Source organism: Cynocephalus volans, chromosome 1 (genome assembly GCF_027409185.1).
Source record: "Cynocephalus volans isolate mCynVol1 chromosome 1, mCynVol1.pri, whole genome shotgun sequence".
Classification (NCBI taxonomy): Eukaryota; Metazoa; Chordata; class Mammalia; order Dermoptera; family Cynocephalidae; genus Cynocephalus; species Cynocephalus volans.
The window spans coordinates 163,439,837-163,728,194 of record NC_084460.1 but is presented as its reverse complement, the minus strand read 5'-3'; the positions used below and the strand labels follow the sequence as shown (position 1 = coordinate 163,728,194).

The 288,358-nt window shown below is 34.6% G+C and overlaps 1 protein-coding gene across 3 annotated transcripts; it reads right to left on the bottom strand.

Annotated features, from left to right (window-relative positions):
• Positions 1-110,842: 110,842 nt before the first annotated feature.
• Positions 110,843-261,248, bottom strand: USP25 (ubiquitin specific peptidase 25). 3 transcript variants are annotated; one of them, XM_063088801.1, is made up of 26 exons: positions 260,772-261,248; positions 238,761-238,838; positions 233,722-233,866; positions 215,293-215,416; positions 203,997-204,159; positions 188,968-189,054; positions 181,300-181,437; positions 177,914-177,990; positions 171,322-171,395; positions 167,184-167,332; positions 165,133-165,260; positions 164,640-164,735; positions 163,240-163,401; positions 162,394-162,617; positions 159,501-159,571; positions 158,585-158,813; positions 156,998-157,198; positions 147,839-147,978; positions 143,129-143,242; positions 141,009-141,104; positions 128,483-128,661; positions 127,343-127,421; positions 123,424-123,503; positions 115,415-115,538; positions 111,766-111,961; positions 110,843-111,451 (listed from the first exon to the last, which is right to left on the bottom strand). In XM_063088801.1, exons 1-26 carry the CDS (start codon positions 260,814-260,816, stop codon positions 111,279-111,281), a joined length of 3,372 nt encoding a protein of 1,123 aa, XP_062944871.1. In that variant the 5' UTR covers positions 260,817-261,248; the 3' UTR covers positions 110,843-111,278. The 3 variants fall into 3 exon arrangements, with proteins under 3 accessions (XP_062944871.1, XP_062944881.1, XP_062944886.1); XM_063088811.1 differs by lacking the exon at positions 188,968-189,054; XM_063088816.1 differs by lacking the exons at positions 141,009-141,104; positions 143,129-143,242.
• Between the last annotated feature and the right edge of the window lie 27,110 nt (positions 261,249-288,358).

Here is a 288,358-nt window from a genome sequence, read left to right as displayed (position 1 = left end):
TTATTATGACAATATTAAGTAAAAATGCTCTTATGTGTTGTATTAAAAGTAAGAAATAAATCAACAGAGTTGATAGGTGATTAATACAAAAATTTTAAAGTGGAAACTTTAATTAGCAGTTTTCATCAGAATATTGAAAGATTGTGGGCAACTCTGTTAGTACAAAGAGGCCAGATGTGATAAGGACTAAATAGAATTCATTGGATCTACTTCCCATGTTATATAACATAAAGGCTTCTGGTATATTGAATATCTTGCTAATTATTCAGGCAGAAATACTTTTATTTCTGTTTCAAAGAATAGTAGACGGTATTTTTGCCTCGATGTTAAATTCGTTTTGACTAATCATTATGCTCTTCTCTCCAGCCTCTGGCAATCTTTAGTAGGAACAGAAATAATGAACACTACACTTTTTAGTATGTATTTAAAAAATTCACCTTCCACTTATTTGGCACTCACAGAATAACCCAAAATTCATTATGGTCTTGCTTTTCTAATTAGAGATGCTTACCCAAGTGCCAGCGATGAATCAAAACTACAGGGCAAATGTCATCTAGCGTTCCGTAGCCTTGCCACACCCACTGGAGAAGAACTGACTTGGAAAATAACCAGTATTACACTGGGAATTAGAACCAAGAAATCCAGCAGTGGGGGCAGTAAGAGATGATGTAGAGAAGCTGGGCAACAGGGTCACCAAAGGTCATGCTAGTAAGAGAAAGAGGAACAGAAACGATAAGCAGAGAGACCACTGAGCCCCACAGCAAGTTGCAAAAGGAGCCAGAATGTCTGCTCTATTCCTGAGAAGATTCCATTCCCAGGCTCTGAGGATCTTTTCAAGAATCTCCTTTTTACTTTGAGGTACCTTGAATGAATCTGTTCTTTGCAACCAAACCTTAGAGATAAAAACCCTCCTGAAAGTTGACAGGCAGGGATGATAACTTCCAGCTGAGGAAAGAATCAAAACAAACAAATGAAAAAACAAACTAACACATAGAGGAAAGTTGTTCAGAAAAGGCCATGTTTCAGCTAAGCATTAGATATACTGATCTATCTGACAAGTTGCTTGTGCCAATATGTCTGTCTTTAAGATGGTAGTTTGAGAGCCTTGATATCAGGCCTATGGTGTTAAAAGCTTCTCATATTTGATAAAAAACAAAAGTTTATTGTATTGAGCTTTATACACAGTTCCACATGGAATAATATGAAAGCATGAGAAATTGTCACAAAAAAACTTACTTTAGTACAGTTCAATATGAAATTAAGTGGTTTGGTAATAAAGACAACTTTAGAAACCACTAACAAGGGTATCTCTCCATATTCATTCAGTACTGAAGTTAATAAACCATTTTCACAAAAGAATCCTACAGCATCTATCTGAAAGTTGTCATAACCAATATTTTATTCCCCTGAAGACAAAAAAAATGAAAATGTCCCCCAAATCTTTTAAACATGTATATGACTAATGCCATACCCTCTGTCTTAGATTTTAAAACCAACCAAACAAGAAAAAAGTCTTCAGTATCGCTAAGCTAATTTAATTTTTTTACATGTTACTTGTAAGATCATATGCAACCACTAGAAAGATTTCAAAAGCTAAGCAAAATAACTACATAAACAGGAGGACTTATAATGTAAATACTTAAAAATTTTTGTCTGATAATGGTATTACTAGAGAGGGCAGTAAGCATATTTCACAAAAGATTCTCAACATATTGCATCATATTCAATATGCAAAAGTATTTTACTCTTTCTCATGATTCCTTAGCCAACAGTGTCGTCCCCAAATATCATGGCATAACGGAGAAGTGGTATTGGTTTAATTTAGATTTGATTTACGTGCTGTATCATCAGGAACAGATAAACCTGCATAATAAACAGCATATGTTGGCCTTAACCAAGCATGTGGATTCTGTTATATAAAAAGCAAATGTTCAAGTAACAAAATTAATATTAATGTGTTCTGCAAAATCAAAGTCAGGAGCTACTTTTGCTGGAGCTGAGTTATCGCAGACTGTAGGCTAAATCCTATTTATTTCACATAATGGAAGGGACCTGGTGGTCTCCAGTATTGAATCCCACAGGTCTAATACCCCAAACTAAGTTTGATATTTTTCATACAGAAATTCCCTCCATGAGAAATATGAATTTCAAAAAATCTGCAATCACAGCCTTGGACATAAAAACTGGAATTATGTAGAAGAAAACCACCATTGTTGCACATTCTTCCAAACCATATTCACAGTTACTCTGTGTTCCATTGGCGTCACTTCATTTTGTAATGCTAACCTGTAAAGATCATGGTAGGCAACAATAAGCCAGAAAAGAAATTCCCTTTAAGAACAAGGGGCAGGGCAATCACGTTCAACTTTGCCCTGGCCTTTGCTACTGGAGGCATGTTTATCATTTAAAACCCCTGCAATTAAAAATGAATGCTTAAAAAATATCCTATACCTACTTCAAGAGACTGTTTTGTCTGAAATCCCATATTCTAATCTATGATCTCTAAAATGACATTTGCTCATATAATCATATGTCATATACACATTTTCCATATTTGCTGCCCCTCTTCTTGGGTCTGCTGTTCTGTCTCTCATTCTGTCCACAAAGACAAATAACAGTTGTCAAGACACTGCTCTCCCCCTAGTGAGAACATGGAAGGAGTTTTTTGCTTTTCATAAAACTGCTTTCTAAAATGGGCTTACAGCCAACCTTGCTTAGAACCAAATATTTGGTTCCCTTGTTAATATTTCTCTGAAATAGTCAGAAAGAGATCTGCCTATTTAATATTAATGTGTATTCATAGAATGAATCTCCTTGGGGTTCTCTGTAGTTTTATCTAACAGAGAAATTTCAAACACATTGCTATGGTCTGAACGTTTGTGTCCCCCAAATGTCATTTGTTGAAACCTAATCCCCAATGCGATGGTGTTAGGAGGTGGCGCCTTTGGGGAATGATTTGGCCCTGAGAAAAGCGCTCTCATGAATGAGATTAATGCCCTTTAAAAAGAAGCTCTGGAGAGCTGCCTTGGTCCTTCACCATGTAAAGTTGCAGTGAGAAGGTGTCTTCTATGAACCAGGAAACAGCCTTCATTAGACACCGAATCTGCCCATGACTTGACTTTGACTTCCCAGCCTCCAGCACTGTGAGAAATAAATTTCTGTTGTTTATGAGCTACCCAGTCTATGATGTTTTGTTCTAGGATCCTGAACAGACTAAGATACATATCCTGTGTCTTTCTCCATCATGAAATCACACAAACAAATCCCCTACCTCAAAAATTCAGTTTTGTATCTTTGACCTCATGGAAAAGCACGAAGGGTAGGAAAAAAGTAAACTGAGAAATTATTTAAATACTCCTATGTTTAGTTATTTATAAAGGGGGGGGGGAAAGAGGCCACTAGCCTAAAAGGCATTATTTTAAATTATTTCATAATATCAAATGACCCCTTTAAGGTATGATTTGCTCAAAATTTTAAAAACCTACAATACTGTTCACAGCTGAGGCCCCATGTCAAAAGCCATTGATTATAATGCCATTCATTTCTTTAAAAATTGTTTCTTCAAATATAAAAAATATATCTTTTCTACAAAATATTTTAGAGGAACAAAGAAAAATCTGAGGAAATAAAGATAGCTTGTGATCCTTTACCCAGATAAAACCATTGTTAATTTTTTGACACAAACTTTCATAGTGTACCTGTGTGTGTCAAAAATGTGATCATATATTTGATATATTTGTATCATCATCTCTTTTCATTTATTAACAATATATGATGGGACTCTCTCAACACTAACAAGTGCATTTGTACATTATTTTTAATGATTTCATACTATTGCATTGTTGGCTAGATGCACAAACTTTAAGTTGGCAAATTAAGATGTTTCCAGTTTTTCCCTATTGAGGACAACGTTGTGATGACTATAGTTGAAAACACGTCTTGGTGCACAAGCCCCATCGCCTCCTTAAGACACAATTTCAGAAATGAAATTGCTGAATCATAGAGTTAGCACATTTTAAAATCTGAATTATGTTGTCCAACTGCCTTCCAACCAACAGTAGATGGATATACCCCTTGACCTATCTCCCATTCATTTCTCATAGTCAACAAATGCTGATTGGGTGTTTCCTATGTACTGGGGTGTATGCTAGGGACTAGATAAAGAGATACAGGATGACTAGTCATGGTTCCAGCTAACTCCTCCCAGAACTTATAGATAAGTAACAGGATATACATGTAATGTAAATGCAATGTTATCAGTGATAGAGTTTTAGCAACATGTGCAGAGTTAATTAAGAAGGAAAAATAACATTTATTAAACATGTGTCATGTGCTTTCACATGTGTTACCTCATTTTCTGGTACATTTTCATAAGAGATAGGTCTTACGATCTTTATTCTATATAGAAAAACAAATCTAAGACTCAGAGAATTTAGGTTACTTTTATAGGCTTGGCGGATCTAGTTTCAGTTCAGTCACCCTCTAGCTTTGTGCCCTTGAATGAGTGAACTTCTGAGACAGTTTTCTCATCCATCTAGTGAGGATAAATCAATCTTCAGGACCATGGCAAAGAAGGACTAAATTAAATGAGAGTTCCTTTTTGCTTGTTTGTTTAGAAGAGACTTTTTAAAATTAGTTGTTTTTAATTGACTCGTGATAATTATTTATATGAAGTACAATGTGATATTTGGGTACATTTATACAGTATGCAATGTATCAGAGTAATCAGCATATCTATCACCTCAAACATTTGTCATTTCTTTGTGTTGAGAACATTCAAAATCCTCTCCACTAACTATTTGAAATTATACAATACATTCTTGTTAACTGTAGTCTACCTACAGAATTACTGTAAAGCATTTAGTGCAGTGCTTGGTACGCAGTAAGCATTCAATAGACGTTGTTACCACCAATACCACTGCTGCCTCTACTAATAATCCCCCCCCCCAAATAGAGAAAAAGACCACTGTTTTTTCTTAATCCATTTCATAATCAGAAATATTTTCTTCAGTGTTCAACTTAAATCTCCTCAATGTCCTTTAAGGACATCTGACAATGTAAACGTCTCTTCCTTAAGCAAAGGAATTGAAATGTTTCTAATATTTTCTTGTTTACTGATTATTTAATTATTTTTACCAAAAGTCCACTGTCTCTCCCTATCCTGCACTTGGTTTTGAGTATCTGAATAAGTTACTATAAATTGATTTCTTAAAGTGATCTAAAGTACATTTTTGAAAATGTTCCAGCAAAATGAGCAATTAGTATGTCTAAGGGCAGAAAGAACAGACTGTGCTCAGTGGAGTCATGTTACTCCTATAGAGTTTTGAGGTAAATACACATCACATTACTACTCTAATTTTAGCACTTCACATTTATAAAAATTATATGTCATAAGCGACATATTCTGAGTGTCTCAAGTAATTGATTAAATCAAATCATTTTTTACATTAATTATTCCAGAAATTGCTTATTGTTCATGGCACAGCTGGCATTTGGTACTCTTGTTTTAACTTTGATAGTGTTTCTAAATAAAAAGTGTGCCACTTTTGCTTATTTTTGCTAGTTAAACAGAAAGATTTGGTTGATAGACACAGAGGAAGAGAAGTTTTAATATGTATTTATGCCTTCGATATTCAGATTAATCAGTTAAAAGGCTCTATTTGGGCTTTGAAACACAGATAAAATAGCTCTCAAAGTGAAACTATCCTAATCATTTAAAAAAACGTAAAGATGTTTCCCATTAAACATGTAAAGAGGCGGAGAAATTATCTGCCCCCAAATGCGCAAGTAAGCAGCAGGAAGAATCTAAAAAAGGTGAATACCAGTATCTTGAAAATGTACCGCTCTAGCCATCTGACTTACCTAAATGTAGCTCCCTGACATGTTTCTTTACCAGGCTCACAAATTGTCTTTGTCGGCTGCTTTAATTTCAGGTTGGAGGCTATATTAGTGTTGGTGGAATATTTGTCCCAAATTCCAATGTAAGTTTGCTTTTGTTTTCAATGATTTGAAGACTTTGTGGATCACTCAGCCTTAATTATTACTACAGCAAAGAAATTCATTCATCAACAAAATGTTATCTTCAATGAGAGATTATCACATTGAGAATTTGTGGGATGCCATGAAAAGGAAAAAAAAAATGTTCCACCTCACTAGAAAATACATACAAATGACTTGCAATTAACATAATTTAAATAATAAGAAATAATAAAGGTTTTATGTGTTGCTATAATCATTTTTAGCACAAATGTGGGGTTTTTAAAGCTATTTACAAATTCAGATTGCAATATAGCAATACAAATCCACTCCTAAAAATGAATGATACTCACTTTTCTTTTTTCCACATAAAGTACACTTCAGAAACCCTCTCTGACCAGAAGAGAACCATATTATCCAATTGTAGGAAACATTCTTTTCCTGAAAATGAAACATCAACCTTGGAAATGCAGTATCAGTGAATTCACTATTGCAGGGAGTTCGAAGGCCAAAGAGCTCTAGCTGGTGGGGGGTGTGGAGGATGATTTATTTTCTCTAAGTGTTATATCGTCCTGCAGTGACTTCAAAGTCAGACCCATTTCCAGTCCTGTAAGATATAAAATGTAGTCCTTGTGTCAAGTGGATTTTTGAGTGGGTTATTTATTTCCATCTCTCTTGTATTTATGGACAGGTTGAGTACAAGGTCTGAGCCTGCTTGAGAAAGAGATAAAAAGACTGTACCTAAAGATCTAAGTTTAAACAAGGAAATAAGGCTCAACGTTAGCACATTTAACTGAAAAGCTTGGGAAATGTCTATAGCTCTTCACAATTCAGTTTTATGTGCAAATTTTAATTTGCAAACATGAAAATTGAGAATTTCTACATTGTTACATACAGTGTAGTTATAAATGATAGTTTATAGAAACAAAAATATGTGCTGTGTACATTTCCTAAGAACATTAAAGTTTGGTTTTCTCTATATAATTTGGTTTTCTTTGTTTTTGTAAAACTGTCTCAGATTCCCAAGTTCTCCTTCAGTGAACACTATCCATTTTTAGCACTCTCATTTTCTTTTTCTATAAAACTCCATTTTTTATTAAAGTTCGTACCACAACTAAGCAGAAAAATAAATATTCTGGTATAGTCATATTTTGGATAGAGGCTCTTAACTCATCATCACATGTTAAAACTGTACATAATTTATGTTAACTGAAGATTTATGTCCTTAGAACCTTTTAATAGTGAATGCTTTATTTCCCAAATGTATACACTGTTTGTTCAGAGTCTTATAAAATATTTAACAAGTTACTCTGATGTCCTTAGGTAAAAATAAATTATCTTAGGAAATGAGACCAGTCTAATTAAATCAGGTGCTATGTAGCTTTCTACCTGTCCATAATCACATATAAAAAAATTGCTTTTACTAAAAAGAAAACACATACGGCATTAATTAGCTTTTGGGGATGGTTAATGTTAAAAATGGGATGGCTTTAGAATTAAATAATTTACTTCTCATGATTTAGGAACAATTGTTGAGGGCATGAAATACAGTTTTAGGGGATAAAAATTTGCTGAACAGGAGCTTTCTGCTTTCTCCTAGGTTGAACCTATATGAAACAGCTTTTACTTTCTTATTTAAGTGGTCTGTGCCAGTGTTTACCTGGAACCAATCCTAGGTGAGCTTTTCAAAACAGAAAACTTGTTGTAAATTGATTTAAAAAATTGTTAACTCCAAATCCCAATGGGTTAGTACAAGAAATGATCTCTTCTTGAAAATGATATATGTCTGGCTTAGGTTAACAAAGGTTTTTCCTCTTTATGGTGTTTTTGGGACCTAGACAGAGGGAGACTTTACTATCCTGTGATGTTGTCAACTTACTCATGGCTTCAGCATTTGCTATAGCAAGAGATGAGAGATCTTAGAGAACTCATAGCTGTTCTTAAGAGAAGCACTTCATTTCTGTTCACAGTTCATTAGCAAAGTATGTCCCTGACGTACTTCAAAGGATGTTGGGAAATTTTCAAGCAAAGAGAAAAGAATCAATTATGGTGAAGACTAGTAATCGCTACCACCTCCTATTTACTAAATATTCAGTACACTCTTCTTCCCACACACAACACATATTCAACATCTCCACGTAGAAGACAACCTGAAGCCCAACCAGCCAATGCCTGAATCTCAAAGTCCAGAGTATCTAGTGAAATGCAAGAATCCCTGCCAAGCTCAGATGTGGCTTCTGCAGGTCTGGAGACTTATGAATTTTATGAATGTAAAAGCCAAATAACTTGCCAAATAAAACAAGAACAAATTATGACAAAACAAAGTCAAATTACACACACACACACACACACACACACACACACACACACACACACACACACACACACACACAAACACACACAGAGTCTATAAATGAAGGTGTGACAGGTCCAGGATAATTATAATAATGCCTCAGTTTTACAAAGAAAACTGAGACATACACCTCAGCCCCTTTAAATCCTGAAGTTCTGCTGAGCACTCACAGTGAAGGTTCCCTACCTGTATGTGGCTTCTGTCTCCACCCTACCACAGGTTCTCTTTTTTCCATTGCCTTCTTTGGTCATATCTGAGGATAGGTCTTACAGCTTTCTCAGCCTCCTCCTTCCTCACATAAGCTGGTGCACAAAGACCATTTTCAGCTGCATACAATCCAAGGCCTCTTTAGTCCCGACTTGTGGTTCCTTTGGCAGTACATTTCTCCCAAGTATTTAAGAGGCTTCTCTATTTTTTTTCAGTCAGTTCCATGTGCCAGTAACCACACCCACACTTTTAAACACCTAGTTCCCAAATCTCCTAGATCTCTTCATTTTCTCAACCCCATGACTTTTTCTCTCAATTTGATGGTGGCTAACTTAAGCTTATCTGTAATAATAGGTGGAAAGGACCCACTTTTAAAATTTCTCTGCCTTAAGGACTTTAATAAACTTAAGGTCTTTAATTACCTTTAGTCAACTGAAATGTTTTATTGAATGTTTGTTACTTAAAGCCTGTGTAAAATTCCTTTGCTTACAGTTTGGGGTCTAGAAGCAGTTGTTTTTTCCAGTACTATAAGAATCCACATTTCTAGGTCCTCTTTATTTCTTCCCATTTTTGCTTGTGAATCAGATAATTCTTTCCTGAAGTCATCTTTGATTTTTCCTTGCCAAACATAGCCAATAGCAGTTAACATACAGTACTATGGTATGATTTCCCCCTCTTACTCAGGAGCTAAAAGTTACCTAGGACTACTGTCTACTTTCCAAATGTATTATTACTACATAACATGGATTTTCTTCTTTGTCTACTTCAGAATCAATTTTTTTACTGCCTGTTCACTGCCTCTCAAGTACATATAAAGTATTTTATTATGGTAGAACCCTATTTCTAAAACTAATTTCTGTGTTAGTGAGAATAGATGAGGTTATACTTAGGTAACAAATTAACCACAGAATCTCAGTCACTTGTAATAACACATGTTAACTTCTTGTTCACAGGAAATACATACTTATAAGAAAACTTGCCTCCATATAGTCACTCTGAAAAGGGAACTATTGGTTGTCCCACTGTCTTTTATCCTGCCATCTCAATCTGTGTCTCCTGAGGTGGCCAGATCATGAGGAACTTACAATCATACTTAAATGCTTCAGACTTGAGGTGACATGTGACACTTTCTCTCATAGCCTTAGTCCACTATTAGATGTGTGGTCCTGCCCTAATGGCAAGGGAGACTGGAAAGCCTTTACATGTGTCTTGAAAGGAAAGGAAAACTGGCTATTGTGGGGACTAGTGATTTCTATCTCCCTGTATTTATAATGTTCATAGAAACATAGATAAGCCACAGAAGCATAAGTTGGTCACCACCATGGTGGGAAACACTTGGCAAGTAAAGTATTGAATCACATAATAAGTATGAATGGGAAGAAAAATTTGATTCATTGTTTTAATTATAATAATATTCATACCTAGTGACTAATAATGTATAAAAGAAAGCCATATAACAATCTAATTGGCTTTTAACTTAAGAAAAAAAAAAAAAGAAACTCCCTCAGAACTAATGACACGACATGGAAACCAGATTATTAAACAAAAGTAAAGTCATAAGCAGGAAAATAGTAAGAAGTGGGGCAGGAAAAATGGTGAAAAAGAGATGAGTAATAGAGGAAAAGGAAAGAGTAAAACCATATTCAAACAAATGTTCAGGAAAGATTCAAAATGTTACAAAACATAAAGTAATATTTTTTTATTTTTTATTTTAATGTATCAATATACAATATAGATGATTTTTGTGGCCCTTCACCAACTCCTCCTCTTCCTCCCTCCCTCTGCCCCTTCCCCCATCAACACCACGTCTATCCACTGGTCTTAGCAAGTCCAAGGAATTGTTGGGATTGTTGTGTCTTCTTTTTCCCTCCCCACTCGTTTGTATATTTACTTTAAGTGAAATAAGCCAGGTACAGAAAGAGAAATACCACATGTTCTCACTTATTTGTGGGAGCTAATAAAAAACATAAAGTAATATTTCTGATAAAGATAAGTTGTAAGTCCATGTGAGGCATTATCTTATAACTTCAAAGCTTTATCGCAGCTAGAATATTAAGGTTCAATATAAATAGAAAGGTCCTAAAAGATTCTCAGAAATAGATGTTCCTTAACATCTAGGTTAAGAATGAGGATCACAAGCATTTTGCTGAGAAAGTGATGACCTGGATATTGAACTGGCCCGTCCTCCAACCACAGTAAAAAAAGATGGTGGCAGCCCTGCTAAGTTAATGGACACTATATCCATCATTCTAGTACCCCTGATTCTGGGAGCTCAAGAGGGGACAGAATAGGAATGTCTTAGAGTTGAAAAACCATTACGGCCTGATCACACAAGCAAAACACTTGAAATAAAATATTTTCAAGAAATATTTCAAACAAGGGTCAAAATTCTTACTAAATAAAAAGATAATTCAAAGTGATAAAAACATTTTTTTAAAAAAAAACTAGCCCTTTACTACAGGGGGGGGGTCCCACAAACTTTTCCTGTGAAGAGGCAGAGAGTAAATATTTTAGGCTTTGTGGGTCATACAATCTCTGTCACAACTACTTGATGCCGTCGTTGTAGCAAGAAAAAAACATAGACAACGCCACATATAAATGAGAGGGCATAGTTGTTTCTCACTGAAACATTATTTACAAAGTAGGTGGCAGCCTGAATTTGGCTTATAGCCCATAGTTGCCAATCCCTGTTCTAATAAGTAAAAGGAAAAACAACAATAACAGAATTTTTAAAAAAGAATTAACAAGTCAATAAAATGAGAAAACAAAGTTCAACTGTACTAGTAATAAAAAAAGTAAAGGAAAACAATGAAATTCTATTTTTTCCTTCAATTATGAATTAAATACCATGCTATATGGCTAGTGGGAGGGAGAGCATATTGATATAATCTTCACAAACTTTCTGAAGGTCAAATGCATAGAAATACACACACGCACACATTATTCATAGACTTAGAATTAGGAATTCTTACTAAAGATAAATTAGAAATTTTTACTAATGATTAAAATTCTAATTAGCCCAAAAGCTATTTATAGATGAATCAGGAGCAAGACAATGACTCTGGGTGACCATGATAGTGGTTTATTTAATGATATCTCTGTACTTTCCTAGCCTCATTATTTACATGGAGAACAAAAAGATAAGAGGGAAAAGTCCTACAATCTCTCTATTGGTTCTAGGATTTCTTAACATTAGCAACAAGAGGTCTCTTATTCAGTCTCTTCTGTATCCCCTTCTTTTATCTCATGAATTGTCCAGCTTTCTGGAGAAATCATATTAAGCAGTAGCTAGAAGCAGGTACTTTTAGCCATAGGACTGTCCATATACTGCATGAGGGATCCTAATATCCCTATTTGTTTATGAGTCCAACCATCTTTACATAAAAATATTTCCATAGCACCTTTGGACTATAGAGTCATTGCAAACTTTTGTCAGTAATAAAAAAGTGAAGTTTCTACTAAGTGCAGAATGCTTCCAATATCTTCTCAATTATTATAAATAAATGGAGACACAGTTTTATGAAGAGTCTCATACCTTATTTTTAATAAATCCTTATTTCTCTTTCTGAAGTTATCTTTTTTCTTCCCTGATCACAAAAGTAACACACGGATGACTGACAAAGGTTACAAAAAAAAAATAAAAAATTAAAACGAACAATTGCCATGATGCTAGTACTTAGAAATAACCACAGTTGGTATTATGAAGAATATCATCCAGATTTATATATGTGTTTTGTGTGTGTGTGTGTTTACCAAACTAGGATCTGTTAAACAAACTATTTTTTAATGTGCTCTATTTTACTTAAAAAAATAAACAATTTTAATATATATGAATAAAAAGGAGCTCCTTCACTTTTAACCACATTGCATTCCTTAGAAGCATGCAACCATAAATTATTTATACAATCTTCTACTGATGGACATCGGTGCTGCAAAACTATTTTCACTGTTATATACTCTAACATGGGCTTCTCAATACACACATTTAGATGAATTTGCCCTATTATTTCCCTTAGGACAAATTCCTAGAAATGAAATTTTCCATGGTGAAGTCTCTCAATATTTTGCATTACATTAACAAATTATCCTTTAGAAAAGTTGTAAAAATTTACTCTCAAGTGTCCAATATGAATATGTTTAAATAAACTATGGCACTTGCACAGACTGAAATACTGTTTCAAAAATTATTTAAATGGAAAACTATGCACAGGACTATATAAAGTAAAACAAGATACAAGATATATAGTAAAGCATACCAATGATATGATATATTATTATGCAAATATGATATATATAATATATGTGAAGAAGACCAATGGCAGGAGTGCCATGACTGGAGGAAAGAGAGATTTTAAAAATTTCTTTTATCTTCTCTTATATTTGTTAAAATTTCTAAAATTTGTAGATATTTTACGTGTAATCTGAAAAACAATGTTAAGAAAATATCAGAAATCACTAAGTTAAACAAATGTCTTCACATATTTTGTAGTTCATCTGGTATTAGACATACTATTTATTACAAAACAGAAAGCCTTTAAATTTGTTCCAATCTGGAATGTTTCAACATACTGGACTGAAATACATTTGCCCAACAAAGAACTTGTTTTTAACTCATGAAAACTCTTCATGCCTAACAGCAAGCAGAATAAAATCTTTCTCTTTTTCACTTAGAAAGCAAAAAAAGAGCAAAGCTGTGAGATCCCTGAAAACAGATTGGAAAACCATTCCCTCGCTATAAGTCCCTGGCTGCAGGCATTTTGGAAAGCATTTTGGAGGGGAGTAAACCATTAATAAAGACTCAATACTTACAGTGACCTTTGAGCAATTCCAGATGTAGACATGGAGATTTTTTCCACAAATAATAAGAAAAGGCATGCTATAAGAAGTGACAGTTCAGAACAGGCTTGCATGAGGCTAGAATTACATGGGACACAGCAAAGAGACTCAGCTGAAATGAAACAATGCAAAAAAAAAAAGAAAAAGAAAAAAAGAAAGAAAGAAAGAAAAAGAAATCCAGATCCTTGACCAAAGATTCATTCTCTTACAGGAGTTTTTACCGGTTCCTTGTATCTCCTGCAGTGAGAAGGAAATACATACCATTTTAAATTTCCTGGATATGATTGCAGTTTTATCAGTAGCTAGTCTCCATGATGCATTTATTCCCCATCTATCACTATGCTGATTTCTTATACAGAGTAAATCATTTAATCCTCACAAAAACCCAACTTGCTAGAGACTGTTATTCACATTTTATAATGAGAAAAGTGAGGCAAAAATACTTAGGTAGCTTGGCCAAGATCATCCGTCTAGAACGGGGATCAGCAAACTTTTTCTTAAAGGTCCAAAGAATAAATATTTTGGAGTTGTTGGCCACAAGGTCTCTTGTGTTACCAAAACGGATAATGGGTCCGTGGGCTGTGGTTTGCCAACCCCTGACCTAGAAAGTATTAAAGCAAGATCCAAACCCAAGTCTATGCCTTTAACAATTCGACCTCCATAGATTAAGAGAAAATAAAATAAATGTGGTTCTCTTTCTATAGGGTGGGCTCACTCATTCTCAAATAGTCTTTTGGCTCTCTATACAGTACTGTTCTGAAGAAACTGACCAGTTAATGCAAATTGTCACTTACTGCCATTTGGTGGGCAAAAAGATTTGGACACACAGAGGGCATAAACAAGGTTGGCAGTTCCCCTAAACAGAACGTGAATTTAGCAATGTTATTTCACAATAGATGTGCAGACCTAAAATTTGGGCAGTACTCAACCTTCTAAAATGGAGAGGGAAAGGAGGAAATGAGCTTGCGCTCTTTTGTTTTAACACAGAAATACTCATGCTTTGTTTAAGAAATCTTATGATTTATATTTTTTCTAAATTTCAAAATTATTGTGACTTAGTAAATTTGTCTCATAAATATAATAATATTGGACAATACAGCTGAACCCATTTTAAGATGTTTAAAATTCAATGTAGTAAGGAAAGATATTTTACCCACATTTAGTTTTTCTTGCATTTGTTGAGTTGAGAAATAATCAGTTTATTGGATCAGTTATTTCATTTTTTAATAGTAGTCTTCACAAAAATTTATTTGAGTCACATCCATGAACACAAACTGAATCAAAATTATCTAAGATTCCTAAAATAATTGAGAAGTCACTTTTTCTATGGGCAAAAGAGAGAAGAGTCATAAAATTTAAACTTTCATTTTAAGATTATTATGTACCTTGAGCTAATTCTTTCTAAATATGAAACTTCCGTAGAAAAATGACAGTCATATCACCTGCTATCTTACCAGGGTTTTTGTGAAAGTATCATGAAAAAAATTGTAAATTATGTAGTAAATTTAAAACACTATATTCATTAAAGAAGTCTTCTAAGATCTATAATCCATTCTCACAGAGAAGAATAACTTTTTTTCTGGCTTCTCTCCATCAGAGATCTATAATCTCATTCACTAGAAACAAAGAAGAGACCTGGACTTCCGAACCTGTGCCAACCCATCACTGCAATAGAGTGAAGTAAACCCATAATTTTACTACCATTTTATTTTTCAGATCTTTTAAAATTTTCATTACCATTAGTAATCATCAACATGAGATAAAGTCATTTCTAAATATTCAGTCTACTAGATTCCTAAACCACTTTCTTCAGAATTCTCAGGGACTGAAAATTAAACAATAGTATGTATAGAACACAAGTTACCTATAATAAGTAGTTAATACAAACCAATTGACTAAAATTTTGGCTAGATTTCTAAGAAATATCATAAGGTCACTAACAGATATGGTTACTTTTTGTATGTGTCTGCAGTCCATCTTTCAGTAAGGAGTATACCACCTCACTCACCCCACATCACGTCAGCCTTGGTCATGTGATTGTGAAAAGTGAGCAGAAGTAACACATGTCACAGGCAAGCAGAAATTTTAAGAGCCACTATCTAGTTATCTAGTTAGCCAGGTTCTTTTTTCTCCTATGCTATGAGACCAGAATATGCCAGATAAAGGCTACTCTGTCATCCTGGGGTCCAGAGTAGAGACAGCATGGAACAGCATGAGAGCAACCCAGAGGACCAGGTGGCATGAGCAAGAAATTAAATTTTGAGACTGTTAGTCACTAGTATTTTAGGTCACTTTTTATCACAGGAACACCTAGGCTACCCTAACTGACTAATCAATAAAATGTTAAAGTCCAGTTACACTCTAACTTTGACACTTTAATTAGAGTAATTACATAGGAGAGCAGCAGCATAAAAGATGTCATTTATTCAGGAAGAAACAAACATTTGAATAGTTCTTAAATGTTAACACTGTTACTTACAACAGGATATAAGACCAAGTATTGTCTGAACTAAACCGCAAAGATGTGGTAAGGGATTGAGAAATACAAGAAGAATTTTGAAGTTATTTATAGGATAGGAAAGCATATAGCCAAAGAATCACATCTAGAAACAATGTAGGCCATTATTCAGAGATTATCTACAGACTTAGAAAATGTGGCTCTCACTATACTATTCTATAATCCCCTTTTCTTTTTTTTTTCTTTTTTAACTGAAAGACTGAGAAATAATTTTCAATGTAAAAAGAAATGACTCTCAAAATGTATTAGTGAAACTCATCAGATCTTCTAAATCCGATGACTAATGATAAATGTAACATTTCCTATCTAGAAGCTAGATCTTAATATCACACAGATTATACCAGGACCTCTATTTTTAATAAAAGGCAAATTGTATCATAAGTATTTTTAAAACAAAAGATCTTTAATATCTGGATCGATGCATGAAATATACGATATCAGGGATAACATAAGATACTCTGCAGTTTGAGGAAATTATCAACACGGCATCAGGGATACCCTGCCCTCTACTGTTAGTATTATAAATTTGCATGTTCAACTAAATATAGTTATAAAATAACTTCTTTTAAATTCCAAGTTTTTTCCCTCTATACTTTGGTATTTCCATATTGTTTCTATTCTTTTGGACATTTTCTTAGAAAATGTAACATGATGTTTCACTTACACACTAAAGTTAATCAGTCTCTTTAAACTGCTCCTGAATAATTAAAGAAACTCAGAAGGCTTTCATCTAATCAGTCATTATTTCTCTTGATTTTTATCCCAGTTATCAGAAAATGTTGTAATTTTTTTTATCTGGTAAAAATTTGCTTAGAGTTTACACAGATGTTTTCTATTTTATATGCTCACCATTTCTTTGAAATCAGTTCATCTTTAAGGCAGATCTGCTGGTGAGAAGTGATCTCCACTTTTATTTGTCTGCAAAAATCTTTAGTTTGTCGTTCTCCTTTAAAAGTTTGGTGATACGAAATTCTAGATTGACAATTAATTTTCTTAACTACTTGAAGATAATACTCTCCTGTCCCTAGCTCCTGTCGTCGTTGCTGATACTACCCACCTCTACACTCCAACTGGTCTTTCTGACTGGCCCAACTTAGCAGTTTTTCAATAATTATCCCACTCACAACCCCACAGTCAACTCTAGCTCCTGTTAATGCCATTTGGGGGAGTTTTCCACAGTTTTTCTGGGAAATCTCACCTTTTTATTGGCTTTCTATTTCACTAGTGTTGTTGGTTCCTCAATTCTACCTAGTTTCTCTGTATCTGTCATTGGCTTATAACCTCCAGAACTGTCCTACAATGTGATCTCTAAAAGGTAGTTTAAAATACATGCAGATTTATGGTGTATGGTTTACATCATCTACACTTAATTAAGAGCAAACATATTCATGCACCACCATTCAGCGTTTCATGTCACCACAGTATTTTGGTATTGATGATGATCTTGTACAGTAATATTCAAAACTTTTAAAATCACATACTTGGGGCTGATGGTTAGTTCAGTTGGTTAGAGCACAGTCTTATAACACCCTGGTAAAGGGTTCAGTTTCCCAGACTGGCCAGCCACAACAAAAAATAAATAAAACTTAAAAAATAAAATCACATACTTGTATTTGTCAAAAAGAAAAAGAAAAAAAGAAGCACTCCCCAAACATGTTATACTTATTTACAAATCACATGCATGTTCTACTGTAAATCTTAAAATTAAATAGTAGTTAAATAGTAGTGAAATGCATTTATTTTTTGGCAAATAAATTTGAATAGAATATATGGAATCGATTTTGCACATGTTCTGAAATGCATGTCCCACGAGTATCATAAAGGATCTTAGAAGCTCTCACATATGCAGGACTTCTGTTGAGCAGCAATCCACCTTACAGAACAGCTAGCTCTGTCCTTTGAACAGATAGATATTTTCAGAGCCTTTTAGGTAATTCAAGAAATAAAACTGAAAAAAAAAATGCTCACATGTTGTTTTCAATTACTAAAAACAGTGCTACTCAAATATCATTATGTTTCTACCAATGTACAAATATAGTATCAGGTGAAATCTTACTACTAGTTAAAGCTCCTCTCATTAATTTAACAAAATTTGTTTATACCTGCTATACCTTTGCTTGGTATTATATTAAGTGCAAGTGACAGAGTGGCAAAAAAGGCAGACCTGGTCTAAGGTCAAAAGTTGTAGAATTTCTTATGAGAGACTAACAATTATCAAGCTAGTATAGTAAAGTGGTATGAGTGCTAAGAAAGGAAAAGTACAGCACACTATGTGAGTACTTAATTTCAGAAACATTTTGAAAAGACTCAGGCTTTTATAATTTGGCTTGAGATTACACCTTAAACAGAACCTTAAAAAGCATCTGTTTTATTTTCTTACCCCTGAGAATCACATCGTAACTCATGTGTTCTCCTTACGTTATTTGAAATCCTAGATGGACACTTAAAACAGTTCATAAAAAATTAAAACTTATTAAAAACATTAGTGATAATTCACAAACAAAGCTTTGTACAGATAGTTGCAAGTCAATACAATCTTGAAAGGGCATCTCCTGTGATGGATGGCTTTACTCAAGTACAGATTATTGGACATTCAGTGTGTCATACAAATATATCTGAGTTCCCTGAAATCAAGAATGAGAACACGGCAAGTAAAGATAGGTAGGAGATGATAACGAACCAAACATACTTTAAAAAGTTAAAAACTGTACCAGTTTAAAATTTCATTTGGTATAACATAATCCAGCCCCAATTTAAAGGTTATCATGATTAGAGACTCATTGAAGTGGACGTTCTATTTTAAGTACCACCACCTAATAAGTATCATCTTGCAATGAAGTGAAATAACCCATATTCTTTCCGTTTGTCTTTTCTACCTTGACACAGGGAGATAAAAGTAGCAATGGATGGACATATACTTACCCTTAGAAATATGTGGCGATATGTCAGAGTTCATCAAGTCAGAACAAAAACATAGCTCACCTTCCTGTCACATAAGATTGATTTAATTGTATATAATTGAAAACAATTAGATAGATTATGTAGAATACACACATTTGTATGAACTTTCATGATAGAAAGCCCTCAATTATATTTCTTAAATATAAAATAAGAATTTAAAGAATTCTTCTCATTTTCATTCCCACAGCAATTACTAGAAAAGAAAGGTAAAGAAAAAGAAAGAATGAAAAATTTAATCCCTAAACAAGAGTGAGCAATACTCTTTTTATTAATATAAAACCACATCCATCATTTTTATGTTAAGCATTTATTAAAGTAAGCTGGTGCATGAATTATTGTAAGAAAATTTTTCACAAGGAAAATGGCCTCTAAAATAAATCTTTGTGTAAGAGTACTTGGATAGAAATGCCTTCTACATAGAAGGCAACTCCCATAGGGGAAAGCTGTCTGGGCTCTTAGGTATGAATATAAAAAAACCTCCCCTCATTTCACCTCCTTCCTGAGGGCCAGATTGTTCTGCGAACTGAATCCATTTCAACCTGAATATTCTTAATATGAATGAACATTATAGCAAAAAATGTTAACAGGGCCAAATTCTGCTACCACAAAAATTTTAAAATAAATAATCACCATAAGTAAAATAGTCATAAACTCTGGCTTATGGCCCATACTTGGTTGAGTTTTAAAAATATGTTACTCAAAATAATTATGAATAGTTTTATCAAGTCCTTAACACTCATTACTCCAGTGGCTTTTAATTTTTTACTATGATATATATAATACATAAAATAATCTTTTGTGTCATGACCATATACCTACATATAGACACACATATATGGAAAAAAGTTTTATAAAACAATATGTATACTTACTACATGCTGTACACTTTGGTATTTTATATTCTCTTTCTTCTATTTCCTGTTTAAAAATGCTGTTTGAGTTGCAGTTAATTGATTTTTCAAGTTACTACTATATCATGAACCTCAATGCATAATAGAAAACAAATAGGGATAAAATAGTCTCTCCAAGAAAATACAGAAAGAGAGAGAAGGAAGGAAAAACAGAAAACAGAATAGAGAAAAAGAAAAGGAAAGAATGGCTAAATATTATAGGGAAAAGGAATCAAAACTTTTGAAATGGATATCACCAAAGGGAGGAAAAGATTTTCAACCAGAAAAAGAGGAAAATTTTCAGAAAATTGTCAGTGTTGATCTTTAGAGTTCCAAAAATTCAAGCAACTTTAAATATTTTCCTCCCAGATGTATGAAAACTAACAGTTTCACAGATTAGCCATTGCATTCATTAGATGCATAAACTGTGTCCTACCTACAATCCAGATGAAAGCCAAGGTACCCTTGTGATTTTTTAAATTATGGTATATTAATTTCTATGTAATATGGAGAATTTTTTATTATTCACAAATCTTAAGGAATTAAAAATAACTATCCATTTCATTCAATAATTCTAAGAAGTCAAGGGCTTTTGTTATAATTTATAAATTCTTATGTGCTTGAGTTGCACTTAACTCAGAAGATTAGCCAACAACTGCAAAAAGCAAAGATTTCAGAGTTGAAGAAACATTTTGTGTTTGAGTCTAGGTTTTACCACTTCCGTAAAAACGATAAATGACAAAATATAGTAGAAACACTTTGTAAATCAGAATTCCCCAAAGCAATGTAACTAATCCTCAACCAATTATAGAACCATTATATTTTCATAGTTGTATAGAGTTACAAAAACTTTTCCATAGGAGAGTCCATTTATAACACAGATCTATTTCTCCTTTTTCCAACCATCCTTCCAAATAAAGATCTTTCCACTTAATTTCTCTACTGAAAAACAGCCTGTCTAGAAGATTCGAGTTTTTACTTGCCTGTTAGCTCAGAAATCCTCTCTTCTGAATTGCAAGGACTCAGCAAATATCATCTTGAAATCTATCAATAATGAAAAATATTTGTTATTAAATTATCTTTTGAAATTAAACCAGTCAGGACTTGCTACATTGCAGATAATGCAGTAAAGCAGTGGTTTTGCTTTTTCTTCTGTTATGCTGAGACTTGATAAAAACATCGATGCCTTAGTGCATTTCATTGTCTTCATTATTAATGATTTTCTAGTTACTCTATTTTCGTAGTTCTCAAGGCTAGTTTTAGACTAGTTTTAATTGTGTGACCCTCACTGTCACTAGAATGTAACTTCCATGAGGGCAAGAATTTTTGCTGTTGTTTTTAACAGTATTAGTGTCAGAGCCTAGAACAGTACTGGGCACATAGTTGGTACTCAATAATTATTTGTTGATAAATCAATGAAAAGTTTCACCATTTAGTGCACTGTACCCTTCAATCTTTTTCTTTTAAACTTGGATTAATAATCTCTAAATCCCCTTCCAGTTCTAGAATGCTATGATTCTAGTAGGAACAGATGTATACAGGCTGCTTGATACCCCCTTTCCTGATTCATTCAAGCCAGGTTAGTCCATTGCCCCCACTTTTGCTCCCACAACACTCCATTCTTTTGTTTTAAAGTTTTATTGTCTTTGTAATTTACATTTAATATTTGTACGTGCAAGTATTTATTGGGTACAATGTGGTGTTTCAGTACATGTATACATTGTATAATGATTAAATCAAGCTAATTAGCATATCCAACACCTCAAACATTGCTTATCTCTTCGTGTTGAGAACATTCAAAATCCTCTCTACTGTTACTTTGTACCCACTGACCAACCTCTCCTCATGTCCTCCTCCCTTCCCCCTCCTCAGCCTCTGGTAACAACCATCCTACTCTCCACTCCTATGTGATCAACTTTTTGGGATTCCACATATGAGTGAGATCATGTGGTGCTTGTCCTTCTGTGTCTAGCTTATTTCACTTAACATATCTTCCAGGTTCATTCACGTTATCACAATGGCAGGATTTTATCCTTTCTATGGCTGAATAGTATTCTATTGCATCTGTATACCACATTTTCTTTATTCATCCATCTACCCATGGACACTTAGGTTGATTCCATATCTTGGCTATTGCACAGCACTCCATCCTTGCTTATAGTATCAGTATATTAATTTTTATTATAATATTTTCCACAAAATTAGATGAAACATTCATAAGGACAAGATGTGCTTTTTTCTTTTTCTTCATATCCTTACTATAATACAACTATAATAGTATATATGGTGCGTAGCAGTCATAGTGCTAGTTATTCAATCAACACTTACTGAGTAAGACATATGAAATAAAGCTTTAGGGGCTGGGGGAGAGATAATGTTTATTTTTTTAACACCTAGCTGAAGAGCATAAACCACTGGGGGCTATTTCTATAGTAGGTTATTGAGGAGCGTTTTTAGATTTTCCACGATTCACCAATCTTGAAACCCAACCAACAGATTTTTTCTTCTTCTCTCTAGTGTTTTCTTTTGGGAGAATGCAAAAGTCATCATGACTTCTACAGGACTATTAGAAAATTAGATGTCTCATTTAAAAGGACAGAAGCATATCTAAATCTTCCCAGATAAGTGAGAACCTACCTTAAAGTCTTTTACAAGTAGATATTGCCTGAATTCCTCATTTTAGTATTTTGCTTCAAAACTTTTAAAAAGAGAAAAAAACTAGGAAATGCCTACCACTAAACATCATTTTAACTGCATACTCTAAATCACAGTATTTAAAGAAAATAGAGAAAGTCATACTCTGTATAACAAGACAAATTTTAAAGACTCTGCTTGATTTATATATCTAATCTTAAGGATATGGCAAGAAAACTTATGCATTTAGTTTAAGTGTATACCTACAATATGAATTCATATTTCACTACTCCTTTCAGTACAAATATCATCATTCTGTTAAAAGAATAAAGTTCAAACATATTTAATTTGAGTTTGTCATCATTCCTTTCCTAAAACTTATTTGCTATGCATACGGGAATAGACTATATTTACTCATAGTATATGAATTTTCTCCCCTTTGAAGATTAAAATATCTCACTTTCATTGAAGCAAGAATCAGAATACTCTTTAGTTCATGTTTTGTTCTTTAACTTTGCATAGCTGAAAGTATTGATTCATCCTAATTGTACTCTCCAGATATATTCAAAAGGTAGAAAAATCAATTATAATCCTAGGAATAGCCACAGCTAAACATACTCTTAAGTTAAATGTAAATCTCATTAGAATTTATTTTATTTGTAATGTGCACTCAAAGTCAAAAGAAAATGGAGGTGTAAGGTTTTTTCTGATAAAAATTTATTTCCACAGTCAAAATGGTCACCATTATTTTTGAGATAAAATTTGTGTTTTTTAATCACAACTGGGGAACGGAAATCCGATACCTTTAAAAATGTCTTCTCTAAGCCAAACAATACTGTGCTTTCATTGTAGGATTGATTATCTATACTACTCAAAGCAATATTTTCCAAATTTTCCAAAATTATGAATTACTGTCATATAGTATCTTTCATTTGAATACTTCAATGCATTCTACCAGTGAAAGCAGGGAACTCAGTACCTCCTTGAGAGGGTTTCTCTAGATGTAACCCATGGTCTGTCAGACACTCATGCATCTGACAATCATTTATTAAGCAATTTCTACATCTGTGTATCAGGCAGGGTTCTAGACACAGAGGATTTGAAGATGAAAATTCTGGTTTCCTTCTATAAGAAATTAACAGACAGACGAGTAGAAAGAAAGTGAAACTAATATTTATTAGAGTAGGCAAAGTGTGCTATGCAGGGTGATCCAGGTTTTAGAGGCCCAGGTTTTGAAACTTTCAAATCGAGGGAACTTCTTTAAGAAAGAGAATATAGACTTACAAATATGAACTTAGGCATGCATGTGAATATTTAGAGTCAGAAAATAAATCATGAAAATCACAAAATTTAAAAAGCTGAGAATATTACAAACATCACAAAATCAGCTAATGCAGTCTTTCTCTGACATAATTTGTTGAAATTTTAAAATTATTGATAGTTATGGAAACTCTCATCTTCACAAGTTGTTATTGGTAGTTATGAAAGTGTTTAGGATCGTTATCTAATTTGGGAAAACTTTCATCAAGTTTCTTTCATATAAATAAGATTTCACGTATTTCCAATGTTGCTGTACATTGTCTGACTTACACACTCTGAGCTGACAAGACTTATTAACAGTTTGTCACATACATCTTCATTGTTTTGATGTTATTAAGAGTTTCATGTTATCCTCATCAAAGTCAATAGTCATGTCTAATCAGCAATAAATGTAAGGCTTTTCCCAATGGGTTCACATGCCATTTCTCTCCATTAATGTGATTATCTAACAATTTTGTAGTTATTAATTTCCTTGCCTTAGAAAAATATTCTTCTCTCTTACATGAGTTACTATTTTAGGTAAAATTTTAACATGCTTTTGTTATAATTTGCCTCTCATTTTCAGAAAAAAAAATTAATTTTATTTGTCACCTTTTTTGTTATTATATTAATTTTAATGTAAATTTCCCCCCACTTCTTACGATAAATTTCCCAATTAAGAGTCTATAATTTCTCATTTATTATATCAAAACTTTCCAAACAGTACTTCCATATTGCAACTAAAATGGCTTCCCCTTAGTCTGCACTGAGAATGAGACTCAAATCACAACTAATTGCAGTTGAACTATCTTTTGCTTCACAGTAAATATGCATTTTTTCTATGGAAAAGTGGAAAGGAAAACTAATTGTGCCTGGGTAAGATCAAGGAAGGCATCATAAGATACATGAATATTGGAGCTGACTCTCAGAAAATAAGCCGGTGTTCAAAAGGTAGGGAAGACTGTGGGAAAGAACTTGTGCAAAAGTTTGAAGCTCTATGATAAAAGCCCAAAGTTCTGACCCTGACATCATATTTTTGTCTTCCAATTTGTTATCCAGCATTGCCATTTCCAGATTACCAACTACTTGTGTACAGTGGCAACTGTGGTTATTATAACTCGAGGGCAATTAAAATAATGCATGTGAAATATAATTTCTAGATGAAAATAGTATAAAGGCAATTTAAGATTTTTGATTTGTAAGAGTAAAGTCCATGAGAAGGATATATTGGAAGAACGTATAAACATGAAGGATATATTCATTTTTAAGTCCAGGATGAACCAAATATGTCCCTGAAACCTGAAGGAGGCATTTTTACTCAGTGGGCTTCACCAACCTGAAACCACTGAAAGGTAGTGGAGATTGAAATCAAGAGTCTCAAGAAAGCTTTAGATGACATTATGGATAAACAACCAAAAACAGATATCAGCAGCTAACCTCAAAGCTTAGAGAAAAATACATACTACCTATATTTTTTCCTTTTTGATTAGTATGATGGTTAATTTTATGTACCTACTTGACTAGGCTACAAGATGCACAGATATTTGATTCCACATTATTCTGGGTGTGTCTGTGAGGGTATTTGGGGATGAGATTAAAATTTGAATAAGTAGACTTAGTAAAGCAGATTGCTTTTGGGTGACACTCTTCCAATCACATGAAGACCTGAGTTAAACAAAAAGGCTGACCCTCCCATGAATAAACAGGAACTCATCCTGCCTGACTGCTTGAGCTGGAACATTGGTCTTTACCTGCTTTCAGAATCAAACTGAAACACTGGCTTTTCTTGGCTTGCTGACTTTTGGACTGAAACTACACCATCGGCTCTCCTGGGTCTCCAGCGATTTGGGGACTTCTCAGCCTCCATAATCATGTAAACCAGTTATTTACAATAAATCATATACACCCAAACAGACACACAGTTATCCCTCTGATTCTATGAGGGATTGGTTCAGATACCAAAATCTGCAGATGCTGCAGTCCCTGATATAAAATAGTGTAGTATTTGCACATAACCTATGCACATCCTCCCATAGACTTTAAATCATTTCTAGATTACTAATGCCCATGTAAATAGTTGTTATACTGTATTGTTTAGAGAACAATGACACGAAAAATGTTTGTATATGTTCAATACAGATGCAATATTTTTTTCTTCAAATATTTTTGATACATAGTTAGTTGAATCCACAAATGTTGAACCCATGAACATGGAGGGCCAACTAGTCAGCCCTCTGCATAGGTACATACACACACACACACACACACACACACACACACACACAGAGTCATGTGCCACATAATGCTATTTCAGTCAACAATGGACTATGTATACGATAGTAGTCTCATAAGATTTTAATATCATATTTTTACTGTACCTTTTTATTTAGGTGAGTTTAGATACATAAATACTTACCATTGTGCTATAATTGCCTGCATTTAGTATAGTAACATGCTGCAAAGATTTGTAGCCTAGGAGCAATAGGCTATACCACATAGCCTGGATGTGTGGTAGGCTGCATCATCTAGGTTTGTGTAAGTACACTTTATGATGTTTCCACAACAACAAAATTGCATATCACATTTTTCATATTCAAAAAGTTCATAGAAAGATTCATATTATCTTTTAATTCCATTTTTCACTAACTTTTTGAAGTATTCTTGTATATGTATATATGTGTATATATATATGTGTACATATGTGTACACATATATATATACACACATATATAAAATAGGATATTTGGCATTTGCCAGTTCAGATATGGTAGAAAGGAATAAAAGTAAGTTCTTTCTACGAACATGCAATCATGGATGTTAAAATTGGTCTACTTTACAGATCAGGAAACTACAATGCAGTGAGGTTAAATGCTTTTCCAAATACATTCAGCAAATAAGTGGCAGAGCCGTCAGTAGCACACCTTCCTGAATTCTAGTCCAGCCTTCTATGCTTCACTCCAACTTTTAGTTCACACTTGATTCTTCCCACATTTCAGTGGTTCATCATCTAAAATGATCTCTGAAGCTAACTCATACTCCTAACTTTATTTATTGTACGCCAATCCTTTCTTTAGAATAAGTATGTTTTGCTGAATAAGACAGGTCCTTGGCCTGCACAAGAAATATGTTTCTGCCTTAGAGAAAGGTAAGGCAGTGGAGGGCCAGGAGGAATGAGCAGAATATCTTTGGCTCATAAGGGTCCATCCCAGAGAACCATTTATCCACCCCTATATGGAAAGTGAGTAAATATTGAGGTGGTGCCAAGGTGCTCAACTGCAAGGAGGTGGGGGTGAGGGGAAGAAATGCCAAGGCCTACAGGAAGGCATTCTTCTGGGAGCCTCCTTAAGTCTCCCCATCTCTGCGTATAGCATGTTCGGGTCTCCCGATCTGGTGACTTGAACATGCTGTACTCAGAGCTAACACTGCTGTCACTAAGAAACATAAAAGTTTGCTTCAAGGAACTTTCTCTGAATATTCTGTATGAGGCCCTCACAGTCCATCAACCAGCTGCCTTTGGTAAATTTCACCACTAACCCTATTTAGCTTTGACACCCTTGGAAGTTTCACTTAATATTTAATGATACACTGGCTTGGCAAAAAGAAGAAACTGTAAATTATTTTTGCAAAACACATCTGCTTGCTACAGAAAAAATGTGTGGAAAGAAAAATAAGGCATTGATTCAAATTTCCCTGGATAGTTTTTAAAGCCAGATTTAAAAAAAAGAAAATCATTTGAAAGAATACATTCTAATGTCTAAGAAAACAGATAAAACAGTCATTTAGTAAGTGTTTGTCACAACTAGCTATACTTTTAAAGTCAAGTCTATAATAAAAGTTTTATTTATATAACTGATATGTTTAATATATTTTTCCCTATTCTATGGATTTGTGTAAAATTTTAGTAGTTTAAATTATAGCAGACTGTTACAGTAGTTGTATGTTTAGCCCTGTCCTTAGTCGGAAATACATCATCTATCACCCATTATCATTGTTCCTGTGGGAAAAATCAATCTTTTTGACAATGAAATGAGTCGTGACAATTTTTATAAACATCCTCTAGTGAAAAGCAAAGATAGCCAGTTAAGTGCCCCATCCATTAGAAAGGACCAGAGAAGGCAACATCCTAATGTTTGCCTAGGATAAATCAGTCAGATTTTACAAATCTTGCATAGATCCATTGGCTATGTCAGAACAAGCCACGTGTTTCTAAAGGGACTTCGTAGACTACCAGGTGCTGCTGAATAGCAGTGCTACTGCCATAGACAGAAATAACCAGAATTACCTACATGAAGTGTTAGACATATCCTATGGGTGATAAGCTGTATGCTCTAGGATACATTAGGAGAGCTAGTTAATAGTGACCCTAACTGCAGGCTCATTTCTGATGCCTCTCTCTTTGGGGATAAACAAGAGATAAATGCAAATGGGCTCAGAAATGGAAGCAAATGCTTTGTCTAGATGATGGTGAGAAATTTAAGAAGTGAATCACCTTTATTAGGAATAAAATATTCAGATATAAAGAACAAACTATATTGCATACACTAATATTATTTTTCCAGAAAGCTTCATGGTTTGAAGGGACCTGTGATACCTGGATGTTTATTTTCTGACCCAGCATTGTCATGAAGCACATAACATGAATAAGTTCAACATAAAATTATGGCTTAAAAAATTAGACTTTACTCAAAATTTTCTTCCCACCTGATGCTAACTTTCATTCCTGCCCATCACATTAACCATAAAAATCATAACATCTGACAGTGGAAATTGCTACGTGAAATTACAAATTTTGCAAAAGATGTGAGATTTCATAAAGTTTATGAAAGTGATTTTCAAGGACTGCTTGTATTAATGCACAGATACTGACAATGGAAATTTAGCTGGCTTACTGTAGTTAAAAATTGAAGAAAAGGCAATGACTAAAAAGCAAATAACTAAATATCAAAAGATTAAGAGAAAACTTTGGAAAAAGCTATAAAGCATCCATTTTATTCACAATGACTTTCTTGATAATTACATAAGTCAAATGTGAAGTTAAAGCCTGTTTGCATCTTCTAGAAGTCAGGTCTGTTACTTTTAAGTGGTTGTAAATGTTGAAAGAATTAAGTCTTCCAAGAGTTTATTTCCATTTCTATTGTGATCCAGTTAACCTACAGCAATCTGACTTACCAATTAGTTCTCCCCTATGCAGATTCCCTATTTTCAGTTTCCTCATCCAAAAATGTAAAGAAATCTTTCTCATGAGAATCAACTGAGAACAGAAATTTATTTTGTAGCTTAAGGTGTTCGCTAACAGATGATTTGCAATATAGAACAAGGCTGAGAGAAGATACCAGAATATTGGGGTGAAAGGTGAAAGGAAAAGAGATACATAGTTTGAAAACCATATTTAGTATGATATTTATGTGAATTTTACAAAGCAAACAAAAAGTTTTTTGGAGTACCATAGTAGTAAATAATATCAACCACAGAAAAAAAGCTATGAAATCTTTTTTGTAGGTGGTAATATGCACATAATGCAGTGATTTTAGGAGGGTTTATCATAATCAAAGGGAAATACAATTTGAGAATTTTTTTTAAATGTATGCATTTAGAAAAAAAGAGAAAAACACTAGTTTTCATTTAGGTGAGAAATATTTAAAGGTAGGAGGGAAAAATAATAAAATCCATATGGTCATCTGACTTTGGACCAAATCTATTCACTCTAAGCTTTTCCTCTAATAAAATAACAACTGAGCTGTTTTAAAGGTGGTGGAACCATTCTGACATTCCCTCCTCTCCTACCTGGATACAGGCCTAGGCTCCAGAATTGACTCCTTTATCTGATGAAAAAGGTGAACACACACATACCCTCTTTGCAAGTTCAATCTATGTCTAAGAAACCCTAGTGTTTATGGAAAGTTATGTATTTACATTGGTCCTGACTATATTTATAAAAGCAGAGCAAAGTTCCTCCTTTGATTCTGTAACTCACTCTGAGTTTTGGGAGGTTTTATATAAAGGTTAGCTGTCAAAATGGTTTATTTATTTGTGAATGCAGTTTAACATTTGTATTGAGATTTTGGGATTCTTGATATATAGCTATAACTTTTTTTTTCTAAAGCTTCTAGACAGGCTAGGCAATATTACAAGATTTAAGCAACAGAATTTCAAAGCTGGAAGAGACCTTAGAGATCATCCAGTTTCTTCATTTTTATAAATATGAAAATTAAGACCCAGAAAACTAGAGTCCAAGCTCGTGCTTACACAGCAATGCTGCAGAGTAAACAGAAAGACTTCAGGATTTGGAAGGCCAGGCACCTGAATTCAAATCATTACTCCACCATTTATAACTGAGATACTGGGCAAATCACTTACCCCCCAAGGTATTTTGACACAGCTGAAGGGAACTAATTTATTTGTATACTTCAGTTTATTCATTTATAAAGTTGGGACAATAATACCTAGATTTAATGGTTATTGACAGAAATACAGATAATGTATAAAAATGTTTTTAAAATGTTAGCTGCTATTTTAACCTACTAGAAGAAACTTTAGAAATCTTGACTCTCAGCCCTCTTGCTTTTTCTAATGGAGCATGGTGTCAATATGAGCTTTAAAAGTCTGATTCATATTTTAAATTCTTTTTAGTAAAACTCCACTATTTCGTGATACTATCCTCCAACAATGTCATAATTAGGCCTCGATTATTATTTCACGCACATTAGGTATTAGCAGTAGACTCAGGCAGGATGCTCCAGGAAAAGTGAGGCAAGTAATTCAGGAAATGCTGAATACTATGGCTCTGGATTTAAGAGAAGTGGTGTTTATTAACATATGAAAGTTTCTGAAAAATCCTGCAGAGTTTCTTTGGCACACTCAATAAATAATATCTATTAATACCTCCAAAGACTTTTGTTACCTTCACCCCAAAAATGGCTTATGAAAGTGCTGCTGAAGTCACAAGAATACTGAAATGGTACAGATAATTTAATCACAAAGACTTACTAAAATATCAAGTCAATTAATTTATTTTCACTTTGAAAATTCACACATGGGATGAGGAGGAGAGAGGAATAGGAAGAAACTGCAGAATGGGTACAGGGTTTGAGCTTGGAAAGGTTTTGGAATTAGATAGAGGTGATGATTGTACAACAGTATGAATGTACCAAATGCCATTGAACTGTTACTTTAAAATGATTTGTTTTATTATACAAATTTCACCTCAATAAATTATTTTGTTAACTTCACCCCTGCATGAAAGATTCAGTTTCCAAATATCAAAACCTAGTATTTCAAATGTTGTACGAAAAACCAACAAAAAGTTCCACAGAATTAAAACATATTATCAAATCAAAGAGCAAGTTTTCTTAATGGTCTCCAAAATGTATGTATTTGTAAAAATAAAAATCAATATTTCTTTTAAGCTCCGAAATTGCAGAAGCTATATAATAAAGTTGATACTATAAAAAGAGGTATTTTCTACAGGTAGCTAATATTTTACAGGCAGATTACAAACCATCACAAAATACATTGACAGAGATTGAGTGGCTGCTGTAACTTAATCTCAGCACTCTGGTGATCTCAAATCTCTCGAGTCTCACTTCATGGTTTATGATACAGTTACATCACAATCCCTCAATAAAATTACAACTTTGTCACTAATCTCTCCCTATCAGTTATCCTGTAAGGAAGGAAGCTGCAAGAAACCACTAGAAAGGGGCAATGGTGTGAATGATTGTATTCAGTCCCTTTCCACAACAATATCTGTAAGTCTGGGAATGACAAATGGCACCCAAGTTATAAACGAGCAACAAGGTCAGTAACACCAGGCAGCCAAGAGTTCAAAGAAAAGTCACAATTCTGACGGGTTCAAGAAAAGGCCACATACTGCTGGCGTGTATCACCGTAGATAAATCCTCAGAGATGCCTTACTGCAATTACAAAACAGAATTAGAAAAGCCTGTTATTGAAGAGCTAAGTATTTTGTCCAGGAATAGAACAAAGAACATTGATTAGCATAGATGTCATTTTTTTCCTGGAAAAATGATGGATTTAACAACATTCTCTGGCCAGTGAAGAATCCTGGTGGAAAATATTTCTTCAAAACCTTAAATAATTCTTTGACACTGAAGAATGTGTAACTGAATAACACTGTGTTCTTCTTGGTCATGTCTTTTTAATCTCTTAATCTATAAAGAATTCAGAAGAGACATGGAGAGAAATGACCTCTCGAGAACTGTTTTAGGCTGTGTCTTCATCCTATTATAAATTTCCTTAGGCAAATTGCATAAAATTAAAATGCAGTTTTTGCTTATAAACTAAAATATGAAAATTTTCTAACAATATAATGAATAGAAGACACTCACAGAATGTTATAATGGAACTTCACCCGAGAAATCTCCTTGTTTGCCATTTACGTAATGGAGATCCAGAAATGTCAAGAGTATTTTCCAAGGCCATGTCAATGATAATTGGCAAATTAGAATTAAAATTTCGGGCCCATGAAGGATACTCCTGTACTCTTTCCACTAATGAGATGTCCCCTCAAATAGATAGCTACTGTCAGGCTTGTAGCATCAAGGTCTCTCACTGGATGAGCTATAGTCCTCAAGCTTGAATTTTCTATAGGCTAATAATAGATTTTAATATTCTTTGTTATTCCTCATTGATTTGCTCATAAGAATCAAGACTAATTGTACCATCAGGAAAAATTTGCTAGCCGGTTGTGATCTAAAGCTGGGGGAGAATACATAAAAGGACAGTCATTGCAATTTCCACTACTCTTCAGAGAAGGAAGCCTTATACCAAAGAACTCTTTAAGATATAGAAAGAGCATCTCTCCACTTTCACTCCTCTCCGTCACAAGGAGAGTCACCATCCTCCTGTGACAGTCATGGAGGTTTTCCTCCTTACCTTTGAACAGCCATGTTAGATGATAAAAAAAATATTGCACCATGTCTCTATGAGTGATTAACATTAGGGTAATAATTTTCATGATTTTTTCCCCCTTAAACAACATGGAACATATAATGTTAAAACAAAAACAAAAACTTCTCATAGCACACAGCAGTGGAATTTTAAGGTGCATTTTCTATTCGTCTTACTCTCTCATCAAAGTACAACTTTTCATAATTCTCACGTGTATTTGGATGTATGTGGCTTTCTATTCATCCCCCACGTATTAAATTCTGTATTAAGAAAAATCTCACTTTCATATTCTAGACTTCTTAATTATGTACTTGATTGAAATAGCCATGTTACATATTCAAGGGAGGTGGAAATTCTTTGAGCCTGATTACAATGCTAGTCTGAAAGGTGCTCTCAAGGTGAGTTGGAAAGTGTAGAGGCAGTTATGAGACACAATGAAGAAAGTCAATCTTCAAAGCCTCATGGTAAAATTTCAATATTTAGTTTGATTTTTTTCCCATAATAATAGACATGCTCAAAATAATTACATATAAATACAATCTTTAAAGAAAAGTAATCCATGGATTGTCCACCAATTTGGGTAAGAGCTCCTGTGTCCTTTGATTAGCACTGATTACAGTTTTATATCACTGTTCAATATAGCATATTTTTCTCATTGTTAGTGTCCCATCATTAAAATTTTGTAGCATCACCTTGAATCTTAAAAGCATAAGATGCAAACTGCACCTTAAAATTCCACTGCTGTGGAATCACTGAAGTGTTCTGTGTGTCTTCTGGGTTCTAGAAAAATTGTAATTCAAAGCAAATCCCTCTACAACCACTTCAAAGATATCTAAATTTTTTTCTTGTGCTGGAATGTTCTAATTACTATGGCTAGAAAACCAAGTCACAGGATAATTAATCACCTCCTTGGTTAGAACAGGAATAGAATAAAGCAGACCTCAAATGCCACAGGACTTCTTTTGGAAACTTTTCTTCAATTTGGGCAGGTTCATACCAAATGTAGAATTGACCGTTATTTCTTTATGAAATAAATTGCTCGCTAACGTAGCTCATAAGCTATGCTGTGTGCACTGCTTTGCGTTCCTCTTTTGCTCTGAGCTCCCAGACAGTTGTGTTTACCCAACCTCACTCCAAGCGTCACAGTAAAGTGCTTCCTCTAGTCCCTGCTAAACCAGAAACCCTGGGTTCCGTTGCTGTGGACAGAGATCACTAACAGAGATATAACTTGGACAAAAGCATTTTTTTATTGTAAATTGACAACTTAACAATTGTTTAACTTAATCAAGAGTAATATTATAATGAGAACATCAAAGCTCAAACATTGAGGGCAGTCGGTGAAAGCTGAGGGACTTTTTTTGAAACCTGTGGTAGATTTTACTGTTGTAATGCTTTTTTACCATAATGAAATTTAATACATTACCAGGAAAATGCCATGCCCTGTGGTAGGGTGCTGCTTATATTTCAAAACACGTTAGCGTGAAGCTACAGCCAGATCTAATAATAGAAATGAACTTACCTAAAGATGCATTGATTTTTATATTAGGTCATGTTGAGAATTTACAAAGAACATCTAGTTCATGAAACAAAAATCCTCTTGAGAATAGCATTGATTGCAAGAAAGGTAATATTGGAAAAATGGAAATCCTCTCCTCCTGGAATGTACATTCATATAATGGATTAAGTGCACTACATAGTTTACAGAAGGTCATCTTTCAGATAAATGATAAATTTGATGAATTTCAGTAGATGTAATCATCCGCTGAGATTTGATCAAAATAACAATGGAGTAAGAAATGGACATAAAAAAAATCCATCTCCCCTTTATAATTTGCTTATTAAAAACAGAGTTAGTTTATTCTAACTTCTGAAATTGTAAATATTATTTACACTATAATGCACCTGTTCAATAAAATTTTTCAAAAACTAAATTCCTATCATTTTAGTACATACTCCAGTCATGGGATGGCTTCAAAATCTGGAAATTCTCCCTCAGACAAAATACCTGGTAAGAGAAAGGACAGAGAATTAAGACAGTTAACTGATTGCAACCTTTAAAAAACCCAGAAATCCCTCTTAAGGTATAAGAGAAAAAGGTGGAAGGGTTACTTTCTCATGCTCACATTATTAGACAGTTAAAATCAGCATTAAATTCAACAATTTGTTATTTTACCTGTGTGTGTAGCCAAGTTTTATTATCATAATGTATATTAGTGCATTTCTGTGTTTTTATCATTCTAGTTTATATTGTCCACTCACATTTTCTGTTATGTTCTTAATGTATTTTGTTTTGAAATTTTAGGTTACAGTTTCCATTTCTTTGAGTGCATGTCTCTCTTGAGTATTTCCCTTATCTGTAAATTCTTACAGATAACTAGAACATTTGTTCTAGTGCTTTTTACTCTTTTTTTCCTATATTAAGTTGGTATGAGATTTGACTCAGCTTTTTCTATAGCTCAATTTTAAGTAAAATTTTTATGTCCTTTTAGAAAAAAGATGACATTTTTCCTACTTTGTGGCTCTAGAGCTCCCTCTGACGTTGTTTTCACAAAGTGATTAAGATAACACAAGAGTTCTACTTTCTGAGACCTGCTTCCTCTGCTTCCCTTCCTTATTTTTACCTAGTTCAAGGGAGCAAACTACAGCCTATGGACCAAATCGTGATCAAATACGAATCTTGGGCCTATACTTTTAATGCTCTTAAGCCAAGAATGTTTTTTAAGTTTTTCAAGGGTTAAAAATAGGCGGTTGGAGGGGTGGAATGAAGATGTAAGGAGACTGCATGTGGTCCCCAGTAAAGCTTGCAAACTTTCTTTATGGCTCTTTACAGAAAAAGTTGGCCACCTCCTAAGTCCTGGGCCAACGTTTTCCTTTTAGCTTGCTGTCACTGTCCTGTCCAGTTTGGGTTCTATTCCTAGTTCAACGGTTTGACCTGGAAGAGAGGTTCCCTTTTACAGTATGAGAGTTCTTAAGGTCCAGACCTTACCGCAGTCTCCATAAATCAACCAGCAAATTAGATCTTGAGAAACCCCTTCCAGCTTTAACTGGTGTTCTCAGATTGCCCTACTTTCCAGTGGGTTTCTTTTTCTGTATTTATGTAAACATTGGGACAGAATCAAAATTTAGTTTGCTGCCTCCATCTCCTCAAAATCTTGAGTTGATTTCTTTCTTTTAAACTGAATGATGAAGAAGACCTGGAAAGACAAGGAATACACTTCTGCACTCTCTGTGAACTAGAATGTGATTTTTTTAAAGGACTAAGTATGTGTTCAGTAAATGCTTACTAGACTGATTTATTACTTCTTTTTTTCTTATCTCCAATCAAATATTCAATTATTTTGTAATTGTAGAGCTAGAGCTGGGTCTCTGGAGCTCACAGACCCCTCGAGCCCGTTCACAAACCCTTCACACACAGGTCTGTGAGCTAGGTCACCAGCAAGAAGGTCCTTGGAGCCTTGATTGAAGAAGGAATAGTCTTTATTCAGCATACACAACACTATGAGCCAAGCAGTCCACAGAGAAACTCAGAAAACTCCACTACTATGGGCAAAGTCCAAAGAAAAACTGAAACTGAGCAGCTGCCAGCTGTGTAAACATGTTTTATTTTCAGACTTGAGCTCTGCCTGCCAGCTTCTGCTTCACAAACTGAGGAACCCACAACACCCATTAACTAAAAAGATACGTGGGTGCACATGCGCACTAACTCCACCCACACACAACTTGTTTACAAGAAACGTGGAGGAAGCCTGACTGAATTATCTTATTCTCCCCACAGTACTAAAACGGATCAAATAACTAAATTTAAATTTATATACCAGCGTACACTAACACTAAATTCCCCTTACAGAAAGTAGAGTACTTTTACTGGGTTAATTCTATTTCTCCCTCAATAAGAAAGCCATTCTCAGAGAGTTTAAGCTGTTTTATCCTTTGTTTAAAAAGTATTCTCAGAGATGAAGCATAACATGAATCTTAAAAATTAAATTTATTCTATGAGAATGATGGAGTAGCTTATATTAGACTAATTCATCTGCAAACAAATAACTATTCAAATTTTGGGGCAAATGTAAAAATATAACTATGAGGAGACCTTGGAGAGTGAATAGTATGGACAGGAAAGCATTTAACTCTTTCTTGAAAGAAAGGAGATGCCATAGGTGAATTTTGTGTTTGCATAGCTTTTCACTGAGCACATCCACCAGGCAACACCTGGGGGAGGGATGAAGAGACCTAAAACTCAATCAAAGGCCCAGGGTTGCTGGCTTGAAAAATCAAAGGATAAAGTTCGGGATGCCCAATGGCTGAAAATTGAGAGAGGAAATACTGAAGAAAAGAGAACACAGAAGGAGTCCCCAAGTCTGCATCTAATCTCCACCAAAACTCTTGGCTGATCCTTTGGTATACCTAGGGTGGGAGGTGGAGGGATTTCAAGATTTTGTGTTGCAAAGAATAGCTGGGAAGGCTACAAGAACTGAGCAGTGCCAGTAGCTGCGAAGTAGAAGAACAGAGTTTGGACTCTACATCAAGTCCAGTTAAGTGCCTGCTAGAACAAAAATCAACACTCTTCAGAAGATTCCAGAACCAGAGTCTCTCAGGAGAAAAAGTAGAAAATACCAATAACCCAGATGTTGGAATTAGCAGATTGCACAGTAAGATATTAAGGCAAAGACTGAGCCATTACCACATTTTGCCAATCAGAACTTAAAAAGCACATGAGAATTTCATTATTCAACACATATTTCATTTAAAAAGGAATAAAAAATGAATAGTAAATTTAAAATAAATCATTTTTATTGTAAACCCGTATTTAATGAGTGTCATCATACCCATAGAAATTACAGAGCTATAATGTAGAATGGCACGTAAAAAAGAATAATTATTTTATATTCTCAATCTGACTTCAACAGTCCTCTCCTAAAGCATTTTAAATATCTGAATTATCTTTAAATATATATGCTCTGAAGAGTGGTCTATATAATTTATTTTGGTATCATATGCCGAGGTTTAATTAAATATTTGGATTTTTTTCATATTTAATCTAAATTCCATTCACAAAAAAATACTCACCTTTTCCCCATAATAGAACTGCAAACCTTTTATGTAATGAAAACCTTTTTTTTTTAAAGGTTGCCCATGTCCTCCTTAGAATTTATAATAACAGCAAAGCTTATCAGTTCTTTCCTGGTTTTTCTCTATAATCACTTCTATTATACAAAAATAAGTGGATGTAGAAACAAAAGTCAAAAACCTTCTAATTCTAAATCCCGTGTTCTTTTTTCCACTTTATAGCAAATCCACTTGTCTAAATACAGTCCCAACTGCAGCAGGCTGGGCCTATAGTCCCACTCTGTGCAAAGTTCGTTCAGAGGTGATTATGGCCCTACAATTTTATTAAAAATTCTCATGAGATAATCATAAAATTTACCCTTTCAATGTTGGCCAAATTTCAATGAATAAAACTAATTAGCGTTCAATCACCTGTGAAGGCTCACCTCTTTGAAAGAGTTTTGTGTATTCAGCCAGAACTTTCCTTCAGAATTGCATTTCCTGTTAATAGTTTCATTAATAAATGAGAAGTGAGTCACCTAAGTTCCTTCATTTGTAAGAAAGGAGCTTTTGTACTAAATGATTTATTAGCTTGTTTTCAGCAAATAAATGCACATTATCTTTTCATCATAGAATCAGAATCTCTCAGAAAATGTTTATTAATATTAATAAAATATTACTCTACTCCAGAAATAACATCTTATAAGATTTAACATACGGGATAAAAGTACATGGAAACATTTTAGCAATGTGTTGCATAACACTGAATTATTAAAAATCAAGTTTATCATTGTTCAGATAAGCTTAGTTATATGTAGTTATGATAGTTTTTATAATGCTATTTATTAATGATAATTACATTATTGTTGTTAGAACAAATTAATGCCAATACATTAATTAGGGAATAAATAAAAATGTTTTATCAATGGTTTTATTAATTAGGGAATAAATAAAAATGTTTTATCATTTATATGTTTATAGGAAAGGTAAGCATATGATTGGTATCTGCTAGGAGATGAGATGTCTGAGGAAGACGTTTATCAGTATTTTTTATCAAATAACAGTCCTCGGAAACAGAGTGATCCTTCTCAGATCCCAACCTCTGGAGAATTATGAATCAGGGAAGGGACCGTGAACATACTAGAGAGTAACTTTCCCTCTAGGCTGTTATAAGACAACTAAGTGAACAATGACTCTTCAAAAACAGTACATAAAGTATGTGACAGAAACACAGCATCTCCACATACAAGAGAGACTTGCGAACTCCTCCCTGGATTGTAAAGAGAAGGTGCTTAAAAGTCAAAATGTCTTAGGAGCGTCTATTGTCATAATACGTGAGGTTGACACTCACTTTCATCCAGATGCGGGGAGGGAAGAGGAGTGTCGGGCGTAATCTGGAATTTAGGGATAAATAATTCTCTTTAAGTTGTAATTTTCTATCTTGAGGTGATATTCTTAAACTTTTTCCTCTATTGCACACTGTAAAAAGAAAATAATAATGTGGCTTTTTTTTTTCTTGTAGTTAGACATACTTCATGTGCCATTTAAGATGCTGCCTTTTCATAATGCTTGTATTTGGTAAAATTGGATGCTGTCTGTAGTTGGACTCTGTATCCATCCAAGAAAAGACTAATACTAATAAAGAACTTTATAGGTTAAAATATGCAGTGAAAAATTACATTTAAATCACCATTTCAAATGTGAAAATAAAAATAAAGCCCCTTAAAATATTGATTTTGAAAGTATTATCTAATGAGTCATATGAATTTTCCATTTTTTAATTAGAACTATCAAGTGAGGAAGTTGGTTTTATAGAAACTAACTTTTGGCTTATTAAGAAGTCCCAGCAGTTCACAGTGTTCTGGACAGTAAGACTTAAAATCTGGCACTGTGAAGTACCAGAGTCACAATGATTCCAGGAGACAAGGAAGCGAAAACGCAGGCACCGTCTGTACTTTCAGAAAGAAACCTGACTTCTCACATTCTTTACAAAAGAGATCCTAAAACTTTATAGTAATAATTCATACTTCTTTAATTTGAAGCTAGTGAGGTTGATTAGGTGATTGAAGCAATTACTCCTGCTAAAACTACAATGTTTGGATGCTAATAAAATGTCAAAGGACATTGACTCAAACAGTGAAGATCATAATTTTCTGATTCTAAAAAAGCAGGCTAAGTAATGGTTGTTTCAGCCTTTGCTTCAGTTAACTAACAGATCATGAAGTCAAACATTCTGTCCTTTATTGACGAAAAAGAGGAAATTCAACTAAGTTCAGATGAGAAATTTATTCAAGAAGGAAGTTCAAGGTATGCATATATGACAGAATAGATTCAGCTAAATGCCTCATATTTCTATATCTAATACAAAGTATAATAACTGATTGCAAATATTTGCAAAAAAATAATAAAAAGTTACATTGTTTTCATGAACATATAGAGAGAGATTTAAAACATTTGAGAAATAAAAGATTACACACTAAAAGAAATAAAAATAATGCTAATATTTACAGGGTCAGCTGGGGAATAATAGAACTTTTTAGAGCTGGAATGTGTCTTTCTTAATGAAATTCTCCCTTGAAATTTTCATTATTCATTCATTCCATTTTGTGTGTCCAGTGAATGGCAGAAAGTCATTCTGAATAAATATAAATCTCAAAGTGAATAAAAATATAAATACCAAAGTGAATGAAAAATTCCTATAACACAGTGGCCTAACTTGTAAAAAATTAAGAACTCTCAAAAGCAGGTTTTTAAATGATTTATTCCAAACTTCAAACCTATTAAAATACTATACTAAAAACACCACTTTCCTGCTGTTGAATTATTGTACATACATGTCCTCATTTACTTGACAATGTGAAAGGTGTTGAGCAAAATATTTAACACTAAAATTATTTTGCAGCTTGTTCAGGCCATCCCAAATACAATTCTTATCTCTGAGGCCTACACCATATAATAGAAGACAACCTTCTTCAACCACATCTATATTTTACACTAACCCACTAGCCCACAGCCATCATATCCTATTTCTGCTTACCCAGTGCCCATCATAATAGGTGCATCATCTTACAGTTGTACTTTCTTGCCTTTCACATCTGAAACACCACATGCCCACATGTTTAAAGAGTTTGCATAAACTCTCTTCTTACCTTAATTGAATACTTGCTCTCCCTGAGGACACCACTTTCTCTACAAAAAAATCTACAATTATAAAATCTACTGTCATCCTATACAAGAAGTCTATATAGACTTGGAGAGAAAAAAAAGTAAAAGAAATTGATTTTGTGATTCTTCAAACTGTAGGCACACTCTTCACCACTTGTAATTCACAAAGTGGATGTTTGATAAGAACCATGATGATAGCTGACCAGGAAGGAAAGGAGATACCTCTCCTCTGTATGATCTTTGCATCCCTTCATGTGTCTTTCCTGAAAGAGAATATACAGTAGTTCCAATGACAGATTAAGCTGTTCTTCATCCAAAGATATATAGAGCCCAAGAACGGGAATAAAATTAGCAAAAACAACATGATCCAGATACCTGGCTATCATCAACCACACATTGTTCAAGAATGCCCATCATATCCTGAAATAATGATTAAATCCCAGTTCCTCTAGTGTACTTTATAATTTTTACAGCTTCTGATACCCACCTTCAAAGTCATTTTTCCTTCATCATGTGTCTGCTATTACACTGTGGAGGTGGAGGAGCCTTGATCTCCTTGTCTGTTAGTTGGGGTTGTGAGGTCTTCTACTTCAGGTTGCAGCTGAAATCATCTAAAGTACCTAAAGTAAAGCATCTCTCACAGTGTGAGAATTAATTTCTTTTAAATAATCTACACAAGGTATTAAATTTTCCTACTGAGTTAAGCCAATCTCCAAGAGTGACTCTAGGGGATTCTTCTGCCCTGCACACACATGGTACTTGTACCCTATGCTTGCTGCACCATTGTGTCTTGGAAGTAGATAACTTGTTTTGATGTCACAGATGGGCTTTGGACTTTGGACTTCTGAGTTGAAATAAGTTAAGATTTGGGGGATGAAATGAATGCATTTGCATCTGAAAAGGACATGAGTTTGGGGGACCAAGGGTGGAATGTAGAGGATTGAATTATGTCCCCCCAAAACTCACTGAAGCTTGAATTGTGTCCCTCAAGTTTTATGTGTTAGGAAGTTGGCCCCCACTGTGACTGTTAAGAGGGTGAGAAGTCCTATTATAGTAAGATGGAACCTTGAAGAAGTTATTAGATTGTAGGACCATGTGGTAGTGAACAGATTAAAAATAGTGGTCAGGGGCGTGGTTCTGAGGACTTTAAAAGAAGAGAAGGAGTGTGTTTTGCTCTCTCTGCTCCACCATTTTCCCAATGTGATACTGTGCCATCACTGTCACCACCACTAAAGCTCTCACCAGATGTGCTCCCTGGACTTTGGACTTCCCGGCCTCAGAAACTGTAAGCAATAAATTTTATTTCTTATAAATTACTCAGTTCCATGTATTTTGTTATGAGCAACAGAAATGAACTAACAGTACTCATAACATCAAGAGGTGAAGCTGATTTCCTGTCCCCTTGAATCTAGCTTTGGGACCAGCTTTAACCAATGAATTTAGCTGGCTTTAGGACTAACCCTAACCAATGAAATGCAGCAAAAGTGATATTTTAGGACTTCCAAGCTGAGATCTTAAGAGAAATGGCAGCTTTAATTTCTCACTTGCTGTGAGTAGCTCATACTGTATGGAAAATAGGGACACTCTTGTCAGCAACCCCAATTGAGCTAACAGCCAAGAGCCAACAATTGCCTTCACACAAGGAAACTATTTTGGACATTCCTGCTCATTCAAGTCTCAGAATGTGCAGATTCATCATATGAAGCAGAAGAACAATTCAGTTGAATACAGAATTGTGAGAGCTAATAAAGCAGGTTTCTGTCCTAAGCCACTATGTGTTGGGATGATTTAGTGTAATTTTGACCTTAAACTCAGGAGAATAGTTCATTAAATGCATAAATTAAAAGTTTTGAATTAATTTACTATATTTGTATCTATGTATTTTCATCCCAAAATTATTCGACAGCAAATTTAAATGAGAAAATAGATTATTACATTGAAATACAATTCCATATATATTTAAAATGGTTAATTAGTATATGTTCTCATACTTCACATAGGATCTCTATGTTTAGGTATTGCTAATGAAAAAAATTAATTAGGATATTAGGAAAACCAGTAACTAACATTTCCTTTAGCTGCCCAAGTTCTGAACCCATTGAACAACAAGTAAAAGAGTTAGCCAATAAAGACTAAAATATTATTTTTGTAATTAAGAAAGACAATACTGAGTTAAGTGGCCATTGTATTCAGGAATGCTGATTAAAATCCCAAACCCACAAATTAAATATATTTACTATTTTGCCACAAACATCTCTGGACTTACAAGTTATACAAAATTTTGGAGGAGAATAAGAGTTAATCCTAAAAGGAAAAAAGGAAGAGTCTTGATAATGCACCCCTAGGTCTCCTTTCAAATTCAGCAGAGTACGCCATTCTTCCTCCTCTGTGAGAGAATCAAGAAGAACACAGACAGATACAGGAATGTTATGATAATGGACCTGATTAGATATGAAAGATTACCAGAACTGGGAAAGACAGCATTACATTCCAATGTCTACCTGCCATTGTTCTTTGAGTGATATTAAATGACAACATTAAGATAGACCAATGGTATATCACTTTCAGTGGGAGGTTGAGGAATATAAAAAACCTTTTATCCTATTGTAATAACAAGAAAAACCCCATATAAAATTTAAAACTGTACTTTTTGATGGGGCTAGCAAAGAGCAGTGGATTCAAGACAGCATTGAGGAACTGATTCCAGAGAAAATAAGCCCTTCATAGGTGACCAGAGTTTTCACTAGTATCAAGGAAATGTAGGATAAACTCAAGCACTCTAATATATGAAAGCATATGTAGGGAAGACAGAAAAATATTGAAAGAAATAATGGCCAAAGATTTTCAAAATTTGTTGAGAACTATAAATTTACAGGTCCAATAAGCTCAATACACTCCAAAAACAAAAATCACAAAGAAGTATACCAAATTATATCATAATCAAACTGCTTAAACTTAGTGATTAAGACAGAAGGCTTGAGCCAGCACCACTATGACTAGTAAGGCCCAGGCAGTCAAAAAACCCAGTCAGCTCCCCTGCCCTGCCTGCACAGCAGGTAAGAGCAAATGGGGAGGCCCATGCTGCTTCTGTAGAGGTGGTCCACAACAGCCACCACCACAGCATCTACTGCTGCAAGGATGGCTTGCCACCACAGTAGCAGCCACAACCACCATGCAGGTGGCCTGCTGCATACCCAACTGCATTGATACAAGGAGAGTCACTAGGAGAGTCTGGAAAAATAGGAGGAAGTCTTTCTCCTCAAAGTCCACCACAGAGTAATAAAAGAAGCAACTGATCTACCAGATGACCAGAAATCAAAGTAGAGATATTAGAAATACAGAAAGAAAAAAAGAAAAGAAAAGAAAAAAAAAAAAAGAAAGAAAGAAAACATGATACTGCAAAGGAATATAGTAATTCTCAAGTACCAGACCCTACAGAACAGGAAACCCTTGTAGGACTAAAAAGGAAGTGTGAGTAACTATCTTAAGGAAACTTACAGAGATAAGACTCAGTTAGACAACAAAATGAAACAAGAAAAAAAATCCAGGATATGAAGAAGGAAATATAAAAAGAAATTAATACCTTTAAAAAGAATATAACAGAACTCCTGGAACTGAAAGACATATTCAATGAAATAAAAAACACAACTGAGAGCTTAAGCATCAGATTAGAGGAAGGAGAAGAAAGAATTTCTGATCTTGAAGACGGTCTTAATGAAATAACCCAGGCAGACAAAAAAAAAAAAAAAAAGGAAAAACCATTTTGAAAAAATGAAGAAAGTCTAAGAGAGCTAGCAGAGAACTTTAAGCACACAACATCTAAATCATGGTTGTTTCAAAAGTGGAGGAGAAAGATAAGGCCATTGAAAATCAATTCAATGAAATAATAGCTTACCAGGTACAGGGAGAGATACAGACTTTCAGATACAGGAACTTCACAGATCCCTAAACAGAAAATCCAAAAAGATCCTCCCTGAGATACATTATAGTCACAGGGGCAAAGTCCAAAGACAAAGAGAGAATCCCAAAGCAGCAAGAGAAAAGTGTCATCACTTATAAGGGAGCCCCATCAGATTAACAGCAGACTTCTCAACTGAAACTCTACCGGCAGGAAGAAAATGGGAGGACATATTTAAAGGTCTAAAAGAAAAACCTTTCAGCCAGGAACACTATACAAAGCAAGGCTGCCCTTCAGAAATGAGGGAGAAATAGTGCACTTCTCAGACAAACAAAAACTATGGGAGTTCAACACCACATGACCAGACCTGCAAGGAATTCTCAAGAGAGTCCTGCATCTGGAATCCCCCAAACAATAATCACTACCACGAATACACAAGAAAGAACAAAACACACTGGTAAAACACAAATGCAAATGAGAAAAAAGAAATTAAATCTTACCACCTCAAAAAACCAGCAAACATTGAAGATGAATAACAAAAGAGGAAGAAAGGAACGAAAGATATTTAAATCTTCTAAACAAAAAGCAATAAAATGCCAGGAGTAAGACAATATATCTCAATAACAACCCTAAATGTAAATACATTAAACTTCCCACTTAAAAGACACAGACTAACAAATTGGATTAAAAAGCTAGAACCAACTATATGCTGTTTTCAAGACACTTACCTCACATGTAAAGATGTACACAGACTAGTGAATGGATGGAAAAAGATGTACCATGCACATGGAAGCCAAAAACGAGAAGAAGTAGCTATTCTTATATTGAGTAAAATAGACTTTAAACCAAAAACTATAAAAAGAGACAAAGAAGGCCACTATATAATGATAAAGGGATCTATCTATCAAGAACACATGACAATCATAAATATATATGCACCCAACACCAGAGTACCCACACATATAAAGCAAACAGTACTAGATGTAAAGAAAGAGATAGACCTAAACACAATAATAGTGGGAGACCTGAACACCCCTCTCTTAGTATTGGACAGATCATCCAGGTAACAAATCAACAGAGAAACACAGGATTGAAACTACACTTTAGACCAATTGGACCTGGCAGATGTCTACAGAACATTTTGTTCAACAACCACAGAATATACATTCTTCTCATCAGCATATATACCATTCTTCAGGATAGATCACATGTTAGGTCACAAATCGAGTTTCAGCAAATTTTAAAAAATCAAATTATTCCAAGTATCTTTTCAGACCACCACAGATTAAGATTAGAAATCAATAACAAGTGAAACTCTGGAAACTATACAGATGCATGTAACTTAAACAACCGGCTCATAAATGACTTATGGGTCCAAAAAGAAATTAAACAGAAAATGAAAAAATTTTTGAAACCAGTGAAAATAAAGACACATCACACCAAAACCTATGAAATACTGCAAATGCAGTACTAAGAGGGGGAGTTTATTGCAATAAATGTTTACATCAAAAAATAGAAAGATTTCAAATAAACAACCTAATGCTACACCTCAGAAAACTGGGAAAACAAGAACAATCCAATCCCAAAGTTATTAGATGGAAAAAATAATTAAAATCAGAGCAGAACTAAATGATCTAGAGACCCCCAAAAATGATACAAAAAGTCAATGAAACAAAAAGAGTTTTTTTGAGAAGATAAACAAAATAGACAAATCATTAGGTAGGTTAACAGAAAAAAAAAAAAGAAGAGAGAAGACCCAATGACAAAAATTGGAAATAAAAAAGGAGACACTACAACTGATTCCACAGAAATACAAAGAATCATTAGAGACTATCACAAACAACTCTATGCCAAAAAAAAAAAAAAAATTGAAAACCTGGAGGAAATGAGTACATTTTCTAGACACTTACAAACTACCAAGACTGAACCAAAAGAAATAGAAAGCCTGAACAAGCCAGTAGCAAGCAATGAGATTGAAGCAGTAATCAGCATTCTCCCAACAAAGAAAAGCCCAGGACTAGATGGCTTTACTGCTGAATTCTATCAAACCTTTAAATAGGAATTAATACCAAGTCTCTTCAAACTATTCCAAAAAACTGAAACAGAGACCACTCTCCTAAATTCATTCTATGAGGCCAGCATCACCTTGATATCAAAATCAGGCACAGAAGCAAAAACAACAAAATTACAGGCCAATATCTCTGATAAATATACACGTAAAAATCCTCAACAAAACACTAGCAATCAGAATACAATACATCAAAAAAATTTTACACCATGATCAAGTGGAATTCATCCCAGTGAGTCAAATGGTTCAACATACACAAGTCAATAAATGTGATACACCAAATCAACAAAATCAAGTACAAAAACCATGTCATTATCTCAATAGATGGCATAAAAGCCTTCAACAAAATTCAACATCCTTCATGATAAAAGCTGTCAGCAAATTAGGTACAGAAGGAAAGGTCTCAACACAATAAGAGCCATATACAACAAGCCCACTACCAATATCATCCTGAATGGGGAAAAGCTGAAAGCTTTTTTCTTAAGAAGAGGAACAAGACAAGGATGCCCACTATCACTACTTCTATTTAACATTGCATTGGAAGAACTAGCTAGAGCAATCAGGCAAGAGAAAGAAATAAAGGGCATCCAGATTGGAAAAGATGAAGTCAAACTGTCCCTGTTTGCAGATGACATGATCCTTTATATAGAAAAATCTAAAGACTCTACAAAAAAACTCTTAGAGGTGATAAACAATTTCAGTAATGTTGCAGGATACAAAATCAACACCCCAAAATTGGTAGCATTTTTATTCTCCAATAATGAACTAGCAGAAAAAGAAATTAAGAAAGAAAGCACATTTATAATAGTCACCAAAAAAAGTAAAATACCTAGGAATCAATTTAACCAAGGAGGTAAAAGATCTCTACAATGAGAACAACAAATCACTACTGAAAGAAATTAAAGAAGATGCAAAAAGATGGAAAGAAATGCATGCTCTTGGATTGGAAGCATCAACATTATGAAAATGTCCATACTTCCCAAAGCAATCTACAGATTCAATGCAATCTCCACCAAAATACCAATGGCATTCTTCATAGAAATAGAAAAAACAGTCCTAACATTCATATGGAACAAAAAGACCTTGAATAGCCAAAACAATCCTGAGTATAAATAAATAAATAAAGCCAGAGGTATAACACTACCTGACTTCAAGTTATAGTACAAAGCTATAGTAACCAAAATAGCATGGTACTGGCATAAAAACAGATACACAGACCACTGGAACAGAAGAGAGAACCCAGAAATCAACTCACAGACTTACAGCCAACTGATCTTTGACAAAGGCACAAAGAACATATATTGGGAAAAGACTGCCTCTTCAATAAATGGTGCTGGGAAAATTAGACATCTGTATGCAGAAGAATGAAACTAGACCTGTACTTTTTGCCCTATACCAAAACCAACTCAAGATGGATTAAAGACTTAAGTATAAGGACTGAAAGTATAAAAGTACCAAAGGAAAACATAGAGGAAACACTTCAGGAAGTAGCACTGGGCAAAGACTTTATGAATAAGACCCCAAAAGCATAAGCAACTAAAGAAAAAATAAAGAAATGGGATTATATCAAACTAAAAGTCTTCTGCACAGCAAAGAAAACAATAAACAGAGTAAAAAAATCTACAGAATGGAAGAAAGTATTTGTACACTATACATCTGACAAGGGATAAATATCCAGAATTTACAAGGAACTCAAAAAACTATGCAGTAAAAAAAAAAAAAAAAAAATTAAAAAATGGGCAAAGGAGCTGAACAGATATTTTTTGGAGTATACAAATGGCCAACAGGAACTTGAAAAAAGACTCAACATCACAAGAGAAGGATGCCCACTATCACTACTCCTATATAACACTGCATTGGAAAAACTAGCTACAGCAATCAGGCAAGAGAAAGAAATAAAGGAAATCATCAGGAAATGCAAATTAAAACCACATTGAGATATCATTTCACCCCAGTTAGACCTGCTATAACCAAAAATAATAAATGCTGACAAGGATGCAGACAAAGGAGAACATTCTACACTATTGGTGGGACTGTAAATTAGCACAGCAACTATGGAAAACAATATTGGGGTTTTTCAAACAACTACAGATAGATCTACCATACGATCCAGCAATTCTTCTTCTGAATATATACCCAGAGGAATGGTAATCATCATGTTGAAGCAATACACACATTCCCATGTTTGTCGCAACTCTATTTTCAATAGCCAGATATGGTACCAACCTAAATGTCTATAGACAGATGACTGGATAAGGAAATTATGGTACATATACACAATGGAATACTACTCAGACATAAAAAGGAATGAAATTCTCCCCTTTGCAGCAACACTGATGAGCTTGGAGAAAATTATGTGAAGTGAAATAAGCTTGGCACAGAGGGAAAAACACCACATTATGAGTCCTCACTCATAAGTAAGAGCGAAGGGAGAAAGAAGGAAGGAAAGAAAGATCACAGTGGTGTATTGGACATGCAGAGGGAGAGAACAGAACAAAGATTACTAGGGGGTAGTGGTAATGGGGGTTGGGGAGAGTTTGGGTGGGGAACATGAGAAATAATTGCAATTTGAAGTGTTGTGCATGCTGATAATATTGATCTGCTCATCATATCTTGGGCACAGGTGCTGCCAATCAACTTGATGCCCATGAATACATATAATCAATATAAATTAAAATAATAAAATAATTACTTAAAATTTTAAAATAATATAGTACTTAAAAGCAGCCAGAGCAGGGGAAAAGACTTATTATATACAGAGGACGAAAGTTAAAGATGACAGCAGATTTAAGTCAGAATCAATGTATGTCAGAAGACAGTTAACCAACATCTTTAAAGTACTGAAAGATGAAATGGACAGCTTAGAAAGGTATGCCCAGGGAGATATCTTTCAAGAACAAACGTAAAATAAAGACTTTTTTAGACATAAAAATGCTGAGAGAATTTATCACTAGCAAACATGTACTATAGAAAATGTTAAAGAAGTCCTTCAGAGAGAAGGAAAATAATACCAGATGGTATCAGTCCATTTCCGTTGCTTATAAAAAAAATACCTGAAACCGAGTAATATGTAAGAAAATGAAATTTATTGCTTGCAGTTTCAGAGGCTGGGAAGTCCAAAATCCAGAGAACACATCTGGTGAAGGACTTGGTGGTGACAGTAATGCAGGGGTCTCACATGGCAGCATGGCAGAGGAGAGAGAGAGACTCTTGTGTGCTCTTTTTTTAAAGTCCTCAGAACCACACCCATAACTACCATTATCAATCCATTTACTAGGGCATGATTCTCAAAATCTAATCACTTCTTTAAGGCCCCACCTTTCAATTACCATAATAGGATTTCCCAACTTCTTAACAGTCAGAATGACAATCAAGCTTCTTATACATGAAACTTGGGGACACAATTTAACCCATATCACAGATGAAAATGCATCTACTCAAAATAATAAAGAGCACTACAAATGGTAGCTGTATGTGTAAATATAAAAGTCTTTTTATTTCTTCTCATTATTTAAATTTCCTTACAAAATAATTGACTGTAATAAAAACTCACTCAGTTCCTTGCTAATTTGGTCAACAGCTCTTATCTACATTCTGAGTCAGACTAATGATAATACCCTGTAAGTAATCCACACTGAAGGCTTATACAGCTAGCTTAATTCATCAATTAGGACTACAATGAGCTAGAGGTTAAAAAAAAAAAAAAAAACAGTATCACAACACAGTAGCTTAAATAGAGATTTAGTTATAGCATTTGATAAGAAGTCTGCAGGCAGGTCAATAGCGGAGTTAGGCTGGATACCCTAAGAGAACTTGAAAGTTAGAGTCTCTTTCCATCTTTTTGTTTTCCCATCCTTAGTATAGTAAAATTTTTTTCCTCAAGCATGTAGCCACATACAGCAAAAAAATGGCTTTTGTAGGTACAATAGTTATGCTTATAGTCTAGACAATAAAAGGAGCAAAAAGGGCAGCATTAGATATGAAATTCCATTTCATCAGAATCTTTCCCCAAACTCCCCAGTTAATGTTCTTATCTTCTTTGCTGAAATTTGGTTGCTTGGTCTCTCCTTAATGCATAGAGCCTAAAAATCTACTATATGGCAAAGGGGAAAAGGAATACTCTGAATGGCTTAAATCAAATCATATTTTAACATGTGGGGTTGGCAACATTTCCATCCTCTGCAAAATTGGGGTTATATTAGCAAGGAAAAAAAATATAAATGGATATTGAACAAGCTACTGTGTTTACCTGTCAGTAGCTACAAATTACTCATTATGAAAAACCTTAAAGCTAAAACTTATAGAAGAAAAGAAAATGGAAAGTTATATATCATTCTTTATGTGTGACTGCCAACACTTTTGCATTGCATTTCTTCAGTGCAGTGTGTAACAATTTTATAAAATCTATCAAATGTGACAAAATACTTCTAATAGGATGAAAATGAAGGAAATGAAAAAGTGAAAATAGGATGAAAATGAAAGAAATGAAAAGGTGAAAAGTTCTGATTTTAAAAATTTTCATCAAATCCATCAAAGAAGTTGACTAGTTTGGTTTCTAATGCTTCTAATGACTATCTACCAAGGGAATCTATTTCATATTTGTAATACAGACAGCAGTTATTTCTTATATTTAACCAAGTGAAAATGTGGTACTTGTGTGAGGAGGTGGTTAGAGTACAATGCCCAATGCCCTAAGAACTGAGAAGATACTTGGAGTCCAAAAAAGAATGCAGGTAAGTCCATGCAGGATACAAAGATATCTATTACAGGGGTGACTTACATACAGGAAAGCTTCTCACAGCAAAGAATCAGTCATCTACAGTGGATGAGAGTTCTAGCTCTTTGGATTTATGCAAAGTTTATACAGCAAAATCTCTGTTACTAAAAATAACTTTAAGAAAATTAAATTGATAACATCACTTTCCAGGTGTCCTGTGATCTATGAGAATCTTGTGATGTTAGTGCTCAGACCACTCATGCCACCTGCTGTAAAAAGTCATTCATTCCCTGAAATTTGTGCCCCCTTTACAGTTTGCCTGAGGTTGATGTATAACTGGGTGAGTGAAACAAAGGAATGAGGTTAAGCAGGAGTCACCATGGTGGAGAGAGCACAGTATGGCATTAGTCTTGCTCACCCTCTAACAGTAATTAATTTATGGCTGTACATAAAACAAAGTGTCTATATTTTATGGTAGAAGATATAAACACTGCTTAGTAGGTGTTATGAGATTGGATTAAGAGCACTGTACAGAATAACTCTAATTTTTACTCCTAAAGAGGAGAAAAATGTGCCGTTGCAAGGTTATTATGAGTCTCAGAAATGCCAAAAAGGCATTGGCAATGATTATAAGTGAGGAATCAAGAGACCACACAAGTAACCACCCTCCCAACTTCACTAGGAAATTCCAGCATCAAGACCCACTAGATAAAACAAGTATACTAAGGACTAGGAAATAGGATATCATCCCATGTCTCTACACCACAACATCAAAAAGTCATTATAGGAAGTTACAGGAATAATATGGAAAAAAATTAAGTGAGAAATCTTGTCTCACATCTCATAAATATTTTTATTTAGTTAATGCTCTTTAACTCTCAGCAACTCCATGATTTGATAAATTATATTTCTTCAGGGGCTATTACACCTAATGGAAAAATAATTTTTTAGGTAGCTATATAATAATACTAGAAAACTGAGTGAATAAATAAGTTATGTAATAAATTATTTTGTTGAATATCATTTTATAACTATTTACAGAGTTTTTTTTTTAATATGATAAAACTGTTTGAAAAATTAGAACCTCCTTTGCCTAATGTTATTGTTTCTGGGAGCAATTAGGTAAAACATATGAGATCAGATTCTTTTTCTAGTGTCCATACAGATCTAAAAGTGAAAAGTATAATCACAAAGAAGCTACATGAAGTCTCTTCACTTGGAAAGAGTTTTTGTTTGCTTGCATTCTTAAGCATACAGATGATAATAATGCACCTCACTCCTCAGAACAGTTGAATATATTCAACATTTGAAGTTGGCCACATGTTATCAAACTAAATAACTTTTTATAAATGGATAACTGATGAATTCACCAAAAGTGAGTGCCTAATCAAGAGATGAGTTTTATGAGCATATTTGAGTTTAGAATACACTTTATTAAAATAATTTTTAAATTATCTAAAAATTATCCAAAATCGTATTTTTTTTTTTTTTTCTAAAAGCATGGGATAAGAAATATGGAACCTGACCTGGGCTTATCTCCCACTCTTTAGGAGAGTCTTGTCCTCCAGACACATCATTAGTGCTACATCATCAAGGCTTTTTTTATAGAGGAGGAGAGTGTTTCGAGTTCTCTTGTCAAGAATAAATCCCTTATTCTGACACTACTCACCAAGTAACCCTCTAATTACAATTTGGCTCCAGCTGCCCATAGGTAAGGAAATTTATAGCTTACCACCATCACATCTGATCTGTATGAAAATTACATTTACCATTTTTTTCAATATTTAATTGACAAAGATTGTATATATTTAAAGTGTACAACGTGATGATTTGATATACACTGTGTAATGATTACTACATCCAAATTAATGAATACATCCATCCCCACTCATGCTGTACACATGATCCCCAGAACTTGTTTATCTTATAACTTAAGGTTTGTACTTTTTGACCAACATCTCCCCGTTCTTCCACCCCCACCTCCAGCCCTTGCAACCACTGTCTGCTTCTATGGGTTCAACTTGTTTAGTTTACACATGTAAATGCAGTATTTGTCTTTCTGTGCCTGGCTTGTAGCATAATGTCCTCTATGTTCATCATGTTGTTGAAAATGGCAGGATTGCCTTTTTTATTGCTAAGTAATATTCCATTATGTATACATACAATTACATTTTCTTTATCCATTCATCCATTGATGGACACTTAGGTTTCTTCCTTATCTTACTTATTGTGAATAATACTGCAATGAAAATGGGACTGCAGGTATCTCTTCAATATACTGATTTTATTTTCTTTGGATACATACCCAGAAGTGGGATTGCTGAAACATATGGTAATTCTATTTTTAATTTTTTCAGGAAGTTCCATACTGTTTTCTATAATGGCTGTACCAGTTTAGATTCACACCAACAGTGTACAAGTGTTCACTTTTCTCTACATAGTCTCCAATACTTATCTTTTGTCTTTTTGATAATAGCCATCCTAACAGGTGTAAGATAGCATCTTCTTATAATTTTGATTTGCATTTTTCTGATGATTAGTGATGTTGAACACCATTATATGTACCTGTTGGCCATTTGTGTATCTTCTTTGTAAAAATATCTATTCAGGTCCTGTGCCTATTTTTGATCTATTTTTTTTCCTGCTATTAAGTTGTGTGAGTTTCCTAGGTATTTTGGATATTAACCCTTTAACAGAAAATATTGTTTGCAAATATGTTCACCCATTCTGTGGATTCCCTTTTCATTTTGTTTATTGTTTCTTTTGTGGTGCAGAAGCATTTTAATTTAAAGTAGTACCACTTATTTATTTTTGTTTTTGTTGCCTGCGATTTTGGTGTCATACCCAAAAAATCATTGTCAAGATCATGCAGCTTTTCCCCTGTTTTCTCTTTTAAAAATAAAAAAGTGGCAGTCCAGTCTATGCATCATATTCCTATGAATTCATTTTAGCTTAGAGGACTAACATTCCAGTCCTCCAAATCAGAATACGATGCTATGAGAAAACTTCCAAAGGGCTGGCTGTCATGTGCTGGCTGAACCTCTCTTTCTTAACCTTTCAAGTCCATATCCCACACTGTCCTCAAAATATAAAAATTATGTTACTGGTCCTCTCTTAAGCTGTGTCTAGTAATTTCTGCAGAATGGGGGTAGATCATGCTGAGCCATCAATTTGTAGCCTTTTACAATTTGAATATAATTGAAACGCAATTTTGGGAATAAGGGTATAATTGTTACCGAGTATAGGTCCAGCTGCCTGACCCCTTTCAAAAGCAAACCACTCAAAAATCAAATGGTGGTGAAGATGGAAGGCAGCCTTTATTCAGGAATACCAATACCCGAGGAGAGATATTAGCCTAACCCATCTCTCCGGTAAACTTGAAGGAGCATAGCCAGACTCAAAACATCTCAAAGACTCAGATGTACTCAGGGGGTTTTAAAGAAGGGGCTGAGGGGATGGAATATGGGAAATGAAAAGCAGGAGGGAGGGACATGTGAGCCATGGGGGCACCATTCAAAGAACCAGGTACAAGATCTCACAAAGGCTCCATCTGATTTTCTGCTCCCATCCTTATCTCAGGGTCCTGCTGATAGTAGGTGCCTCACTGGGAGCCTGCAGTGTCAGGCTGGCTGGAAAACAACTTTACATTTAAGTAAATAATGTCATCTTGCCCCCATAACAAAGGTTCAAAATATCAGCTAACCATGAGAAAAGAGGAAACTCAGAAATGCATGCCAAGACAAAAACTGTGTCCTTTTAAAATTTGCCTAAAACTCATGCGGTTGTAGGTCCCAACATGGTTTCAGTCCTGCTCATTCCAACACAATCTATGGTCAATTGTGGGAAAATGAACCTCTAACATTAGCCTGCTTAGTATCTACTGCCAACTCGTTGGGTTAGCAACCCAGAAGCTATTCAATAAGTCAGCCTCATTGACTGCCAGGGAGGACCTGGATCCCTGGTAAATGCTGGAAACATATTAATGAGGAAACAAAAAACAAAAAACAAACAACAACAACAAAAAACAAAACCAAAAAAACCCCTCCTGGTTTCCCATGTATTTTTAAAATTTAATTATTGCCTTTTTCATATTATTTTTGTTCTCCTTTGACTACCTGCTACACTAATTATAATTTCTACGCCAATTTATGTTTTTCTTAGCAAAAACATCAATAATCTGTAGTAAAATGCACAGCATTTTATATTTGCATGATCTAAAAGATCAGTTAACATCAGTTGAGACATTTATTTTCCCTTTGCCTGCTACAAATATATGGATTCAAATAGAGATGTTATGTAACTTGCAGTGACCATCAGTGAGTGGATAAAGGGAAAGATTTCTGATGTTTCTGAAACTTAACTCACATATTACTTGTCCATATCATAATTAAAGCAATCTTCAGGAGAGTGAGCCAGCTGGAGGAGAACAAGGCTTGAAATACAATAAACCAGGAGAGGAGGCCCAGGACAGGAAGCTGGAGGCAGTATGGTGTTGGCTAATGCCACACTCGATCATCTGCCAGATTAAGTTTTGGCCAGGTCAGCTAGCTGGAGGAAAAATGTGTAGCAGAAACTTGCTCATTATAGTGGTGAGAGTTGACTTAAAACAGAGTAATATTACTCAGTAATTACCACCTTTCCCTCAACTTTTCCCCACCCCACCCCCAACATACACATGCACACACACATCTAACGGCAAATGGATACCCGGCATTAAAATTTTTGGCACAAGACAAAGAAGCAAATCCAGGAAATGTACCCAGGAAATAGCTCTAAAAATAGACACTTTGAAAATCTTCACTGTGCTTCCCTAGGTTTATTGATGATGTCTTCCCAAAGGACCAATTATGATTCTCCTAGGTTACCAAGCAATATCTTCCTTTTTTAGACCAAAACCAAATGTTTTAAAGTGTATCCAACCGAAAAGAGAAAAAAGTTATTTTTATCCTATCTCTGTAAAATGTCTGTTTACATTCATATTTTGTCTTGCACCTTTAAAATTCTTTGTAATACATGTTGAAAGTAAACCAACAGGCATAAAATAATGTTTTAAAAGTCAATACAACAAAAGTTCATTGAGGAATGGTGCCCTCTTCCACTTCTGAAACATAGTGGGGTATTAACCTGTGGTATATATTAAATTAACTATGTCACTTGTCAAGCTAAGGCTAGGGCTCACAGACCCTAAAAACCCATTTTACAGACTGGGTCACAAACCCCTCACACGCAGGTCCACAAGCTAGGTAACTAGGAAAGGTCCCAGGAGCCATTGGCAGACAACACAAGCTCAGTCCTCAGCAGTAGCAGCAGCAGCTTACAGCAGCAGTAGCAGCAAAAGCAGAAGCGGTGGTGGCCTCTCAGGGCATCCTGGGGCACTGGCAGTGACAACCTGCAGCAACAGCCTCCAGCAGCAATAGCAACCTCCCTGTGGCCCCCTGGGGGCATCCCAGGGCGGGGGTGGGGGCGTGGATCAGAGCCACTTGTCCTTTATACGTAAGTCATAACCTAGAACACCTGGATGCACATACACAATTACATTAGACAATAACCAAGGAACACCTGGGCACACGTGTATTTACATAAAATGCTCAGCAAGATTCTGAACATTTGAGGGGCTCTGACCATTTTCTTTCACTTTCCCTACATTACTGCATACACAAGAGGAGAAAGGAGACATTTCCTAAAGACAGAGGATTTAGACTAGACATTTGTATGAGAGGTCTTCAAAAAATTCATGGAAATATTTGTACTATCTTTTAATCCCATTATTCCATGAACTTTTAAAAGTACTCTTGTATTCATACAGCACCCATTGACGAACTGTTAGACTAAAAAAAAAAAAAACTTACTTCAAGTAAAAGCCAGAAATTGGTGTCATCAAGGATTGTACACAGCTGGCTCCCTGTTTCTAAAGCACCCTTATTACACTTCTGCTTTTTATATATCCTTATTCTGTAATTAGTCTTATAATTTAGTTTTGACTTTTCCCCTTGTCTAGTATCCAATGCACACTCTTGTAGCTTTCAACCACCTGAAGACTGAGTTCTGTACTGAACCCTACCCAGGGATACCTATGCCTACAGATAGGTCAATTCTACAAATAATGACCACCTATCCACTTGGCTTTCATCACTCTCTGCTTTCTGGTTTAGTCATTACTGACCTGACTAGAAAACTATTTTCTGCCTTTCAAATTAAACTGCCACACTCCTCAAAAATTGAGTGCCCCTGGCACAGTCCATGCCACGGCAGGATCCTAAAGGAATCAGCATGGGCTGCCCTCTCCGAGTTGGCAACGCCGCTGGAGGGAGAGCTGTCGGCAAGGCCACAGCTACAAGCACTTGATGCAACCAGAAGGGCTGCCTGCCTTGGCTTTGTGGTACTGCTTTTACTCTCTCTTTTGATATTTTGGTTAGCGTGGCAGTTCTCTGAATTCCCAAAAGATTATAAAAATAACACAAATAATTATGCAGTCATTGAACTAAACATCCCCACAGAGGATCTGAGTAAATTGGACAATTCAAAATTATCCCCTTATGATAAATTGACCACACCAACATATGTTCCAAAAGCACCTCTCATGACTAAATCTGAGCTGCAGCCTAATGTAAGGTGGCAAACATCATTTACTGGAGATTATATTAATGGCAAGAGAATCGTTGGTATTAATGGGAAATTATATGATTGGGATAAATTAAGTATATGGGAATGAAACCATAGAATTCCCTTTATTTGGTGGTATCCAGTTTTAAATAAATCATTAAGAATTAGATATTGGGATAAAAACATATGCTGTAAAATTATTAAACCTGCAAAATTAGACCTAAGAGGTAAATGTAATTGGTTTTGTGAGGGATGGTGCTGTGCACAATGACACTTTGACATTTAGATCAAGATTACAGGGCCACAGCCAATGCATAACCTTAAAATGTGCATGATAATGCTGCTCAAATATCCACTGTTCTTTTTACATTTGGCTTCCACCCTGTTAACAGGGTGGATATTAACCACAGCTTGCTAACAGAAAAAAGGTCACAAGATAACATCAAGACAATGAAGGGATGGCCAATCTGATAACCTGATTCCAGGAAAAAGAAGCACGAGTTGATCACCTAAGATGTGCTGACCTCTAAAAAAGTTTCCTCCCTGCTTTTTGGACTATTGATTTAAGCTTGCTGACACAATAAAAAATAGTACCCAAAACCCCCCTGCAGAGAAAAATCTAAATAAAAGGCATTGTCTCATGCTCTACTGGGCTCCAGCTGCAACACGCTGACAGCCCGCAGACAGAGAACGTGCATATTGATGCATTGAGGTCTCCGTCTGTGTTTGTTATTTTTGCCAACCCTCTCTCTTCCTTTTTAGGTACCCACCCCTCGCTGAAGCTGGACTTAGGCATCCCCCAATTCACCACCCCTTTATATCACCTATTGTAACTGAGTCACTTCTCCTATGTCAGCTTTTCCCCAGAGAACAGGTATTGTGGTACCACCTCTCTCCTGCTATGTCCTACTCTAGAAAGATCATCAGTATCTGAGCATGAGTCATCCCAAGATATGACATTGTCATAGGCAGAATTCCAAAGATGTCCCCCATAAGATGCTCATCCTCTGGTTATTCAAACACTATTCTAGGCACTGTTATCAGGTATAATTAAAGATATTGTAATGATATAGGAAAAACGAAAGTGTATTTCTTATTCTCAGTCAACACTTCTGACACCAGATGTGTTGGGGGGTTTTCCCACACACATTAAGACATTCTGCAGATCAGTCTCCTGCAGACACTATCTAAATGTCCTCTAACTCATTTCACCTGGAGACAGCATCAGATCCTACAGGTTAGGGCTCAGTCTCACAAGACTTCTCCCATTTCAGATGCCAATTGCAAACATCAGGTTGTTTTACATGTGTTTCTGACTGACCAGCTATAAATTGGGGTTCCCATGACACCTTTCTTGGGTTCGATTAATTTATTAGATCAGCTCACAGAACCTGGGAAAACACTTTACTTACATTTACTCATTTATTATAAAGGATATTACAAAGGATACAAATGAACAGCCGGATGAAAGAGATACATAGGGCGAGGCATGCGGGAAGGGGTGAGGAGCTTCCAAGTCCACTCTAGGCACACTATCTTTTAGGAACCTTCAGATGTTCAGCTATCCAGAAACCGTCAGAACTCAGTCTTTTGGGTGTTTATGCAAGCTTCATTACATAGTCATAATGAATTATATCATTGGCCATTGGTTTATCAACTCAACCAATTTATAGCTACAAGTAACTGGGTTCTGTCAACACCTGAAAGATCTTAGAAAGTGATTCTTCCCCACAGTCTCCAGATAATAGCCCAGGACATTGACAGCTTGATTCCAGCCTTGTGAGACCAAAAGCAAAAACACCAATTAAGCAGTCCTGGAGGTGTGGGCTATAGTGCTGTGTGATCATAAATTTCTGTTCTTTTAAGTCACTAACTGTGGTAATTTTTTATGGTGGTAATAGAAAACTATTAAAAACAAAATTCACTCATATCCCCCTTTTTTTTAAAAGAGAAAATCCTCTCAGGAAAAAGACACCCCTGGCTAACATCAATATTCTTCTTTAGTAGCTCTTTTTGTACACACAGGAGTTTATATTTCTTATAATTCCTCACTGCCTTACTATAAGCAAGTGGAGAATTATAGGCAGAAGCCAGATGATTGCACACTGTGTATGTCCTGTTCAATTGTTCACACTTTATCTTCTAGAGGCCAGTTTATCTTCCACACAAGGATGGGTCCATAGGAGGTATCTTTTGTATCTCCACTTGCCCCCTAAGATCCAATTAGACAAGAAACTAGCTGCTTTTTTAACCCTCGATTTCCTTTCATGCAGTTGAAACTTGGAACTCGCAGTTCTACCCCTCAAGCATGGATTTTCCCACTGTCTGGAACACACGTCTCCCAGAGATCCGGATGGCTCTCTTATTTACATTCTTCTAGGCCTTGCCACATTTGCTCTTTATAAGACCCCTACCCTGCCCACTTTATTGAACATTGCAAACTACCACCATCTTCACTTTCTGAATCTCCCTTATTCCTGCAAAATTTTTATTCCATAATACTTAGCAACTTCTCTTTCATGAGGGCACGTCAAAAAGTTCATGGAAAATAGAATTAAAAAATAATATAAATCTTTCCATGAACTTTTCAAAATGCCTCATAGCATATTACCCATTTGTTAAATTTGTTGAGTGGATTGTATCTGTTGGGTGTTGTCTTTCTATTCCCCTGGTAAAATATAATATCCACAGAAAGTAAGTTTTATCAGTTTTGTTCACTGAGTGATTCCAGCGCCCAGACTCTGCCTGGCTCAGAGTAAATAGACCCTCGATAAATATTAGTAGAGCACTGAATGAATCTTATCAAGACCACATATTTTTAATACTTATTTGTAGGGTGGACTCCAGATGAACCCACTTGGTGTCCATGAAAAGCAGAAGACCAGCAGGTGCACAGGTCACCTTGCTCAGCTCAAGAAGTGGGCCTAGGACTTTCACAGTTGTCAAGTTTCCAGTATGTCCAACCCTTGTCTAGAACTGATCTGAAAATATAAGAAGCATTGTTAGAGAGATATTGGTGAAAAGAGGGTCAACCTTGCACACATAAAATACTACCAAAAATGAACATCTTTTAAATTTCTGAAAGATTCTCATTCAGAAATTCTGTTCCCCAATTCTCCCTTTATGTTTCAAAAAAGACAAAAATAATGCTTAATTGAATGAAATATTTACTAGTGCCATTCCTATTGGCTGCTAGTCTCCTTTCTGATAAACCTTTCAATTTGTGACTGACTTTTTTTCTTGTCTTTTTTTTTTTTTTTTTTTTTTTTTACCTTTTTGACCTTGGTGTTCATATGCCAGACATGCAGGGATGAAAAGTACTAAAAATTAGAGAAAACTTTTTCTTCCCTGTTACAAATACAAATTCTTCACTTTGAGGTTATTCTTTAACACTTTCTAATTACTCATTCATTATTTAAGTTGTGCCTAGAATAAAATAGTTTGCAAGTAGCTATCAAGCACCTTCAAAGCCACACATAGCTCCCCATGCATACACCAAGACCACAAATTGATATTTATGAAACTTCAAAAGCTTAAGGATTTTTTTCTGGAATATGTGGCTGAAAAGTACCAACACTGTCTGTGACAAGGAGTTAGTGTGCTTACTGGTGAAGAAATTCTAGGTCATGTTGGCATTGAACAGCATGCTTGAACTTGCCTACCATTTAGTATGTTACAGTTTGCCAACTTTACAAAGGAAAGGTTTATTAAGGAAAAAATTCAACCTCTCCTTCTTTAGCCTTCTGTATCTTGTCCAAAGCAGTTTTGCCAAAGCCGAAGGTTTAAGGGCTGGGTGCAATTTCTCCATTTTAAATAGGGACCACAAATAAAACTGTCAACCAGCAAGAATAAATATAGTGAGTTTTTTGCCCGAAGTGGTAAATTTAGTTTGGCTAGTAATGCTAGAGCAAATACATCCACTGGGCTCGTTCAATGACTGACAAATTCTGACTTGATCCCAACAACAGCAAGTGGAAGAAATCAGTCCTCAAATCACCTCATTGTGGCTTGTTATATTTTAAGTTTTGCCTTCTGCTTCAACCTAAATAACAACTACTGCAGACATATTTTCATCCCCTAAATCCTAAAAGGAATCTAATCACAGAGTTTCACATTTAAAAACACAGCAAGCAAACATAACCAAATTTCCTTTAAAGCTGGAGATACGGCAGATAAACAAAGATAGTTTAAAATCCAGCATGTTTAGGCATGGGGAATGTGGGAAACAGCAATTTATTTCAAAAATCTATGAAAAACCATTTTTTAAAGGAACTTCAAATTTACACAGAAAATTTCAGTTTTAAAGGGTAATCATGGCAGTCTAAAAAAATCTATGTTAGATACTCTGAAGGCTACTCATAGTAGAACAATTGTTATGGCTACAAAAGCATGTGATTTTGTATCTCCTAAGGTAGTTACTGCCAACTCTGATTGAGCAATAGAATTATCTCAGATACCCAGGCCCCACTCCAAACCAATTAAACTAGAATTTCTAGGAGTGGGGTCCAGGTGATTCTAAAGTCCAGCCAGGGCTGTAAACTGAGGTTTCCCCAACAAAGGGTAGGTAGTAAAAATTGTAGAAAAAAATGTTTTCCAAACCTGACTGATAATGTGTCTCCTAGAATGCTTCTGAACACCACCCCCCGCCAGACCTACTGTGTGCCAATATCCAGGGAAAGCCTGGGAAATGTATTGTTAAACAGCAACTCAATAATCCTTATCATCAGCAACCTAGTCTGGAAGGAGAATGTAGCTACATAAAGGCTTTAGCAGAGATCAGTGGAAAGCACTTGACAACAAAAAGTTATTTAACCTGAACTCCAAATCACAACCTGAGCCCTCAGGTTTAGGTAAGGTTTAAGGTCGACATTAACCAAGGCATACCTGAGGAAGCTCGAGTTTTTCCTTATGTCATTGTATCGCCAAGAAAATTGAAGTCTGAAAAAGGTCAAGAAGACAAGGTAATCCTCAGAGATACCTAGGCCACAGTGCTGGATGCTCGGGCAGAGGTTTTAGTGGGAAGAATTGGATTGGGGAAAATCCTTTGATTTGTCGTCTTGTCGTTTCCTAGAGTGCTCACATCAAACAGTGATTTCTATTCACTGTCTTTTGTCGTGTTGAGCCAGGCCCTAGAGCATCTTCTGAGTAAAAGGGGCCTCCAACTTCACAAGGCCTGATGATACACACGATTTTGTTACTTAATATTATACAAAAACATAGTCCTTATAAGTATCAGTTTAAATGGCTGCTTTTATCCTATGTGTTTACTCTGAACTGTTTTGCTATTTCCCTCTCGCAGCACTGGGTGCAGCAATATTCCTTTAGTATTCCTTAAGCACACCATAACATAAAGAAGGCAAAAGTAGGCTTTTCTACTGTGCCATTAAATTTCCTGCATAAATTGCCCTTCAGGCTCCATAACTCGGTGGCAATGCACAGTGGAACAATGGGGAAATGTATTAGTCCATTTCTGTTGCTTATAACAAAATACCTGGAACTGGGAAATTTATAAGAAAACAAAATTTATTGCTTACAGTTTCAGAGCTTGGGAAGTCCAAAGTCCAGGGAACACATCTGGTGAGGGTCTTCTTTGGTGGTAGCTTTACAGCAATGCAGGGGTCTCACGTGACAGAAAATGTCGGAGCAGAGAGATAAACTCTCTCATGCTCTCCTTTTAAAGCCCTCAGAACTATGCCCTGACCACCATTATTAATCCATTCACTACAGCACGATCCTATAATCTAATCACCTCTTTAAGGCCCCACCTTTCAATTATCATAATAGGATTTCCTACTCTCAACAGTTACAGTGGGAATTAAGCATCTAGTATACGGACTTTGGAGACATAACTCAATCAATCCACAGCAGGAAACCTGGTGAGCACATTAAATGTTTCACAAAAAACTGGTGGGATACAGTAGCACCAATGGGACATGGCGATACCAAGGACTGCCTGGTGAGGAACGTGAAAAGAGCACACTGGGAATAAATGGAATGACTACTAGGATATTCTCAAATGTAACTTTGTTATAATTTGAGCAATATGAAATTCTAAAAAGAAGGTGAAGGCGAAAGCTGAAAAACACTGGAGAGGTTACCATTCCCACATCTGTACTCACAGGCAAAAGAGGTCTGAAGATGCTTGAATTTAATGAAAGCTTATTCTTTTTTTTAAGCAGGATATAACAATACATAAACTACAATTTCAGTTTTGTTAGAGAAATTTGGGTGCATATTTTAAGCTTTAATGATATAGAAGGCATGTTTAATAGTGGTTATCTCTGGGTAGTGGATTATAACTGATTTTAGGAATTTTTTTGTCAAATTTTTTTCCAGATATTCTACAATGAATATTTATTTTCACAATAAGGCAATGTGTTATAAAAATATGATCATTGAGCAATAATCAGCCACAATGTATATCGACAAAATAAAATTTAAAAAAAAAATTAATAAATTAAAAAATAAATAAATAAATAAATAAATAAAAATATGATCATTGAAAATTGATTTATACACCTTGTACTACCAAGGTGAAGGGTTCAGATCCCCATACAGGCTAACTGCAAAAAACCAAAAACACAAACAAAAAAGCCCAAAATTGATTTATATACTAGATATCTATGTATTAATAAAATAGTTTCCAAGGGTCATCATCTGAGATCTTTGTTGGTTTAAGCCATTCTCAATACAGCAGCCTGTTAAAGGAAATAAATATGCATATTACAGGACTCAAGTTATACCTCCATCCAACATGATAAAAAATAATTATTATTGATGATCAAGACACAAGAAAAGATGTACTATTTTTGTTGTTGAATATAAATACTTTTTCTATAATAATTGGTTAATATTAATATAGAAAAATATACATTATATATATATATACATACCCATTGTATTGGTTAACATTTTTTTACTCTAACCTTATTTTGTTAATCTAGTTGTCTCATGAAACATTGTTATTGTCAACATTATTGACTATGAATAAACACAAGACCCAAGCTCTTTAGTTCTGGGACCCAAATCTTAGCCCTATCTCAACAGGCCAGCACATTCACCATCATAGGGGAGGGGATGGATGGGTTAAGAACGATTGCTTTAACTAAACATCATACTTTTCAAAGGCAGATAGAAAATCTATGGCTCTACTCAGTTATTTCTTTTTTAAAAACAAATCAGTGCAGAATTTTATAATATGCTTTATTACATCCATCTCCACATATTAAATTTAATGTATTACTGTTTTGCTCTTGGTTAAAAACAACTAATGCATTTTAATGAGTGATTATTAACAAGGATTCAAACTATTCCACTACTTGTTACATGCAAGAATTACATTTAAGAAATGCCATATCTTGAATATTTTCATTATAATTCATATTGTATCTTTATTGAGCAACCATTAAAGATTTTTGCATTATTCACAACTCAATGAATGTTTTAAGGGAGAAGTAACAAAAAGAAGGTTGGATGACAGTATTACCAACAGAAGCAATCTCTCATGTCCCTCAGACCCTAGATGGGGTATTAGGTGGCAGAATGATGAGGTAGAGTTATAATTTACCTGCATAGCATCCTAAATTGATAACTACTAAATTTGCTTCTCTCCTTTCTTTATGATGGAATACACTCTAAAATGGAGTGCCCTCATACCGGAACCAGTAGGATAGCATTTTCCACTATAAAGAGAAGTATCTGTTGAAAATTTAATTAACCTAATTTTATTATATAGAGAGATATATAAATGCATACCAAAAATGTTGCCACTCAAAGCAATAAATTTATAATATATAGCACACAGTTTGTTATTCTGGTGATTGAGGCCCGTTTTGTATATATTTCCAGAATATTGTTCTGGCTTTTTAAAATTTGAATGGATTATTTAAATCCAAGATGGCATTCAAGAACCACATCCATGTACTCATTCCACAGCAAAAGCCATCATCTCCGTCATTGTTATCATCTTCCTCATCTTCATAATATTCATTATCATGATCAACCTAGTTACGCAAGTAAACTATAACCGGGATCCACCATTTGGAATCTTGCCTTTGGCTTAAGCCATGGCTATGGCACCCTTCTGCCATGTAAGGTTAGCATTTTAAGAAGTAACCTCCAAAATTAAAGACATGAAATGACAGTAAAAATAATCTAATTTTTAAAATTATTTTATACATTTATCTAAATCATAAGAAAACAATGCAATGAAAGACACACATATTACATACCTGTGTACATATATATATATGTATATATATATATAAAGTTTTTAATTGCTTATTGAAAAGGAAAAGGTCATATTGCTGTCGCTTCTTCTGTGACCCTCTTCAGTATCCTTGACTACTATCATTATCAGTCTACTATTACTAAAGAGCTGCTCATCCAAAAGCAACTTAAAACTGTGGAGTTGGACATATAAAAACGTTGACAATAGGGTAAATATTGTACCTAGTATTGAGAATAAAAATTGGTAAGTGTAACTAGAGAGGAAAAAACATGTGTAGAGATTTACTGAAACTCAGTCATAAGCAAGACGTAATGAGGAAAAATAACTGTTGCCAACAGAACTGGATGTTCTGTAGCCATAAGTAATTTTATTGAGTCATATTTTTAAGCAAAGCCTGCAGAAAAATATGTACCCAGGAAGCATGTTCCAATAGTGATGGGCACTCGGGTAGTGTCTATAGTGACAGGTATTTGGAAAAGAACTATAGCTACAATCCAAAACATAACACTCACCTATGATACTTGGCCTTTTAAACCTGTTTTTAACACAGACATCACACTTTTCTTTCAAATCATGCTCATCACTACAAAAATGAAAGATACATAGAGAGAGATATACACATATATATCAGGACACACTTGTTATAAGTAGCTAGACTACAACTGTGTTGAATGTTACATAAAAAATATTAAACTAATCTTTCTTAAGGGAACTGACGGGCAAGAAAAAATCAACCAAGAACACGCAGGTGAAGAATCAATAGAAGTACGGTAAATGACTAAAATACATAATAATGAGATAATTAAACAACAGCCAATACAAAGGAACCAGCCCTCCTTTTGATTCAGGGGTAATAAATGAAAACCCTGCATCCAAAAGAGAAACAAGATGAAGAAGCAGTATGCATAGCAGTATTCCCAGTGTGCTAGCAAAGTCCTGAAGATGAAACAGAAATCCCAAAGGAAGGTCTTACTGGAATTAGAAAATAGTCTACTTGAAATTTCTATAATTGTAAGCTACTGTTCTATAATATTTTCTTCCTTTATCATTTTGAGATTTAAGTTTATTACATTTATACAGATGTGCAACCATCACCACAATCCAGTTTTTAGGACAATTTTACCCTAAATTTTCCTTCATGCCAGTTTACAGTCAATCCATGCTCCGACCCTAACCCCAGAAAATAAAACTGATCTGATTTCTGCCTGTATAGTTTTGCATTTTCTGGAATTTCACGTAAATGTAATCACACAGCTTGTAGTCTTTTGTGCTTGGCTTCTTTCACTTAGCATATTGTACTTGAGGTTTGTGTAGGTTGACGGATGTATCAGCAGTTCATTGCTTTCTATTGTCAAATAAAATACCATTGTATAGATAGATCACATTTTGTTTCCCGATATGATATTTGGACATTTGAATTGTTTCAATTCAAGGGGCAGTATGAATAATGCTGCCATGAAATGGACTAATACAATAGACATTCATGGTTGTAGTTTTAATACCTATTTTTTTAATGAATAATGATGTTTAGCATCAGTTTCTTTCCTTACTTAACATTTTTATATCCTCATTGGGCTCATTTACTCAATTTTACCATGGGTTTTTATTAGGTGTTTTGTTACTATTGTTGAATTGTAAAAGTTCAGATATATTTTCTCCAAAACCATGGCTTGTCTTTTTAATTTCTTAAAGGTGTCGTTTAAAGATCAAAAGTTTTTAATTGTGTTCAAGTCTAAGTTATCGAATTTTCTTTTCTATGAATTATATTTTTAGTGTTTCATCTAGAAAATCTCTGCTTAACTCAAGGTCATGAAGATTCTCCTCCTGTGTGTTTATTCTAGAGGTTGAATAGTTTTAGCTATTGCATTGAGTTCTACGGTCCAGCACCATTTATTGAAAAGACCAGGTTTTCCCAGTTGAATTACCTTGGCACATTTGTCCCAAATCAATCAACACACGTTATTGAGATGTCAATACTTTAAAAACTGATCTACAAATTCAGCTCAATTCCTGTCAACATTCCATCTATTTTTTTTTTTTTTTATAATTTGACAAGCTGATCATAAATTCAGGTGGAACTGCAAAAAATCCAGAATATCTAAAACAATCTCGAAAAACAGCAAAGTTTGAGAAATCACACTACCTAATTTTAACACTTACTACAAAACTACAGTAATCAATAAACTACAGTACTAGCTTCAGTGGAACAGAATTAAGAATTAATTAATTAATAGATCAGGAATAGAATTAAGAGTCCAGAAATAAACCCGTACATTTATAGTCGATTGATTTCAAAAAGAGTGCCAAGACCATTCAATAGAGAAAGAAATGTCTTTTCAACAAATGGTGCTGGGACAACTGAATATCTGCATATAAAAATAATAATAATAATATAATAATAATAAAGTTGGAATTTTTATTTGTATCATACATAAAAATTAATTCAAAGTATGTCACAGACCTAAGTGTAAGAACTAAAACTATAAAACGCTTAGAAGAAAGCATAGTAGAAAATCTTCATGAACTTCAATTAGTCAACACCCAAAACATGAGATAAAAGAAAAATCAGATAAATTGATCTTCATCAAAATTGAAATCTTTTGTGCTGCAAACCAAATTATAAGAAAATAAAAAGACAACTCACAGAATGGGATAAATTATTTTCAAGTCATATATCTGGTAAGGGAATTGATACCAAAATATATAAAGAACTATTATAACACAATAATAAAAAGACAAAAAACCCAAGCAAAAAAAGTGGGCAAAGGATCTGAACAGATATTTCTCTAAAGAGGAGATATAAAGACCAATAAGTATATGAAAAAATGCTCAACATAATAAGCCATTAGGATTATGCAAATCAAAAGCATGATGAGATACCTTTTCTACCCACTAAAACAGCTATAATGAAAGACAAATAATAGGTACCAGAAAAAACGTGGAAAAATTGGAACCCTCATACATTGCTAGGCAAAATGTAAAATTGTGCAGCCATTTTGGAAAACTGGCAGTTCCTCAAAATGTTAAATATAGAGTTCCCATATGACCAAGTAACTCCACTCCTAGGTATATATTCAAGAGAAATGAAAACATATGTTCACACAAATCTTCACAGCTGAATTATTTGTAGAACCCAAAACATGAAAACAATTCAAATGTCCATTAGCTGATGAAAGGATAAATAAAACGTGGTCTATTCATATAGTAGAATATTTTTGTCCATAAAAAGGGATGAACTACGCCGCGCTCTCCGTGGCGCACTCGGGAGAGTGCGACGCTCCCGCCGCGGGTTCGAATCCTATATGGGAATGGCCGGTGCACTCACTGGCTGAGTACCGGTCACAAAAAAGACAAAGAGAAAAAAAAAGGGATGAACTACTAATACATGATACAATTTGGATAAACTTTGAAAACATTATGTTAAATGAAAGAAGCTAATGACAAGAACTACATGTTGTTTGATTCTATTCATATTCTACTCTATTCTATTCTATTCACTGATCTATATGTGTAAACATATGTTTTCATTTCTCTTTGCCAAATTTCCAGAGTAGACAAATCTACAGATAGAAAGTATATTAGTAATTACCAAGGCCTGAGGCAAATAGAGGGTGGGGAATGGGAAATGACTACTACTTGGAACAGGGTTTCTTTTGAGGATGACAAAAATGTTCTAAAACTGATGGTGGAGATGGTTGCACAACTCTATGACTATACTAAAAACTGTTTAATTGTACACTCTAAATGGGTAAATTGTATGTTATGTGAGTTATATCTCATTAAACTATTTTTTTAAAGTAAAGAAAAAAATCAATTGGCTCAAGTCGATTCCTAGGTAAGTGTAATTCCTATCAAAATCTCAGTAATGTCTTTTGTAGAAATAGACAAGTTTATTCTAAAATTTATAAGGAAAGGCACTCCCAGCCTGGAATAGCTAAAAATAATCTTATAAGAAAGGAACAAAGTGAGATGAATCAATTTACCTGATATGAAGGCCTTCTGTATAGCCACAGTAACCAACATAGCATGGTATTAGTAGAGAATAGACACAGAGGAACACAATAGAGAACCCCAAAGACTCACACAAGTATGCCCAGCTGATTTTTTGCAAAGGTACCGAAGCAATTCAATGAAGGAAGGCTCTTCAACAAATGGTGCTAGAACATTAGACATCCATAGGATAAAAATTAAACTTCAACCGAACCTCTCACCTTATACAAAAATTAAGTCAAAATGAATTACAAATTGAAATGTAAAATTATAAAACTTTTAGGGAAAAAAACATAGAAAATCTTTAGGATCTAGGATGATACAAAGAGTTCTTAGACTCAATGACAAAGAAATAATCCATAAATAGAAAAACTGAGAAATTGAACCACACTGAAATTAAGAACTTTTTCTGTGTTAAAAAACCTTGTTAGAAGGATGAGAAGACAAGCTATAGATTGGGTGAAAATATTTGCAAACCACATATCCAACAAAAAATTAATATCTAGAATGAAAAAATGCTCAACATCATTAGTCATCAGGGAAAAGCAAATTAAAACCACATTGAGATACCACCTCACCCCAGTTAGACTGGCTATGATTAAAAAGATGGTGAATAACAAATGCTGGTGAGGGTGTGGAGAGAAGGGAACATTTCTGCACTGTTGGTGGGACTGTAAATTAGTACAACCACTATGGAAAACAATACGGAGGTTTCTCAAACAACTGCAGATAGGTCTTCCATATGATCCAGCAATCCCTCTTCTGGGTATATATCCAGAGGAATGGAAATCATCACGTCAAAGAGATACCTGCACTCCCATGTTCATCTCAACTCTGTTTACAATACCCAAGATATGGAACCAACTTAAATGTCCATCAATGGATGATTGGATAAGGAAACTGTGGTATATATACACCATGGAATACTACTCTGCCATAAAAAAGAATGAAATACTCCCATTTGCAACAACATGGATGAACCTGGAGAAACTTATATTGAGTGAAATTAGCAAAGCACAGAGGGATAAAAACCACATGTGCTCACTCATATGTGGGAGCTAAGAGAGAAAGAAGGAAAGAAAGAAAGACCTCAGTAGTGCTGTGATCCAACAGAGGGAGGGAACATTCCTAGGGATACAAAGTGGAGTGGAGGGGAGAGGGGGAGGGAGGTTGGGGGATAACTGGGGACAAAGGGTACAAAAGTAATTTCTGGTAATGGGTATGCCCGCAGTATGAATCTGGCCCTTACATCATGGTCAGGTGGGGTGACAATTAGCTTTGTATCTCATGAATATTCTTAATAAATAAAAAAATAAAGTAAAAAAAAAAAACTCTCAAACTCAACAGTAATTAAACAAACAATCCAATTAGAAAGTGGATAAAAGATATGAACAGACATTTCACTGAAGAACATATGTAGACAACAAGTAAACACATGAAGAGATGTTCAAATCATTAGCCATTAGGGAAATGTAAATTAAAACCAAAATAAGATATCCGCACACATCTATCAGAATGGCCCAAATAAAATATAGTGACAATCTCAAATGCTGACAAGGATTTGGAGAGACAGGATCACTCATACCGTGGAGTATAAAATGATACAATCACTGTTTAAAACAGTTGGCAGTTTTTTATGAAACTAAGCATGTAACTACCACAGGAACTAGCAATTGTACTTTTAGGTATTGATCTGAACCAAGTGTAGTATAAGAAGCTGAATTAGAGGAATAGTGATGGTACAGAGGCTGCTTTTGTCAGCCATTCTTTTTTATTCTTTAACTTCACTTCAGTCCAAATAGATTTTATTTGAATGATTTAGACAAAAACATGTGGATGGGAGAGTGTGGAAGAAGGTGAATGAGATTAATCTTGGATTGTGAATTTCAGAAAATTTTTGTTTTCCACAGCACTTAAATTCTGATAGTTCTGCAAATAAAATATTACATATGGAAAAAACCTAAATTACAAAGTACTATGAATGTGTAGAAAGATGATACCGTTCTTTGTAAAAGCAATGCTTTTGTGCTAGAATTTTCTTAAATAGGATGCATGAGTTCAAAGTTACAGGAATCCAATTGCATAAGACATTGCACGAGTCTTTACTGAAATTTTCTAGCAGGTATAAAAAACATAATTTCATTAATTGATACAATTACCTGGTATTTTCAGATCTTATCAGGGATTCTATTAGACAAAAATATTTTAATGGTATTTTTCTGGAAAGGAAATTTCTAGGGATACAAGTTCTGCTTTCTAAATTGCTACCCAAACACGAGAGACCCCCAGTTCTAAAATTCAACAGGCAAGGTTATGGAAGTGACTCAGACTTGTCTCAGACAACATTTTTTTACTTTGATGATTCTCAGTTTATACTTTGCCTGACATTTCTTTAGAAATTTTTGTGGAGTTTGTTCTAAATACGTCAACTCTGTCAACAAGTTCTAGTGCCTTTATTAGTTTAAAAAAAACCCATTTTTCTAACTATACAGTTTTGGGGTTGAAAATGTGGAGAAATTTTTATATGCTCTTTCATTGTATTTATGAAGAAACCATTCTTATCAATAATTCAGACAATGGCAAATGGGGTAACCACTAATCATCCACTTACCCATTACTTACTTCCCTCATCTGCATAGATATTTATTAATTACTTGTGATTATTTTCTTTGCCTGTCACCACATCCTGAATACCATAAGAGACATTAACACACACTCTTTTACTCTCCTCTACAAACTGCTCACATGAAGCTGATGATCTTTTATGTTTATTAAACTCCACAAGATTTGTCCACCTTTGAACACTTGGAGTGGAAGGAGTTACTTTCAAGTGTGTTTTCAAAGGCAGGAGGGCTGAAAGGGCTGAGCACTAGCCTGGTGAGGAAAGCACTAAGAGTTTCACTGTCATCTCGACCCTTGTGACCCCTTCACTTCACTTTCCTAAGCTGCAAAAATACAGAGAGCTGCGTTACCCTTGCTTACTCAGGACATGAAAAGGAAATCATGCAACAAGAACAAGTGGAGGTCAGGGACTTGCCAGTGAAGTCTTGTGGAAAGAGGTAAGTTGAGAATCAGAGGACCTGAATATTGTTTTCTACTCACCAGGACTATGTGACCACAAACAAGTCACACTCTCATTTCTTTATCGCAAAGTGGCCATAATGACTATTAAAAAGTGAATGTGCAGATTTTTTTTAAAAAAGGATACCTCCAAAAGTACTTTAGAATGTAAATAAAGGCTGAATTAATTTGAGTGTTATTATAATTACTGAATAAAAGAATAAGAACTGACTTTATAACTTGTTTTTCTAAATTTGAGTATGAATCAAATAATTTTTTAGTCTCAAGTCCAGTTTCCTATAGTCAAAGGAGTTTTAAGATTAAGCTCAAAAGGAAAACAGATTACCAAAAATAAATAAAGGAGCTTCTTAAAGGACATTAGTTCTTAGATATCAAATAACCTTTAAAAACAAGGTTGTGGTAATATATTGAGGTGAATCAGAACCCAGTATACTGAATTCTGTCAAATGGTTCCAGAAAGAGAGAAAATGTTTACCCAAATATGATTGGAACTTTGGGAAAGACAAACATATTTCATGCTGTGTTTCTGGCACAGGTATTTAAAGCTTGTAGTAATGTGTTGAAACGATGTGAAATAAATAAGAGAAGAATTTTTAAAAGATGCCACCAAAGAAAATGCAACAATTACTCTGAACCTTTTAACCCTAAAATATCTATTAGCTAGTATTAGATAATTTTCTTTGTCATTTCCAAGCTCAAGGTTTTTTAATGGCTCTTTAGCAAATTAGAAGTTTAAAACATATATCCTTATATATGCTGGCAATTACACCATATAACACTTAAGGCCAGTAGTAGTTTAGAGCAATATCTGAGGAAGCTTAGAAATACAATATAAACACTTTCCACTTTTCTTAATCAAGGACTACAAAATTCCATATATTTATTGGCCATTCCTCTGTTATTAATAAAAATAAAAATAAAAATAAAAAATAATAATATAATCAGAAACATCATCTTGCTTTATTCTCCTAACTACTTAAGGAAGACATTGAGGCTTTAACATTTCAAATTTGGATAGTGTTCACACCACACAAAAATAAATAATCCAAAATTGTTTTCAGAAAGAGTTCAAGTGACTTAAAGTCAAAGCAGAGCTGAAAGGTAAAGCCCTCTAATTGTACCCACACTATCCAGTCTGATACTTTTCCTAGCTAAGCTGTTTTTTCTTTTGTAGAAAATTAAATTGTGCAGAAATGCACAAAAAGTGTGTATTGCAACTTGAAAAATGGAAGGCAAAAAACAGAAAACCACTTATAGAAAGCAGAAACTATAAAAGAGAATCAGAATATACAAATCCAGGACAAAAAAAAGTCTCAGTATTTAACTCAAACATTATAATACATCTTTAACCACAATATTTAAGTAAACTAAAATCATAACCTAATTTTTGTCTAATTATACCTTATAAGACACAATTATAATTGAATTTATGGCATGGTTAAGGGATTACTATTCTACCTTACACTACATCATCTATACTATGCTGAAGAACTTATTCCCAATCAATATTAACTATATATGAAAGGAATAAAAGTCTTTGGCAGTCCATACAATCTTCCTCAACTGAGTGAGTTAAATGGTGCCTGGGAAAGTATTTGATACGGTATCAAATGTGGGATATCAAAACATGGCTTATATCTGTGAGGATTTTTTTTATTATACCATTGAATTAATAAACACTAAAATAATTTTTTTAAATACACATCAAACTTTAAAATTCACCTATTCATTGATCTATGGAGACAAAGTCATGGTTACTTCCAACCAAAATTAGGTAAAGCATCTTTTCTATTACTTTTCTATTATGCCCTCTGGTGTCAAAGAAGAAAGGAAATTAATATTTCTGGCATCTTCTTTATTACAGGAACTTTTAAATGCTTTCTCGTTTAGTCCTTACAATAATTTTAGTAATCAGATTAAATTTTATTTTACAAATAAAGAAACAGAGACACATGGACAATTTTCCTAAGTAGATGACAGGGGAGTGATTCAAATTCGTTTAGTACAAAGAAATTTTATGGCAATAATGCTGAGAAAGTGCGATGAAACAATTATAAATTTGTATTGTTTTTTATGTATTTTTTACCAAATTTGTGAGTCATTTTCAGAATGACTAAGAATATAAGCCACACCTCCTAAATAAGAGTCAATAGATGATTTACCAAACAATTGATTATACCAAAACCACCACAGCACAAGCAAAGACTGACCCTCACATCACAGTGCAAAGACTGACATCACTACCTTTTGAAATGATGGTCTATGTCATTCTGCTATTGATACTAGTGCAATCTACATCACTTTTTCGACAACAGAGGCTCTGTGAGTTCTCTAGGATATTGTTTTTAAATTGTTTGATTAATTAACTATTTTATTATAATATTGACAATGATCTAAAAATCATTAATTGCACAGACACCAATATTGCCTTCTGGTCTCAGTGTCTGCATTTCTCTATATGTAAGTTCTAAGGATATCACCATAATTGTACAGGCTAATGAGAAGACAAACATCAACATAATAATTGATGTGTTCACACAAAGAAAGAGCCAAATGATATCAAGTTATACTATATGAATGAAATTTACTGAAAAGAGAGAAAGACCCTGAGAGAATTTGCTTATTATAGAAATAAAGATATGCTAAATATTTTTAATGTACTGTAGGAGTCAGGATTATACTCTCATAGAAGTAGCATTTTAGTTTCAGGAAAATATATGTTACTTTTAAATTTATTTAATATAAATATCATTGGCTTTGTCATATCATTTCTATTTAATTTCTAGCTAACCTTTGGATTTATAATCATAGAAAAGCTATAATATGCCTCATTTGATTATTGTACATAAATAGCATCATGAAAAAATATGTATTATAAATTCCCAGAAATTGTGAACATAGTTCTTTTTGAAAAACAGATGTAACTGTTTCTCAAGTTTAGACACATTGATCTAAGTTATATTCCTGCAAGACTATGAACTTTGGAACTGGGCGTGTTTTAGATAAAAGGAACTTCTTTGGTCAATGTTCTTGCTTAGGGATTGCCTGGTATTGTACAGGCTGAAAGCTAAGAATGGTCTTTCCACTAGATGGTTTTACATTAAGACAATTAGCTTTTTGCTAAGAATAACTGCCTAAAGAATTGAGAACACTGAGAGCAATATCAATACTGTATTTAAAAACAAGGCAAATGATTTTGAGTGGGTTTTGCTGGCTCTTGATGAGTGATCAAATATTACCAATACTGTTCAGTTGTCCATTGAATGAGTCCTGCTGATTTTGAAGAGACTAATGAATTAGCCTCTATAAATAGCCTGCTTGGAAAAAATACTGGCAATAATATTTTTAAATAATTTGAAAAAACATTAATTCAGTACAAATGCAGTGAATCTGCTAATTTTCTCAACTGATGTTGGTAAAACTATGTGTAGAGGTAAATAATTTTACCAAGCCTGTGAAAATATACAGTGTTTAAAGATAGGCTATGCATTGCATTATTTAACAGCTAGTAACGTGCAGAAAATATTCAGTCTATTTTATGTTACTGACCAGCAGTTTTAATTGTGAACTTGGTTTGCTCTTATAACCATCATCGGTTCTGTGAATTTTTGTCCTAAACAAATACTGACTGTCTTAATTTCCTTACCACACACTAGTTCAATGATTTCACAGTGGTAAAGTTTTATTGTGAATTTTTGAGGTCGGGACGAAGACTGAAATTTTTCTCAATGAGAACCAACTTCGACTAATATTATCAGACAATTGAATGTTTTGAAAATTAGCTTTTGCTGCAGACTTGATAATGTTGTAATAAATTCAACCTAAAATTACAGTGTTTTTGTGCAACACTTATACTGTGGTAAAATCATTTTAGTGACAACTTTGAATCACAAATAATATCAATCTATTTTATACACTTCTCAGAAGTTAAAACAAGAAGTGAGAGGTACGTGCACACACAAATTTGCAACATGTATATCTTCCAAGTTTACCTATAGTTCTAGGAGTGTTTTTCATACCTTAATCCCAGTGCAAAGAGAGTTTTCATATTTCCAACTCCATTTAGTAGTGCAGTTGAGGAGTTTCTAGATAATCTTCAGTTGGAAGTAATGAACAACATAATGGCATGCTAAAAGGCAAATATCGAGAGAAGAATCTGATAAAATTTTATAAATGCATTCCAAATGATGAATATGCTCAATTAAAATCATATGCTTGTGGACTGACATTCATATTTAGCAGTAACGATCTATGTAAAACTATATTTCCAAAGATGAAATACATAAAATCTCATTACAGATCTGCATTAACAGATGAACATTCACAATCTATTTTCAAGAAAGGAACACTAACTTTGAACCTCAGTTAGGTGAAATGTTAGTCCCCCTGCCAAAAAAAAAATTCAATCTTCTCATCAGTAGACCTACATTACAAAAATGTTTGCTCAATTATTATTATATCTTAAATTTCATCAATAAATAAATTCATGAATTTTTTTTCTATGTAGTTACATAAGTACTTATATAATATCCTGGATTTTTTTTCTCTTGGTTTCCCAAGTCTAAAATACTATGATCCGGCCCTTTACAGAAAAAGTTTGGTGATTCATTCTTGTCTCTTTGTATTGGTTTTCTGGTCTGTATTCTATCCATATTAAACACTTTAATAGTATGTAAGTATCACATTTTTATTCTCAAGCAAAATTCTGTAGCATGATAATTATCTTTTAAAATGGAGTCTGGTGATCCATAGACCTATCTAAACTTATTTCAGACCTGAAGAAGAGGGACCGTGAACTAAGATGAAAGAAACCAAGGAAATAAAGGACCTAATATGGATTTTATTAGGAAGAGAGCAAGTAGAAGAAAAAAAAAAAATGGGAAATATGATCTTAAAAAAAGAGAGAGAGAAAGCTGAAAAGAGTAGATAAACACGGTTTAAAGATGTTATGAATTTAACGAAATTTGCCTGGGCACATGAGGGAAAGGATGAAAGTATAAAAAGAAAAGGTAAATAGAAATGCTAACAATAACAGGGTTAGAATCACTGAAGTTTTGAATTTGTAAATGATTTAGAGTTTACACTGTTTGAAAATAAAATCTATGGTAAAAATATAACTAGAACTTGTTTTAAATCTGTGCAATCGCTGTCTGAAAACTCACTTTAGTAAACAGGTCTTTGTAGCCAGAACAAAACAAGCTTTTAAGGCTAAAGACAACTCATTCTTGACCCTGTAATCTATGTAACCCAAAATAAACCCATCCAAAATCTCTATATCATATCAACAGTTTACTTTGTTCATTGAGACTATTTTTGAGCATTTTGACTCTCTCTTAATTAAGCAATAAATTCAGCAATTTGTTGTGAGGTATTAACTGACAGCTTTATTCTTTGAAAGTCTTGAAGTTCTTACTGGATTCTTTTGAAGTTATTACCTTCTTTGTGCTTGCTGCTCAAATTAAAATGTGAGAGAAGAGAGCTAATCTAAAAAGCAAAAAGACTTAAACAAAAGGATCCAGGAATTGCTGCGTATAAATATCCAGAGGACAAATAATGAACTGACTTTCAGACAAAGATAAAATATAGGACACCCTCAGTAAAATACGGTCAAAATACAAAGCTCAACATGTAACTGTAAAGTTCTTTATTAAGACTTAGGAAGACCCAAGATTGTGACTTGAAGAACAATTCAGACAAAAGGGCATCTAAAAATCTTAAGAGCTTTGTACCAGCAGTCTTAGCAGAAGCCCAAGGCAGAGACTGGCTTACCTCAAAGAGATTTGTGGGTGTGGCCTTATCTAATAAAGTGGAACCCAATAAGTTTCACAGGAGAATCACAAAGTTTTTACCATAAGTTTATTGACAGATACATTGCTTATCTGGACCGAAAGAGACAAAAACAGTACAAAGTAAATAGAGGCCTTTAAACCTTCAGACTTCTGCAACTAGAAAACAGAAAACAGGCAAATACAGACTACTTTTCGTTGAATAGGAAGGATGACTGAGGGCAAAACCAAGAGCCCAAAGGGTGGATTCAAGAGCTATGGCATATTATTCTCAGGCCTTGACTGTTAATCAAATAACAGTCAACTACCATCATGCTGGATTTCAGAACTTCTATGATTAGTGACTTCTACGGACCACTTTTTTGGGGGGCGGGGGGGGGGGACCGGTAAGGGGATCGCAACCCTTGGCTTGGTGTCGCCCGCACCGCGCTCAGCACCGGCCATTCCTATATAGGATCCGAACCAGCGGCGGGAGCGCCGCTGAACTCCCAAGCGCCGCACTCTCCCGAGTGCGCCACCGGCTGGCCCGTACCACTTTTTAAAAGAAGAAGTCTACAGCAATTATTCTATGCCTGTCCTGCTACCATATTTTTAGTGTGTGTGACTCACATAACATGTCTTTAGTTCAGATAAAGAGGAAATGTACTAGAGGAATTGTCCTCAAGGTGTCAGATCGTAAGGGACACATCCACACTCTGCCCTGATTTACATGTTGAGATTCAGGACTTTAAGCTAACGTTGTAATGGATGAGATACATGGGGGCCTTAGCAGGGCATGCCTGTATTCTGCATGCAGAGAGGATGTGGATCTTTGGGAATCAAAAGGTGGATGTTTGTATCTACCCTCCAAGATGCCTCCCAGTGATTCTCATCCACTGGCACTCACATCCTTGTGAGGGACTCTCCCATATTTATAGGGCTGACCATGGAAAAGAAGGTAAGAATAGCCACTGATATCTCATTCTAAGATGAAAAAGTAAAAACCTATAAAACTAGAATTTTATATGCAAAAATACCTTTCAAAAATGAATGCAAAATTAAAACATCCTAGACAAACAAAAGCTTAGGGAATCCATTGCCAGCAGATATACACAATGAGAACTATTAGAGAAATTTATTTAAGCAGAGAGAAAACAATATTGGATGAAAACAAGAACTACACAAAGGTTAAAAAAAAAAGTACCAGAAATGGTAAATACATGAGGAAATATAAAATGCTTTCATTTTTAATTTTTTAAAATTTCTTTAAAAGATAATTAACTGCTATTATCCAACAATCTCACTTCTAGGTATTTATCTGAAAGAACTGAAAGCAGGATCCTGAAGAGATATTTGCAGCATTATTCACAAAGAACAAGAGGTGGAAGCAACCCAGATGTTCATCAACAGATGAATGAATAAACAAAATTTGATACTCACAAACACACACATAATGGAATATTATTCAGTCTTTAAAAGGGAGGAAGTCCTGTCACGTGCTACAACGTGGGTGAACCATATGGAGATTACGCTAAGTGAAATAAGCCAGTCACAAAAAGACAAATACTGTGTAATTCTACTTATAAGGTATCTAAAATAGTCAAATTCATGAATATAGAAAGTAGGATGGTGGATGCCACAGGCTAGAGGAATTGGGAAATGAGAAGCTGTTGTTTAATGGACATAGAGTTTTAGTTTTGCTAGATGAAAAATTTCGGAGATCCATTGCACAACAGTGCGAATACTTAACATTAGTGCGCTGTACAATTAAAAGTTAAGTGTTAAGACAGTAAACTGTATGTTATGTTTATCTTGCCACAATTGAAAATTTTTAAAGATAATTGAGTGACTAAAGCAAAACTAATAATAATGAACAATGAAAAATTCATCACAAAAAACCCTTCAGGAAAAATTTAACAACATATGAGCAAAACTCAAATGTTGACACTATAAAATGCTGATAAAAGAAGTTAAAAATATTTTAAATAATTAAAGAGATACACCATGTTTGTGTGTTAGAAGAACAAATTGTGTTAAATGTCAACTCTCCTCAAGTTGATATATACATCCAACATAATTCCAAATAAATCTAAGAAGATGACTTGGGGAGGGAGGTAGAAATTGAAAAGATTCTAAAATTTGTATTAAAATGCAAAGGGCATAGAATAGCCAAAACAATTTGAAAAAAAAAAAAAATTCAAGACTTATACTACCTAATTTCAGAACTTACTATATGCTTAGAAATTAGACACAGTTGTACTGAGTAAGAATAGGTAAATAGAAAGTCTACACATAGATTCACATACATAATTATCTGATTTTCAAAAATGATACCATGGTAATTCAATAGGAAAAGACATTCTTTACAACAAATATTGCTGAAACAACTAGATATCAGTTTAGGACAAATTATCATCAATGTTCACTTCATGCTGTGCAGAAAAAATGAACCTAGAATGGATCACAAACATAAACATAAAAAGAGTCCATAAAATTTAAAAATATTTGCTCTTAGACACCACTATGAAAATAAAAATGAAAGCCACAGTATAGGGGGAAAAATCCACAATACACATATATGGCAAATCACATGTATATAAAGAACTTCTACAACTCAATAGTAAAATAAAATATTTTAAAAGGCAAGGATTTGAATAAACATTTCATGAATAAAAATATATGAATGGCCAAATAAACACATGAAAAGACACTCAACATGATTAATCATCAAAAATGCAAATTGAAACTACAATGAGATATCACTATACAACCTATAAAATTGGTTAAACTAAAAAGACAAGTGAGCTAATTTTCCTTTTCTTTCTTTCTTTTTTTTTTTTTTTTTGTGGTGGCTGGCTCGAGAAGGGATCTAAACCCTTGATCTTCGTGTTATAACACCATGCTCTAACCAACTGAGCTAACTGGCCAGCTCCCAAAAGACAGACATTATGATCTGAATGTTTGTGTCTTCACAAAATTCATATGTTGAAATCCTAACCCCTAATGTGATGGTGTTAGGAAGTAGGGCATTTGGGAAATGATTAAATCATGAGGGCAGAGCCCAGATGAATGGGATTAGTCCTCTTATAAAAGAAAGCCCAGAAAGCTGTCTGGCTCTTCTACTATGTTAGAACACAGTAAGAAAGTGCCACATATGAACCAGAAAACAGGCTCTCACCAGACCCCAAATCTGCAGGAGCCTTGCTATTGGACTTCCGAGGTACCAGAACTGTGAGAAATAAATTTCTGTTGTTTATAAGCTGCTTAGTTTACGGTATTTTGCTATAGCAGCTCAAACAGACTAAGACAACAGACAATACCAAGTGTTGGCAAGGAGGTAGAACAATGGAAGCCCCAAACATTACTGGTTAAAGTGTAAAATTGTACAACAGTTTTGGAGAACTGTTTGGCAATTTTTTATAAAGGTAAACATATACTTAGTATATTAGCTAAAAATGAATAAAAAACAGATGTCAGAAAAAGTCTTGTAAATAAAAATTTATAACAGTTTTATTCTAAGTAACAGCTTGAAACAATGCAAAGCTCACCAACTATTGAATGGATAAACAAATAATGGAGTACTATTTAGAAATTAAAAGAACCAGATTATCAATACACACAATGTGGATTAATCTCAAAAATATTATGCTCTCAAAAGAATGCAGACACAGACACAAAAGTGTATATACAGTATGATTCCATTCACATGAAATTCTGTAACAGGCAAAAGTAATCTATAGTGGCAGAAAGCAGATCAGTAATTACCTGGGGCTAGGGGTGGATGGAGAGGAATTAACTATAAAGGGACAGAGGAACTTTTTTGGATGATGAAAATGTTCTATATCTTGATATATCTTGCACAGGTATAAATTTTTGTCAAAACTCATGAAACTTGTACACTTAATATAGGTACAATTTATTGTATGTAAATTATTCCTTAATGAAATTTATTAAAAAAAAAACAAAACTGTATCCTCAATAAGGTAGATACAGAAAATCGTTGACACTAGTTTTCTTTGTCAGAGTTGGAAAATCATGACATGAATCCAGAGTGCCTTCTATTTCTTCCTTATAAAACTTTTAGTTTTAATTGTTTGTTTTCTCATCTCTTTTTCAGTCTTACATGTTTTTACGCCTCATCTTCAAGGCAAATCAGCAACAGTACGAAGACCCACTGGCCTCTGTTGGTCTGCAGTGTTTTGTCCTGAAAAACTTAGGGAGGCTTAGAGCAGACAAAAAGAGGGTTTGAGAATAAAAGGCCCTAAACTCCAAAGGAAATAGTGATTATTCTATAGTTCATCAGAACAAATAACCAACAGAACTGGATTTAAACCTGTCTAATTCATTAATGACAGTTACATAGTATAGTAGATTGAATTATGTCCCCCCCCAAACTCCCTGAAACTTGAATTGTGTCCCCCAAGTTTTATGTATTAGAAACTTGGCCCTACTGTGACTGTTAAGAGGATGCGAAATCCTATTATGGTAATTGAAAGGTGGAGCCTTGATGAGGTGATTGGATTGTAGGACTGTGCAATAGTGAATGGATTAAAAATGCTGGTCAGGGGCATGGTTCTGAGGGCTTTGAAAGAAAAGTAGAGTCTTTCTCTCTCTTTTCTCTCTGCTTCCACCAACTTGCAATGTGAGTCCCCTGAGTCACTGTTGCCACCTCCAGATGGACTTTGGACCTCCCAGCCTCAGAAACTGTAAGCAATCAAATTTCATTTTCTTTATACGTTACCCAGTTCCAAGTATTTTGTTATAAGCAATGGAAACAGACTAATACACATAGCAAAGGTAACAAGTCAATGCAGAATTGCTTTTAAATCTGATTGGTAACAATTTACTTCAGCGACCATACCTCTGCAAAGAATAACACTAAATAGGCTCTAGGACTGATGTCACTCTACTTCTGCTTCTATTAGCAACACAAATCATGCTTCCAAGACTGACTTCAACCCACTCTTGCCTCTGTGACTGGCACAATCCCAAAGTCTTTCTAAAGATTGTCAATTTGCTTTGCTCTTCAAGACTATGCCTAATCGACATAGCTCTCCATTACTTAAGCTATAATTTTGACTTTTAAGCTGCAGATATTTAATAGTGGTCTTATCCTTCAGCAATTCCTAGATCTTTTTTTACAGATAGAGAAAATGATGAGGCATAAAAAATGTAAAGGGTTTATTTTTTTCAAATTTATTTTTTTAATTGACACATAAAATTGTATATATTTATTAGTTACAACAGATGTTTTAAAGTATATATACTAAAGGTTTTGTTTTTGATATAATTAAGGATCATATAATTAATATAATCAGTAGGAACTAAATACCAGTCTGGTGTCCTTCCTTTCTCCTCCAGGTTTCAGATATACGCACACACGCATGCGCACACCCACACACACATAATTGGCATGTCTTTAAGATAATAGGTGCTATATAAATTAGCTGCATGGCTACTCAATCTTTTTTGACTTAGGCATTAGGGATTCAAAGGTGAATAATACGCCTCCTAACATGAAGAGTTTCACGATGCGGTGACGGTGACATACGCGTAAGAAATAAAAGCAAAGCAATGTGACAAATACAAGGGTACCTCAAAACATTTGTGGGAAAAAAAAAAAAAACATTTGTGGAAAAACAGAAGTAAAAGATAATACGAATCCATGAACTTTGTGGAGACGCCTTGTAGGAAGCAATGAAGACTAGAGTTGTATAAGTGTACTTCATATAGTTTATGGAAAAATAGTGTGGAAAGATAATATGAACCTAGTACCCTCATATTCTGGATTCATTGCTTATCAGCAGTATAATGCTGCATATGTTACTTATGCTTTCACAGTTTCACTTTACTTATTCATAAAATGCAAACAATAAAACATACTTTGCAAGATCACCAGAGAGCCTGAGGATTCATGATAACATAGTTAAAAAATACAATAAATGAAACAAAAATAGTTGCTATTCTTGTATCAACATCATTATTCCCAATAAAATAGGCCAAAAATGGTTTATCAACAGACATGAGAGAGTGTCTGTACTCATTGCAAAAAGAAGGTGTTATATGACATGTGTGCCGTCTTACAGAGAATGGATGAAGAATAATAACTTCAGTGCAAAGGAAGCCTGAAGTGGGGGTGGGAGATGGTAATGAAGGAATTCTCGGCAGTGGCTAGAGCACACATAAATCTCCTGAAGTACAAATAATTACAAACAGCAATTATAGGATACAGGCTCTCCACTCGGTTCTTTGCTGTCATTAATATATTACTACATTTAATTCTCACTATAATCCTAAAAGTTAGATAGTTCAATATTGCCATTTTACAGTAAAGGAAAGTGGAGTACAGAAAGATATCATAAGTTGTCCCAATTCACAAAGCTGTTACACAGTAGGCCTAGGAGTTGAACCTGAGTAGGACTTGGGAGCCTACACTCTCATTGATTATGCAATAAGAAATGTTTGTATGTCAAGGTATATGACTACTTTATATATGTTTCAAGGCTGTAAAATTTCTTAGAAACCAATGCAGACATTTGGAAAATTAGTGTATTCAAAGGAGTAAGCTTTAAGAGATTCTTAATTGCTTTTGCAATATAATTTAAATAATTAAGCAGATACATGCAGTAGATATAAAACTCTGTATAAAAATTTAGATGTGCACATAATGCAATTTTATTTTTTGTTCACCGAGTTTATTATCTATTACCAGCTTCAAAACAGTCAGATCACAAACATTTTATATCCATTAAATAGCCTCACTGGGTTTCAAATGCTGGGGTGGGTGAGGAACTGGGTATTGGGCCTTTGTGTTATAATCTGTACATGCTGGCATTTCCTGAGATCATCAGAGAAATCCATAATTCATTTCGGTCCACAGACTTCTGTCTGAATAGGTCACTGCTAAGTTGTTCATCCTTTCCATCCAAAAGGCTCCTTCGGGTGTGCTCTCTCTAGGCTAACTCCCATGGGATCATTCTCTTGCTCCTCATCACACAGTCAGAGACTTACATGATGAGAGGTTCTCTATGATCTCTCATTATTTCCTTGCTTATCTTAGTTTCTAGGGATGTTTTCACTTCTCAGGTACCAAACTGGGGTGTGAAAAAAATGTGTGTTATTATAAGTTGAGTACAGATGGTTGCTCGTCTAAATCCATTTTGTCTTTTTCTTGGACCAATGTTCCATTCTCTCTTCTTGCCATGTAATTGAGTCGTAGCCAATGGGATACAAGCAGGAATAATTTGCACCACTCGCAGGCCTAGTCCCTGAACTTCCCACCCTGTGTTATTTCCCTTCTGTTATGATACAGACAAACAAAGCCCTAGAGGTTGCAGAGATACAAGAAGTACAAGCTGGAAAGAATCTTGCTTCCTGAATGACAGAGCAGAAAGCCATTCTCTGGAACATTCACTAGGACTGTTATTAAAAAATAAACTTCTCTTTTTGTCTAGCCTTTACAAGATTGGTCTGTTGTTTACCATGAGCTAGTGCATCCTAACTAATAAACAGTCCCATCTGACTAGTTATATTAAACGATGGTTTCTATTCTGTAAAATTGATGCCTGTATGGCTGGACAAAGTCAAGGAAGTACAGGCATCCCTTGCACTTCAATCCCCCAAACCTAACTGGAGTGTCTGAATGATACCTCTGCTTATCCAGGAGAGGGGCGGTCTCCCTTCTCCAAGGACTTCATTTATTCACTTGTTGCTTCACCATCTTCTCTCCTTTCTCTAGCTCCAGGAATTTGTATTATTTTGGTGGACAGAAAGTTTTGCATTACTCATGAAATAGTCCTTTAAAAAAATATGTTGAAGAGACAAATACCACTAATTAAATATTTTGAATATAAGTAAGGAAACAAGTAAGTAATGTTGTAGCTGATTAATTGGGAGAAGAGCAAAGAGTACAAATAAAAGCAAAGATGGGGAAATCTCTGTTAATATTTTAAAATATTACCCCAAGACATTTGCAGTTCCCTGACAAATGGGCCAAATACCCAAGAATTTCATTATCCTTTAGGGTGTCAGTAATTACAACTCTGGTAGTTGAAAATTACTATTATTTTTTGATAGTGAGGGATTTAGTCAATGCATAAATGTTTACTGAATACCTACTATGTGCCAGTCACTGTTCTGGGTGGTGAAATGTAATGAAAGACCAATAATCTCTTTTTGCTCTCAAAAATGCAAATACTCAGTGAAGTTACCTTCTGTCCTTCAAGCATGGCCCATACTAAGATGGTAGAGCTAGACAGAGACCATTGCAAGGTTCTGTAATTTTCTACAGATGCTCTCATGAAGTTACTGGTATGCCCCTGCTGTTGCTAGTAGAAAGCAATTAGGACCCTGGACCCTTCAAGTCCAGATCTTGACTTAAAACACTTTTTCTTATCCTATCACTCTCTGCAAAGAACGTTCACAAGGCTGTAGGATATAAAACTCATATATCTAAGAAAATTGCCAGCTGCTTTAAATTCTTCCCGGGCCTGCCTTGTTCTTTAAACCAGAGCGCAAGACCACATATTCAAACTGTAGATACGGCATATGCTTGAATAAACTATAGTTTTCTGATTAAATTTGCAGAGTAAATTCCAAGTCTGATCCCAGGTGACATGTTGGGTGTTAATTTCCTAAAATATTTTTTTGCTAGTTTTTGAGTCATGATTCTATCTTGGTTTTAAACATCAATCCATATTGTACAAAGTCCCACTCCAGCTGGCTAAGCTGAGAAAGATAGAAAAGAAGATCAGATATGATTCTCATGTAATAAACATGGAAATTGTGACTTCAATGTTGCAACATTGGAGAATTGAAGGATAGGAGATTTTTAGGTTTCTTGAGAGTTTCCTTCTTCCAAAAACAACTTGATTTGAATGGATTGTGATATTTTGAGGTTACAAATTGTGGGTTAAAATAAAATCTCAGGGCTCACAAGTTGGGTTAAACCACTAAGTTCTGTCTTAAATGTAATTTCTGGTAACATCAAGATTTTCCTTGCTCTTACCTAAAACCATAATGAGAAAAGTCAAGTTTGAACATGAGAAAATAAACAAATGAAACTTGTTTATCACATAACTACGCAAACAGACAGTCACACTATTTGCTGGTTTTGCTCAGCACTTAGGCAAAAATCCTGCACAAAGAAACGGTTCAATGTGCCACTACTGTTGCTTCGGCCAGTTTCTCCCCAAAGATTTGGGCAATCACATCCCATTGTCCTGGGGGAGGGCGTGGGGTACATCTCATATTTGTGGACAGTGTGGCCATGGTTGGGAAATACTGTTGTGGGAACATGCTGGTTACAACTGCCAAAGTGCAGTTTCACCATGTTAAGTTGGATCAATCCCTATATGCCTTCCCCCTAGATTTGCTTTTTTCTGCTTTCTTAGTTCCCTTCCATACCACTCCCATATAGCTCAAACTTTATTTTCCTTTAGTACTTTACTGTTGGTCACCAAAAAATCATTCTCATTTGGAAAAATGGAGGAGAGTCACTTTCCCCTGTAACTCTCGCTAAGTACAGCTAAACATCCTAGACACCATATATAAAACAAAATAAAAAGGCTCTGAAAGATGGAGAGAAGACAACAGACTGGTTAAGGGCTATGGACCCAAAGAATGATGCTATGGTGAGATCCCTGGGTTTTCTTTCTGCCTCATATATCCCAGATCCAGAGCTGAAGAAGCCCACAATGTTAGTAGACATAATCAATAAATCTTCAGAAAAAAACCTGTTTTTCTCTATCCAAAGAACCAGGAGACAGGCAGCCTAAACAATAACAGCTGAACTTTAAACACCACAGAAAAAACTGCAGTCCCACACCCTCCTGGGTCAACAAAGGCCAAACAGGAATTCTAGATTTCCACCCTGGCCCAGATGCAGAGGTACCTTCCATGCCCTGCTCCTGCAGGGGACTTGTCAGAGAAGGCTGAGTGGGGAGTTGGAGACCCTCTTCATCAAGTGTTAATGAATTCCACCCCACTTTGCACTGTTACTGGAGACCACATGGTGGGCCTGGATTTCCACCTCCATGCTGCAATATTAAGCCCCTTGTCCCCTCCACGCTTCAGTGGTGTCAGAGGCCACCTACCTGAGAGCCAAAATTTTCACCACTGCCCACAGAGTTATGAGGCCATCTGCCTGTGGTATTGGTGGAGGCCATAAAGGAGCAATAATAAGGCATGCAGCCAGAAAGGTGTCATCGAAGCTTGACTAGGAAGCCTGAATTCTCAGCGCCACCCAGAAATAATGAGGAACCACCTTTCCCCTTTCCCCCTCTCCTATCACAGTGTCAGCAGAGGTTTAGTGGGGAACCTGGATTTCTACTCTCACCTGGCAGTAGTGAAGTGATCCCACATCCCTCACCAGCATCAGAGGAGGCCTGCTAAGACAGATTTATATAAGATCTAGTCTTATAACATAATACCAAAATGTCCAGGATACAAACTCAAATCAGTCATCATACCAAGAACCAGGAAAATCTTAACTCAAACAGAAAAGACAGTCAGCAGGTGGCAACACCAAAGTGGCACAGATATTGAAATGATCTGACAAGGAATTTAATGATCATTCTCATTTAGCAAATTTACTGTAAATGTTGGTTTCTTGGTGAAGTGGGCAGATCAATACAAATCTAATAAATTATAATTCCCATTTAATGAAGTATATTTATGAAAATGGTCACTCAGTACCAACAACCATAAAGAAGTTAACAACAGTAATTAATGACAGGTTTTTATGAAATGAGGCTGGAATATAGGTTAAAAAATAAAATATCAACGTTACACTTCATCTACAGAAATTATTGTCAACTGTTATGGATTGGGGCTCATTTGTCCACAATCATTTTTTTCCATGTTTTTCTTTACCATTATTCCCAACCCCTGACATACACCCCACAATCATTTTCAAGTGCCGAAATACCTAATTGCTTGAAAATTAGAATTATTCAAATATTGTCAAACATAATTATGAATATTGTTTCTGAGGATGGAACCTAGTGAAGAGAAGTGGCCCATCTAACTTTAAGTTAATTAATTTCCTATTTGCTCTGAACTACTTTCCTTTCTTAAAGAGTTTAGTATCCAGTTACTTGAAAAACAAGCCCAAAATGATTTTATTGAATTTGATAGTTTTAAAGATACCATTTCACTGCAAATACTGTTTCTTCTCTTTTTTTAGTCAATTTTTATTGAGTCTTTATTTATGAGATAATGGCATGATTCAAAAGCAATATAAGTCTTTTTATGGAATTTGTTTCTCTCTGAGATAAGACTATAAAAGTTCTTGTAAACCTCTCTACTCTTAAAAGCAAGAGTTGGCAGACCCCAGAGGGGTTTCAAAACCATTAAATATCTTCAATTGCATGGTCATTGGTCTTAATGTGATATTTTTCACCTGGTTTTTATTTTCAAGAAAAATTTGTGGATGACTAACTTTCCCATTCAAACAAATGTGAAAGGATAATTTATCACTTTGCAATTTTATTTGGTTTTATTTAGAGGTATGTGAATCTCAGGATGGGTCTTGTTAGGAAAAAGGTGTTTTTCGATTTTAATATTCAAATAAAGGAAGGAAGAAAGGGAGCTTTTTTTTTTCTCTCTTACAGGGCAGCTCTAACATGTTACTATATTTGTGAAGAATTGCTACATGTGTTATAAAATAAATAAAACCACCTGACTGTGTTGTGAAAAAGAGTTCTTGAAACTTACCCAAAACAGAGAAAATGGAACTTTTCTACCCTGGAGTCTGCAGTATTGCCAAGTTATCTGAGGTAGAGTACACAGATGATAATTCTTTCCAAATTAGTAAACCACAAAAACATAGGAAGCAGAAAATTACTTGCAAGCAAAATGAAACCAGTATTTATAGTAATTAAGAGATGAAGAGTTTGGAAGGGGACTAATTTTCCTTGGTTGGGGGGGAGGGTGGTGGAAGATCTACATTACTTAATTAGATAACATCTCTATTATAGAAACTTAAAAAAACAGGATGTGCTTAGTGACTAAAGCTCCATGCTGTGGTATCCGAGACATCTACCTTTTCAACTATAGAGTTTAGATAGAAATATTAGGTGCTAACACTTCAGCTTTACTCATGTTACATTTCGCTTTCTGCATTAATTACAAATTGATTGTGCATGATTGGAAAACATGGTAATGATATTTGAAAACTCCTAAACCTTTTAAAATTAAGTTTGAGATATGGTTAAGCCTCATGTTAGGAGACAAACTTTAGAAATCTTAGCACAAAAATAACCTCAATTGTATAAAACATTCTGAATTTTAGGATTTGGTTAATACACTGGGAAATAGCAAGCCATTGCTTCAACGTAATTCTTCTCTGACTGGTTCCGCAGCCACCACAAAACAAACTCTGGACTCATTAGGATTCAGAACATTACAAGGAGTAGTATGAAATGCCTTGATTTCTGCATAAATGCCTAAGGGGTAACAGCTGTATGAAGTTCTAGTAATATTTAGACCCACTTGGGAAGGAGTTAGTTTTCCTCTAGATGACATCTAGAATCTGTTATTTTATAGTAAGTCCCAATAGTCACAGAGAGGTATAAAAAGTATGTCAAATTGGCCTACCCGATGGGCTTCTGTGATGTCACTACTACAGCTTTTAAGGATCATTTTCCCAAAGAGAATTGGAAAAATTTAATGGGAGTTAAGTAATATTTGAAAATGTAGTCAAAAACAGAAATCCTTCTAGAATAGCTCTTACATACTACTTTACAGTTTACAATGTGTTGTATATGCAGCCTCAACCAATGGCCTGTTTATTCCTGTCCAATTAAGTTGGATGAAATACAATTCCATGTCTCAGATGATTCAGCAATACACAAAAATCAGTTTGGCCCTAACCATGCAAATATAATCTGAACTCAATTTTTAAGAAACTACAGATTTTTCCCTTAGGGAATGGACTTTGTGGCCAAGTGGTTTCTTCTTTAAGAAAATTTTTCTCCGGTGAAGCATTTTCACAGGCTAAAACAGAATTCTGACACTTTCACTGCATAAAAGAATCTAAATATTTCAAAGGAATACTTTAAACACTAAACATTACCTATTTTGTTCATGCAATTTAAACTATATGAAGCAATAAGTAAAATTCTATCCATTTCTCTCATTGGGTAAATCAATGGATTCTAAGTCTTGGAAAACCTCTTGCTTTCACTTAGGAAAAAGAAAGCAATCCCACCTATCTTGTGCCAGTTATCAATTTATTGCCTAGAAGCTTCAAATCCACTCTCCATTGTCTGGTTGTGATACTAGAACTGAATCCTTAAATATTTCTCCTTTGTCAGTTGCATAATGTTAAGTGTTGTCAGCAGAAAGTTCTAGATGCACTGCAGGGAAAGGGGGCTTATTTCCAGTGTGTTTTTCTCTGCTTTGCTCCTGTGGTGCACAACATGCACCCAATGCATGGGACACCCAGTGGGATTCCCTTCCAATGAGTTCTGCTGCATGGCACCTTCCCCTGGGCAGCTTACCAGCAAATTCCATGATGCAACACTTCCTTATGAACAACTTCCCAAGCACCCCAGAAGGGAGCTTCCTAGAAATTTCTGCTGGCAATGTACCTCACAGAACTTCTCACAATGGGCCATGGCATGACCACAGCCTCTTGAATACCAGGGAGAGGTCCCTCTTCTAGATTTCTTCCTTCCTTTGATGTTCTGCCTCAAGCTTAGAGGTAATGACTTGTCTATGTGCTATTCCAGTATTACTTAGAGTTCTTTGTTCCTTTGGTAGGTATGTAGGTAGGTTAGAGTTATTAATTCTTCACATTAAATGTTCTCTGTTATAATTATGATGTGGTTCCTGTTTGCTGATTGATCCCTGAATACCTTCAAACAGTTTCGAATTCAGTAATAATTAACAAATACAAATTTGTTTCAAAAAATCATAATATAGTAATGTAGGAAATCTACATTACCATAGCAAAATATGGTCCTATAACTTTTCTTTAAGTAGACATTATTTTTAAAGTATCCACTTACTAGCAATATAAATACAGTCAGCCCTCCATATCTGGGGGATCTGCAACTGTGGACTCAACCGACCACAGATCAAAAATATTTTTAAAAAAATTTGTGTCTGTTCTGAACACACAGAGGCTTTTTTCTTGTCATAATTGCCTAAGCAGTACAGTATAACAATTACTTACATAGCATTTATGTTGTATTTGGTATTATAAGTACTCTAGAGATGATTTAAAGTATACGGGAGGATGTGCATAAGTGACTCCAAAGAAGACTGAAGGGGTAAACCTTTATGTTTTCCAATGCATTTCTCATGGTATACTACTATCAACTATATACCATCACACCAAAAATATCAGAGATGGTATGTGGCATTCCCCGCTAAAAAGTTTTTCTCCCTCTCCAACAAGAAAAAAAGACTGCTAAACATTCTTCACCGTTCTTAGGACACACTCAAAAAAGATGCTCAAGTGCTCATAAAGAGTCTCTATCTGAGTCATTAGTTTCCTATGGCTCCATAACAAATGATCACAAATGTAGTGGCTTCAAACAACAGACATATTTTTTCTTCATGGTTCTAGAGGCCAAAAGTTCAACATAAGTTTCACTGGGCTGAAATCAACGTGTTGGCAAGACTGTGCTCCTTCCAGAGGCTCTAGGGGACAGTCTGTTCCTTGTCTCCTCCAGCTTTTGTTGGTTGCTTGCATTCCTTTGCTGTGCCCACATAACTCTGATCTCTACATCCATCTTCACATGGCCTTCTCCTTTTCTATCTTCTCTTCTTCATCTGCCTCAAATATCCTCCTGTCTCTCTTACAAGGACATAAGTGATTGCCTCTAAAGCCAACCCAGGTAATCCAGAGTAAGGTCCAATGTCAAATCCTAAACTTAATCCTATCTGCAAAGACCATTTTTTTTCTTATAACATAACATTTATAGGTCCCAGGGATTAGGACTGGCTATTTTTGGATGACCATCATTCAGCATACTACACTGAGCATTACTCAGAGAGTTCATACTTTTTTCTGAATATAACAGCTTGTGAGACTTTGTGTTATTTCGCTTGGAGAGAGGGTAAATGTGTTCTATGCTTAAAAATAAAAGGATTGAATCCTCTCTAATTTCTCGCAGCAGTGGTTTGAAGTTCTCATTATAGAGATTTTTCACATGCTTGGTTAACACAATTCCTAAGTATTTTATTTTTTTGGTGGCTATTGTAAATGGGCAAGCTTTCTTGATTTCTCTTTCTGCATGTTCACTATTGGATAATAGAAATGCTACTGATTTTTGTGTGTTGATTTTTTATCCTGCTACTTTGCTGAAATCATTTATCAACTCCAAGAGTTTTTTTGTAGAGGATATAAGAAGATGGAAAGATATCCCATGCTCTTGGATTGGAAGAATCAACATCTTGAAAATGTCAATAATACCCAAAGTGATATACAAATTCAATGCAATCCCTGTCAAAATTCCAATGACATTTTTCTCAGAAATGGAAAAAACTATCCAGACATTTATATGGAATAAAAAAAAAGACCACACATAGCCAAAGCAATACTGAGCAAAAAAAATAAAGCTGGAGGCATAACACTACCTGACTTTAAACTACACTACAAAGCTACAATAACCAAAACAGCATGGTACTGGCATAAAAACAGACACACTGATCAATGGAATAGAATAGAGAATCCAGAAATCAACCCACACACCTACAGCCATCTGATCTTTGACAAAGGCACCAAGCCTATACACTGGGGAAGAAACTGCCTCTTCAGCAAATGGTGCTGGGATAACTGGATATCCATATGAAGGAGAATGAAACTAGACCCATACCTCTCACCATATATTAAAATCAACTCAAAATGGATTAAAGAATTAAACATACACCCTGAAACAATAAAACTTCATAAAGAAAACATAGGAGAAACACTTCAGGAAGTAGGACTGGACAAAGACTTCATGAATACGACCCCCAAATCATGGGCAACCAAAGGAAAAATAAACAAATGGGATTATATCAAACTAAAAAGCTTCTGCACAGCAAAAGAAACAATTAACAGAGTTAAAAGACAACCAACAGAGTGGGAGAAAATATTTGCAAAATATACATATGACAAAGGATTAATATCCAGAATATACAAGGAACTGAAACAACTTTACAAGAAAAAAACAAGCAACCCAATTAAAAAATGGGTAAAAGAGCTAAATAGCCATTTTTCAAAGGAAGATATACAAATGGCCAACAGACACATGAAAAAATCCTCAACATCACTCAGCATCCGGGAAATGCAAATCAAAACCACACTGAGATACCATCTCACCCCAGTTATGATGGCTAATATCCAAAAGACTGTGAATGATAAATGCTGGTGAGGTTGTGGAGAAAAAGGAACTCTCATACATTGTTGGTGGGACTGCAAAATGGTGCAGCCTCTATGGAAAACGGTATGGAGGTTCCTCAAACAATTGCAGATAGATCTACCATACGACCCAGCTGTCCCACTGCTGGGAATATACCCAGAGGAATGGAAATCATCAAGTCGAAGGTATACCTGTTCCCCAATGTTCACTGCAGCACTCTTTACAATAGCTAAGAGTTGGAACCAGCCCAAATGTCCATCATCATATGAGTGGATACGGAAAATGTGGTATATCTACACAATGGAATACTACTCAGCTATTAAAAAGAATGAAATACCGCCATTTGCAATGACATGGATGGACCTTGAGAGAATTAAATTAAGTGAAACAAGTCAGGCACAGAAAGAGAAATACCACATGTTCTCACTTATTGGTGGGAGCTAAAAATAAATAAATAAATACACAAATAAACCGTGGGGGTGGGGAGAAGACACAACAATTACAATTCTCGGAAGTTGATAGGACAAGTGAACAGATATGAGGTTGTTCGGAGGGAGGGGGGAGATGGAGGAGGGAGGGAGGGTCCTGTAATGGGCCACAATAATCAACCACATTGTATATTGACAAAATAAAATAAAATTTGGAAGAAAAATATAATAATAATAAAAGGATTGACTATGAAGCCTCTTCGCAACCAAAGAGTCCATTTCCCTAGCCCCATTAGCATCTAGATGTAGCCATGTGACTAGTACTTGTCCTAAGAAAAGTCAGTCAAAGTGACTGATATATATCACACTGGACCAAAGATTCTAAGAAGCTAGTTTGCCTCCTCAACAGTCTCTTTTCCATCTGCTGGTTGGATTAAGACTATGAAAAAGGAATCACTGGGATAAAAAATGAAAGAAACCAATTCCCTCAACAGTTGTGTGAAAGAGAGGTATCTGCCAACATACAGCAAAGAGGATAAACACAAAGAAACACACACCTATATAAACATTGTAGTGAAAAAGGAATTACCAAAAAAGTTTTAAAAAAAAATCTTAAAATCATTAGAAAAGACAGACCACCTACAAAAGCATAACTGATGGATTGATAGATTACAGAGTGCTAGAATTTCAACAGTAACAAGAAAAGCCAGAAGACAGTGGAAAGATCTTAAAGTGTTGAGAGAAAATACACATCAACCAAGAATTGTGTACCCTGCCAAACTCTATTTCTAGGACAAAGGTAAAGGCATTTTCAGAAAGCAAAGATTTGAAAGTCTATGACCTTAACTATAGGAACTTTAGATGTACATCAATAAGAAGAAAATCGATTACAGGAGGACAACTGGAATATAAGAAATATTGAATATATAAGATGATTAATAAAATTATTAAATAAATATAAAACAACTTCTCTGCATAAGGTAATAATGATAATATCTAATTTTGGATGTTAAAAAAAGAACTAAAATACTGGGCATCTAGAATACATGAGTTGCAAACCTGTTGTATTTGAGCCAACTGCCAATTATTAAATTTGAGCATACACTTTTAATTTAGATTCTACTTTAGATTACAGCAAAGATCTGGTTGAGAATGTCAATTAAAAGTGACAACCAAGATTACATTTTGTAAAGATGAGTATATTAATTATCCTGATTTGATCATCACACACTGTACACAGGTATTGATGTTTGATTCTGTACCCCATAAATATGTATAATCAACTATATTTCAATGATAAATAAATAATGATATGAGAAATCTGGAAAAAAAAAAGAGATAACCAAGAAATCTACTTAAAATTACAAAATACATTTATTTTCATTCAACAAGCAAATTAAGCAATCAATTAAGCAAACAAGATATGACAGCTGATGGACAGGGAAGGGATGAATTACCTAATGCCTATTATTAGACAGTCTACTTCATTTGGCTATTGTCTATTCCCAACTGATCCTTTGTTTACAAGTATTCTCTATCCCAAGCAGTGTTAGGTGGTCACAGTAACCTCAATTAACTGTCTGCAGCAACATCAATTGCCTGGGGGAGGCAGGAAGTACAATTTTGCTCTTGTCTGGTGGGTGGCAGGCTAGGTGTTACATGCTCACTAGGCATCTGGACATATTTGATATATCTTACATTCTATTAGTTCTAAATTAACATCAAACTTATCAATGTCTTTAGACTTGGAATGACTAGGGTGGGTTACAAGAGATGTTACTTCTTTAAAAATAGTCTAACAGATATTTACCAGTATCAATTTTTCAAGAACTCTAAAGATTAACCAATCAGAAAGTTTCCATGAATGATAGAGTAAGAACTTATTAGAGGACTCACCTCTCAGGAAGCAACTGTAAAACTTAGACAAAACACAAAAAGGCACAGTAGAGTGAACAGAAGCAGACAAACATGGATGGAGAGTACATCCTTGAGGGAGGGCAGTGGAGAGGTATGAAACAAGCATTTATTTCCATGACTTTTAGCCTAGTGTTAATTGCAGTCTATAAGGCCACCCAGTAGGGGTGCGGGGCAATTGTGAAAACTCACATTGTGTTTCTGGCTTGAGGAACCAGAAGACTGACGCTAGGAAAATACCACTGAAGTAAGGAAAAACCCCTGCAAGGGAAGGGGCCAGAGAAATAACTCCATATCCCCATCTCTTAGCCCCAAATAGACAAAAAGTAGCTTCTTCCCCTCAGGCATTTTCTGCACAAATTCCAGCCATCTCAGACTCTGTAATATCTGTCTTTTCAACTTAGCAAGACCACTATGCTCTGCCTGTGTTCCTTTCTGCAAGAGTTTAAGGACTTCTTGGGTCTTTCCTGGGCATATCAGAGCCATGCCTGTATATGTGGCCTTCTGGATCCCCAGGAATATGTCACAAAACCACATATGCCTATCTCATCCCCCAATTACTTAGGTAGTTCTCCAAAGCCTTCAAATAGATAGATGTACTTTATTTTGTACACTTGTTTGTTGTTGTTTTTACAGGGAATATTGCTCTGAAGCAATGATTGTACCATTTCCAGAAATAAAAATTTCACTCAAAATTTTATTCTTGACCCTGCGTTTCTGAATCTGATTTCTAGGATATATATATTTTTAAATTTTATTTTCATTTTTACCCCAAGAGTTACTTCCCATCAGAGGACATAATTGAGAATTTTATGGAATTCAAAGAAGAGAAATCCATGTCACAATGTTGGCCTCCTGATGCCACTACAGACCACCTTGCTTAGAATCACCTGGGGTGCTTGCTAAAGATGTAGAATCTCAGGCTCTGCCTCAAACCTGCTGATCGAGTCTCTGTGTGTTGTGCCCCAGAACTGCATTCTACAAATTTCATTTTTAGGTAAAGATTAAGAACATTTGCTCCATGGAAAGGAATCAAAAAGAAGATCCAAGTACTGGCTGGTATTAGTTTGCTAGGGCTGCCATAACAAAGTACCACAAACTGAGTGGCTTTAACAACACACATTTATTTTCTCGCAATTCTGGAGCTAGAAGTCCAAGATTATCATTGCAGCAGGGTTGGTTTCTTCTGTGGCTTCCCTTCTTGGCTTGTAGATGACTATCTTCTCCCTGTGTCTTCACATGGTCTTCCAACTCTATATATGTGTCCAAATATCCTCCTCTTATAATGTCACCAGTCATAGAGCATTAGGACCCACCCTAATGACCTCATTTTAACTTGATTATCTCTTTAAAGACCCTACCTCTAAATACAGTCACATTCTGATTAGGACTTCAAAATACAACTGGGGGAAGAGATAACAACTTAGTCCATAATACCTGAGGTAATGGATATCATTCTTTTCATATATTTTAATGCATTAGAATTTACTGTCAAATCCAGAGAGCTCCCAGAGAGCTTTCAGGAAATGGCTCTTCAAACTACTACACCCAGTGACAGAGACAACTTTCCGAGGGAATATCAATCTTATTGCTAAAATCCCTGAGATTGCCATATTTCCTGCCTTTTCACAGGCCTGAGTGTTCAAAATTTAATGAAATGTCTCATAATTTCTCAAAAACTATCTTTTTTTATAACTTAATGTTCTAAACTTAATTTCTCAATTTTCAGGGAAAAAAAAGTAAAAAATGCTTTAACTTCTCTAGTAGACTTTAAAAAATGAGTGAAATATAACTTTTTCAAAAGAATTTACATTATTCCATTAAAGGTCAAGCCATGGGGAGGATAGGTCTTCAGATTCTTGGCTAGTAAAGTACCGATAGTGCTAAATTACCAAAATAATAGATCTCATACAGCAGACACAATCTCTGGAGTTCAAGGAGAAGTTAATTATTTAAACTTACATAGTATCACATTTATTCAACATGTACTTACCAAACATCTATTATATGCCTAGTTTAAAACAGGCATTTCTGTGGTTACAATACACACACACACACACACACACACACACACACACACACACACACACACACACACAAATTCATGGACCCTACTCTCAAAGGGTTTATAATCCAGCAGGGGAAACACTAAAAACATGAAATGTTTCATGGAATGTTGGAAGTCATCCTTGCACATAGTCCATACTACTTTCTGAGTTATAAATATCTGAGTGCATGTATTGTACTGCCAAAGCAAACATAAGGATTACTGAAATGTAAGGTAGAAAAATTAAGACTACCTTCAACCCAACTAGAAATAGCTGAGTTTCCAGCAAGGTCAATCATCTATAATGTCATAGTTGAGAAAAATAGCCAAAAGTAGAAAATATTTTTTGTGCGAATAAAAGGTTAAATAGTAATAATGACAGCTCCTACATTCCTGTTTGACTTCCTAGACAAGTACAGTTTCTTTTTCAGATGTCTAAGATATCAGAGTAAAAAAAGACCATGGGAAAATTTTTCTGTAAATATTTTGGCTGTCTTGTTCTTTTAACTAATTATGTAGTATTGTATAACTCTAGAGAATAAAAGACTAAAACACTGTCACTTAGTATATACTTTCTAGTAAAAATATGAATTAAAGAAACATATAAAGAATTAAGGTGTTTATAACAGTGTCATCTTAGAATAAAAAGCAAAGCAGCTTTTAAAAGAAAAACACATATATTTGAGCAAGTATATTAGCACTTTCTTCCTTTGCCACTTTATTAAAAAAAAAAGAAAAAGAAACTATTCCTTAAATACAGTATTATGACACCACCTACTGGGAATTTAGAAGACAACAACCAAGTTATCTCAGTATAACTATACTTTCGTTAACTATAAGCATTTTAAAAATTATCCATAAAGGTATCAAAAGAAAGGCCAACATACACACTGATGACAGCACAGAGAAATTGAACAAAATTATTAGTATATTTTCATGTTAGGGAAGCCTTTAACCATTTATCTTTGCTATTTTTGGTACTCACTATAAACCAGGATGATCATACCTAGATGAGATAGTTTAATGAAACTGATAATAGACTTATTAAGCAAAACATTCATTTACTAATCTCTAATGAGAGATAATTGCTTGCAAGATAAATTTCTCTTTTACATCATTAAGAAACCTAATCACAGCAATTATCTGGTAAGAGTGTGGCACAGGTTGGGTTCTCTTGAAGCAGAGATGAGATCAGTCAGCACTTGTGGAAGGAATAGGGAAAGCTAGGATTGGGTACAGAGAGAAGTACAACTGTGATAATCAATGTCATGGCCAACCCAGTGGAGAACAGTGGGGCATATATGTCTGTGCATGGAGCCAAAATGGCCAGACCTTTACTCCATGCATCCATTGGACCCCAGATGTGGGCAACCCCAATAAAGGGAATACCTTCAGTGATCCTCTGTAGCTGAGGCATACCCTGAAGGAGCTGTCAGCAACAACTGCTCCCTTGAAAGGGAATTGGAAAGACTCCTCTCCAAATCCAACTCAACATGGGATTAGAGAGAAGATCTAAAGATAATTTAGGGCCACATATTTTAGAAGATTTACTAATCTGATAAACACAATCGTATCTACTATGCTATTATCAATTTCTTTATCTTCCCCCAATTCTTCCTTCCCTGTACATAACTGCCATCAAAGCTGAGGCAAATTCTTTTACAACATCCACATCTGAAAGGATTCTTTATGTCAATTTCTACAAATGTTTATATTTACCTCTTGGTCACAGGTTATATGAAAATCAATTAAAACATGATGTTCCTCAGGGCCAACACTTCATTTTTTATTCTCAACCTTTCTGGGTGTAAGTTCCTTGACCCACAAAGGACTTGAATTTGCTACTTCTAAGTTTCTGCTATCACTACAAACCTAGAGCCACTTCAAATGAAACAGTTCTTGAGATTTTTCAGACCATGTATGCAATGTCAGTACTAGCCTCAAACACACATACCCAGATTATAAGCTTGTGGTTGTGAACTGATCCCTCTATCCAAAGTAAACCATGAAAAAGCCAAGTTTCTTCACTGTCTTCCTTGGGAAGGTTTCTCCCTTTTTCCTGATGGTTTTGCCTTTTGCATGAGCCGTATTAGGCTTTATATCTTTCCCCCTCCTTACTGGCCTTCATTAAATTTTATGGGCCCAAAGATCCAATTTACAGTGGGAGAAAAAGCTGTTGCTGTTACATGAAAAAAATGTAAAATTATGTAAGAAAGTCAGTATTTACTTAGAATACAAAAATAACAAAATTTACAAAAATATGACAAATACCAAATATCATTAAATCCAGTCATATCTATAATATTTTATCTTACATTTTTGGCCAATTTTGTAGTATTTTCTATGGGGAGACTAGAAAAGGAGTTTTATCTTCCTTTTAGCATAGTTGATTAAAATGTATGCAGGCTTTTTTGATCCTTAGCCATCGAGAGTATTGTTTACTTTTTTCCCAGCCTAAGAGATGCATTAAATTGTTTTAATATTTCATCCAATAGTGTAAGTATCTTGTTAATGGGAGTGTTTTCTAGCTGTATGGTCAGCCATGTTGCTGGAAACAGAAGCCTGCACTGAACACTTGAAGCTGCTCCAACATGCCTTCTTCCCCACCACGCTTCTGTCATTTTATTCAGAAGTGCTCTACATAGGTGACCACTTCCTACTTCTAGAAAAATTCTTCTCTTGGACTAAAAGACAGCAGACTTTCCTATTTCATTTGATAGACTTCTCTATTTCCTTTGCAGTTTTTCCCTCCAACAGATGACCTGGGCCCTCCTCTCTTCTCTCCACGTCTCATCTCATAATATCATGAATTTCCTGGGCTACAAGTGCATATCAGAACTGATGATTCTCAAACTTATATCTCCAGGGGACAATTCTACCTTAAACTGCCAATTTATAACTCCAATTGCAAACTGAACATACCTAAAATTAAAACATAAAATCATATAAAATTAGAAGCAAGTCCAGAGGACTCTTAGATTTTCCTCTAAAATCACACACCTCTCCACCCTCCTAGAAGTAACCACTAGCCTGACTTATAAAGTGATTCTTTACTTGCCTTTTTATTTTTATCTTTTTAATTTAATTTTACCACCCACAAATAACGTTCTTACACATTTTAGTTTTACCTGAGGTTTTTTGGAACATTAAATAAATCAAATTATACTATATATGCTTTTGTCTTGCTTCTTTCACTCAACATTATCGTTATAAGATTCACCCATGTTGATATATGCAGCTGTGGTTTGCTCTTTTTTATTGCTGTATTCTATTATATGAATATATCTATTATATGATAAAAATATACAATTTATCAATTTACTGATGATCAATATGTGGGTTGTTCCCAGTTTTTGCTAATATGACCAATACTTCTAAGAACTTTGTACACATAAACTGATACACGTATACCTAAGTATCTTTAGGAAAAATACTTAGGAATCGTTCAGTAATGTACCTGCAACTTCAGATTTTTAAAAATAATGCCAAACACTTTTCCAAAGTGGGTGCACTAATTTACACACCAAGGAGTATATTTGAGTGTCCCACTGCTACATACACATCCTCACCAACAGCTGGTAGTAACAAAGGTTAAATTTTTTTGGCAATCTTATGTGCATTTGGTGGTACCTTCTTGCTTTAATTTGCATTTTCCTTGTAACCAATAAGATTGGGCGACTTTTCTTATGATTTAAGTACTTTTTTTGTAAAGTGCCTGTTCATGTCTACCCTTTTTTATTTAGCTCTCAGGCATTTTTGTATTGATTTAAATGTGTGTATACATGTGTTTTTTTCGTGCTTTGTGGCTGCTTTTCTTTACCTCTTTCCATCTTCTAAACATGTCTCTCAAAAATATTGTAATTGCTTGTAGTTTGGCTCCATCCATTTGTTTTTCATGGCTTACAAAAACGCCTTTTCACTTAATCTTTCTGAACATGTCTATTGGTTTTTCTCTCGCTAGCCCATTTGCTGTTTTTTAATGAAATGATATGCAGACATTTCAGAAAGTATGCCATTGTAATTATCTCACACAAATCATAGGTCCACTCTTTATACAACTGTGTTATTATTGTGTTACCATCTTGCATGTTACAAATATCTTCTCCCACTAAATTGTCGTCATTTCATCCTCTTTAGGGAATCTTTTGAGGGGCAGAATTCTTAATTTAATGTTAAATTATCAAAAGTTTCCTGCAAGTTTAATGTTTTTTGTGTGTGATGAAATCCATTGTTATTGAAGATCTTGAAGACATTTCCTTATGCTATCTTCTAAAAGATTTATCGATTTCTGTGATTTAATCATCCTGAAACAGCTGTTACAAAGTTTTTCGGATTTTGAATTATCTGCACAATACACACTGGTTGAGCATCCTTAATCTGAAAATCCAAAATCTGAAATGATTCAATAAACAGTTTCTTTGAAATGCTGGCACTCAAAAATTTTTACATTTTGGAACATTTCAGATTTTGGATTAGGGATGCTAAACCTGTACAGTATAGCAGTAAGAGAGGTAACTCTATGCACACTTTCCTTGAAAAGCATCTACATTTATTTCAAAGTTTTTATGACATCATTTAGATACAGTCATGTGTGTGTTATGTACACGTACACAGAAAGATAATCAACACAAAAATGTTAACAGTGTCTAACTCTAGATAGATAGATGGATTTGGGTGGGTTATTACTTTTGTCTCATTATTTTGTTTTATGTACATAACACTTAACAGATCGTGTGGCATGTGGTATACATTCAATATAATGTGTGAATGAATGAATGGGCATGAATTCATGATTATAACACGTATATTCCTCCATTGCCAATTTTAAAAACAAAGCACTAAATAGGACCATTAAAAGATCTCATTTGATAGAAAAGAGCAAGATTTCAATCAGAACTACTACACTTACTCTTGAGGTCCCAGAGACAGTGTCTACAAATTCCTGAATATCTAGTTTGAGGTATAAAATCTTTGGATAAAAAAGGAATCTTTGAAGGAAACTAGTGTGTTGGTTCTTTGCCTATTGTCTCCCAACTCCAATTCCACCCCTCCATCCTCTACTTCGTGATGCTGGGGCTAGGACTCTGCAAACTACATTTCCCTGACCCCTCTGACTGCTGCCTTCCTATTAGGTTCTGCCAAAAGGAAGTACTAGAGGAAAGCTGGAAGGTAGGAACAAGAAAACAAGATCTACTTCTTTGTCTTGGATCTCTAATACTACCAGTGTTGACCTGATAACAGCAGTTGAGTGCAGTCTTCGACTACTTTCAGAACATCTAGAACTATCTTCATTGCATCCTTCAGAATTACCAAGAGCAGTTAAGTGGTGAACCTCCTCAGAGGTCTGAGCACCAACACCATGGGAACCTCTTTCTTTGAGCTCCAAGGTTCTGATAACCCCAGCTTTTCCCCTTTGTTTCCCCACCCCTAGCACTAGAAGCTGCATCCTACAGTTATGATTTCTGGGTTGTCCTCTAATGCCTCTGTACCCACATTTCTGTTGAAATACCTAGTGTGAGCTTTCCTGATTGGACAAAAACATGCTACTAGAGGCACTATCCGAAGAGCAGACATAGTAAAGTGGTTAATGGCAGGATTGAGAGAGAGAGAGAGAGATAGACATATATACTGAATGAAGGCCAATTTGTTCAGCTTAGCAATCTGGAGGATGTTTAAATGTTAAAGGGGTGTCAATACAGAAAGATATCCACATCAGCAAGGGACTGGAACAGCTCTGTCCGATAGAACTTCCTGTGATGATGGAAACATTCTAAAACATGTTGTCCAATACAGTAATGAATATGTGGCTAATGAGCATTTGAGATGTGGTATGACTAATAATTTTAATTGCATTTCATTTAAATTTAAATAGCTAGTGGCTACTGCATTAAACAGTACAGGTCTAGTGTGACTGGAGGGCTGGAGAACCTGCAAGGCCGAACCACCATTAAGTTGCAAGATACTTTAACAGGCACTGGGGGTTACAAAAACAAAAGATACAATCTCTCCTAAAGGAGCTCAGTCCAGCAGTTGAAGACAGACATGTAAAAAAAACCCCACTTATTCTGCCAAGAGTGTGAATGATGGATTATAGGGGCAAGATCAAAGACAGAGAGGTTACTTGAGGATGAATCCAATAGGCCAAATTAAGAGATGACAGACCTTATCAGCTGTAGTAGAGAGGAGAGGTATTACAAAATCTGACCTGTTGACACTTAGTAGTCAATGGGAAATCAAAGCGGAATTGAGAATAATTCCCCATTTCTGGATTATTATGTCATTAATCAAGGGGATATTAGAAAATCAGGTCTGGGAAAAAGTGATGAATTTGGTTTGAATGTGCAAAGTTTAAAGTGCCTGTGAAGCATCCAGGTACACATGTTGAGCTGGAAATACCTATCAGTCCAGAACTCAAAAGAGGTGCTTGGCTAGAAAACTCTGACTTGTCCCATGTGGGCAGGAAGGGAAAACAAACTAGTAGACAGGACCATCCAGGAAAGGTGAAAAGAGTGAGAAAGGGGCCAAGTACCATACCTTGGAGAGATAATAATATTCAAAAAGTAGGAAAAAACAAGGAATACAGGTAGGAATGAAAGTAGCCCAAAGAGGCCTGTCCCAGGAAGCCAAAGATCCTGAAACCCAAGAGAAGGAGTAATCAACAGTGACAAATTGTAAAAAGGACTGACGATTATTGAATACTTACTATGTGGCAGACATTTTCTAAATATTTTATATATAACAACCCATTTAATGTTTAAAAGAATCCTCTAATATAGTTTATATTTTAATACTCATCTTATAGATGAAGGAACTGAGGCACAGTTCCTCAACTGCTCACTCGGAGTCAACACATAAAGAAAGTAGCAGAGCCAGGATCTGAACCCAGGTGGTCTGGTTCCAGAGCCTGCACTCTTAACCATTCAGGAGAGAGAGACAGAGTAACCCAGTAAATTAAGAACTGAAAAATATTTGCTTGCGGTTTTGGCTGGAGTACATGCCAAAACGGGCATGCTTCATGGCTGAGGGGACAATCATAAGCCCCCTACCCTTTCATGCGGATACAGTAATGCAAGAAGCAAACTCTTCCACTCTACTTAAACTAAATTCAATCACAGTTCCTTAGGGTAGGGACACAGCAACTCTCAGACAAATTACAATTGGAGGAGCAACTATCTAAACAAATTATTCTTGAACCAGTTCTCTCTCACTTTAAAAGAATATTCATCTAGCTCTAGATTATTGAAAAAGGGGAAAATGTGCTAAAGGAACTAGCTCTCTCTCACTTTAAGATTACAGATGATAGATAAAACCTAGACACTTTTAAAACAAAACAAAATCATATGTTTTTTATGCACAATCAGGGTTTAGAATACTAGTCTAGCTCTAGGTTATTGAAAAAGCAACAGAACCATTTGCTAAAGCACAAACACGTACAGGCTTTGGGCGTACAGGCTTTAGGGTGGGAAAAGTGATCTTTGTGGATTACTTTTGTAGAAGAGCAAACATGCTGCCAAAATAATGAATGCATTTTTATTTTTTTAAATTTTAACTTAATATACATTGTAGTTTATTTTCTTGTCCCTTTATCCATTCCTATTCTTCCCCCCCCCCCCCCTTTGTAAGTCCATCGTATACTACATTCCAATTTTATAAGGGGAAGAGAGGGAGAAGGGACACTGCAAAACAGATGGTTACTTCAGTTTGGTAAAAACAATGGCCCTCTCTCCTTTAACCCCCACTCTGAAATAACACACCACCATCTAGGTATACATGCTGCATAAGGTTACCCAGACATGGAAAAATACATGGCTACAATAGTTAACAGTGGTACCTCTAGGTTGGGGACGGAGTGGCAGATGGAAAAGGAATGGGGAATAGGTAGGAATAAAAACACTAGCAAAACAGAAACATATCCATGGTATAATTAGATGAAACTGATAAAACAAGCACATGAACAAGGACCGGGAGTCAAGATGGACTATTTTCATTCATTCAACAAGACTTTGTTCAATGAAAACACTGAGCTGACTATATACATGAATTATGAGCAATTTCTAACTTGGATTGCTATAATTTTACTACAGTCTTTAGAATAAAGTGAAAAAGTAAATGAAAATAAAGCAGATGTCTGAGCAGAATTACAGATATTTGCACTATATTTTGAGACTGAAGAGAAGACCCTAATTACACTCTTGTTTCTGGTAAGGAGGTATATAAATTGGGCTGTCACATGCTGTTAAAGACTGAATTGGGTCCCACCCCAAAAATCATATACTGAAGCTCTAACCTCCAATGTGATTGTTTAGGAACAGGGCCTTTAAAGAGGTAATTAAAATTAAATAAAGTCGTAAGGGTGGGGTCCTAATCCAATATGACTGGTATACTTATAAGAAGAGGAAGACACCATAGATGCCTGTGCACAGAGAGAAGGTGGTGGTCTGCAAGCCAAGGAGAGAACCCTCAGAAGAAACCAAACCTGTCAACACCTTGATCTTGGACTTCCAGTTTGTAGAACTGTGAGAAAATAAATTTCTGTTGTTTAAGCTCCCAAGTCTGTGGTATTTTGTGATGGCAGCCCTAGCAGAGTGATATGCATACTGCATATAATGTTACCATGGACATAACAAATGGTATTTAATCACTTTTGTAAAGTGAAATTTTTAAAAAATTACACAAGGATACTCCCATTCACTCTAACCCTCCACCCCCTAAAGCATCCAAGTTATTGTACTGGAGGATGACAGTAGGACCTGGAGACAGAAGTCAAGAATTCTGAATTATAAAACAAAGATATTGAACTTCTGGAGAATCAGATATAGGAGGAGAAAATCCATCTTATTCTTAATTAAATCTAAAACGAAGCAAAACAAGTTTTAGTCACTTCCTTGAAAAAGTGAGGGAAATACAGAAAAGCTTCCAACAAACAAAGGATTGTTAAGTGAATGGAAATTAAACAGCATCAATTTAAGGTGCACGAAGTGCTACCAATAGTTTTATTTAATACAGTGATTCTTGAACTTTAGCAGACATCAAAATCATCTGAAGAACTTCTTAAAACACAGATCACTTAAGAGTTTCCGAATCAGTAGTTCTGAGGTGGGACTCAAGAATTTTCAGTTCTAACATGTTTCCAGATGCTGCTGAAGCAGCTGGTCTGCAAACAACACTTTGAGAACTATTAACTTAAGAGTATGGTTATTATTGTATTTTAATAAATGTGGAAAGTATTAGAGGAGTCCCATATGTTCATTCACAGCTACTTGTCTCTCTAAATCATGTATTCACACATTAAAGAAGGTCCTAAATGTCTAAGTTCCATTTGAATTCTACCCTGAATTATTTCAAAATGTAATTTTTGGAGGTGGGAAGAAAGTACTATAGCAACAAAGATGAGAATCATTTAAATCAAAGTGAAACCTGCCATGGACAACAGTTCTATGAGGTTCCAATTCTTAAATTACTAGCTATAAGTTATATTTAACCTAGTAAATTACATATAAAAAATTTCATTGACCTTAATCATAAGACTAGATTAAAAGCCAATATAAAAACAAATTGTTTCCCTGGGTCTGGAAAAAAGGCCACTTCTTTAGATAAGTTATTTCAGATTCATTACTAGGAATATATAACCTGATTTTTTAGTACAAAATACAATAATAATACTTACCCTTCAGCAAATAGCCACATGATTCCCTGATGTACGTCTTGAAAGAAATAATTTCCCTATGGTGTTTGAGCATTTTGTGTCTCAGCAACAAATTACACATATAAACGCAAACAACTTCACCATTATGGTAGAATATCATAAAATATTGAAGATACTTTGCAAAAGCTATGATAATATATATGAAATTTCTAAACTTTTAACAGGACTTGAAAACCAATGCAGAATTATAATCAGCAGAGAACTTAAAATCTAAACCAAAGCACATTTTGATGGATACAATATATAAAACTGAACTTTACCAATTCCCTGTCGTTAATTCCTTGGCAGTATATCATACCTTTATAAAGAGCATCAGATAATAGCTTAATATGTTTTTCTTCCTCCTCTATTCAGGATCTTTTGTGAGAGGCACTTAAAAAGAGCACTAGTTTTGGCGACGCTATAACAAACATACACATAGTATAATGATATATTTTACTATGCTAACAAAGTATCATTTATAAAGAAAATTTTATAACTTCAAAAATAGATTGTTGGTAACATGATTACCTTTAAAGTATTGATTGTGATTTTCATTCACAATATAACTTCATTAATCTTAAACAGCAGATCCGTCTACAAAATGTTCTATAGTTTTTTCCTTTTTGAAAAGGAGGTAAATAAAAGCAGTTAAGATACTCATAACTTCTAGTTAAACAATATCGACTTCATTTCACAGCATTAATTAGCAGAGAACATTTTCAATTAAAATGGTATACAATTTACAAAAATAGAATGATTATATAATGCAAAACATTGTCCTCCATTATGTAGAATATATGTGTGAGTGTGTGTGTGTGTATGCATGTGTATATTTACATATTTCTTTTGAGTTTCACAATTCAATAGCTCTTATTCAAGTACTTTTTTCAGGTTTCTCTTGGAATAATCACCTTGTTATGTTATTTGTAAACACACACACACAAAAGAAACCAAAAGGGTAATCTAAGAAAAGTTTAAAAGTTTCAGTGTAGTTTGACTTAAAAACCAGCTGCTACTTCAGTGAAAACCCGGTTGAATTCAAAATAGGTTTAGGTGCCATACTAAGTTCAACAACTTAGTAAAAAGTAAAGATATATTTAAGTGTCAATTTACTTAGTAAATTTCCTATGAGCTATTATTAGAGCAAAATTAAAAGACTGTACTAATCTATCCATCACCCAATCTTAATAACCAAAATTCACTTATATATTATAACTAAAATAATACAAGAACATACAATATACCTGCTTACAAACACATAGGTAGCCATAAATAAAACTTTATTCTTTATTTTCATTTACAAGCTACCAAATATTATATATTGTACACAGTGCTGAACACTTAAATGGCTGTAGTCATGGAAGGCTTCAGACTGAATAGAAAGCTGCTGATAAAGAAAAGACAGAAGCAAAGTAATACCGTGAAGAAAGGTGGCAAAAGCATAGTTTTGCCATAATAAAATCAATCAGATTTGTAATTATACATCAGTTCTGGTTAAAACAAAGTCTGAGCGCCATGCTATTCTCAGCTTTATTGTTTGCAGTCTGGCTAAAATCCGTATAGTTATTTTGTCTTTTGCAGTTATTAAAATAAAAAAAGTTAAAAACTATAGCAGCAACAAGCAAACCCAGTGACGGGAAGGAAAGGGTTAAGAACTAAAAAAAGTTTATACAGTGTGTTTAGGGAAAATGTGTGCAGTTTATCTTCCATCAGCAGGAGTCCGACTGAGAGACAACATGATTCGGGCAAATCGCTCACAGAGTTCATGCGTGGAGTATAAAGGTAACTTCGGTGGCTCATGGAAACCTTTAATCTCTGTAGAACAATCAAGCAGTTTTGGCAGAAAATCTGTCAGCTTTTCTTGAAGATTTGCTGAAAATACAAACAATTATATATATCACTAAAGACAGAGAGAAATTATCAGATGATTGCCCTCAACATAATTTATTAACCTACATGGCTCAGTTGATGTTTCATTTCAAAATATGTAAAATAATTGCCATTTAAGCAGAAGAGATATATAAATGGCAAGAGCAATGCGCACAGCTTAGTTTATAAATAAATTTTAAAAAGTGACGATGTGAATCTGAAAATATAACAGAATGTAAAAAATGGCAAGAGTAAATTATCTAACTCCATTTTTAACTCCAACAACTCAGGTGCCCACTAGCACTGTTTAAACTTACATTCCATTTCTTGTCCAAGGTAGGAACACCATCTGTTTCTCATATCTTCCACAGCAAGTATATCTTTCTCTTCCATTTCATCCACCAGTAATAAGGGCAAAAATGGAACAATAAAGTCATTCATGATAATGAGACCATTGTTTACTTCTCGATCTTCTCCAGATTCAAACAGTTCTGCAGCTTGCTCATTTAATTTCTTAATGCAATGAGAAAAAAAAACAATAGGTTTTGCTTCCTTCTTAAAAACACCTAGAAGTGTTAATACTGGAGACAACATGAGTATGTTTACAAACAGTATTAGAACAAGTAGGAGTCATGAAAACAATTTCAATCTATTCTAGCACTAAGGATTTCTTAGGAAAAACTATGTATAGAACAATAGAAACAAAAGCAAAAAGCTGTGAAGATGATTTTGTTGTGTTATAGCTCATGTTCAGTTTATATTACTCTGATCATCACCATATTCTACTTTTTATTCTCCAAAACTTAACTTTCCCCCATTCTAAAATTTTACAAGCACTCAAAGTAATTTTAAAAATAAAGAAATTCAGACTGCATATTAATTTTTAAAAAATCCTTCATCTTCTTCTCCATAAATGTAATCTGAATACATATACATACTACTACATTCCTTGATACAAAAATATAAAGGTAATTGATTCTGTTATGTCTTCAACAAATTCTTACTGAGTACACACCATGTGCCAGAAACTGTTACAGATGCAGGGTTGTAACTGAGAGATTAACAAAGAAAACTCTCATGAAGCTTACAAATAAATACGGGGATTGGCAAACTTTTCCTGTAAAGGGCCAGATGTGAAATATTTAGGCTTTGAGGGCCATATAGTTTCTGTTGCAACTACTCAACTCTCACATTGTAGCACAAAGGCAGCCATATATAATATGTAAATTAATGGGCATGGCTATATTTTAATAAAACTTTATTCATAAAAACAAGTGGTAGGCAAGAGCCCAAAGCACAGTGTGCTGACTACTGACCTAGTAGAACAGAGAAATGTGTGTGATAAGAAATACAGACTTAAGAGATAAAGAATACAGATATAATAAGAGCTATAATGTTCAAAGGTTCATATGTGAAATCCTATAAATGACTTTTAAAGCTAATTTCAAATACAAAATTTATACTTATGTTTATATTATATTATTCTTGTGCAATTTATCTTGACCTTGGAGAGGCTTGTGGTAAAAGTTCAACTCAGCCATTAATCAATTATCCAATCTTGAATAAATTAGTTAAATCTCTTAGCTTCAGGTTCTTTATATAAAAAGTGGGATACTACTATCTTCCTTACATAGTGGTTAAGAGAACTGAATGAGATAAGTCTCTAAGTATCTACTATAAATTTTTGGCAATATATATTCAAAGAGATATTAATTATTATTATTATTATTATTATTATTATGAAGGTTAATGTTAAGCTTTAATGTTAAGTTCAGAGAATCAAAGAATGTCCTGTAAACATCTTAAATACAGTATGTTCAAAGTCAGCCTTGCTCATCCTCTTAAGATTCCCCAATGCTAACACAAAACCAGAAAGTCAGGCAGCTTTGACTCTTCCATTTCCTTCTTCCCATTTATCCAATAGTTACCATGTCCCTTGATTTCACTTCTTCACCATCTTCTATACCCTCTTCTTCATTTCCACTATACTTCTGCCTTAGTTGAGGCCTCATCCTCCTTCCCTTGTGTTTCCTCTCTAGAGTTCTGGACTTCAATCTCTATTCCTTTCCAGTCCATCCTCTAGCATGCTACTACCAGAATTATCCTGTGAAAATGAATTTGATCATGCCAAACGTAGTCAAATTTACACTGGTGCAATCTCATTAGAATAGTGCATAAGCTTCTTCATAGTCTGACAACAAGTACTGTCAGCTTCATCACCTCACCTAAGTCCACTCCTCGTTACCTAGCCACAATAAATTTATCTTCATTTTCTATGTATACTTTCCAAGCCTTTTCATATGGTGTCCCTTTGGCTGGAGTATTCTCCCTTCTCTACAATGAATAAAACTCTGGATTTGTCAAGATCCAGATCAGTTTCTATCTCTTCTCTTATGGCCCTTCCCAACAATTCCAGGCATATCATTTTCCATATTTCTCATAATGGCACCTATTCTGGAACATAAAAATGATTTGTGTATGTCTCTTACCAGATTGAGTTCTCTGAGAACAGGAAGTATACCTAACTCATCTTTGTATACCTCAGAAACTGACACTTGGTAAATATACAATATGAAAAAGCCTTGAAGGAAAGCACTAAAATAATCTTATAAGGTTTCATTAAAATCCCTATGCAAAACAAACAACTAGGTGTGTGTGGCCGATTTACTAACAAAAAATGTTAAGAGAAACATTCTACCATTTTGGAATATTTTAGAGTAACTATCAAGTTTTGGTTAAAATAAGCTTTACTGAAACATTTCCATACCCCAAGAATTCAATGTTTTAAGTTAAATAAAAGTTGTCTTAATATAGTCAATACCTATTTCTATAAATTAATAAAAAGCTTTGTATTTTTTTAAGCTGAAATACATATAATTCAGGTGCTCTTTCTTAGGAATGGATTCAAAAACCTTTCAAACTGGTCAAGGTAAGAATGCCATCCTCAACGGATGCAAACCATCAACAATTTTAAGTTTTAAATGCGCTCAAAAGCAGTAAAGTCAATTGAGAGAAAAATAATAAGATCACACCTTCTAATATTCCTATTCAAAAATTTTAAAGACATATCACACACTAAAATTGGCATATACTCTGTAGTTCTACTGAAAGAAAACATTTCACCAGCAGACCCACTTGAAGTTTTTTAAAGTACACTTAAACCATGCAATTAACTTATATGGGTTCAAAAACATATACTCTTTAACCTTTATTTATACATATATTTTAACAGAAAAATAAAAATCACAACCTAGGAATTCACAATATAGAATGGAGTGATGTTAATTAATAAGAGTAAAATCTAATCAGAAAAATATATAAAGATGAAATACATAATTTTGTACATAAAAGCTAGCTGATTCAAAGAATATCAACAAAGTATTCCAGACATCTAAAGTAAACTGGTACAAAAAAATTGTTAAAAATAATTTTTAAAAGTTTATAACAATACTAATATTTCAGAACATAGCTACTAAAAATCTTTAAGGAAAAAAAACCTACCAATCACCAGGTGCAAAAAAAGGACTACAATGAATCCTCAGACATTATGCACACTGAGTATACCACCAGTACACCACTGTTTATAAAATCTCAGAAAAACCTATTATTTGTTTTCTGGAATAATAACAATAATGATAATAACAATAATGATATTTCCTCATGATCTATAAAGCCCTTCCACTTCCAACAAAAAAGGGAGTGGTAGCATGATGAAGAAATCTAAATATAGGAATATAAACAATGTGGTCACATTTTAAAAACATTTCTTCAATACTTCAGATCCATAAAGAAGAAGGGATAAAGAACTGAGTGTACTTCGCCATCTTAAGGAAATAGACGCAATTTATAAACATCACCATGATTCTTACCCCATCAGAGTTTACAGTCAATCACTTACATATGAGTCTGGAAAACTTGCCCAATGTAAGACAAATGATAAACACATACTATGTGCATTCAACTTACTAGTAAACATTCTCTTCTATAATGTGATATTAATTCTTCATCATGTCCTCTGTATGGGCCTTTGGACAAGAGTTCTTTGTTATTCTGATAAGCACAGATAAGGAACAGCAAGGAATCTATATAACTTAAAAATTAGAAACAGAGCATTAATTAGTATTTCATCTTTGTGAAAAAAAGTCAACTACAATTATAAAACATTTTAACTATACACTTAGATTTTAATTATATGAAACAACATTTATGCATTGCATGCCGGAGAGCATCTTTTTAGCAACAGCAACATCTGAAAACAGGAAATAGTTATGTTTTAAAAGGAAAAAAAAAAAAAAAATAGCAGCTAGAAATTAAGATAAAACTGGGAGAAAAGGCCACAACTGATGAATTCAGATAGTTATCTTCTGTCTGAGATGGTATTTATTTTCCTGATGTCTGCCGCTTAGACTCAATATTAGGACCGGTGTGAAAGACAACAATCTACTTGTTTAACAACACATCATTTTTTATGAAGGAAGGATCGGTTTATTTTGTTTTATGATCACAAACATCATTTGATTTGTTCAGTGACTAATTAGTCAGGTTTTCTCTATGTGCAGACATAGTTCTAGTCATTGAGAAAGACGTAAAAGATAAAAAGGAGAGTATCCAAAGGAGATGGAGAAAGTAGAAAGGGGAAAGCATGCTTCTAAATGTGGGAAACCTAATTAGATAAGACAAACAAGCTCAAAAACTAAAGGCTGACAGGTTTAGGCCTATGTGTTATATTAATATAAATGTACATGTAACAAATTTCAAACTAGGTTTTTAAAAAGGAGGGGAAAATGTTTAATAGAGTATTATGTTTATCTCTAAAATAATTATCCTCCTAACATGTTAGAAAATATATAGCCATATACTTTTATAACCGAAATATGATATTTTAAGATATCTGCTGGGTCAGTTCTTTCAGTCATTAACATATCTTCTTACAGATTAATAGAGAAAAATGTAATTTCCTAAAAAGTAAAATATTTCAAATAAACACAATTTTAAACGTCTAGGTTATGCTGCTAATCAATGCTATTGTTTATTATTTAATTCATGGACTCAGATGTAAATTCCATACTCCAAATGTTAAACATACAATTGCTTGGAAATTAATGTACACATCATGACAAATCAAATTACACACTTGAAAGTGTCATAATGAGTTGTTTATTTTAAACATTTTTTGAAAATGACTTCCTTCTAGGAATTTGTTTTTGAAAAAACTTGAGTATAAAATTTAATTTTGAAATTATATGACTGCTAATAAAATCCTTAGCTAAAGATTTTGTTTTATTTATGATAAAAAAGGGAGTGATAATATTAATGTTGTTTTACACCATTAAGTTAAGGTAATTTGTTATTTAATAAATGACTGGGACATCTACCTTTTCTTTTATAGCTATTAAGTTTCCTGTTGAAAAGACTGTTCCTGAATGACAGTTATATCTGAGTCACCTCTCTGAGAATAGCTCTGAAACCATAAGCGTGTTCCAATTTTCTAGTGAAGCGCACGAAATGTTCCCTATTTCATCAACCTTTAAATTGCTTACAAATATATATACTCAAAGATATCCAGAATAAGATTCAGCAGTCCAGTCCACATCTTATTTGCTATAAAATAAGACCTTGTAGCCTGGCAGACTCTATCTTTCACTAATACTACTGTATAATAATTATGGTTCCTAAAAGCATTTCACTTCACTACTCACAGAACTGACAAGGGCCCCTCAACAAATATTCCATTTGATGCTTTCAATTGTTAAGTTTTCATTAGAAACAAGTGCAGCCTCTATGGAAAATGGTATGGAGGTTCTTCAAACAATTGCAGATAGATCTGCCATATGACCCGGCTATCCCACTGCTGGGAATATACCCAGAGGAATGGAAATCATCAAGTCGAAGGTATACCTGTTCCCCAATGTTCACTGCAGCACTCTTTACAATAGCTAAGAGTTGGAACCAGCCCAAATGTCCATCATTGGGTGAGTGGATACGGAAAATGTGGTATATCTACACAATGGAATACTACTCAGGTATAAAAATGAATGAAATACTGCCATTTGCAACAACATGGATGGACCTTGAGAGAATTATATTAAGTGAAACAAGTCAGGCACAAAGAGAAATACCACATGTTCTCACTTATTGGAGGGAGCTAAAAATTAATATATAAATTCACACACACACACACACACACACAAACGGGGGGGGGAAGAAGATATAACAACCACAATTATTTGAAGTTGATACGACAAGCAAACAGAAAGGACATTGTTGGGGGGGAGGGAGAAGGGAGGGAGGTTTTGGTGATGGGGAGCAATAATCAGCTACAATGTATATCGACAAAATAAAATTAAAAAAAAAAAAAAGAAATAATATGACTGCTAATAAAATCCTTAGCTAAAGATTTTGTTTTATTTATGATAAAAAAGGGAGTGATAATATTAAATGTTGTTTTACACCATTAAGTTAAAGTAATTTGTTATTTAATAAATGACTGGGACATCTACCTTTTCTTTTATAGCTATTAAGTTTCCTGTTGAAAAGACTGTTCCTGAATGACAGTTATATCTGAGTCACCTCTCTGAGAATAGCTCTGAAACCATAAGCGTGTTCCAATTTTCTAGTGAAGCGCACGAAATGTTCCCTATTTCATCAACTTTTAAATTGCTTACAAATATATATACTCAAAGATATCCAGAATAAGATTCAGCAGTCCAGTCCACATCTTATTTGCTATAAAATAAGACCTTGTAGCCTGGCAGACTCTATCTTTCACTAATACTACTGTATAATAATTATGGTTCCTAAAAGCATTTCACTTCACTACTCACAGAACTGACAAGGGCCCCTCAACAAATATTCCATTTGATGCTTTCAATTGTTAAGTTTTCATTAGAAACAAGTGCAGCCTCTATGGAAAATGGTATGGAGGTTCTTCAAACAATTGCAGATAGATCTTCCATATGACCCAGCTATCCCACTGCTGGGAATATACCCAGAGGAATGGAAATCATCAAGTCGAAGGTATACCTGTTCCCCAATGTGCACTGCAGCACTCTTTACAATAGCTAAGAGTTGGAACCAGCCCAAATGTCCATCATTGGGTGAGTGGATACGGAAAATGTGGTATATCTACACAATGGAATACTACTCAGGTATAAAAACGAATGAAATACTGCCATTTGCAACAACATGGATGGACCTTGAGAGAATTATATTAAGTGAAACAAGTCAGGCACAGAAAGAGAAATACCACATGTTCTCACTTATTGGTGGGAGCTAAAAATAAATAAATAAACTCAAACACAAGGACCATATGATCATCTCTATAGATGCTGAAAAAGCATTTGATAAAGTTCAGCACTCATTCATGACAAAGACCCTCTATAAGTTAGGTATAGAGGGAAAGTATCTCAACATAATTAAAGCCATATATGACAAACCCACTGCCAATATCATCCTGAATGGGGAAAAGCTGAAAGCTTTTCCTTTAAGAACAGGCACTAGACAAGGATGCCCACTCTCACCACTCCTATTCAACATAGTGTTGGAAGTACTAGCCAGAGCAATCAGAGAAGAGAAGGAAATAAAGGGCATCCAGATTGGAAAAGATGAAGTCAAACTGTCCCTGTTTGCAGATGACATGATCCTATATATCGAACAGCCTAAAACCTCTACAAAAAAACTGTTGGAATTGATAAATGATTTCAGCACAGTAGCAGGATACAAAATCAACACACAAAAATCAGTAGCATTTCTTTTCTCCAATAGTGAACATGCAGAAGGAGAAATCAAGAAAGCTTGCCCATTTACAATAGCCACCAAAAAAATAAAATACTTAGGAATTGAGTTAACCAAGGAGGTGAAAAATCTCTATAATGAGAACTACAAACCACTGCTGAGAGAAATTAGAGAGGATACAAGAAGATGGAAAGATATTCCATGCTCTTGGATTGGAAGAATCAACATAGTGAAAATGTCCATACTACCCAAAGTGATATACAAATTCAATGCAATCCCCATCAAAATTCCAAAGACATTTTTCTCAGAAATGGAAAAAACTATTCAGACATTTATATGGAACAATAAAAGACCACGCATAGCCAAAGCAATGCTCAGCAAAAAAAATAAAGCTGGAGGCATAACACTACCTGACTTTAAGCTATACTACAAAGCTATAATAACCAAAACAGTATGGTACTGGCATAAAAACAGACACACTGACCAATGGAATAGAATAGAGAATCCAGAAATCAACCCACACACTTACTTCCATCTGATCTTTGACAAAGGCACCAAGCCTATTCACTGGGGAAGGGACTGCCTCTTCAGCAAGTGGTGCTGGGATAACTGGATATCCATATGCAGGAGAATGAAACTAGATCCATACCTCTCACCGTATACTAAAATTAACTCAAAATGGATTAAGGATTTAAATATACACCCTGAAACATTAAAACTTCTTAAAGAAAACATAGGAGAAACACTTCAGGAAATAGGACTGGGCACAGACTTCATGAATACGACCCCAAAAGCACGGGCAACCAAAGGAAAAATAAACAAATGGGATTATATCAAACTAAAAAGCTTCTGCACAGCAAAAGAAACAATTAAAAGAGTTAAAAGACAACCAACAGAGTGGGAGAAAATATTTGCAAAATATACATCTGACAAAGGACTAATATCCAGAATATATAAGGAACTCAAACAACTTTACAAGAAGAAAACAAGCAACCCAATTAAAAAATGGGCAAAAGAGCTAAGTAGGCATTTCTCTAAGGAAGATATACAAATGGCCAACAGACATATGAAAAAATGCTCAACATCACTCAGCATCCGGGAAATGCAAATCAAAACCACATTGAGATACCATCTAACCCCAGTTAGGATGGCTAAAATCCAAAAGACTATTAACGATAAATGCTGGCGAGGCTGCGGAGAAAAAGGAACTCTCATACATTGTTGGTGGGACTGCAAAATGGTGCAGCCTCTATGGAAAATGGTATGAAGGTTCCTTAAACAATTGCAAATAGATCTACCATACGACCCAGCCATCCCACTGTTGGGAATATACCCAGAGGAATGGAAATCATCAAGTCGAAGGTATACCTGTTCCCCAATGTTCATCGCAGCACTCTTTACAATAGCCAAGAGTTGGAACCAGCCCAAATGCCCATCATCAGATGAGTGGATACGGAAAATGTGGTACATCTACACAATGGAATACTACTCAGCTATAAAAACGAATGAAATACTGCCATTTGCAACAACATGGATGGACCTTGAGAGAATTATATTAAGTGAAACAAGTCAGGCACAGAAAGAGAAATACCACATGTTCTCACTTATTGGAGGGAGCTAAAAATTAATATATAAATTCACACACACACATACACACACACACACACAAACCGGGGGGGGGGGAAGAAGATATAACAACCACAATTATTTGAAGTTGATACAACAAGCAAACAGAAAGGACATTGTTGGGGGGGAGGGGGGAGGGAGAAGGGAGGGAGGTTTTGGTGATGGGGAGCAATAATCAGCTACAATGTATATCGACAAAATAAAATTTAAAAAAAAAAATTAAAAAAAAAAAAAATTCTAATAACAAGAAAAGGAAACCATTTTCAAAGCATTAGAACAGAAAACTTTAAAAAAAAATAAATAAAAATAAATAAATTCACACACACACACACACACACACACACACACACACACACACAAAATCGGGGGGGTGGTAGAGAAGAAGACATAAAAACTATAATTCCTTGAAGTTGATACGACAAGCAAACAGAAAGGACATTGTTGGGTGGGAGTGGGGAGAGGGAGGAGGGAGGGAGGTTTCAGTAATGGGCCGCAATAATCAACCACATTGTATATCGACAAAATAAAATTAAGAAAAAAAAAAAAAAAAACAAGTTTGACAGAACCTTTTGGCAATATTTTACACATAGCTAGGTATGGTAACTACTATATTTAAAGTGATAAAACTAACATTTCTTTTAAAGATATTCCATAAATATTATTTATTACCATTGCTAGTCTATCCTTCCAATTTAATAAACATTTAATATAGTAGCATACGGACTGAACAAGTATATATTTCAGAACTGATAAGCAAATTATAAAATTTAAACATACTTCCAAGTTATATTCTAAAGTCCATTAACAAATATTAACTAGGAACAACTAGGTAGCTATAAAAGTGACAGTTTCATTTTAAAATTCTTAGTGAGTGAGAGAACTGGATACTTTTGTACTTATCTGATTTCTTTAAATTATAAAATAATACAGAAGTCTCTTTTTAAATTTTTCTCTCCCTAGTTAGTTGTATGATCTTGATATTTACTGCATCTCTGTGGAGCCTAGTTTCTTTACCTGCAAAACTGAAATGCCTTTTTGATAGAAGACGCTCTATTCAACTGTAAGATCATACTAATACTTTTCTCACATCAGCACAAATCTCAAAAATCCTAAAAATGAATTTGAATATTCTTATTTAAAAAAAAAAAACTTGAAAGAAATAATAACTCATAAAATGGAGCTACTGATCAAAATAATTTTCTACTTCAATGATGAAATTGAATTATCTTAATAATAACACAATGACTGGGACTTCAGTAATTTGTATTTAAGCATTTAGATACAATATTAGGTAAAACATTACTTCTTCCCTTTATGTGATAACTTTGGTTGCACTGTGCTCTAGAACTTTCCACAGTGACGGAAATGTTTTATATCTGTGCTGGCCAATAATACAGTGGCCACTATCACATGTGGCGACTGAACATTCAAAATGTGGCTACTGTGACTGAGAAACTAAATTTTTAGCTTTAATAATTTTAGTTAATTTAAATTCAAATTGTCACACATGGTTGGTGGCCACATTGTTGGGCAGTATAGCTCTAGAAGTAAATGACTATTCTGTCATTTAAAAAAAAAAAAAATTACCTCAGCAGGGGCTTTTTACACTTCTTATGAGTATAAAAGAAAAAAAAAAAAAGAAAGAAAAAACTTAAAATCCCTATTACTTGGCTGCAATATGACACTGTATTGAAAATAGAGCATTTTCCTGAAAAAAAAAAATCACTAGTCAAGTAAATTAATGTTAAAGGATATGAATTAAGAAACGTGTGGAGGGCCGACCCCGTGGCGCACTCGGGAGACTGCGGAACTGGGAGTGCAGCCGCGCTCCTGCCGAGGGTTTGGATCCTATATAGGGATGGCCGGTGCGCTCACTGGCTGAGCGCGGTACGGGTGACACCATGCCAAGGGTTGTGATCCCCTTACCGGTCACAAAAAAAAAAAAAAAAAAAAAAGAAATGTGTAGAGAAATAAGTAAATGCAAACTAGTAAATAATCTGAAATGGTAAGTAAATCAAAATTCAACTTCTTAATAATTATAATAATTTCATAGTTAAATAAGTAAAAATTCCTTTAAGAACATCTTTAATTTAAATGAAAATCAATCTATAGCTATACTTTTTATGGTATCTCAACATTCATACAGAGAGACAGATTGAAAACGCCATCTCTGATGTGAAGCCAAGATCAGACTCAGAAAGAATATGAAAAAGGCTGCTGACTGAAGGTTACAGAATAAAGAGTTCCATGTGCTCAGCTACCAGCTTCTTTGGTCCCCAGCAAACCTTCTAGGTTTCAATCCAATCCTATTCCATCCTAAGGTTCAACTGTAGTGTTTGAGAGATAATAAAAACAAAGATACTAAAGCCAACCTTATAAATTTAATTTAATAAAAATAAAATAAAAATGATATAAAATAAAAATAATAAAAATAAAAAATATAGTTCATGTGGGGTATATAAGGATTCTTTGTACTAACTTCACTGCTCTAAAATAAAAAGTTTATTAAAAATGTATATTATGAATAAAATCTTTTCTATAGATGAGGTCATATCTGAATGGAGTTAAGTACAAAAATTAAGTTCTCCTTTTCATATATGTCCACTTTGCCTTACCTTTCTCTTTGGAAATTTTCTAGCCCAATTATGAGATACATAGTTGTTTCCCTGAATTTTTTATAATCCTGATGCCACTCCTGCCATGGAAGAAAATATTAAAATAAGATTTTAAAATTACAATGAAACTGGTCATAAAGTAACACATTGTTCTGATAACTATATAAATAAATAGAAACAATGAGTTTGAAATTAAGATAAACTAGATCTCAATCAAGACTTTACTTTCTAACAAAAAAGACAATTTATTAACATAATAAATATAAAAATTATTAGGCAGAGATGAGGAATTAAACAATAAAGATCTCACCAGAAGATAACAGAAATACTAAGACAGGATAATTAGTAAGGCTCTCTTTCATTCAAAATTTCTTCAGTATAAAATCGTGTTATTAAAATATTATTACAGTATGTACATCACACTGAAGGTAGGAAGTAAAGTTACTACTTTTGTGCGACTCAAAGCTTAAACACTGCTACTTGATAAAGAACTTTAAGAAACTAAAAGAAAGATGTTATATTATAATACATTAATTTAACCTTTTAATTTTGCCAAATTTGTGGTAAATTTGATTTTAAATGTGGTAGCTGAGTAGTCTATTTACCTGAGATATGGTAAAAGGATAGCTGTGGTTCACATTTAACTACCACTCCCTTCCCTTCCCCACCCCCCAAAATTATAGGGCATATCATAGGACTGAATGCTTCTGAGCTGATACCTTATAACTCTCAAAGAAAACAAAATTAGAACTTTGTTAACTTATCTAATAAAAATTGATTCAAGAAAAACAACTAAAATATAACATATAATTAATTTAAAAGAGAATACTGATAATGAAAGTGTTAAAGCTTTTATATGCACAACATTAGGAGCCAATAACAATCAGAAATATGTAGCTAAGTTACTGGCCAACTATATTCTCACTGAATACAAACTTTTAATTTTTATATTTTAATTTTTCAAGGCATAATTTTCAAACTATTAGTAGATATTAATAACAAATAAAGGTAAAATTAGTCCTGCAAGTTTAAAACTGACTTCTGGGGAAGGTATTCAAACTGCAACTCCATGTTGTCATTAGAATTGTTGTAGAAATTGTGAATAGGCAAATTTTTTCTGTAAAGGGCTAGACAGTAAACGTTTTAGGCTTTGCAGGCCATGAAGTCTTTTTTGCAGTTACTGAACTCTGTGACTGCAGTGTGAAGGCAACCACAGACATGTGTGAACAAACAGCTGTGTTCCAAGAAAACTTTATTTACAAAAACAGGTCATGAGCTGGATCTGATCTGTTAGCAAAGGTTTGCTGACCCTTGAACTTAGAGAGCACGAGAAAGATATGAGGGATGTGAAGAATCCAAAAACATGTCATTTAAATACTGTATGATTTAATGGCTCTACACTTAGAAAGAATATGAAAAGGTTTCAGAATAAAAATATGCTGAATCCAATCTGTTGAAGCAACCTGACAGAGGTGCTGCAGAATCAAATCACAATTAAAAATCAAGTCCCATGCACATGAATCTTGGGGACAAGGGTAGAAAGATAATTCAACCTGAAAGGCACAGACTTGAAATCATTATTAGCTAAAAGATGACTCCACTTGCTCCTCATGGTCACGAGGAAATATACTCTGCATATCTACAGCTCCAGATTGCATATCCTGGTCAAAAAGCTCTGGTCAATTGTTTCCTTTATGGGTAAAATAAATGCCTTTGAGCTTCTGCCTATGTTGACTTCTGAACTGTTTTACATAGAAGCCTTTGACAATTGAAATGGATTTTTGAATATGAAGTGAAGAAGGGATCCAATTTCCTTTATTTCTCAGAACCACTTATTGAGAAGTCTTTCCATTGTTCACTGATTTTACCTTATATGGACATATGAGATATGCCAGAGAAGGATGGATACGTTCCTAGATTTTCTCTTCTGTTTTATTGTTCTAATTTACCTATTCTTATGCAAGTATCATTATAAAACTATAATGGTTAAGACAGCATGTCTTGGGCCAGCCCCGTGGCTCACCCGGGTGAGTATGGTGCTGTTAGTGCCGAGGCAGTGGGTTCGGATGCTCTATACAGATGGCCAGTGTGCTCACTGGCTGAGCATGGTGCAGACAACACCAAGCTGAGGGTTGCGGTCTCCTTACCAGCCAAAAAAAAAAAGACAGTATGTCTTGCTTTCTAGTAGTATAAGCTTTCCACCTTCTTATTCAAGAATGTCTCTGGTAGACTGGGATCATTGTATTTACATAAAATTTTTCAATCAGCATATTAAGCTCCATAAAACATCTTGCTAGAATTTTCACAGGAACTGCATTGACTCTAAACAATTTGGGGAAAACTGACATCTTTACAACATGAAGTGTTCCATATATCATATGTATTAACATTTATATGGTCTTCATGAATGTCTCCCAATAAGTTTTATAATTTTCTCAACAGAAGTCATACATATTTTTTGCTAAACTTATTTCTAGGTACTACATGGTTTCAGATGACATGTAAATGGTGTCATTTTTATAAATTTTATTTTCTAATTATTTGTCACTAGTGTAAGGGAATAAAATTGATATTTGACACAGATTTGTATGTTGCAAAGTTCTCTTATTAGTTCTAATAAATTCATCTGTAGATTTTGTTTGAATTACTAAGTAGAAAATCTGCAAATAATGACTTATTTTCTAATCTTTCACTTTTTGCTTATTTTTTTTACCTTACTGTCTTTTTCCTGATCCCAAAAGTAAAGATTTCAATGTTCACAAGTTCATATATTTGCTGTAATTTTGTACTTCTGTTTTTAGAGACACTCTAGTGGATTAAGGGAGTTACCTTATCTTCCAGGATGGACAGGAGTTTTCATCAAAAATTAATGTTTTTCTGTATCTTTCTTCTTCTCTGTTAATGTGGTGAATTACACTAATTGTTTAATGGAATCTAATATAAGTTTGTAAATGAGATCAAACATCAATCAAAGGCATCCAGGAAAGTGATGTAAAATTTACTAGATTTATAAATTTTAAAAAGACAATGCATAAAGCTAAATTTAAAAGGTTGAAACATTCTAGGTACTTGAATTGGTAAAGTAAAATAAAGAATATTAATTTTAAAGCCAAAGATAATGCAGAATTTTGTGTACAAAAAATCCTGCAAGGACACGTATAAGTGTCTGTGTGTATGCTCTCTCACACACAAAAAACTGTCTTATAATGACAAATATATGTAGCATACAATGACTAAAACAAATCTCTCACTTCTCCCAAAAATAACTTCTCCCAAAAATAACTTCTCCCAAAAATATCTGATGAAGCAAACTGAAAGAAAAAATACAGCATACCATCAGTGTAGTATAGAAGTTAAGAATGCAGTTCTGTTAGCCAAGTTGTAAACTTCTACCTGTGAAAACTTCAGGCAGGTTATTTCACCTGTCTATGCCTCATTTTTTTCATGTGTAAAACAGGAATAAGAATACAACCTACTTCATAGTGTTTCTGTCTGGATTAAATCAGTTAATACATGTAAAGTGCTTAGAAGAATGCTTGGCATACAGTAGGCTCTTGATAAATATTAGTTATTATCATGTAAAAGCAGTTTCAAAATTAACAATGTAATGTGTTACACTGTTTTTAAGCTAGAAAAATTCATTAAAAAGAACTGAAAACTAGTATTAGAATATAAAAGAGGACTGTATATACAAATAAAAACCAAAAACTTCCTTTTTTGGTTCTAAGTTTTTTGTTCTACATGTCATTATATCAAATTAATCCTAAAATCATTTACAAAAGTATTAATAAATTGGACACCAACTTAGAAATTTAATTTTTACTTATAACAAATCCAAACTTAGCTATGCTGAAATGAGAGTATCAGTGAACTACAGAATCTCTCAATCTAGAGTTCAACCTCTCTAAAAGCATATTACCTCATATTCTTCCAAGTTTATTTCTTCAGGTTTTATCATTTCCAGTTTGGCTTGAGCGACTTTCATTATGTTGTGGCACCTACAAATAAAAGAAATATATTTCTAAATCAAAAGCAAAATCCACAAAAAATGAAAAATGTGTGTTACACAAAACTAAACTACTAAACACATCCATTGTTACTGAGCAACACCCTTTTGAGGAAACAATTCCCAAATAACCTTAAGCAAAAAATGTGTTTTTTGGACCAAGCTGGATAGTTACAAAGATAATAGCATCAATAATTTAATTCAAATTTACCATGTTATATTTATGTATGACTTTTAAATTATATTCTATTAATATAGCTGGCATAGGGGAAAAAAAAAAAAAGAGTTTTGATAATGTGATCCTATTAATCAAGCCCAAGAAACATTACATCTTCTTTTTCCCCCAAATGGCATTATTATTAAATAGTGAAAAGAAGGAATCCAAAATGTGCCTATCATTTCATTTCAGGTAAAAATGGAAACATTCCAATTTCATGATCAGAATCACTGCTAAAGAAATCACCTCAAAATATATTTAGTCGATTGCATGCACCTAACCCTGTCTTTCAAGCACAACAGAAATCAGGATATCAAAACAGATTGACTACTTGCAGTCCCCAGGACAGATAACTGCAAAGGACTGAAAGTCAATGGGATTTCTCCATTAATATCTCCCCCAAATTCAACAGCATATATTTGCTGGAACATAGTGCATTGACAGCTCAGAAAATGAGAGTCATAATCAGTCATATTTCTGAGATATTTGCAGTCATATGTAATAAAATAATGCTGCTACTAATACAAACAGTAATCGCTGACATTCATTGAGCCCTTAACTAACTACCAGATATTGTTCAAAACCATTTACTTGTTTCATTTTCCTTAATCCTAAATTTCACAACAGACACATGGGGAGGCAGAAATTGATCCTAGATGTGTTTCCCCTCACATTCTCCTCTGCTACACACTTTCTAAACTCAGTATTTTTGAGACATTCATAAAAGGATAATCATTTATTTCAGAATTAAAATGTAAGTACAATTACAACAGGGATCTGCAAAAACCAATGACAATTTCAGCATATGGGTTTGATATTTTACATTTTCAAATTACCTCTCATCGAAACTCAAATTTCTATCTCCAAATTGTTCTAGCAATGTTTTCTCAATGATTTTCTTTGGTGCCTGGTTTTGGATAAAGTAGACTACTACATGATGTAAACGATAATCTGTTTCTGGAGGGGTATCTTCCTGGGCCAACTTAACCAGCCTTGAATACTCCAACTTAATTGCCTAGAAAATGCAATGAAAATGACAATTTTGGTTAACTACAATAATCAAAATCCTTCAATATTACAACTTTAATTCTTGCATTCAAATTTTTTTTTTTTTTACAAAGTATCACAAACAAGGCAGTACATTTAAAAATACTGCTCCACTTTCCATAGTTTCAAAGAATTTTCTGAGTAACTAACCACAAAGGCCCTTCTTTATTACTTCACTATATAAATGTTCTTTTTTGTTTCCAGACACAGAAGTGGTAAAATAATACATCCATGATGTGAGTAATTTTGTAAAATTTATCAACACCTGGTCAAAGTCTATCAGGGGCATCAGAAGACGGTGATGCTAAGTTCTCCTATCACATTTTCCCTTTCTAGCATCAGCTTGAATACCCAAATTTTAGGGTTAATATACTAATACAGCTCCCTAGAATACCTGTATCTGTAAGAAAACATCTGTCTCTTAAATGCATAATAATGTTACTACAATTGACTTTTGGCTGAACAGCCTACAAATAAGGGATGAAACAGCAAGCCCTGAGGTTGTAGATGTCATGGAATGAATTCCTTGTTGCTGCAACAATATTTAAATTTTATTAATTTAATAATGATTATACACTATTATCACTGTTATTAACTTAATGCTTGAGCTTACTTTATACACAGAAACACCTCAGAATTTACATTTAATTATAATGAGACATGATAAATACTAATACATGTGTCCATACATGAGCAAAATCTGGAGAATATCTGACCATACAGAAACATGTGTAGACCTATACACATCACATACTGCTGTATACAAGAAGCCCATATGATTAAAGATAACACTTTAAAAATATTCATTTATATATTAGACTTACATCTAAATTCTACAACTTTTAACTATAAAATATTTTGGGCTATATATAAGATATGTTACAAAAAAAAAATCCATCTTATTAAAAAGGATTTTTGAAAGCAGTGCATATCTTTCTGACATAATTCTTGCCCATCCAGATACTACCATTTCTGTGGTTGTGCGAGGGTACTTCAAAAAGTTCCTGGAAAGATTTGCATTAATTTTTAATTCTATTTTTCCACAAACTTTTTGAAGTAACCTCATATTTTATAGAAGAAAGAAAAAGTAATAAATAGTAAATAAAATATAGTAGCTACGTATCATCATACTTAATTAAAGGGAAGGTTAGTAAGTCCTTTCTATATAAGCACAACATTATAAATAAGAGAATCATTTTTATAGCAAATACAAATGTTCTAAAATACTTTTCCCTTGAAAATTCAAAAATTTTTTTTCAGGATATACATGTCATTCCAAAGTCTTACTGCGGTAGTTAAAAACAGCCATAAAAATCAACTGTATTTTGACATGTAAGATTATCAAGGCTTACTGCATGCCTAATTAGCACAAATAAGTGTTGCTTAGAACTCAATAAAATCTTCCTATTTTCCCCAATTAGGAAAAAAAGGCATACGTTCATTTAATAACTAAAGTTCACAGAGTTTGAGAATATAAAGTATACTGAATCAAAAACATAAACAGTTACTGTTCTTTGTTGTTATGGCTCTTAGTCAATAATATTATAGACTATCAGAAGGCTTTTAGAATATTCAGATATTCTTTGTACCATGAATATGCATAATCAATTAAAAAAAAGAATATTCAGATATTTCAGATATCATGCTTTTGTCCAAAATTAGTATGACCAAAACAAAATAAATTTGTATTCTCTTAAAATAATATTATAGATTTTCATATAAGTAGTTAACATACTACATGGTCATCCATTCATTCCTCTACCTACTTTCAAAATAGAAGCTGTGAATTTTTATAAATAGCAGATTTCTGTTAGAGAACTGATATGTATAGCTCCTTGTACTCTAAGATTACATGTTTACTTCTTGTTTTGCTCAATTGAAGATTCTCCTAATTTTCATAAGTCAATGCCAAAGTCACAGTACTTTTCAATCTACCAGTGTATACACCAGTAGAAGCAGAAAGGCACTTCAAAATTTCTAAGAGTCATTTCTCAAACACACAAAAATACACTTTTACCAGCATAAATGCATTTTTCAACTATCTTTTATGAACTTCTTTCTTAAGAAATGTTGTGACTTTTTAAACATACTGAAATCATATGTATTCAAATTCTCAACAGATGTTTCATGTTAGTATATTTAGCAGAGCTCTACATAGTCTGCCATGATGAGTAAAGTTAACATTATGTTCAATTTGCCTCAACTTCTTCCTGAGAATCCTGCTCTAGAATTATATTTGACCATATTTTTGGCTGCCTATAATAATAATTATTTTTGAATTGACACATATTGATTGTACACATTTATGGCATACAGAGTTATATTTCAATACATGTATATAATGTGTGGTGATCAATCACGGCAATTAGCATATTCATCATCACAAAAATTTATCATTTCTTTTTTATTTATCACAGACACTGCAATGAAACCACCACACATTTACAAAATGAAATGTAATACTGGTCACTAGGTGATGAAACTGCTTTGCATTTAACTTTTTCACAAGACCTTTAAGATCAGGCCCAGCGTTACCTAGTCACAGTCTTATTTCCTATTACTCTTTAGAAAGGCCCTCTTTCCACCTAGGTCAGACTTGTCTCCCCAACAAATGCACACATGCCTTTATTTCTCAAGTTCTCAACACATGTGATATCCTTTCTTGTTTGCTCCCCGTCTATCTAAAAATGACCCATTCAATAAGACTAGTTTTAAGTCTCTTTTTTGAAACCTTCTTCAGTTCTAAAGATCCAAATGATTTCTACCTAGCCTGTTCTCTAAATTATATTATAAAATCTTATTTGCACATAAACCTCTGAGTCTTAATGCTCTTATTTCTAAAATAAAGTTAGTTAAGAGAGTTTATGTATATTTTAAAATGCTCATAAAGTATTTTTAAAAAATTGACAGTGTACCAAGAGATGAAGAAAACCTACTTCAAATTCCAGAGGATTAAAATCACATAAGCCATATTCTTTGACCACAATGCAATACAAATAGAAATTGAAAACAAAGATAACTCCCAAATTAAATGCCAAGGAACTTAAAAATACTGTTCTAAATTATTTTGGGGCCAAAGGAATAAAAATTATATTAATATTGGAAATAGGAGATATCAAAACCTACAAGACTGGCAGTCAAAGGAAAATTACAGCTTATATAACACAGAAAAAAACTGATTTCAAAAATTTAGAAAAAGAGAGAAAATAAACCACAATAAAGTAGGAGAAATAAAATAATGTAACACTTTGATAGTCAAAGGCTTTTTTTTCCCCAAAGAGTTGGATGGAAGACCAAAAGGGTGGGGAGAAAACTCAACACTAGAAATAAGGAGATAATACAAAAATGCAGGGAAAAATGTTTTAAAATGTATTAAATAATAATACATATAACTTTGTCAATCAACTACAATATCTTGCTTAAACAGATAATTATCTAGGAAAATATAAATTACCAAAATTGATTTAAGAGGTAGAAAAACTGAAGAGACCCACGAAAACTACAGAAGAACTTAAAAGGTTGTCCTAGATCTGTACCCAATAAAGGAATCAGGCCCACATTGTTTTAGAGCTGTGCTGCCATGTCAGACCTTCAAGGAACAGATCACTTCCATGATACCTAAACTGCCCCAGAGCCTGAAACAAAAGGGAGAGCCTCCTTAGTAACTACACAAGTGTAGCATAATCTGAATATCAAAAATTGACAAATATAAAAAAGAAACTATAGGTCAAATTTTTCTATGTACATAGATGCCAACACCCATATCCATTTTTGATAAACTGCAAGGTGTACAAAAATAATATATAGGAACAAATAGTATTTACAATTATAAAAAAAGATAAACATTAAGATCTTTACATTGTAAGGATTAGGAATTAAGAAGACATCTGTCCAGCATCTCAAGAGATGCATTATAAAATTTCTAAATTCTAATACTAATCACTTTAAAAATTTTTCACTACAAATTTGAGAAAATGTTTTTAACTCTAGAAAGGGGATCTATAAGAAACCAATATTATATATTATAGTTAATACTAAAACATTAATAGCATTCTCATTAAAACTGGGAACTAGACAAAGGAGACTACTACCATTATTTTAATATTTGGAATATGTTATGTAATTTCTGTTTCTGATCAGCACAATAAAATCAGTAAAGAAATAATAAATAAGCATAATGGAAACAATGAGATAATTACTGGGACACAGTTTACTGCAATAATCAGGAGAATCAATTGATAGACTATTAGTAAACATAGAGTTCAGTAAGGCAGCGAGATATAATATAAATATATCAAATTATTCAGTTATCCCATTACCTACCCTTCTAACAACCTGGTAGAAAAAGTGGGGGTAAATTAACCAATTTATAAAGGCAAAAAGTTTTTATATATCTAGGAATAAATTATATAAAAACATATAAGACCATGATAAAGTAAAAATTATAAAACCTTAATAAGGAAAAATACAGGATGATGAAAGTGAAAAGGTATATCATATTCCTTTTTAGAAAGACTCAAATATGAAGAATATCATTCTGCACCTCATCTTAAATTAATGCATAAGTATAATGCAAATATAATCAAATTCTGAAAGGGTTTGGGGAGGGGGTAGCAACTGATTCTAGAAATCATCAAAAAAAGAAAAATGAGACACAAAATTTTTGATTACAAAAGAAGAAAATTAGTAATGTTCTTCCTACAAAATGTCAAAATGTATTACAAATAGTCCATAATGTAAATTAGTATATTGTACAAAAATAGAAAAGTAGATTAGTGAAATACAGAGACCCAACCATACCCACTTAGAAATAGTAATTTAGTATATGACGAAGATGGTATTTCAAGCCAGTGTGAAAGGATGCAGTAGTCAAAATTTTGTTTAAACTGCTAGATATTTTTCTATTTAGAGAAAACTAAAATCCCAGATCCAGTAATCTAAACAAAAAGTAAAATCATGAAAGTAGAATTAAAGATTTGCATAATTTTGGAAGTGATCATATAGCCCCAAATCCGTAAAGAAAATACTGCCTTATTTTATAAGATTAAAATAATTCTAAGCAGTAGGACACCAAAACTAATTTTAAAAGACAAATTACAAAGCACAAAATATAATTTGCAAATTAAAGATGAATTGTCTTAGCAAATCAAATGCTCATTTAACTTAAAAAAACCTCAACATGAAAAACATACAAAGAAGATGAATAGACAACATAAAAACCAACTGCCAAAATTCATCAAAGATCAAAAAATTCACTAAAAAATGAGATTACAATTTATATATCATTTTGTCAGACAACAAGCAGTAGTCATAAAACATAGTCTGTTTGAAGGTAATTTGACAATATTGTCAAATTTAAAATTCGCATGAACTTTGACTTGTCAATTCTACTTTGCTATGTTCACACAAGTGTTCGATAATATATGTACAGGAATGTTCACAGCAATATTGGAAATGACCCAAATACCCAGCAACAATAGTGATGATAATTTTAATTAAAAGAGCTAACCGTTTTTGAGTGTTCTTTATGTGACAGATAATGTCTGATGAGCCCCAATGAATTATCTCATTTAATTCTCAAGACAGCTCCATTTATAAATGACAAAAACTGGCTCAGATAATTTATTAAATTATCTAAGGTCATACAAGCATTAAGTCATAAAGCTAGAATTTAAACCTAGGCATCTGACCATAGAGCCCTTAACAGTAACAGCTAGTCTGGGACAGAGCTTCACAATCTAGAGCATGAATAAGTTATGGGTGTGCTGAGATATTGATATCATCAGCCAAAAGTTCCTTGGTACATCACTACTGGACACATATTATCGTTTTCCATGTTTGTCATAACATAGAAGAAACATGTGATGCCTTGATCTAAGAGAATGTTTAAATAAATATTGGTAAACTCAATAGAAAATAAAGAACAAATAATGAAATAAAGCTACAAATCCTGATATGAATAATCATCTATCATTTTATATGAAAAAAATAACTCAAGAAGTAAACAATAGGAAGGGTATACTTCTATTCTTATTTAAATTATAAACGTATGGATGAATATTTGAATGTAAGTCAGTCTTAGGTATCTGACTACCCAGGAAGACTTTTGAGAAACAATCAATAGAGGCAACTGTGGAGTGAGAATTAGGAAGTGAGAGAAAAACATGTACATTTTATATTTTGGTATATGTATAATTAGTTTAAATGTCACTTTCTCTAAGAAGCCCTCGAAGAAACCAGCTGTTTTCTCGTTATATGTTCTCCTTCCACATCAAACTGCTGCTTCACCATACTGATTACAATTCTAACTAATGTTTGCTTCTCTACTAGAAAATAAGCTTAAGACAGAAATTCAGTCCATCATTATTCTAGCAACTAGATTTAGGACAGTATCTTGCATATAAGCAGGTAATACCTGTTGAATATGTCCATCAACAGCAGAATGGAAAAAATTATAGTATAGTCATACAATGGAATACCATAACGAGATCAAACAAACCACAACTATATTCAGTAACATGAATGAAGTTCCAAACATGTTGAGTAAAAGCAGCAAGACAAAAAACAACCAACAGGAACACTAATTTATGTTGTTATAAGTCCAGATAATGGCTACTTTGGTGTAGGGGTAGAGTGTTGTCATAGGAAGGAAGATCAAAGGTAGTTTCTGGAATACTGCTAATGTTCTACTTCTTGACCTGGTTGGTGGTTACATAGGTAGGTATACTTTCACTTTGTGATAATTCACTGAATTGTACACTTATGAACTGTGTACTTTTCAGCAAGTTTTATATTTTACTAAATACATTTTAATATCTATTGAATAAGCAAAGGGGTAAATAAAGTTAAATAAAGGCATTTCTAAAGTAAAAAAGGGTGGTAAAGTCATGTTGACTGGGGACAATTATGAAGCAAAAAAGTAATTAGTAAGAAAAAAAGTTTCATAATACAGAAGTGTTATTACTTCATTAAAACCCTAAGGGGTACTTTAATAGGTATAGACAAATTATATAAAAAATTTTCAATGCCTTCCAAGTAAATGACAAAAGCTATACTAATCTCATATTTATAATAATAATATGACCCTCCCATCCCTACTCCCTGTACGTACACATACAAGCAACCAGTACTTTGAAAATACTTTTTTTTTAATCTTCTGGCTTTTATTTTCGCTCGTCATAGTAGCTTTGTATTGACTTTCCCTGAATTTCATTTTTATATAACAGATTCTTTTCTGTTTAAGCCACTATTATTTGGTGTTTTTCTGTTAATAGTAGAAACTAATTCTAACAAATAAAGTCAATTTAGGAGAAGGACCAAGTTAAGTGTAGCCCAGTCTCTTCCTCTTTCCTTTCTTTTTCCAGATCTGCTTGCCTATTAGTCATTCTTTCATACTGCATGTTTACAGGGGAAGACTCCCACATGGAAGGACCTGTGGTTGAAAGAGTTCCCATGCATTAGTTACTCTTCCTAATTCAGAAATTAAACCTTAGCAAGTCCACTTGCACAGACCTAACTTTCACTCTCCAACTCTGCTTTCTGTCAGTAACAAAGCTAATAGTTTTATCACATGGTTTTATGATTAGCAAACATGTTCAGCATGGAACAATTGGTCTGACCGTAATACATAAGGAAATCCATACTTAGAAGTACTTAGGCACAGATTTGAAAGGCTTTCTCTCACAGCCAAAAAACTAATGTAATATAAACCTGACAAAGATTTTATTTTATTTTTTGGTAATGTGACAGGACAGAAAAGGTACTAAAAAAACTTCTTCCTTCAATTTATAATAAACTAAAAAGAATAAAAATTTTTTAAAATACTGTATCTAATTTAGGAAAAATAAGCAGAAGTAGCCATCATTTGTTAGGTACTGTTCTGTGTACACATTTTGTCAATTAATACTGAATGTTGATGATGATTAAAATGAATTATCAAGAAAACATAAAATACTTAAACATGCCAATAACTGTGGAAGGAATCAAAAAATTTGACAAAAGATCTACCCCTTAAAAAAGGGGCTAGGCTCATATGGTTTTACAAGTGAGTTCTAATTTACTCTTATGGAACAGAAAATTCCTATGCTAACTACAGTAGAGTATTTTTTAAAAAAACAGAAAAGCTCTCAAACTCATTTACTAAAGCTAACACAACCATAACAACAAAACTGATGAACACAGCAGCACAAAAAGGAAAAACGTACACCACATTCATTTATTAATATAGAAACCAGAAAACCTAAATAAAATACTAGTGAGTTAAGTTTAGATGGTGTACATTTGAATTAATAAAATATTTACTAAGAAAAGCATTTTAAGTAAATTGTCAAGAAAATTTATGTAACCTTGGATTAGAGTACACCTTTTAATACAGCAATGAAATTCCAGAATCCATAAAGGAAGAGAAAGATTTGAGAGCATATTTTTAAAACTTCTTTATGGAAAAAGGTAAACTATTTCAAATAGAAATGGAAGAATAGAGAAAAATACAGGACACGTGTCATAAAGAGGGTAATATATAATAAATAAGAGTATATCTACACCATGAAATACTAAATGCAGCTAGAAAGATAATGTGGTAGATACAGGGTCTTAACTCTAAGAATGCCCACAATATATTTCTGAGTAATATGTTACAAAAATAATATAAACCTAAAGCCTACTTAAATTTTTTTTTTAAATTCTCTATATCTGTACAAGGTTATTTAAAAATATTCATGGAAAAAGACAATTAAAAAATAATATGAATCTTTCCATGAATGTTTTGAAGTATCCTTGCATACTGTTATCAAGAGAAGGGAAAAGCCAGAAAAGATACACAGTGCTAACAGTGGTTACAACAGGGAAGTGGGGGAGATTGTTACTAGCAGTTTTATTTCACACATCTCTATGTTAACAAATAATTGCATTTTGTATATATTACTTTTGTTTTTACGATTTTTAAAAATTATATATTATAGCTAGAATTTTCCAAATGCTAATCATTTGCCTTTCCCCAAAATACACATTAATTATAAACAACTGATAATGTTTATATGATTATACACATATATACTCCCCAATTACATAATGAGTAAAAATGTATGCAGATATAAACTTCAGAGATTTCATAAACATACACACACTAAAGAGATTAACAGTAAAAAGAGGGCTTTGTGATTGTAGTTATTAGGTTAAGCCATATGAAATTGCTGATTTTGTAGGTCCAAAATGGTATTGGCAATTTCTGACAGATGAGTAAAAAAATAGTTGTATTTGAAAATGAAGGTCCTTGACAGACATGGTACACTTGCTTTCCATCTCCAACTGTACCTGGACTAGAACTGGACACATAAGATAAGGCTAGTGATAATACAGGTTGAGTATTCCTTATCTGAAATGCTCAGAACCAGAAATGCTTCAGATTTTGGATTTTTTCAGATTTTAAAATATTTGCAAACTATATACTAGTTGAGCATCCCTAATCTGAGATCCAAAATGCTACAATGAGCATTTCCTTTGAGTATCATGCTGTGCTCAAAAGTTTTAGATTTTTGAACATTTTGGATTTCGGATTTTCAGATTATGATGTTCAATCTATGCTAGTAACAGTAATAGTAACAGCTCAATTTTGAGCATTTAGTTATCAACCGGACATTACTTTAAATGCATAACATTAATAAGCTTATTCAAAACTCACAATAACCCAATAAAACAAACAGTTATTATTATCATCCCCATTTAATACCTAGGGGAACTGAGATACTGAGAGGTTGAGCAATTTGCCCAAGATCACAGCCACAAAGCTGAGGGCCAAGGCTTCAATTCAATGCACTCTGGTTGCTGATACCAAGTGTGAAGCTACTTCCTTCCTAACGAATGTTCCAGCTATTCTTATGAGTGATTTCTCAACAGAAAGAAAGCAGGTAAAGAAGCATCAGTGTGGTAAGAAGAGTGGTTAGTAAAATAATTAGAGATACTGGAATAATAACTTTTAACATCTGACAAAGAGCAAAAGTTTCTTATGCTAGAGCAATAAATGAAACTTCAAATTCTATTCAAACCTGTATAGCTACTTGAAAACTCTTATCTCAGATTCACTGAAGCCTATTAACCATCGTATTTTAGACTATACATTGAGAGTTGCGATATATCTAACATGTTTAAAAACTCTTTCTGACCAGTCCCTATCTCACAAACTTGCTTCTTATTCTCTTTATAGCTCAGTGCTTTCTTACTGCACCATCAAATCAGAGGGCAACCAAAAAAGAAAAACATGAGATACAGAAAATACACAAAGAAAACAATGCGAAGGGAATCCCCAAGGTGATGGTGAAAGGAGATCTCAAGTTACTAGTTATGCATCAGGAGTAAAAAAAAAACCAATCCAGATTGGAACAGGTCAGAAAGCTTCAGAATAGACTTCCCCAAGAAGATAAAATTGGTAAAGGTAGAATAAGAGAAGATTTAAGCAACTGGTGGAGAGTTTAGAATTCAGCGATACACACAGAAAACTAAGAAACCTAAAAAATCAGACAACTAACTCCAAGGAAAATGAAAGCTGAGGAAAAAACAGAAAAGTAATAATGTTTATGACTTAGCTCAATTCTATGTAGCATAAACAGTAATAACACTACCAACGCAAAATTCTGATTTAATCAGTATTACAAGATTTTACACATGTGTGTATGCGTGTTTGGAGGATAAGAACTGTTTGTGTCAGTGCCTGTATATGGAGCAGGAGAAGAAAGAGGGTCCACTGCTCATATTCCACAAAAAGGAATTCAGTAAGTAATGTGTAAACTAAGAATTACAAAAACACAAGCATTCTATTTAAAGATATGGAATCAATGTCAAAAAGATTAGATAGCTTGAAAGCTACTACAACTGGGGGGTTGGTGACTATTGTTGTAGTATAACAATTAGTTAACTCTTTAGACTATACTAAAGTATACCAGTACTAATTTAATAGTATGCAGGTACTAATTTAATAAAAATGAGATTTGCAATTCAATATAAAGATACCAAACTTGACCAATGGCACTGTAAACTATAAATAAAATTTCCACAAGAAATAGATGAAAACTTTAGAAGACATATATTCAGTGTTTTTTAAGAAAAGAAAATGTAGACTACCTGGGCATAAAGATGCATTTTTAACAGTAAAAATTAAAAAATTAGTAAGGAAACAGGATTAACTACAAAAAGCTTGTTTTTCATTTTTTTTAAAGAGTTTTTCAACCTTTCTTATAGAATTTTAACAGGGTCATCAACTTGCCCAGGGACCAGTTTGCCTAGATCTTTTGCAGTTTAAAGTCCTGTATTCCAGAAAAACCATCAGACATATTTGGCATATTGGGAGAGCTAGTTACCCTAATACTTACTGATATAAGGTTACAATATACAAGGCTTTTGAAATGTATACTGAAAAAAACAGTGAAAAGAAAAATGAAAAAAACATAGCTTGTTGAAAACCAAGTTGGATAATGGCAAAGTATAGAAAATTTGGGAAAAATGTTAGCTCTTCAATGTCAAAAAAGAAAGTAGTACATAGTTTACGGTAGTGAATTATACTTCAACAAAGCTGTCTTTAAAAAAAAAAAAAAACACTAAAAAGGAGAGCAAAGTGAAAAAAACCCCAAAGATTATTGGTTAATCTAAATAAAATGACAAAATTAAATTGTGTTTTCATTTTTCAAATACATACAAGCAAATAACATCGTAATCAAAATGTGGTAAAGCTCTGACATTAGAGGGGAAAAGATATGGTCATGAAATAATGCATCAGTGTTGTAGTCTCACATGTCTTGAACTGACCAGGATATCAAAAATTAACTATGGGGAAAATATAAGAAAGAAATAATAAGAAACATAATAAATAAATCATATTAGAAACAATTAAATGAAAACAACTTAGTATCAAGTGATAATAAAATTAAAGGAAAAATACTGTAATATAGACCAATAGTATGAACAATAAGAGAATAACTACGACCATATGCAATTACTCAGTTATTATTAGTCATCATACCCTCATTCCCTTCAAATATAAAATACAGTTCAAATTTCTACTAACAAATCAGAGGCACACAATTAGGGTAACTCAGGTAAAATACTTTGTTTTTCTTGAATTTTATCTGGATTAAAATAAAAAGAAATCAGTCTTGAATTCATGTGTAAAAAAAGAAACCCCCCAGAACATCAGACTGCAATGGTAAGATAGCAAAAGAGAAATTATACAGGAAACCAAATTTAATTCAAAGAAATAAAACATTTTAAGAAGTTTGTTTTTTTTAAAAAAAAAAGGAGAAAATAAGATGAAAATGTTAATTGTACCTTAAAGAACCCTGCTTCAGGACCACACCTGTCATATACATTCCTGGATTTACCTATCGCCATGATAATACCTTGCATGTTCGGTGTCATCATGATCTGCCACAGGGATTTAAAGTAAGAGTTTTTGAGTGGTTAACATAAAAATTAAAAGATCAAAATAATTTCTTTACATGCAAGTTAAAACTCCTTTGTTTTCCACTATTTATAAATCAAATGTTACATTTTAAATAGCAAATGTGATCTGATATGCACATAATGAGCATCTTTCAAAATCATCCATACAGGGGCCAAATTGGCTCAAATGGTGCCTTTGTGCAAACTGCAAAAAGGCATCCTCTCTGAACTAGAGAATTTTAAAAAGGCACCTCCTTCTGGCCAATTAGCAAAATGTGCTGCCCTCTGAGAAAACTACTGAGAAAAGCAACACTCCCTTTTTATCAATTTAAAAAGGTGCCTCTTCCTCAAGGCTTGGAGAACTCAGCATGAGCTCAATTTCAATCCACTTCTACCCCTTGGCTACGCACCCCTGTACAACTGTACAACCTGCATATCTGTAAGCAGCAACCCTGTATTCAAATGACTTACTTTTAAAAGTTCCAAGGCACATGCACTGTTTAGCTGTCACTCCAACAAATTTAAAAAACAACAAAACACACAACTCTGCCAACAGCATAAGCACTTGCACAAAAGATAATGTTAAATGATTAATTATAATTCTACTTTTTTAGAAGCCAGAAGGCTTACTCTAAAGCAAGCACTTGGGTTCTTGATCAGTAAATTAACATTCTTATTAAAAACATGCCAGTTTCCACAATTTTCAAGAGTCAGCATGGTAATAAAATAGTTAACTGGAACAATGTAGTGCTACTAAGTGCTAAATAAGTATTTCTTTGTTTTCATAGTAGCTTATTATTCTTAGCTGTTTACATTTTAAAATATCTACAAAAAGACATCTCAAGGCACTATGAAGCTATCTCACAGCAATGAAGAGACGGCAACCATTATCTCTGATTTACTAAAACTATTACTCACAGTATATATTTTGGATCACACACTGAGAGTTGCAACATAGCTAATATTATCTGCTAAAAAAAACCCTCTGACCAGTTCTTGTCTTACAAATCTGCTTCGTATTCTCTTTATGGCCCATGCTTTCTTACATTGGCACTGTGATATTAATGTCTTTAAGATATATCTGATTTGGGTGATTAATTCTAATTTAATAGTAATTATATCCTTGAAATAAGTCTGAAAAATAGTTACTTGGAAAAAACTAACATATATTCAATTCTCATCCATGCCCATAAGAACTAACAAATGATAGAAATCAACCCCCTCCTCTCCATCGGGCATGGTCTTCATTACTATTCAGAAAGAGCTTTACTGGCCCTCCCTCAAACATGGAAAAGAACAATTATAAAAGTCTCAAGAGAAAAGTGGAAAAGGGGAGAAAATAATCTGATGAACCAAGACAACAGAAAATGTTCATCTGGATTCCGAAGAATTGTATCATGAGAAACAAAAATGCCTCCATTCTGTTGGAAAACTAAGTAAATGAGAATTAATAGTAAAGAGATAAGAAGAAATAAGATGGAGGTGCTACCATGTGTAAAACACCAGTAGACACTCAGTAACTTTGAAGAGTCATTCAATTCAGACATATTGGAGACCTTGTAGTAGCAAAAATATCAATTATCCATCTTGTGATCATGCTGTAGGATTTTCTGGCAGGTAATGGTGGGCAAAGTATTATAATAATTCAAATAAAACATTAAAGAAAAATAAAAATTATTTTTAAATGCAAAAATTTTTGCTATTTAATTAAACAAATCTTATTGTAATCTATCAATTTGACGGTAAATTGATCCTATTTCTGCATAAAAGGATTAACTCCAGAAACATAAAATTATCCTGACAAATTCCATAAACTTTCTACTTAAATTTTCATTTGAAATTCAAAATTGTGTTAGTAATTGGTAAGGTAATTTCAGACCACAGGTGGCAAAGCTGTATGTTATGCAGCAATAGACATAAGTGTGAGGGTGCAGGCATGCCCAAAGTACTTGTATTAAACAGCAAAAAATACGTAGGAATGGTGCACAGGGCTATAATAAAGGTACCTCGTCATCATACCCCCCCTCCTTTGATTCAATCATAAATTTCCCTACATGAGGAATCGCCACCTCTACAACTCGCTGATTAGAAGGTGGTTGGCTTGTGGTATTTTCAGGTTTCTGCAGAAGAAAATCATTAGTATGAACATTAGAAAACAGAACAATGAAAGCACCAAGTTTAAGCCCATACTCTTAACTAGTTTAAAAATACCTGCGTTTGCTCAGTTTAAAATGAAACCATCTAAAACTGAACACATGAGAAGCAAATGCATTAACCGAGTAGTAATACAAAATGCATAGCTTTCCCCTTACATCCCAACACTTAAAACTAGGTTTTCATATTTTTTTTCCCCACAAAGCATTTTGGACTCCGAATACTTAAAAATAAAAAATACTGGAATTGTATTTCCTGCTATTGTCTTGTACAGTTGAAGGATTAAAACAAACAAACAAACAAACAAAAAACATTCCAATAACTTCCACAAAGCCTTTCTTGATATTTCATTCAAAATAAGATATGATTTCCTCAAAACCCAATGAGTTTGTAGGGTTTTTTTCCTTATGGTTCTTCCTTTCCATCCTTTTTAGTAATCAATGTGTATCGAGTTAATATTCATACTGTATGGTGTTTAACTCACTTTGTAAGCCTACAAGACTCCAGTACCGCATATTTCCATCTTAAATGTCCAATGAATTCTCGTTGAAAATAAGAAAAAGCTGTTGGAAAGTGCTATCCATCTTTAACAACTCAATCAGATTTTTTCTTTTCATTGTTAACAAATCCTATAAACTTCACCTATTTATACCCTAACAGAGTGGATGCCAGTGTGAAATACAGAAAAGTCTGCTCAAAGACACTAATAAAATTCACTCAAAATACTCTTTAGATTTTACATTGTCTTATTTTACTGAGATTTATAACTAGCATATCCACTATTTACCTATAAACAAATGCCAAAAGTAGTGCAGGTGCTTGAAAGCAGCTAGCCTAAGTAATTTAAATTTGTACCATAAAGAGTTTCCCGAAATAAAGATAAACTTTAGTTTTGACATAAAATAAACAAATTTTAATAAAAGCAATTAAAAGGGTTTATTTCCGTTTGAAATATAGGTAAATTTTAGTGATATAAACATTTCCTGACTTTACAAAAGTACATATGCAGAAAGAGTTTAATTAAACAATAAAATAAAACTAATGGTCAAGACTGATATTGGCCCTTTAAAAAAAAAAATGTTACTTTTGGACCATAACATTTTTAGAAAGAATTTCCTTACTTTACCGGAATCCTCAACATTTCAAGAGGAAATAACCACACTTTATGATTGTCGTGATCATGAGAGATAATATTCAGCTAACTCAACATGTAGTAGATAATAGTTGTCCTATAAATTATAAGTATTACCAATACTTATTACACTACTTTAAATTGCTTATATTTGAACAATTCTAACCCAATATTACTATCACACATATTCTATAGAGATGTGCTTGGTCCATGACATTTAATTAAGGATTTTTAATCATTATAGAACATGAGAAAGGAAAAATTTTTCTAGGTCTCTGTTCAAAAGAGTGAAATATAAGCAGATAAATTAAGAATTCTATCTGGAATTTGTGGTGATCAATTTCTCAGTAGCAAACCAATACAAAACAATACTATCTTAAGAACAGAAAATATAACTTTAAGGCAAACAGCAACTGGGTACTGCATTATTTAGAATACTGATCTTCATAAAGCAACATATTCCATTTGGGAAAAAAAACCCTGCACTTTTTTATAAGCCTTTCCAGTTATTGTTGAAAAGTTTCAACAGTAAAATGCTGATTAATTATATGGGTAAAAGTTGAAAAAGGAAAGAAGCTTTAGCCGCATATAATAATTCTGTAGTATCAATCATCAAATTTAGATATCTTAAGGTACAACAAAAAAATTTCATATGAAAACTTTAAAGGCTGTTCAGTGAAGTAAGTAGATGTTTATGTTTTTCGATTCTTTAATATTGATATATATTTATATGTATAATTAATAATATTCAGCTACTGAACATTTTTTATTGAGTTTACAACATGGGGAAATGGTTATCTTATAAGGTTAAGTGATTAAAAGAATAAAAGGCAAGATACAAAATTCACATGCAGTATTAACTCAACTACAAAAATAAATCCCAAACCTATATATAAAAATGAGTTAAAAAAAATACCAACACGAGTCATACCTTGGTATATGCAGGGGATTAGGTCCAGGACCTTCCATGGACACTAAAATCTGCAGATCCTCAAATCCATATATAAAATGGCACAGCATTTTGCATATAACCTACGCACACCCTCCTGTATGTCTTAAATCATCTCTAGATTGCTTATAATACCTAAGAAAATGTAAATGCTTTGAAAATAGCTGGTATACTGTATTGGGTTTTTTATTTGTATTATTTTTAATGTTGTATGGTTAATTTTTTTTTTTATACTGAATATTTTCAATCCATGGTTGGTTGAATCCACAGATGGGGAACCCATGTATAAGAAGGGCCGACTACATTAACAGAGACTAACTTTGAGTACTGAGTGGGACTCTGTATGATTCTTTCTTAGAGCCTACTTTTCTATAATTTTTAAATATCCTAAAGTATTACACTTAAAATTGGTCATTCTTCTAAAAAGCAAGCTGCATGAACATTTGGAGACTATGATTTCTGTAGCTCTAAACTTTTCAGGGAACTCTTCTTATGCTAAGGTTGGAACTTAAAACATTGTGTATTTGTGAAGTGGCTAGGATTGAAGTAACAGAGGGAAACTAACAGTTCCTCAGTACCTACTACACTTAGTGCCTACACTTTCAAAAAAGTGTGCTTCATTAATCCCACTATCATCTGCATTTTATGGAAAACTGAGGTTTAGAGAAATTAAGCAACTTACTTAAGGTTGCACTGCTAGTAAGAAGTAAAACAAATATTCAAAAACCCAGAAATATCAGATTCCAAAGTCCAAAGACTCTTTTCATCACTGCAATTTAACTTCTAATGTATACTTAGTTTAAATAAGAAAACACAATATGAAGTCGTTACCATGATCCTAAGCAAATGACCATGAGACCAAGAACCACAGCCGCGTCTGACAGCCATGGTTAATTAGACATGCTGCAGGATTTATACAGACAATGGGGCCAATTGTGGATACTACTCCAAAAAACAAGTGAAATAAAAAAACATATTTACACTATTTATTTATCATATTCTCTCACTGCTATCCTCTCCTTTCTCAAGTAAAGGTAAGGTAGTAGGCTGCTATCCTATAAGATGATATCCATATTAAGAAACTAAGCAATCAAAATTTAAGTGCTGATTTCTGTGAATTTAATATCATATATGATTAGCCAAACTAAAAAAACCATGATTCTACATTAAACTAAGTAATAGTTTTGGTTTTTTTATACTGGATAAAAGAATGACACGAATTAACACAGCCTCTAACAAATATAAGTTCTAATTAGCAAAGGCCTTACAAATTAATTTTTTTCATATCAGGCAAAAATATTTCTCCCTTGTACCTATTCCACTGCCCTTTCTCCTTCCCTAGTCCCCCAGTCCCCCTCAAGAAGCAGACATCCCAAATCTATTAAGCAAAGCATTTTTCAGTAAAAGCTTTACTTTACTTAGCAGATGTTCACCTCAAATTCATTTAGAGCCTCTGAGACATTTGCAAAAGGATCATCAAAAAAAACCACCCTATTTAAATTAGTATTTTTTTAATGGTAAGATGATGTATTAATACATTTTCAAAATTTCTCAAACAGGAAATAAAGAAATTAATTAATTTCTGATTATTATTTAGTTCATCAAAACAATTAACAGAGTACCCAATTTATTGAACATTTTGGTTAAGTGAGGTCTTATATTAAAAACTTCATTGCAATTAGCAGGTTATTGCTGGGACTGAGTTCACTTACTAAGCAGAAAATTATTTGTTATAAAATTATGATATGTACTGCTCTCTTTATTTTCTAAGAGGGGAATCTTCAAATACCAAAATAAAACCTGCATTAGAGCTGCTTATGCTCACTAACAAAAGACAAACGATTATAGAAACTGAATGGTTTTGTAGTACCAAATTCTTGAAATAGCATCTCTCAGAATGTCACATCCACTGATAACACTGATGTGTTCTGTTTACTGTTATAAAAAGACATACTGACAACTATAATTCAGTAGGATAATAATGAATGACAATTTTTTCACAAGACACCGACACTCTTGAAATATGCATAAACTGTTTCGTAACATCATATTTATCTTGCTAATAATACTCCAGCCTACAGTATCTAGTAGTTTTTTTGTTAAACACATTTCATGAAACAATGAAAATTATATCGTAAATTTATGATATGGAGGGAGGGTAAGGGATAGGAGAAATACTCCTACACTTTATACTTCTCTCTTAAAATTCCAAATCAAAAGGCTAATTTAGTCCATGAGTATGATTCCTCATAATTCTCTAACAAGAAGACAGAAACTTAAGAAAAAAGCATCTTTAAAATTATAGCTAAGGAAATTACAGCCCGGGGGTTAGGTGACTTGCCCACGGTCACCAATCATGATCAGGGCAGAAACATCACTGAGCTCTGTCTCTCCTGACTCCCAGACAGGTCGCTCTCCATTACACTGTAGGAAATGTCGTGAACCTGGCTATGTTCAGAGAGCCAAAAGAAAAGTTCTTACCGACTGCAAAACTGTTTCAGGACTTTTATCTTCATGCTCATGTGATGCCTTGGTAATTATTCGAATAGTTTCTTCTTTCAAGTGCTTTGAGAAATCACTTCTTGATGGCTGCTCTAGATATTCTGGTTCTCCTGCTTGTGCTTCATGAGAAAAGAATCAATTGTATATCTAATATAAATCACAGAGTCTATACTAAGATGAATCTGTTATTTATTTCTAATTCTGAAGTTATACAATAACCAATTTTAGTTTCCTATTTAAAGCAAAATACATCTTTCAACATACACCACTTTCCCATCAGAATTTATTAAAAAACAAAAAACCAGAACCAAGAGAACTCAAATAAGTATTAAAGAAAGCACTCTTATAGTTTATGGTAAAGAATTCATAGTAAATTTTTCTGCCACGAGAAGTACCAAAATCTCATTTTGGAAAATCACCAGCATTTTACCAAAAAGGAATTTGGTTTACACAAAAATACTGGGCTGAGTTTCCACAGAGAGTACAGTAGCTGTTTTTCTCTGGCCACAGTATCCTTTTTCACACCCACCTGACAAAACTCCAACCCTGAATGAATCTAACCTACCTATTCTGAACCTGCCCCTGGTAACTGAGTGTTGCCATAGGAAAAACAGTCACAACTTGGCAGCTAGTACCAATAATTCATGTACCAATCAATTCATGACTTCAAACGCCATCAATGTGAAGACCTTTCAAAGTATATCTCCAACTCCTACCTATCTCTTGAGCTCCAGACACATAAATCCAACATGTACTCTGAATGTTCACTGACTATTTCATAGACAACCCCAGAATCCTTACACAACCTATTTATAAGCCTTTACATGAGTGGGCTTCTGCCTATCTCTCCAGTACCACCTTGCATCCTGTGCCTTTGCTCAAAAAGGTATGCTAGCCTTTTTTCAGCTCTTCTAATACACTGAAGGAAGGGTTTACCTTCTGACCTTCAGATCTTTCCACATACTCTTCCCTCTGCCTGTATGCTCACCCATTCTCTCACTCTCCCCACCTTCTCTTCTCGTCCTTTTGCTTTAATATTACTTCCATATGGATGTATTGCTGATTACCCCAGTTCCAGAGCATGGTTTCTCAACCTCAGCACTACTGAAATTTTGGTTTGGATAATTCTTTGGTGTGGAGGCCTGTCCTGTGAACTCTAGCATCTACTCACTAGATTTCAGTAGTACTGCTCTACCCCCCACACTCTAGGTATGACTAGCAAAAATGTCCCCGGTACAGTCAAATGTCCCCTGGGGGACAAAAAATCACTCCCAGATGAGAACAAAGCTCCAGAGTAACTTATAATTTCCTTTTAAATATCACTTACCACAATTGATTTAATTATTGTTCTATTTCTTTAAAGCTCATATCCTCTGCTGGACTGTAAGAATCTCAAGAATGAGGTTGTAATCTCCCTTTTGTATTGTTAATTCCTCGATACCTAGCATATAATAGGTACATAATAACTTCATGGAACAAATGAATTCGTGACTAAATTAATGAATGGATATGAGGAAGACTAAAATGTTCCACAATGTTAATGGGATTGGCTAAGTGAGTCTTTGCTCAGCTACCCAGTGGGACACAACAAGGCTACTGTCATTCTCTCCAAAATTTTATTAATTTAAAAAATCTCCAAACTGAAATATTATTCAAATAGAACATATATTCAACATACACCCATGGTCATTTAATCATCCCAAAATTTTTAATTAAGTATCTAACTATGTACCAGGCACTAGGCTAGGCACTGAGACTCCAGGTGTGATAAAGCAGCCAGTTTCTGCCTCCATGAAGCTTACAGTCAACTATGGAGAAAGTCACTAACCAAATCATCTCATATAAATTTTGACAATATTATGATAATATATCCAAGGAATAAAATGAGGGTGGAGGTGGTGTGAGTAATTTAGATTGTAGGATATGGGATAAAGTGACCTTTAAGCTGAAGAATGAACAGGTTGTTTCACCAGATGGTAGAATAAAGAGCCCATGTACTGAGCATTGGCTAGACCTGAAAAAAGAACAGTGTAGCTGAAGGACAGTAAGAGAAGAGATAAGATAAGAGAGATGCAGATAGACAGCCCTTGAGTTATGTAAAAGTTTTTAGGGCAACAGAAAGTTAACAGTTTTTAAATGCAACGGCAACATGGCAAGTTTTAAAAAATTATTCTGGCTACACTGTGAAGAATGGATCAGAGAGGAAAGTAAAGTTAGTGTCAGTGAGTATACTAGAAGGTACTAGAGCAAAATGAGAAAGAGATGATTGCAATTTTGGATAACAGAGGTAGAGAGAATTGACTAGACTTGAGATGTATTTTGGACAGAAAGGTTTGGAGACTGTTATGTGAAGATGACTACAAGTTGTCAGCATCAGTACCTAGGATGCTGGAGGTAAAATTCACTCTGATAAGGAAAACTAGAGGTGGGACTGTTTACAATGGGTGTGACAAGGAGGGAGATAAATGTCCTCTTAGCTACGTTTTCTGACTTTGGACTGCAATATTCTGTCTGTGCCCCTGAATGATGGATAAGGTAAAGAAAATCTTAGGCTACCTCCAGCTTAGTGCTTCTGCTTCTGGAAGGTTTCATAATAGGTGGCTTAAGGCAGTTGTTTTAGTGCTAAACAGAAATTTCCTGTTGATAAAGCTTTTCCTTGTGTTTACTACTGTTTCTTCTCGCCATAATGATGTCAACGGTTGATAGTAGGATGTGAGCTTAATACAATGAGGACCAAGAAACCCATCTGATCTGACCTTGGTCAAACTCACTGAAACTTAGAGTCTATGTAAATTAAATCCTCAGGAACAAGAGTAATTTTATCTGATCAACAAAGTCCTTAGATCACTAGGGCCAGGTTTCTTTCCATACAGGGGTTTGAGTCCAAAAACCTTACGAGTAATACTAAATGATTTTGCCTAAGCATCATAAAAAACTATTTTCTCTAGAGTTTTCCCTGTATATATACCTCCCAGGGAACTTATTTGAGTGGTGGTGTAGACACAGTAGACGAACCTACAAGGATTCGACATCTTGCGAGACTGGAAACAAAAACTCAAACTGCATTCCCAACATGTGTATTGAACCTGTACCGTCTCAGTACTGTGCTAGGTATAAAAAATATATTTAAAAAAAATTTACATGCTTCATTTTGAAGAACTCTCAGTAAAATCAAATAAACATACTCTCTATTAAAACAAAATATGCTAAATGCAATAACAGAGTTATGCACAAGGTTCTGCAAAAGCACTGTAGACTAAATACACACAGTTGGGATGATGTTGCATATTAAGAAAGATTTTCTAGGGCTGGCTGGTTAGTTCAGTTGGTTAGAACACAGGGTTATAACACCAAGGTCAAGGGTTTCCATCCCTGTACCAGCCCGCCACTAAAAAAAAAAAGAAAGACCAACTGAGTGAATCTTAAAGGATTTGTAGAGAGGATTATCCTGGAGATCAGAAACAAGAAAATTCCAGGTAGAAGGAACAGCATATTCAAAAGATAGGAACAGAAAAAGGACTAATAAATTCCCTGTTATCAATGAGCAAGCCAAAACATAAGTATAACATAAAGAGGGATATGATAAATTTGGTGTAAGAATAGACTGGAATTAAAAGGGAAATAGTTACTACTGAGGCGACCTGAAAGAGATTCGTAAAGACTCTGGGATATGAGGAAGATCTTAAAGAGTGTCCAAAAATTCATGAGTAATGATGGTAAAAAGACATTTTTAAGATGAAGGATACTTCATGAGCAATGGCATAATGATAGAAAAAATTCCCACATGCAAAAAAATGGGGAGTAATCTGGTTTAGATGAAACATAAGGTACTCATAAGGAAGCAGTCTTGAGAAAATTACAAGGGAATCAGATTATAATAGAAGGTCCTCCTGAAAAAGAAAACAGGTTTTGTCTTCAGTTTATCAAACCAAAAGAGTAAAAACATGTTTACTAGAACAAACAAATAAGCAAAATGAGGAAAAAAAAGCTCTTTGCACTACCCAGAGATAAGCACTATTGATATTTTTGGTATTATATATTTCCAGATTGTACCTACCTACTCGTATTTTAAAACGAAAAGAATTATTTTTCTTATATATATAGCTTTTAACTTAAACAACAAACACTTCTCATGCCAATATAATTTTTACTGGTTATATTGTGGTGCTTTGCATCAAAGCTCATGCAACTAACATCCTACCATAATTTCAAGCAATTCCCATTCTTTGTTAAGAACAACACCAGGGCAAAAAGTTTGGCTTTTACCATATAAACACAAACAATGATTTTTGTTGATCCTGTAACCCTATAAAAACCTCATCACTGTTGGACTGTATAAATGGTAGGAACTTAATAAATAGGCTATGCTGTTTTCTGTATCTACTTTATGTCCTAATTGGCACTGTATATACTAACTCTTCCCTCAGTTTAACGTACTGTTCAGGCTACAACTTGGAAGACCTGGAAGTTTATCTCAGTTCCCTACAGCTATAAACTCCTAAATGCATTCATTTCACTGTGAATGACCAGTTCACTATGGAGGTACACAATATCCCTGTATCTAAAGTATCTCTCAAATCATTTATTTGTTCTATGGGTGTCTTACTAGCTTCCACATAGATTTTCCAGCTATGGTCTATGTTGCAAAATGCAGGGGCTTCATTCGCCTGTTTGACTTTTATAGAAAACCCAACATTCTGAGGGTACTCTGAGCCTTCTCCTTTGGTCCATCTTCATGTCAAACTAAGGGATTGAGGAGGCTTGGGAACGTTGTACTTATGTGACTTCCTGGATATGGTCCTTAACATTTTAAGAAAATAGTTAACCACCAAATTAATTGGCTTTCTATTAAAGTGTAAGAATCTGCTCTCAATCAATTTTAAAAATAGAGCAACATCTCAGATATCTTTCCAAAGACTTTTTACCTTGACTTACTAATGAGTCATATTTATTACACTTACATTGAAGAAGACTTAAACAGGATTGATTGAGAAAGATGTACTCTGTCCATTCTTAGAAATATATTTAAAATCAATGTCTCCCTTAAAAATCCTATAGAGAGCCATTCTAGGCTGGCTGCACACAATCACCAGTGAAACTTTTAAGACCTCAAATTCCTGGGCCCCACTCAAAACAGAATCTCAGAGGTGTGGGGGACAGAGGCATAGGAAACAGGGTTAAAACTAAAATTTATTCAGAACAGAGAGCTACTACATCCTCACCACAGGTTTTTCGCCTGCCTCCCTACTGTATAATTATTTTGGTCTGACTTTAAAATCTTATATTCTCCAAAATATAAGATCACCCTGAAAATCATTATTGGAATCTGAAGATCACCCCTAGAAAACTCGTTATTGGAATCTCCATAATGAAATCCACTTAGCAAACATTCAAGTGACATCTACCATCTGACATTTCTTATTCTACATGCTGGAGATATAAATAAGAACATCACCTAGTCCCTGCTTTCAAGAAACCTGAGAATACTGAGGATATTGTTCATTTTACCAGGTCTTACCCTCAGGAATCAATTGTACTTTCTTGGAACATCAGCTTATTTTTAACTTGCAGATAGTGTTTGTAGAGAAGTCCCAGAGCCAACTCTGCCTGCCACCTTCGGTCAAATTTATGAAGCCTCATAGAATACATTTTATACCAATCTTAACCACTTTTATGGTTTTTTTTTTTTTTGGCTTCTTATTTGTTTTTAAATCTGGATGTGTTGTGCATGTTCTAAGGACCTCAAACACTTTTTGGATAAGATAGGAGTAACAACTACAAAATAATACCTGAGACAATGCTCTTCTTTCCTTTAGAATAATTTATCTGTTATAGAAATACAGCCTAAAGTCAGAGGTAAACCTCAAAATTATCTAAAGATCTTTTTAAAAATACATATTCTGGATCCTTTCTGCAGAGATTCTGATTCCGGTTAAGTCTTAGGTGGTCTTCCATGGGGTGTGCTACTTATACTTAGAAAAAAATCCCCCTGGTAATTCTGATGTATACACCCGTAGTAAATAACTATTGGCTAGAAATCTAAACAAAAGTATTCAGGTAAGTTTTCCTTTTCAGTAGGCAGGTTTAGGGAGGTAACACGAAATGAACCAAATTACACTTTCCCACATTTATTACTTATTTCAGTTTCAGTAGGCAATAAATGGTACTGGAGAATTGATACATACGAATCTCTTGGTCACATGTTAGCAGAAAAGGAACAAATATAAATCTAATTAATACAATATAAATTATTATTCTTATCTGGAATATCACTTAGTAGAAATTGGATTTTAATGGCTCTTTTGTTACAGGTTTATTGAGAAGATTTTGTAGAGAAGGAAGGAAAATCATTCTGTTGAGCAAGATTTCCTTGTACTACTTCCACTAGTCACACATAATCTTACTGAATACCAGAGAGATTTAAACACAGGTTCCTTACAAGATCATGGAAGTATTATACCAAATTAAACAAATTATGAATAGAAGTGGGAAAAAGATGGCATGGGCCTTAAAATAAAATTTCTCTACTAATGATAGGGGATAAATGGTTCTAATGAAACATTAGCTTTATTCAAGTGTGATGTTAACTCTCCTGCAACAGAGGATGAATTTCTTAATATGATATCAAAGATAATACAATAACAAAAAACAATCTTTTAAACAATCACTCTCCAAATTTATAGACATGGCACATTCTATTTCTACTGACTCAAACAAAACGCATATTTCCATCAATTCTATAGAGGACACGATGTTTCTTATTGAGGTAGTATTGCTAGTGCTTTCTAAAAACCCAGCCAGAAAGATAATTATCGTTACGTTATATGTGAACTGACCATCTGTGTCTTTATTTTTTGGTTACTGTGACCCCTCTCCGAAATATATCTGCATTCTCTTCAAGTTTATTTTACATGGTAAAGAGAGAAATGAAAATATATCCCCGATAACTACTATTGAATTTTTTAAAAAATTACCAAACAGCATGTAAAGTAGGAAGTACCAATCATGAAAAAAGGATGTGGGGCATATAGACATGGCCTTTTTATTTGGACAGAAAATAAGATGACAAATGTAAAAGGCAGGTGCGGTAAGGCTAGTACTTATCAGATAGAAATATTAGTGAGGAATAAGTATTAGTCTGACTTAGTAAAGATAAAAGTGTTAACTCTGTAAATTTGGAGAGCCTTAAAAGAAACAAACAAGATGGGCTGGCCCATGGCTCACTTGGGAGAGTGTGGTGCTGATAACACCAAGGTTACGTGTTCAGATCCCTACATAGAGATGGCCAGTTAGCTCACTTGGGAGAGCGTGGTGCTGACAACACCAAGTCAAGGGTTAAGATCCCCTTACTGGTCGTCTTATTAAAAAAAGGAAAAAGAAATGAACAAGATGAAGAACAGGAGGTATATAGAATTTAATATTTTGGCATCACAAAATATAGGGGAGCCAAAAATAAAGTGGAGCTTAACCAAAGAACTGAACACCTGTGTCTGAGTGCTTAGGTACTACTACCACTTACACCAATTATGCAGCCCCTTTCTCCCACTAATAAGATTAGTCACATGTGAATGGAGTATGTAAATATTAAGGGAAGAATAACACAGTAGCTCCACCATAAGGCAAGTTCTGGAAAGTGGTTTGTGAAGGGCATGTACAGAAGACAAAGGATAGAATCACAAAGGGATGAAACTAGCTTAAAAATGAAGGAAACTATATATGATTGCTACACTGATTTAAGCTCAGAAACCTCCCGGTATCTACCAAAACTACACTGTTGTGGACCCACAGGGCTTCACCAGTTCTACGCAGTAGCCCTGGATGTATGGGAAGAAAACACACTCCTGCATATGACAGAGCTCACCAGTCACTACAACGGTGGTATTCAGGTACACTATATGATGCTTAAGTATCAAAATGTTGGTATCTTATTGGTCTTTTAAAAATTCTGAATTTTTGCCTCATAAGATCAAAACCAATAACTCAACCACTCAATTTATATGAAAAGAAGTTACAAGTCTGGACAGATCTCTGCATACCTGCGTCAATCACAATACCATATTGTGGTATTGTAAATCTTCTACTGAAAGAATAATTCCCTTTAAAGTTAAAATGAAACCCACCCAGGTAATGCTGCTTAGAAATCTGTCTGTAAAATATGAAATTAAACAAACAAAAACCTGACATGCTTCCTTAAAACATAAAAACAAAACACACATATCTTGGAAAAAAATCATTCAAAAAGATCCACTCAGAGGTTTAAAAAAAGAGATAAATGAGTTTGAGAGAAATATCTGGATTTAATTTATATTTTCTCATTTCCCCAAATAATATAGAGGAACAGCACATTTTTCTAAAGCAGGAAATATGTCACTGTAAAATATATTCACAACTCAGTGATGATAAAATTAATCCTAAATGAAAGATCAAAAGACATTCTATTTTTAATTTTGCTAAAACATATTTAGTTTTATATAATGTTTACTTTGAATATTTTATTAATTTCACTGTCTAATAGTTTATTTGAGAATGGTATTTTTTAATATTTAAATTTTTATATATTTATCTCTTTGTTTCACAGGTCCATATCCTTTTTTTTTTGGAATATATTAAATATTTAGTTTTAGCTAATTTTGTTTTTAATCTTAAAATTTTTTTAAACCAAATAAAATAGTCTGCATTAATGGTGCTATTTCAGTACTAAACAAAATATATATGAATATACCAATAGTATTATTTTGTTCAAATTTGAAATTATTAGAATTCATTCTCTTGATAGCTTTAGTGAATAAGCCTGGTGTGGGTTGCTTGCTGATTTCACAGTTTTTCCTGTTTTCTGCCTGGAAGAGTCAAGCCCACTCAAAGTAGGCAGGGTAGTAGAGGGAGAGTCAGCAGAATCATCTTGTTATTGAAAAAAAGTATATAAGCACACAGTGGTGTCGGGCAAAGGGGTAAACTAAACTGTTAGCTAGGGTTACCTCTGAGGGATGGAATTTCAGATCATTTCTACTGGCTCCTTCATCCTTTAAGATAGTTAAAGTTTTGTTTTGTTTTCAATGAGCATATCTTATTTTTATAACAAAATAACGATACAAATAATGATACTGATGATAAAATACAACTTAATAAAAATGGACAAACCTGTTGTCACAGAAGATTCTGACTCCCTCAATTTCTGAGATGCTAAAAGCTTTTCCTGCAAAGCTTTCTGGGCAAGTTGTGCATCCCATTCTTCTAGTTCTTTTTCAAATCGTTGGTTGTCTTCCTCAACAAAATCTCTCAAATCTGGTGGTAATGTTTCTATTCCAACAAGGGCCTGCCCAGTTTCTTTATTAAACTCCTCTGCAAACCATATTTCAAAAATTAGTATAAAATTAAGAATTAAAGGAAAAATGTAAAGCTCAAAATACGATGCATTTCAAATGGGATTTAAACTATGAATTATTACCATTTAGCCAATCAATATGACCTAAGAATTATTACCATTTAGCAAATTAATATTGTCTAAAAATTTTTAAAAAACTCAAATGCCCATAAAAACAATAATATAAATATTTAAAAGTCAATTATAGGTAGTGTTCTCAGCTTTTTTTTTTTAACCTGGAGAGTAAAAATGAGATAAGATGTAAAGCCAATTTCTTTTGCTACTACACAGATGTAGTACTACTTTTGCTATTGTAAGAAAATGCCATGTGTTTGAGTCCTCATGAAGTAAAACTTTTTATAAAATGAGAAGAAATAACTCATAACCTTATTAAAGTCGAGAGAAATAAAATTGTTTTTCATCTGTAGCAGTTAAGTATAGCCATAAAAATATGCAAATATGAAAACTAATACAGCAAGACTTTTTAAAAAACATTACGTGAATAGTGCTTAAAAGAGTTACTCAACCTCTACTACACATACACAAAATAAACTTTACCTTTTCAGTCACAAATAGTTTTGCTGACTGGTTAAATACAAAAGGAAAGATATGCACAGCCCATATTAGAATATCAGAAATGAAAGGATTAAGACATAGTGTGATATAGTCTCTGGCTTTGTACAGATCAGAGTGAAGTGTACAAGATAAGTCAACATACAATTCCAACACACAACAATACTCATAAATTTCCAATAGAGGTATGCTATGAGAGCATGAGAAGAAAGAGTTTCTGGCAGGTCAAGAAAAACTTCACAGAGGAGATGATACCTGCATTGCATACTGACAGATGAACAGGAATTAGGCAAAAGAAAAAAGAAATAAGAACATTACTTGCAAAAAATAAAAATAGAACACTTAAGAATGTACAAATATAAATGTGTGAAATTGTTGGATGTGAGCAGAATACAGCAAGGAATTCAAATATCAATAAGGAATAAAAAATTCCGAATGGACAACGGTGATAAATGAAGCTGGAGAGACAGAGGCCAGCAAACAGAGAGCTTGTATGCTAGGCAAAGGAGTTAAAAACCAATAGATGTGTAGATGTAGTTATTAAAGGTTTTTGGCAAGGAGAAAAAAGGTCAGATTTACATTTAGTAGTTAACTTTGCATGCGAATTACATACCATCATGCCTGGTCACATTACTTTTCAATTCCAGATTTTTTACTTACAATAACCCAATATCACTTCTTGATCATATCACCCCGAGTGAATTACACTTAACTAACCACACCACAGACCAGAGTCACATAAAAGAGCTACTTATTTAAAAATATATACCATACATATTTCATATTCTTACCTTGTATTAAGAATTGTGCCTTATCATTTATGTACATTAAACAGTATGCACTGGCATTTCTATAACCACCAAAGGAGTCTCTTACTAGCTCTTCCCATGATGATTTTGTCACAGCAATATCATTGTACTTCATCCACCTGCTTTCATGATGATCAAAAATGTATGCCCAGTAGTGCCCGGCATTAGCTTGGCCTTCATGAACTAAAACTGCATGTAAGCGATAAGGAACCTAAATGTGAAAAAAGGAAGAGTTAAACTGCAATTAGGCAGCCTATTATACCACCTTCCATAAAACCCACAAATTACTGGTTTGAAGGAAATCACGGGAGCAGATTTTTTTTAACAAGAGAAAACCAACTAGGATTAAAATTTTGAAAAAATCAACCCACAAATTTTTTTTTAAAAAAGGGGAGAAGTCAAATAAGCTAAAAATATGTACAGTAGACAAGTGTGTAGATAAGAAAATGATTTTCAAAACTTTGAAAATATATCCTATTTACTTCTTATGAACAAAGAAGTTATGAAGTTTTATATACAGCCCATGATTTGTATAAATCTTCACAATTATAATTTGATGGTTAGCAAAATGGATTATATAACATATACCAGAAGTCAAAATATAATTGAGCCCTAGAGTTTCTCTCCAAATCTTAATATCCTTAAACAAACATGCATTTTCTCACAGACTTTTTAAAAATATTAATACCTTTTGAAAATTTTTGATAAATTTTATTCTAAAATAATAAAAAGGGTAATAAGCAATAAATACAGTATGAGAGTACAAAAGAATAGGGGAATTACAAATTTGTAAAAATTTTATAACAAAACATGTAACAAAGAATTAGGTTAAGATGAATAATATAAAGATAAATAAAATATATGTAAATAATTTTAACACTGATAAGATATCACTTACTTGGATCATAGATTTGTCAGAATACATAAGCTCAATTGTTCGATGGATTCTGGATATACTTTCCTGCAAATCTAAGGATATAAGGTGTCATTTAATGATTAACATCAAGGGTGTTTCTACTGAGACTTGTAAGATAGGTGTTCTAAAGGTGTTCTTAAAAACATGTTAGAGGAATAAGAAAAATTTCCTAAAACTGTTCTTAAAAAACATTCCTATTTGGAGTCTACAGAAAATGAAATATAGTTCTCTTTAATAAAAGATACAGCACAAATGCATAGTTAAAAATCAAAACAATTGTGATTCATCTAGAAAATGTGCAGAGCAAAGAAAATTAAGCTTTGTTCAAATCTATAAAGGAGGGTTTCAATGAAAATTAAAGCTAAGCCCCTTTACATACTATAAAACAGGAGAACAGAACAAAATAAAATAACTTCATCACATATATTATATGAGCATATATATGTAACTGAATAAAAATCCACTATAATCATCAATGGTAATAAATTATGAGATTTCCATCATTTCTACTTCCACTAGAAAACCATCTTACAAAATTATTCAGAGATAGATATTTTCACAGCAATATTACCTATAATAATTTAAAAAACTTGAAATAACCTAAATATCTGTCAATAGGAAAATAATTATAGTATAATCATACCATACTGTGAAGCTGTTGAAAAGAATCAGGAAGAAACAATAAAACACTACAAGAAAATATTAATAACTTCAGAGTGAGAAAAGGCCTGTCTAAGCATGACAGAAAATCCAATAACCATAAATGAAAAGATAAGAGGACCCGCCCAAAACTTTTAAAAATCTACATTATAAAAACAAAACAAACAAAAAACAACATAAGGAAAGTCAAATGACAAATTGGGAAAGTAATATTTGCAGCATACACTATAAGTAAAAGATTAATATATATAATATATTAAACTTTCTATCAAGCAATACAAAAAAGACAAATGGCTCAGTATAAAAAATGGACAAATGTCACAAATAAGAAATTCACAGAAAAATATAAATATCCAACTTCACTCATAATTAAGGAAATGCAAATCAAGACACTGAAATACCATTTTTTCAACTACCAGACTATCACAGATTTAAAAATGCCCAGAGTTAGGGAAGATATTAGGTTAGGGAGACAGACTCTCACACAGTTAGTGGGAATGTAAACTGGTTCAATTTTTTAGCAGGACAATTTTAAAACAGTAGTCAAAATTTAAAATATACACACTTTAGAAATGGCATTTTTAAGAGTATATATGCTACTTACAGAAGTGTATAAATATATATGTAGAAGGTCTGCACTATTTGTAGTGAATATCAATATAGAAATTAAATAAATTATACCATGCCCATATGTTCAAATACTATACAATAGTTTAAAAAATAATGCTAACAGCTAATGTCAATTGGAATGAAAGAAAGGAAACAAATATATGTGGAGAACCTTCTTTCCTGATCCACAGTATCGTATATACAACACCTTATCGCACAAATGTCCCTCAAGCTCCTCAAACTTAAAATGGCCAGAAATGAACTCATCATATTCCTACTTCCTCCCACAAGGTGGGGACCTACTTACCCATGAGTCCACCTTTTTATCTATTTAATTATTCATACCACTATGAACTAAGTGAATTTTTCTGACTCCTTCCTCTCTCTCACCCCTAATCAATGACCCATATCTGTCAACTGTCTCCAAAGAGTACTTCAAGTACATTCATTTCTTTCCTCCTATAATGTCACTATCTTGGTGTCAAAAGCTTCCCAGCTTCCACCCTTCTAGATGTAATCTTATAAAAATGAGCAATCTGCCACGCTCACTAGAAAATAATCCAACACTTAGCGCAGCGTTCAGTGAACACTATGTGCTTAATTAATGTTTATTAATGAGTTCAAATATAAAAAATTCCCTTATATATGAAAAAAACTAAGGAAAATCTTCACAGCTGCTAATGTTGTTAGTCACCATATGCCCTGTTTATTCCTTATTAAATTAGAAGCACTCTTTATTCACATAGTCTATAAAGAGCCACATCCGTCATATAAAATCCAACAATCGATATTGTTCAGTATAATTCAAACTCTGCAGTATAAAACAGTAGCTCCCACATTTTTTTTCATAGATCAATAAAATTAGCATAAAATTGGGGATATTAATAGGGCATTATATTTTGACATATAAGGAAAAAAACATAATAAACAATATCTATTATAAAACATTAACATCATTTCATTTTTAAAAAAGTATATTTGAACAACAGAAAAGTAGAAGGAGGTAAGTACAGAATTAAGGAGAGTTTCTTCCAAGAAAGGACAGATGGCAACTTAACAACACACATACACCCCCCAAAGCACTGTCCGCATCTTTCTTATTTTGTTGCATGCCAGTTAAACCTATTACAGGACAGCATTGGGCTCATAGCTCATATCTAGAAATCTGTTAGAGAAGATTAAATATTTAAATTTACTTAAGCCTAAAGAAAATTTTTTTTATCACTTGTACTTCTTCACTGTATAAACATCAGGGGAAGTACATAATTGGTATGTACAAACTTTGATGTTGCATGACGTTTCACCAATAGAGTAGCTGTAAATACCAATTTGATATAAATTTAGAGCACTGAACTAGAAAAATCAGACCATCTGCTATGTCATTAATCAGCTAAGTAGTCCAGGGAAAATCTTTTGGTCCCTGTGAACCTGATATTACTATCATAAAAATGGGAAGCCAGACTAGTCTATCTTACATATAACCTTTCTAGAAAAATAATTAGTAAAATATTTAAATATGAAATCCAAAGGTTATTTCCCTTCTCAATTTTAACATTATACATATCCATCTCAAGTGACAGTAGCTATGCTATGAGAAGCTTCTTACCCCTGGTGTCATTTTCTATTTCTGTCCTCCAGCGATGTAAACAGCTTTCTAGCACAGAAAGTTCTTCTTCTGTTATGTGCCTTGGTGCAGGATGCATGGGCAAATCTGGAGGTATCCGGGACTGAGTGAATGGTTTGTGTATTATGGATCTTGATGAAATGGCAGCAACTGATGCAGGTGATGTGCTTGGCAGTTCTGCAGAAGCAGCTCCCTGTTCTGTTGTGCTGTATTTTCAAAGCATAGAATATTTGTTAATAAACTTTCTAACTGAAGCTCTGTACAAGGATTGTGCCAAACGTAGCATTAAATTGGCTTATAATTTCAAAAAAAAAAAGATCTTAAAAAAGAAATACATGGATTGAGTTAATATCCTAAAGAGATTCTTAATATATGAGGACTAAATTATTATAAGGATGAAATTGTAGCTTTAGAGTAAAAACAACTTAATAATATTTATTTTTAAAAAGTGAGTCAGGTATACTGAAATTATAAAGACCTTCCTGTACTAATACTGACCAGCTTACATTACAGAAACAAATTCTAATGTAACAGTATTTTCACTGATCATAAAAAACTGAAACTTATATAATGGCATACCAAAACAATCTACAGTATAATTCTGAACAGAAATAAATATGATGAAAATTTCAATCCACAACCATAAAATCTACTGAAATAAAATAAGATAACTCCCAGAAGCCATAAATCTTCTAAGAAATCTACTCTTTTTAAGAGTTTGCAAAAATAAATCACTACATGTATTTTATAAAACCTTTAAAAGCACCAATCACATTATTATGTAACGTACGTAACATAGCTATCTCTTGCATCAAGAAAGATTTTTACCTTGGTAATGTCTGTGATGGTATGGAACCACTAGGTGGGGAACTAGCATCAATATCATCAACAGGAGAAGTGCAAACAGGTTTACTTGAGGCAAATTCCAATGCATACTGCAGAACATCTACCAAGGGGAATCGTTTGGGACCCGAACCATAGCTTAAATATCTGTTAACCATAAAATGTATCAATACTTTTATTTGTATATACTTGGGACCTGAACCATAGCTTAAATATCTGTTAACCATAAAATGTATGAATACTTTTATTTGTATATACAGCACATTTGTTTTTTAAAAAATAATTCTTATAAAACATGATACCACACTTCAATAAATTTTCAACAATGAAATTCATTTTCAAATAAAAAAGGTAAAACTAAATATAAATCCAAGAAATAACTCAAATTAAATGTTTTCCAAAGGAAGGAAATCAAAGCTGATTAAGGCTGAATGTGTGTATATACAGTTAAAATATTTAAATATTGCTCTAAACTGTAACTCAAAAGGAAAATAAAAACTGACAGTATCATCTCCTCAAGACTGATTTTATTTTTAGATCTGTCATCTGGTCTTATGATCAAGATGTTGACTTATATTATCCTCCTACCTTTTACCTCTGATCACTTTCCAGTATGATTAATGATACTTTTTAAGAATAAAAATTATTGAAATAAGATATATTATTTTTGTATAAAAAGTTTTAGGCTATTAATTTGCAAATTAATACTAAAATTAGGGAATAAAGATTAGATCAGAGGTTACAAACTGGGATGCCGCAGGCCACACTTCAGCCTGTAGGCTTTTGGCTAACCTACAGAATATATGACAGTCTAGAGTCTGGCTTCTTTTAGAAATAACCCCAAACTCTATACAACAGTGAGACGACATTCGCGCATGGCACTAGACCACTAGCACTGGATGCAGTCGCTCCCTCTACACACAAATGGGCTCGCTAAGCCCCCTCATCCACCATCTTATACCTGACCTGATTCCCTCCTTTATGAAGCTTCTGTGAAGCCCTGTTAGGTATATGAGTCTGTATCCTTTATGTTAAGAAGAAAAACTCAGCTACCATTCATTTTAATAAAAATCTCAAGAGTAATATTCAGTCTCATGCGAAAAGAAAGCTGAATACTAGATTCAGGTAAACATCTATTTTCAGCACCACAAGCATTACTTGTTGACAATGAGATATTCAATTTTAAATGCTAAAATAATCTTCAAAAGCCGACTATATTTTTACTTTCTAACAAAACTCAAAACCAAACTATTCAAGCAAAATATCAAACCAGGATGATTACCCACTCCTAAAATCAAATCAAAACAAATTTAAAATTAATCTAGACAGTCACCAAATACATAATTTTCTATAGTTACCCCATAATTTTATAAAAGTTAAAATACCTTTCTAGTCTTTGTTGTAATACTGTGAGGTAATCTTTAAGTCTCTTTATCTCTTCCCTCTTAATTCTTGTTATTTCTCTGTTTCTGTGCATGTATCTATTGAGGGGAAAAAATGGCAATTATTAGCATTTCTAAATATCTTGGAAGTAGATGTAATATTAAGTCTTGCCATCACCACCAAAGATCAATTCATTTGAAATTTTATAATAAGACATCAAATGATACAAAATAGTATTTTTAAAAATTCTAACAGAATTTTAAGATTACAAAACTAATCTCATGTTTTTACTTCCTTATAACATTATTCCCAGCAACTATATCTTTCTGATATAAAATGAATTCCACTTTCCTTAAAAAATGGTACTAGACATATTATTCAAAAGTGAAGATCAATTTTTTAAAAATTAAGCAAAACTTTCCTCTAAACAATAAAATTCCTCACTTGCTTACTATACTGTTTCAAAATTAAATCATGCTGTACACCAAACCATACCTGTCCAGATATAAAACTTGCGGAAATTCTAATTTGTTGTGAATTTTTTCTGGTCTTCCCAATGCCTGATTAAATTCAAATCTTGACAATTCAAATGTTAATACAGGTGGTAGTTCGGTAAACCAATGCTGAAAGAAAACAAAACAACGATAAAAACCTTAATATCATCTTTTGTTTTCTTCATTGCAATTACAGACACAGGATGTTGGCACTGACATTCTTGTACACATCATCACAATGCTGACATCACAAATAATTGGGTACACAATTTAGTTAAAACTTAACTACTTCCTAAAAGTTTTCCACACCTTTTGAAAATTCCCAGAGTGAGTATAACACACAATCAGGAAAGAGAAAAATCTTTTAACAACTGTTCTTCTTCCATGATAATTCTTTACATTAGAATTTCTAACCCAAAGAAAAAGACTGCTTAAAATCATTGCTTAGTAGCTCAAGTCTTCTGTCTTCTTCAATATTATGTTGAATTGCACTTATTCTTAATGTATCCAACCACACACTGTCAAAATCTTGCGATAAAATAACTTGTAAGATGTAATACTCAAAGGAAAAAAAAATTCTTACAGCATAAATGATCACAACTCTCATGCTAAAACCTAGAAAGTGATATTTTCCTGTTTTTAATTTTAATTTTCCGTCTAGAATTTAAACCAATTTATGAAAATCTATCACTAACAAATATAAAATTTGTACTTGTGATAATTACATTTAAAATATTTTTAAATAGCTAGCGTTTAAGGAATTAGATGCCTCGTTGCTATGAGCCAAATAATGATAATGACTGTAGCTATAATTTCCTTCCCCCAATCAAACCCTCCACACACACTTTGGCAACTGTTCAATTAAGCATAAATTTCAACAAAACCTCAAAAGAAAATTATTTTCATATGACAACTTCAAGTTTTATATAAACATACTATTCAAAGAGAAAGGAGAATTAATAAACTTGTAAATGAACAAATGCAGACATATAAAATAACGTAACAAGTATTTTTGAAATGCTAATTAAATGAAATTTCTGCATACTCTATTGTGTGATAATTTCAAGCACCATAAAATATCATCACAAATCTGTCAATAACTTAAGAGTATACTAATTCAAATTCGATCATCCTAAAAAAGCAGGAATGATGAACACCTGCTAAACTGAATTTGACTAGGATATTGAAAGTTGTTACTTTTCTCTAAATAAAGCTCATAAATGTAAAAAGCTATTCAGTACTATCTCTACCTCCCAAAATGCTAATGATTACCTGAACTGAGATTTCCTGAATTGGATATGGGTTCTTTTATGGAAAGTTAAGTTTTAAGGAATTTGTTTTATATGGATATTACCTGAAATAACTAAAAAGGTCTAATAACAGAAACACCTCTTAAGTTTTAGAATGTGATAAGCAAAGTTGGCTTCCTTATTTTGATCTCACATGGCACTGGGAAGAATTTCTGAATTCTAATTCACATCTAAAATTACTATTAACCTTAGGGTGGAGAGAAAGAGACCAGTAGAAATAAGATAAATAGATTTACAATTTAAAAAATTATTTCCTTCTTGAGAATGTAAGTTCTTCCATCTGACCTTACGCAATCACACAGCAATTTTACAAGGAAAGATGTCTGGTGTTGCATATAGAGGCCTGGGCAAATTGTAACATTTTATATAAGTAACATAAACCTATATAAAAATACACCCTAATATCAGTGTTTTTCTTCTCTGCTTCCAGGACTAGCATGCTGCTAATGGCTGGCACCTTGAATGAAAAGTCTAAGAAGAATGAACAATGTCCTAAAGAAGAATTTTAACAGACAATTTTGAAATAAGTTGTTTAAATGAGAATTTAACATAGATTACAGGCCATATTGGACTGTGCAGTTTTCCCAAATATGTCTAAATTATCATAATTAAACTCAAACATATTTTCTGAGTATTCTCTCAATTATTAGGTAGTTATATAATCAGAAACTTAAATTGTACCTTATAGCATTGTAAAGAAAAACCTGGAGAAGAAAGGGAATAATAAAAATGCTAAACTTACCTCTTGGCCTGATTTTCCTGAATTCTCTGAATGCAAAGACTCGATTTCTCCTTCAATCATTGCAGCTTCTAGGCACTCATGAAGATCTTTGAACCCATTAACCTGAAGTGGGTACTGACCAAACATTTCAGTGTTTTCAAATTTTTTACCTATAAGAAAGGGGAGAATTACTTAAATTAATGTTCCCCAACATGGCCTTTTAGTTACTAAAAGTAAGTATACGAGTATATATCTCCTGAACCTGAAAGCTGTAACACTATGTTTCAGAGAATAGTGAGTTACTGTAATTTACCAGGTGGTTTTTATACGTGTACATATGTACATTCACATCAGCCACAGATATTAATTATACGCCTATACATATGCATGTATGTAATTATATAAAAATATATGTACGTATATTTATTCTTGCAAGAAGTACCTTCTAAAGGCAAGAAACTGTGCTAAACACTGGGAATATATATAGCAGTAAACATGATACATATGGTCTCTGAGCTGAGGAAACACTCAGCCTCGTTTAGAAGATGTTAAACACATTAATTATGCACATACTTATGAACAAATAATTGCTCATTATTTTAAGTGTTATGAAAGGTGTGGTGAGATACAAAGCTGTGAGAATAGAGTATAAAAGTGGGAGCTAACCTAGTCTTAGAGGGTGGAGGGCAGAGCAGGAAAGACTTTCATGGCAAAGTGACATTTAAGCTGAGATTTGAAGAGTGAGTGGGAGTTAGTTAGGCCAGAATTGTCTAGGGGCTGTGGAGTATTCTTGGCCAAGGAACAGCTAGACAAAGACTTTAAGGCTGCAAAGAATTTGGCATGTTTGAGGAACTAAAGGGAAAGTCAGTATAGCTTACGGGAGAGCAAGGGAGAGATGACAATGAAAATTCAGGTAGGGGATCAAAATCTACAAGGTCTTGCAGTCCTGTTAAGAATTTTTTTTTTCACTGTACTCTGAGTATAATAGAAAGTCACTGACCAGTTACATCTAGAATAGGATCAGATTTATGACTCTGAAACACCTTTATGGCAACTGTGTGACGTGGGTCGTAAACTGTTAAGAGACTATTGCAGAATACATCCAGAAATATAGTGTGGATTAGAGGATTAATAGTAAAAATGCACATAAACAGATGGAATTACACACACACATATTTACACCTATATACAAGAGGAAGCACCAATAAGACTTGACTGACTCATAGGCGGGATGGGAGATAGAGCAAGGAAGGTATCAAGAATGACACTCAGATTTCTAGAACAATTGGATTGATTTTTACATACTTAAAAGTAGACCACTGAAGGAAAAGCAGAGGATTTTTTTTCTTTTGTTTTGAAGTAGCAGCAGAAATCAGTGGTTCATAACGGCCTGTGAGATTTCAATTTGAGAAGAGTTGGATATATGAGTCTATAACTGAGATTAATTTCTGATCTGTGGATATAAATTGCTGGAGAATTTCTGGCTTATTGATAGCAGGAAATCAAGGCAGTGAATGAGACTGCCTGGGGAATGAGAAAGGAAGAAGAGGGCCTAAGCCTATTCTTAAGACTCTCCTTCACATTTAGAGGCAAGCAGAAGAGTATATGAATAGAACTTCTAAGAAGTACCCACAGAAGCAGGAGAAAAGCCAAGAGAATGTGGTGTCATAGAAGCCAGAGAAGTGTGTTTTTAAGAAAAGAATAGGAAAAAGGACGACGAGAAGGAGACAGCAGAGTCAACAGTATTAATAGTTGATAAGAATTCACTATGAAAAGTAAAAGGGATCCAAATGGATTTGACCACTTGTAGGAAATCAATAATCTTAGACTAGCTGTGGGGCCAGAAGCTAAAGTGAGTGGGTTGAATAAATTGGGAGGAAACAGGTGAAACAAACTCTTCAAAGAGGATTAACTCTGAATAGGAGTAAAAAGTTAGGATATAAACTGAAAAAGAGTACAGGAAGGGATAATTTTTTTTTTCAAGATGTGAGATACCAGACCATGTCTATCTAAACAGTGATAAGAAAAACAAGGAAGAGGGAGAGTCTCAAGATACAGGAAAAAAGCAAGATACTAGAGTATGATCTGAGTAAAAGCATGAATGGATAAAATGCTGAGCACATATAAAGAATAATCTTTCAATATAAAACTGTATTAATTCCTTCGTGATTTAAAGAAACAAATAAAAAGAATATGGTAGAGATAGGGATAGATCTAGGTACCAGACCCTAAGGCTCATCTATTTGAGGAAGTTGTTTTTAAGAAATATGATACAAAATTACAAACATAAAATTAAATTCAGGGCCTTGGACAGGACCCACAGTTAAGTTTCATTAGCTCCATAAAATCTCTGGTGTAACATCTTTCTCAGAAAATAAGGAGACAAAGAAGTTAGATTTAAAATGAGTAAAAAAGATGAAAAAAATTACTGCAAAAAATGGGAGAAAGGACAGTGATTATACAAAACAAGTACGATTGTCTGATGAGGTTAAAGGATTGGGACCAGTGAAGGTCAGTAGTACTACAAATTCATGATCCATTACAGTTAGCCCATTTGGGTAACACTTCCCTAGCTATACTCAAATACTCAGGACACGGAGAGAGAAGATGAACAGCTTATGGTCAAAGAATAGCCAGGGAGGTAGTGCCAGAAGGGAATAGGGAAAAAGAGATTTAGGTATTTATAAGAGTGATGTTAATTATGAACTAGGAAGAAAGTGCAGAAAACGGCTGAGAAAAACAAAATGGAAGAATCAGTGAGCTAGAAGTTCTCAAAAAGCTGAGGAACTTTTGCAGCAGGAGTACTTTAGCAAACAAACTGAAAACCACCCTCAACAGAAAACCACTAGTCTAAGAGAAAGCACTAGAAAGATGTATGTAAAAATGATACGAAAGTGCTCTAAAATAAATTATTTTTAGTGAGGCAAACACATAATTCAAGTGCAAATGTATACACATTTATGTAGTACAATAGCTTTGAAGCAACTTACTAATACAAGTACAAAGACTTCAATGATGATTGACAAATTAAAAATTTTAATAATCACTTTTCAGAATCAGTATAATGCTGATTATAATGTTCATGCAGGATATTATAAATAGTACCCAGTTACAGCCTAATTAGATCTACTCGTTGCTTCAGATACCATGTTCTGCTTCAAATAAAATCAGAACAATAGTATGAGTGACCAAATGTAATATACTATGTAAAATATTCCACTACGTAATCAATATTTATTATTTGAGGCAAACAAAAATATTCTGACCCCTCAATATAACCTTTTAAATGCCTTACTAAAATCTGAATTAGTATCTGTCTTTTTCTAAATCTTAAAACATCAAACTACATTCAAACAAAATTTGTGGGAATCCATTACTTGTTTGCGAAGTATACAATTTTCCAAATTTTATACCTTGGGTGATCTGGAAAAAATAACTTTCAAAAGTTGATGTATGGAGTCATTTGGGAAAAACAATTTTTCAAAAGTTTATGCTTTGGGACTTAATAATGTTATATAAAGTTTTATCTAAAGAGTCCAGTTCCCCTCCACTATTAGGAAAACCAAAAAAAAAACTGGTTAGGCTCAAATTTTAAGCAACAAGTATTTAGGATAGATGAAACAGTATTACTCTTAACTGATTTTTCAAAATATAGAATAATACTCTTTCTTGAAAACTAGTAGCTAAAGAATTTTACAATCACTCAAAAAATGAGAATCCTACAACACCCTGACTATGCTGTTTGCTAAATCCAGCTTTCAACATGAAAAAAAAAACCAAAAAACTAGTGAGCATCATTCCAAACCCAGTATTCTACTCCGATATTACATTCAAAGGATCTACCAAGTGCCCCATTAATCTCTATATTCCAACAACTCAGAGCATCACAGAAGCCCTCTCACCGGAAAAAACTTTAGGATAAAATTAAATATCAACCAGCAAGTGATAATGGATTCTGTTCCTCCCTTTTCATTTAGTAAATTCTGTGCACTCTGCAAATGATTAGTAGCAGCAATGCAACAGGAACTACTTACTAAACAGAGCAAAAAAAATTAAAAATAAAAACCATTCAACAAATAGTTACTTTCAAGACATAAGAACTAATGGATAATAATAATATCTCTTCACTTGTAGTAAGAAAGTAAACATGTAACTATACCTTCAAGCACTCCCACAGCTAGGAATCTTCCATAGAACAACTCTACCATGGGGTTTTTTGGCTTCTCTTCATCCCTAAAGTATGTTAAAAAAAAATATAAATGTGGTTATAATTTTTATAACTATAAATAACAGACAAAAAATTAAAATAATTATAATAGATTATAAGACGGTATCATTTATGTGACTATCACACACTTGGCTCTGCTATTTACAGTGTCACCTTGGGCAAGGTACTTTTAAATTCATTCTTACATCTATTCACCTGTCAACTGAGGATAATTACGGTAACTGAACTCACAGGACTCTTATAAAGGTTAAAATGAGTTACTACATGGAACGAACTTGGAATAGAACTTGACACAGTCTGTGCTCAGGAAGTGCCTGCTCTTTCTATTATCATCATATATTTCAATTTCATACTTCTAGTCAGTACAATACACACTTATTTGGACTTGTTGGCAAGGACAGAAAGCCACTTTCAGTCAGAATAGGTTTCTACAAAATGTTAATATTATTTCCTGCATTTACATAGAAGAGCGCATACAATTCAAAAACAACAGGTGACACCAGTGAAGGAACAAAATACCAGCTTTGATCCAGAAAAGCTAAAAAGCTACTCCATCCTTTTCTGAAGTTTCATGTTGCTGGCAGAAACAGTCTTTTGCGAATTTTCCAACTTGTTTAACATTCAAATTTGGTTTTATATCTTTTTGGTTGAAGCAAACAAAAGTTAACAAATTTATAATTGTCTTTCTACAGTTTGTACTGTGTGGCCTAAAAAGACAAAATTTATCTTGGCCTGAGTGTATAAATACCGTGTTGTATCCACAATTGTATACAGAATTTTTCTTCATTAATTTTGTGATTAAATTAATAAAATTTGTAAACTACTGTTATCACGGTTTGAATGTGTCCGTCAAAGTTCATGTATTAGAAAATTAATCCATAAAGAACAGTGTTGAGAGGAGGGACCTAACAGGAGGTGTTTAGGTCATGAGGGACCCACCCTCATGAATGGACTAATACCGATCATAAAACAACTGGAGACTTCAAGATCAGTATCTCACTCTTTCTTGCCCATATGATGCCTTCCGCCATGCTATGATCTGCCAAGAAGCCCCTCACCAGACACAGCCCCTCTATCTTGGACTTTCCAGCCTCCAGAACTGCGAGCCAAATAAGTTTCTGCTCATTATAAATTATCCAGTCTATGGTATTCTGTTATAAAACCAGAAAACAGACTAAGACAACCATTTAAAAAAGCTGGGGGGTAGGAGGGAGGGGGCATTATCTGTCCTTTAATAGATGTGTTACATGGAATAATTGTGGCAAGTACTTCACTTAACCCTTACAACTGCATTAGGTAGTGTGGTCATCTTTAGTGCTATTCAAAATAATTTCTGGCCTTCCAATTTCAGGTACATGGTAAGATGTGCTTTGCTAGTCATTTTTAAAATTTTAATTGTGATAAAATGCACATATCATAAAATTTACCATCTTAACCATTTTAAAGTGAACAGTTCAGTAGTGTTAAGTATATTCACATTATTGTATAACCAATCTCCAGAACTCTATTCCTGTTGCAGACTGAAACTACATTCATTTAACAACTCCACATTTCCCCTTCACCCCAGCTCCTGACAATCACCGTTTTACTTTCTGTTTCTATGAGTTGACAATTCTTGATACCTCATATAAGTTACTATAGTATTTGTTTTTTTGTGTGAGAGGCTTATTCCACTCAGCATAATGTCTTCAATGTTCATCCATGTTACAACATGTGTCAGAATTTCCATCCTTTTAAGGCTGAATAATATTCCATTGTTCAATGGAATATTTCGTTTTTTCATTCATCTACCAATGGACATTTGGCTCCACCTTTTGCCTACTGTGAATAATACTGCTATGAACATGGGTGTACAAATATCTCTTTGGGAGCCTGCTTTCAATTCTTTCAGATATATATCCAGAAGCAGAATAGTTGGATCATATGGTAATTCTAATTCTAATCTTTTGAGGACTTGCCATTCTATTTTCCACTGTTATCTGCACCATTTTATATCCCCATGAACAGTACAGAACAGTTCCAATTTCTCCACATAGTCATCGTCGTCGTTTTTTGTTTTTTAATAACAGCCACCTTAATGGGTATGAGGTGTTTCCATGTACTTTAAAGTTAGGCAGGCAATACAATTTGCTTTGCCCAACAAAATGTGAGCAACAGTGATGTGTGTCACTTCTGGGCAGAAACTCTGAGGGCCACTATACTTTTCAGTGCCAGGATAATCCCAGAAGCCTAAAATGAGATGAAGCCTCTGTCAGCCTGGGGCCCTGAGTAAAGAAATGAGCACGGCCACTTGCTCACACCCATGGGCACATTTAAGGATATTATAATTGCCTCTAAAGTTTTAGGTTGTTGCCACAGAATTACCTAGTCCATCTTGACGGATAAAAAGGTTATTACCTCTGTTTTACTGACAATAAAACTGTAGAGCAGTTTAAGTCATTTGCCCAAATTCACACAACAAGTAAATGTTCAAGCTGAAAAGTGAACTCAAATCTTACTCCAAAATCTATGTGTCTTCCCACCACATATACTTAATCTCTTGGCATCTTTACTCCATAGAAATGATTTCTCTCACACCTTATTGTTTACACCATGATAACAAAAAGAACTTGACACTGATATGGGGGAGAGGAAAGATTCAAAGATTGTCTCTTTTGATATAAAAGTCTGTGAATCTTTACATGTAAATACTAGTAGAATCTCTATTTTCATAGTTTCATATTTCCATGTACAAAGTAACATTCCTGGCCTTTCTCCTTACCCATCACACAAGCACCCCATGGAAAAAGAGCAATGATTTATCTGATGGCTATTTTATTTGGCAACTTTGGCAGAAGGAACTGGGTGGGAGGGGCTCTACTAACTCTGAGCTCTCTTCCAAATTTCTTTTCAAACCTTTCTATTTGAATTTTGGCATGCCCTCCACTGATCTGTGGTAAGCACTGACCTCTAAGGAGTCAGGCAGGAATCTTCCAGAATTTGTTTACCTTGTCCTTTGCAATCTCTCAAATATTCTTTACTATGCATTTCAGCTCGTGAATCTCAGGGACCGAGACTGTGTTTACACCAACAGAAATGTGAGAAACACAACTGAAGAGCAATTAAGAAGACATGAGACTCCTAGAATTAAAGTGATACACCCATCACTTGCATGAAGGCAGAAGAAAAGCTTACATTAACGCAAATATCAAAGACCAAAAAATAAAAAACTTGTAGCAGTGGCACTTTCGCCTTGGGAATTAGGTTGGCATAGGAAGAATACAAAGGTCTAGGGCAGCTGACAGAGTAATCTAGAATACTTAAAGTACTTCCCAACTTTTTTGGCACACGAATAATACATGCTGAGAACTTTGGGGTAAAAGAACATGTTTTCACATGATCAGAGAAGCAAGATCAATACCTCCACATTCCCATAATTTGTCTTGCCATGGAACTCCAATTGGAAAGCTCTGCTCTAGACAAGAAGAGCACAGTTGTTTGAATATCAGTCTAGTTCCACAAACAGTAAAGGACAAAGTAAAAATTACTGAGAAATGAAAGAAAAGGACATGTTTCAAATGAGACATAGATTTCAGATGAAATGGAAAAGTTCTAGCTTCTTTTATAACAGTTTTACAAAAGGGGGAAATAATTTGAAAGTTACTAGATTAGAAAAAGGTGACTGGGATCCAGAGAAATTTAACAAAAAATAAATAGATAATATGAAAGATCTCCACAAATCAGAATAGATTTATCCTTTCAGAAGGAACAGGGATTCAGGAAACAGTAAAATAGGAAGCTACAGATAAAAAGCAATTAGGAAGTCATGTGTTAAAGATAGGACATTATATGAAATGCCTACAGAAAATCTGGATAGATCTGAGAGGAGGAACTAGAAATTTCAGGGTAAAGTATTCAAAGGATTACTCAGAATTTCAAAGAGACACAGTTTTTATAGACTGAGATACAGATATTGTTCAGGCTCTGAGGGAACATGATCAGTAAATTTTTGGCATTAGAACTCTTAAAAAAGGATCAAGAAACATGATCTGTTCTAAAGAGAAATCAGGTTGGACAACCATAGATCAATTCTGCACATGGGCTATCCGTTGGTCTGATGAGAGAGTAACCCTGGTAGAATCTACCAAGAGGTGAAAGTGGACAAAATATGTTTAAATAATAAATGATTTGGGAATCCTTCTAACTCAGATTTCACTAACCTTCTTTATGAGGAAACTAACAAGACAATATTGGAGGAATAAGTTAGGAAAAAAAACAAATACATAGACTGGAAAACAATGTCAAAGAACAGGAAGAGAAGACACTCAGATCCATCAATCAGGGCTGGTTCTACATGAGATAGAGGCTAACAAGCGGGTTAAACTGTTAAAAATTCAACCAAGTCTTCCTAAAAGAAGAAAGAAAAAGTACACAGATATACAAGAGTACTTCAAAAAGTTCATGGAAAAATGGAATTAAAAGATAATATGAATCTACCCATGAAGTTTTTTAAGTACTCTCGTGTGTGTGTGTGTGCGCGTGCATGTATATGCATGTGTGTATATATGTACATGTTATTTATTTGTATACATAAAACCGAACTCTAGAAGCATATCCCACCCAGAAAAAGTTGTAGCAGAGAGAAATATATTCAAGGCCTAGAACATTCCAGAAGCTGAAGAAAGAACATATCACAGGTGATGATCTTCACTGGATCCTGGGGCTCAGGTTTCAGAAGCATCAACATCAGATTCGGTTCAGGAATCTGAGGGGGAGGTTTTCCAGTGAAACTAACATGAAGAGAAGAGAAAAACTAACATGAAGAGAAAAGAGAAACAAACCTAAGTGACAGGTTTCACAGGCCTAAGCGATTCCATAGCAAAACACAGTGGCAGTGGCCATCGTGTTACAAAACTAAGTTATTAAAAAGCACTTCCATTCAGTGCAGAACTGGAGGCTGGCAAACTGGAGCTCCTAAGGAAAATGCAACGAAAGAGCTTTGGTGGTCAGAAAAAAATGGCATCTGAGACAACCAGAGCTGCCAACATCATAAAGTTCTAAACATGCCAAGAAGAAAGCAGCTCTCAAATGCCACATTCTATGACAGAAACAGTTCGCAAAAAATGGGATGTTTTTCCCTCAGATAAGGTAAACTTTGTGCTAAATTAACCTCTTGAGAGATTTCTCCCAAAGTAAGTTCACAGACAGTTGTCTGCAACTAACTGGCCCTTAATGACTGGCATCCTGGCAGAACTAAAACCAAGATGATTTTCTTATTTTGCCATATTATCTTAAGTTTCTGTTACAGTCTTCGGCAAAAACTCGAGGAGAAATTGCACTAGGTTCTGATATTAAAGTTGAATTGATAGGAAAGAGGTTAAAGTTTTACTTTTGTTTCAAAATTTCAAAGGTTAAGATACCAAGGTTAATCGTGTGTCCTAATAATCCTCTGAAATCTAAAATTAGAGCATATGAAATCCAACATTTGAAGTACTAAAGGAACTATACATGAATAAGTGAACTCTATTCAGGAACAGAAATGACATGCTTGTAGCTGAGACTGTACAAACTAAGAAACTGGGAGATAATTTTTCTTTTTTGTTAGATTGTAACCACAGGGCAAAATAATCTAATTTTTGAGTATAACTTCTTTAAACTTTACCTTAAAAAATTAAGGGGATATCATTTGTAAACAATTTTTCCATGGGTTTTAGTAGCAAAAGGGAAGGAGGTCTATATTAAAGTTTGGGATCATATCTTACTTAACTTTTTGTGATTAGAATATCTCTTGTTTTAATTTCATCTCATTGCAGATCAAGGCTGGCCATAATTTAAAAAGAAAAAAAGAGAAGGGAGAGAATTTTCAGCCTGGAATTCAGCCTGTATTCTAAGTGTTATTTTAACTACTGCATCTTGTAAACTTGTGTCAGTACCTTATGGTGGCAATCTAAAGGGTCCATCGATGTTTCAATAAAATACAAAAAGAACAAATGATTGGTATTAGGAAAACGGCCTATAGAGTGGGAGCAGGACTGCCACGAAAGTGTGTTGATTTCCTCCACTAAAAAAAGCCAGCTACATATTAAAATAACCAGAGTTTTAATGGTTAACACTAAGGCATAAAGAATAAGCAGCTAGGGAATGCTGAGGAGGAACTTTATATCCCTGTCCTCATGTTTCCGTGTGAAAGGACTTCGTCAGAATTAATATTCCTAGCATCTTTTCTCACCTCTAATCCATTGTTTCTCATGAAAAGTGATTGCTGAATCTAAGGAAAAGAACTATGGATGTGAGATTAGCCCTTTCAGGAATTACTTTTTACATTTTTCTGGCTAGATTCTGATCTTACAGTGAAACCTAAAACTACCCAGCATTTGTGCCCCCAAATTCCAAACAGCTTGTGAATAATTCAGATAATATTGAGACTCCCATAAGTCTATCTTGGCTTCCTATTTCTCTGTTGATACTGGATACATAAGAGGAAAAATTGAATGCTATTTATTGACTTCCTAAAACCCCATCACTAAACTTCACGGTAACTTACGTCTCCTCTTCAGCTTTCATTTGGAAGGCATCTTCTAACCAATCTAATAATTTGTGTGTAAACTCACTCACGTCTTGCTGTGGAAAGAAAAAAGTCTTGTTGATATTCGAGCCCACTAATAAAAATACTAAATGTTACAACATGAAACCTATAGCCAGTCACCGAAATGCATAATTATGGATTCCTCACAAAGGTATCATGTGAAATGTTACACATCAAATGCAAAAAACTTTAATAATTTAACCAGGGTATAAAATCAATATTGGGAAAAAAATAAGCATTATATTGTCAACCACTGTTATTGGGTTACACTTAGGAAAAATATATATATATAAAGTTTCAAACTTACAAATGAGATTTTAAATAATAATTATTACCCCCCCAAACATTCTTAATTTTATAAAGAATTATTACTGGTTTTTCTCTTAGAAGGAAAACTAGTGCTTTTTGACAATTCATTTTCTTAATTCAACTTATACACCCAACTTTTTAAGCCATATCCATCTTTACTAAGACACCTGTCAATTTGAACAGGCTGAGTCCAACTAATCACTGATTCCTCAATAAGCAAATCCACCATCCCATGACCTCAAAATAATCCTCCATTCAGAGCCAGCACATACATCACCTTTCACAATCCCTTTCTTTGACCCTTGCTTCCCATACTTAAAAAAGAAAGAAAGCAAGAAGAAACAGGAATAGATAGTGGCAGCTGTAATTATCAGCTACCATAATACTCTCAGCAATGTGAGGTAGAACACAGAAAATACGTTCACATAGAACATGAGGGAAAAAATAAATCAACCATAATGAGACTGCTAAAAGACAGATGTATCAGTATGCAATTTGCCTTTACTTACCAAAATAACTCCAAATATAAAACAAACATACTATCATATATTTTCCCACGCAGAAGTTTTTTGAAGAGCATCTAGGTCAATGTATTCACCTTAAAAATGTTCAAACTAAGGTCAAGGAAGCTTAAGTAAATTGTTCCAAAACCATATAGTTAAATAGGACTAAACTCAGTACAAAAATCCAGCTATAAACATCCATATCACCTGTGGTGGGTTGAATATTTTGGCCTGCCAAAATACATGTCCACCTAGAACCTCAGAACGTTACCTTATTCTAAGGGTCTTTGCAGACATAATGAGGGTAAAGATCTTGAGATGAGATCCAGGATTAGGGCAGGCCCTAAATCCAATGATGACATCCATCATGTCTTTAAAAGAAACAGAAAAAGAGAAGACGTCGAAACACAGGGGAAAAGGCCAAGTGAAGATGGAGAAAGATTGAAGCACTCCTGCCACAAGCCAAGGAGCACTAGAAGCCACCAGAAGATGGTAGAGGCAAGGAAGGATTCTCCCCTAGAAATATTAGACGGAAAGTGTTTCCTACCAACACCTTTATTTTGGACCTCTGTGCTCTAGAACTGTTAGAGAATAATTTTCTATTGTTTTTAAGCCACTCAGTTTGTGATAATTTGTTACTTCTGTCCTAGAAACTTATAACACCTTAAAACAACTTTCCATACTTTTCTATAACTTTACTTATATAAAAGGTTATATCTAACAAGAAACAAAAAAGTTCTCTAGTTATAATAATACTCGTTAGAAGAAGTTAACCCCTGCCTTTGCTAAACACTTACAATTATAAAATAAAAATTCTACGTCCTTTCATCAAGAGAAAAAAAAAATGAGGTCTTTAATACAAAATTTTACTTTTAAACTAAAAGAAATATATAGTTAAAAGTGACAGTACTATCTATCAAAGGGTGCCTCACAAGACTGGCATTTTCAAAACATGATATATAATATTTAGAAAAAATATGAAATGTAAGTATAAATCCACTTTGTAAAAAAATCATGATGCTTACATCATTTATGGATTTATTTTAAGTCACTAAAGTGTACTTCAGACTCAACTGTTTGTGGACCAGAAGAGAATCAAACCTATATCAGCATCTACTTTAAGAGACTTCTAGAAAAAAATGAATCAATAATAAGAACACTAGTTAGTTTACACTGCTAGCCTAAAACAAAGTCATTTATTCTGTGGTATTCAGGAGCACATAACAGCATAACGGCTAGTCGTCTCCATCTGACTTGAACTCAAACTGCATAGCCCCACCTATGTACATACATGGCTCCAAGTAAAGTTTAGGCTGCTTCCTCTTTAAATATGAAAAGATACCCAAGGATCACTACACACTCTGCAGAAACCATCAACAGAAAAGAAAATAACCAAGAAAAACACAAGGAAAAAGCAATTCCAGAAGAAAACATAAGTCAGGGAACAGAAGTAATGTTTTAAAATTTAATTGTATACTCAGAGCCACTGACAAAGATAGTACACATACTAAAGAAAAAAAAATGCTACAGAAAAAAAAAAAATAAAGCACACACTTAGAACCAGAAGGGTACCCTAAAATGATGGTTTGAAATCACTTTTATGAATATTACTTCTTTTGACTTGTGTTAAGTGTTATTATGACAGAGAGTAACAACACTGAATAGACATTAAACCTAACAAGCCGTTGTTAGAAATTAAACACACACACACAACCCCCAAAACAACAAATAAAAGAAAAAGCATGGGGAGGATGCTGACAGAATCTTTCAGAACCCTACATACAATGACTCCCTACATACATCCACATAACAGAGGTATATCCGAGTACTATAGACAGAGTACATACAATTACAATGCAGGCATACTGGCTTCTTGAACCTCTTCTAAAATAACATTTTATCTTCTGTCCATTACTTCTTCTGTGCCATCTTTTACAACACTGTTGTTATTATCTGTTACTCTTTGCTCCTATCTTCCTTTTTGAATTTCTTTGATTTTTCAAACTATTTGTGAAACTGTTGGTTTGTTTATAGGCATTTTCTATTTTTAGAAGAAAATTCCAAATATTCCTTTTAGGAAATGAATAAAAAGCTACCACAAAAGCACAATATAAAGAACAGAAAACAAAAGCAACAATAACAAAGGTAATGTCTTTCAAAAACCTTTCGGAGAAGAAAAACTACTCCCTGCCAGCAAAAACAGGGATATCAAAAGCAAGTGTATTATATTGACAATGGGTTATCACACATTCGTGAAGATTTTTAATTAAACATTTGTGAACATTCTTAATTTTATCCATTGTTTTCACTTATCAATATTGATCATAATGTAAATTACAACTTCATTTATCTTTATACTTTCAAGATCACTTATTTTTTAATTTAAAGTCTTCCAAATAAATGTTTTAAATGACTCCATATTATTTTTAATAGAGCTGAATAAGGCATCTTAAACTGTCATGTATTCTTAGAAAATGTGCTTAAGGATCAATCAAATTAATAAAAAAAGTAAATGGTTAATAAGTAAGCTACCTGTTGTGAGTCATTTGATTTAAAAGCATCCTTAAGAATTTCAACTGCTCTTGATGGATCAACATATTTCCTTTTGGTCCCAACAAGAAGTGCAAATAGATACCTCAGCTCACGCATAAAAGGCAAATTTCGATGTTCCTATTGGAGGAAAAAAAAAAAAAAACTTTAAGTGAAGATTAACAAAATCTTTACTGATAAACACATAATCACTTTAACGGTAACCAAAAATTAAACTAACCAAAATAGAATACGGATGAATGTAGCACTCTATGTCATAGAGAAAGAAGAGTGGTGGTATCAAGCATAAAAACAGCAGAGCTAGGATAGGCTCACAATTTCAGCATAAATGCCACATATTCATAGCAAATCATGTCATTGCCTAGCCAAGAATATCCTCTTCATTCAAGTCTGCTTATTATAATCCTTCCGATTCAGCAAGGCCCAGCTGCTGCTGATGAGAGCAACAATACTAGCCAACATTCAATGAGTGCTCACTTCAAGCCAAGCATTGATCTAACTGCTTTACCCCAATAAACTCATTTAAGCAAAAATCTCTCCTCTTCCATGAAGCCTTTCCAGTCCCCTCCAAGTCAACAATCCTTTCATACTCCACATCTACTGAAATGATTGTCCATCACTAAGCAATGAATCACCAGCTGTTGCTGATGTATAGTGATCCCAATTATTAGACTACTGCCTTGTCTAATGATTAATATTTAATAATTTAATAAATACTTTTATATTATTTAATATTTATTTATAAAGATTACTTATAAAATTATTTTATACTTATTTATTTTATAATAATTTTAGTAGTTATTCTATTCAATATAATTTAATTAATTGATTATAATTTTTACACTTAATTTAATAATTATAGTATTAATCTAATAATTAATCAAGCCAGATCCTAATATGAGATTGAGGACCCTCCTAGTATTCTTGTGAAATCTTACTTTTGTTTTTTTTTGTTTGTTTGTTTCTCAATAAAACTGTAAGTTTCTCAAAAACAAGAACTTCGATATCTCTTCCACAACTTTTTGCTATACAAAGCAGGCAATCAATTCTTACCACGTTGATTAAACCAAACCCTCCAGGAAAAAAAAAAAATCCCATCACTTATAATTTATTTTAAAACAGGAAGGAAACTTTTTCAAAAAGAATGTAATTCACATAATGTAGTGAAATGGCTTAGGACAACCAAATCAGACAAGCAGTTCTTCCACTAATTAGGTCTTACAATAACAATTTTAACAGATAAAGTTTAAATATTCTATTTAAATACGGGAAAACTTCCTTCCAAGTTCACACAGTTGACATTCTCTATATTACAAAATTGTAGGGGGGTGTGTAGGGAGGGGGGGTATACGTATCTTTATATAGTCGCTACCTTGAATAATATAATCCACATAGAAATAGTTGTTCACAGAATACATTAAAAAAAAGAGTCCTAAGAAATAGGTGAAAGGGAATAAAATTGATCCCAAATACTTGTCATTTGATATAAATGCTGTAGACACCATTAAAGCATTCACAAAGTACACAAATTCTGACATAAAAATGCTAATTTATGAAGAACATAGTTTTTATTTAAGTAGAATATATCCCATCATCAATGATAAAGGTTAAATACAAAAATTTTAAATAAGAAACTAATCCATGATCTTTCTCTGGTACTTCCTACTCCCTCATCAACTGCCCTATATAAATAGGTTTTAAAAGAGTTTAAATACTATGAATTTTAACCCACAAAATAATTTCCCAAAATACCCTAATTTCCTGAAATCAATTTCTTCATTTATCACTGCACCTAAGTCAATGCACTTTTTCTGAGATATTCCTTGCCAGGTAATAAGGATGAAAAGTGATAGTTTTTTAAAATTAAGTGAAACTCTGCTGAGAAGCCTATTTGAAAAGTAAAATACTTTACTATAATGAAACATTTTCGTCTTAACCAATTCCTGTGACTAGAAAATCTTTTTGAATTTCAAAAGGCAAACTAAATGATGTTAAGAGCAGCTACTACATTAGGCTAAATTATAAAAATACCACCATATATAGAAACTATTCACATACTACTTCTTTGTCTTTGTTTTTTTAACAGATTTATCAAGGTATAAATGATGTACAAAATATTGTACAATTTTATGAACTTCAAACACGTATGCATCCATGAAAGTATCACCAGTCAAGATAACACAATTAATCATAAACCCCCCAAATTTCTCCATCCCTCAGTCCCCTTCTGTAATCATTCCCAGGCAACCACAGTCACTTTGTATTTTCTAGAAATTTATATAAATTGAATCCTATGCTATGTACTCATTTTAGTTGGATTTCTTGCAATCAGCATAATTATTTTGAGCTTTATCCATATGACTGTGTGCATTAATAATTCATTCCATTTTACTGCTATGTGGTATTCTATTGTATGGATATATCACATTTGTTTAGCCATTGACCTATTCCAGCTCTGTAAATATCGGTGTACATGTCTTTGTGTGGACATATGCTTTAATTTCTCTTGAGTGATAACCTGGAGGGGGATGGATAGGTTGTATGGCTGACACTTCTAAGAAATAACCAAACTGTTTTCCAAAGGCATTATATTATTTTGTATTCCGACTGGCAGCATTATAAACAGAGTTCTAGTCCACATTCAACCTACTAAGATATGGGCTATCTTTTTAAATTTATTTCTTCTAGTGGGTACACAATGGCATCTCTAGTTTTAATCTGCATTTCCCTAATGACGAATATTGTTGAGCATCTTTCTATGTAGTTATTTACCATTTGCATATCTGTTATGGTGAAGTATCTGTTCAAATATTTTTCCCAATACAGGAATAGGTTATTGGTCTCATTATTGACTTGCACAATTTTTACATGCACTCTAGATAAAATTATTTTGTCTGATATTTGTTTCTGTTAATATTTTCTACCAGTCTGTGGCTTCCGTTTTCATTTTTAAAAAATTATTTAATTTTCATGCCAATTCATTGACTTTTTCTTTACTGTCCTATTTAGGAAATCTTTGCTTAAACCTAAGGACACCAAAATTTTCTCTTATGTTTTTGCCAAGAATTTTTATAGTTTTAGATATTTTATAGTCTGTTAAGAATTATTTTACACAGTGTCAGGTAAGGATTAAGGATTATTTTCCTGTATAGGACATCTTCAGTCAAAAAGATTTTTCTTTGCCACTGAATTGTCCTGGAAATTTTGATTAAAATCAATTCACCTCATATGTGTGGGTCTATTTCTGGACTCTATTCTGCTCCACTGAGCTATATGACTAGCTTTTGGCCCATAGCACAGTGTCTTGATTACTGTAGCCTAACAATTAATCCCTACAACATTGGTTTTCTTTGTAAAATTGTTACTGCTATTCTACATTATTTGAATTTCCACATAAATTTTAGAATCAGTTTGCCAATTTCTACGAAAAAGGCTGCTGAAATTATGACTGAGATCACACTAAATCTAGATTAATTTGGGGCCAACTGACATGTTAACAATATTAACAACATTGAATCTCCTAATTCATGAACATGATATATCTCTTCATGTCTTTAATTCCTCTCAACAATATTTTGTAGTTTTCAGTGTACAGGTCTACCATATATATTAATTTCTCCCTAAGTATTCCGCATTTTTTATGATACAGTAATAGAAGTATTTTTTAAATTTAAATTTCCAATTATGTTGCTAGTATTGAGAAATACAAATGATTTCTGTATACATTGTATCGTACAACCTTATTAAACTCACTTCTTGGTTCTAGCATCTTTTTTTGTGGAGTATATAGGATTTTCCACATTGATGAAAAAGTCATATAGACAGTTTTTATTTTTTCCTTTCCAAAATGCATGGTTTTATTTCTTTTTCTTGCCTTATGTCACTGGTTAAGAACTCCAGTCTAATTTTTAATAAAATTGGTTATAGTTGACATCTTGATTGTTCCTGATTTTGGGGGAAAAGAATTCAGTGTTTCACCCTGAAGTATTATATCAGTTGTAGATTTTTTGTAAATGAGCTTTATCAAGATAAGAAAGTTCTTTTTTTAGACCAAGTTTCTGGAAGATTTTACCATATATGGATGTTAGCTTTTGTCAAATTCTTTTTCTTCATCATATGAGATATCATATGATTTTTCCTCTTTAGTCCATTAATATGGTGAATTATTCTGATTCATTTTAGAAGGCTAGGGAAAAAAAAGTGTTTCATTGCTGGATAAACCCCACTTTACTGTGAAGTATTATCCTTTATATATGTTACAGAATTCAATTTGCCAAAAAACTTTTTGCTTCTATACTAATGAGAAATATTGGTTTATAGTTTTCTTTTCTTGAAATATACTTTTCTATTTTTGGTTTCAAGGTACAATGCTGGGTTCACAGAATGAGTTTGGAAGTTTTACCTCTTCTTCAATTTTCTGCAAAAACGTACAGAGGGTTGGTATTATTTCTTCATTAAATGTTTAGTATAATTCACCAGTAAAACTATTTAGCTGTTGAATTTTCTAGTGGGTAGGTTCCACTTTCTTTAATACAATGTAGGGCTACCTCAGGTTATTTATTTCTTCATCAGTAAGCTTCAGTAGTCTGTTGCTTTCAAGATACTTGTCTATTGTTTACAATATTCTACTATTCTCCTTTTATTGTCTATAGAATATGATGTCCCTGTTTTTAATTCCTTCTACTTGTAATTTATGTCTTCCCTTTTTTTTTTCTTTGCTCGGTCTACCTACAAGTCCATCAGTTTTACCAATGCTCTCAAAAAGCAGCTTTTGGTTCCATTAATTTTCTCTATATAATTTTTCTGATATCTAATTAATTGATTTCTACTATTATCTTTATTATTTCCTTCCTTCTGCTTTGAAATTAGTATGCTTTTTTCCCCTCTAATTTCTTGAGGTACAACACAGTGTCATTAACTTGAAACTGTTCTTTTCTAACAGGACGTTTGGCTGATATATATTCCACTAATCACTGCTTTAGACGCATCCCTCTAATTTTCATATGTCATGTTTTCATTTTCATTTGGTTCGGAATGGTTCTTAATCCCTTGGGTTATTTAGAGGTGTATTATTTAGTTTCCAACTATCTGGGGATTTCCTAGATATCTTACTGTCGCTGATTTCTAACTTAATTCCAGTGTACTCAGAAGATAAAAATTGTAGGCTTTAAATTCTTTAAAATATATTGAGACTTATAAATCCAGTCCATGTTACTTCATCATGGCTAAAGGCAGAAATCCTAGAATGCCTCACCTATTTCTAAAATTCAAAATTCCTTCAGGTATTTGCTCCAGGAACACAGTATGGTACTCAAACTCAGACTTTAGATTACTATCCATAAGACCTTAGTTACTTATATGGTAATTTCCACTAAATATTATGAGTTAATGCATCTTTGTTTTCTCAACATTTAATATGTGTTGCCATCAGTCTGTAACATTTTAAGCCAAAAGACTATCTTTGTTGGGGGAGAGGGAATGATTACATTAACAATCTATCATTAAATTTCTAGTAACCTCACAATTCTCCTAGACACTAAAATTACAAATGGTTCAAACAAATATGGGTGTATAAGATTAGTTTCAATTTCTAGAAGCAAGAACCAAGGCTCCCCTAAAATACAAACTGATCTGAAAGGCTCCATCTCTTTTTCTCACTCAGTATGTTTGTAATATTGTGGCAAGCTTTTATTGCTAGCAAAAAATATGCTACTGAGCAGTGCATGCAACTGACATCTCTGTGATTTGATCAGTGATCCCAAGTATATTCTGTGTCTCAACACAGTTTTCAAACTCAGTATAGCAGTAAACATTTCATAAGCTGTATGCAAATTCATTACGAATTAAGTGACAGAATTTATACTGACACCTTTTTTAAAAAACTGTGCCTTTTATCACCTCAACTGAATGCAGCGCCAATCAATGGCTGATAACTACCTATAAATTCCACATTTGCTTCTAACTGTCAAGTTACAGTGTATATTGCAGTCACCATGCCAAATTAAAGAATAACCTCATTTGTAAAACAATCTGATATAAAATTATAGTATCCTTCTAAATTACTGTCCTTTTCACAGTGGAAGTGAAAGATTCTTTTAATTCCCTAACTAGAGATGCTGACCCTTCCACTGCAAAAAACAAACTTCTCTAGAAAGATGCTGAAGATTGGATTACACATTTCACTAACATTCACCAAGCATTCTCATGACCTCACAACTAGCTCTGGTATATATAAAGCATGGATATAATGACTGCTTTCAACATAAAATTGCAAACTACCTTGGTCTTATTCAACATTATGAAAAATTTTTTTTAAAAAGTTATGCCGTAAAACACTAAAATCCAGGAATATAAAAAGTCAAGACACATACTAATACATAACTGGAAATAATAATTCTAAATAATTTCATGTAAGTTATACATATACTTCAACCGAGACAGAAGAAGGAAGAAAAACTGTTGATATTAACAAATTGCAATAAAGGGAGGTAATAGTCCAAAAACTTCCATGTAAAAGCTGCAATCATTGAAGGGATTTTGCTTAATTTCTCTGGAAGTATGAAGGATGTCAGGTGATCTTGGTTCCCTTTTGAAAATGAGTTGTTCATCAGTCTGACACTTTACAGCCCAGAGATTATATCTTAAAAAGTTGGTTAAAAGTCATGTTCCCACTAGCATGCATTATAAATGTTTCATGTGTTCACAGATAAAGTAATCTAAAAAATTAAACACTAAAAGGAAAACATAATTTAAAATTTTATTTTACCAACAAAAGGTCACACAAAGTTGAGCACTTCACTGAAACCTAAAACTATCTTCTTTATCTTTGCAACCAGTCCATTTCAGGGACACAGGTTCTTTATGACATGATCACTCAGGCATATCATCTCCACAACTGAGATTTTTCCATTAAATATGAACTTCTGCATACAAATCAGTCCAATTTTTGTTTTTTAAAAAGATTTTTTATTGTTTAACTAATAATAACTGACATCTAATACTTACTATGTACCAGGCACTTTTAAGCTCTTTACATGTTTTACCTCATTTAATCCTCACAGCAACTCTGTGAAATAATTGCTGTTATTATTTGTAATCTACAGATAAGAAAAGTGAACAGAGGAGATATCAAGTAACTTGTTCTACACTACAGCTAGAACCCAGGCGATCTGGCCCTGGTGTCTGTGCTCTCTGACACTTTATGTTGCTTAGTTAACAATATTAACTTCCAAAATAGACGGTATAGATTTGCAGTGCAAAGACATGAGTGCAATTTGTGAAAGGGCTTCTCTAGACAACCCATTGAAAAAAAATTTTCATTTCCACACACTTTTTCAGAAGACAAATGAGGAAAGACCTTAAACAGCAACTGTAGCCTATAAAGTTTATTAAAATTTGACAATTAAATAATTACTAAAGTGACACAAAAATTGGCATATTACCACATTACTCAGGAGAAGAAAAACTCACATTTATAATAAATTGATGAAGGACAGAAAGTTACTATAGTTATTGAGATTCATGAGCTGACATTCAAATTCTGACACTGTTTCAGATTTGGTTAGACAAATAAAAGCTTCAAAAGCAATCAAAGAAAAGAAAATATAAACAGCATATATAAATTTGCTTAAACATCTTTCATAATTTTACCTTTTGGTTTCGGGGTAAATCTTGAGCATTTGATGGAGGTTTGTAATACAGAACTAATCTTCTAAATTCCAAAAGATTGAATAATGACTGAAAAAGAACAACAATTTAAGATAACCTAAAGGAAAATTCTATTAATAAAACTGTAAAATAACTGGTCTCGGAGACTTATTTTTGACAATTCTACTACTTACACAGAGAACTGTAACTGGCACAAGGAAGGCTATTTTCTCCCTGAGAAAAAGTCAAATTTCCTATATTCTGACATATTATTCTTGATAAAATTAATACTTATTCTACTGCAAACCACAAAATTATACATGAGCAACTAAAAAATTATACTATATTTTATTAAAAACTCTTCTTTTTTATGTTACTATGGGCTTAACGAGCAGTTTCCTCAAAATAAAAGGTACCCACATGCAAAATCTGGAACTTTTTTAGACATGTTATGTTTACTATGAATTAAGTACAAGTATCATTAAGTCCACAAAAACAGAGTACAAACAAATTTATTCACCAAATGTAGGCCATAGAGACTCAAAAAAATTTACATGGTATCTCTATATTCAAGGAAACACACAACCTAGAAAAGAGACAGACATAATTATAACAACAGAAATGTGACTCCAAGACACAGAAATATTGACCAAGCAAGCAGATGAAAGATTCCTATGGCTTCCTGGAGCAGGTTTTTTTAAACTATAGTTTGCAACCCATTAGCATCACTGTGATAATGATGAACATTTGTTAAAACGTGATAAAATACAATGGAAAATATCAAAAATCACACTCAGTAAATTCACCAGAGTACTTTTTGTAAAATTCTCATTGTAGATATTTTACATACATGTGCATGTGTAAAATGTTTTACAATGTAAAATATATTCCAATCTTGGATCACAGTTTATAAAGTCTGAAAATGACTGTATAGAGAGCAATAATGTATTCAATCTTCTATAAGATGAGTTAGCCAACTTGATAGAAGATAAAGGTAGCACCACAGATCAATAGGAAAACAAAGTTTTGATCAATAGTTTGGCACTGGGAAAACTGGCTCACTACATATAAAGAAATAGAGCCTAATATATAGACAAATTGAAGACATAAATATGAAAGGTAAAACAATGAAACTGATAACAAAACTGTACAAAAATATTTTGGTTATCTTGTGATCTGGAAGATTTCTCAAACAACATTAGCACATGAAATAATTCACTAATTTGTTCATTTAAAAAATATTTACGGAGCACCCACTACATGTTAGCCACTAGGAAGATAAACAGCAGAGAATAAAATATATCCAATCTATGCCCTTAAGATTGCAGGTTAAAACAATGAGTAGATGTTATAAATTAGAAAAGATATGAATACAGTGACAGTGGACCAAGATCAGAATCTTCAGAAAAAAGAAATATTTAAAAGCAATAGGGAAAAAGAGTTTTGAAAAAGATAAAGTAGGAATAATAAAGGAATTGGTGAAAAAGTAGAGAAAACAAAGGCTTTCAAATACAGCTTTGTATCAAAATAATTTGTGAATTTGTGGAGCTCTAAGAAATAGGGCTCTCTCACACAGCCTAGAAGATGAAGAAATCACTTTGAAGAGACCTATCCCCACCTTCAGGACCAGCACTGCATGCATGATACAATGAGAGGGGCACTGGACCTGCTGTCTCCGAGTGACTGAAGAGAGTAGGACATTTATATCTGATTTACCCAGAAGTCTGAGTCTTCACAGGGGAATCACATAGGACCTTCCCCAAAGCAAACATCGGCAGTGCTAGGGAGTGGGGGATCATCTACTAGGGGTGCAATGGGGCACAGCATTGGCAGCTGATCTGCCTCTCCATTGGCATGGGTGCCACACAGTGAAGATCAGTCAGTGTGATAGAACTACAGGGGGCACAGACTGTGGGAAACACTCAGTCCTGAGCCACTCCACACATCACAGTAGTTTTTGTTGAGATCCCACATGACCTAGAAGGGACTAAAAGGCCAACAATTAAAATCCAGTCCATGAAAAAAGTTCTCCCAAGTCTGAGAAACAACAGTAAGGCAGCAATTTAGCTCAGGCATATCATTCAAGTTCCAGTCCCTGCATGAAGTTTTCCCCAATCTGAGAATTAATGGCAGGACAGCAGTGTTTAAGCAGTGGTGGTTGCTGTTAATACATCACAGAACAAGAAAAAAAAAAAAAAACACTGAACAGCGATAAAGTTCTGATATTGAGCAAGAAAGGCCTAACATCACCAAAGAACACCTACAAAACCTGGAAGAATTAGCTGTCTCCTCAGATGCACAGGCATCAAAGTGAAGACACAAAGACTGGGAAAGAACAGAGAAATATAACACCACCAAAGGAAACCAACAAAGCATCAGCAATAGAACCAGAAGAACAGTGGCTATATGAAATGTCTAACAAAGAATTTCTAATAACCCTCTTAATGATGTTCAGAAAGCTGCAAGAAAATACAATTAGAAAATTAAATGATATTTAGAAAAAAATCTATGAGCAGAAGAACAAGAAATTTGACAAAGTAATAAAATCAATTAAAAGTAACAAAAAAATTCTAGAAATAAAAAAATATTATCAGAACTGAAAAACTTGATAAAAAAATACAACAGAAGACTTGATCAAACAGGAGAGAATCAGTGAGCTCAAAGACAGGACAATCAGAGGAGAAAAAAAAGAAAGAAAATGAAACAGAATTGTATCAATTATGGGATACCTTCAAGTGAAATTACATCCACATAATTCATGTACCTGGAGGAAATGAAAAAGAGAACTAGAAAATATATTTAAGGAAGCAATAACTGACAATTTCCCAAGTACGAAGAAAGATGACAGCATCCAGGTACAGGCAACTCAGAAGTCACCAATCAAATACAATCCAAAAAGGAACACCCCAAGGCACAAAATAATAAAGTTATCAAAAAGCAAAGACAAAGAACAAATACTAAAAGTAGAAAGAGAAATGAAACACATAACTCTCAATGGAGCCCCAATAAGGCTTTCAGCAGATTTCTCAGTAGAAAGCATACAGGCCAAAAGAGAGTGGCATCATATATTCAAACTGCTGGAGGAAAAAGACTATCAACCAAGAATTCTGTATCCTGCAAAACTAACCTTCATAATGAAATAGAAATAGTCTTTCCCAGACAAACAAAATCTAAGGAAATTCATCAACACAAGACCTGCCTTAAAAGAAATGTCAAAGGGAATTCTTCAATCTGAAAGAAGCTAAAGTATAACAAGAAAACACTTGAAGGTGCAAAACTCACTGGTAAAGTAAGTAAACAGAAAATCATAGAATACTCCAATGTTGTAATGGTGGTGGATAAACCACTTATATCCTTAGTATGAAGACTAAAGAACAAACCCAATAAGACAATAACGAATAAAACAACCATATAATATTAACAGCTGTAACTTGAAGCAACAAAATTTCAATGAGTGAGGGAAATGACATCAAAGTGTAGAGTTGGCTTTGTTTTTTTTGTTGTTGTTAGCAATCAAAGTCCAGCTGTCATTAGTTTAAAATATTCTGTTATAACTATAACATGTTATTTGTAAACCTCATAGTAACAATAACACAAAATCTACAATAGACATACTAAAAATAAATAGGGAAAAATCAATATACACTACTAGAGAAAATCACTTAATCATAGTGTAATACCAAAAAAAAAAATGAAGAAAGGCTCTACAAAACAACAAGAATAAAAAAAAAATGGCAGTCACAAGTCTCTATACATCAATAATAATTCAATTCCCCAATTAAAAGACACAGAGTGACTCAATGGATTAAAAAACAAGAACCAGCAATATACTGCCTATAAGAAATTCACTTCATCTATAAAGACAGACTGACCAAAAGTGAAGGGATGGAAAAAGATATTCTGTGCAAATGAAAATCAAAAAGGAGCAAATGGGCTTGCCTATTAGCTCAGCTAGTTACAGTGCAGCCTTACAACCCCAAAGTCATGGGTCCAAATCCCTATACTTGCCTTTGCCCCCAGCCCCCAAAAAAGAAAACAAACTAAAAACAAAGAAAAACAAAAAGGAGCAGAATTATCTATATTTACATGAGATAACTTCAAGTCAAGGAAAGCAAAAAAGATAAGGAAGGCCATTATATAATGATAAAGGGATCAATTTAATAAGAAGATAGAACAATTCTAAATACATAGGCACCCAATAAGAGCACTCAGATATATAAAACAAATAGTATTAGATCTAATGGGAAAAATAGACTCCAACACAAAAATGGTGGGGACTTTAAGACCTCACTTTCATCAAAGAACAGATCATCCATACAGAATATTAACCAGGGAACGTCAGAGTCAGTCTCCACTCTAGACCAACTGGACCTAATGGAAGTGTACAGAACATTCCATCCAATATCTGCAAAATACACATTCTTCTCAGTAGCACATGGAACATTCTCTAGAAGAGACCATATGTTAAGCTAAAAACAAGTCTCAACAAATTTTTAAAAACTGAAATCACATCAACTATCTTATCTGACAACATGGAATAAAACTAGAAATCAATTAACAGAGGAGACATTAAAAATTGTTCAAATACATGAAAATTAAACAACTTGTTCTTAAACAACAAATGGATCAAAGAAGAAATCAAAATGGAAGTTAAAAAAAATCCTGGAGACAAATGAAAATGAAAACACAACATATCATAACCTATGAGATACAGCAAAATCAGTTCTAAGAGGCAAGTTTATAGCAATAAATTCCTACATCAGAAAAGACAACAGACTTCAAATAAAAACCTAACATCACAGTTCAAGAAACCAGAAAAACAAGAATGAACCAAACCCAAAATCTGTAGGGAGAAATAATAAAGATCAGAGCAGAAAATAAATTAATTACATGTTAAAAAAAAAAAAAAAAAAACAATAAAAAAGACCAATGAAACAAAGAGTTGGTTTTTTGAGAAGATAAACAAAATTGATAAACCTTTAGCAAGACTAATTTTTTAAAAAAAGAGAGGACTCCAATAAACTCAGAAATAAAAATTCTAGAAGTCATTACAACTGATACCACAGAAATACAAAAAGGATCATAAGAGACTATATGAACAACTATATGCCACTAACAAACTGAAAAACCTAGAATAAATGGATAAATTACTGTACATATACAACTTACCAACAAGGTTGAATCATGAAGAACTAGAAAACCTAAACAGACCAATAATAAGTAATAAGACTGAAACAGAAATGAAAATCTCCCAATAAAGAAAACCCCAGGACCAGAAAGCTTCTCTTCTAAACTCTACCAAACATTTAAAGAAGAACTAATACAAATTCTTTTCAAACTCTTCCAAAAAATTGAACAGGACAGAATACTTCCAAGCTCATTCCATGAGGCCAGCATTACCATCATACCAAAACCAGAAAAAGACACAACAAAAAATGAAGACAGACCAATTTCCCTACTAAAAAAGATGTGAAATCCTCAGCAAAATATGAGCCAACTGAATCTGACAATACATTAATGATCATTCACCATCATCAAGTAGGATTCATCCCAGAGATGCAAGAATGGTTCAGCATACACAAATCAATAAATGTGATACATCACATCAATAGAACAGAAGAAAAAAAAAAAGATCATTTCAATAGACACAGAAAAAGCATTTGATAAGATCCAATACCCCTTCATGATAAAGACACTCAACAAATTAGGTATAGAGAAAATGCACCTCAACAAAATAAATGCCATATATGACAAAATCACAGCTCATATTATACTGAACAGACAAAAGTCAAAGGCTTTTCCTCTAAGACCTGGAACAAGACAAGGATGCCCATTTTCCTACTCTTATTCAAAATAGTACTATAAATTCCAGTGCAATAAAGCAAGAGAAAGCAGTAAAAGGCATCCGAGTTGTAAATGAGGAAATCAAACTATCCCTATTTGCAGATGACATAATCATATCCATAGAAACCCTGAAGACACCACAAAAAATTTACTAGAACTATTAAATGAGTTCAATAAAGTGGCAGGATACAAAATCAACACTCTAAAATCAATAGCATTCCTATATACCAATAACAAAATATCTGAAGAAGAAATCAAGACACTAATTCCATTCACAATAGCAACAAAAAAAATGAAATACCTAGGAATAAAATTAACTGAGGAGGTGAAAAATCTCTATAATGAAAACTATAAAATATTGGTGAAAGAAACTGAAGAAGACACAAATAAATGGAAACATATCCCATGTTCGCAGGTTAAAAGAATGAATATCATCAAAATGTCCATATCATCCAAAACAATCTATAGATTCAACATGATCCCTATCAAAATACCAACAACATTCTTCACAGAAATAGAAAAAACAACCTTAAAATTTGTATGGAGCCACCAATGGATCAGCTAAAGCAATCCTGAACAAAAAGAACAAAGCTAGAGACATCACACTATCCAACTTCAAAATATACTGTAAAGCTATAATAACCAAAACAGCATGGTACTGGCATAAAAACTAACAAATAAATCAATGGAACAGAACAGGAAGTCCAGAAATAAATCCATGCATTTACAGCCAACTGAATTTCAACAAAGGCACCAAAATATACACTGGTGAAAGGACAGCCTCTTCAAAAACTGGTGCTGCGAAAACTGATATCCACATTCAGAAGATTGAAACTAGACCCCTATCTCTCACCCTAGACAAAAATCAACTCAAAATGGATTAAGGATCTAAATTTAATACCCGACTGTATGAAACCACTAGAAGAAAACATAGGAAAAATGTGACATGAAATGGGAGTTGGCAACGCTATTCTGGACAGGACTACAAAGGCACAAGCAATTAAAGCAAAATTAGACAAATGGGACTATATCAAACTAAAAGGCTTCTGTACAACCAAGGACACAATAAAGTGAAAAGACAACCAACACAATGGGAGAAAGTGTTTGCCAACTACATATCACACAAGGGACTAATATCCAGAATATATGAGGAACTCAAACAACTCGACAGCAAAAAAAACAAATAACCCAATGAAAAAATGGGCAAAAGACCTGAACAGACATTTTTCAAAAGAAGACATACAAATGGTTACCAGGCACATGAATAAATTCTCAACATCACTAATCATCAGGGAAATGCAAATTAAAATCACAATGAGATATCATCTCACTCCACTTAGAATGGCTCTTATCAAAAGTAACAGGGCTGGCTGATTAGTTCAGTAGGGTAGAGCAGTGTGCTGATAACAACCAAACTCTAGGATTCAATTCTTGTACTGGCCAGCCACAAAAAAGAAGTTGGGGTGGGGGAGGGGGACAGAAAACAACAAATGCTGGTGAGAATGCAGAGAAAAGGGAACTTTAATACATTGTTGGAGGAAACATAAATTAATACAGCCATTATGAAAAACAGTATGAAGCTTCCTTAATAAACTAAAACTATAACTACCTATGACCCAGCAATCCTACTACTGGGTATATACCCAAAGGAAATGAAACGAATGTATTAAGGAGACATCAGCACTCCCATGTTCACTGCAAAACTATTCACAACAGCCACGTGATGAAATCAACCTAAATGCCCATCAATGGATGAGTGGATTAAAAAAACTGTGGTATATATACATACCAGAATATTATTCAGCTATTAGAGGGAAAAAAAAAAAAAAAAGAAATCTTGTCATTTGCAGCAACATGGATGGAACTAGAGACCACCATGTTAACTTTAGTAAGCCAGGCACAGAAAGACAAATACTGCACTCATATGTGGAATCTAAAAAAAGTGGTTCTCATAGAAGTACACAGTAGAATAATGGTTACTAGAGGCCAGAAATGGGAGTGGGGTGTGGGGGGTGAGGGGAAATGGTGGATTAATGGGTACAAAACTACAGGTGGACAGCAAGAACAGGTGTTCTAGGCTGACTAGAGCTAATAATACTATATTGTATATATCTAAATAGCTAAGAAAAGAAGATCTTGACCATTGTCATAACAACAAAAAAAAGGGTAAATGTTCAAGAGGTGGGTGGATATGCTATCTACTCTTAGTGAATCATTGTATAATATATGCATAAATTGAAACAACACACTGTACCCCACATATATGTGCAATTAAATTAAAAACAAAATAGGAGCCTCTCAAGAAAGATGTAAAGTAACAGTAAAGATTCTGTTGTACATCAAAGAATCACTGGCAAATTTCAAGAAAGAAAAGAGTAGCAATACCATCAAAGGCTGTCACATTCCAATAAGGTAAGGGCAGAAGATAAACTCTGAATTTGGCAATTAGTGAGTCACATTTTCAGAAGAGTGGCAGAGGAAGAATAGCTGCAATAAATACTGGAGAAATAAGGGAGACAAAGTATGAACTACTCCTGAGGAATTCAAAAAGTAAAGAGGGTATTGGTAAATTAGGAGAATCCCAATCCCATTTATATGCTTTGAGCTCCTACTGGGAAAGACATTTTTTTGTTCTTGAACACTGTTAGAATTTCCTTTGGTGTAGGTCTACTGCACAGCTTCTGCTTGATTGAAAATTGTTTTTACTTCATTTTTGAAGATTCTTGCTAGGTATAGAATTCTAGATGGCCAGGGTTTTTTACCCAGCACTTTAAAGGTATCATTTTTATTAAGTCAGCTGTTAGTCTTATTTAAGTTCCTTCATCCGAGTTATATGATTTTCTCTTTGTCTACAGTTTTTTTCTGTTTTAATATAATGTACATGGTACAGTATTCTTTATGTTTATACTACCTGACTCCTATTGCTTCCTGAATCTATGGCTTGTTCTCTTTCAAGTTTGGAATATTCTCAGTCATCATCTCTTCAAATACTGCTTTTGCCCTATTCCCTTTTACTCTCCCTCTAGAACTACACCAAATACACCATTAGTACTATTCACCATGTCCAAAGTATCCCTTATATGTTCTTATCGTTATTTCTTGGCTCTCGTCTAAAAATACTCCTCAGACCAATTGTCCAGTTGACAAATTCTCTCTTCTTTTGTGTCTAATGTGCTGCTCAATTCATCCACTGATTTCTTAATTTCATTTATTGTTTGTTTCCATCATAAAATTTAGATTTTGTCCTTTACAGTTTTAAGTTTTCTGTCAAAATTCTCAATTTTCCTTCTAATTCCTTCAGTACATTAATTATAGTTGTTATGACAAACAAATTAATTTTCTGGTTTCCCTAGGGGTATATTTCTATTGTCCATTTTTTTTTCTTTTCATTTTCAGAAACATTTTATTTTCTGGTATGACTGATTTGAGTGCTAGACACTGTATATGAAAAATTGGAAAAATTCAATGTTCTAGATAATATTATCTTCTAACAGGGAATTCACATTTGCTTCTGCTAGGAAGCTAGACTGGGGCCACTTGCAATCTCAGATAACCTTAATCCAATCAATTCTGAGCTGATCAGAAGCTGTGTGATTCAGAAACTAGGAAGCTTGGGCTGGCCAGTTCAGTTGGTTAAAGTGCAGCCTTATGACACCAAGGTCACGGGTTTGGATCTCCGTACTGGCCAGCCACCAAAAATAAGAAGAAAGAAAGAAAAAGAAACTAGGAAGACTGGCCTACTTTCAGTTCTTAGTTAATCCTAGGTTCTAATCCTTCAGAATTCTAACTGAAAATCTGTGGTATTTACTAGGGCTCCAAGTCTGTGAAATATTTTGCTTAGCCACTCAGCGGCTATTTCTGGAAATGCCTCAAGGATAAAAATCAGCCCAAAATGTTAAGCTTACTCTTCGAACATTCCTATTTCTGAGAGCTGAGCCTTAAAACTCCTCACTGCCTTGGGATCCTGCAATGCCTTCAAGAAGACGGTTTTATTTTTGTTTTATTTTAGAGTCCAGCAAAATAGGACCAGGCAGATGGCCTAAAACAACTTCATCTGCCATTACCCAAAGTGGAACTCAAGACCATGGATAATTACAACAAATCATACAAAGTAATTTTTTCAAGTCCCAAATACCCTATATGCTACACCAAAGTCATAATAGGATTGATCAAAATATTCCTTCAAAAGGGACAGAAAACGATAATTTTCACTTTTACTGCTTATTGTGTTTGTGATTGATTGACATTGAAAACAGGCACCCTTTCATTCAGTCCAATGTTAATATGTGAATTTTGAAGAGCACTTACTAAAATGGAGTTTGGCTAGATTCTTGTTAATAACAAAGAGCTAATGGGGGATTACAATTCAAACAATTTGTGGAAAACAAAAAGAGTGAAGACAGAATCAAGAGAGCAAAGGGAGATATAAACTGTCTATAATGGAAGATACTGAGAAGCATGATAAATTCTCCTTGGCATATTAAGAAAAAAAAGGAATGTATCACTTGTGTTTCAAGGTGAGGTTGGACCTGAACACACATGTCATTACTGAAAGCTGAACATCTATGTACAGAGCAATTAAATCCCTATGTCTTTGCTAGACTCATGACATTCAGATAACTATTTCCCCTCTGTGACACAGAAAATTTAGTCTTTGGAGACAACTGAAGTTAACTGACTCAGGTTCAGAAAAGTCACCCAATGTGTTTTTCAGGATAGAGAGTGCGAGACAAGATTCAGGGCTGCAAATAGGATGATTAAGTGAAAACCTGTAAACTGACACCTACATCAATCAATCCCCTTTATCTAACCTACTTTTGGAAAGCCAGGAACCATGCTTAAACCCCAAAGAATAAGAATCCAGCCTGAATTTGAACCAGAAATCTTCTGTGGAAGAAGGCTCCAAGAAAAAAATGGAGCTAATACATTTGAGCCTATAGAATGTATAAATACGACCATAACATACATGTTAAAGGGTTTGGAAAATAGTAATAGGTATAGAAATAGAAAAAAAGGTGACAATTGACAACTCCAGGAAAACAAATTACAGAGGGGTAGACCTAGTGAATCACTGTAATATTTACAAAGTTATAGAAAATGTAAATACTGACTACAGACCATTTTTAACTAGTGATAAAACAATGTTGAAAGATGGAAAAAAAGGCAATTCTAGGTAGGTGAAATTAAAAAGCTAACTCCTCACATAACTTGGCAGAAAGATACGTCATTGAGAAAAATGAAGATAAAAAACAGACTGGTTGTAGTTGCCTTTAAGAAGCAAGACTACAAAGCAGGCAGGTTTGGGGCAGAGAGGACTACTGCTCTGCACTATAAGCTTTTTAGTGCCATGGGGTTTTCAGTTTTTTCTTTGAATTGTGGACTTTTTTCTTTGGCAAAAATTAAACAAAGAGATATGAGAAAGTAATGTGAATAAACATTTTAAATGATATCCTGAAATGTTCTGAATGTTTACAGCATTTTTCCAATATTCCTACTTAATACTTTAGATATTCCATACATCATTAGAGGGATAAGAAGCATCTTAAGTCTTAAGTTACACCATACATCTATACACTCCTTTTTTGGTTCATTCATCCACTCATTCAACAATTATTTAATGTGCTACTCCAATGTGCCAGATACTGATATAGAACAGTAAACCAGATGTATGTGCTATCTGTCCTCAGGATGCTTGTAATTTACACAACCTGGAGTTCCGTGATTTATGAGTAAGGTGACCATACACTTTATCATCCAACCTACAATCCTTTTGAATACAAAAAAGGGCTTTTAAGGGCCAGCCCATGGCTCACTTGGAGAGTGTGATGTTGACAACACCAAGGCCACGGGTTTGGATCCCTATATAGGAATGGCGGGTTAGCTTACTTAGGAGAGCATGGTGCTGACAACACCAAGTCAAGGGTTAAGATCCTCTTACCAGTCATCTTTTAAAAAAAAAAGGGGGGGGGGGCTTTAAGACTAACTAATAGGTGCAAACAGATCTACAATAGGAGTAAACTCGGACTGTGACAGGTAAACTGAGGAGTATGAGCACTTTACCTCTGAGCATCTTAGAGGCATCCAAATGGGAAAGGTGCTAAGGATCATCATGCACATCCATACTACTTCAACAAAACACCCCAGAACTAGAAAGGAGAATATACAGCTCTAAATAACTATCTCATTCAAAGACACACTAGTGGAGAGAATAGCCACAATTTTAGTACTTTCTACATAAAAATTCCAAGTGGAAAGGATAAAAATAATCCTGACTGGATAAGGGATTGGTGTCCAACCTAAAGACAGTCAGGCCAACATTGCTAGTATCCAAAGATTATTTAAGCCATTCTCCGTACAATCTTTTCTTTGCTTATAGTCCCTTTCTGACATTCTGTTCCCCTTTTCTCCCGAAATATTGGTCCTAGTACCTAAAAGTATAAGTATACCTTTTGTAGCCTACCCCAGCTACCTACTTTGAAGTTAGAGATTTATATTCCGAGTAAACTCCTATAACTCGTATACATTCACAGGAAAAAAATTCCCAGTCATTTTATACTATTGCCAACTAAGTAAATTCCATTCCCGAGAAAATTCTGTAATTGAAACTTTACAGTAAATTTAGGTCACAGTTTGAACAAGTTATAACTCTCTCTAGAAAACAGAATAAAAACCTCCAAAACTAATGCAGATTTTCTGTCCAACTTTTCTTCATAAGCGAAAATTTCCATTTATGATGGTAAACTGTACATCTCAGTTTTTATCTGGGAATTAAGCAATAATGTAAGAAAGTAAGAAGATTCTAATTACTGAAGATAAAAATGAAAAACTACTTAAAATAGTTTAAAAGACTTTAAAATTATAGTAAAATGTAAAACTTCAAGTGATCTCTCAATAAATTTTTCTGCCCACCACAATTTTCCAAAATCTGAAGCATAATGTTTTTCTGTACCCCCAAAAGTCATTATTTAGACCACTAAAACCCAAATTTAAGGCTGGAGGTTACTTCTCTTATGTATTTAGATTTCTCCAAAAGAAAAAATAAATAATCCTAAGTACCTAATATTTTACATATGTTAGGAGTTAAACAACTACCAAACTTAGATAAGATTTTATAATTAGTAAAATTACTAGTATAATAAACTAGTAATCTAGAAAAAGACAAGCAATATTTTTCCAGTCTCCTACAACGCCCCCCTCTCCCTGCCCCGAAAACAACAAAAATTTGAAATGTAAAGCAAAAGCTAAGGTCAGCAAAGCGACTTAAGGTAGAACAAAGTTGGAATCCACTTTGAACTGAGATATTGAAAGAAATTTATCCTATTAAAACAAAAGGTGCTTATCCCTATATCTATTAGTATTAATGTAATTATCATTTCAAACAAACCTTTCCTATAAATATGGTATGAAGAAATAAAGAGCACTATTCTAACTAACAAATATCAACTATTTGCAAGTACTTTCTTTCTTCTTACACTTTTCTAAGAGAAGCTTCCAATCAATGAGCCTCATTAAGTGGCCACTAATAGTGCTGGGATAGCATCTACTTGTCCAAATACAGGCAGCCAAAGATATTCATTAACATTCAGATCACAACCTTAAAACTGTACTTCATATTTTAAAATGAAAGAAAGAAAGAAAAAGGGAGAGAGAGGAAGGGAGGGAGGATGATCTCTATATTATTATTAAGGTTTTGTACATTAAAGGAATGTGAGATAGCCTATTAAAAAGCTCTAAGAGGTTCTAAGATACCAAATAAAACTTTAGATATCGTTTTTGGCAAGCAAGGGAATGAATAGTGCATAATCAAGGCTAGAAGCAAAGGTACTACTATAGATTTATGTTAATCCAGGTATTCCTTAACATTTTAATATTCTGGAGGAACAAATAATATAGCATATTATTTACTAGTATGTACCACAGCATATTAAAGAATGAGGCATAAATCCAGAAAACCAAAGGAAATCAAATTATATGGTATTATATGTCAGAAGCAAAAGGGGGAGAAAAGCTGACAACTATAACAACGAAGTAGAAAACAGTTAAATTTACAGATTAATCATGTAGAGAAAATAATTGACAAGCTTATAAAAAATGAACTGACTAACCACTTAGTTGCTTTAATATCATATAAAAGTTTAGGCTGTCATACACACAGGTTTTAAAAGTTACAAAATGAAAAGATATTTTGAATATAAAAAAAGACAGCATGCATGTCCAATGATTTAAAAAGTACTCATTAGAAACATTAAATAATAAGCTACGACTCAACTGTCTTTCGAAAAGAAGCACAAGATAGTAACTTTCCTAAAGAGTAGCAAAAATTAGGGGCATACTATTATTCAGACTGTGTTATTTAAAGTTTTGCAATCTGATGGATAACCCTACTGATGTCAACTGAGAATGATAAAGAATTATGACAACAGCCACTATGATAAAGAGTTATGACAACAGTCACATCAAATTAAAAAGTTTAAAAAAAAATAAGTAGAAGATGAAGAAATAAACAGATCAAGTTAAATATATTAAAAATAAAACTATTGCAAATTGAAAGGAGGATGTCTATCTACACATATAAATACCTCATTTTAGAATAAGGAGCTCAAAAAACATTTTTAAGGGATTTTTAAGTTAATAAGAAAATGGGTTATTCTTGATTTATCAATATTTATTCTTTACATTATTCTCATATGTGCACTAAGAATAATTTATTTGTAAATCTATATCAACCTCAAATAAACTGCCTCTTCATATTAAAAATACTGTCTAAATGACTAAAATTCTATGAATAACATTTTGCAGTATATTCAAATAAATCTGATCTGACCCACAAAAAAGCCAGTCCTGATTTCATATCTTGATTACAATGCTTCACTAAATTTACACAGAAATACATACAAAAATATTTTCTTTCTACTCTATCAATTTCTAACAGCAGGGAAGGAGAAGAAATTAATTCCAAACAAGTGAAATGCATAGATAATCCTCCATTATTAAAACTCAATACTAGGAGAGAAGAGCAGAGAGGGGTGGGGGGATATTGCAATCCCCACACCAGTTCATTAAACAGAAGGGCATATCAAAAAGTTTCCTGCACTTATGTTTAAAGTACACAACTTAAAAGAAACAATCCCAACTCACTTTCCATCGTTATCATGCCCACCAAGTAAGAGATGAATAAAGATCCTTACCTGAATAACAGCACTAAACCAGCAAGTATTGCCAACATTCTTTAGCCCAACAGGAGCTCTGTCCTGCCTTTTTCTATCATAAGGGTTTCGAGAATCCCTCCAAACTTCCGTAGGTGTCCTCTTCAAACATGCTTTATTTTCTGCTATGCTGGCTTCAAGAACCCTTAAGCAATAGGAATAAAATGATTAAAAAAAAAAAAAGTATTATATAATGCTGTATCATAGGCAGTAGTATATCTTAAACTCTAAGCATCTTGATTACTTAAGCTCTAAATGTATCTGGGGAACTAATACTTTAACTTTACTCAAGCAGAGATTAGTTTTCTTTAAGAACATAGCAGTGGCAATGCCAACAGATCAAGAGAAGTGCAGCCTTTTTTCCTATATAGAAGAGAATTTCAAATACAAAAAGACAGTATTACATACTAGAAAGTACGTTAAATTATTTTTCAACAAATCAGGTTTAGTACCAGTAACAAAGCACCTACATTAATTTTGTGAGAAATTACTGTATTGAAGTACATATTAAAATACAACATAATGACTTTTTATAACAATTACTGAATCATCAAAACATTAAAAACTGAACAAATTGTACTTTTACCTCTCCAACCATTAACTTCCTCTTCTATTAAAAAAAAAAAAAAAAGTTAAATAAAGTGAATTCTAAGGTTACTTTTAGTTCTAGAGATCTATGACTCTATGGCAGCCTAATAAAGGAAAAGTATTTATATGTTCCCTTCACCCAAAAGTTTGCCTAGAAAAAAAGCTAATGAAATATCTACATATGAGAATAATAAAAGATTAATCTTTCTAAAATAAACTCACCTACAAAATATCTTAAATATATCTAAACATGACAAGAGTAATGCTACTTTGCTTAATGATATTTGTCTTTGGTGGGGTTTATTTTGCTTTTTTTGTTTTTTTGCTACTAAACATACAACAACATACCTATAATCATCACTGGAAAAACCGTAATTCCTATTCCCACATAAGAACAAAACATTTTGCCTGCTCAAGAAATGCATTACTTACTGTTCTAAATAAGTATAAATAACACTCAGGTGTCTTAACCCACTTTTTTAATTACAAAATCCTCAGCAAGAATAAGTTTTTCCAAGTTTTTGGCTTCTTGAGAAAATCTCATTCATGCTACACCATCTATTTTAGTCCATTTTGTGTTGCTATAACAGAAAATTGGTACTGAGGAGTGAGGTGTTGCTAAACAGATACCTGAAAATGTGGATGCAGCTTTGGAACTGGGTAATGGGCAAAGGTTAGAGGAGTCTGGAGGACTTAGAAAAAGAGAAAAAGACAAGGGAAAGTTTGGAATCTTAGAGACTTATGTGGTGAGCAGAATGCTGATAGAAATGTGGACAGTAAAGGCCATGCAGATGATGAGGTCTCAGATAGAAGCGAGGAACTTATTGGGAATTGGACAAAAGAAACACTTGCTACACCATAGCAAGGAACCTGGCTGCATTGTGTCCATGCCCTTGGACTTTGTGGAAGTTGGAACTTAAGAGTTGTGAACCAGAGCATTTGGATGAAGAAATTTCCAAGCAGCAAAGCATTAAGGACGCTACATGGCTACTTCTAACAGCCTACTCTGAGTTATGGCGGCAAAGGCATTACATAAAGCCAGAATTTAAAATGGAAGCAGAGCGTAAAGATTTGGAAAATTTGCAGCACAGCCATGTGGTAGAAAAGCAGAGAGCATGCAATGGTGCAGACCAGCGACCACTAGCTAAGAAGATCAGGAAAAGGGATTATCAAGAAAAGGGGGAAAAGGCCCTGATGGCATTGTAGAAGCTTTTGGGGACAACCCTTCCATTTCAGGCCCAAACGCCTAGGGAGAGAAAATGGTCTTGGCAAACAGGTCCGAGGCACCCTCCATGGGCTCGCTGCCCAGGGCCACCAGGAGAAGCTGCTTCCAGCAACAGCACCCCAGCTGCTTTGGCTGCTCTAGCCATGGCTAAATTGGCCCCAGGTGTGGCTGGACCCGCAGCTTTCCAAAATACAAGCCGGAAGTCTTGGCAGCATCAATGTGATGCTAGGTCTGCAGGCTCACAGAATGCCAGAGCTGGGAAGGCTTGGGAGCTTCCACCCAGATTTCAAAGTATGTATGGAAAAGTCTGGGGGCCCAGGAACAGATCTGTCGCAGGGGTGGAGTCACTGCAGACAGCCTTCACTAGAGCAATGCCGAACAGAAATGTGGGGTCAGAGTTGCAGCAGAGAAACCCCAACAGTGCCATGCCTAGTGAAGCCGTGAGAGCAGGACCGCCATGGAGACCCCAGACCTGTGAAGCTACCAGACTAGAACACCAGCCTGGGAGAGGTGAAGTGTGGCCTGAGACCAGGAAAGCCATAGTAATGGAGCTGCCCAAGGACTTGGGGACTCAACCCCCACACCAGGGTGCAGAGGAGGTTGAACATGGAGTCAAGGTACCTGATTCTCCAGCCTTGAGATTTTATGCCTGCCCTGCTGGGTTTTGGGCTTGTTTGGGACCTGTTTTTCTTTTCTTCTGGCCTATTACTCCCTTTTGGAATGTAAATGTATACCCAATGTCTGTTCCACCATTGTACCTTGCAGTAGATAAATTTGGTTTTGTTTTTCAGGTTCACAGCTGGAAGGACTTTTGCTTTTGGTCTCAGATGAAACTTTGGACTTTGGACTTTTCAGTTGGTGCTAGAGCAAACTAACACTTTTGGGACTCTTGGGATAGAATGATTGTATTTCGTATATGAGAGGAACAGGAGTTTTGGGGGGCCAGGGGCAGAATGATGGAGTTTGGATGTGTTGTCCCCTCCAAAACTCATGTGGAAATTTGATATCCAATGTGGCAGTGTTGGAAATCATGGGGGTGGATCCCTCATGAATGGATTAATGCTCTCCCTGGGGGAGGAAGAGTAGTGAGTTCTCGCTCTATTAGTTCCCGTGAGACCTGATTAAAGGACCCTGGCACCTCCTCCCTCTCTCTCTCTCTCCCCCCTGAACCCCCCGGCTGGAGCTGGGATACACTCTTTTCTCCTGTCGGTGGACATCAGAGCTTGAGACTCTTCAGCTTTTGGGTTCCAGAAATTATAACAAGGACACCATCAGCTTCCCTGGTTCTGAGGCCTTTGGACTTGGACTGAGACATCCAGTTTATAGACCGCCTACCATAGGACTTTTCTTCATAGCCACGTGAACTAATTCCCCTAATAAATCCCTCTCATATAATTATAACATATCTTATTGATTCTGTCTCTCTGGAGAACCCTGACTAATACACCATCTTTATCCTAAAGGTTTTGTCCTATCAGATTAATGTCTAAATAGTATTCTTTTATCTCTAACAGCAGTTATTTACAAGATGACATTAGATACAATGTAGGAGGATTCCAAAATATTATTATATACTTAAAATAACCTATATAGGATAAAATATTTGGGAATCAATAAAACCACATACTAAAAAAAAAGTGGGTAACAACATGATATATTAAAATGGAAAGATCAAAGGCAAACTCATATGTTTAAAATAAACAGGTTATACCTCTGCCACTTTTATGAGTCGCCCAACATTAGCAGCAGTACTCTTTGCCCAAAAATCAACTTTCACATGCAACCACAGACCCTAGGCTTTTTTCACTGAAAGGCACCAGAACTGCTTGGAAGGTATTTAGTTAGATGAACTGGGGCATAAGAAAATCAGGATATATATGAACATCCCACTGTTACCAGAAAGCACGTTTTCAAGGAAGAGATCAAATCAAAGAGCCAACCTGAGAGACCTAATGGTCAAGTTGTGCAGTTCGTCATATTATAAAGATAATAATAAACAGGAACAAATTAAACTTGTACACAGAGACTAGTTTATGATCAAAACTTAATGCACAGTATACAAACAGTAACCGTAATACAAAAGACTGCTATATAGAGAGGGTATATTTAACTTTTTTATTGACTTTTATAGGAGTGTTTTCATTTGAAAATTTCATTCCTTTTGTAATACATACATATAGTTAATAGTATAGATAAACTTATTTCTATCTTGGTAATCAGAGATGAATGAACTAAAACATGCAATAAGTTCTGGGAAAGGTAAAAATAATACCCCAAACAGGAAAGAAGAATCAGTACAAGTGATCATATACAAGAGATAGAAGAGGTGCTCAGCAACTGACTACCGCCAGTGGATATATACAACAGCCATTTAAAAAGATGATTCTAAAGCATGTTCTAAATGTATAAACTGGTCAAAAGTCCAGGAGAACTATATTCAATCCAAATCTCCTCATAGATGAGCCTCTACTATCATATTTTAACTAATTATAATAAAATACTAACTAAAAACAAGCTCTTCTTAATAATGCCAACAGACCAGATCACACATATCCTAATGAGCAGGCAATGGGTCACATATACGTTAGTTATGTAAAACTTGAGGACATCTAATTTCTGCAAAATACACCCAATCTACAAAACTTACAACCCATATGTGAATCACATGAAGTAATGATAAAATGGGACTCAGCCTCAAGACCAGCTTGAGCAAAACTAGGTCTCATATTCCCTGCAAAGGTCAACAACACAATACAAATCTACAACATAGACTGCCCTGAGATAATATTTTTCTTATTCCAGATCTGGTTAAGACTACTAAACCCCAAAAGTTTTTCTAAAATAATTAGTCAGTTCCTTCATCACCCCTCTTCTGACCCTCTCCCAACCAAAAAACATATGCCTCCTAATTTGTATATTTAAAAAGTTAAATATTATAGTTCATATATATCTTCCACCATTCCTGTATACTTTACAGAGGTCAAATTAGGTACAAACTGTAATAACTGTTTGGAGCTCAAGAGATGCATATAACTGCTCATTGATCCTCAAAGTCACCTGAAATTTAAAAATAAAATAATACCCATTTCCTTAACCATACTTATATATGATATATATAAAAATTATTCATATAATTCGACTCAGTCAGCCCCAAAATCAACTCTCACATTCAACCCCAGACCCTAGGCTAGATTTTATCATTATAACAAAAGCATGGGTTTAAAAGAAATACATTTATTATAATACTCTTTACCACACCATACAGTAGAATTATGGTGCTCAATAAAGATGAAAGTCCAATAAAGAGAAATGCCATTATTTTGTGATCTCCTTTATTTAAAGCTTGTAACAAATTCATTTTTGTACATCATCAGAGCCTTACAACATGTCTCAGTAGGTTTCCTCCTACAACCTACTCTGGGTTTCTAAATAACTTTATAGTACATTTATCGCTACACCAAAAATATTAATCAACCAGTGTCTCCCATCAGCATCTTGAGGGTAGAAATACAGATTAGTTTCACCCCTACAGCATACATGATAAATAGCAGGGCTAAACAAGTTTTTGAAGTAAATGGATGATTAAGATATTAGATGCTGTGACCAGTTAGTTATGCTTTTTAGCAAAAGCCAAACCTGTAGCCTGAATACTACTCTATTTCCAAGCCTTGTCCCTTTCTATAATCCAGTACTGGCAGCATAAATACAAACTTTTTGCAAAGTGAAGTCCTACATAAGGGTTCCTTCCCTAGCCTTACCAGTGATACTACCCAAGCTTTTAAGTGTAAGGTATGCAATAGCTAAACTCCAGATATTAAGGCTGCCAGTAGAGGGGGGGGGGGGCGGGGACAAACAAACAAACAAAAAACACTCCAAATCTCAGAAATAGCCTATAACAAAATGTAGCAAGCTGGGAGACAACTTCGTAAGCCACAAATCAAAAACCTGCCCCCACCACACATCACCTGCTTTTTTATATTCTCAAGACTGGTCATGACCTTGGCATTTGGCAATATAAAAACATGACAAAACGTTTTGCGGCCTCTTTTCCTTCTACACACTATATACTAAATGTTTAAAGCACTTACCTATGGTAAATGCTCACCTACCATTAAAATTTTATTGTACAGGTGGGGGGGGTTGTTATTTTTATTTGTTTTGCATTGTTATTTAAATTGGAAGTAACAGTAATGTTGAAAATATCCTACTACAGCTCATCTAAGTCCCTATCTGAGAAGCATTATACTTTCTGAAAAACATGCATATCATTTAAGCTGTACAGATCAATCAAAAAGGAAAAAAAAATTATCCACTGATCTCCTTTAAAAAAAAAAAGCCTACTGGTATTTTGGTTGAGATCATGCTAAACCCATATGTCAATTTAAGGAGAACTGACCAGTTTTACAATAATATTCAGTGTTCCAGTTCATGAAAAAGCTTATATCTGACATACTTACATATTCTTTAATATGTCTCAATGATTTAATAATATCCTTCTTGGAAGTTCTTCCACATTTCTTATTAGATTTATGCACGGTCTTTAATAGTCTTATGACATAAATAGTATCATTTTTAAATTTCATTTTCTTATTCTTTCTTATATACAAAGCTAAATGTATTAATTCTTTTTTGGTAAGAGCACTTTATTGAGGGATTATTTACATATAGTAAAGACACACAAATCTTAAATGTACAGCTCAATGAAATTTTTTTTACATAATAGCCATGTGACCTTAACCCAGATCAAAATGTTGAAAATTTACATTATTCCAGACAACACCTTTTCCAAAGTGTCCAAAATAACCACCATTCTGACTTTTATCACCATAAATTAGTTTTGCCTGTCCTTCAACATCATATAAATGGAATCACATAGCAATTATTCTTTTGTGTCAGGTTTCTTTCTGACATGTTGAGAATTCTGCTACATTTTTGCAGGTAAAATTGTTTCCACATATTGCTTATAATCCCATCATGGGAATATACTACCATTGTTTACCATTCTGCTCTTACAGATATTTGGTTACTTACAGCTTTTAGTCATTATCAATAAAACTACAATGCACTCCTTTCTCATGGGTCTATACTTAGGAGTACAAATATTGAGTTCTACCATAGCGTATGTTGAATGTCATTAGAAACTCGCAGTTTTCCAAAGTGGTTGCACAATTATACAGTCCTACTAGCTGTGTATGACAGTTTCAGTTGCTCTGCATGAGCTTTAATAATTGGTATTCTCAGTCTTTTTAATTTTACCCATGTGATGGGTATGCAGTGGTGCCTATTCTTTAATGAGATGACTGGAATTAAGCTTCTGACCAAGTTTGCACCATCCAGATTGCCCCCCCTCCCACAATCTGTCACAATACTGGGCATGGAAACATTCACAATCATATACTAAGTATGTACAAATTAAGGGTCTCTATGTTTCTGATAGAGGCTACCACTGCATGTCAGACATGTGACTCCTCTCAAAAGTTGACCAATATCTCTCATGGTGAGGGAAGCCACACCGCATGAGAGTATAGCTTCTGCCCACTCAGACTGACTACATCAACCTTTGACCCTCTTCTCAGGGTTATCAGTGGTGCCTCACTATTGCTGACACTTTTGCAAGTTACAATGTTGCTATTGCAACCTGATCAATCAAACCCAGCCACACCCTTGTGGCCCTCGAAGCTAATCTGTGTCATATTTTCAACTTTTCCAGACCACGTGTATTCTCATAAAAAGCATCTTTTACCATAAAAGCCATTCGAAAGGGGGCTGATAGTTAAAGTATTCAATGGGCCTTTCATGTTCCATACCATCCACACATATCTGGTATTACTGACCACTGGAACCCAACTCAAAAATCAGTTTAGAAATATTTCTAACTCTGCCTCCCTCACCTACTGCTGTTCCACACACCTTAAGGAATTTCTTCCTCAGCTGCTTTCTGAATGATCATCAGGATGAAAAAAGGAGTTATGGAGACCTGTTTTAAAAATTCAGAATTCCACCCCAACTATTTCTGGACATGATCCTTCCTTCTTTTCCCAGTGGCAACTCCAGACAATCCTGGTTGGTAAGCTTTCCAATATGGCTTTCAGACAAATTTACTTTCATTTCACACATCTGGATTCTCCTATTGGACTGAATGATCTTAGCGCATAAAGATGATCACTTGAGTGATCACCTAATTCCTCTACAGTGAACCATGTTGGCCAGAGAGCACAATGAGTCCCTGTAAATTATATAAAAATGTCTTGTTCCTCTTGCATCTGACCCTCCTGGATAAAAGGTCAGATGCAAGTAGGGGGTGACTGGAAAAAAAGGTAAAGTTACAACTACTGAAATGGGTCACATTAAATTTGTAGCAGTGAAGACAGTACAACCACCCCACATCTGGGGTTGTGAAAGATATGAGAACAGGAGAGACACTGACAATTTTTATTTTTCAGAACCACCCTCGGAGCCTTCCTCAGAAAACTGTCTGGTGAGACTCTCCCACACTCTTTCACCAAGTACAGGCCAATATCTCTGGCAGTTATTTTCTTTCCATTCATTGAAAATCATTTTATTATTTTCAGCTGTCCATTATTGTGGTTTAAATTTATGTCATTTGTCGTTTTCACTGTCACTGTTTTAGGATATTCCCACCTTTTTTCTGAGTACTTTTAAGATTTTCTCAGTCTTAAGTGTTTATTATAGTACCACTATAATAAATCTAGGGTGGTTTCTTTTAATCTTCCTGATTGGGATTTGTTGCATTTTGTGAAATTACAGATTGTTATTTGCCTCTGACCCACTCTCCCCTTCTAAATTTTCAATTTATATATGTTAGACTTAATCTATTCTCCATGTCTTTCAACCCTTCTCCATGTCTTCCATCTTTTTCGTTGTGTGTGTTATAAGTTGGATAATTTCTTCTGGGATATCTTCCAGTACTGTAGTATTCTAAATGTGTGACTTCATATTAAAGTATGTCTACTAAAATATAACTATAGATCAAATGATTCTGGGACTTTATTTGGTAAGATTTTGCCATATGAATTTGGATAATGAAGAAAGTTAAATTTACTTTTAAGTATGATACATAAATGTTTTCCTTTAAAATGCATCTTTTTCCCTTTTGAATTTAGAGTCCTAATAAAACCCACAGGAACAAATATATCTGCCAAACGATTAGCTAAAATTCTGACATACTCTTTTTCTGATAAAATGTGATTTACTTATGTGCTTGTGAACTGCACACTTTGGATTTAACATTCTTTTAATTACAAATTATGAAATGTACACATACCAAGAAAAAAGAGTTATATTTTGCAACAGCAAATTCATGACTCCTTTACTTATAGAGTATAATTTTATAGCATATTAAAATATTTACTAAATATTTATATTTTAATAGTATATTGAAATTTAAAAGACCAAGAATGAAAAGGAGCATTATTTTTAAGTTTTTTTTTCAAATGTGAACAAAAACAAGTCCCTGAAACAATATATATATATAATATGTACATTGAACTTAATATCAGATTAGAATAGTCTCAATCCTTTAACTTAAATTACTTTTATTTTTTATTACATAATTAGTACATATTGTTTTAATCAGAAAACACATGATATAGAACTAATGACACTAACTTGGTATATAAACTTCCAGACTTTTTAATATTTATATGCTAATGTAAATTCACATAAACAAAAATATACATATCCTTTACAAAATATTTGAATCAAGTTTGTTTACATTCTATTTTATAACCTATTTTTCACATAAGATTATCATGACCCTTAAATATGAAGTCCAACTCATGTACTTTGTGTTTAAAATATTTCTCGAAGTTTAAGTACTGTTAAGTTTTGTAATTATTCAAAATAATTATTTATTCCAATCAATTTTTTTTAAAGGCAAAACCTAATTTATATAATTTCTCAAATACTTCACAAAATAATCCTAACTAAAATGTCCAAAGATAATCTATGTATTTTTTGGTTTTAATTTTAAATTACTGACATTAAATACAAGCCACCAGTAAAGAGGGGGACAACAGATTTTAATTAAGTCTCTACATCTTTTTTTATTTTTTTTAAAGATTTTTTGTTTGTTTGTTTGTTTGTTTGTTTTTGTGACCGGCGTACCGCGCTCACTGAGCGCACCGGCCATCCTTATATAGGATCCGAACCCGTGGCGGGAGCACTGCTGCGCTCCCAGCGCCGCACTCTCCCGAGTGTGCCACGGGGTCGGCCCTATACATCTTAATATAAACCTAATGTCTTACAAAGTTGTTTCGAAAGTAACATTTATAGACATTAAAATGTATCTCTAAGCAGAAAAATTATGTACTTTTGCTAAACGTAGCATTTTGAAACATCTCCTACCATACAGTAATCTCAGATTATTTAAAAAGAAATACAGAAGAGGTCTTCAAAAAGTTCATGGAAATGTTTGTATTATCTTTTAATCCTATTTTTCCATGAACTACTTGAAGTACCCTTATACTACTGATTTTGTGCCAAGGGAAATTATCTGAGAAAGCTACCAAACAACTGTGTTTTAGTGAAACATTCTGCTACCAAGTGACTGTTTTAGTGAAAAGAACACTTGAGTAATAAGACCCACCTTAGCTTTGTACCTCTGGAAAATCATTTAACCTCTTGAAAGCTAAATTTCTTCCTCAGTAAAATAGAGTACCACTGCCTCCAAATAGCTGTTTAGAGGATTACAGTTAGTTATAATTTAAGAGGTTTTTTTTTATAAATCAGCATTATTTACTGATAAAACCAAATTTATTTATTTAATCCTTAGGTGAATCAAGTTGTTTCGAACTAAAAAGTTTCAGTTATTAAATCAAAAAACAGTTTCTATCACACATCTTTGGACCCTGCCTATTTCTTTAAAACATGTGTATATATATAAACATATCATCACACTATATCTCAGAGGGTGGCAAACTACAGCCCATGAGACAAATCCAGCTGACAGCCTGCTTCTGCAAATCAAGAATTATTGGAACACAGCCATACTCATTATATTATGTATTAGCTATGGCTGCTTTTGTACGACAGAGTTGACTAGTTACAACAGAAGCCATATGGCCAACAAAGCCAAAACATACTTACTATTGGCCCTTTACAAAAAAAGCCTGTTGACCCCTAATATAAATTATTGTAAGTTAAATATGACAGGGTTTCCAAAAGGAATTAGGGTGAAAAAATTCAAAGAAATATCAAAATATACATCTAAATGTAATGCCCCATAATGCCAATCCAAAATCCTAAAAATCTAAGACTCAACTGCAATCAGAACTAAAATATAAAAATTTTGGTTACGTAAAATATAAAAACAATACAAAAGCATATTAATAGTTTATTTAGAATAACAAAGTATTATCTTATTGCCTCTTAAAATTAATTAAATCCAATTATTACTTCTGTTATAAAGAATACTTATATCTGCTTTAGACAAATTGTTTTTACCTGCTAATGGCTTGCTCCTCATCAGTTATTCCAGTCTCCCTGAATGCCCTGTTTGATTCCGCCAAACTCAAGGCAATTGCTCTCTGAAGATCATCTTTATCATCTCCAGTGAGATCAATCACATCTGAAAAGCAAAACTATCTTTCTCAAAATTAAAAGTCAAACAAAACAAAAAGTAATTCTTATCATGGAGATTTTATACCCAATATATCTTTCAAAAAAAGTCAGCACCAACTTAATTCTGTATCCCTTATAAGAGCCTATCTAAAAAAAATGCAAATACATTTTAAATTGGTTATACATGGTAATTAATTGTTATTTTCTACGAAATACACCTAAAGCAGTTAGAGCAGAAATGCTTTTCATTGTAGAAGAATCTCAATATTTATAACGAAGTCTCCTATTAAAACCTAATAAGCAGAAAGTCTGCTGAGAATGGTTTACCAAAAAAAATCAAGATCAACACAATTAAACATTTACATTTATGCTTTCTAAAGTTAACTCAATTATATACACATTACGTTTTTTGTTCATACTACCATCTGGATATTATCTATAAACTGATAGTTAACAACTGTGCCCTCAAAAACTTGTTTCAGAGGGCCAGCCCCGTGGCTCACTCAGGAGAGTGCGGCGCTGGTATCACCAAGGCCGCAGGTTCAGATCCTATATATGGATAGCCGGTGCGCTCATTGGCTGAGCGTGGTGCGGACCACACCATGCCGAGGGTTGCGATCCCCCTTACCAGTCGGGGGGAAAAAAGTTGTTTCAGAAACTAATTGACCGCAGATATATATGTGTGAATACATTTTTTTCAAGTCTGAAAGAATATGGCAAACTGCTGATACTGGTTAACTCTGATGAAGGATTTTATGGGAGGAAGAAGTGTAAGAATCTTTTACTTTCTATTTTAAATACTTCTGTGCCATCTGAATTATTTATGAACATGCAGTCCTTTTAATTTAAAAGAAGATATTCATTTCACAAAAACAAAGAAATACAAGTGCATTTCAAAAAGTTCATGAAAAGATTCACATTATCTTTCAATTCTATTTTTCGATAAACTAAAGTACCTTCAAATAATGAATGAAACTAATCATTTTGTTCCTCTTCTAACAAAAGAAAGTAGCCTTGATGCTACAAGTATTCATTCTTTTTCCAAAGAATACAGGCTACAACTATACCACCTTCAGTAAAGCCACCTTTTAATCCAATTTCCCAATACATATTGGTCAATTTCCACAACACAGAAGAAGATGCCAATGATAAAAACTCCCATTATCATTTAAACAATGACAGAAAATATAATATATTGTTAAGTAGGCAAATGGTAACAGGTTTTAAAGCAATATAATAAGAAATAAAAGAAGTGTATCTGTTATTATCTTTGCATGGCTGGTATTATGTTTATTTGTATTTGGATACATTTTGAATTCATTTTGCTTATCTGTATTTTAGACATACTGAAAATTTATTCTTTTTTATTTGTAATCATTGAGTTTTACAAGAAGGAACAAAAGGGGTAGAGAATGACTAGAGATAAGGTCCCTTCATTTGACTATCTGACTATAGGTTTTTATATAGATACTGGAAAAGAATACTCCACACTTAACGAGAAAAAAAAAAACGTATATTGATGGTTTTAAATGTCTACTTCTACTGTAGACTTTTTTCTCCACACTTTTTTCTCCAAACAGTAGCTAACAAGAATATTTAAAATATTAGAAAGAATAGTTGGACATGAAAGTTTTTTTGTTTTTTTTGTCCTTAGAGATTATAATAAAACCTCATTAAAATGTAGTAAGAAGGGTCCAAAAAATTCAATCAAGTAAAATGTGGAAGACAGTTAAGATAGTTACATACTAAAGTAAATGAAGTGATGGATCATATTAGATATGCCAGCAGGCCAAAGGTTTCAAAAGTCTGGCTACTATCCAAGTCCACCCAGACAATAGCTAAAGATGGATATCACCTGGATGTAGCCATCCAATTCAGTTTAAATACTGATAAGAGAGGTATGAAATGCCTCATAAAAATGAGGACTATCTTGGTCATTAAAATGGCTAGAACTTGGGTGAATAAAGCAAAGATAATGAAAGGAGAGGAAATAATTTGAAAAATCACAGAGAAACAGAAAAACAGGTTTTAGGAATATGATCAGTGAGCCCTCAGACTCCACTCTCTCATCCACCTAGTGTGCTTTCAACTACAGAAACTGAAAAGATTAAAAAAAAATAAAAATAAAAACCTATCTTCCCTATTCATTTGCAGTTAAGGTTCTGAATAAAATTTAGACTACACTGATTGGATTCATTAACATGAGATTTGGAAGGAAGAGCAAGGGGTAAGCCATTATCCTGCTGCTTTTGGCTGTTTTCTTCAGCATAATTGAACAGATGTGGGTTATTCCACAGCAGCATTCCAGTATCCAATTTCCAGCATCAAGGATGTCAAGAGATAGAGTAGAAGTGGCAACTAGACTCTTTATTCCAATCTCCAGGCACAGCTCAGTGGCAGTTACCTAATTCGGGCTTCCTGTTCCCGGGCTGCAGCTACAGAGGTATGTTCTTAAACTCAGTAGCCCTAGAGGCAGCCTTCCTGATTGTGACAGAGGGAGTAGCTTCCTTGGCTGGTCACTCCTGCATTGATCTGGGAGTCACTTCAGAAGGCTGAGCTAGAGATCCCTCCTCTAATCCTTCCAGTGGTTTTTTAAGAACCTAATCCCCTGTATTAAATTCCTTTTTTGAAAATATCTAGTGTTCAGCAAGTAAACCCAACGGGCAAGTGCAGAAATTCATTTAGAAACAGCAACAACTTACATTTACAGCCATCATAATTTATCAATTGTAATTCAAGCAAAAGAAAGGCAAAAAAAAAAAAACCCAAAAAACAAGGGAAGATTTCTTTCTCACTCTACTTCATAAATGAGATAACTGAAATTCTGATAAATTAAGCACAATATCCTAAGAATAGAGAATGGTGCACAAGATTCTAATTTAAGTCTTCTAACTCTTTAATCCAGTGCTTTTCTGCCTTACTAGCAGTTCTCCAAGTATGGTCCATTGATCTTTGAAGTCCCCATGACCTTTTGAGGAAAGGGGACAAGGGACCTTAAGTAACAAATACAATCATAACAATACAAACATGTTATTTACCTTTTCTACTGTGGTCACATTTGCACTGATGTATACTGATGACTTCAAAAGTCTACTTTCACTGGGTAAAATTGCTGCCCAAGGCACAAATCAAGGCAGCAACACCAAGTTGTGTAATTCATTGTATAACCCACAAATACACATGCTCACTGTTTAAAAAACAAACAAAAAAAAGTTTCCCTTAAGAATTATGTGTCTAAACAAAAACTAATTTTATTAAATTTCAAACCTCAATTTTTTTTTTTTTAATTCTATGTGACAAAATAGGAAGTATGCATAAAAGTACTTCTATTGTATATCCAAAGTATGCTGTTGCTAAATAAAAAACACTAATTAGTGCAATGTCTGAGATGCATGTTGAACTGATTTTTTTCACGGAACACCATCTTTAATTTAAAGAATAACTGACAAACTTCAAACTATGATTATTAAGACTTCAGTATTTGGCAGACCCTTTCTCAAAAATATACAAAGTGTGCCTATCACAAAACAAATGAGGGTATTTGTTGACAATGATTAATATAGAATTTTCAAAGAAAAATCAGAACTTTGAAACACTTGTTTCTACCACTATGAGCCTGATATTTTCCCAATATGTAAAGGCTTTTCTGGTTAAATCAGTGGTGATATTTACAGATTCGATTATTTTTATATAGTAGACATTCTTCCAACATTTGGAAGAAAATCCTTTCCAAATTACCAATGCACAGTGTTACAAAATCATACATGAGTAAATGATCCATTCAAAGATCAAAATAGTTTAATAAATTTTAATGTAACATAGTATGAAAAGGTTATTGATACCACGGCAGAATCACTGATATGACTTTGGATTCCACACTGCAAGTACTGTTTAAGAAATTTCTAGTCGTCAAGTTTTGGTACAGTAGTTAAAAAAAAAAAAATCCATTATTATCTGAATAGTCAGTTATAATACTCTTCCCTTTTCTAACTATATATGTCTGTGTTAAGCCAGATTTTCTTCACATACTTCAATCAAAACAACTTACGGCAATAAAATACAAACCTTCAAAAGTAGATTTGAGAGTCTAGCTCTCCTCTAACATGGCATATATTAGAGATTTGCAACAGTGTAAAACAATTTAATCTTCTCACTAATTTGTTTCAGAAAATATATTTCTCACAAAAATGTTATTTATGAAAATATATAGATTGATATTTTAATATAAATTAATAAATATTCTAAGTTTCTCTCAGTTTTAATTTCTAATGAATACAGTAAATATGTTATACAGACAAAAAACTCCCTAAGGTCCTCAAAATTTTTTTAGCGTAAAAAGGTCCTGAGATCAAAAGTATGAGAATGACTATGCCATGTTCTTTGACACAAATTTTTTTATAAAACAGATCATGACTGAAGATTGTTTTCTCTGGTTTTTACAATGTGATAATTTTTTTTAATTAACTGGCAAAAAATAAAGATCAGGAAATTGAATACAAACAATAATAGATAGTTCTTTCCTTCTCTGGGGGGAAAAAAAGTCAGAACTGGCCACATGATTTCTGCATGGTAATAATCATTGTGACAAAGACAGTGTATAGCAGTAGTAGGTAGCTCTCTTTAGATACAGTACTTACCATTTCGTTCCCATCCCCAACAGTTCCTACTGTCTTACGTCTTATACGTGGCCAGCCACACACACTCATATTACCTGCCTTGCCCTTGCATCATGACAAATATCAAAAATACTTATACCTCACACTGATGTTTAAAAAAAAAAAGAACTCTGCTTGTGGCTAGAATTACCACACTCAATGGCTCCAGTTAACCCAGCCTCTTCCAGCATCTACAAAAGTTGAGGAGTTCAGCATACAAGTTTAGGTATACCTGTAACCCAGTTGAGAATTTGAGTCTGCAACTCCTGGCATATGGGAATAGTAGTCTTTAATGCTAGAAAAGTTGGCTGAGATCAGAGACAATCAGTTCATAACTGGAAAGCTGGGACGTTTTCTTTTAAGCAGTGAAGAAGGTTTATTCATTATTTGTAATTTCACTGTAATTACAATAGTTTTCTCCATGGTCTTTCCATTACTCCATAAAGCAGCTTCTTTCATATAATATTTTAGAACAATATGGCAATCATGAAAGAAGACTATTATAACCTACTCACATACCAAATTCATATGACTTTAAGACCAGATGTTAAGGAAGTAAAGTAAAATGTTATTGCAATGGAGTAGTTAAACATGACTTTCTTCCTTTTCTGGACTTAGTTAACAATGATTTCCATAAAACATGTAATAAATTATCAATTTTATGATGAAAACTAGTCCCCAGATTTTCTTATATGCTTATAAAGGACCAGAGAATAAGTCTGGCTGTAAACAATTTCTAATTAGTAATAGTCAATTATAAAAATGTACCCTCTGTAAAATTCCATACAAATGCCAAAGCATTATGAATATTCTTATAACTGTGCCAAGACAAGACCTTACACTCAAAACTGTGTTTTCACCAATCCGTCTTCTAATATAAGAGTGAGAACAATTCTACGGCACATGTATAAAAGGGTTAGTTGGATACCACTGTGTAAAATAACATGTTAAAAAATCATACTAATATAAGCAGTAATCTACAATTTTAAGAGTGTTCATATTAAAACATTTTTCTTGTACAGTCAGAAATACAAATCAAAATATGATACTCATCCTAATGAACTTTTCATTTTCCAAGAAATTACCATTTGAATAAACTTATATACACACTACCAAACATTTCTCTAACTCCAAAACATATGCGGTCTTCACCTTAGCAATGAATTAAACTTCAAATGTATGCATTATTCGTAACTCATAATTCATTTTCCCATGAAAATATTATATTAAATGACATAGGGTTTCCAACTTAGTTCACAAAAGCCTATCTAGCCCATAACCTAGCTGAACTGCAATACATGTAAACACTTTTATTTCGGAAGGGGAAAACAAGTTTTTCCATTGTTTTCCTTATTTACATAAGGCTAAGTATAGGGAAAATATTTTATTGTTTTTTGTTTGTTTGTTTGTTTTTAAATAAGCCAAGTTTATATTTACCACAGACAAAGATTTCTAGGCAGGGGAGTGACATGAGCAGAAACACGTCTGTTTGGGGAGTTAACAGTTAAAGTGTTGAACAAGAGTATGAGAAAAGTTATAATGAGAATATGTAGTAGGGCAGGGGCAACTGAAGGAAAAATTCTGCGTGCAGAAACTGATCCAACTGTAAACTAAATTGTTGTTTTGGGAGATTAGAAAAACTATTTAAAAAACACAAAAACAAAAAAACCATGGGCCACCAGAAGGACAGGGATACCCTTAAGAGAGAAAGGCAAATATGAACACACGCATGTTCAGCAGGAGATAGGTAGTGAAAAAACAGCCATTCTTACCCTCCCCCACTCAGCTTCAACCTGGTTGTGTCCTCACTACTCATCTCATGAGCCAAACACACCTCCACCTCAGGCCCTTGCCTGGAATGTGCTTCCCTCAGTCAGCCAGGAGGTTCAGTATCACTTCACTCAGGTGTCTGTACAAATATGACCTCAGCCAAGAGGCATTCCCTGGCCACACTACCTAAAATAGCATATCCTATGCCCAACCCACACTCATCACCCTCTGCTTGTACCTCTTTGCCAAGCTTTATCGTTCTTCAGGAACTTACCACTACCTAACACTGTTTGTTATTTACTGTCTCCCCCTTGTGTAAACTTAGACTATGTATGTTTTTTAATGCCTATAAAAAGTCCCTGATACATATTAGGCAATCAATCAATAAATAAAGGTTAATCCCTAGACTACTGAAATAGGAGGTGATCAGTTCAGTTTCATAGAGTCTGGGTCTCAGGCCACTCCCCAGGTCCCTGAGCTAGCAGAGAGTTAACTGTTGGTGCTCACCTACTTTCAAGCACAACAAGTTTGATCAATTTTTATGGTCAAGCATGCTCACTAGAAAGGAGTTTGTCCTTGAATGACTTCCCACTGGAGGCGTGAGAGAACAATGAGTATACTTTAAGTATACTAGGTGTATATCCAGGAATTTGACCACTGAGCATGTGCCAAAACAAACAGCATGCACAAGGCTAGAAGTTACATAACTGGAAACCACCCCCTTAGTTGAATACTCATAGGTACCATGAATATGTATAGATAGCTAACTATAAAAGGTGGAAGCGAGGATAAAAGCGGCTGCTACTTACTCTGGAGTCAGCCTGCACTTTGCCTGTGAAGTGTGCACTCCTTACTCTTTACATTAAACTCGCTTCACTTTCTACTCTGATTCTGCTCTTGAATTCTTTCCTGCAGCGAAGTCAAGAACCTGGTAAGTGACAGGGTTGAGATCAGTTATCTGACCTCCCCAGATCCTCTCCTCCTAAGTAACATCTCGTTGATGAGCCATCCAGGAGGGCACACCCTGGTGGCCTGGGTTTTTCTCCAAACCCCAACGGCTGGAGCAATTGGCTATGGAAGCACACCAGGGTAACATTTTCAGGGATTGCCCTGTGCTGTCAGGGGTCCAGCTGCCCTGCCTGATCCTGGACCATAGGATGCCGTGGTGGATTTCTCCTTTCATCTGCATTTTGGGTAACTGTTCCCTGCTTTGCGTAACCACTCCCTGATACAGTAGAATGCCACCAACGGAAGGTAGAATGCTACCACCCTAAGCTTGGTCCTAGGACACTGAGATCCGAGGAAGGCACTTGCGCCATGGCAGAATCAACCATTCTGTCAATAGATCTCAGACCATGCTGCCTCTAACGGTGTCAGGTCATCGGGACAGATAACGATTTGATACAACAGATTAGGCTGCACACTTTGATGAAGCCAGGATTTTATTTTAGTGCCCTCTTCACATTTTGTGCATCTTCTCCTCCGATAACAATGATTTTTGTTCTTTTAAAATTTTTTTCTATTTCGATTTATTATCTTGTTCTTTTTTTAGCTTCTTCTGTTGAAAACCTCGTGTATATATCTTTAATATTCCTTATTTCTTAATATATACATTAAACATATTTTCCTTTTTGTACCACTTCAGGTACATCCTACCTAGTTAGTGGTTCTGTAGACAGGTGTATACAAAATCTTCTGTTTGTACGGCTGACTGGTGGGGGGCCATACAAGGTCTTCAATGGTACATCTTATCAGTGGATTTTTATTTCATCATTATGGGTTTGTTGGAGCAGGTCAAGAAGAAAGACTTATACCTTGGTTAAAGCCTATCGGCATACATTTTTGCCTTGGTTTACTGGTCAAACAGGATTATATTTGGCTCTGCTAGAGGTTTTCTAAGTTAACGTTAGAAGCCCAGCCTAAAACAGAATGATCTCTGATCACACAATTTTTAGATAAACGAGGCTAATTTAGTATTGTTGAAGAAACAAATAAGTAGGAGAAGAGAAGAGATATGAAGAAAGCTATGGATAAGGAGATGCAGTTGTGGTCAGGGAGGTTAAAAAGAAAAGATACTTTTATATGAGAAAGTATCTTGTGTAGTGAATTTTTGTCCTAAAGCAAAATGACTGGTTATTTAGGAAAGAGGATGCATAGGACAAAACTGAAGAAAGTCTAAAGCAAAGTGGTGATAATGGTTTGTGAAGGGTGAATTTATGAGAAGATTTTGTGTGAGTGATTAAGTTGGCTATAATTAAAGGGAATTATTTCTCAGTCTTTCTAAAGATTAAACTTTGATATTAAAAAGACTCTGACACTGATACAGAACTAAACTTCCTCTATGTTAGAACAAGGCTTTCTTGAAGTATTAAACTACTCTTAGTAAAATTGCAGGAAGTATTGATTTTTCTCTAAAAGCATCTATAGTCAGATTCATGGAAAAGACTGTTTACAAGTACTCTTAAACACAAGTTTCAAATAACTTTAATACCTGGATGACAATTTTTAAGTTTTCCACGTTTAATAAAATTTAAGTACTTAGAATGGGTCCTAATCAGAATGAGGACAGGCTAATTGAGTGCTTCCAATTATATAATGACCAGCACCACTGGAACTCTAGACAACATTTCCCAAGTGTATAGGGAATACTAATTGTCAGCTTTTATGTCCAGAATAGACAGACAATGCTCTCAATCTTTCCTTTGCTGCTTGCGTGGTGAAGAAGGTGGACATGAGGGGCAACCCTCTCCCTTTGCCTTATGTTTCACCTCCAGACTTCACAAAACCTCATGCACTTTGCATCCTTTCTCACTTTTTCTGTCATGTCTCTCTCCTGGGAGGAGAATGCCATGGCTCCACTCAACTACATGCCATCGAACACCTAGAGAAAGAAACATGCACCTCCCTTGCAGCACAAAAGGGGATCCACCCCTTGCCCATTTAACTATGATAACTTTGTTATCTTTCCTAGGAGACTTGGGTTACTAGCAGTGGACCAGGAATACTGGGACCTTTTGGGCACACCTTCATCGTACCCATCTCCTCCCAGCACCGTGATCAGGAATGGGAACCTCCTCTAGCACCATGGTGGACCCCCACTAGTATGCTTTCTGGGTAATTGAGAAAAGTTTAAAGTTGATGGTTTAAAGAAAAAGAAAATTGTTTTCTACTGCAATGCAGCATGACCCAATACAAGTTGGGTGACCAAGAGGTTTAGCCAGAAAATGGGTCTTTGAATGTTAATACTATACTACAATTGGACTTGTTTTGCAAAAGAGAGGGAAAATAGGGTGAAGAACCCTATGTTTAGACTTTTATGGGGTTATATCAAGACCCTGGACTGAAAGACCAACATAGAATGTGTTTGACAGCCCCCCCCAAAAACAAAGCCCTGACATTCTAGATGACCCACTATATTGGAAGCTGTTCCAAGACAACTTCAGCTCCCGGGGCCTCAGCCAGCCCCTACTCAGCCTACTTTCCAATTGTCTGTACTACCAATTCCAACTTCTCTGAGCAGTTCAGGCTAAATCTCTGAGGGGGGCATTAGCTCTCCTGCTGTGAGTTCTTCCTTGAGCACAACAGATACTCCTCCACCTAATCCCACTAGCCCTGCTTTATATCCTCTATTACCCAAGGAAGTAAGGTCTGCTAGTGCCACCAGGAGCAGAGCTTCTTATCGACTCCCTCAGGCTAACCTTTGCCCTCTGCAAGAGGCAGCTAATGGAAATACAGAAACAATTAGGGTCCACGTGCCTTTCTCTATGTCTCATCTGGCAAAGTGCAAAGAAAAAGTTGAGTAGTTCTCAGAGGACCCAGGGAAGTTTACTGAGAAATTCATTAAGCTGACCATGACTTATGATTTGATCTGGCAGGATTTACAAGTCCTCTTATCTACCTGTTTTGGATTTGAGGAAAAACAAAGAATCAGAGGCGCTGCCTGTGAACACAAAGACAGCTTGGCTGCCTGATATCAAGGCCATGCTGTTTTCCAGGCAGGAGAGAACGTTGTACCAGAGGCAGATCCACAATGGGACTATCAAAGGGGATCTGCAGAAGACCTTGAATACAGAAATCACATGGTAACTTGCATAAGAGGGTATGAGGAAATGCACAGTTAAACCAGTGAATTATGACCAGGTGCATGAGATCTACAAAGGGAAGGATGAAAACCTGAACTTATTTCAAGGCCGCCTAGTGGCAGCAATCAGGAAATACAGCAATACTGACCCCAATTTCCCATAGAGGCATGCCCTCTTAGGTATGCATTTTATTACCCAGTTGGCTCCTGACCTGGGGGGGGGGGGGGGGGGGGCTAAAAAAAAAAAAAAAAAAACCCTCCTTAATGGCCCCAAACTCCAAAGAACCAATTACTAGATATGGCTTCTGGCACATATAATGATAGAGACTTGGTTGAAGAGGCTGAAAGTACCCAGAGGGGTAGACAAAAGGCACAGATAATTGCAGACTTACTCAGACTATTAAAGAAGTAACTCAAGGATGTCAATCATGCACTCGCAATGACCCCGGGCATCATCCTACTCTTCCTCCCCTCTTAAAAGCTGACCAACAGAGGGGAACATACCCAGGGAAGATTGGCAATTGGATTTTACCCAGATGCCACCTGCCAAAGGATTCAAATACCTTCTGGTGTTTGTGGATACCTTTATGGGTAGGATTGAAGCATTCCCTACTAGAACTGAGAAAGCTATGGTAGTTAAGTATCTTCTCAAGGAAATCATACCCAGGTTTGGGCTTCCTGGATCTCTCCAGAGTGATAACGGTTCTTTCCTTCACAGCAAAAGTCACTCAACAAGTTAAAACTGCCCTAGGCATTTCTTACCAGCTACACTCCTCTTGGAGGCCACAATTGTCAGGAAAAGTAGAAAAGGCTAATTATGTTATCAAAAGGACCTTAGCTAAATTATGCCAAGAAACATCAGCAAAATGGACTGACCTTTTGCCCATAGCTCTTTTGAGGATTTGAATGGCCCCTAAGACCACCTTAAGGATCAGTCCTATGAAATGACCTATGGCAGACCCTTTCTAACATCAGATTTTCTTTTTGATGATGAAACACATCAGATGGTTAGGCATGTCATTAACCTGAATCAAGTTCACCAAGCTCTTCAAGAATTTGGGAACAAGGTTTTATTCTCCCCAGTTCCAGGATTAGAACCACCTATTCAACCAGGTGACCAAGTTTTACTGAAAACCTGGAAAGAGTGAACACTAGACAGCCGACTGCAAGCTAAATGGAAGAGACCTTACCAAGTACTGATGTCTAGTCCCACTGCTGTAAATTTACAAGGAATTCCTAGTTGGGTCCACCTTTCTTGAGTAAAGCCTATCTTTTATGAGACTTTACTGGAACCCCAGGAGGCCAGAGACAACTCTACCTACTCATGTAAACCAATAGAAGATCTCGAATATATATTCAGAAGGAAACCTACTTGCAGTCAAATAAGTGATGTGGTGGTGACCCTAGATCTAGTAACTTTCCTGGTACTACTGGGTGTTATACTGTCATTCTGCTATTTTGCCTAACCCCTTCCTCCCAGTAAACACTTGTTTTGCCCATGCTGGGTCTAGAGATCCTTGTTTCAATGATAAAAATGAACAACTGTAACCACTCATTTTATCATTTAACTGTCTTTCCTTTTATCACTAACAATAGCCAAGGCAGAATGGGAAAACAATGCTATAGTCAACAAACAATGCTATATAGTCCATATACCTTCCATTATAGCTAGAGGAGAAAATGTTTCTGGTTGCTGGATAAATCATTACAACCCTCACTTTGGTTGAAAACAATAAGGGCTTTCCCTCATGAGGGGGACTCCTACATTACATTCCTAGCTTGGGAACCAAGCCTGCCAGCCATCAAAGTCCCTCTAGACAGCATAAAACCTACGACGTGTCTGAATCTGATACCACTTCACAATACCACAGCTATAAAAACTCCAACAGTTTCACGTGAAGATGAGACAACCTTGCGCGGCTTCTCCCCTATTCCAACTAAGCCACCAGGTACTGAGCTAGGGCCCCTGTATCAGGTATCCAGAGATTTCTATTACCAGACAGGCAGGGCCTACAGACCTGACCAATCTGAAGCAGCGACAGAAGACAAACCCTCATCCCTCGCCAACTCTAAAGATTAAGGAAATGAAATCTCTCAGGGGGAAATGAGATTTGAGTTGCTCAATTTTCCAGAATACTGGGCCACTCTTCTAAGTCTCTCCCTGGGGCCCTGAGCTAGAAGAGAGTTACTGTTGTGTGTTGCACCTATTTTCAAGCACAACATGGGAAGATAGAAGCAAATTTGATCAATTTTAGAGGTCAAGCATGCTCAGTAGAAAGGAGTTTGTCCTTGAATGACTTTCCACTGGAGGCACTAGAGAGCAATGAGTATATTTTGAGTATACTAGGTGTATATCCAAGAATTAAACCACTGAGCATGGGCCAAAACAAACAGAGCATGCACAAGGCTAGAAGTTGCATAACTGGAAACTACTCCCTTTGTTGAACACTCATAAATACCATGAATATGTACAGATAGCCAAATACAAAAGGTGAAATCCAGGATAAAAGTGGCTGCTACTCACTCTCACGTCAGCCCGCACTTTGCCTATGAAGTATGTATTCCTTACTCTTTACATTATACTTGCTTTCATTTTCTACTCTGACTCTGCTCTTAAATTCTTTCCTGTGGCAGAGTCAAGAACCTGGTAGGGGACATGGTTGAGGTCGGGTATCTGACCTCCCCACACTCTCTCCTCCAGTAACACTATGACATAGATATAACAATTATGAGTCATCTTCATAATGGCACTAATACGAAAATATGAGAACATATCCTCTTATCTATCCACCTAAAATTTTTTCTAGTAAATGAAAGGACAAATAGCACAATAAGATATCATGTTAAAAGAATACTTAAAACAAGAAGATATCAACAGTGCAAATTGTGTTTCCAACCCCACTTTCCCATTCTCCCCTGCCTTCAGTCAGCTTCCTTATTATGTTCCTAATTTCTAATTTTCTCACTGCTGAATTAAGATTCTCTGAAAGAGTGTTGTCCAATAGAGCTTTCTGTGATGATGGAGATGTACAGTATGGTAGTCACAATTACTTAATATTTAAAATGTATTTAGTGCAACTAAGGAACTAAATTTTTATATTATTTCATTTTAATCACCACATGTGACTAGTGACAACTATATCAAACAGTTCAGCTCTAAATAGTCTAGTTCCATTTTAATAATAGTTGCTAAAATTATAATGGCAGCATTGGTAAGTAAGGACTTATTAGGGAAGGAAAGTGAAGAAGGAGCCAATCCAGAGTCTTATTATTAATTTTACATTTGTCAACTTGGATTTTGAAAAAAAATAGTTAATATTCCATATTAGTCAACAAAAAGTACAAAGGCCAATGGCTATCATTCTGCCCTAAAACTAGAGCAAATCCATAAAGTTATATGTCATTCTATAGTTCATGTCTAATGAAATGCATCTAATCACTTAAAAAATAACTTTCATACCACTTAGCTCTCATTTTTAAGCTTTACTTTGACTTTTGGTGAATCATCAAAATAATTTTATGTATTAGAAATTTCTATGGAAAAAGAGATTTAACTTTCATTGCACTAATCTTTTACATTTGAAGTTACTTATTTAACAAATTTGGGGAATGGGGAAAGCATCAGTGTTCAATTAATAAAATCCTAAACTGCTTAATGTAAGTGATTTACCCTCAGTAGGGATGAGAGCTATTGAATCTATTTATCACTTGTGCTTTTTAAATCACTATTAGTCTGGCCAAGCAGTACAATAATAACTTGAGTATAAAAGAGAACCTCAAGGTTTTTCTCACTTTCTATGCAGTCTTTCCAAATAATTCAAATCATTTTGGGGAAAAAATACACTGATTATAAGTTTTTGAAGGGTCTACCACTTAACATTCATTCCAATGTGTCATATCAATTTTTCTAAAATTTAACTCAATATGTGGTATTACTTTCTGTGTTAAAATTACCTACCCAAATCCCTCTTATCTTTTGATCCATAGTTTGATTGCTCAATTGTAGCACATCTTGTTCTGGTGGGCATATACTGTATTTTTCCTGTTTTAAAAAAGTTCAAAAGAATTTAATGGTCATAAAATAAAGAATATTACTACTTGATTTCAAATTGGGCAAAAACCTTGCATGGTCAAGTCTATGACAGAGATTGTCATGACACAAAAACTTCGCGGAATCTTTCCTCTATGAAATACACCTATGATGCTCAACATCTGGCATTGTTTCCTAGTCCTATTTTCATTAATATTGTTGACTGTAAAACTCCAACACAATTTTATTCCCAATTTAAGCTGGGGGCAGGAGACACAAATTTAACAATCTATGATATCTTATCTGGACAATAAGTCCAAGTAATGAAAAAAGTTGCCAAGAAGTTTTGCTAATTATACTACAAATAACTTAAGCCTTTTCTTAGAACTCGAGTATTAAATTATGCAAAGGACAAGCTTTCCTTGAAATGTTTCCTTTTTCTCTCAAAAGCAAAAGGAAAAAAATGCACTAAAGAGGCATATGATTGTTCTACTAACTACCGGAAATGTAATTACTTCTTCAATATTAAATGAAGGCTCACAAATATAAATGTTCTTCAAATCAAGTAATGTAATTTACCTTAGCCTCTGATATACCAGGGTATGCATAAATGGAAATTTCTCCACGAGCCCCCAAATATGACTTCCATAAAATATTGGTCTAAAAACTAAATTTTTCTAGTCACAAAAAAATGTTTTGTTACTTCTAAAAGAAACACTCAGTTGGTGACAGTCATACTTCACCTTATATCAACAAGAAAGCATATGTTTTTAGTATTAAATAGAGGTTCTTATTTCAAAATATAGATGTTTTGTCAGCACTGCAACTATCAGATAACATACTTATAGTTAGCATAACTTTGTTTATGCTTTAGCCCTGGTTTTATGAGATTTTATACTTAAAAAAGAAGAAAAAATATTGACTGAAAATAACAATCCCTGCCATATTTGGAAGAGTTAAGTTATACTATGATCAACTTTCAAATAACAACTTCACATAAAATTGAGAAAATGCTCAAATGGGTTTCTATATCTACAATAATCCACTGAGAACTTCCTCACTCTCTGATCATTCTTTTACTCTATTTTCCCTCAGCACTTGTGTAGTTTTTTTCAATAGAGGCCCGCATTTGAATATACTCATATATTCATTTGTAATTATTTTCTTTTTCCTTCTCATATGTTTTACCACTCCTTCCAAGAATTAAAAATACACAAAAGACTTCATTTCTTCTAAACAATATTTACATAGTAATTTGAAAAGAGTATTTTTTTAAATACCGGCTGAATGCATGACATCTTACTTTTTTAATTTTTAAAGCATGTAACACTGTATTATGACCCTACTAAATTTAATTGCTGAATCAAGACTATTTCCTAATGGCAGCTATACTTCTTAGTACTTTATAAAACAATACAAATATGTTAAATAGAAAAGTATCACTGTTACTCCATCAGCTATTTTTTTTTCCAGTTTGATATTAATACTATTATAATACAATCACCACATTAAATTTCTACAACAGTTTGCTTCTCCATATTCTCAAACCAACTTTATGGACACACTATCCCAATCAGTATCCTGATTAGAAGAGCAGCACGTTTTATAGATAAAGAAAACAAAACAGCAAGCAATTTACTCACTATGACAGTCAATCAGTTGAGATGAAATCATAAACTCCATTTCTCTACCTTTTATTTCAAGTATAAATAAAATTACGTAGTGAATATTTTTCAAGAGATACACACACAAAACTTTTTTTATTTTTCAGAAAATGAGAAACATGATTTCTGAAATCAGGTTGCCTTCTCCCTAAGGGCACCTATTCAAATTTTTTTTTGTCCTCTATAACATTTTCACTATTCCTTATCAAAATCTTGAACAGGTGTTAACATTTGCCTTAAGCAATATTTTCTCACTTTCACTCAGCAAACAAGGTATCTTCTTTTGTTTATCAGTCTTATAATCCTAATTTTCACCTTTATACATAATATACTATCTCATGTCACAAAGTGTACCATCATATTAAGAGTTCAAAACTATCTTTCTAAAATCTTTTTATCCTTTCAACTAGAACACTGAACCGTGTTTAGTCAATTTCCTGTTTGCTTCATTTTAACCAGTTAGCCTTCAGTCAAAATCATCATTTTCTTTTTTCCTTTTACTACCTAACCAGTTTCTTTCCCCACCCCGTCTTGAAACCTGTAAAAATATGAGATGTCATCTTCAAATACTAATTCTTCCTATACTTACACCACTTCTTTTTCTAACTTCTTGCAACAAACTTCTCAAGCTTATTCCCTTTCACTGGTTTTGAAAGCACTTTTTTATGCATATCAAAAATAATTCAACATTTATGAGCACCAATGGTGTTCAAGGAAATAATTTCAAAATAACACAGTACTCATGAAGACAGAACTATGCTCTGTATACTGGAGAAGCATATGGTCCAACTTGGAGGCCAAGGAAAACATTCTCCCACAAGCAGTTCCTGAGCTAAATCTTTTAAGACCAGAATAAACTAGGCTATGGAGGGAAAGGCCAGAGGAAATTCCAGACAGAAGGAATATCAAGTGTAAAGACAGAGAAATTAAACAGCACTAGGTATACAAGAACTTCAAGTCATTCTGTATTATCATGGTGTAAAATGAGAGGAGTAAAATAGTAAAACATAAGGCTAGAGATGTAGACAGAGGCCAAGTCACAGTCTTGAACTTGGGACGCAAGCAACTAGGTCTTTCTCATTCAAAATTTCTCCCATCACCTATTAAACCATGTGAGATAGGAGAATTCCAACTTCAGCAGACACACATCATTTGTGGAGCAAAAATATTATGATTACCCTAAAAACTGGAAATTAAAATATTTTATCAGTAAATAGTAAACAATGTTTAATACCAATCAATACCTATAAACATCTATGTGAATGCACTCTTTCTGGTTGTTTCCTATCTTTGAGAAGATCTATAAACAAAATCAGAAGTTCTTTTCATATAAATGTTAATAATGAAACTTCTCAAATCCATAATTCATAAAATACCTACATTTAAACAGTTCAATTATTAAACCATAATTGTATACAGTACAATTATTAAACCATAATGAGTTATGGAGGTAACTGAACATTCTTTGAAAATCTCTGAATGCATAAAATAGTCATACTATGAAGAAAAACTAGAGTCTCATGTAAAATCTTCCATATGTATGTGTTTATATGTATTATGTATGCATGCATGTGTGTATGCATGTGTGTGTATCACCAAAATATCTTTTCCAAATTATTTTTTTGGATGAAGAGAGATTTTGTTCCACGGTAATAAACCTTTCCTCAAATCTTTATTTGGAAGGGAAGAATAGGGAAGGGAAATTTTGTTAAATGGTAAACCTATCAGTAGTTACAAATAATACTTCATCTTTGTAGGTAACACTAGGGCCTCTACTAACATAAAACAAATGATTGTGCCCATTTAAAATTCTAGAAATTTTTCTTTTTAATGAATATGATACCTGTAGCTGTCCATATTTCAAAACAATAAATACTATATAAAATGCTCCATGAAAGGATATATAAATTAGATAAAACCTTTTACTTCTAATCTGGAAAAAGCATAATGTAGCTAATAAATACATACGCTCCTTTCAACTACACTAATAAAAACAAGGTTAAAGTAACTCTCTTTTTGTTCTTCACCTCTGCTTAAGCAAAATTAATGTACTGCGAGGAAAATTTTTCAGTACATTTCTACTAAAATATTAAGAAAGAAAAGAAAACTTACTTGTATCTGCTTGGCTTCCCACACTGATGTATCTATCATTGCCAGGAAGTGCTGTTTGGTAATAAGTTGTCTCCTCCTGCTGAGGGGTCTTAGCATTCTTTGCAGTAAGGAAAGCCACTGCTAACTCCAAGTTTCCATTACTATCCTTCAAATATCAAGACAGGAACATCAAATGCTTTGAAATAATTCTATACATTCTCACCAAATTTATATAATTTTCTCCATAATGACAAATACTTCATAGCAAAAACCACTTTCAGATTTGAAATTATTCAAATCAATATGTGATTCTAATTTTACAGTGTAAATTCACACACAAGTAGATTATATTAATAGTAATGACTTTATTAATTCAAACTACTAATATAATGTAGAAATCAATTCTCTAAATTCTTAGTTTTCCATTATTCTCATATCTGCTTGACAAAAATCACAAACTTATACTTTTAAACAAATGAATAAACTAAAAATTGCTTTCTGGAACTTGCCATAAAAAGCACTGCAAAATGAATATTCAAAATAGTATTTCTGGACTTCCAGTCAAGATGGGAGAATAGATGGTTCCCAGCGATACCCTCTCCCACAAATCAAGCAATTTACAACTATAAAAAAGCAACGACAGCCAAGCTGGGGCCACTAGAGCTTAGAGGAAGAGGAGGAAAGACCTACGGAGGAGTGTATGAAGTCAGAAGCCACAATGAGAGAAAGAAAAAACCGCTTTGACCATTTCAAATCCCGGCTGCTTCCAGTCTGGAGCTGCTGAACGCAAGTAGCAGAAGCTGGCAAAAGCTGCAGCTGTGTCCTTCAGATGAAGCTGCGTGGAGGCGTCAGGGGAGAAAAGGGCCTTGATGACCCCAGGCCAGCAAGACCACTAATAGGGTTCCCATAGACCCACATAGGACCAAGGAGCCACAACAACTGAAAAAAAGGAGATACTCAGAGGCTGGTGAGTCATCACAAAGGACCGGCACATGGGAAGTATTTGCAGCATGGGTGGTGGGGGAGACAGGCCCACCAGAGAACACTGGAGCACAGCAAGGACAGATGATCTGCCCTCCAATCAGCACAGCACCACTCAGTGGAGACTGGTCAGGAATATAGAATTGCATGGAGTGCAGTTTGCTGAAAAGACTCAGGCACAGACCAGAGTTTCCACACAACCCAGGTGTACCAGATCTCACTAGACCCAGAAATACCTATAAAGTCACCCATTAAAACCCGAGCTGCACAAAAAGCCTTCCCTAAGGAATCAGCAGCAAAGCAACAATTTAGCTCAACCACAGAGCTATTGTACTGGTCTCTACAAAAAGTTCCTCCATTTTAGAAGTAGGCAAAGGACAGCAAATTAGTTCCAGCACAGAGTTTAAGTGGTAGGAACAGCAAATAATCAAACACAGAACTGAAAGCAAAAAAAAAGAGTAGCCACAACCAGAGACAAAGTTTGAAATTAACTAGTAAGGGTCTCATTTTACCAAAGAACACTTATAACACCTAGAACGACTGCAAGTCCCTGGGCTACCAAGTCAGAAAGGTGGGAGGGTTGGGGGCCTCAGCCCTGCCCCCATGACACACTCAACAGTCACGAGGGTAGGGGACTTGGGCCTTGACCACACCCTCCCAACACACACAACCAGCCCAGCGATGGCCACCAAGACGTTGCAGAAGCACCATGGGCTCTCCTGAGCCAGGGTGGTGGGGGCCAAGGCAGTAGGCCACGCCCCCATAACACGTGCAACCAGCCCAGTGACAGCCACCAAGCTGGCACAGGAAGCACAACAAGCTCTCCCAAGCCGAGGCAGTGGGTGGCCAAAACCCTCTTCCACAACCCCCCAACACACACAACCAGCCCAACAATGACCACTGAGCCAACGCAGTAAGTGCCCCAGGTTCTCCTGAGCCAGGGAAGTGGGGGGCTGAGGGCCTTGGCCATGCCCCCCCAATACCCGCAACCAGCCCAGTGACTACCACCAAATGGCAGCAAGAAAGGCCCCAGGTTCCTGAGCTGAGTGATGGGCGGCAAGGGCTTTTGCCACACCCCTCTGACATCTAAACCTAGCCCCACAATGGCCAAGCCACTGGTGGAAGCCCCTGGTCTCGCCTGTGGGAATGAGGGGGGTGCCACAGGCCTCAATCCCACCCCTCCTCCTTCCTCCTTCTTCCATCCCATTTCTTTCCACTTTCCCCTCTCCCCCTACCTCCCAACTGCTCCATAACATCATAGAATGTAAAAAAAAATATATTAACCAAAAATAAATAAATAAATAAATAAAATAGTATTTCTGCAAACGAGGATAATAAAAGACATTCCCTTTAATTTGAATATTGGATATGTACCTAGGGGAAACTTAGCAAGCAAAATGTCAAGGACTCATAGTAAGAAAACTTCAAAATGTACTGAAGCTTGATAGTATGGAGACACACAGAAACTCCTAGATAGAAATTCGGTCAAGATGATAATCTTACCTGAATTAAATATATAAATTTTACATAGTTCTCATCAAAAGTATACCTGGACAAAATGATTCTAAAATTCATTTAGAAGAAAGCAGATGCCAGAATAACTAAGAATTTTTAAAAGAGCAAAATAATGAGAAGAGACTGCCCAGTTATATCTTTATATTCTCTGTAAGGTTGACAGTAAATGAGATATAACACTAGCTCTAAGACAGCTAATTGAAACAACACAGAAAATCCAGTTATTAATAAGGCGGTTATCTTTGTAACAGAAGAGCAGACAGAACATGGAAGGCTCTGTAGGTCCTAACAACTTCAGCATACACATGACTGTAATAGGAAGCCAGTGGAGGGTTTTGGACAGAAATGACATGGTATGACTTACATTTCAAAAGGCTCACTCTGGCTGTGCATTAAGAATAGACTACCAGAGAGGAAGGGCAGAAGCAGAGACCAACATTATTTACTATCATATTAAATGTAAAACATGACAGAAAATGGATCAGAATGATTCCAAAATTTGAGGCCTATGCAATTGGAAGATGAAGTCCCCAAAACCCACTACAACTCCAATTCTAGCAGCCAGTGAAGAAAGAACAGTAATAGCACAGACTGAAAAGCATCATTGCTTTGAAGGATGTTATCTGTCACAACCATTATAAGATTTTTAAATGACTCATCCAAAATATGGTTATAACATACTCTATTGTTAGATAAGTAAACTAATCATAAAATAAATTGCAATGTCTAACATTTATTTATTGAGCACTTACTATGTGCCAAGAAATGTGTTAAGTGTTTTTCATACACTACCTCATATATCAATAAAAAACTAAATAAAGCAGGAATTTACACAATTTACAAGTCATTTACTTGGTAGGGCTAAAAATAGATTCTAAAATTAAAAGTGCTGAAACTAATCAAATCTCTCAAAAGTAGACTCCTTGTCAGTACAGTACTAAGAGAATTATCTCATTATTAAACATCTTACACTTTTATAATGAGCAACAATTAAGGTTTAAGTGTGCTGTTTCCCCCCAGCTACTGGTAACTGAAATGACATTTTGAAAACAAAAAACAAAAAAACCTGTGCTCACACAACTCACATCAAAGAAAATGCGGACAAAACTTAATTTGATCTACATGTTTCCCAAGTTTAAAAAAAAGTGAACTCCCCAAATTTACCCTGGCAAGGTGATGGGCTACATCCTCACACTCAGTGATATATAATGGGAAAGGCACTTTCTGAAAATAGTCATGGAATGATTTAGTCATGATATTTATCAGAATAAAGGACTGGCAATCATTTAAATGCCATAATCATAAAAACTGATGCGCAACACTTCTGCTTCTTCTCCAAATACTTACAGTGACTTCATAAGCCTACATTAATGCTCTAAACAGTACTATTTCATCATTTTCCTGAAGGGGAAATAAGATTAAGCAGAATTTCTAATAAAAGCAGCAGAAATTAAGCGTGGCACCCTGGGGTGATCAGGCTGCTTTGGTTTCTTTTTCAAGCCCCTCTACATACTGGCTGTGTGACCTTGAACAAGTTACTTTAACTTGTTTCGTTATCTTCAAAAAGGTAATAAAAACGAAACTTATCTCATGAAGTTATTATGATGAATTAGCCCACATAAAGTACGTAAAATAGTGCCTGGTACTAAGTTTAATAAGTGGTAGTTATTATCATTATCGCTACGATGATTTTGATTATAACCATCTAAAATATAAATTATTTCTAGAAACAAAAGAAGAACCTTTGGCTTGGCATCAGGAATTACATAATTAACTTTGTCTCATGGAAAAAGCTCCAAAGGATTGGAGCTGTGTATATGACTACAGTGGCAAAAATGCTATGTTGCTTTCAGTCTTTAGTAGTAATATGCAAATGAGCTTAAAATACAATTCTACTTCTTGAATATCTTTCATTCACTTCACTCGATCTTTTTCAATGTGAATATCCCTGTGATTTGACTCATCTGGGTGTGTCTGTGTGGAAATTAGGGTGCATCTAAGATACAACCAAACTGAGGCACTTTATTTGTTGCATATACTGTAGAGTTTGAAGTTGAATGCTCTTAACTTAAGGTGTAATTAGCTGAATGGAAGCGAATTTATATTTCTCCTTCTTGGGAGAAATGGAACACAATTCATATCTCCTTCTTGGGAAAAAAACGTAAGCTTTTGGCCCATTATTAATTTTCTACTTTTCCCTCCTCCTCTAACTATTCCTCTCACCCACCACACCCTGCACAACCATTTAAACTCTAAAATCATGGCTCTTGAGTAAAACCACCCATTAGCATTAGGATTCACATCCCCTCATTTTGCATGAAAAGTAAGTCATACAGAGAGAAGTTATTTGTCACTCCAAGGAATTGTGGAAAATCATAATTGTGAAAGCTAACATGCTCAAAATTGCAGTATGTTAACTAAGGCTCTTACTTTATTTATAAAAGTCCATTCCTGTATCTGTACTACTACCACATAGTGTAACTAAAAATCTGAACTTTCAAATATGGTATCCAGTACAGACGAGCAAATACCACAAACTGCATGTCATAAAACACAGGCCATACCTTCAAGGCTTGCTGTAGTATCTGGGTGTCATTAATCCCAGTAATTTCTCTCAGCTGATTCAAAAATGTCTGCTGGTGCTAGAGGAAGAGAAAAATCAAAATTGTTACACTATGAATTCTGAAAACATATGAGAAGAAAATAAATAACCTTTGAGTGAAAAAAAAAAAGAAATCAAAGAATAAAGTAAACCAGAGTAACAAAAAAAAAAAGAAAAGAAAAGAAAGAAAGAAAAAAACATAGAACTTGAGAGAAACTAAACAGTTTCATTCTTTTAGAAAGAATGAACCATGCTGTGGAGAGTCCTTATTCCATTCTCATGTTTCCAAAAGGGAGCGGCTACATTAATCCCAGTTTTTTGCGGCTACATTAATCCCAGTTTCTGTCCCACCACTGGTCCCCTCGCTTATGCCTCCCAACAAGAAAAGCAGTGATTTGCATAATGGTTAGTCCTGAGGATAAGAACATCTAGGCACCTGGGATATTTGCAAAAGACATGCTTTTGCCAGGCCATGCACCAGGTGGGTAATTATGGTAACTATGTCATGGGGATCCTAAGATCTATTCAAGGAAATAAGAGGATCATTTCATTCTCCAATCTAACTGTCATAGAAGATACTAAATTGAATTGATCATCAGCCCCATTAGCTTCAGTTCTCTTTATACTCTATTGGTGTATATATATATAATCTACTCCATCGGAGAGAAAAAAAGGTAGAATGGAAGATTCCACTACCAAACTTTTCCCTGACCTTCCCTAAATAAAAACTACGTTCCTCCCTACATCACTGTATTTGTTAAAACAAGATCCCCAAAACTATAAAACAGTTCTGTGAAATAAAGAAAGCATAATGGATATGAAAACAAGCCTAGTCACTAGAATAAATTAGAATTTGCTGAAATTTTTCTTGAAAATGTTTTATATTCATGTCAATAATAATTTAGTCAAGAATCTTCAATGGACACTAAAACTACTGGGTGATGTAAAATGTACTTGACAACTTAAACACATATAAGATACATACATTTCAGGAATTAAAGGTCCTAAACAAATTACAAACAAGCCCCACCTACAGACTTCCACTTAAAGCTTCATTGAGCAGGACAAAGTTATATGGCCACTCACAGCTGCAGAGGAGGTTGGGAAATTATTTTTTTCAGCTAAACAAAAAGCTGCCCTGAAAATGAAATCAATTTTCTGTTCATAAAGAAAAGAATGTATATTGAATAGGCATTGGCAGTGTCTGCCATGCCATCAAACAACTTTCATTTCTATAAAAACCTTACTAAAGAGCTGAGATTACCAAGACTATCTAACAATACAATGCATAATAAAGTACCTGTAAAATGCCAGGAAGGATTAACAGGGTTGATATATGAGAAAAATAAAATTCTCTTTAAACCTAACGATTTTTCTACATAATTTCCCATATTACCAATAACTAGATATGGACACACAACTAAGTTATATAATAGCTAACCTTACAAATTAAAGACATATAAAATTCTCTTTATTCAATTCAATGTCTTAGTTTAGTGAACATGATATACTTAAAAAATTTTACAAGCCTGTTTATAATCTCACCACTACCAGAACTCCAAGCCCCATTTTTTACATAAAGTATTACTTTCATCAACTGCAAATTACTCAATCGTGAATCAGCGATTATTGAATACCCCAAGAAAATTAGTCATTTGTACAAATGTTGATGGCTATTATTTATGATACTAGAAAAATAAAAACAATGCAAATTTCCTTCCACTAACAAAGTGGTTCTTAAACTTTAATGTGCACATGAATGACTTGATGAATTCGTTTAAGATGAAGATTCCCAGGCCCCACACCCAGAGATTGTGATTCCAGGGGGTCTGGGTTAATGCCCAGGGATCTGCATTTTTAATAAGCACTTTGATGCAGATGGACCTAGAAGCACAGTCTGACTTAAAGAACTGTATATTTTTACATGACGAATATACAACTCATTCAGTTCTTTTACAGAATCATATTAAGTTAAAGTGGTAGAATACAAAATAGTGTGTATACATACACATACAGTCATCAATGACTACAAGGCAAAATGGAGATAGACATGGATATAGACCCCATAACACTTTACGCAGCCTGTGCTAGACTACTAATTTTTCTCCCATCCCCGTATCCACATGCTTTGCCACTTCTCACTTCCTCCCACTTGTGAAAAACATATTTCCTTGTGGCACTGATGATGGGCTTTGATCAATGGCATGTTAGCAGGCAGCATGAAATGCACTTGCATGGTTGGGCTTGCCCTCCTGAACTTCTGCAACTTCCTCTTAAGAACATGACCTGGGTAGCCCACTTGCCTCAGAAAAATGAGGCATGTGTGGAGAAAAGCCACACCAGCCGACCAGCAAATCTGTGAACGTGATAATAATATTTTGGTATGCCATTGAATTTTCAGGTGGCTTATTATGGCAATAGTTGACTGATACAGAGTGCAAAAAGAATACTTAGTATTTTATGGAAAGAAGCAAGAAATTTAGTTATGGCTGTTTGATGTTTTACATACCTTTTACTATAAAGTCAGCTAAATATCCTGGAAAAAAATACAGGCGTATCTCTAGCACAGTTCATGTTTTTATAAATTTTGATTGACAACAAAACAATGAAGCAAAAAGAACTGGGGGGTGGGGAGAAGGCTGGGTAGCAAAGAGAATAGGTGAAAGAATTTTCTTAGCTAAGTTAGCAAGAAACAGGAAAGAGCTCAAGACGTATAAACAATGAGAAAATTTTAAGTTTAAGACAGAGAAGCCAACTCATTTGTAAAGTTTATTACATCTTCCAGCTACAGTTTCTGTCTTTGAAAACCTGCACCTTCATTTTCTGCAGTTATGTATTTTTGTTGCTGCTATTTCTAATGTGATTAAGACCCTAGTCTTTCTTTCCAGATTTGTATCTTCCCATTTACCAAATTTCAGGTCTGCAGTACACCCCGATTCTCAATTAGAAATGTCCAATACATGGTTCTCTCCTCCTTGATTAGGAATTTCAGACCCAAGGTGGATCCAGCCAACCCAATCCAATCTAATCCACTTCAATCTCTAGAGCTCCTTTTCTGAGTTCCATGGTCTTTCTTACATAAATTTCTTACCTACTAAAGTATAGGGAGGTGGGTTCAACCTATTCCCACTGCTAGACCAAGAAGGATAAAACACAATGTCCAAAGAGATTCAGTCCCTTGCAAACACCACAAAAATCAATAAGCAAAGAAGCCAAGACTACATACAGGCCTTCTTCAGGTTCCTTCCTAACTGTTGTTTTTGCTGCATGATGACGTCCTTAAGTGCCTACTAATCATAAAATATACACTTCGGGGATGAGGAGGCATTGGCAATTTTATTACAAACTGAGAATCAGAGGGTTTCGCAGAAATTCTTTCCCTCCCCAAATGACCCTGCCTAATGCTGGGTCTTTTAAAAAATCTGTTTGAGTAAAGACAATAGCACATTTAACATCAGTATAACTTCATGAGAATAGGAAAAAGGGGTTCACTGGCTTATGTCAAGGAAAGAAGATAAGCATTTATTATGATCTTGCTGTATGCCAGACTCTATTTCAAATGCTCCCCATATACAATCTCATATAATACAAACACATGCCAACTCCCTCTAGGAAGTTCCTCTCCTTTTAAACCTAAAAAGACTTCGAGAGATTAGTAAGTGTAGAGACAGGAATGAAGCCAATCCACAGCCCAGGTCCTGTCCATATTTTCTTGACTCTATAAAACCTGACACTGGAGATTAAAGATTCAGTGAAAAATAAAAACCCACTATAATGTTGACATAAAAACTTAAATAACAGTACAAGAAAACTGAAGCACCTCTGACTACAAGGCAGAAAAGATTTTTGTGTTAAGGGGTGAGTGACTTATAAATCAATCATTGGCTCCTTTAACCATATGTCCAAATATAAATAAAACTTAGTTTACTGCAAAGGAAAGAAAGTCAAAGATTTCCCTCCTTTGGGGGAAAAAAGGCAACTCTTAAAATACCTCTAAAAAAAGCTTTCAAAACATCTATGAATAGAGAAAAAACTCAACTTGATAGAAAATTCAAAGGCATTCTTAAACTTCAGAATCACGGGCACTAAACACAACTAGGCACCAAGTAGTAAGCATTTCAAAGTTACCTATCAGAGAAAATTAATTAATTCCTTCTACTGCCTTTAAGGTGAACAACCATACATACATATATTTTTGCAAATACCTTCTGCTCCTACCTGATAACACTAAACTGCTCTAATTCTTGTTCTCTTACCCTAACAAGAAATCTCTACAATTCACTGACAGAGCATTTCAAGTATGTAACATGTCCATGTTTACGAGTCCAAATCTTCCTCCAACCAACTATATAAACAAACAAACAGACCTTAATCTCCCGAGTCTTGGGGTTTTTTTGTTTTAATCTATAATTTTGACCTTTCATTTCCCTTCAGATGTAATAGTCTATGAACTCTCTGAGGAATTTTCCTATTCTACAGTCCTTATCATAGCTTAAAGGGCCCTCTATCTCTAGCCTTATCTTATCCCCAGTCTTTCTCTTCGCTTTCATTCAGGGCTACAAAATACCATATTCCTTCCTAATGCAAAGGTCTTTGCATATTCAGGTGCCTTCTGTTAAAGGTTCTCCTGGAATTCACCACAAATTACAATAATATACTATGGTTAATCACCAGACGGCAAGTTCGAAGAAGGCAAGGCCTATTTCACTCATCACTGTATTCCTGGTAACTAGTACAGTTCCTGGTACCTGGGAGGCACTCAGTCAATACTGACTGAATAAATGAATACAGCAGAGTTTGCAGAGGTGAACTGGAATAAGTCAGATCACAAGGATTGACTCAACCACAGGAAAGAAGCACTAATTATTGGAGATGGGAATGTTGGGGCTCAGGAACACCTTGCCCCAAAATATGACTGTAGGAGAGCAGAACATGCCACCCCAAAGTGTATTTCTTTGGCATATTTTGAGCTGGTTATTCTGAGAAACTGCAGACACTGGATCTATAAATCTATGAAGGAAATCTACATTAGTAAAAGTATCTGTATCAGGAAGAGGGCTGCTCAGAGAAAACTTTTGCTACCTAAGAGACTTTTTATCTACATAACAAGACAATCTTTATTCACCATACATTTCCTCCCCTCACCCTCCCATAACTTGCGTCCACCATCCCCCAGAGTCCCCAGCCTCTGTTCTTTTCTGTAGCTCAGGATGCTATATAAACTTCAATAATCTGACCCTTTGTGTCTCACATTTTGTGGGACTTTTGTGCATACATATGTAATTAAAATGGCTTTTCTCTTGTTAATCTGCCTTATGTCAGCCAAGTTTGCAACCCAGCCAAAAACCTAGAAAGGTAGAGGGGAGTCATTTTTTTCTCCCTCACAGGAACAAGAAGCATACATAAATCGGGAAAACTAACTAATACGCAAACTTTCTAACTCTTCTACATTCAGGAAACATATATAAATCAGGCCTAATTACTAAGCAAACTGTACACTCCCCTACATTCTATCTAGAATTTCGCAGAAGGCTTCATTTCCTAGTTCAGATCCTGTCCATCCTACTTGAAGGTGAGTCTATAACACAATATTGTTGAAATTCCTTATTGCAAATAATCTACATAGTAGTCTCATGAATTATTCAGTTAGGCTATATTTCCTACTGCCACAGAATGAAGCTTTCTGGGTTAACAGTACTTTAGGATTAAAATAAATTAGTCATATACCTCCATTGGCACATAAACCTAAAAATATACTTTTTATTCTCTACTGTTTCCATTTAGGCTAACATGCCAGAAATTAAGAATTTTAAAAGTCTCTTTTTACATAATCCTAGAGGTACAAACACTACTACGCATTTATGTAATCCAGAAAAGAAAAATAAATAAATAAATAAATAGAGGTACTTCATGGCAAATAGCTAGCAAACAGCAATGGATATAACTGATCCTAAATGAATATTGGTTTCCATCCTTTCTCATCCCCAGAGCTCTTACCCTACCTGTCACCCAACCCTTCAACCATATCTTCATCATGCCCACGCCTCTTAGAGAATTCCCCATACCTATTAACTGGCAAATAAAAGAAATGTATCATAAGTAGAAATTCTAAATGCTCCCAAAAATATTGTTACACAGCACTATAAGCTAAGTTCATACAGAGTTAAATACATTTCAGGGCCAAATAAGAACCCAACACCAGGAAACATGGTTTCTATAGGAACATGAATTTTCAGTTCCAAAAACTCAACTTGCAAAATCTTTTGACCACAATGTTTTTAAATTAGAGTGCCTATATTCAGGAAAATACACAGGTAAACAAAGCTTTTGTGAATCAAATCATTTCCTTGAATTACCACATCTACAGTTTAAATAAAATACGTATTTAACTTGTTTTTAAAGCTAATAATCACATTCCTAACATAGCTCTCTCTTGTCCAATTAAATTTTTACATATCTCTAGTTTCCAATCTTAAATTTTCATAATTAACTTACAGTCCAAAAATAAATTTCCTTATACTAATGAAACAAAATTAACATGTTCTAAGGAGAACTTTGAAACTAGAATACTACGTAATTCCTAGCAATTCTACATGTCACGAACAATTCCTTAGAGCAAATACAATTTTTGGTCATACTAATTACTTATGTACTATATCCTGCTCACTAGTAAAAACTCCATTCATCTAGATCTAATTCTTGCTTTAATAAAGCATATGCTCTACACCACTTTCTTTTATGGACCCATAAGAGAGCTACTGGCAGGAATGTCCCATCCTATGGCACCTCAGCATACTTCTCCTCTACCCAGTGGGTTTCAATCACGACCTCTCCAACAAAAACTGAATCTTAGAGTCTTGGGACTTTGGGATGTTCTCTCCCGAATATATATCCTTTATTCTTTAGAGTTCTATTTACCTTTTAGTAGTCAATCATCTGTTACTAGTTAATATGTCTTTATATTAAACCTTCCCTGTTCTAATTTTTGTGTTTTCTGTGTCCTGATTGGACCCTAACTAATACAACTTCCTTAAAAGCAATTTTTGTATTCTAATATATTAATGATGTAATTCTGTATTTTTGAAAAGAATAAATCTCAAAAACAATTAGGAAGGGAAAGCTAAGCACATATGCTGAGTTTTATCCTAGAACTATCATTTACTGAGCACTTATTAAAAACATATAAGGCACTGGAGATTTCATTAAGGCATGATTGTTGATTAAATCATTGGCCACTGGTGACTGAACTCAATCTGCAGCCCATCTCCCTTCCCTGAAGGTTGATATGAGGCTAAAAGTTCTAACCTTCTAATCACATTTAGATTTTCTGGGAACAGCCTCCATCCTGAAACCAGCCTCTCTTCCCTGCCCCCATGAATCATCTCATTAGCATACAAAAGACAATAATTTTCAAGGGTTTTAGGGGCTCCATTGTTAGGGAAAAAGACCAAATATTTATTTTTTATCACAGTATACCAAAGCCAACCACATAAAGCTACTTGTAGGTAAAAGAAGGCACCATACTGTTTTGTTTGTCTTTGCTCACAGATTTCTATTTGCTCGGAGTAATACCTAAAACCTCCCTCTATATCTTCAAAAGTTCATTACAACCATTACCTCTTCTATGAGACCTTTCCTACTCTCCCTAGATCCTCTCCTTAGTCTCACCTATAAATACTTCATTTAACCTCTAATACATTTCTGTGCATTTCTGGCTCGAACCGACACTAAACTACAGGATTTTTGTGTATTACTTATTTCTCAATTTGCTTAAAACAAAGAAAGAATAAATGAATGGACGGACATGATACTGAATGGTGGAGGGATCCCTAAGCAGAAATGTACAACAGGCAATTCAAAGACTGAAACTACAGTCTATGTGTGGATGTAACATTAAATTTATTTTGAACATACAAATTTCATGGTAATAAACATATATGACTAGGAAAATACACTCGGCCCTTTGTGTCTGTGGGTTCTTGAGTGTCTGCAGATTTTGGTATGAGGAGGGCAGGGTCCTGGAACCAATCCTCTGCAGATACTGAGGAAGGACTATATGCAATCTCTCAAAGGTAGAGCTTGCAAAGAGGAAAGAAAAATGAAAGACTAAACCTTGGAAAATTCCCACAGTTAGAAAGCAAAAATATAGTACACTATATTAGCAGCCAAGTTTTATCATGCTGTATAGCCCACATGTAAACAGTTTAAATATGTGTACTTAAATTTCACACAGCAAAATCTAATAAGCTCACAGAATTCTTGCCCAATAGCTAGCCTACTTTCTACCACTTTCTTACCCAGTAATTCTCAATTTCTTTGTGGTTGTAATAAGCTTTCAAATACTAAAACTTTTGGCAGCACATTTGAAAAGGTTTAAAACCTTCACCACAACAAAGTATAACAACCTTAAGGGAGCAAGCAATAATTGCAACACAATTCTTACTCCAGTATAATAATACTGTCTCATGGTGTCTGCAAAAGTAGTTACCACACTGCACAGCAATATCTCGCTCTCTAGATTGCCCAGGTACTCAGGTAATGTTCATGAGGCAAAGTGCTTACATGTTCTAATAAATATTTATTTGGCACTATTTTAAAAGTAAAGTATAATTGTTACCTCTAACTCACAGCAAGTATATTCCACTCTATATTAAGCCACACAACTTGTTTGGTTCAATATTCTGCTCGAGAAACACTAATAACTACGATACAACTGCTGAACTATATAAAAAACAATGTTCTCAATTATGATCAAAACTTAGTGGCATATTTGTGAAGGTTTTACAATGAAAAGTCTGGTAACACTACTTTAAGATAATGGTTATCAAATGAGTACCAAGGTCACAGATGTAGTATGAATGACAATAGCAATAAAATTTACTCCCAGAAGTTTAATAAGATATTATTAGAACATACTGAAATATGTAGATTAATCTCCTTAGGTGAAGGTGCAAATACCAAGTTGGCTTCTGCAAATCACTACCATATGTCAAATTAACATGTTATTCTAAATTTTCCTAACTTTGTGGTTTTGATTACATTATTAGTTGGTTTTTGGTTTTAATGCATAAGAGCTATACAACAGAACATAATAAATTTATGCTTAGTTTATATTTAAGCAAGTTGCAATAAAACTATAATAAAAATATTTTAATTCAAGGGAGAGAATCCCTGAGACCTGCTTTCCTTTGAAATGGTCTCAACTCAAAGACAAAAAATTACTGTCATCAGGTGAACTATTAAAGGACAGAAGGAAGAATTGTTCATTAAAGCTGCTGATTCTCCAGAGGGGAAAAATGAATTTGAACACCTACTAAAACAATACACACACACAAAAAAATCAAATCCAAGTGAAATAAGATGAATACCAAAGGCAAAACAAGAAAAACATTAGAGGACAATAAATGAGAATATCGTTATGAAATGGGGCATGGAAGATCAACTACTAAAGGAAACTAATTACATATGATGAGACTAAATTAAAACTAAGAACTTCTATTCATGAAAGGACATCATAAAGACATCCTGAAAATAAAAGATATTTGCAAAACATAGAAGTGAAAAACAAAAGTAGTATCTAGACTATAAAGAACTCCTTCTGATGTGAAAGAAAAAGGTAAACAACCCAAAAGGACAAAATGGACAAGAGAAACAAATGTGAATTTCACAGATGATCCATAAACATTTAAAAAGGCAATCAAATAGTTTACCAACAGCAGAATGGTTCAGTTGTGGTGGTCCATTTACACATCTGGATATACAACACAAAAATTTTTAACAAAATACTAGCAACCTAGGATAATAGGAAACTTCCTCAACCTTACAAAAGGCATCTACAAAAAGAAGTGCAGCTAGGTCATACTTAATAGTAAAAGACTGAATGCCTTCCATATAAAATCAGAAACAAGGCAAGGATGTCTGTTATCACCATTTCTATTTAACATTTTACAGGATACCCCAGAGAATGCAATAACACAAACAAACAATTGAATAAAGGTTGTAAATAGAGTAAAAAAAAGATTAGAGCTAATAAGTGAATTTAGCAAGGTCATAAGGTACAAGCTTAATATACAAAAATCAATTATGCTCTATATACCAGGAAAGAACAATTGGAATATAAAACTGAACAAAAAATAACATTTACAGTGGTACCAAAAAACATCAGCTCTAACAAAAGATATGCAAAGAACCTGTTAAGTATACTGTAGAGAAATTAAAGAAAACCTAAACAAATGGAGAAATATAATAAGTTCTTGGATTGAAAGACTAAAATATTATCAAGATGTCCATCCACTCAGAATTGATCCATCCATTCAACAAATCCAATTGAAAAATCCCAGCACGCTCTTTTTCTAAAAGTAAAAAGTGCTTCAGAATTTTATATGGAAATACAAAAAGACCTAGAAGTCAAAACAATTTTTTAACAAGAACAAAATTGAAGAAAAATTAACCAATTTCAAGACACATTTCAAAGCCAGTATACAGTATAGCATAGCATGAGGATAGAACAGAATAGAGTTCAAAAACAGACCCAATTATATATGCTCAACTAATTTTCCATAAAGATACAAGGTAATTCAATGATGAGAAAACAGCTTTTCAAAAGAAGGTACTGGAACAACTAGATATCCACATGAAATAAATGAACCTTGACTCTTACACCTAAGAGTGCACACAAAAATAAATTCCAAATGGGTCATAGATCTAAACATAAGGGTTAAAATGATAAAACTTCTAAGAAAAAAAAGAGAAAAAAAGTGTTTGCAAACTAAGGTTAAAAAAATTAGGTTAAAGCACTAGCTGTTAAAAAAAACTGGTAATAATAATCAATATTAAAATATTTGGGCTTCAAAGAAATTGGGAAGAAAATGAAAAAGCCATCCCCACACTGGGCAAAAATATGTGCAAATTATATATATCTGATAAAAGACACTCAGAATACTTAGAGTTCCTACAACCCAATAGCAAGAAGATAAACAACCCATCTAAGAAATTGTTAAATGATTTAAACACATTAAAAAGAAAATATAAAAATGGTTAGTATGGAAAAATGAAGACAGAGGGTTCCAAGCACCTCCCACTGCACCCCAGCCTGCCTCCCACTCCCCCCTTTTCCCCATCACAGAAGGTCCCCTTTAGAAGCCTAAGGCAGAAAAAGCACCAGCACCAAGGAAGAGAGGGTAGGAGAAAGAGGAAAGGAGGGGGTGGGGGAAACCCTGAAACAGCTGGTCATCCCTCCCCACCTTTGGACTTTAAATCCAGAAAATTCTACCCGCTCTTCCAGCCATACAAGGAACATGAAGGTCATGGCCAAGAACACTAAGAGTATTCACTTCCATCCAAAAACTGCAGCCCCTGAAGTTTTCCCAAGCCAACCCCAAGACAGTCAAGAGTAAATTAATGGCAACACCAAACCCCACTAATGTTCACAGATCCCTGGGACTACATGTCCTAGCACAGGACCCCATGACCAGAGGGGATTGCTCTAATCCTACATCCCCAGGGCCTGGGCCCCCTACCCACCTTTTATACCACAGAAACCATGGAGCTGACCCAGAACATCTTACGTGCTACTTTCACTTATGCAGCTGCAGCCCTATGTGCTCAGGTGCACTGGTGCCCTCCTCCTCTGATGCCACCCAGTAAGGAAGGAAATACTGTCAGTTCTGTTAGTTCGGCAGTCTTATCACCAGCTTGAAGTCCCAGCCCACTGGGGAGGAAGCTGGAAGTCAGTTCTGGAAATCTGTATGGTGCTAACTGAATAGGCACTAAGAGTGTCCACAGACCCCAGGTGGCCTGTGCAGAGCAGCTTCTTCCCTCCAAAGACTGGGAATTTTTAAACCTGAGGTAGGCTTCTGGTTTCCTTCCCATTCCCTTCAGCTCTGCCCTGCCCCAAAGTCTCATGGAAAGACTTCCAGGCCTTCTTGCTACACAGACCCAGCTCACAGGCCTCAGTAGTGGACACAGAAAGCCCCTAACCTCCAGCCCAAACTTGTTTTTCTGGCTCCACCTCAAGGAAATGAGACATTTGACTTTACATCTATTCTGGCACGAATTAAGACACAATAACATTTGTATATGTAAGAGAGGAATTGGTTCTTGTATTGATGTTACCATAGCAACGGGTCCTGACCACTAATGGTGCATCATTTCCAGTTTCTCTCTTCACACCCCTCCCCCACAAACCCATCCTGCTTCATGAGGACCTAGCTCTCAGTTCTGCAGCCAATTCTGCCCTGGTGGCCTAGTGCCGCCACCATCCACCCACTTTCAGACTCAACAACAACAAAAATCCAATAAATATAGTGGGGTTTTTTCTAGCTCAAATCAGAGTCTTCTTCTTCCTTGTCCTCAAATGGATCAAAAACTTTAAGATCTTTTTCTACCCAATTTACTTACCTCTCCACAGTTCATCTCACCGCTGCCACTGTCCCTTTAACTTCTTTCTAAACTTCCAAACCAAATAAAATGTGAAAGAATTTTTGTACTCTGTATAACAAAATATACATCATGAAGATTTCTCGTGTGGTATGTGTGCAATTAATTATTAAAGAGATAAATCTAATGTTTAATTCTAGGCATGATGAAGAACAGGGATCCTATTCTTCAGCAATAAGCCTTTTTATCTGGTGTCAGTTTAAAAAAATTAAATGAAAAAATTGTGCAATTTAATTTTGTTTTGTGGTATATCAGCACTTGATCCTGAAGTGCTTTACCTTTAAGCAACATCTTTAACATTCTTGCCATATTCAGACTTGGAAAAATAGGTAGCCACTGTTACCGATCCGTAAGAACGTAAAACTGGATAATAGATGAGAAACAGTATTAAAAAATCATAGAAAAAATGGCCAATAAGCACATGGAAAGATATCCAAAGCCATTAGTAATTGGGGAAATACAAATTAATACCACAATGAGGTACCACTATATACTACCAGATGGCTAAAACATAAAAGATTAACAGTACCAAATGTTGACAAAAATGCTGACCAAGTGGAACTTTCATACACTGTTGATGGGAATGTACAATAATACATTCACTTTGCGTAACAATTTAGCACTACCTTATAACATTTCCACTCCTATGTATCTGCGTAAGACAAATGAAAATACGTCTACTCAAAGACCTGCTTACAAATGGACTTGTAACATTATACATAAGAGTAAAAAACTGGAAACAACCCAAAAGTTCATCAACAGGAACATGTATGTATACACAGATGTGTGAATATTCATGTAAAATATTGCTCAGTTAAAAAAAAAAGATACATGCAGTAAAACATGGTTGAATCTCAAAACATTTTGCTGAGCAAAAGAAGACACATGCAAAAAAAAAAAAAAAGAAATTTTGTATGATTCATTCATTACATTTATGTGAAGACATAGAACAGCCAAAACTGATCCATAGTGATAGAAGTCAGATCACTGGTTGCCTGGAATAAGGAGGGTGGTGATACTGAATGAGAAAAGTGATACAAAGGAATTTTTTGGAGTGATATTAATGTTCGATATGTCCAACTTCACCTAATTATATGCTTTAAATGGTGCTTTCACCTTATTTTTTGTAAATTATACCCCAGTAACATTAACTTTTAAAAAGTCAAGAAAGCAGCTAGCAGGGTGTGGAAGAGAGGAATGGTTTGGGTGAGGCACAAGAGAAACTTCCAGGACAATAAGATATTCCGTTTCACATCCAGGGATGTGAAAGCAATTTTATTATAGCAATTTTATTATATTTCTTTAAGTTGTACAGAATTTTTCATATGCTATGCTCAGGAAGAAAAAAAAAAAAAAAAAAACTTTCAGTAATTATTCACAAACACAAGTACCAAAAAGAAAAAGAAATAGGAAGATTGCAACTTCAGCATACACAATCACTTCCCAACTGTTGATGCACTGACTCAATGAATAAAAAGAAGACTAAATTTGAACCACTGGAGAAAGGGGGGGAGGGGTAGGTGTCTCACCTATGCATCTGAATGAAGCTTTGGCTTTCCGTAGAGATGTTGGCTGAGAAAGACTGAGGTAGGAGACAGCTCCTCTATAGCAAGCAAGCCAGCATGTCAGTGCACTGATGTAGAGAAACACCTGAAAAATCAGAAACCCTGTGTGTTCAAAGACTTTGCTCCCTTTAATTAAATTGGGTGTACTGTGATAATCCAGCCCCAAACGGCCCCTGCCATCAATTTACACAAGTGCTAAAGGCATTCTCATCTTTAAGAATACTAATTAACTTCAACCAGTGGTCCTCAAATTTTAAGTGTGGAAGAATTATCTGAGATTCTTATTAAGAATGCTATAGCCCAACCCTCAGAGTCATGAAATAATAGGTCTGGGGTGAGGCACAGAAACCTGCACTTTTAGCAAGCAATACAGACAATAAAGAAAGTCCACAAAAACCACACTATAAGAAACTCTGATCTAAATCTATAAGGAAAACATTGCTAGACATTTAAAATGTTTAGTAGCTCAGAAAACCAAAGACTAAAACTAAAGCAGATAGTCTACACTAAAGCAGGGCTAATTAAGGGGGGAAAAATAAATGTAACTTCAAAAAATTATTTGTCACATATATAAGACAAGACATCATGACAGGAGAATATTCTTGGAAATTAATACAAGTCTGCCAAAAGAAATACAAGGGGTTGTCCTTTCATAAATTCAACTTTCACATGATCTACTTGTCCATATTACATAGTATATTAGTCCATTTCTGTTGCTTATAACAAAATACTTGAAACTGGTTGATTTATAAAGAAAATGAAATTTATTGCTTACAGTTGCTGAGGCTGGGAGGTCCAAAGTCCATCAGGTGGTGGCAACAGTGACCCAGGGCCCTCACATTACAAAATGGTGGAAGCAGAGAGAGCAGAGAGACAGACTCTTCATGCTCCCCTTTTAAAGCCCTCCAAACCACACCCATGACCTCCACTTTTAATCCATTCACTATAATCTAATCACCTCTCCAAGGCTCCACCTTTCAATTACCATAAAAGGTTTTCCCCCCTCTTAACAGTCACAGTGGGGGCCAAGTTTCTAATACATAAAAACAAGCTTCACTGAGTTTTTGGGGGGACATAATTCAATCCACTACATATAGTGACATTCTTCCACAAGCCAAATTTGGTCCTTCATACATCATTTAAATCAATGATTATAAGTGCAAGAAAAAGGTAGGCCACTGCTGCAGGTCAGTGCTTATGGTGATTCTATGACATCAGAGAGTAAAAGTGTGCTGTCATGACATTGGAAGATCCTATAACCACCCTTATTCTAAGCACATCAGGGCAGAAATAATTGTGGAGTGGCCCCTGGAGGAGGAGGAGGAAGAGGAAATGAGAAACGGCCAATGACAAAAAAAAAAAAAAAAAAAAGGGAGTGCCCTGCCTGACTTTATAGTACCTAGGATGACAGAGCACTGGCTGACAAACCAGCTCTCCTCCCCCACCTCACCCAGAATGCCTGAAGTGAAAATTTTCACAAAGATCAACAGGACCCAAAGGAAAAATACATGCAGTCTTCAAAATTAAAAATACAATATCTTTTAGTATTTTAGAAACAATCTGTAAGTTTGTACAACTTATACATGTAAATATTTTAGAAGTGTTTAGGTACAAAAGGAGGAAACTGCTTTTTAAAATCATCAATAAGACAATACCCATTACCATCACTTGTAATCAACATTTATCAGAAGTGTTAGCTAGTACAAGAAAAAATGAAATTATAGGAAAATTGGAAAATATGTAAGTAAAACTCTATTTACAAGAACTCTACTTACAAGAAATATTGGAATACATAAGTAAACATCTATTTATTCAAGATATGATCTTTTACATAAAAAATCTGTGGAAAAAGTACTAGAAAAATTTAGTGAGGTGGCTAGATATAAGATTAATGTATGAAGGCCAGTTGCATTTGTACACAACAAGAACAAATTTTTTTAAACACCTCATATAATAGTTCTCAGAAATTATCTACTACCTAGGACAAAAGATGTGAAAGAATTCTTTAAGTAAAATTATAAACTGTAAAGAGATATTAAAGAAGAAATATAAAAGTATACTTTTAAAAAAAGTAGAGTGTACCCTGCTCATAGATAGAAAAATTCAGTATCATAAAAATGCTGATGAACACAAATTGATCTATAGATTCAATGAAATTCATCAAAAAGCCACACAGAATTTTTAGAGAACTTGGTGAGATTATTCTAAATTTTTTAAAGAAAAGTAAAGTGCCATCACACCTCTGAAAAAGAGGAACAAATAACTTACTTTTCTAGTATCAGAGAGTATTATCAAACAACATCAAGAAAGACAGAAAAGCATTCACAAAATGAGTGATGAAACAGAATGGACAGCCCAGAAAAGAAAAAAAAAAAAAAAAGGCATTTTATGTGAAACTTTTGTATATGACAGAGATGTCAATTCAGTGGAGGAGAATATTAACTATTCAATAAAGAAAGGTTAGCAAAAAAATTTGTTTTAAACATATATATAGCAAAAATTAAATTGTACCCCTACTTCACATTTAAGACCTAAAATAATTTGCAAACATAACTTTAAAACTCTTTGCAGAAAACATAGTTATCTATGTTTTAGATTTTGTAGTGAGAAAAAGTTCTTAAAGCTTTTTATTTTTTAAGTTAAAACAACTAAAATAAAAAATATATATCTTCAGAAATTAATACAGAATTTTAAAAAATAAGAAATCCAAGGCAGGATGAATACTGGATTCACAATGATGACAACCTCAAGTAGAAGTAGAGGGATGGGATGAGAGGACACTATGGTACATATAGGTTATTATCAAAGTTCTAGCTTTTAAGTAGTGGGCTCTTACATGCTTATTATTAAAAATAAGCAACTTAATAAATAAATGAAAACATAACAGCACAAACAGCTAATCATGAGACAACTGTTATATTCCATTCAATTCTGTGTACTTCAGAACCAATTAAAAACGTATATTACTAAAAACAAATCAAAAAAAGTATTTGACCACCTACAGAAGTAGTAAATATAGAATTGGCATTACAAAAATAATAATCTGGACCATCAAACTAAAAAGAAACTTAGAAAATAAAAGTTGAAGCAAGGAAGAGAGAGGAATGGTATCTAAAATGCAAATAATATAGTTTTAGAAAAAGGAATAAATTAGAAGCAATAATTTTAAAATGTATGTCTTTTTGATAAGACAAACACTTAAGTTTTCAGATCAAAAAACCTAGGCAGGATTGTTAAAAGGATACATACCTAGACATATGGCAGGGAAATTTTTGAACTCTAAAACCAAAGAGAAAATCTTACAAGCTTACACAGAGAGTTAACAACTTACCTACCAAAAAAAAAAAAAAAAAAAAAAAGGGACAGTGGCACCAAACCATCAATCTGTACTATACAACACAGGAAAAACAAAATGCAATTAAAATTAAATAGCTAATTTTTTAATATTAGCTACTAATAATGTATCTGTAACACAATTATGAAAATTCATCATCTAGAATTACAATTTCATATCATCCCAACAAAACCAAAAAAAACAAGAATACTCTAAGTAAAAAGTCTTATCTAATTGGGGGTAAGAGAAAAGAGAAAAACCTAGTTATTAATATCTTTACATTACCAAAAAAATATTTGTTTAAATATATTTGTTTAAAATTATAAGAGCAGAAATGAAAAACATAATGTAAAAGGATAGGGTAGTAAAACAAAGAAAACTTGAGCAGCCCATCAAAATTAAATAGAAGAAACAAGACTAATAAATAAAAAAAGATGACGATAAAGAGATTAAATTCATCAGTTATCACCATATGTGAATGGTTAAATTATACTAAAAGACAAAAAAAAAAAAAAATACAGGTTTGGATGACATCCATTAGAAACACAAAGAGAATTTTGACAAAATCACATTAAAAGTAGAGACATCAACATCTCTCTGAATTTAAAAGATCAACAAAAAACATGAAATTTTCAAATAAGTGCTCATTTCATACATACAGAACTCTGCAACTTTTGGAGAATACACATCCTTTTCATGCGCTCATCAAATACATCAATACATCATGTATTTGTGGTCATAAGAAAATGTTAATATATTTCTAAAACTATTACAAATTATATTCTTTAAGTAGTGCAATGAAACTAAAAATCAACTATTGAAAAAATACTTCAAAAATGCCACCTTGATGGGCCGGCCCGTGGCTCACTCGGGAGAGTGCGGTGCTGATAACACCAAGACCACAGGTTCGGATCCTATATAGGGATGGCCGGTTGGCTCACTGGCTGAGCATGGTGCTGACAACACCAAGCCAAGGGTTGAGATCCCCTTACTGGTCATCTTTAAAAAAAAAAAAAAAACTCACTGGCTGAGCGTGGTGCTGACAAAAATGCTACGTTGGAAAGCAAATTAAAAAAAAAAGAAAACTTTCATGTAAGAAAAAAGTCAAATCCGAAACAAAATCAGATGAAAAATCACAGCCCAAAATGCTTTTCATTATTAAATATGATGGGAAACTCACTAAATGTTGAGTTCAAACTATTAGAAGAGCAGCAATAAACACCAAAAGGGTAGAAAGCTTAAATTATGATAGACATAAACAAAACGAATAAATTAGGGGAAAAAACAGCCCCTCTCCAAAGAGCCTGTTTTACTCTGATGTAAAAATTGGGTCACGTATTTTCATATTAAACCTTCTGTTAAACTTTTGTTAACAGCACTTACAAAAAAAAAAAAAAAACATAACTGATAAATCAAAGAGCTGGATTTTGGAAAGACCAATAAAACAGATCAGCACCTGGCAAACATTACTGAGAATATAACAAACAGGAATAATCATACTAAACTTTAAGCCTTTAAAAGAAGATCCAGAGGCATTTAATGACTTGCCCAAGGTCACAGAAACGTGACTTAGATCTAACCCACATCCTGTCTTTTCACTACCACTGCCTATTTTGCTAGCATGAACAGTTTCAAGCTTTCATTGTTGCTCAATACTTTTTAAATCTGGACAATCAGTTAGGGAACTAAGTACTGTACTTACATTCATTTTTGAAACCACTCACTCATTTTCATTCATCAAATATTTGCTAAATACTACTACCTACGTGCAAAGAACTGTTCCATGCCCTAGAATGAAACCATACATGCAAAATACCCTTAGAACCCCTATGCTTTATTCAACTCAGAAGGAAGCATTTAATGTAAATAGTATCTTGCTCTCTTCTGTTTATAAATTAATTTGGTTTCTGGGAGGAAACATACTAATGCTACCCTAAAGAATCCTCCTTTAGAACTTGAATGTACAAATTGAATTTCTGAGATGTAAGAATCCTACCCTTGGGTAACTACCGAGCACAAAGGCTGACGATACATGTCCCAAACCAAAATTACCACAGGATTTAACTGTAGTTAATCTGCTGCCAACTCCACCTCCCCTGTAACATATTATCCTCAGAAAAACGGCTCTCTCTAGTTTTTTTGCTACATCTCATAACTCGCTGGCTTGGCCACAATTCAGCAATCAAGCAAAGAACACACCAAGGAGAAAAGACAGCCTCTTGCCTCATCACACAACATTGTGACAAGCTACTTTGTAGGTGAAGAAAAAACCTATGAAAGTTCTGCGTAGTGCTGCTTTTTAAAATATATATATTATTAATTTTACATCACTCTGCAAAGAAAAAAAAATCTTGAAAGTTAGGAAACCATTCCAACCACCATAATACCTAGTATTTACTTAAAACTTATAAGCACTCAAGCATACACACAAATTTTTTGAGAGCAGAAAACCCACGAAATTTCAGCTATGTATTATACAGTACAGTAGACACCTCCTCTTTTGCTGATAATCCATAAAGTTTCCAAGTGAAAAGAGTTTCACTTTTGTTTCTTCTAAAGTATGAAGTTCACTTCCTAGTTACTAGCTTGATGGATTTGATACTGTCAACAATTAAGGCAGACAGTTTAAAGTATTTATATCCATATATTTTTTAAATAGTTCTAATACTGGCAACAGTAAGAGTGTCTTAATATGGAAAGCAAGCACAAGTGATTCTTTTTAAAAAAACATAAATATCAGGATGGATGTATAAAAATAAATACATTGTTGCTCTAAAAAAATTTCCCCAATATCAATGAAATGATCTAAGCCACACATACACACACGAAAAATAGCATAATGACAACATTTAGGATTAATGACTACTCCCTGTGTATAGGAAGAGGGTTTATTAAATGAGGAAATTGGACTTGACATCCAAGATCACTTTAACTGATTTGATTCTTCATTCTACAATTATTCATTAACCTCTGAAACACGCAATAAGTTCTACATTATCTGACTCTATGCTAAAGCAGCAGTTCACTCAAAATGAACTGAAAAAAAAAAAACTCGTAAACTTACAGACTTCTTGCCATTGTTCAAACTTGAGATGTGAAAAATGAGCTACATTTCCCACTTTGAAACAAACAGGCTTTAATATTCAACACTGAAGACAATTATAAACAAAATGATATCAAACATACTAAATATTGCTTAGTATTCATATTACCAAGTGATCCTAAGTCTTAACTCTTTATCACACACTCAACATCAAAAACTAAAGTTTAAGGTATTCAAAACAGAATAGAGAGAATTAGGAGGTAAACGGTTTCAAACTCCCATTATTAAATCTAAAATTATTTCACTGTAAAGAAATTGTCATCTACAATAACCTTGTAAATTTATCAGTAACATCAACATGCAAGAGTTTCAAAACAGCTTTCCCAAAGTGCCTAAAATAACAATGCACTATCCTTGCTTTCCAAAATTCTCGAGCATCTTCAATATCCTCAAGCAGTATAAAATTCAAATATAATCTCAAAGCAAAAATTTAACAGGCTATGAGTATACAAATAGTCCATTTTAGGACAGCAGGCACAAGTAGGATACAACTACGCCAAAACTACAACAGGGTGGGGCATTCATTACTCACCCAGATAAACCAAACACAGCTTTGGTGGTTGCTCACAGTAAACCCTAATTACCCCCATAATTCCAACACGACTAAGGCAATGTTTTCCTTTTGCCCAAAATGCGTTTCACACAAATGAAAAAAAAAAAAAAATTAAGTCATGGCCAACTACTCTTCAGGATATGGTGCAAGCCATGATAATGCACTTAAGATTCTGAAAGCAAAATCTAGAATGGCAGGATGAGCTCTCACTATTCACTTTAAAGATTTAAAGCTTCACAAAATATTTTTTTTTATTATTTTTCGCCTAAGTGACCATCTGAATATGTGACTGATGCAAGAGTAAAGGGTGAATGATGGAACAAGGTCAAACTTAGGGGACAAAAGATTCCTAGAATAACATGGCCAGAAAGGTTTCCTTTCTTAAGAGACGGTTTATATTCAGAAAAAGAAACGAAAAAGAAACCCAGAAAGAAAAAAAAAGAAAAGAAAGAAAGAAAAACCAACCAAATTCTCTACTTCTACAGAGTCCGCCTGGCCAATGTACCTGCTCCGCAAGACAGGCAATTCAATTTTGTGTACACCTTTTTGCAGAAGAGCAGGCCTTGAATATTACTACCTGCGAAATACAAACTGTTCAGAAGAGATGACAACTGGCTATTTTTTTTAAGGGGGTGGGGGGTGGGAATAAAGTTTAATTAAGAAGCCATACAGAGCACCTTAGGAATGTGAGGGCCACTCCAATTCCTGGCACCATCTGTTATAGGAAAACAACCCGCAGAAGAAAGTGGATTCAAACCCGCAAACTGCGCCCCGCTTCCCACACGCAGCCGGGCACTGGACGCGACGCCCCGAAAGCGGCGTTGTAGGGGTGGGTGAGCAGCGGGGCAGGAAGCCCGGTGCGGCCGAGGCCCGGGCGGCAGCGGGCGGGGAGGCCCGGGAGCGCCCGGCCGCGGCCGGTGAGGACGGCACGTCAGAAGGAGGAGTGGGGCTGGGCCGGGCGGCTAGCGGGCTCGCCTCACCTTCTGCGCCGCGCTCTGCTGCAGCACATTCTGCTCCACGGTCATGGCCCCCGCGGCGGCGGCGGCAGCGGCGTCCGGCTTCTCGCGCCTCCGCCTGCCCTGGCAGCCGCGCTCCTCCGAGCTCCAGTGAGCGGCGCGGACCGCCGGGGAGGACAGCGCCCCCGCCAGCCAGGCGCGAAGGCGATGGCGGCTAGAGTGCACGGGCACCACGGGCAGGCGACGAAACGCAGACTGAGAGGGCCACGCCGGCGGCCCCACGTCTCCGCGCCACCCGCCTCAACGCGGCTTGTCCGCCACGGCTCTGGCCATGAGCGGGCGGCGGACGCCGGAGCGCGGGAGGGCGCAAGACAGCTGGGCGGCGTCACGCGTTCGCGCGCTCCTTAGCTGGCGGCTGACGGGCCACTGCGGGGAATGGAGAAAGGGGACGGAGGGAGCGGCCGGCCGGAATGGCGCTGTCCTCCTCCCTCCGCTACTCCTCCTCCCCTCCCTTCCCCCAACCGCCGTCCCCGCCCCCGCCCGGCGGCTCCTCCCCCGCAGAGCCCCGCCCGCCGGCCTCCCTAACCCTACATTGTGACCCGCGGACCGTGGGGCGGGGCCGCCGCAGAGCCTCGCCCCCGGGCCCCGCCCCGCCCCGCCCCGCCCCGCGCGGGCCTGTTGCTCCCCGGTTGGGGCGCGGGCGCGCCTGGCGGGCTAACCCCGGAGACACCCCTGCGGCAGGTTGCGTGATTCCTCCTCAGGGCTCCGCGAAGCTCCAAGCCCAGGCGGGAGTGCAGTGTTCCTCCTTGCGCTCAGAACTTGGATCGCTGGCTTTCCCAACGCATCCAAGACAAACATTTCCCTCCCTACCCGTAACGTCCCAAAACCACGCAGGGTCCCGAACTCCGGCTTCTTTCTGTCACCCGTCCCCTCCCCTTGCCTTTCTAGGAATTTCACGAGCAAATAATTTGCCCGAAGGTAAAAGTCAAGTAAGCAAAGAGCTGACAGAAGTCCTTTTTTCCTTAACAAATTACATAAATGAATATTCACATCTTCCATCTACTTCATTCATTCCAGTGTGTGTCAGTCACTGCCAGGCTCTGCTAGAAGAAATGTTTATTTCCCGAAGATTTAACACAAACGTAGTAGGGTCTATACAGCAAACAACATTACAAAATTATCACTGCCTAGATGATACATAATCGTAATATCCCAGTTGCCAAATTAAGCAAATTAACTACCATGCATGGAATACTTGACTATATATGGAATTGTAAGGAAAACTTAACACTGAGAAAGCAATATCCAGCAAAAAAAAATGTCTTGAGTTCCAGGAGCTAATTTGGAGTCAGAAGTGAGGGTGCGACTGTAGGAAGGCAGGAATAATCAGTGCATGTTTTCACAAATAAATACATTTGCAAACCAGGTATAATTTTTAATTCAATGACAAGGAAAGCAAGCTTGGTAAATGATCACTGAAATATCTGGTTTTATTTAATAATCATGGATCTTAGTAACTCAAGGCTTTCTAACAATTCTGTGCACTTCACAACTCGTCTTTGATCTGCACGTTGCATGTCTTCAACCACCTTTTGTGATCTTTCCCTTGTGTGATCTTTCCCTTGAATCGTTATACAGTATTTATTCGTTCATTTGATTCTGACAAATTAGAAATTTTATTTTATTGATATCCTACATCATTGCCAGAGAATTTGAAAAGTGGTGACTGGCAACACAGAATTTTAGAAACAATGCAACAATTCTGATGCAATGCATCAATTTTTATGAGAACACTGAGACCCACAGAGGGTGACCTGTCAAAGAAAGCATATTAGAGCCCATTTTTCCTTATTTATAGACTAAAGTTTCTTCTTTTCCTCATTTATAGACCAGCTTCATGTTTCTTCATATTACAGATTTAAGCATCAGGTTTATAGGTTTGAACTTAAGAAAGTTAAATTTAACATAAAAATCTAGTACCGTGGTTTAAAAAGAAGACATTGCCAGGTAGTAAAGTTTAATTTCAAGAATTTGGCAATACAATGTTCCAAGAGAAAATTATCTTAATAATTCTTACTAGATAACCATCAAATAAAGCTCTTTATTGGGTAAGGATATTTGCCCACTGAAATTATTTATTTCCAGCTTACTTCTGATGGTTTCTTACTCAACGTTTTAAAAAATATATACATTATTATATAATTATTGTACTGTAGAACTTTGAGAAGAAAATTTCAATTTTCCTTTTAGGCATTCATTTTCAAAAAGCTTACAATTAGAGTGAATAATTGGATGATGAAAATCGAGAAATTGGGAAACTGAGATAAATTGGCACATAAAACCCGTTGCCAGGACTTCTTAACTCATTTTCAAAATTTATCCCTGTATCAATTTTGCTCTTCATTAGTCAGCTTTAATATGCATGGTTGTTGGAATTTTATATTCTCAGAATATAATTTAGTAACTCTTAAACTGTTGCATTACAATGTTTTCTTGGCACAGGTAAAAATATGAAGTGATACATTTCATATAAAATGAGAAACTTAGTTTTTAACCCTGCTATCATTTGAATGTGTCACTAAAAAGCATGTGGTGTAAACTTAATCTCTAATACAACAGTATTGGGAGATGGGATCTAATGAGAGGTGATTAGGTCATGAGGGTTCTGCCCTCATGCATTAATTAATGCCATTATCATGAGAATACATTTATCATCGCGAGAGTGGGTTTCCTATAAAAGGGTGAGTTTTGCCCTCTTTTGGCCTCTGTCTCTCTCTCTCTCTCTCCCTATTTCCCTCCCTTTCTTTGCCCTTCCACCATGGGATGATCAGGTGCCAGCCCCTCAATCTTGGACTTCCCAGCCTCCAGAACCATATGCCGACAAATTCCTGTTCATTATAAATTACCTAGTCTCAGGTATTCTGTTATAGCAGCATAAAACACACTAAGACAAACCTCCAAGCCAATTTTTCTATTTTGGGTCAAAATGATATTTCTAACAATATTTTCCATTGTGTTTTGTATGTAACCAACAAAATTGGCATTCTTCTATCTTGACTATTCATTACTCTTTGTTTAGAAAAGGTTTGAAAATCAATTTCTGAACACCCAAAGTCTGCTACATTGCCTACACACATTTGTAAGACATCAGTAAGGGAGAAACATTCAATTCACAGTGTAGATTTGAATAATTTCCATGACAAAAGAGTGGTCTGAAATCTGTTCCAATAAAGATCAGAATTATTTTCCTCTATTAGGTGCATTGATATTGCAGGATAATTTTATTTCCATGAATAAGGAAATAAAAAGCAATTATTCAAACAAGAGGTTTCTATGCTGTCACAATGCTATTTTTCAGCAATAGATTGTTCACAGATTAGAACCTGTAAGAGTACTATCTGCCTAATACATGCACAATAAAATACGTATTGAATTAAATGGACAGCCATGAAAGAGAGAAAACAAGTTTGTTTATGTGTTTACAGTGCATGTCCAACTCTAATTCCTCATTCCAAGTGGATAGCTTTGTGGTCCTGGCAGCCCAGCTATATTGTTCTATAAAGCAAAGCATGTCATTATTAGTATCTCCAGCTGTCAATAGCACCTCACACTCTGAGGGTCTCCAGGTGTGGCTTCTTTGGTATTACGTCAGTCTGCTCAGGCTGCCATAACAAAATACCGCAGACTGGTTATCTTCAACAACAAATTTATTTTTTCACAGGTCTGGAGGCTGGAAGTCCAAGAGCAAGGAGCTGGCAGGGTTGGTTTCCCCTGTATTCTCTCTCCTTGGCTTGCAGATTGGCCACTCTCTTGCTACCTCTTCCCTTGGTCTGTTCATGTACCTGTGTTCCCATCGTCTTCTTCTAAAGATACCAGTCATATTGGATTATGAACCAAACCTACCTGAACAGCCTTATTTTAACTTAATTACATTGTTAAAGACGTTATTTCAAAATAGGACTACATTTCTGAGGTACTGGTGGTTAACACTTCAACGTATGAATTTTATGGGGACACAATTCCGCCCATAACAGTCATATTTAATCTACTTCACTTGATCCTACACGTCATACCTTTGTGCCATCAAATATCTTTTTTCTTGCCCCATCCCATAACCTCTTAGACTAGTAACAGGTATGTTAACACATTAAAGGATAGAACCTTTACACATTTTCCACCAATATTGACACTTCCAAAAGGAATAGTTTTGTGGGAAAAGGGTTCTGTGAATTGCAAAAGGAAACTAGTCTAATGTGAACTATCGCTTTGCAAGGTCTACTTAGAAAGCAAGGCATACATGGAGAAAAAGCTACACCTTATCAGCTGAGAGCCAGCACAAAAGTAGATATTTCTTGCCTTAATCACTTGCTTTCCCTTACCTCTGACAAGCCCAAAGTCATACTCTCACACTGAAGATGGCTTAGAAGCTTCAGACGCTTTCTCATTTCTTTCCTTTCTTCCATTCACACTATATTCAAAAATTAGAGTCAACAATGGACTGAATATATGATGGTGGCTATACCATATAGCCTAGGTGTGTAGTAGGCTATTCCAGCTAGGTTTGTGCAAGTACACTATGATGATGGTACAATGATGAAATCGCCCAATGACGCATTTCTCAGAACAAATCTGCATCATTAAGTGATGCGTGTCTATACTAGAAAGTTACTAATGTCATGTTCCAAGATCTCTTTCTCCTATATTCAGAGCACATGATCCTTACCTATACACAAACCCTGAAGAACAACCCACTGACTGCTAGCTCTGTGACCTTGGACAAGTTCCTTAAGCCTTCTGCATAATCCTTGCCCATTTGCTATCAGATTTGTTCCTTGAGCTTCTACTGTTCGGCTCTGAATCACAGAAAGGACTGTCCCTGCAGGTCCCATGCTTTCAGGTCAGCTGGTTTCAGAATGGTTTTGGCCAATGAGAGGCATAGGTGTGGTACTGAAGGGCAGGAGAAAGGGAAAGGCCAGACTATTTCTCTTTTTCCTCCACCTCTCCCTGGACAAGCCTTTCTTGGTTCCAGGTTCTCCATCTAAGGCAGGTCCTTGAGATCTAGAAATGCTGTGTCCTCCTTTTCTCCCTCTAAATTAAGGGTGGTAATTATTTCCTGCTGTTGCTAAATTCTGGCTTAACTCACTGTCCTTGTATGGCTTTTCAACTCTCCCATTACCTGCATAACCAGTTCTTTGGATTAAGTACTATCTTCTGTTTTAATGACATAGAGAGTATTCTGTTATTCTGACATGACCCTTACTGACCTATTTTCTGTGCTTCAGTTCCATCATCACTAAAATGAAAATAATAATATAAGATTATTTTGATGACTAAATGATTTAGTACATGTAAGTGCCTAGAACACTCGAAGGCACAATGTGAGTACATGATAAATGTGCACAAGTTCTCACTATTATTATTACTCAGGGCTTCCTGGTGACCTATCTGTTGAGAAATTAAAACCATTAGATGAGCACCAAGAAGAATTATTCAGCTGGGACTAAATATTCTGAGTACAGGAAAACAAGACAAGAAGCAGGGTTAAGTGAGGTCAGGTCAAAAACCTGCCAGTTGAAGAAGATCTGTTCCACTGACATTTTTGTTAGAGTTTAATTTATCAGATCATGTACAAAAGAACTTGTTTAATAATTCCTAGGCAGGCTACTTTAGCTCCAGACTCTTGGTGATTATTTATTCACTCTTAGATAGTAGAAGAAACACAAAGTTCAGGCATAAGCATCTCTAATTTAAAGAAGATACACACTAGAGATGCGGAGAATAGGAAAGTTTTTTGGACCAAACCATGCTATTCGCCAGTAGAAACAAAAGAAAAAAACTTAAATATTAGACAGAAATGCTGCTCATTTTTGGATTCTGCACAATAATGTTTACACTGCACGGATGCTCATTAAATGTAATTAAAATGAATTTATAAATAAAAATAAAAACTTAAAAATCTCCTTTCCTACTTCGTAGGCTTTCAGAAAACATTTTTATTAGATTTAGTATATCTAATGTCATCTTATAAAATGAGATATACGTATAATAATCTACTACTGTTTCAGTTTATTATTTTGGTCTGTTTTTTCATCAAGAACAACACGTGGATTTTTTTATGTTACAATTAGTTGGGTGGTTCTATTCTAATCTACCATGGCTTTCAGTTTGTACTGTCATATTATAAACACCAATAATTATACAGAAATACTGACTGGGAATAAACCCTGTATAAACGAAGATAGAACAGCATATTTTAAAATTTGGTCTTGGGAGTTTCAACTTCAAAACTTTTCCTCTAAGATTGGCCTTACTGTCAGGTGAGTTGGGATGGCTATTGTAGGCCTTCTGTTTTGAGGTGGGTATGGGAAACAGTCTGTGATAACTTTAAAGCCAGCTACTATTTTTCGTACACTTGGTATGTGCCAGAACCTGCGCTAAGCACTTTACAGTTATTAATTATTCGTGTTTACAATCCTTCTAAGTTGGAATTGCGTATTGTACTTTTTGCAGAGGAAGAAGCTGTGGCTTATAGTTTAAGTAAACTGCCCAAGGGCACACAACCAAAACCTGTTACACAAGTTGGAACCCTGGGTAGGTGATTTGTGTCACTTAAAGCTTCTCTACTTAAACCCCCTACACTGTAGACCAGCCATTCTCAAAGTGTGATTGATGGATTCATGGAAGTCAAAACCCTTTCAGGAAGTTGGCAAGATATAACCTTTTCCAATTATATGTCTGTGTGAGGCCACATATTCTTCATATACTTCAAACCAAATTACATGGCAGCAGATTGAAAGCAGAGGCAGATTAGAGAATTACATTGTCTTCTGCTAAACTAGACATTGGAGATTTGCAAAAATGTAAAACAACAAAGTTATACTCCTCAATTTCTTTTGTTGTTTGGGAAAATATTGTTACTTTTCATAAAATTATTATTTATATTAAAATGTAATGGGTTTTGTTACTTGTAAATGAAATAAATAAGCCTTTTAAAAAATGTTCAGTTTTAACTTCTAAAACAATAAATAATAATAGATAAAACCTACAAACATAAAATCTCACTAGAGTGCTCAAGAAATGTTAAGAGTGTAAAGCAGTCTTAGTACCTAAAAATTTGAAACCCACTGCTATAGACTTCCACTGTCATCAGACATTTTGCAAGAACTGGAAATAAAACTGATCTGACAGCTCTTTATGTCTCTCGGGTGTCATATATCACTATTGTGATCCTTCAGTAAATTGGGATAGAAATAAATGGAATTAAGATTTCTTCCATATCCATCTACCATTCAGAAGCTAGTTAAGCTCTAGGTTTAGAAATGATCATGTGACTATATAGAAAAGTTGAGTCCTAGAAACGTGAATGTGAAAAACTAAATCAGAGGATGTTATTTCATCTTCTCTGTTTTTGAGAGGATCTAAGATGAATTATTTGAAAGTACTCTGAAAACGGTAAAGGACAATTCAAATGTATGATATTGCTATGAGTTATTGCAATATTTTAGTAGTTGTAACTGTGGCAGTAAAGAATTGACTTTGATAGATAACCATAGTGCTATTTAATAAATATAATTTTATTGCACTAATATATTAAATAATATATGTAATTTATTTTTCCATCTTCAAAGTGTAATGATCTTTTCACAAAGTGTAAAATGTAAAATGCTGACATTTTTCACACGCCATCCTAGGATTAACTTCCAAAAACAAAAACATGCATGTGAGTTTCATTGGCATTCAAAAGGTATAATTTTGCCAAATAAACAGGAATTTTGTCCACAGCTTGTATATGACAAATCCACTTAAGACAAACCCATGGTCTGTTCCTATTGGCTCTTTTGAATTTTAGAACCATGGGCAAAGATTAAAAAAACAAAGATTTCTACCCCTAAGGAGCCTACAGGCTGGTGGGAAGTCAACTATAGAAACGATGTCATAATGTACAAAGTGATGAGGAAACAAGGAATAGAGAATGCCTAACTCTGCCTAGAACTTGCTCTGACACAGTTTCCAACCTGGTGGAGAGTCAGGAATATAGACAATGGAATATGAGTCATTAATAAGCAAATTTATTCACAAATTACTAGAATTCAGAGGAGGGAGAAATGGATCCAGTCAGGAAAATAAAGCAAGATTTCACAGAGAAAATGATGTCTGATATAACCCTTGATAAAGAAAGAATGAAATAGAAGCAGTGGACAGCTAGGGCCTTATGTCCCAACCTGCTGAATGAAGGTACTAAAACCTTGACATTTGCTTCACAGAAGCTTGAAGTAAATGATCATGAACCTATTGTGTTATTTTTAACCAGTTACATGCATGCGATGAGTAGGAAGTCCTTAGCCAGAGTTTCTAGGGAACAAGAGACATTGGGGGAAAAAATCCCCAAAACCTTGAGACTGACTATCCCACTTCCTGAATAAGTGGAATACTTAAATGGAATTATCCACAGCTGTGCATACGAATGACAACCTCTGGGAGCTCACAAAGTCTCCACAACCATTTTGTGTCATCTCCTTCTATATGTAACCATTGCCAAAAGTGACCCTATACTTGGTCGTTAAATAATCTTACTATGATATTCTGGATATATCTGCCTTTGTTTCAAGCCTTTCTCAAAACTCATATCTGCTGCATGTTTTCTTTCAACAATACCATTAAACTCAGCCTTTTTCTAGAAGATGCCAACACTCTGTAATGGATGTATCAGGAGTTGTGTCACTGGGTAGGACAGCCCACTATCTGAACCCTGTGTTTGGGCAATTGGCATTATTTGACTCTTGGTGAGAGGTGGAGCTCCACTTACTGCCATAGAAATAAAAAATGCCAGATATTTGCTCTCTCATATCCATAAAATGAATTCTGCTAATCAAATGCTCCCCCAGGCCCACTAAATCTTTAGCTAAGGAGGCAAAGGAAAAAAGACAATTTAGAATTCATTCTCATGGAGTGGTGGGTTTGCGTGGGAGTGCAGTGGTGTTGAGGGTTTCACAAGTGGTACCTAGTATCCAGCCAAGGATGCAGCAACACACAGCACTGGCTGCTCAAGGTCATCTCTTTGGCTGGAATTCTAAGTTCCTACCTATTTTCCAAGCTGGATTCTTCATCCGTCCTTTAGTTCTGTCAGCTGCCAGGTGGGCTTCCAAAATATTTCTTTTTTAATGGCAGAATTGATTTCTGTCATTTATATCAATGAAAGTTGACTGGCCCAGTTTTTCCTAAATAACTGAATCTATCATGCAATTGCATCTTGTAGGACTTCTAACTGGACAATTTCTGCAGGAAGTGCATTTTAAGAATGTCCTAACAGTTGCCAAGTGACAGTTGATGGCACCCCAAAGGAAGAATGTCTTTATGATTGATTAGAAGGAAAATACATTAATTTGAGTAGCTCACATGGATCCCCAGACACAAGGGAATAAACTTTCCCCAGATTATGCAATGCTAAAACTTGCTAGATATAACCAAAACATGGCTGGTTAATTAATACAACTTGTTCTCTAGTTGGGATCAGTTAGAGGGAGGAATAATATTAAGAAGTTGGAAGAGCAGTTTGTTAGCAGAAGGATCGAACATCAAAAGAACCAGGGCACTATAAAAAGAATTTCATTCATTACTTTATTTATTCAAAGAACATTTGAGCAATGTTTATGTGCCAAGTGAGGAGAGACACAAACAGAATCAACGGAAACCCAGCATTCAAGCTGTGTACAATACAGGTTGGCCTTGAGAGTGGAAGGGATCTGAATTGCAGTGCTGTGTTCAAAAGAAGAAAATAGTGGACACCAGATCTTCATGGATGCTCTGCACACCTGAACCAGTGCATCTTGCTGAGGACACACTAATGGGAAGAGAAGGCTGGGAACCATGGGACTGCCCAACATCTATCACTATAGAGACAGGGAATTTCTCTGTTCTCTGTAATGTAATGTGACTTCCATATCCAACAACCACACATCCCCAAGGTTTACAGTCTTAGCTTTGGATTTCACTGTGTGCCTTGCAGGTATCTAGAGGTCAATTAATTCGTTATTATAACCTTCCAAAAACAAAAGTTGGTGAGAGTATCATATTGTTGGTGCTTACTGACATTTGGCCAGGAAAAATCAAAAGTGAAAAATTTTAATGACCTCACAATCCTGTAATGTTGAAATGTATTTACAAAACTTTACCTCACTATAACGTAAGGTAGTAGGAGAATGGCGTTATACTTCTGCACTACCTTTGTCAACAGGAAACCTAAGTTCCTCCTCCCCACCATGTACTTCTCTAGCTAGGGGGATAAAAGTTATATTCTCATGTGAACATCCCCTAAGAGAAGGCAGTAAGTGACAAATGAGAGTTATAGCTTATACAGATTCAAGGGCCTCAGCCAGATCCTAAAAATTCTGATTCCGTAGAGCTGGTTCCCCAGCATCTGTGTAGATTTTATAATAGATAATACGTGCATAAGAAGACAAATTTTTAAATTTCAAAAGGATATACAAATACAAATATTTATTTCATTCAATCCCCTTGGTTTCTTCCCTGGGGGCAATTATTCTTACAAATTTATTTTCTGTCCTTGGAGATATAATCTGTGCATACACAAACATATAGAAAACAGAGAAAAAAGATAGTATCATATACACTGCATTCTTTACCTTGCTTTTTTTCATTTAATAACATATATTGAGATCATTTCATGTCCGTAAAAATGCTCTCAAAAGCATTTCAATAGATTGAAGGCACTGGTACAAATCTTCAACGTCTATTAGGCTCTTCCAATATAGTACAGGATGCTCTGTGCTAAAACCAGACTGCTTTCAAAAGATCCTATCTAATGCACATTCTCTTTATCCATAAATACCAACACAAATTTACCTACCATCCTAAGTTGCAAAGAGTTTTTCTGTTTTTTTGTTTTGCAAATATACATATTCTAAAGACTCTATATGCTTCTTAAGGGAAAGGTATTAATCTGTTATCTAAGATAAAAGAAAAAAAAAAGCAGACTTATGTACCAATGGTTAAGAATTTGAATTTGAATTTGAAAAGGTTGTTAGTTATTCTTAAAATTTTGATTTTTGTACAAGAGCTAAACAAAAGTTTAAGAACAGTTATATTATTCTTCCAACTAGTTTTATTGCCTGTTCAACTTGGACCAATATTAATATGGAAATTATTTTATATTGAATAGACTGAAAATGATTAAACACACACACACAAAAGCACATACCAGAAGACTTATATCTGAGACTTCTCAAATTTTGGTTATAAACATGGAAACAGTAAACTAGTTTCCATCTTACTTTAGTTAGAATTTACCCAGCACAGGCACTTGGTCGTTTAAATATTAATTAATGTGTTTAAATATTAAATAGAAAACCTCTCTGATACTAGACATGCACTAAAACTAATTGGAATGTTCCTGAGTTTCCATATTGCTATTCTCTTTGGAAATAACCAAGAAAAGAAAACTTAATAACAACAAATTGCACTTAGGGATGTCCTCAAAGCCAGAAATAAGACATATAAACTGAATATTAATATTTAAAAGTCTAGAGAATTTTACATACCTTTTTTTCTGAACTCAACTAAATAAAACTCTATAGTGCAATTCCTCATTTTTGAACTAAGTGCTTGTGAAATGCAAGTAAAATGCAAATAGTTGGGTAATTCTGTCTACTCTTTTTGAAGGTGAAAAGATTGTTTGGATTTTTTGATTTTGATATTTTGGTCTTGGCTGTCACAATTTTGCATTTGAAAAAAATATCCTCATTGGATTCCCAAAGTTTAGTATTTGCCTTTTATATTTTAGAAAATCGTTATAAACAGTTGCTCATTTTTCCACATTTTAATTTTTTTAACTAATTCTTTTCTCATGGTAATAAACAAATTTTTTCTCTTTCCTTTCTATCTAGAATGTATATCCAGCCAGTGCCCCAAATTTATCATAATGTGAGTCATAGGATGAATATGAATAAATCACAGGACTAGAAATAGAATTTTCCTGTTTTGGCATAATTCAAAAAGAACTTTAACAATCTCAAAGTTTTAATTCAAGACTATGCTAATTCCAGAGTATGAGTGATTTGGTCTGCATTTATTTATTGCTCTAACACTCAGACTTTTCTCATTTTTTAAAGGTAGTGATCATCTTTCACAATATTCTTGTGCTGTGATGCATTCCATTTTATTGATACATGTTTAAACATAAATTTAGGTCCTATTTTTTGGTGTGGGAATTAATTTAAGAATCTTTCTTATTGCCTATCAAAATTTTCAGGCATGTTAACCATATTTTTAAAGTTTAAATTGATTTTTGTAACATGGGGAAATATTGCTTCTGTTTGATACAACATTGGAAATGATGATTAATGACACTTCTACAAGACAATTACTAGCTAAGTATCATGTGTTACATAAACACCAATATTGTAAACACTCTGAAAGTGGGGAGGTAAGTTGCTTTTCTTTAAAAGTAGAAACTATAGCTGAGGATGTATGAAATTATTTTTAATTAAGAACACTTCTGATGGTCAACAAAGCACGGATTTTTTAAAATGAAAATTGAGGAAAAAAAAAAGGAGAGATTCATTCCCAGTTTTTATTGAGACTTTAGACAGCTACCTCAGACTTTGTAAAGTAATTGAAAATCACACCTTCATCCTTTATTATTGCAATACACAATTAATACTAGTTCTGACTAAACTATTAATGCTACATGCTTACTCAAGATCCTTTAAAATTGAATACAGGAATTAAAAAAAAAAAAAATCCATGACATACTAACCCTTCTCAAGCAGAATCATGCCTTTACATATTGGTCACCTACACTGTTTTTTTTTTTTGTTGTTGTTGTTTGTTTGTTTGTTTAATGAGAGCCTGTTGTCATTTAAGTTTGGAAATGACCATTCAAATAATTATCCATCCAAAGATTCAAAGTATATTTACTTTCATCAGGCATTGGTTGAGGTTCAAAAATAGTAAATAGTAAATTTTTTAAAAAGGAGGAAAGGAAACAGTCCTTGCTGTCAAAAAGCATACTGTCTACTAGAGATTAAACAGATATATATCCTAGTGATACAAGTGAAATGAGTATGTGCAGGTTAGCAAACACAGATGTGATCAATTTTAATAGGCAAGGTCAGTAAAGTCTTTACAGTGGCAGTAACTTGCGTGTCTCAAACTGAATATAAGTGCTCCCCAGGTGAATGGAGAGAACAGCACAAGTGAAGGCACAGAAGTTTGAAGCATCACATGCTTCTAGGACCCTTAAGAGTGTTGGTTGGTATCATCAGGGCATGGTGGGGGTGAGGAGAGGATAGCAGGAGCTAGAGCTGGGAGGGCTGGCAGAGGCCAGATAACAGAGCCTTGCACCTTGCTGAGAAGGTTGAACTTGTAAGACTTTATGTTGTCCGTCATTTGTTTTCCATGTTTATAAAACTACTTTTAGAATTAGAGCTCCTTTTCCTAAGAAATATCACACGGAAATCCAATATATAAAAAATGTGTAAGTGGTACCTCTCTGATTGAAGTCAGTGTCAGACGCCTAGAATCACTAGCGAAACAAAGACCCATTTCAAATGCTTGCCACATACATACATACACACATCCGAAGAGCAGGCACCTTGACTTTTGAATGTTGAGGACACCATGTTCACTCAGCCTTTTGCCACCAGGATAAAGGCTTTCATCCTTAGCTCTATAAAAAAAATATGAAAAAGCACCAACACCAGAGGAGAATGTAGCAGTGTAGGGCAACTTATTAACAATACACAAACCTATCCCTGCATCCAAGAAATCTGCATTTGCTGGACAGAGTCCTGAGAGTGGGGTTAGACGGAGTGGATAATGAAACCTGCTAGGAGATGCATTACTCTTTTTTGAACTCTCCAGTTTATGCTGTGCTTATGTTATTTGAGTTTGGGATTAGAGTTGACGCTGATAACAATGCTGCAGTTTGTTAGATACTAAGTGAAAGAAGAAAGGAGGAAAGAAAGGAAAAGGAGCAAAAGCTATTTGGATTGAGAAGAGAGTGTCTGGGAAAGAAAGACGTGAAAAATCCTCATGTCCAATGAGGATTTTGCTTAAGTTTCTGCCCTGTGGTATGTGATGTGGCACATTCTCCCTCTCTCTGCAAAATCTTCAGTAAACCATCCATTTCTTATTACTACTTGGCAGAATTTTGAGTGCTTTGTGGGAGAGTCCACAAAGTGCTAGAGACAGTCTCCAAGTGGGTGAGGAGCCAGGGTTGAGGTTGGCCCAGAAATTTCCATGAGTGAGTTCTATAAGGACAAGTGATTTACAGTTTATCCTGAAACCCACCTCTCCCTCCCACATTTATGTAAAAGATACATGTTACCTTAAGTCACTGTTAGGATTGTGATATCAGTTAGGGTTATAAGAGCATCTGATCCTCAACTTTCCCTGCTACTTGGACTTCATCCCTCTTCCTGCCTGTCTCTAGCTACTGGTACTAAATTAATATCAAGTGTTTGGGCAACTGTGAAGTGACCAGGGGTCATTTTGAACATCAGCTCCCTAGATCCTGTTCAGCTTTAAATTCACTGTACCAAGAACTGATTAGAATAATAACTATTAGACATTGGTTCATATTTCCTCTCGCCAGAAAAGCTGTGCTCAAAGTATCAGATGCCAGATTTAAGACAAAGGATGAAGCAGCCACAGAAGTAGAGGGAATGGTCAGAAAGGCTCAGCTCACCTGCTGGGACCTCATCTTCAGAGAACGCAGTTAGTGTTCCTCTTGCTCTCACCCCTTTGATGAAAGGGAACGGGAAGAGGTCTTGGGAATTTTTATTATTTTTTTTGACAGGTGCATGAAAACAAGATCCAACTCGTATGTCTAAAGAAGAAAGAACAAGTCAACTACTGATATATGGGGTCAATATAGTGGTTAAGTACCCAGACTAAAAAACAAAACTTTTTGAACATGAATGAATATATACACATCACATGGGAATCTTGTAAATACTTAAATTCTGATTGAGTTGAACTAGGGTACTGGCAGAGGGTCTGCATTTCTCACAACATCACCAGTGATACAATTCTGCTTGTCCATGGATTCTACTTCAAGTAGCAAAATTCTAGAGTGAAATTACCTGGATTCAAGTCCCGGTTCTGGACTCTACCAAGCTGGGTGACCTTGGGTAATTTAATATCCATGTGTGTGCCTCAGTTTCCTCATCTGTAAAATGCCTACATCCATGGATTATTTTGAGAGTTAGTAGAGATAATACATAACAGCTCTGAGAAGAGTGTCTGTAGGTGCTAAATAAATATCTGCTGAATGAATTACCTAGCAGGACAGGAGGGGAAAAGGTTTGTGCTTTTGAACCAACTTTTTTATGTCTCCCCAAAGGATTCATCTGCCCCTTGGCTTCTAACTTGGCACAACTGGTTGTCTTGAATCAATTCTGTAGACTCTTAATTAAGACACAAAAGGACAAAATGGAAAGCTTCTGCAGAAGGTAAGGAAGAGTCCTTTTTGTTTCCACGTAAGGATGGGGAATGATTGGATTTATATTTAAGAAAGTAACTCAGAGCAGATAGGACACAGATAGTAGGAACTAGGCAAAACTAAGGGTGGAGAGAGAAGTGTAGAGAGTATTGTAATAGGCCAGGGAAGAGATTTTTAAAAACCCGAGACTAGGACAGTGGAGAGGGTTGGGAAGGGGGGATGATACAAGCATGATTAAGGAGGTTGACTTGGTAAGACATGGCGTTAATTAATGGACACATGTTCAGGGAAAAGTGTGAGGCAATCTCCCAGTTTTTTAGCTTGTGTAAGAAGATAGAAATTGGGGACCATTTGCAGAGGTAGAAAATAAAGCAGTGGGAAAAATAATAATAAAGGGGACAAATAAAGTGGAAGGGGAATAAGATGGTAATGAGACAAATTGTGGGCATGTTAAAAGTGGCTGTGGAGATAAATACCCATTAGAAATTAGAAGCTCACGTCTGGAGCTGAAACATATATGTTGACGATAAAAATTTAGAAGTCATCAGTATTTGTTTATTAAGGCCCTAGAAATGAATGAGTCCATTTGAGATAGTATGAGCTGTAAGAAGAATTGGACACAACTTGGAGGCCATAAAGGAGATTTCGAAGGAATGATGGGAGAGGTAGGAATAAAGCCAAAAAGAGGTACAGCAGAAGGGAGGAGAATGCTTTAGCAATGAGGGAATGGTCAACAGGGCCAAATTCCACAAAACAGCTACACTTCTGGAAACCAGTTCTTCTCTCATGACTCATTGAATCTGTCAACACTACATAATTATTCTAATCACTCATGGCCAAAGCCTAGTATCTTTGTTTGACTCATCCTGCTTCCTCATTCTGTATCGAAGGCACTAAGATTTCCCTCCCATTCTTTGATATCCATCCCGTTCTCTCTGAGCCCAGTTTCACACATTAGTCCAAATACTCCTAGATGACACATAAACTTCCTGTACATTACAGCTAGGCTCAGCTTCCTGAAACACCTTTTTTCATTATGTTGTATTTATTCTCTTCAATACTATACAAAAAAATTTTTTTAGCTTGGAAAATTTATTTTGTTTAGGAATATAAGCATCTGTGTACCTAACTAAACATCTATGTATTTAAGTAATATTTATGCCTCTGAGTATTAAGAAATGCCTGAGAATAAATAATAAACACCAAATTTAGGATGATGATTACCTCGGCTAAGGGCGGAAAAAATATGATAATGGAAAGAAGCACAGGGGTATGAGGGTACTTCAAAATGTTCATGGAAAGATTTGCATTATCTTCTAATTCTATTTTTCCATGAACATTTTGAAGTACCATCATATTAATGATGTTTACTTCTTAAGCTGGATAGCAGGATCATGGATTTAAGTTTCTGGATATTTAAATAATATGAAAAACTATTTAAGAAATACTTTAGAATGACAGCACCCTGAAATTCAAGCGTTTAAGTTCTTTGCAATCTGGGATGCTGCTCCCTGCCACATCTTGTTTCCCTAAATTTCTTGTCCTTTTCTGAGTCTCTCTCCTCTATGTTGTTCCATATTCTATTCTTGGTCTCTCTACTCTATATTGTTCAAAAAAGTATTTATCAAGTGCATTTGTTTGCCTGCCTTCTGTCATAGTGCTCCCTGCCAGGAATTCTTCTGTACTCAGACAGGTACTCTTTAAAACCTTTGCAACCCTTTAAGCTCAGAAAACTTTGGGGCTGATTTTTATGGGATATGATGTCCCATTCTTTGAAATGTCATGAATGTGTGTGTGTGTGTGTGTGTGTGTGTGTGTGTGTGTGTGTGTGTGTGTGTGTGTGTGTGTGAGAGAGAGAGAGAGAGAGAGAGAGAGAGAGACATTCTTATCTATCACTTCCAAATCTATTTGCATGATATTTTTCTTACTATATAGTTCAGGAGTTCTAACCCTGATTACATATTAAAATTATCTAGGGAGCTCTTCAAAAATATTGACACTTAGGTGCAAACTCAAATAGGCCCCGTGTGAAACAGGCCTGAATGACAGAATTTTTAAAAGGCTTCCAAGGTGATTCTAATACCACAGGTATAGCCTGGTCATGCCTAACAGGCAGGGGCCAACTCTCCTTAGCCATCTCTACACCAGCACAGTATTTCACATATACTCATATGATATGTGAGTTACAGGTATGTGAAATATATGAACACGAGCTTAACTATCAACTATAATCAATGAAAGTAGAAAAAACTAATAATCTTAAGAAACTGCTGCACCATTCTTCTGATGTTATAATATACAAAAAAAATCCACTTAGCAGCAACTTTTTTGCAGTGACTACTCAATTCCTGGCTGAGACTCCCCAAAATTGATATCAAACTCAAAGTTCTGGCTATCTGTCCCCAGACAAAAATCAAACAAACAAAAGTCAAATGTTGGTGAAAATGGAAGTCAGCTTTTATTCAGGAATACTGGTGACCTGAGGAGAGATGTTAGGCTAACACATCTTTCCAGTAAACCTGAAGGAGAATGTCCAGGCTAAGTCATCTCAAAGATTCAGGTTTACTGAAGGATTTTAAAAGAGGAGGTTGAGTGGTATGGAACATGGGAAATGAAAAGCGGGAGGGAGAGGCACATGAGCAGTGAGGGCTTCATGCTAGGTCTCAGGTGCAAAGTCTCAAAAGAATCCATCTGGTTTCTGCTCCCTTCCTTTTCTCAGGGTCTGGGTAAAGGTCCGGGTAAAGCCTGCAGCTTCAGGCTGGCAGGAGAACAAGTTTACATTCATGTAAATAATGTCATCTTGCCCCATAACCAAGATCCAAAATCTCAAATAACCATGGGAAAAGAGTGAACTCAGAGAAATGCACGTCAAAAAAGAAACTGTCTTTTAAAATTTTTTTAGAGCCTCTGTGTTTTTAAGTCCCAACATGGCTTCAGTCCTGCTCACTCCAACAACTTGACCTTCAATACTTCACTGTCATGAATACTTGGAAGCAAGTTACCTAAATGCTCAAACATGAACAGCTGAACTGAAATTGACACTGACCAGAGTGACGCTAAATACTGGAATCCAAGGAGGCAAGGCCATAAATAAGAGCTCTTAGTTCCAATGTTTGACAACCGATCCTTCCTCCTAGGAAGGATCAAAGTAGCAGTAGACTAGTGTAAAGGATCCAGCATGAAGAACATAGGGCATTTAGCAAAAGAATGACAATACAAAGATGCTAAAAAATTGGCCAAGACACTATGTAACTAGTGGAAAAATGTGAAATCTCTTTCTAATTCTGCTAATTAAACCATAACTGTGTGCAACTTGTGTGTCGCATTGTTCTTTAATGGCCAAATAGTATTTGAATGGCTAAAGTTGTTTCATCTATGATAGTTATATTAAAACTATATGCGTCTATTTGCAATAATCTTGAAAGCAAGAAGTAGATTATTATTTACATAATTAGTGTTCCTTCAGAAAAAGAATGTGTTTAATTCAATTCTTCAGAAGAAAAATAAGTACACATACTAGATAACTTTGAATGTCTCTTCTAACCCTTAGATTCTTTGACTAAATTATTTCTATTGACTTGTCTTCAAGCTCACTGATTCTTTCCATGGCTATACCAAGTCTACCAAGGAACCCACATCTCATCATTCTTCATTTATTTCAGTATTTTTGATTTCTTGCATTTCCTTTTGATTCTTTCTTAGATTTTTTTCATTTCTCTGCTTATTATTCATCTGTTCATGCACACCATTTACTTTTTCCGGTAGAACCCTTACGCATTAGTCATAATTCTTAAATTCCCTGTCTTATAATTCCAAAGTCTCTGTCATATCTGAGTCTGGTTCTAATGCTTGTGTTCCTTCTTCAGACTGTTTTTTCTTGACTTTTTGCAGGCCTTGTAATTTTTTGTTGAAAGGTGAACATGATATATATTAGTAATAGGAACTAGGAATTAGAAAGGCCTTTAGTGTGGGGATCTATATTAATTTGGTTGTGTTTAGCATTTGCTGAAGCTATAAGTGCTAGAAGCTTCAAATTCCTCTAGTGCTGTGGTTTTTGTTTGCCCTCTGGCTTCCCTAAGTATGTCTCCTGAGAGAGAGTTTGTTCCTTGCAGCTCTTAACAGGTATAATTCACTGTAACGCTGGATGGAGCCCTGTTGGGGTGGTTTGGTAGAGACAAGGGGGAGCATGCTATAATATTTTGATTAAATTTAAGTGTTTTAGTGGGTCTTGGACTGTGACCTCACAAGTGTTTCTCCAGTGGTACAGCTCCTCTCACCCACAGTCTTCTACTTCATTCCTTGCCTGCAATCGATTTCCTTGAAGCCCTTACTCCTGTTGACTACATCCTCCCCTTACATCCCCATCTCCACCACTCTTTAAGTAAAACAGGAATTCTGAAGCGGGTGACGGGAGATGGAGTGGGAGGAATTCTTCCCACCAGCTGGGATAAGGTTCTGGCAAAGCCCCATCTCCAGGAGAGTAGTTACTTCACAGTGATTATTCCTCCTCTCCCCCTGCCAGAGCCACAGGAATGGAAGACTACAGCCCCCAAGAGTATCTCATTGTAAACTTAGTCCACTCAGTCTTCAGCCATTCCTCAATAGTACCATTTAAGTTGTTAAGTAAATTGAAATGAGACAAGGTCTAAAGAATCCCCAAGCAGATAAAACCAGTCAGGCCTCATAAATGACTTAAGCCTTGCTTGATTTGCAAACATAAGTGAAACCTAACTTGAGCTGTTTCTTTTAAGTGCCCATATTAAAGAAAAACAGAACTTAAGCTCAACCATCAGAAGTAGCCAACAAACTTATATTTAACTAGGAAATTTCCAATGGGCTAGACCAAACAAGGCAATCATAAAACTGCAACCAATCAAACAGTTCCTTTTTTTTTTTTTTGCTTCCGTGTGAGTCCTATAAAAGCCTCCCCATAGCTTTCCCTTGTGGGAAAAGCTCCTGTACCCCAGAAATATGTGCAATCAATATGTGGCCATTAAAAAAATAAGTAAATTCCTTTAAAAAAAATTAGATTCTCAAATTAGATAGGAGAACATGCCCCAACTAACTTTGAATCTTGGTCTTGCACACAACTTAGAGCTATTATAAAAGCAAGTGCCTAAGGCTAAAAAAGATAAAGATTAATAGGAAAGAGATTGGATGTCTCCTCAGTCATTCACCTAAAATTTAACCCACAGACTCAATAAGACTGACTCCTGATAATAGGCAAATATGCTCCAAAACTCCTTTTTGGAGAAAACTTAACATCCTTTCTCTCAGCTTTAGAGATGTCTAAGTTCTTAAAATGTAGGCTTCAGGGAAATGACTCATAAGAAGGGAAAAAAAGAGAAACCTTTAAAAAATAAACTGGAAAATGAAAAAATCTTCAAAGTCCTTTACAAAAATATTAATAAAAGGCTTTAGCCATCTGAACATGTAACTTTAACTGCCACCATTCAACACTGCCACACTGGGGATCAATCTTCCACAGGAGCTTTGGGGAGGGCAAACATTCAACCTATATCAGGACCTGAGCAGACATTTCTCAAAAAAAGACATACAAATGGTTAACAGGCACATAAAAAATGCTCAACTTTATTAATCATAGGGAAATGCAAATTAAAACCACAACATATCATCTCACTCCAGTTGGAGTGGCTATTATCAACAAAGCAGAAAATAACAAATAGCTGGTGAGGTGGAGAAAATGGAAACTCTCCAACATTGTTGGTGGGAATGTAATCTGTTACAGCCATTACGGAAAACAGTGTGGAGGTTCCTCAGAGAACTAAAAAAAGATCTACCTTACAATCCAGTTATCCTATCACTGGGTTTATACCCAAAGGAAATGAAATCAGCATATCAAAGAGACCCCTGCACTCCCATGTTCATTGCAGCACTATTCACAGTAGTCAAGAGATGGAATCAACCTAAATGCCCATAAACAGAAGAATGAATAAAAAAGCTGTGGTATATATACACAATAGAATACCATTAAGCTATATAAAAAAAAAAAAAAAAAAAGATGCAACTGGGGACCATCATGTTAAGTGAGGTAAGCCAGGCACAGAAAGACAAACACTTCATGATGTCACTCATACGTGGAATCTGAAAAACCACCACCACCACCACCAAAAAACCAAAGAAAAAAAAGTGGTTCTCATAAAAGTAGAAGATAGAAGAATGGTGATAGGAGGGGACGGAGGGCAGTGGGGAGGAGAAGGGCTGGACTAATGGGTACAAAACTATGCTATCTACCCTCAGTGAATCATTGTGCAGCATATCCATTTATTGAAATGATACACTGTACCACACAAATACGTACAAGTAAATGTTAAAATAAAAAAAAATTGAAAGTTACAAATCTGCCAATTTGCATCTGTATTTATATACCCTGTATTTTTTCCTGTAATTAAAACTTAGACTGTCCTTTGTCCCAAGGCCAACTGCTCCTCTTGTACACTACCTCCATCACATCTCACCTGCACGAGGACTTCACTCCTGCAGCCGTGCCCTCTGTCTTCCATATTAAAAATAATGACAACAAACTCATTTTGACTCCACATCTCCTTCAACTCTCTTTTTTATTTCTCTGCTTCCCGTTGTAGCTAAACTTCTTAACAAGATTTGTATCTACTCATTGTCTACAATTTCTGTCTTCCAATACCCTCTTGAACCTACCCACCTCAGACTCCTGACTCCTTTGCTCCACAAGAACTGTTTGTTCAAGGTTACCAGTGATCTCTATGAGGCCAAACTCAACAGTCAATTCTCAGTCCTGATATTGCTTAATCTAAAAACAGCTTTCAAACCATTGAACAGCTTTTGACACAAGTGATCATCTCTTCCTTCTTGAAGCACTTCCATTGCTCCATGCCAGGCCCCTCCTCGCACTCGATTTTTTTTTTTTTTTTTTTTTTTTCTATCTTACTGGCCTCTCCTTTCCAGTCTTGTTCTGGAATCTTGTTCTGCATCTTGTTCTGCCTTCACTTTACTTTAAATTACTCTAAATTGGTCTGCCCCAGAGACTTTTTTTTTTCTCTATCTATATTCACCTTCTAGGTAATCTCTTTTAGTCCCATGGCTTTCATGCCATCTCTATAAAAATTTAGAATTAATATCTGCCTACTCAGCTCCACACGGACACCTATAAGCACTTTGAACATACATCATAAAAAACTGAACTGTTGATTAAACTTGTTCTTCCCCAAGCCTCTCCATTATATAAATTTGGGTATTATTATTTGTCCACTACTGGATGATAAATGCTGAAAACTGAAAGGTGGTTTAAAAAAATATAGTGTGATATAATTTCCCCAGTCTGAACTGTGGCTCATTAGTCTAAAGTTCTTATTTTAAGGTGATGTACACTATACACTAATGGAAGAATTTTTTCTTACTTTTTCTTTTTAAACTAAGAGACACTGATTCTATTCAGTCATTTAAAAAGTAACTTGCACAGTGTGTGGCAGTGGGTCTAGGAAAGAAATGCTTTCTGGAGGCCTGGACAATGCATGTGACATGGGGGTGGGGGACAGGACTCTGGCTCTGGTGATGTGATGTGGACTGTGTGCTCCAGGCTCAGTCAGGGCCTGGGTTCCAGAATTCAGCTCAGTGCAGCTAGACTCTTTGAAGTTGACTGCAGCTTTGCAATAAAAGGTGAATAATGCATTTTAGATAGTGGAACAAAAATCAATTTCTGCAGACAAAACCCTAATGATGCTACTGCCTTCAAAGAATATAATCTTAATGAGAAAAACTTCTTGGTAGTTATGGTGACAAATCCCAAAGCAGTGGCAACACCACCAGCACCATCTATAACCCAGAGATCAAATCCTGCCACCATTGCTGCAAGTTGGTTCATCCACAGCAGCAGCTGTGGCTCAAGTCCCAACATCTGTCCCTGCTTTGGCTCCACTTGTGCATCTGTAGCAATCATTCCAGCATCAGAACAGCATCTTCTGAACCTGCTCCTGCTGGTGCAACTTTATAAGAGAGACTCGCAGAAAAGCCAGCAGGACACCAGTGACAACCTGTCCAGTACCAACCAATGGCACACTAGGAGAATTTTTTCGGTAATATGTTTTTAAAGCTGCAACAACAGCACTTATGAGAGATTGACCTTAAAAGAATATGGTAATGAGATCATGTCAATGGGCTACCAACGGGAGCAAATAATTGCAGCTCTCAGAGCTGGTTTCAACCATCCTGCCAGAGAAGTAAATTATCTTTTTTTTTTTTTTTCACTTTACCATGTATTTAATTTTCTTATTTCTTTTTTTCTAAAAAAAACCCCATTATTTATTTTTGATTATACATATTTATGGCATACAGAGTAAACTATCAGTATTTGTGTATAGTATGTGATGATCAAATCAATATTATTAGCATGTTCATCATTATAAATTGTGATTACTCTTTGTGTCTCTTAATTTTTTTTATTTCTAAGAGACTTTATTTTTTAGAACTGTTTGAAGGTTTGCAGAGTAATTGAACAGAGTACAGAGAGTTCCCATAAACCCCTTCTCCCCCCACCCACCCCCCAAATAGTTTCCCCTATTATTAATATCTTGCACTGGTTTGGTACATTTGTTACTATTTATGAACCAATATTGACACATTCATTATTATTAAATAAAGTTCATAATTCACCTGAAGATTCACTCTTGCTGTTGTACAGTTCTACAGATTTTGACAAATGCATTATGTCATGTATTCACCATTACAGTGCAATATGGATTAGTTTTACTGCCCTAAAAACACTTTGTGCTCCATCTATTCATCCCTCCCCCTACTCCCTCCTTCTGGGAACCACTGATATTTTTACATCTCAATAGTTTTGTCTTTTCCAAGATGTCATAGAGTTGGAGTCATAGAGTATAGCTTTTTCAATATGCCTTCTTTCACTTAGCAATATGTTTCAAGGCTCTCCATGTCTTTTTGTGGCGTGATAGCTCACTTATTTTTTATCACTGAATAATATTTCTTTGTATAGATATACCATAGATTGTCATTCACCCGTTGATGGACATCTTGATTGTTTACAATTTTTGGCAATTATGAATAAAACTGTTAAAAATATTCATGTGCAGGTTTTTATGTGGATGTAAGTTTTCAATTTGTTTGGGTGCATTCATAGGAGTGTCATTACTGGATCATAAGGTATGACTAAGGTTAGCTTTGTGAGAAAACCACCAAACTGCATTCCAACCAGCAATGAATAAATTTAATGACTTATTAAAAAAATTATTGATCATTAAATGTAAGACTCTTCTTTGATGATTTGAGAAGCTGTACAATTATAGTTCCTCTGCACAAATACAATTGGTTTCCTGTTCTTATTTATTTATTTATTTATTTATTTATTTATTTATTTATTTCGGGGGGGGGTTGTTTTGGAAAATTATTGGTAGTTGTATAATTACAGTTTACTTAAGTTTCAGAATAATTATTGTGGGTTTAATTTTGACAATGCACACTTTTGGGCAACGTCCACTTTTGAGGTCAATGAATTGCAATGGTCACTTTCTCTCTGTCTTACCCTTTCCTCAGCAGAAATGTGTTTGCCAGCAAGTTGTGCGTTCACACTGCTATCTTTCTTTTTTAAACTTGCAAAATGTTGACTGGATTAAAAACTAATAGAAAAGTTTCAAAACCAGGTTTCTGACATATGTAAAGTTTTCTACTTTATTAGATAAGGATGTATGACAAAGTTATTAATATTATACTACTTCTAAAAAGAGGAAGACATCTGTATTCAATATATTTTATTGCATCAAGATGGGAATAGTCTTTTGAAAGGGTTGGGAGATATGGCTGAAAAAGTACTCTAAAAAATATAAACTCAAGATTTTCATGGCATATTAAAAAGAAAATCTTAACAGCAAAATATCATTTGAATGTTCTTTTAGTTGTGTAAATATGATATACAATTATCTACTTAATATCTCTTGTACGTTACACAGGCACCTCAAATCTACCATTCCCTGAATAAAATTCTTGTTTTTTCTCCCAAATCTAATTCTGTCCAAGGCTTTTTCCATTTTAATAAGTGGTAGCACTATTTCATCTTTACTCTTACTGACTTTTTAAAAAAGCACTTTATCAATCCTTTGTCGTATATGTGTAGCAAACAATTCCCTAGGCTTTTTTGTTACTGTTTCAATTTTATTTATGGTATTTTTGACATGGCAAGGATGTTGGATTTTATGTCATCAAATCTATCAGTACCTTCCTTTATGATTTATGTTATTGGCCTTGTGTTTAGAAAGGTGATCTCTAAGCCAAGAATATATAAATATGTGTCTGCATTATTTTAGAATTTATTTGGAACATCTGTCTGATATTATTCCATAGGAATTTTTTGACTTGGATAGAATTCAAGACTGTTCAAATACAGAGTAATTGTTTCAGAGCAGGGATGTGCTGGTGGTGGTGGTTGTGACACTATTGGAAGTGGTGGCTTTATGTTTTTGGAGGAGATAATGGTGGTGATGATGTAGTGTTGATGGTGGTGTTTGTGGTAGTGATGGTGGCAGTGGTGGTAGAGATGGTGGTGGTGGTAGCGGTAATGACTAATGAGAACATTCTGTAGCCCTGTAGTCTAGCTTGTCAGGGAACACCTGAGAGGTTCCAAAATCTCATGTGGAAAGACAGGCAATAATTCATTCAATTCTTATTGCATGCCTTTAGGCAATATAAGATGGAGGTATATAGATGAATTTTAAATAGGATACAATGTTTAAATATGCTATTACAATATTTTGAATTATTGTTACGCTTTGTATTGTTATCTTTCTTTTTGCCCCAACAAATTTGTTTCTGTGGCAAATTTTAAAAGTAACTTCATTAGTTATTGTGGGCACCTTAAAAGACTTAGACCTTTAAAATAAATTTCAGCATTATTAAATTTTAAACCACATTTAAAATATTAACAATACCTTTTTTTAAATCTTAGCATTTGTTTTTAATACTTCATTTGTAAGGGTGCTTAAATTGTTGAAGGTGTTTTTGGATTTTCCTCTAGGTATAATTATGTCAAAAGCCATGACTTTAGAATTTTCTGCAGTTTTGTTGCCTCTATAAATTGCTTACTTCTGAAGACATCTATAAATTTCTTTCTGAGAAAAATAATTTTTTATTTGTTTAAATTTTTTATTATTATTAGCATATTCATTATTACAAATCATTATTTTTCTTTATGTCCTTTACCCGACTTGTCCCTCCCCAAACCCCTTCCCTCCCTCCTCCCCATCTCTAGTAACCTTAGGTTTGTTCTGAGAAAAATAATTTTTAATAACACAATTTGATTATTTTTTTGTCTATATTAAAGGCCATTTGAAATAAAATATTTTAAAAAACTCCATAAGAAATGGTTATTTTAAACATAGTTTAGGGAATGGAAAAAATATTGATAGAACATCTACTACATGTCAACCTCTATTTCAGGCTTGCAGTTGTGGTCTTTTTTACCTCTCTCGAATGGGCAAATGACTGTCACCAAAGGAACACCATATCTCTCTTTATATTGTGTAGACTCTCCTTTCACAAATGTACACTTAAACAACTTTGATCCAGGATGAGCTCACAGGACTCACTCTGGTCATGAGTAGGAATAGAGATAATAAGAAAGAAAACCTTTACTACTCCCTAAAGAGGAAAATGTATATAAGAAAGAAATCAAGAAGACAAGAAATGGAATTAAATGCTTGATAATATTAGCTGGTGTCTCATCCAAGTTCAATGGAAATCAAAGCTCATGGTGCCTCTGGCTCTCTAGATGAGAGTTTCTCAACCTTGGCACTAGCCACATTTTGGCTGGACAGTTCTCTGTTGTGGGGGCTATCTTCTGCATTGTAGAATGCTTAGCAGTATCCTGGTCTCTACCCAGTAGATGACAGTAACACCCCATTCTCTAGTCATAAGTATCAAAGATATCTCTACACAAATGTCTCCCAGGGGGTTAAAATTGTGCCACCTCCCCTAACCCATGTTGAGAACTCACGCTCTAGGCCAAGATATAGGTATGTGGGTGGGGCCTTTCTACACAGATCACAGAAATGACCTCTTTGATGCATAGGCTACCAAATCTTTTAGTGCTTCAGAAATTATATTTAGTATCATCAAACATAATGTAATTAAATCTACTGTG

Coding starts and splice junctions, on each gene's coding strand:
- USP25 (XM_063088801.1), bottom strand. CDS start 260,816: ATGACCGTGGAGCAGAATGTGCTGCAGCAGAGCGCGGCGCAGAAG. Junction 171,396..177,913: donor ATGAAAGCTGAAGAGGAGAC/GTAAGTTACCGT, acceptor AACATACTTTAG/GGATGAAGAGAAGCCAAAAA. Junction 163,402..164,639: donor TTACAACAAAGACTAGAAAG/GTATTTTAACTT, acceptor TATGGTTAACAG/ATATTTAAGCTATGGTTCGG.